The following is a 243,984-nucleotide window of genomic DNA, read 5'->3' on the forward strand; positions in this document are numbered from 1 at the left end:
TTCAGGAGAGCTGAGGGTCATGGAGAGGAAGGCGATGGCACAGAGAAAGGGACTTTGGTTCTGATCTTCATGAAAGAGTCCAGGTGGCAGAGCCAAGGAAGATGGCCCAGGAAGGGCCCACCATCTTACACCAACAGTGCAGCGAGGCAAGGCCAGGCAAAGTCTGGAATGTTGTCCGTCACCTCCTGACTTCATGCTCATTGCATAATCTCTAATTATCATATACTAGAGGCCCGGTGCATGAAATTAGTGCATGGGTGGGGTCCCTAGGCCTAGCCAGTGATCAGGGCCTGTTGGGGCCATCTTGCCCAGTCCCGATTGGGGTCAGGGCGGCCAGGGCCTAGGGGCTTGCCAGCTGCCAACCAAGGCCTGGGGGCCTGCTGGCTGATGGCCATGGCCTGCCAGATGTGGGGAGGGATGCAGGGAGGGACCGAAGGAGGTTGGCTGGCCATGGGAGGTTGGCTGTGGGAGCGGACTGACCACCAGGGGCCAGCTTCTGCATTGAGTGCCTGCCCCCTGGTGGTCAGTGCATGTCATTCTCTCAGTTTCCTCATCTGTAAATTGGGGGTAATATTAGTATACCATCAACATAGGCTTATGAGAATTGAGTTAATAAAAGTAAAGAACTTAGACCATTACCTGCCACATACTTAACTTTTAGTTATCACTTTTATTATTTTTATTCATATGAACATAGACAATTCCTTCTAGGCTAAGTCACACACATTTCCTGGGTATATGGGGGAGAGTGACGGGGTAAGCTTATTTTGTCAACTGCCAAATGGAACAGGGTTAGTGAGTCTTTCAAACCACACAGTAGCTACCGGGCCCTAATTACCGACCACATCCAGACAGATGGCTTTGGTGACAGGGTCTGTGAGGTCCAGCATTAGGAGATTGGGTGAAGCTAATAAAGATAAAAATCAGCAAGTTACAGAGTTGCCAAACATTTTTGTGAGCTTTTTTGGGAGGGAAAATCACCTTTCTGAAAGCAGCCTGTTTCTTCAATAGACTTCTGAAAAAAACAACAACCTTGAACTTGACAGGAGTTCCCGGGAGTTAAGCAGAATATGGACCAATGAACCATCCTTGATCTGCCAACGCCGAACAGAGTTCAGAGGAGTCACATCTCCAGCGTAAATGAGTACATGATACTGACTGTAAACCTCATACACATGTGATAGCCAGTGCTCACTGACATTTTCTCCATCATCTTCCATAAGTGAGAGGGAAGCACAGACTCATCTCTCGCTACTCTTGCCCTCACCCTCCTCTGCATGCAAGTGGCCTCTGCTAGGAGCCCTTTCCCCACAACTATTCCTAGTAACACCCATCCATGAGCCTAGCTTTAATGGCCCTTGTCATCACCAATACTCCTTAAAACTATCAAGGTCATTCAAAACAAGGGAAATCTGAGAAAGTGTAACAGTTTCAAAGAGATTAAGGACACACCAAGACTAAATTCAATAATGTATCCTAAATTGGATCCTAAAACCAAATAAGGGGTGAGGGAAAATTCTAATAAAGTCTGAAATTTAGTTAATAGTAATTAATATACCCATGGTAATATCTTACTTTGGACAAATATAGTATGAATATGTAAGATGTTAATATTAGAAGAAACTGGGTGAGACATATATAGTAGCTCTGCATTATCTTTGTAACTTTTCTGTAAGTCTAAAAATTATTCCAAAATTAAAAGTTTATTTTTACAAATTGATACTAAAAAATTTTTTAAAAAAACAGTACCTGGCACATAATAAATGCTCAGTGAGTGTTAGCAACTATTATTACTCTCTTGCTTGGAAAATTAACTACCCTTGATTTACCAATGTTTCTTCCCACTCACCCTTCTGCAGATTGGCTCTCTCTGGTTTTTAAGCATGCGGTGGACGATGGTTACACCACGGCTTTATACCTACACAACTCAATTCATGAAATCAGCAGAAAACTGACTAGTGTCTCTAAGTCCCAGCTGCAAATTCCCAAAAAAGAAAATGGGGTTGGGCCACATAGGGTCAGGCATCCTACTATGGCCTAACAGCCTGTGGCTGCAGGAAGCAGTCATGGAGTACACACAGGGCCCAGAAACCTATTATTCTGGCAAAAGAAGTGGAGGGTCGCCCTAACCGGTTTGGCTCAGTGGATAGAGCGTCCGTCGGCCTGCAGACTGAGGGGTCCCAGGTTCAATTCCGGCCAAGGGCATGTACCTTGGTTGCGGGCACATCCCCAGTGGGGGGTGTGCAGGAGGCAGCTGATCAATGTTTCTCTCTCATCGATGTTTCTAACTCTCTATCCCTCTCCCTTTCTCTCTGTGAAAAATCAATAAAATACATTAAAAAAAAAGAAAAGAAGAGGAGGGTCTCAGAATAGGAGTCCAGTGATGGGGCAGACACTCAAAAAGCTATCTATTTGAGTAGAACTATTCAAAGTGTGGTCCACAGGCCAACAGCATTGGCACCACCTGGGAGTTAGAAGTGCAAATTGTTGGCCTCACCCCAGACCTTTTGAGAATCTAGGAGGGGAGGGCTGAGGGGGCCATGAACCTGTTTTAATAAAAACTCTCTGGGTGAGTTTGTGTTAAAACTATAATACAGGATTATTCAGTCTAGGACAAAGGAAACAAACCATTTTAACATTCAAAGTTTTGTAGTAGGATTAGACTATTTTATAAATTAATATAAATTAAAATATTATGGTGGTTTAACCACAAAAAGACAATCCAATTTGAAAAATAGGCAGAGGACTTGAATAGACATTTCTACAAAGAAGAAGATACACAAAAGCCCAACAAAAACATGAAAAGATGCTCAGTATCAATAGTCATTAGAGAAATGCAAATCAAAACCCATTGAGATACCACTTCATACCCACTAGGATGAATTTAAAAATCAGATAATAACAAGTGTTGACGATGAGAAATTGAAACGCTGGTACATTATTAGTGAGAATGTAGATGATTCAGCCACTGTGGAAAATATTTTGGCAGTTCCTCAAAAAGTTAAACATATAACCATATGACCCCACAATTCAACTCCTAGGTATGTACCCAAAGAATTGAAAACAAGTGCTCAAACAAATATGTGCAAACATGTTCTTAGCAATACTCATAATAACCAAAAGGTAATAACGGGCCAAATTCCCATCAACAGATAAGTGGGGAAAAATATGATATATCCATACAATGGAATAGTATTCAGCCATAAGAAGGAATGAAGTACTGATATGTGCTATGTCACTGATGAGTCTTGAAAACATTATGCTAAGTGAAAGAAGCCAGACACAAAAACACCTGGCATGAATTTGCATGATTCCATTTATATGATTGGTGGTTGCCAAGGGCTAGGGAAGAGGAGAGAATGGGGGAGAGACTGCTAAATGGGTAAGGGGTTTTACTTTTGATGGATGGTAATGTTTTGAAACCAGATAGAGGTAGTGACTGCATAATATTGTGAATGTACTAAATCCACTGAATTGTTCACTATTAAATCATTAATTATGTTGTATGGATTTCACCTCAATAAATTATTTTTCAAAATATTCTGATGATATTTTTTCCTGATTCATTTTTCATGGAGAAGAGGGAAAAAAACTCAGATTATTTGATTTTACCTCAGCCAGGACTAACTTTAACTCAAGCATCATTCAATTTAAGACAACATAAAGGTCCTCTGCCAACCCCCAAACTCTTTCCCACCAGCCTGTTCCTTATTCCTAAGAGTCACTATTAGACACTTATTATTTCTAGTTAGAGATAAAGGATGAAACAGAGGTGATATCTTGAAAGGATGCTGACAAGATTCTACACAGTTCTTGGGGGGGGAATTATTTTAAATGTCACCTAACACCTTCTATATTTAGTTACCATAATGATCAAGAAGCCATCCCTTCCTGTGAAGTTCATTTCCCCTTAGTCAGTTGCCGGGAGCAGGTCCATCCTTGCTGTTTCAAGGGACCTGGCATATATATATGGCATACGGTTCTTAATATGTTTGCTCACCTTCTTGGCGCTGTGTTTTAACCAAGGTCACCTCTCCGAGAAAGGTTGAATCCCCAGGTAGGGATTTTTCCCTGAAGTTAGGGAGGGAATAAAACCCCTTAACTAAGTGCCAGGCGGGTAATTAATCACTTTAACTACAAACAATCATGCTTAAGCTACATAATCTTTACTCCCTGGAATGGAGATAAGAAACGCCCTAACCTTTGGAATAGAGATTGATAGGATTGGAATCAACTGGTATAAATACAGATGTAACAAGACAACAGGAGACAGGACTTAGAAGAGAGAACCTACAGACAGAACCTACACAGAACCTACAGACAGAAGAACTTCACTGGAGAGAACATGGCAAAAGATCCTGGACTGAACCTGACTACAGAAATTGGCAAGAGAACCTGACTAGAACCTGGTGACTGAACCTGGCTGGAGAACCTGGACAGAACCTGGCTAGAGATCCTAACCAGAACTTCGCTGGAGATCCTGGCTAGAGATCCTGGCTAGGCTGCTGATCAACTGAACACTGTCTCCGTGTCCTTCCTTCTTCGCCGACTCTGTCCACACCTTTGGGAACCCCTGGACCTGCTGGGGTTGGACCCCGGCAGTCAGTCCTCTGTTGAGGTAGAGAACCATGACAGTGATCCTAGTAGTGCCTTAAATACAAGACAACTATTAAATCACTTCCAGTCTTCTTTTTTTCCAGGCTAATGAATGTCAAGCCCTTTTTCCTTTCATTCAAAGGCATGATGTTCTAGTCTTTAATTGCTGCTGTTGCATTTCTCTGTTTCTCATGCTTGTTTCTCCTCACCTGTCAAACCATAAGGCTATACACCATACAAAGTTCTTGCACAGGGGCCAGACTAATAGCAAGTAAAGTGTACAGAGCATTTCCATTATATTCTTGGTAAAATCCAGTAAGGCTACTACTTGAAATAATTATCTTCTCTTAGTTTTCAACCTTAGCATCTGTTCCAGCTGGCCCTGGAGAACCGGTGTCATCTTCTCAAGGTTCGGGTCTTGTCCTTAAGAGTCAGTCATTGGACTCCTTGACAGAGTGTTGTGATGCAACAACAAACCAGATGTTTGGCATTAAAGTCCTGAGGAAAATTGGTGAGGTCACAAATGCATTTAGAGGAATTTCCATTTTACTTCTCAAAGGGCCTCAAACTAAGTCCTTGGTTTTATGTATAGGGTTGAACCTTTTGCATTTGGATTTTTGTAAGTAAAAAAAAAGGTCAAATAGCAAATATTTTTCAACCCAATTAAAGCAAATGTAAGCACTAATTCACAGGCAGCAACATAAATTGTTATATGGCAATTCTTCAGAAGCTCAACCAGAGGGGACCTGGAAGAGAAGATGATGTTCTAATTGTGTGATTACAGAGGTTCTGAGGAGCCTCCTGCCCCTCTTAAATCATCCCCACCTGTGCCTGAGGGCTAAAATTCAACTCAACTTTTGGGGATCACTGACCCTTTTGATAATCTGCTGAATGCTATGGACCCTCTTCATAGTAATGACCTAATAACATAATTACCACTGATATTAATTGTACACAATGACTTCATTTCACCAACATGAATTATACATACAATACTTAATGCTTATAATCTTTAACCTTTAATGCAAATAAAAAGCACAAAATAGACTTTTTACACAATACACAAGCCAATTACTATTGTAAACTAGAAGTCAGTGATGCTCTAAGAATAGACCTTTGTGTAAGACAAGCCACATATACAACTACTAAGAAGACAGCCTGGTGACTCACACCTCCCAGCATTCAGCAGCTCACAAACCTACTGAATCCACATTGGTCTCTCTATATACCAAGAAATGCCTCTAAAGCCAAAGTAGGGAGCTTAAATAATATAGCCTATAAAGTTAGGTTTTCTCAATCCAGATAGACATGTAGTGGGACATAACTGAATTTGTCAGAACCTATGATCTATGGCACCAAGTTTGAAAACAAGATCTCTTATACCAGGGGTGGGCAACCTTTTTGTGAGTGCGTGCCCAAATCAGCAAAATCTCTGACTCAAAATTCTTCTGCGTGCCAACCTTAATTTTTTGAGAACATGTTACACCTACTTGATATCTCTTAAGGTGTGCGTATGTGAAGAACCTTGAAGAAATAATAAAATTCATTCGAGCAACAAAAACACAGTATATGATGATGAAAAATACATTTATTTTTTAATGTATACATGTACACTGATAGTCCGACAGAAAACTTTATGACTCCGTTTGATATTATCAGTGGGACTTTTGCTGCTGCATCACTGATGACAGGGATTTTACATCAGGTTTATATTTCGTGACCTTCAGAGATATGCACAAGCTACTACTTTCATCAGTCAGGCTACTCCTATTACGAGACTTAACAAAACTCATCACTGAGAACAAAGATTCACAAGCGTATGTGGATGAAACCAAAACACTGGTTGGATCTAGGAAGGCAGGGAGAGTTAAGGCAGAGGCATAGAAATTGCTCTTCCCCTCTCTCGTCAATCCATGTCTATGGTCTTTAAGATAACTTGTTATGTAAAATTATTTATTTATCTAAGATGCACCTACACTGAATTTATCTGAAAAATAAAAAAGTCAATATTAAGAAAAAAATTGTAAATGGAAGATTATAAGAGAGGGTTTCTCATGCCAGCAAAAGTTACTGGCATGCCATGTTTGGCATGCGTGCCAGGGGTTGCCCACCCCTGTCTTATACTCTGTCCTACCACTCCAGCATTCAGCACCCAGGACAGTGAAAAACCTTAGTAGGCAGGGACTAGGACTTAGGACCAGAACTGCTTTAGAGGCACAAGGCAAGAAAAGGCTCTTGTCTTATTCATACCAACCGCACCCTGCAGAGGTAACCACCCTTAACAACTGAGAATGAGTGTTTTTATTTGTTTGAATCTCATAAACTCATAGTATAGGAAGTGAGGCATAAAATTGACTTTATGCAGTGATTTTCCCCTTTTAGGCCCAATTTTCATTTTGTTTGTCTCTTTTTCAGTATGTGCTTCCTGTTTTACAATAAGACTGTTGGTCTATCTGACTATCTTCTCCAGATACAATTTCCTGTTGGACTGCAGTCATATCTTACTATCTCCGCTGCTTAGTATTGTCCCTGGCATACACTAGACACTGAAAACCATCTTTCGAATGAATAATTAAATAAGTGAAACATTAAGTATTAAAGTCCTACATCTTGAAAATACAATTGCTGTGGAGAGGAAGGTTTAAGCATGTCAACAGTAAATTTGGCTTCCACAGCAAACATTGACTCAGGTATTATTGTTCAGTTTTGCATATTAAATACACTAATTTTATGCTGTTATTATTCAGTCATAGATAGCTGTTAACTCTAGTATCATCTGCCGCTGATTCATAATTCTTCAGGAGCTTACTAAAATAAGCATAAGAAAAATATAGGCTCTTTCTTACAGTCCTGTCATGAGATTTGAGAGATTTCAAACGTCCTTGAGAGATTTCATCTCAGGAAACGGAGGCAACTCCATTTTCAATGGCTTTCTGTTTTTACTGATTTCCTTTCCTAGCCAAGAGGTGTCATCTGGCAGGCAACAGAACATCCCTCTCCCTCCTTGCCTAATTAAAAAGTGTCACTTACTCTCCTAAGGAGAAGAAAGTAACACCTGGCAAGGGATTGCCAGATTTAAGCACCAAAAAAAGGTATGAGAATAAGTCACAGCAGCCCTCACTTGTGTGATAATTGATATCCACACTGCACTCAAAGCTCACAGATGCTGAAGGTCTTTTAGGTTAAACACAGAGCCTTTGTAACTCCCACCATTTTTTTTAATTCAACAATAATTTGATTCTAGTCACAGAAGCACATTAAAATCTTACTTCCAGAAAAGTCTCCTCCTGTCATCTTTCCCTCCTCCAGGTGCTCATCATGGGCTGCCATGTTGACAAGCAATTCTAGAATGGAAGATGGACACCTGTCAGAATGGAAGCTTCCAGATTTCATGGTGAGTGAAGCTCACCTAACCACGCGTGGCAAGTTAGAAATGGGCATTTGGTCAAGCCTGTATTTAACCAAATGCCAGTAAATGCATGAGAAAATATTCAAGATCATTTTAACCAGAAAAAGACAAATTAAAACTAAAATGAAATGATATAGGGGCCTATTAAAATGGCAGGAAAAAATAAGTATTGTATGTAGTGTTGGCCAAGAATTTGGGGCATGTCAATTGATTTGTTTTTGTGCCAGTTTATCAACATTGATAAAAAGCCTTTTTTAAAAACCATATGCCTTCTGACACAGTAATTACATTTATAGGAATTTATCCTGCGAAAATGACTAAAAATGTGGATAAGAGATTTAACTGTAAGAGTGTTCATTGCAGCAGTGTAGCAAAAAGATCAATTCCACCTAAATATCCAATAATAGAGAATGTGTTGAGTACATTATGATGCAATGAAATACAATGTAGCCATTTGGAAAACATTATCAAAGTAACTTCAATGATTTTGGGAGATGAATATGCTATATTTTGAATGCCAAAACCAGTTCACAAAACATCTCTAGGAAATTAAGTATGGTACTATTATATACATCAAAATATATTCTGCAGAATAGATAGCAGTGATAATATATTTTATAGGTGGAATTATGGCTGCTTTTAATCTACTTTTGGCTCATCTGATCACATTCTTTCTCTACAATGAATATGAATCCCATGTGTAAATAAGAGTTATCCAAAATTAAATGCATTAGAATGCAGCGCACATGCCCTGGAAATCCCACCAAGCCAAAGAGCTTCAGAGCCTTTGAAATCTGATCATGATGGGTACATCCCACAAATCCCCTATGTTAAGGATGGCGGCATGCACTGGGACAGTTACAGAAAGCAGGCAAGTGAGTTCTGCCCTGTTTTCAAGGCAAAGCCCCAGGAATAAGCAGAGGCTTTCAGAGAGGTATTTGAGGCAGGCTTTTCGGTGCTCTCTGAAGTTAATCTTTTTGGTTAAGTCCTTGAAAGCCACTCTTCAAAAGCACAATAAATGTTTACGCTTTCACATTTGAAAACTCTACAAAATGGTGTGGGAAATAATCATATCTTATGCTGTCAGAGTAGAAATGAACTACAAAGACTCACACCTTTGGCAAACGACAATGTTGCTCAATCTTTTGGGAAGCAGTTTAGAAAATACCTACATAGAGAGAGGCCTAGGCAGTCCAGTGGAAAGCCTAAGGGTGCTGAAGTCTGACAGACCGCAGTTTACATTCCAGTGCGGCCTCTTACTAGCACTGTGACCTTGAGCAAGTTACTTAACTTCTCGGAGCCTCAGTTTTCTCATCTTCAAAATGGGAATATACTAGTGCTATCTCTGATGATAATGAGGGAATTAATATAATATATGTAAACACCTGGTAGCATAGTGCCTGGCACTGAACAGACACTTAACAATTGGGGGTAATTAATATAACGATGTCTATTTTTGCCACCGGACACTGAGTTCACTGTGTGCTGACTCTGGGACTCTCATGTGTGACCATTCAGGACTTAGAGTGCAGTAGACCCTCAGTAAGTGTTTGTTAAGTTAATTGCTCATCTCTTAATTTGTTCTTAGCCTTTGACTCAGGAATTAAATACTGGAATTTACTCTGTGGAAATCATTCAAAAGGAAAAAAGAATTGAAGGCATCTATTTTTTCAAAGCAATATTGCCGATAATGGAGAAAATCAGAAATAAGCCACAAAAAGGAAGGATGGTTAAATAAATCAGGATGTCGCCATAGTGTGAAATATCATATGATCATTAAATGTGATGATTCTGATATCTACGTAACAACATGGCAAACTGCTATGATGTTGCAGATACTGAACTGCAGCTGTACTCTGAGGGACTGAGCTGTGAAGCAGGGAGCGTAGGGACCAACACCAGCAGAGAACTCAAGAAATGAAAACAGCCCTAACCGGCTTGGCTCAGTGGATAGAGCGTCGGCCTACAGACTGAAAGGTCCCAGGTTCAATTCCAGCCAAGGGCATGTACCTTGGTTGCGGGCACCTCCCCAGTAGTAGGTGTGCAGGAGGCAGCTGATCGATGTTTCTAACTCTCTATCCCTCTCCCTGCCTCTTGGTAAAAAATCAATAAAATATATTTTTTTTAAAAAAAAAAAGAGAAAGAAATGAAAGCAGTTGGCAGAATACAACCAAGATGGCCACGTAGGTAAACTTGGCCCTCGCATCCTCCCACAACCACATCAAAATGACAACTAAAATACACAACAACCATCATTCAGAACTGCCTGAAGTCTGGCTGAATGAAGTCCTACAACTAGAGAATTAAAGAAGAAGACCATTGAGACTGGTAGGAGAGGTGGAGGTGGGGAAAGGGCTGGTCCAACACCCACATGAGGCGTGTTTTTAATCGGGAGGGATATCTTGGCTGTGTAAGCCTCCCGTGAGGAGCAAGGGGTCCCAGCCCCACACCGGAGCCTCAGCCCAGGGTTTCACAGCTGGGAAGAGAAGTTCCTGTAACTCCGGACTATAAAATCCAGCGGGGATTGTGGCTGAATGACATAGAGGCTGCTGGCGTCCCCGGCAGTTCTTAAAGGGCCAGCACACAGACACTCAGACTCACTCCCGCTGAGCGCCAGCACTGAGGCAGCAACTAGAAAGGATTCAGGGACATATGGAGAGGAACTAAATTGTCTGGCATCAGGAACCCGGGTGCAGACACGGTGAGCGCCAAAGCCCCACTGAAGCAAGTCCTGCTCCATAGGGTGTCTCCTGCACAACAACTGTTTGCTGTAGTTGCAGCTGGTCCTCAAAGCCAATTGGCCTGAGGATCAATTACTCCCAATGATACCAACAGCAATCAAGGCTCAACTACAACAAGATGGTTTACACAGGGCCACACCTACAGTGCCCAGCTCAGGTGACAGGGAAGGCTGAGCCACTGGGCCCTACAAGAAACCTACTACACAAGCCACTCTACAAATTCCAGGAGACATAGCAGCTCCACCTAATACATAGAAACAAACACCGGGAAGCAGCCAAAATGCAGAGACAAAGAAACATGTCACAAATGAAAGAAGAAATCTCCAGAAAAAAAGACTAAATGAAATGGAAGAAAGAAAACTAATAGATACAGCGTTCAAAACAATGGTTCTAAGGATGCTCAAGGAACCTAATGAGAGCTTCAAGGGACTTAGTGAGAATTTCAGGGATCTTCGTGAGAACATCAAAGATATGAAAAAGGACCAGTCAGAAATGAAGGCTACAGTAACTGAAATGAAGAATAATTTACAGGGGAATCAACAGTAGAGTAGAGGACACCAAGAATCAAATCAGCAATTTGGAATATGAGGAAGCAAAACACACTCAATCCAAAGAGCAAAAAGGAAAAAGAACCCAAATATATGAAGATAGTATAAGGAGGCTCTGGGACAACTTCAAGCGTACCAACATTTGTATCACGAGGGAACTGAAAGGAGAAGTGAGAAAACAAGATATTGAAACCCTATTTGAAGAAATAATGACAGAAAACTTCCCCTACCTGGTGAAAGAACTAGACTTACAGGTCCAGGAAGTGCAATAAGTTCCAAACAAGATGAATCCAAAGAGGCCCACACCAAGACACATCTTAATTAAAATGCCAAAGGTTAAAGACAACGAGAGAACCTTAAAAGCAGCAAGAGAAAAGCAGTTAATTACCTACAAGGGAGTGCCCATATGACTATCAGCTGATTTCTCAACAGAAACTTTGCAGACCAGAAGGGAGTGGCAAGAAATATTCAAAGTGATGAATGCCAAGAACCTACAACCAAGATTATTCTACCCAGAAAAGCTATAATTTAGAATTGAAAGTCAGGTAAGAGCTTCATAGACCAGAAAAAGCTAAAGGAGTTCATCACTATCAACCCAGTATTACATGAAATGTTGAAGGAGCTTCTGGAACAGTGGTTCTCAACCTTGGCTGCACATTAGAATCACCTGGGAATCTTTTTAAAGTCCTGATTTCTGGGCCTCATCCTCCGGAAATTCTGTTTCTTTGTTACTAATGTTGTGGCCCCACCCCATAACAAAGAAACAGAATTTCCGGAGGATGAGGCCCAGAAATCAGGATTTTAAAAAGATTCCCAGGTGATTCTAATGTGCAGCCAAGGTTGAGAACCACTGTTCTAGAAGAAGAAGAAGAAGAAGAAGAAGAAGAAGAAGAAGAAGAAGAAGAAGAAGAAGAAGAAGAAGAAGAAGAAGAAGAAGAAATATGAACAATAAAACAGCAATAAATACATATCTATCAATAATTGAATCTAAAAATCAAAATAAATGAACAAGGAATCTAATGAACAAAATAAACTGATGAATAGAATAGAACTAGAGGCATGGAAACATGGAACTGACTGACGAATCTCAGAGGGAAGGGGAGAGGGTGAGGCCAGAAGAGATTAACCAAAGAACTAATTTATATGCATATATGCATTACCTATAGACACAGACAATAGGGTGGTGAAGGCCTGGGGCAGGACAGGAAGGGGGTAGAGGGGGACAATGGGGGACTATGGGGGGACATCTGTAATATTCCCGATAGTAAAGATTTTTTAAAAATTAAGTCAAATTATGTCTTCTGCTTAAAACCTATATTCATATGCAAATCAAAAGTTTTTACCATTTTCTCTTTTAAAACAGAAGACTATCAAAAATAAAATAACAATAAAAGAAGAAAAAGAAAACAGTTGGCATGTTAGGGGATGGAACAGTGGGTGGATGTGGATTTTTTTCCCATCTACTGTTGTTATTACACTGTTTTACAATAAAGAAAATTCACAGTGAGATATTCAACAATATCATGTGGAACAATAAAGACATTAGGCCATGATTCTCCTTCAATTTCTCAGTAAGAGTTCAGAACCCTGTCTTCCCAAGCAGAGTCCTGTAGAAATGGGTGATGAGGACTAAATGTTTGGGCCAAAACAAAACAAACAAGGAAACCAGGAAAGGTTTGAACTCATAGTAATTCTCAAAAGCTGCCTCAGGGACCCTGAGCAACATTGAGTAGAGTTGGGGATGGATAAAGGAAGAGAAGGCACCAAAGTTCGAGAGAAAGCAAAACATTTAGGATGAGGTTCCAAAGACCTTTGTCACAACTGTCATTTATCACAACCTTTCCAGGCCCGTCCTTTATCTCCTTCCTAATCATAATCTCCAATGTTAACAGGAAGGGAGAAACAGGGGCTTAAGCCAACAAACTGTTCCCTCATGCCAACAAACACTTTCTCCTGCTAGAAACACCTAAAACAGAACTCATTTTATAAATGCTGGGTGGCCACAATACTTGAGGTGCCCTGAGAGGTAAATCCTATTAGGAAAGTAAGGTTGGGCTACTCGCCTTCCTCTGAGGCTCAGGCAATCACAGGGTGGAGCTGGCATCATAGATGCAGAGAAGAACCCAGGGCTGAGGTCAAGTGAACTGAGATCCAGGCCTGGCTCTGCCCTGTTTGACACTTTGCCCCAGGTCAGTTACTGCTCTCAGTTTTCTCACCTGTAAAGTGGATGGTAGAACAAGAATCTTGATGTACTCCAGGTCCAACAGGCTGTGGCTTAAATGTTTTCTGAATACCTAAAAAAATAAATAAATAAAATAATATATCTATCCAAGACCCAGTGACAGGAACTGTGAATGTGAAAGCTTTTCTTATGCCCGCTGCCTTGCACTTCTGTGGCTCTTGAGAGCTTAGTAAGCACATCCACATACATCCTCCTCCTAAGAATTGTAAGGACACATTGCTACATCCTTTTCCAGCTGGAAAAAATGGAGGGTAGAGCAGCTTAAATAGCAGAATCAAAGCTCAGATTCAGGTCTTCAAGTCCAAAGTGAACCTTCTGTTCATGACAAATTGGAATCTCAAGCATTGGGACAATCACTGAGTGTTTTTGGAGAGCCCAGATGTGCTGAGGGCAGGACTTAGGAAAAAGACAAATGTGTAGAAACGGGGGAAACTTTGGCAAGGAGAGAGTCCAGAAAGCAACTAAGGATGGTGGGGTGGGGCCACAGCTAACTTCAACTTCTTTCATTTCCCAAGGGTTCAGGGCATTCGGCAATCCAACAGTAGAGCCCTTGTTGAGTCAGGTGATCACTGTGCAGAGGCCTCCTGTTGATGGAAATAATTGAGCACACATTGTAAAGGCCTCATCTCATCTCCTTCACATTTAATTTAAAACGCTTTGACACATTCTGTCCAAATCAGACGCCTCATCGTCCCTTTGTTCATTGGAGGAAATTAAAGTCTGGAAAAGAAGACGAGTTCTGGTTTGCTGATGTGTTTTATATTTGATCGTGGGAAGGTCATTAAAATGCACTTCCAGCTCCTGCAGGAATTTACATTTGAAGCAAAGTTAATGTACTTCTTTGCCCGATGATCCTCGCTGGTGTTCATCTGTTCATGACCTGTATACTCATGTATTCTGGAAGGTACTTCACTAGGGGGGGGGGGGGGACACAGGAGAGTATGTATAACATAATCCCATTCAGAGCAGGTGCCTGAGCTGGCCCCCAGGTCTCCAGCCTTCCCAGTCACCCTTTCCTGTGACACCCCAATAGCACGATTCAAGCTTTCATCCTCCAGCATGAAGCCAGCCTCCCAAGCCCAGCGAGCGCCCAACATTTCCAAAGATTCCAAAGGAGCCCAAGGTTATGCCATTCTCCAGCCCGTGAGAATGTCCTTTTATTTTTATATGCAAAGCAGCTCAGTGCCTCTCAGTTTCCACCTCTCCCTGTGGACTGGGCTCTGGACCTGTCTCTGCTTTTTCAAAAAGCTTATGAAAGGGCTTTGTTTTCCTGAAGGAAAGATCATTCTCTTCCTAGAACAAGGGACGCGTACGGCTGACAGCTTTTGAAAGATTCTTTTTTTTTTTTTCCTGTTTCTGCTAGAACGACATACAGATCGAGAAATTGATGGTAACATTTGAATAGAAGAGAGTTTAGAAGGCTCCAAGGCCATCTGCTAAGGGTGATCTTTTAAATCTGGTGAGTGGGATTGAGGGAGAAGAGGTCAGGGATAAACGTTGGTATTTTATTTGGCACTTTGAATTATAAAAGAATAAGGGCATTATATTATAAATACATTCTTTGCCATTTTTCTCTCTCCTCTCTTTTAAGGAGGTTGGACCTAGGGATTGCACTATCTTCTCTTTTTAATATGTTTTTATTGCCCTAGCCCAGCTGTGGGCAAACTACGGCCCGCGGGCCGGATCCGGCCCATTTGAAAGGAATAAAACTTTAAAAAAAAAAAAAAAAAAGACCGTACCCTTTTATGTAATGATGTTTACTTTGAATTTATATTAGTTCACACAAACAATCCATCCATACTTTTGTTCCTGCCCTCCGGTCCAGTTTAAGAACCCATTGTGGCCCTCGAGTCAAAAAGTTTGCCCACCCCTGCCCTAGCCTGTTTGGCTCAATGGATAGAGGGTCAGCCTGTGGACCAAAGGGTTCCAGGTCCAATTCTGGTCAAGAGCACTTACCTTAGTTGCAGGTTCCTCCCTAGCTGGGTCCCGGTTGGGGCTCGTGCAGGAGGCAACCAATTGATGTGTTTCTCCCACATTGATGTTTCTCTCTGTCTTTCCCTCTCTCTTCCACTCTCCCTAAAAAAAATTAATGGAAAAATACCCTCAGGTGAGGATTAACAAAAAAATAAAAATAAAATATGTTTTTATTGATTTCAGAGGAAGGGAGAGGGATAGAAACATCAATAATGTGGGGATTGAGCCCACAACCCAGGCCTGTGCCCTGACCGGAAATCAATCCGTGACCTTCTGGTTCAACCACAGAGCCACACCAACTGGATGCACTATCCTAACAAAAAGAAAGGGTGGGGGCTGGGGGAAGGATGGTCTGCTTGGAGATGACAAGAGGAGGGGAGAGAATTTGGGAACAGCTTTTGTGAGAACTTTGGGAAAGGGACACCGCTAAACATGACTTGGGTAATGAAGCCACGTGTTGTGCATGTGGTATCCTTCCCAGGGCCCTTCAGGCAGGTATGTGTGTGTTTTTCCAGGCAGCCAGGTGAGAGAGGGGCTGCAGGTGCAAAGCCCATCCCAGAGGGAGGGACACCTTGGCACTTTCCGCTCAGCGGTGCTGCCTCATGTGGAGCTCCGAGAAGGCTGTGGTGGGTCTCTGAGTGTTTCCCTGTGAAATCCCTACCACGTCCACCACACAAAACCATTCCCTGCCATTCATAAAATTAGCTGGGCAGGAAATGCAATCCAACAGCAGTACCATGAAGTCTCCTTTGAATCCCCACCTTTGGGGCTTTCTGACTTCCCAGGATATTGGTAACTTTTGCATTCTGTGCAAAGGGTTAGCTCTTTGGAATTAGCCAGGCCTGGGTTAGAATCATAGTGCTGTTGACTTCTGCCTATGTGCTTTTCCAAAGTCTTTTTATTTTCAATAGTACTGAGCCTGTTTTCTCATCTGTTTGAGGATTGGTGGCTTTTTAAAAAAATATATTTTATTGATTTTTTACAGAGAGGAAGGGAGAGAGACAGAGAGTTAGAAACATCGATGAGAGAGAAACATCGATCAGCTGCCTCCTGCACATCTCCTACTGGGGATGTGCCAGCAACCAAGGTACATGCCCTTGACCGGAATCGAACCTGGGACCTTTCAGTCTGCAGGCCGACGCTCTATCCAGTGAGCCAAACCAGTTTCGGCAAGGATTGGTGGCTTTTTAAAGATTAGAGATAATATGCTAAAAATAAACATTAAACACGTATCTATATAGCCTAAATGACCTTTACAATGGAACAACTAGAATGACTGGTCGCTATGATGCACACTGACCACCAGGGGGCAGACACTCAACTCAAGAGCTGCCCCCAGCCCACAGGCCCTGATCGCTATGGGGCCTGTGGGCCAAACTCCCAGTCCCTCCCCCAAGCCAGCAGGTCCCGATCACCCAATTAGGGCTGGGCCCTGGGCTGGGATGGGAAAACTGGGGGTGGGTGGTGGTGGATGCAGACGGCAAGGGAAGGAGGAGGCAGGGATGTGGGGAGGCAGAGAGGTGGGGAACCTAATCAGCCCAGATCACCAGCCGGGCCTAGGGACCCCACCCGTGCACAAATTTCATGCACCGGGCCTCTAGTATTCAATAATACGTAACTAATTATATAAAACCTTACCAATGAACAGAGCTGGCTATCACATGAATGTTTTTCTGAACTTATCAAAAATTCATTGAAGCCATGTAGAGAGTGTAAAATTAAAAATTTAAAAATTTTTTAAAACCTATGAGGAAAAAGTGCCTCACTTCTAGGTGGTTTTAATCTGGTTGGGATGAAATACATACATGTTAAACAGTCATTAAGAACACAGGACTACAAATGCTGAGTATTTGACATACCAGGGAAAACATCACTGAAATGAATAGTTTGGAGACATTTATCCTGCTTGGTGCTCTCTCAGCTTCCGGGATCTGCAGTTTGGTGTCTGACATTTATTTGGGGACATTCTCAGTCATTGTTTCCATTTTTTCTGCTATTTCCTCTTTCTTCTCCTTCTGGGATTCCCATTACATGTATGTTACATCTCTTGTAGTTGTCCCACAGTCCTTGATATTCTGTTTTGATGTTTCAGTCTTTGTTCTCTTTGTTTTTCAGTTTGGGAAGTTTCTGTTGAATAGCCTCAAGCTCTGAGTTCTTTCCTCAGCCCTGTTAAGTCTACTAATAAGCCCATCAAAGGCACCCTTCATTTCTGCTACAGTGTTTTTACCACTACCATTTCTTCTTGGTTCTTTCTTGGGATTTCCATCTCTCTGCATATATTGCCCATCTGTTCTTGCGTGCTGTCTGCTTTTTTATCCAGGGGAGCCCTTTGCATATTAATCATAGGTATTTTAAATTCTGAGTCTGATAATTCCAACATTTCTGCCATGTCTGGTTCTGATATTTATTTGCTCTATCTCTTCAATTCAAATTGTGGGATTTTTTTTGCCTTTTGATCTGCTTTGTCATTTTTTTCTTGATAGCCAGGCATGATGTACCAGGTGAAAGGAACTGCTGTGAATGGCCTTTAGTACTGTGGTTGTAATGAGGGGAGAGGGGAGAGGAGGAGAGTTTTAGAGTCCTATGATTGTATCTTGGTCTTTTAGTGAGCCGACCTCTCTGGACTGTGAACTTCACAAGTGTTTCTCAGTTTTCTCCCCCCTTATGTGGGACAGGATGGCTAACGTGGGTATTTCCCTTCTGCCACCTGGAAGGCTGGAGCTGCCTGGAGTTGAGTATTTCCCTTCCCGGGTCAGTCAGACTCTGATAATACCACAGCAGCCGGCTCTAGTTACCGAGTGTCCCTGAGGACAAGCCCTGTGAAGGAGGACAGAGTGGTTGAGCACATTTCAAAATGATCCCTTTTTTCCTCTCCCTGCTGAGAGCACGAGGGGATTTTTTTCTGATATTTACTATGGGGACATCGTCAAGCTCACAAAACTGGGAATTTTTTAGATTATGTTTTTATTGATTTAAGAGAGAGAGGAAGGGAGGATAGAGAGATAGAAACATCAATCAGCTACCTCCTGCCCGCCCCCTACTGGGGATCAAGCCTAAAATCTGGGCCTGTGCCTTGACCAGGAATCGAACTGGTGACCTCTTAATTCATGGGTCAATATTCAACCACTGGGCCACACCAGCCAGGCCCAAATCAGGAATTTTAAATCCTCAGAGTTGTCCACGCTGAGCTCCCAGCAATTCATTGACTACAGTTCTGGTATTCCTACCGGGCAGCTTCTGAGCCTCTGCTCAGATTGGTTGTTGTGCTCAGTATTCACCTGTCTGTCTTACCAATCTTGAGGGCAGCAGTTTGCCGTCTCCTTGCCTCTCTTTTGGATCCTAGAAGAGTTGATGATTTTTTTCAGTTTATTCAGTCTATTCAATTGTTAGGACGGAGTGGGGACTACCAAGTTCTTTACAAGCAGAGCTATCAATTTGTTTTTTTCCTTTTAGCTCCATCACTTTTTTTAATAACATTTGTCTGCTTGTTTTTACATTGTTATTATGGGGAATGTCGGACATACAGAAAAGTTGAGCGACTAGTATAATGAACCCGGACACCCAGATTCAACAATGAACCTCATGGACATGGTAAGAACTCATGACAAATCCAAGATAGTTTGTCCATAAACAGTGCAGTATGTATCTCTAAATGGTAAAAACTCCTAACTATAACCACAGTATTGTTACAGCACCTAAAAAATAATAGTAATTCCATGAAAATCATTAAACATCCAGCTATTGTTTCAATATCTTAATTGTTTCACAAATTTAACATTTTGTTTGTTCAAATTGGTAACCAAATAAGATGTGTAAGTTTCAAGTAGTTGATATTTTTGTATACTTTTTTTAATTTAACAAACTTGAAAGTTATAGGTAAGTTTGTTACTTTATGACCATATAAAGGTACAATTCTATTTGTTCACAAATTGTTTGGGAAGTATAGTTATGTCAGATAGAATAAACTTAATAAATTTAACTTTTAATTACTTTTGTCATGAGTGGAGCAACCAGCTGCTGATCTCTAAGGAAGATGTCATCTCAAATTTTCACCAAATTGTGAGAAGCAAGAAAATACTTTAGAATTGAAGAAACCATCAACATTACAGCAAAGATAAAGAGGTTTTATCTTCTGAGCCTAATTCCTTTTGTCATATGTCAAGTAGCCATTCTAGAAAAGGAAATAAGAGGGGAAAAGAAGATATGTCTCTTTATATTAAATTTGTGTTACATAAAAGTTTGCCTAATCCATTCTTCTTTCTGAACTATAATATACAACATCTGGGGAGTGGAGTATCAGTTAGAAATGTATTTAACCACGAATAATAGGAAGAGAAGCTTGAATACATAGGGATTTGTTTTCTTCCTGTTACAAGAAGTCCAGGGTTCTTGAGTCCAAGGCTGGGATAGCTGTTCTACAGTGTCATCATGGACCTAAGCTGCTTCTTATTTCCTGCTCTGCCTCCTTTTGTGTGTGGTTGAGTCTTCATGGTCACAAAGTGGCTGCTGCAGCACCAAGCATAGTCTCCACAGCCTAGGCATGAAGAAGAAAGAAGGGCAGAGAGTGAAGGGCAGAGGTCTGTCTCATAATGAGCTTTTGCCTTTTTGTGGGGAAAAAGAGGTTCCTCCCTGCAATGAAATTCTGATGCTAACTACCTGGAGTTAGGTCTGACTTCACAGGTTAAGGGCATAGTCCTTCACAAGACTACCCTCACCTCAGATATCAGCCACAAGCTTGGGGGTTCCCAGGCCACCTATACTTCTGACCAACTGGATACAAATTTAGGGGCTCCTACTATACTCTCAGGTTCAATAATTTGCCGCAGTAACTCCCAGAACTCAGGAAAGCACTATGCCTGCAATTACAGTTTTATTACAGCAAAAGGATACAAATCAGAACCAGCCAAAGAGGAGACCCACTGAGCAAGGTCTGGGAGGATCCCAAATGCAAAGCATCTGTATCCTCAGGATGCATCACCCTCCAGGTATCACCACCCAGGGAACCTCATCAGAGCTCTGGGTAGTCAGAGTGCTTATTGGAGTCTCATTATACAGACATAATCGACAGCCCATTGGCCACATGACTGAACTCAATCTCCAATTCCCACAAAGACCAGACTGATATCATGTGGCTCAAAGACCCAACCCTCTAAACATAAGGATGGTCTTTCTAGCAAGGCCAGCTCCATCCTGAAACTATTTAGGGGCCCACATGAGTCACCTCATTAACATAAACTCAGGTGTGGATAGCAAAGACACTGATCACTCTTGGGACATTCCAAGGGTTTAAAGTCTCTCTAATCAGGAACTGAGGAAAGGAGCCAAATTCTTTATTGTACACATTCCTACATCTCTTTGGCTGGACCTGTGTGGCAGGGCCACCCCTGGCTGTCAGAGAGGCTGGGAGACTGAGTTTTTACTTTTGGAGCCTCTGAGGTAGAAGCAGACAAGGGGAACATGGATGGAAGTGAAATTGACTCGGTCAGCCCACAATGTCTGCCATAACCATCAACTGTTTGGACACTTGAAACCTAGTTTTGTTCAGATTAAAACAAACTCCCTTTCCTGTTACATGGGACTTTATTTCCTAAAATATTATTTTTATAACCATAAATCTATCATCTCTAACTGGTTGCAGAAATTCCCACAGTCTTTGACCCAATGAATCTCAGGGAAGAAGCTTGGACAGTATGATCCACTTTTGTTGAACTAAGAATAATTCTTACGGTTGTACAGCTTTTATAATTTACAAAGCATAGTGTGCCCTGTGAAGACATGCAGCACCGGGGACCAGCCAGGTGGACCTAACTGTGCCAGCGTCACCAAACCTGGGATGTAAGTAATAACACCCCAGAGTCCGTGGGAGAATTCAATGCCAGAGCGTAGCTGAAACACCGGGGCCAGTGCCTGACACCCAGAATTATTTACCCTCAGTCCCTTAGTGACCAAGGTCACTCTTCACACTTCCCAAGTTAATTTCCAAGTCACGGCTTGAACCAAGTTGTCCAACTGTAAATCCAAAACTCTATCCAGGACACCAGTCTGGTTCCCCACATTTACCACTCGGTGAACCAAGAACCCATCCCCCCACAGAAAAGCCATCTAGGTAAAGAGGTAATCCCAAATCGTTCGTATATGTAGTCCCTGGAATTCCCAGAGATAATAAATACCCCCAACATGTGATGAGGCTGTCAACATTTTAGTATGTACTCAAACCGATTTAATGTTCAAAACCTATCAAGAAGAACAAAATCATTCCATCCAAGCCTCAAAAGACTTCTGTGATTAATATCCTCCCACGTGAACTGCTGCGGAAGAGCCAAGCTAAAGAAGCCTCTCTGCATGGTAATCAGCCATTGTCACATCTCCGCTCAGACCCGAGTAAGGAGGGGACGCTGTGTTTAACGATGTGAAAAGCGCTTTTTAGTGCCTCAGCTTCAAGACTCGGGCTGTCCAAACAAGCATTCATTTTCCCCACCAGGCCCCATCGCTGCTTGAAGTGGACGCTGTACAGATGTTTTACAAAAATGCTTCCCCTTCTACTCGTTGTCGTCAGCAGCTTACATGTTTTTGGCAGCAGTTGCCAAAGATGGAATTGCCCAGAACAGACAAGGATGCTCCTGGGCTTTTGTGGGTCTGCCTCTGAAAGGGTGTGCCCTTTGCATAAAGTCAGGGGCGCAGAAAGGCCAAACCACTCCCGGAACCTACTCCTCCTCTCTCCATTTGCTACATTAAAACACACACACACACACACACACACACACACACACACACACACACACAAGCTCCCAGGTCCAGAGCTAGAGATGAGGGTAGGTTTATTTTCTAAGCTGTTACTGAACCTCCACCCTCACATAAGAACTCTCTTACTTAAATATGTTCATTTTTTAAATTGATTTGGGAGAGAGAGAGAGAGAGAGAAACAAGGATAGGGCTGCCCTGCTGCCTCCTGCATGCCCCCAACCGGACCTCAACCAGAGCATGTGCCCTGACCTGGAATTGAACTGGTGGTGACCTCTTGGTGCCTGGTACAACCAACTAAGCCACACTGGCCGGGCAGAACTCCCCTAAACTCTAGATCTAGGCGACCTCAACTAGAGAGGTGCACAGGTCAGCAAATGGTCCCCTGGCCACAGGTAAATATCTTTTTAAACTGAGCCAGACACAGCTAGCTTTAAAAAGTAATTATGAAGCAGCACATCTCAACTAGGTCTCTGTCAGCACGTAAAATCTTAATGGAAGGAAGGGAGGGAGGGAGAAGGGGAGACAAGAACATTCTATTTCCCATTTAACTATTTGATGACTATTTATTGAACCCTTTCACATCGAAGCAGATGTGTGGCAAACCCCGGTAACCCAAACTCATGCTTTTTCAACCATGCTTAAATAAATTAATATGGTTTTAATTAAATGACTAAGAATTTACATTCCAAATAGATTAATAAATATTTACTCCCCTTAAACGTAATATTGTTTAATAAAATAGGTAATATAAGGCCCCACAATAAATATTATTGCATCTTACTGAAAGAACTGACACTAACCCAAGCTAACATGGGTCCTAGGATGCACTAAATTATAGTCTTTCTTTAAATTAAGCTGAAGACCTATGGCACCTCCTTATTAAGGGGGTATGACAGAGACTGCTAGTTGTCACCCAAATCCCATCCCTTAGCAAAAGAACCCTAATTTTTTGGCGGGCACATTACCACCTAGCTAAGATTACATTTTTTTAGTCTCCCTTGCAGAGTGCTGTGGTCATATGCCCCATTTTGGGTCAATGAGATGTAAGAAGCATTATGTGCTATTTCCAGGAATTCTCCTTTTAAAAAAGGAATCCAGACCCTCCCTTTCCCTTTCCCCATCCTACTCCCTAGAACACAGCCTGTCACTTTCTCCAAAAAAGCCAGCCGTGATCTTGATAAGGGTTGTCAGGGCTGTGTTGAACCTGTAGATCAGTTTGGGTAGTACAACACTGCCATCTCAACAATATGAAGTCTTCTCACTATGAACAGGATGTCTTTCCATTTATTTAAATCGTTAATTTCTTTCAATGGCATTTTATAGTTTGCATTATACAAGTCTGACATGTATTTTGTTAAACTTATTTCTAAGTTTTTTATTCTTATTGATGCTATTGTCAATGGAACTATTTTCTTAATTTCATTTTCTGATTGCTTTATCACAAGTGTATAGAAACACAAATGATATGTGTAGATGGATCTGGTATCTGGCTCCTTCATAAACTTATTTATTAGTTTTAATAAATTTTAGTAGATTTTTTAGGATTTTTTATGTATATATGATCATGTCATCTGGAAATAGTATCTTAGTGCTCCTTTAAAATCTGGATGCCTTTTATTTATTTTTTCTTCCCTAGTGTTCTTGGTTAGACTCTCCAGTACAATGATGAACAGAAGTGGCAATGGGCATCCTTGTCTGATTCATGACCTTAAAGGGAAAGCATTCAGCTTTATGATGAAGTATGATAATAGCCATGGATTTTTCACGGATGTCCATTATCAGGTTGAGGAAATTCCCTTCTCTTCCTAGTTTGTTGAGTGTTTTTATTATGACCGAATGTTGTATTTTGTAAAATGTTTTTTCTGTGTCCCATGTGCTTTTTTTTTTTTTTTTTTTTTTTTTTGGTACTTTTATTTTTATTTATTTATTTTTATTACATTCCTGTTTGGTTTCTTTCTTTTTTTTTTTTTTTTTTTTAGTTAAGGTATTACAAATGTGTCCTCATCCCCCCATTAACCCCCAACCTCCCCCCTCCCATGTGCTTTTGTATCAGTTATTTATTGCTGTGTAACAACCCAAAATTTAGTAACTTAAAACAACATCTCTTTTACCGACTCCATTCTGTAGGTCAGCAATTTGGGCTAGACTTAGCGAGATTTTTCTTCTCCTGGTTGTACCTTGAGCTGGGGCTGGACAGTCTAAGAGGGCCGCTCTCACACCCCTAGCAGTTGGTGCTGGCTGTCAGCTGGTCTTTGTTCACATCGCTTGTCATCTTCAAGGTGACTAACCCAAGCTTCTTCACATGCAGTCTTGGAGCAATGATGTAGGAAAGTGAGAGCAGAAGTTGCAAGTCCTCTTGTAGCCTCACTTGGAAATCACATAATGTTTGTTCCTCCACATGCTATTCCCCAAAGCTAGTGGCAAGTACATCCCAGCACAGCCCAGATTCCAGGAGTGGGGTACTAGGCTCCACCTCCTGATGGAAAGAGTGACATTTTAACCCCTTGCACCCACTAAAAGTTCTTCAGTCTCTCCTCCTGAAACTCCCGGTTACATCTTTTTCATAGTCTTCCTTACTTTTATTTACTTGAAATTCCAGGCACAGCATATTCTAGTTAGATAAGAACTAATAGAAATTGTTTGTTCTATGGCTTATAACCTTTTCCCCAAGGGAGAGGAAGAAGCTAAATAAATTTTACTCTTAGAAGATAAGTAGAAATGTCAGATGAGGGCAATAATAAAGTACAATTTACTGTTTGGTACCAGCTCCTGAAAATGCAATTAAGAGGCATAATCTGGAAAATTGTAAATAGAATTCAGTTTCTTCTGTTTTCTCTTTGGAGCCTGGTACTTCTAACTAATTACATTTACATGATCTGTTTGTTAATTGTTTAGGAGCAGCTGGTCCTAAATAAATGGAGGCTGGAGACAATGATAGTAATTTGCATATGTTATTTTATTATAATTAAGGTTCCAGAAACAAGTTTGAGTCCTTACAATGTAGAGCAATTACGTAAGACTATGTTTTATTAAATGTGCTTATGGACAGTAAAGAATGTTGATACATTGGATCTGTCCAATTGTCTAGAACCTTAAAGTTAACTGGAGTTTTTAGCACTCCATTGTTGGGGGTGGGGGTGGGGGGAAGCAAGTCATTAGAAAATATTGACAATTGACTTATTAAAAACAAAATAAAACTTTTTTCTAGAAGTAGTACATGTTCAATTTCAATCTCTTGCAATTAAAGAGAGGTGCTTGGCCTGGCCAGAGGAGCTCAGTGGTTGAGCACCGACCTATGAACCAGGAGACCATGGTTCAGTTCCCAGTAAGGGCACATGCCTGGGTTTGGGGCTTCATCCCCAGTAGGGAGAATGCAGGAGGCAGCAGACTGATGTCTCTCTTTGATGTTTCTATCTCTCTCTCCCTTCCTTTCTCTAAAAAATGAATAAAAACATTTTTTAAAACCTAACAAGAGGTACTTTGGCCTGTAAATAATTTTTTTAAAGGTTCCATATCAATCAGTGTAAGGGTGGATGAGGCATATTTAAAAGATTGCGGCCTCTCTGGGAAGGTGGGAGGGGGTGGGGGATGGAGACGGGGTTGGTAGGGGGGGAAGGGGTTGGTGATCAACCAAAGAATTTGTATGCATGTATGCATACCCCATGGTCACAGACAATAGGATGGTGAAGGCCTGGGGCAGGGAGTGGGGGTGGGCTGGAGGGGATCAAAGGGGTTAAAAAGGGGATATATGTAATACTTTCAATAATAAAGAATTTTTTCAAAAAGATTTTAACCTTGCCCAGGGCATGGCTCAGTGGTTGAGCGTCAACTTATGAACTAGGACAGTGATGGTGAACCTTTTGAGCTCGGCGTGTCAGCATTTTGAAAAACCCTAACTTATCTCTGGAGCCGTGTCACATATAGAAATTTTTTGATATTTGCAACCATACTAAAACAAAGACTTATATTTTTGATATTTATTTTATATATTTAAATGCCATTTAACAAAGAAAAATCAACCAAAAAAATGAATTCACGTGTCACCTCGGACACGTGTGTCATAGGTTCGCCATCACTGAACTAGGAGGCCACAGTTCAATTCCTGGTCAGGGCACATGCCTGGGTTGTGGGCTTGATCCCCAGTGTGGGACTTGCAGGAGGTAGCTGATTGATAATTCTCTCTCATCATTGATGTTTCTATCTCTCTCTCCCTCTCCCTCCCTTTCTAAAATCAATGAAAATATATTTTTTAGAAAAAGATTTCAGCCTCAGAGTGAAAACAAAGGGTTCTGGCACTTCATTAACTAGAGAAATTCATCAATCTTGATAGCCTTAACAATCCAAAAATGAAGTGAGTTGGTATTTGTTTTTATTTGAAGTAGAGCCAATCTTATTGTTTTGATAATAATGTCTATCATTTATTGAATGCTAGCCCATGCTTTGGTGTATTATATAATTACTAGAGGCCTGGTGCACAAAATTCATGCACAGATGCAGTCCCTAGGCCTGCCCAGCAATCAAAGCATGAGTGTTTAGCATGGAAGGGCAGGTCCCAGCTGACCTCTGGGCCCTGGGCAGCACCTGGGCCCCCATGCACCCCCTTCCACCTGAGTCACAGCATCTGAGTCCCTACGCGGGGATGTGGTGAGCACAGCCAGGTGCCGCAGGCCAGGGCACAGCGTGGGCCTCTGGGCCACCCAGTGGCACTGCACAGAAGCTGGGCAGGCAGCGCACTCTCTACCAGCCAGCCTTGCAAACTGCCTCAAGCATGAACCCACAGGGAGCCCAACCGGGCGAGGTCCCAGTGGCTGCAGCCCAGCTCACCCGGAAGCCCATTGGGGCCAGCAGAGCCTCCACTGCTGCCTGCTGCCAGTGCCTCATCGCCATCACCCACCATGTTCTGCGCTGCCCCCTGGTGGTCAGCACACGTCATAGCAAGCAGTCGAACTCCGGTTGAAGGGACAATTTGCACATTAGGCTTTTATTATATAGGATTTAATCTTCACAGTAACTCTATGGATTAGTTTCCCAGGACTGACATAACAAAGCACCCAGAATAGGTTGCTTCAACAACAGAGGTTTATTTTCTCACAGTCCTGGAGGAGTTCTAGTCCAAGACCAAGGTGTCTGCAGGATCGGTTTCTTCTGAGGTCCCTGAGGGAGGGAGCTGTTCCAAGCCTCTCTCTCTGGGGCTTATACATGGTCATCTTCTCCCTGTGTCTTCACATCATTTTCTCTCTGTATGTGTCTGTGTCCAAATTTCTTATAAGGATACCAGTCATGTTGGACTAAGGCCCATCTTAATATCCTCACTTTAACTTAATCATCTCTTTAAAAGACCCTATCTCCAAATATGGTCACATTCTGGACAGCCTACCTCCAAATATAGTACTGGGGGTTAAGACCTCAATGTATGAATTTGGGGGAAACACACAATTCAACCAATAACAGATATGTATTTTCCATTTTACAATGGAGAATATAGGCCCAGAAAGACTGTTAACTTGTCCAAAGTCTCCAGTTAGTGGTGTCAGAGGTGAGACAAACCCAAATCTGTTGGATCCCAAAGCCCAGCTGTTAACCATGACACTACACTACTGCCCTTAATCAGAGTCAGACGGCTCTTTTCCGTCAGTGTCCCCACTCACTCTCAGGCTCCCACATCCCAGGGACTCTATTATCCTACATCTCCAACACCTCCCCCACTAGCCTTGAGTTATCTCATTCCCATCTCCCCAAGGTCCTGTTGAATGTCCTAGCCAGGCCTTTCTTCCCATGAGAGTCCCTGAATGGCCCCCACCCCCACTCCCAGCCTCCACCACCCTGCTTCCATCATTCCCATCTCTACCTTCCAAGCACACACAGGTGAGACACCACTGCCTTTCATGGTAACACGTTTACACTATTTGTCACAAAGGCCCTCTGGGCCACCAATGTCTTAACCCACTAGCCAATAAATTAAGCCACAATAATGAACTCAGGAGAGCATATAAAGGCCTCCAAAGCAATGTGTGTGCTCACTGCACAACTCCCTGTCACTACTCACCTCCTTCATGAGCCTTTCCTGACCCCACACACTCCTTCCCAATAGAATGACTTATGTCCCACAAGCCCCACAGAGACTTTTATCAAACACCAGTAATACCTTAGTGTAGGGATTTATTTTCTTATCTGCCTCTCCTCCCGATTGTGAGGTAGAAACTGCATTTTATTTATCTCTGAAACCCCAGTGTAGCATTTATTGGTGAGTATTTAATAAGTGCTTGATGAGTGAATGAGTGAATGATTGCATTCTCTACCTTACACCTCAAGATACTTTCCCCATCCAGCCAAATGATGCTTAAAATTAGAACATTGGATATAGTTTGATTTTTTTTTTGGTTTAAAAATTTGTGCCTTATTAAAGGATGGAGGCTCTGGGTTGTGTAAGCCTCAGTGCTAGTGATTTCCTCAGGGGGAGGTAATGGGGATATTAGAAGAGACGATTGCTTGAGGTGCCTAATAAGGGGTGAGGGGAAGACACAGAAAGATAGATTGAAAGACTAGAGGAGCTTTTCCTCCTTAACAGCTTTTCTGAGAAGCAGCTCTGGTTGCCATAGCAACAGCTGCAATTTGTGGTACTTCCTTCAGCTTCCTACCTGTTGGTGAGGAGGACTTGAAAGCGGCAACCTCTTAACCCAGCAGGGCATTCTCCTGGCATCTCTTGAGAGCCTGAGACTCAGGGATCTGCAGCCTGGGCTGAATCACAAGGGTGGTGAAGGGAAGAAGCTAACAGGGGCAAGGTGGGGCCTCAGGGACCACAATGCTGCCAGGAGGGGAAGGCTAATGCGTGGGCACCAGTCACAGGAAAAACAGCCGGCAAGGTAGTCGCAGCTGGGACAATAGTCCTCAGACATGATTACCCAGGGTTCCTCTGGCTTAATTAATTTTATACGACCTCCTGACTGCAAAATTGGGAGCCTCACACAATAAAGGCCATTTTCAAAGGACAGCTGCTTGTTCAAATGGACACCCCACACAGAACTGTTTACTGGAGCTCCTAATGACTTATTCTTCTCAACCAAGCCAGAAAACATTTTCCTAAACAAGAAATGGGAAGAATGCCAGATCTATGAATAGGAGATTGTGCAGGAGAGTGTCGCTACAATGTGTAATTAGTAGTCTCATTACAAATTAGACAAATTAGACTAATCAAATCAGCAGCTTTATTGTAAGATTTGCCCATTTCTGCAGCAGAAATATGATTTGGAAATGCGAATGAAACCACACCAGCTTTCTAGGTTCTTTCTGCTCATTCTAAGTCTTGGGCATAACTCAAATCACAGTTTGTTGTTTTGTTTGTTTGTTTGTTTGTTTGCAAGGTATGAGGAAAGGGGAGGATTAGGGGTCATCATAAGTTACCCTTGCTACATGTATTCATTGACTTCATTTATTTATTGCTGAGTAACAAACAACCCAAAATGAAGACCTAAAGGAATTCTGAATTCAGAAAATAAACATACTGGGGCTTCTAAAAATTTCTTGTAGAGAAAAGTTTCTATCAACACCTAAGGGAAAATTTATCCAAACAATCCCTAGAGTTGATCACTGTTCAAAACAGCAGAGTCCTGCGATTTCAGGGCCACTCCCACCACCTGCAGCCTCTCCTTACCAGCAACACGCCACATGACTTACCTGGCCATTCTGCTGCTGGCGTCTAGCCTTTGCCTTTCGCACATCTGGTGCTCCAATTATGATGCAGTCAATAAACATGTGTATAAGCCAGTAATTTACTTATGGTACTATTTTTGCTTCTTTTTACACCAAACTTCACTCACAGGGAGGAAACATGTTAATTGTCTCATTGTTAAGTGACCTTTCTTACTGCGTTGTTATAAGATTTTACAAAGCATGGGAATGAGTATGCTCTTTGAAATCAAACCTAGGTTAAGCTGTAGGTGAACTTTCACACAGCAGTCAGAAGTGAAGCCTCAAGCCAAGGTGGGGTAAGAGGGAGATCCACCTCCAAAACATTCCCGGAAGGCCTTTCAGAGTCAAAACAACCTCAGGACATCACCCTCATGTCTCTCCTGACCTTCTGATGACAATGCATTAGTGTTTCCTTTTACTGCTACATATGAAGATGGAAAATCAAATAGAGCTAATTAGATTTGGTTTATGAATATTTTATGTGAAAAACAGGCAGATGGAGATGCCAGATACTTACAGAACAACAAAGGTTGTTTGCTGTGTCTTCTAAAACAGATTATTTTTACAAAAATCTAAATGGATCTTCTTTGCATAAGAATGTCATCCCTGCACCCACATGCCCTCCCTCCCCCCCCCCCCCCCACACACACACAGTTCTCTGGGTTCTTGGAGAAAGAGTGGAAGTTCCTAGGTAGGGAGTTGACACATTTCATTCACTTCCACCAAATGGCCACATGTTGGAGTTTGAATGTGTCTAATTAAGCAGATGTGTGGAGTAGCATCTAGTTTTAACTAAACTAACTCATGAAATGGAGAGGATTGAAGAAAACATCAGTAATACTGAGGGGGAATATAAGACAACTTGGGGGGGGGGGGGGCTAGCAATCTGCAACTGTGCCCAGGAACCAGTGTTCTGATGCACATTCTTGCTAGTATACAATTAAGCCCCATTCTTATCATTAATGTGTGTCCAGCCTTGCAGAACCTGTTTCCCGGAATACTTCCGTTTTACAGAGGCCATAAACCACGAACCATACACAACCCCTGAGGGGGCTGGCCATGCAGGTGCCAGCCAGGCCAGGCTTCTGGGTGGACTCTCACTTCTCCCATTCCAACCCACAGAGGCTGCAAAGCCCGCCACAGAGCCCAGAAGTTAATAAACAAAGAACTCAGGGCTATTTAATGTGGGAAGGCGCTACATTCAACGCTCAGGCTTTAGAGACTGACCCCCCTGAGTCACCGCACTAGTGCGCCTGCAATTAACAGCGTTCTTTCTGAATCCTCTGAGGGCCAGGCTGATTGTTCTCCCTTGCTGCCTGGCAGCTTATCTGCAACAATACATACAAGCAAACAAAAAGGCAACTGCAGAGCCTACACTTCTCTGGTCCTTGGAACACAAGCCTTTTATCAGCCACATTATGAGGTAAATATAAGGATCTGATTGCATCTCACAAAAAAGCAAATCCACTTAAAATTAATAAAAAGATTTGTAATATGGGTTTACCTCTACTCTTGCTCCTTGTGAACTTTGCCTTGAGTTTATAGTGTTCCTTTGATATTGGCTAACAGGGCCATGGAGGAAGGCATCAGGATTAGCAACAAATTTTTAACAAGAAGCAGCCAGAACTCTCATTGTTGTAGTTGAGTGATATTATTCTATTAATGAACAAAATAAGAAAAAAGACACTTATTTCATCATTACGTCATCCTTTCAAATTGCTATTTTATGTATGCTTTTAATATAGATTACTGATATACTAGCACATGTATTAAATTACTTATTAATATGTGATAAATTACATATAATTTATAAATAAACCTATACAGATTGGGAAATCATGCTGACATAATTTTTCACTAATGAGGTACATAATTAAAACAGTTGGGATACCACTGCTATAAATAGCAAAAAATTAGCAGGCTAAATGGAATTATTAAACTTAGAATCACTTCACCTGGAGAACACCCAGATAATAATTATTTTACTTGTGAAATAGTACATCTTAAGACCTCTTTCTGTTAGCGGTCCGATCCCAGGATGCATTGCCCACAGAGGCCACTTCCTGGTTGCACAGGAAGAAACTCACTCCACTATTTTCTTTGGCCAATAAATAGGCATCCACGTTAACCAAAGCCGGTTTCAAATCATTAATATTTAACATTTACAAAAGGGGGTTCAGACTAGAGCCCTGCTTTATGCCACTGAACAGTTAGCTGAAGTATAGAAAGGTAAGCCGAAAACAACCCAAGTGTCTATCAACAGATGAATGGTAGACTTTCAAACTTGGTTGGTTTTGTTCTGCTAAGGCAGTGAGACTCCTTTAATTAAATGAAATATTACACAGGAAGTCCAATAAACAAAGCAGACAGGAGCAGAGCCCAGAGCCTGAGCTGCAGATGTGGCCCCTCTGTCCCCCTAGAGTGGCTGGGGTTAGTGAGGCAGGAGGAGGGGGGAGTGGGATGGCCCCAGGGCCCTCTGTGAAGCCTTTGGGAGTTAGAGCAGGAGAGTGGGGAGTGAAAGTTGGGGGGAGGGGGGGCATAAAAGGAGAAACACAGGAAATAAAAAGGAAATTGCTGTAAACTGGCCCCTTCCTTCCCTCTTTCCTTCCTTCCTTCTTAATAATTTAGGCAGAAGTGATGCGGGCTTGAATACTCCAAGAGACTCGCTAACATATGAAAAACACTGCTGTGGACCTAAGAAGGTGAAATGTCTAGGACCAAGACGGAGCCACCCCTGCGAGGAGCACCCCTTGAGGAACCAAAACATATCACTTCTGTGTCCCGGTCAACGCTCTGCTTGACCAGAAACGCAGTCTCTCCAGGCAGCCAACCCCAAACACCCAGACAACGCGGGGCTCTGGACTTTCTTCCTTGTTCCTTTTCACTTCCGGTTTCTCGCTTCCTGTTCCTCATCCTTTTAGCCTATAAAAACATCTTCCTCCCACCCATTTTGCAGTTCTCTGGAATAGAAAACGAGATTGCCTGCTTCATGCAGTGTTTGTGTTGCCTAACTTGTATTTTATTCCTTTTTAACACAGGGCTCAGAAGAGTTCCTCTCCTCCTTCTCCTCTTTCTCCATCTTCATCTTTTTTCCCTTTGTTTCACGTTAGCAAAGCATCCAGCACCTACCAAAGAACACACTGTCTTTTCAAGCGTCGGTGTCTCTGCTGTGCCAGGCATCTTGGCCGCCGGCCTCAGGTCTGAAGCAGCGCCCAGCTTACAGTCAGCACTCAATAAATGGCTGTGGAATTAGGAATGGCCTAAGGGGTGATATGTATAATTTTTTCAAGTTTATTAATTTCAGATACTAAGTTCCGTTACTCTCATATTAAAAAAAAAAAAAAATGAAAGAGCAGTAGCATTTTTCAAGTGCACATTGCTGATGACTTTGACATTCTCTTGGCCCAACCTTCTGATACCTAGCACTGCCTGGCTTCTACAAAATAATGGCTGTTCACATGCTTCATAATGAGCCCACAGCTCTGAAAACTCTGAGGCACTACAGGAGCACACATTATGTTCAGTGGGATTTTAGAACAGGCAGTGATTTCAATGCCCCACGGAGGACACCAGCCCAAAGACTCAATGTCCCTTGGAGATGGGTAAAAGTTCCCATATAACCAGGGGAAGGGAGAGGCAGACTAGATGGTGTGTGATCCACTAATATAATATTTCGTGGTCATGACCTGTAATTTTTAAAAAATTGTCAATAGAATACAGCAAGTTTATATCAATAGGAACCTGGTTAAGTATATTCTGTTCTACCCACAGGAGCCCCATACAAGAAAAGAGGTGGGGCTGTACACAGTGACATGGAAAGAAGCCCATGATCTACTTTTTTGCTAAAAAAAAATATATTACAGAAGATTACGTGTATGTATATAGAGAGAAACCAAGATGGCGGCATAGGTAAACACCTGAAATTGCTGCCTCACACAACCACTTCAAAACTACAACTAAAAGACAAAACAGACATCATCCACAACCACAGGTAGGCTGGCTGAGTGGAAATTCTACAACTAGAAGGAAAAAGCACACTGAGACTCAGAGGAGGTGCGGAAGTAAAGTGCAGAGGTATGCAGGTGCGAGTGAAAAGGACTGACAACTGAGGAAGCAGTTGTCTTTTTCAATCGGGAGGGAGACACAAGCTCCCGACTGCTCTGAACTCCAGTTCCAGGAGAGTCTCTGGGGACCCAGACTCATATGGGGAGAGACTGGACTGTCTGGCATCAGGCAGAACTCAAGGGTGGCTTTCTCTCAGAGGTGCTTGCAGTGATTACCATGGGACACTGAGACACGGGGCCTCTTATGGCAGGGCTGAGGATCAGCCATAGCTGTTTGCTCCGCCCTGTTGATTCCCTGAGACCCCGCCCCATCCAAGCTGTGGACAGAGGCTTTTGCATATGAATGGGCTGGCCCTTTGCAATCTAAAACTACCTAACAAACTGCAGCTGGGTCATATAGACCCAGAACATCCAAAAGAAGGCCCAAGGCCCCACAGCAGCTTGCATTGCTTCACAGGTGGGCCTCATCTGGGCACCTCCAAAACCCAAACAGAAAGAGGAACCTGCAGATCTCTCCACAGCTCCTGCTGGGTAGTCTCAGGCAGAGGCTAAATTAGTACCTCCTTAGAGATCCAAGAGCCAGTGTACCCAGTGGTCAGAATGGGACCATCCAGATTACAACTCCTCAGATCCATAAGGGACACACTCAGGGAGCAGACTCAGTGAGCACCAAAGCCCCACTGAGGCAAGTCTTGCCCAGAAGGGTGTCTCCAGCACAGAAGTTCTCCCACTGCAGACACAGCAGATTCTCACAGCCCATTGGCCTGGAGGTCAATTCCTCCCAGTGATACCTACATCAATCAAGGCTTAACTACAACAAGACTGTGCACAAAGCCCACAAAGGGGTGCTCCAAGAGTGTCCACCTCAGGTAATTGGGGAGGCTGAGCCAATGGGCCCTATAGGACACCTAGCACAGAAAGCCACTCTATCAACAGAGGTAAGCATAAAAAATGTGGAGACAAAGAAACAGGTCACAAATGACAGAAATGGAGGAAAGCAAACTACTGGATATAGTGTTCAAAACCACAGTTATAAGGTTTTTCAAGAATTTTCTAGAAACCGCCAATAAACTTAGTGAGACCCTCGATAAATCTAGTGAGGCCCTTGAGGATATGAAGAAGAACCAACTAGAAATTAAGCATACACTGACTGAAGTAAAGAATAATATACAGAGATCCAACAGCAGACTAGAGGATCACAAGAATCAAGTCAAAGATTTGAAATACAAAGAATCAAAGAACACCCAACCGGAAAAGCAAAAAGAAAAAAGAATCCAAAAATATCAAGATAGTGTAAGGAGCCTCTGGGACAACTTCAAGTGTACCAACATCCGAATTATAGGGGTGCCAGAAGAAGAGAGAGAGCAAGATATTGAAAACCTATTTGAAGAAATAATGACAGAAAACTTCCCTACCTGGTCAAAGAAATAGACTTACAAGTCCAGGGAGTGCAGAGAACCCCAAACAAAAGGAATCCAAAGAGGACCACACCAAGACACATCATAATTAAAATGCCAAGAGCAAAAGACAAAGAGAGAATCTTAAAAGCAGCAAGAGAAAAACAGTTAGTTACCTACAAGGGAGAACCCATACGACTGTCAGCTGATTTCTCAACAGAAACTATGCAGGCCAGAAGGAAGTGGCAAGAAATATTCAAAGTGATGAATACCAAGAACCTACAACCAAGATTACTTTACCCAGCAAAGCTATCATTCAGAATTGAAGGTCAGATAAAGAGTTTCACAGATAAGAAAAAGCTAAAGGAGTTCATCACCACCAAACCAGCATTATATGAAATGCTAAAAGGTATTCTTTAAGAAGAGGAAGAAGAAGAAAAAGATAAGTTAAAAATTATGAACAACAAATACACATCTATCAACAAGTGAATCTAAAAATCAAGTGAATAAAAAATCTGATGAACAGAATAACCTGGTGAATATAATAGAATCAGGGGCATAGAAAGGGAGTGGACTGACAATTCTCGGGGAGGAAAGGAGTGTGGGGGGTGCAGGAAGAGACTGGACAAAAATCATACACCTATGGATGAGGACAGTGGGGGGCGGGGGTAAGTGCAGAGGGTGGGGTGAGAACCGGGTGGAGGGGAGCTATGGGGGGGGGGGAAGAGGAACAACTGTAATAATCTAAACAATAAAGATTTAATTAAAAAATAAAAAAAGATTACGTATATATAAACAATTGAAATTTTAATGTACAAAGTAAATTTTGTATGTTTGGGGGAAGAGAGGAGAGTTTTAAACATGCTTAGAAGAATCCATTGGCTATAGACCAGCCTGTTGGTGGTAGGGAGCTCTTAGGCATGTGATGGGAGGAGGCCAGGAAGTGGTGGGGTTTCACTGTAATATACTTTTAGATATATTCATCTTGCTTGAATTTTTTATAAGGATGTAAATGATATAATCAGTCACCCAATGTGTGCTAACTTCCGTGAGCCAGCATATGAATATTCTGTTTCTTTAACAAAAGAGCTCATTGCCTTTGGAGCAGGAACAATAGACCATGCCCACTCCCATCTCTGCCCCAACCAGCTGTGGGCCTTTAGGCAACTCACCTCACCTTTGGAACCTCTAGCAAGAGAATGGAACAGATTTCTCTAAAGTTCTGCCTAAGCTCAAAATTCCTTAAGGAGGAAATAAACTTTATGTAAGTCTCTGTTTAAAAACACGATTCAGCCACAACCACCTAAATACAGTATTTCCTTGGTGAATCAGACAGTTCAAATATTTGAAGAAAGCATATTCAGTGGGAATAAAAAAAATCTATTGGATTTTTATGTCCAATGTGATTTTCCAATAAACATTTGCCTACAAAACCAAACTTATCTCAGTTCTCTGATGCTGTGTGTACGGTTCATCCAAAGTTACCAAGAGCTGTAAATTGCTTTTTCCCACATCCGCCTGCTCTGCACATATTCATAACTTTCCATCCTCTTTGGGGGAACAAAAAAATGGAGATATGCAAGGGTTTGCTATTGGGGATATCTAATCCCCCATTAAGCCAAGCTTTATGTCAAAGTGAGAGTTAGGAGGAGGGACAAAACGATTTATTTTGAACCTAAGTAAACAATCAAATACAAAGTGGATTATATATCAGTATCATGAGATTTCATGTAAACCCTAGAAACCAGGAAATTGGTTATATTGCAGTAATGTTTTAATAATAAATAAATTTTAGTGGGAGCCAGTCTAACAGATTGTGTTTATCAGTCAGAAGGAGCCAAACTATAAACAGGCCCTTAAGTGCCCTTTTTAAAGTGATTTGACTACCACATAAAGAACAGGGCCTGGAGCACAGATACATTAAATTGTCAACAGTAACATTAACACAGGGTTTTCGTGAAACTCCATAGAGATTGTGTGTGGATTATGGACGGTTGGTGGACACTGGGCTAATCGGGCTGAGGCTGCATAGCCACCCCAGCCCAGACCACCCTCGTCTGAGAGACACCCCACTGGAGCAGACTAGTCAGAGGGTGTGCCCCCTGGTCCCTGGCAGCTCCGGGCTTTGGAGTAAGAGAAGACAAGGTTTAAATCCACCTCCACCTCTTACTAGGGCAGGCACCTTAACCTTTCTGAACCTCAGTTCTCTCCTCTGTAAAATGGGGATAGTACGTAACACAGGAACGTGGTGACACGCAATGAAAGAATATAGGAAATGTGACCGACCGGCGGTGCCGTGGGCCCAGTAAGCACTCAGCAAATATTAGTCCCCTTCCTTCCAGGCAAAGTCTCTATTTCCAAAGCCACTGGATTCCAGGGTGAACTAAGTACCAATTTTATACTCCTGATCTGATTATTTTGCTGAGGTAAAACTGACAACCATGTATTCCTGAGTAAGTTGCTGAAGCTCTCTCAATCTATTTTCTTACAAAATTGGAATAATGTCTCCTTGCCAGCCTACTTTATAGGGATGTCATAAAGAATGAGATTTTCTGTTTCTATAAATAAAGTATTTATTCAAGTGTAAGCAGTAAACTGGGTCCAGAAAGGTGAAGCAACCTGCTCAAGATCACACAGTTGTTAGGGGCAGAGCTAATATTAGCATTCAGTCTCCTGACTCTCAGAACAATGCAGACACCACTGGACCTCAGCCAGGATGGGGAGTCAAGCCCTAATAAACTTTGTGCATACAGAACTCCATCTCAAAGTCTACTTCTAGATAAGCCAACCTGCCAGCTACTCAGGTGGCTGATAAATGTAATATTTTACTTGGTGGCCATATGTATTCCATAATAACCCATAGCAGGTTTTGCACAATATCTGATAGGAGACATTAAAAAATATTTATTGAATAAATTAATGAGAATGTAATTGAATGAATGAATGAATGATAGGAATCTCCAGGGAAAGGACAACGAACCCAATTAAATGTATTGGGTCGTGTGCATATACACATAAAGTAAATACTTTTCTTATCAATAGTTAGAAACACATAAGCAAACTTTATGGCACTCATTCTAATTTCACTTAAAGAAAGAGAAAAGGATAGTTTCCAAGGGACTTTATCATATCTGTCAAGAAGAGGGAAAGTATTTTGTTATATTTTGTGAGAATTGCTAATGTATCACACTACTTGAGAAAAGGTATTTTTGTTTGTTTGTTTGTTTGTTTGTTTGTTTGTTTTATTTGTTTGCTTGTTTTTGCCAAAGCAGAGAGCACGGAGGAAAGGAGCCTGCTGTCTCCTGGGAATCTTAATTCCCTGGAACAGAAAGGACATTTAAAAAAAAACAACAAAAAAACCAACTTTGTACTTTTCAACACATTTGGCACGTCAAGGAATTTTACATGAAAGAAGAAATTAATTCATAAAATATATTTCACAAAAGTATATGCACTTTTGTCAGGGGAATAAAAAGTTGCCAGACTCAACAGCAGGTGCTCTGTGGCTGCAGTTCCCCTGAGCAGGGAGGGAGAGGAAGTGAGGGTTGGGACAATGGACAAAGAGGGCTAAGGCCACAGGGGCCGGAGCCCCAGAGCCTGGAGGAAGGAGTCCGAGGCAGCCCAGAGGCCACTGTGCCCACACTGCTCTCTCCGAGGCAGGGCACTGAGCCTATGGAACAGAACACTCCACCCCATGGAGCGTTTAAACAGCAGCCTCCTGCAGATACCGGCTAGTGGGCAAAGAAGATATTCCTCAGAGGGTCCTCAGAGCAGCCCGATCCCTCACGTCCTGGGCATACGCCCTGCATTCAAATGAGCCCCAGGAGGAGAAACAAAACGCAGACAGTACTCAACTTGAGAACATAGCCCAAAGGCTTCTGATACAACAGGCCCTTTCAGAAACTTCCAGAAAGAAACAACCTGTGCCTTTAGCTCCTCCTGTGAGGAGCTGCTCTTCCCAGTGAACGCCCAGAGCCAACCCTGAACCCTAGTGCTGACATTCCATTTCCATTTTTTTAATGTCCAGCCCAAGGCCAACAACATGAAACACTTTTATTTTTCTTCCAGAAAGCAAACAAATATAAGCTTTGCACAAGAAAGAAAAAAAAGCCAGATATGGCTATGATTCCTCATTAAAAACTGAAAGTGTGAAGCTCTAACCCAGAGGACGATGCTGAGAGGCAATAGCCGGGAGACATTTATTGACTGGAGACAGGAAGCGAGAGATGAAAGAGGAAGGTAGCCGAAACTGGTTTGGCTCAGTGGATAGAGCGTCGGCCTGCGGACTGAAAGGTCCCAGGTTCGATTCCGGTCAAGGGCATGTACCTTGGTTGCGGGCATATCTCCAGTAGGAGGTGTGCAGGAGGCAGCTGATCGATGTTTCTCTCTCATCGATGTTTCTAACTCTCTATCTCTCTCCCTTCCTCTCTGTAAAAAATCAATAAAATATATTTTAAAAAAAAAAAGAAAGAGGAAGGTAATACAGTTTCTCCCTCTCTCTCTGCTACAGTAGGAGTCTCACTGTGGGGAGTTTTCCATCACAGGCCCCAGCCACGGCTGTCATCCTCCAGCACCGGCTGCTGCCTCTGGGGCGCCTCAGCCTCATTCCAGCAGGAGGGTTGAGGTGGGATTCCTCTGGGCACAGCAGGGACCTCAGGCTCCTGACTCCCTAACACCCCAGACATTAACAAAACCAAAGATGCATTCTCTCAGCTAATCCTCACGACAACCCAACGGAAAGGTACTGTTTTATCCCCATTTTAAGGTTTTCAGAGATCAAGTAAACTGAAAGAGATTAAAACTGCTTAATGAGGATCCAGGACACAATGGAGATGCCTCCTGTTTTGGAGGAAAGGGATGGGTATGGAAATGGCAAAAGCACTTCCTTTTAAAACAAAATTATGTCTCCTACATTTCCTGTTTGCGCATGAGTGACATGCGGAGGGTTGAGAAGAATATATGAGATGATAACGGAAGGAGGCACAGTGGCCCACCGTAGGCACCAGGCCAATGGTAGGTGCCAACCCTCACAGCATCCCTGTGAGAAACTGGTATCTTCTCCCATTTACCCCTGAGGAGACTGAGGTTTGGCCAAATCAAGATGGGCCATCCAGGTAGGGAATGGAGTTGCTGGAAGGGGCCCAGTTCCTACCCAGTCTGCAAGCCTTTCCACCCACCTCAGCTGCCTCCCAAACTCTTCCTGCCCTCCTGGGTGTGCCCCAAGCTGCCCCATGTGCTCAGTATTTTATTCAATGCTCACAATAGCCTGGCAAAGGTGGTATATCCTTGGGCATGAAAGATAACCTAGTATTAGAGCTTTGAGACTTTCAGATGAAATGCATGTATCTTTACTTGGCAATCTTTGTATTGTTACCAGGATCAGGGAATTCTGAGAATAGCCAGGCAGGGACCACATCATCCATTTTTGCAATATTTCAGCTCTGAGTCTGAAAGACCTAAATTAGGAGAGAAAAAAAGCATATAAAATGGAAGAAGATTAAAGTTCTCTGAGTGCTTTTTCTACAAAAGAAAAAGAGAAAAGCTTATTTTTCATTCAATTCAACCAGCCCAGGTAACAAGCAGCGCCTCTGGTCGCCTTTAACATCCGCAACATAATGACTCTGCAGACACTCTCTCGAGACCAGCTTTACTGGTGCGAGGCTGGCACTGAGGTTGTCTTAAATCACGTTTTAATTTCTTCACCCCACCGGGACAGAATTATGCATTGGCGTCTGAAGACCCTTTATGACATTATGCTCTCGGAATTAGCTGTGAATCAGGAATGAGTTTACCCCAGAGCTGCTCCACTGACTTGATATTACAAAGTGAAAATCACATGTGTAATAATGCATGTCTGAGTGGCACTGTTTTGTACAGCTTGGAGACTAAGAACCTTTTGAAACAGGAAAAAAAATGTAAAATCTGACTTTTGGCAGACAGAGTAACACCCAGAAGAATATTAAAGGTAGGATTCTGAACTTTGTCTTTGATTCTTACCATGGCTCTCAAATAGACTCTTGCGGGGAGGGGAAGGTTGTGACTTAGTGGGGCAAGGAAGACTCCTGCTGATTGGCAGGGTGTTGTTTGGGGGTGGGGGTGGGGGTGGGGGCAGGGTTGTTACTGCCTGACATTTAAGCTGCCCATCTGTATGGTGCAGTTTTCTGTGGAGTTTTTTTTGTATATAACAATTTTTATTTTTATTTTTATTTTTTTAAAAAATATATTTTATTGATTTTCTACAGAGAGGAAGGGAGAGAGATAGAGAGTTAGAAACATCGATGAGAGAGAAACATCGATCAGCTGCCTCCTGCACATCCCCCACTGGGGATATGCCCGCAACCCAGGTACATGCCCTTGACCGGAATCGAACCCGGGACCCTTCAGTCCGAAGGCTGACGCTCTATCCACTGAGCCAAACCGGTTTCGGCTGTATATAACAATTTTTAAAAGTTAGTTTGTTTTAAAGAGACCTGCTATGGACAAGGCTGAGTGCCAACTCCATGGACTTAAGATCCCTTTATCTGTTTTGGTCACTGCTGAAATTCAGCACCTAGAACAGCGCTTGGCCCATAGTAGGATAAACACTTGCTGAAGAAGAATACACAGATGAAAAAGACAATAATTCACCCATTTCCTCGCTGAGATGAAATACTTGACAAAATATGGATACCAACTAGGGTTTAAGCTCATTTGGGGGGTCTAGGTTGGGCCCTAGGAATCAGAATTTTAAACTTTCTATTATGCATATTTTCAAACATAGAGAAAAATAGAATATAATGACCACCCGTTAACTAGATTAATAGTTAACACTTTTTGTGGGTAGTGAACACACAATACAGTGTACATATGATGAGTTGTAGAATTGTGCACCTGGAACCTGTATAATTTTGTAACCAGTGTCATCCCAATAAATTCAATAACAAGGAAAAATGATAGTTGTTAACATTTTTACCATGTTTGCCTCATCAATTTTCTACTAGAGTTTTTAAAGTAAAGTATATGGACACCATGAAAATAAGAACATTTTCCTCCTTAAAATCAATGCCATTATAGACCTAACAAAATTAATGATATTTTATCATCATCTAATGCCTGATCTATATTTAAATTTTGCCAGTTGTTCCAAAAGTGTAAGCTGCTCATAGTTTAGTCCTACCAGGATCCAGCCCACATGTGGGTGTTATATCCCTTATAACCAAGAACAGCATTCCACCCGTTTCCTTGGCATGACGTGACCTCGGTGAGAAGACCAGCCTAGCTGTCCCTCAGAATGACCTTCTACCTGAATTTGCCCTGCTGCCAAATGTGCAGTGTCATTTAACTCTCTGCCCTCACCCATGCATTCCCAGCACACTACAGTTTGGATGTAGAGGCTGGACTCCATTCAGGTTAAATGCCTTAGGTAGGATATGATTACTGAGACTATGATATTGCAACACGTCATGAGGTACATCCTATCTAATGGGCCCGTTAGCAGTAAGCCAGAGACAGCCTTACTCCTCCACTGTAAAGTTCCAGTTTTATTTTTAAACCACCAGACAATTTGTGGAGTGATACTTCAGCAGCATTAGGGTATCCAATTCCCCATTACCTCATAGCTTTATCATCTACTGACTATTCTTGCCCTTAATCAATTACTTCATTGCAGATTGGAAAATGGTGACTTTTCTACTTCTATCATTCATTCTACATTGATTAGCCAGCAACCTTTATAAGAGAAAGGGCAAGAAAGGGAGAGATTTATCTCACCAGCTGCTACTGGGTCAGCAAGGTAAATAATCATCACTTTTCAGAGAAGGAGTAAGTAAAATGGTGGGGTTCTTTTTGCTTTGTTTTGTCTTTGGGTTTCTCTTTTCTGAGTATTATTTTATAGAGTCACAGATTTTTATGTATTCAGTGTGCTTCATTCCATTGCAGTCATCTTTTTTTTTTTTTTTTTTTGGTGTTTTCATCTGCCTCAAAATTTTTTTTTAATTAAATCTTTATTGTTCAGATTATTACATTTGTTCCTCTTTTTTCCCCCCATAACTCCCCTCCTCCCAGTTCCCGCCCCACCCTCCGCCCTCACTCCCCACCCACTGTCCTCTTCCATAGGTCTACAATTTTTGTCCAGTCTCTTTCCACATCTCCCACACCCCTTTCCCCCCCAATAATAGTCAGTCCATTCCCTTTCTATGTCCCTGATTCTATTATAATCACCAGTTCATTCTGTTCACCAGATTATTTATTCACTTGATTCTTAGATTCACTTGTTGATAGATGCATATTTGTTGTTCATAATTTGTATCTTTACCTTTTTCTTCTTCTTCCTCTTCTTAAAGGATACCTTTCAGCATTTCATATAATACTGGTTTGGTGGTGATGAACTCCTTTAGCTTTTCCTTATCTGTGAAGCTCTTTATCTGACCTTCCGTTCTGATGATAGCTTTGCTGGATAAAGTAATCTTGGTTGTAGGTTCTTGGTATTCATCACTTTGAATATTTCTTGCCATTCCCTTCTGGCCTGCAAAGTTTCTGTTGAGAAATCAGCTGACAGTCCTATGGGTATTCCCTTGTAGGCAACTCGGTTTCTTTCTCTTGCTGCTTTTAAGATTCTCTCTTTGTCTTTTGCTCTTGGCATTTTAATTATGATGTGTCTTGGTGTGGTCCTCTTTGGATTCCTTTTGTTTGGGGTTCTCTGCACTTCCTGGACCTGTAAGTCTATTTCTTTCACCAGGTGGGGGAAGTTTTCTGTCATTATTTCTTCAAATAGGTTTTCAATATCTTGGTCTCTCTCATCTTCTGGCACCCCTATAATTCTGATGTTGGTACGCTTGAAGCTGTCCCAGAGGCTCCTTACACTATCTTCGTATTTTCGGATTCTTTTTTCATTTTGCTTCTCCAGTTGGGTGTTTTTTGCTTCTTCGCGTTTTGAATCTTTGACTTGATTCTTGCGCTCCTTTGGTCTGCTGTTGGGTGTCTGTATAATATTCTTTATTTCAGTCAGTGTATGCTTAATTTCTAGTTGGTTCTTTATCACAACATCGAGGGTCTCATTAGATTTCTTGAGGATCTCACTACATTTATCGGCGGTCTCACCAGTCTTTTCGAGGGCCTTACTAAGTTTATCGGCAGCTTCTAGACAGTTCTTGAGAGACCTTAAAAGTGTGGTTTTGAGCTCTATATCTTCCATTTCTGACATTTGCGTCCTGTTTCTTTGTCTCCGCATTTTTTTATCTTTCCTTGGTGCACCCCCTAGTGGTCTTTGTGCGCAGTCTTGTAGTTAAGCCTTGATTGTTGTCGGTAATACCAGGGGTGATTTGACCTCCAGGCTAACTGGCTATGAGAGTCAGCTGTGTCTGCAGTGGGAGAGCTTCTGTGCTGGATCTCTAGGGCGGTGCTAATCTAGCCTTTGCCTGAGGCTATCCGGCAAATGGCTCTGCGCAGGGCTTGGGCGGGGCGGGTCCCCGGGGATCTACAGGGCGGGCAGGAGCGAGCAGTTATGGCTGCTCTCAGTTCCGTCCCTAGGGGCTCTGCCTCTCAGAGTCCCAGCAACTGCTGCAAACTTCGGATAGAAAGCTGCCTTCGAGTTCTGACCGAAGCCAGACAGTCCCGCTTCTCCCGTTTGAGTCTGGGTCCCCAGAGACTCGCCTGGATCTGGAGCTCAGAGTCTGAAACTCCCTCCCGATTGAAAACAACAACCGTGCCCTCCGCCGCCAGCCCGCTCCGCGTGCACTCCGCACCTGAGTATTTCACTTCAGCACTGCGCCTCCTCTGAGTCTGGGTATGATATTCTCTTTCCTCCTAGTTGTAGAATTTCCACTCAGCCAGCCTTCCTGTGGTTCTGGATGATGTCTGTTCTGTCCTTTAGTTATATCTCTGAAGTGGTTGTTCGAGGCAGCAATCTCCTGCGTTAACCTATGCCGCCATCTTGGTTTCTCCCCCGCAGTCATCCTTTTTGAAGCTCAAATTGTCCCATCTTTGGCCAATGAGTCCCTTCAAACTGGCTCTTTTTCAAGCACAGCTGGGTGTCCCAGGCCCACCTTGTACACTTGCTCATCCAGACCCAGAATCAGTCATTTCTCTAAAAAACCCTGATTCTTTTCAGTGGAAATGGTACTTAGAGACCAAGCTCTGGGTGCTAGGGGTACTCACCACTATTGGCTTTTCAATGCTTCTAGACCAGGGGTGGGCAAACTTTTTGACTCGAGGGCCACAATGGGTTCTTAAACTGGACCGGAGGGCTGGAACAAAAGCATGGATGGAGTGTTTGTGTGAACTAATATAAATTCAAAATAAACATCATTACATAAAAGGGCACGGTCTTTTATTTCAATAGTTTTATTCATTTCAAACAGGCCGGATCCGGCCCACGGGCCGTAGTTTGCCCACGGCTGTTCTAGACCCTTCCAAAGGACAGAGTTGGAGAGAAATATACATGTATACCTTTTAAAATATGTTTATATTAAAATTTCCTATTCAATTTTAACAATACAAAGGTTTTAGTATAACATTTTTTATTGTTATACTTACTTTTCTCTTACACTGACTTAGTTTCTAATAACATTAACATATCATGTATTTATTTTATCTTGCCTATAGGGGTGAGCAAAAGTAGATTTACATTTGTTCATATGGAAAAAGACATGCAGGTAATGCTTATTACAATAGCTTCATTAACTCTGTTTCACATATTCACAACTATTTTTGCCCGTGCCTGTATGCTAGCTTCAAAATAAAAATATCAGAATTATAACTTGCTTTAAACTCATGAATTAAATTTGCAATTTCTTTTATCTTGAGAACATAGTCCATTAAGCATGTTAAAATACTGTCTTCTAAAACATTTGAAATAATTATTTTCTTGTTGTGTTTGTTACCTATCCTATCTAATAAAAGGGTAATATGCAATTTAACCATCACTCTGTCACAAAGATGGCAGCACCCACAGTCACAAGATGGTGGTGCTCAGTCCTCTCAGCCCCGCCCCGGCGATGAGGCACGCAAGTGTTCCGCACCCGGCCGCGGAGGAGAGCTTCTGGGCAGCGGGTGCGGAGCAGCCAGGCCCGCAGAGAGCTACTGGCGCACGGATTCGTGTGCAGGGCTACTAGTTTGATATAGTATAGTTACATTTATTTGTTTTCCATTCTAGGAACACTCCCAAGGGGCATCTTATATGTCAGTTCAGACTATGTAGCTTGATGGATATAAGTCTGTTTATCACCCTTCAAGTGTTATAAACAGATACATATTCACTTCTTCACTCCACTCCATACCCCAGCACATTACTTTAGGGAATAGAATAATTATTTGAGCAACTAAACCAACCAAATGTTAAAAATGACACAAAGCAGCAACCTGGAGATTGGATTGTAAAAACTTTGGAATAGAAAGAATTGGTAAAGAAAACACCAGGGGAGAGACTGAAAGAGAAAAAAGAGGAGCTTAAAAAACCTGCAGCCCAAATTGGGGAGGGCTCAGGGGCAGGGAGGAAGGCAGGGTTTCCGTTTGTCTGGTGGCCCCACGATCTCGTGGCTTGCTCATTTGCTTATCAGTCCACTTTTCCATTAATCTCTGAAGTCCCTGAAAAAGTCAGCACTGATAGCATATACGATGCAACTAAGCAAATATTCATGTTTTTTGAACAAGCTCAGTTGTTTTTTAAAATGTTGTTGCTGCTTCCACTAATACCTAGCTTCTGTTTCTACATTTCTGTGTGGTTACCTCTTATTGTTTTCATATATTAACCGTTATCAGAGCCTCCCCTGACACTCCCCTGATGGGGCTCTGCTTGGTTAGTTCTTTTTAACCCCTCAGGGCTCAGGGATCTAGAGAAAGCAGGCAAGGCCAGCTCACCATTCCCTGACAGCTGACACTGTGCCCCCCATCGGGTCTGTTTCATGTCATAAGCAGGCAGAGTTTTTGCCTCAGGCTAGCAACACCTCGAAGGCTGCGGTGAAGCCTGTTTGTTTCTGAGGAAAGTTTTTGCCTGGAGTGAAATATGGGCATCAGCTGTCGAGTTCTTATGCATCTGCAGACTGAACCGAGATCCAGGAACATTTTTTGTGTTTTCAAAAAGGCTCATAAAAGTGTTCTCCCCATCTCTGAACGTAGCCAGGAAAATTTGTAAAGTTCTTCCCCAGATAAACTTGGCCACGCCTGTCCCCTTCTGACGACAGGAGATATGGCCCATCCGCACTGAGGAGCTTACAGATCGCACTCAACAAACTGTCCCTGGCTCAAGGACTCGTTTCCAAGTCTCTTCCATTCACTTTGATAATGTTACATCATATTTGCACAACTGCAGCAGTAACTAAGTAGTATTAATTGAGCACTTATAATGTACCATGCTCAGGGCTAAGCACTTTATTTTTTTATAGTGCCAGTTTTAAATAGTTTTAAGACATCGTATTTTCCACTTTACAATTCAGTGCTTATAACGTGCCTTATTTCCTTTCCCTGTGCACGTAGCCTATAGTCAAGAATTTAAAAAGCGCAGTTATTGCCGAAACCGGTTTGGCTCAGTGGATAAGAGCGTCGGCCTGCGGACTGAAAGTTCCCAGGTTCGATTCCGGTCAAGGGCATGTACCTGGGTTGCGGGCACATCCCCAGTAGGAGATGTGCAGGAGGCAGCTGATCGATGTTTCTCTCTCATCGATGTTTCTGACTCTCTATCTCTCTCCCTTCCTCTCTGTGGAAAATCAATAAAATATATTAAAAAAAAAAAAAGCACAGTTATTTACCATACAGGAGCTCTACTTTTAAGACTGCCAAATTTGAGTCCCTCACTATTTTGTGTAGAACAATGCTAAATCTACACTCAAGGTTGGTCTAATCAAACTCCTCAATGGTGGGCCCAGAGGAGGCACCACCAGATAGAGGGGCCCCTCCCCTCGGGTAGCCCCCGGGCAACCCCTGACAGGCCTCCTGCACTCTTTTACAGCTTCGTAATGATGGGGTTGCAGACTTTTTCCAACTCCTTCTGCTGGTGTTCAAATTCTTCCTTTTCTGAAGTCTGGTTCTTAACAAAGCAGTTGCTTTCATTGCACTTCTCAAGAATCTTCCATTTGTTCTCATTATTGATCTTGTATTAAATGTGTGAATGTCATGAATGACACCAAAACAGAGATGCCCTGAAAAAGGCATTGAGGAAAAGGGAAAGTTTTCCAAACTGTCTTTCTAAGCTTTCACTCTTTAAATTTATGCCATTGTAACACCATTAATCAGGAAATTCATTCACAAAGTGTTGCAGGAAGTTCTTGAATGAATGTTCTTATTGTCTCATTCTTGGACATGTTGCCTTCTCTAAGCAGAGAAAGTATCTCACCTGAGATGCACCATCTTTTTGGGTGGCTGCAGAAAGGCCCGTCTTTGGACCAGCATCTAAAACTAAGTGGGAAGTCCCCACAGGAGAAGCAGGCTTAGCATTTTCCTGGGCCTTGGCCTTGAAGAACTACAAATATAAGGGAAACCAAGTGCTGACATCTGAGAACCTGGATTATGACATCAGGGAGGAGAGAAGGTGCCCTCCACGTGGAGGCAGTGTAGGAGCTGGGACTGTGGGACACGGGACCCAGTGGAATGGCACAGACCACCCAGGGTGACACAAGGAACCTGGATTGTGTGAGCTAAACTTTTTATGCCTCTAGTATCATCTTCATTTATAGTCTACTAGAGGCCCGGTGCACAAATTCGTGCACCAGTGGGGTCCTACAGCCTGGCCTGCAGGGTCGGGCCAAAACCAGCTCTCTGGCATCCCCTGAGGGGCCCCAGATTGTGAGAGGGTACAGGCCAGGCGGAGGGACCCCACCGGTGCATGATCAGGGCCAGGGAGAAATGCGGAAGGTTGGCCAGCTGGGGAGGAACCGCGGGAGGGCTCCAGGGCATGTCCAGCCCATCTCGCTCAGTCCCAATAGGCCAGACCCCAGCAGCAAGCTCACCTACCAGTCACAGCATCTTCCTCCTGGTGGTCAGTGAATGTCATAGCGACTGGTCAACCAGTCGACTGCCCCCTGGTGGTCAGTGCACGTCATAGCAAGCGGTTGAGCAGCCTTAGCATATCATTAGCATATTACTCTTTGATTGGTTGAACGGCTGACCGGACAACCGGACACTTAGCATATTAAATTTTTATTATATAGGATGTTCTTTCTTAGAGTTAGATAAAAATCCTCTTGAAAATGCCAATTTGTCCAAGTTCTGCTGAGGGGAACCAAAAAAAGGTTTGTATCTGTTTGTGGGCCTGTTTTCAAGTTTAATCCCCCCACCCTGGGAGCCAGGCCCAGCGGTAGCAGGGGCCATTCTAGCGTAAGTGCTCCAAGGGAAAACCAAGCCATAGCCTCTCCACACTTCCCCACCTGACAGGCCCCTCAGCCCTGGAAGAGAGACCTCCACATGCTTGGCCCACAGGAGCACCATCGGTTACCCCATCCCCACCTCCAGCTCTACCCACAGTGTTACTGAAAGCAGCAAAGGACCCAGGACTGTTAACAGCTGGACTCTGGCAACATTCTCAATCCAGTGCGTAAATCTGAGCTCCCAGGCTCACTTCTTCCCCCTGCAGATTCTAGCTTGCTATTACACGTCCTTTTTTCTTGGGAGCCTATCTACTCAAACAAAAAGAGCCAGACAAGCCTGAGAGCTGGAACCTCAATGCTGCCCTTGGGACTGTGACTACAGAGCCTGGGAGGGACATCTTGGAAGGACTGGTGGACAAGGGCTTGGCTTCCGGGTACCACTAGTATCACTGGCTGAACAATTTCCCAGTGGCAGGAAAAAAAGAAACACTAACCTTCAGAGCTGCTGTGGTCTGGCTGAGTACGCAGAGCAGTCGGTGGGGAGCCCAGACCACAGCAGGAGCCCTGGGGCCTCCCGTTTTTTGAAATCCAAGTCTTGACTACTATTCTAAAAATAGGAGCTGATAGCCAAAGGGCTTCCCAGTGAAAGAGAGATTTAATTTAGATAGAACACGCAGAAGGAAGCATGAAATCTGAACAGACAGCAGATAAAGGGCTAGTATGCTTCTTTCAATACGTGACCCAGAATTTAAATGAGAGACAGTGATCTCAAACATTCACGATTATTAAAGTCAGTCATCGGCATTCCTAACCACAGAGTGCTCACTGCTGGAAGGCTGCTGCCTCCACTGCGGTGAAGAGCCTGACTCTTGAGCTGTAGGTGAATCGACAAGAGCTACCAAGGGCCAAGGGAAACCTGGGAATGATTCTTCCAGCACTAGGATGACAATGAGGATGCTCATCAAAGTGGTTTGTTGGTTTGAGTCATGGGCATAACCAGCTGGATATGGCTCCTCAATGAAAGCTTCATTTGGGGTAGCCTGCCTTCCACCTCTCTATCCCACTTATTACATTCTATTACACGCTTTTCCAGTTTATTATATTCTCATCAGATTCACTCCAGGTAATAATAAAACACAACAGTTATTCCCACTATGTTTCAAGCCCAATGCCAAGCACTTTAGATGAATTTCCTCACTAAGCATCATGCCAACTCAGTGAAGTAGGTGTTTTATTATTGTCTCCTTTTGAAAGATGGTGAGTCTGAAGTTCAGGGACTTTAGGTCACTAGCCCCAGAGCTGGGATTCAAACCCCTGGCCACCTGACTTTTGGATTTAAGTTCTGATGCAATACTACCTCGCTAGACTGTAAGCACAAAGGCAGGAACAGTGCCATTCATTCATTTATGCAACAAGGTTTATTGAACAACTACTACAGACTCTTCTGAGCTATTTGAAGTTCCAGGAGTATAGTAAGCAGGCAAGTTTCCTATTTGAAAAAGCTAACATTCTAGGGATTAGAAAACAAACAAGAAACAAGTAACCAGTAAATAAAAAGTAAAGTCATAAGTGGTAAGGTTTCAATGGGCAAAGCACATAAGCTGGCTAGAGAATGACAGTGCGGGTGTGTGGCCCCCAGAGAGAGTGCAGCTTCAGTCTGGGTGATTGGGGAGGACCCCTCTTAGGGGGTAACATCTGAGCTGAGACCTGCAAGATACGGAAGGAAGAGAGTCCCAGCGAAAGGCCCCAGGCATGTTCAAGAACTAGAAAGGAGTGTGGCTGGAGTGAAATAAACCAGGAGAGTCTACCTGATGCCGGAGGTGAGATTTTATTTTCATTGTAATAAAAAGCCAACATTGTCTCCTTCACCACTGAATCCGGAGAACTTAGTGATGTGTTTAAGGTACACGTAATAGTCACTGAATAAAATGCTTGTTACCTAAAGGAGTGAAAGAGTGAACTATATCCAGTTTCCAGCTCTAAGGAAGAAGGTACAGAACCATGTATCCTGCAGGGGACTGAGACCCTGACATTGACCCAGGTGCACACGGAGGGCAGGGCCTGGTGGTTAGAAACCCAAGAATGGAGAGCTGCACATTGAAGGCCTTACCCACTTTGTTGCACATCTACAATACAAGGAGTAGGAGATGGGAGGGCCATTACTGTGTGTGTGTGTGTGTGTGTGTGTGTGTGTGTGTGTGTGTGTGTGTGTGTGGTGCCCCTACTCACAATCTGCACAATAGCTTTCCTTTTGGCCATGTGTACAATCCTCTTTAAGATCTCTCTGGAGGACGGAATGCATGTCAATACGAGGACTATAGTCCTCATTTCTGGTGACAGATTCTTAAGGGTCATGTTTGCTACTTCTGAGGGACCTGAGTATGAGCTGGAAGGGAAGTTGGCAAAGAAGCACAACTCCCCAAGGATGGGGGAGCGATGGGCTTAAGCCAGTCTGTACCTAACACTGTTTGCCTGACTCACCTGTGATATGCCACCTGATGAGACCGATTATCTGATTACCTCCAAGCCCCAGATTCACCGTAGGAAGTAAGGATGTAGGCCACTTCAAATACCGGTCCTTGCCTGGCACATTCTTATTTTGCCAAGAAATTTACCAGCCTACCCACATATTGCTTCTATCCCTCCAAATGCTCAAAAGACAGCACATAGATGAGCACATGCTCTTCTGAGGGTGAGCCCAAAGTGCCACTGTGAACTGAGTGAACTTTGACCTCCATGCTCTACATCCTCACCATTTTTTCCTACCCTGCTCACCACCACCACCACCACCACCACCAGTGACCCATGCTGCTGCAGGAGCAGGATAGGGAGGCAGTGTTGTTTGGAAGCAGACCTGGTTTTGAATTGCAGTTTTACTACTGTTAGCAGCGTGGCCTCAGTCAAGCTACCCACCCTCCGTGTGCCTCGGTGAGCCAATCTGGAAATGTAAGAGAATAGCGTGGAGTACATCAAAATGCAAAAAGCGCTGGAGCACCTAGCTCCGTATCGGGCATACATTCCATGTTCATCCTGTCCTTCTCCTCACTCCCCTGGACCAAAGGTCCATTCCCTTGTCCCTAAGGACACTGCCCAGCACTGAGGGAAGATGCTCACAAATTCATTCTCCCAGAAATGCTAATATCCAATCAGTTTTATGTATTTCTCCTCCCAGTGGTATTTGAGTTCCAATCAGCAAGGTTGACTCCACAGCAATTCCTAGTTCAGGGATTTCATGTCGTGTGGCCACATCAGCAGGAGTAACAGAGCCTCCCCTAAGCACAGCACGCCGGCCTGGGCCAAGCCCATGAGTCAGCAAACCGGTATCTGTGAGTTTAGCATCCCCTTGGCCCCACTTCCACATGGTACCACCACAGTTCATTCAAACAAGAGGCTAATGAGGAAAAAACGCATAAAGCTTTGAAAAAAAAAACTTATACACAGCAAACTTTTATTCACTCTAGGAGATAGATAAAAAATTCATTAATTTTTCACTTGAATTTTGAGTCAGATTCACTTGAATGCTGACTTTGATAAACGTTTGACAGTCCAGCCTGCTTTCAATAGCTAACTAGCTGGGATGAGAGCTTTTTCAAGTCTCCCTGCTTTCACATCTCTTCTTCACTCTACCTGGAGAGCTCTGATCACCCCTTCTGCACCTGGCACAGTCCTACTCATCTTCGAAGGCCTAGCTCAAATGCCATCTTCTCCGTAAAACTTTTCAAGATCTATATCCAACCATCCTGCAAAATTAGGCACACAATTCTTTATCTCTCAGTGTTTTGTTCCTACCTTTGGAATAAGGTTGGCCACCACGATTCCCACATCACATTGTAGTACAATGGGTGGTCTGTGCTCTGTCTCCCACAACAGACAGAGCAATGACAGGGCAAGAGCCTGGTTTAATCCCCTTTGTACCCCTGGTATCATACACTGTGCCTGGCATACTGTGTGCCCTCAGTAAATGTTGGTGGAATTGAATTCGTTAACATTGGGGGAAGTACTGATTCTCCTCAAGCCTCAGTTTCCTCCTTTATAACAAGTGACAAAGATAACAAAAGTTCAGTGTTCGGATTCAATGTCAGATGTGAAATACTGTCTTGTACCCAACATAGACCCTTATATATAATTAGCTCAATAAGTTGATCAAATTAATCCTTTCAGTAAAAAATATTTAGATATTGTGTCCCCAGTGCATCTCAGTAGACAGACTAGGCAATGACCCTGATCGCATGAAGTTTATGTATCAGAGGAAAAAAGGTGCCTAGAAAGCAAATAAATAAACCTGAGATATTAGTGATAAGCACTTTGTACAAAATTAAACAGGATGATACATAAAGTTATCTGGGTAAGGGAGCTGGTAGGAAGGCTTCTCAGAAGAGGTTCTGTTTAAGCTGGAATTCACACGAGCAGAAGGAACCCTGTGAAGATCTGGGAGAAGAGCACTCTGGGCTTGGCAACAGCAAGCGCAAAGGCCCTGCAGCAGGTACAAGGTAGAAGAATTTAGAAGAGAAAAACAAGGTCAGTATGATGGGAGCATGTTGATTTAAGGGAGGAACGAAGGAGATGCATTTGGAGATGTAGGCAAGGGGTAGATTATTTGGGGACCTAATAGACTAGGATCAGGAATTCATATTTTATTCACAGTGTAATGAAAAAACTATTTAGAGGTACTTAATCTGGACAGTGACATGAAATAATTTTTTTTTAAAGTTTACTCAATGATTGTTTAAAGAATGAGTTGTACGAGCAAGAGTGGAGGCAGGGAGACGAGTTACTCCTATCTGTAGCATAGGAAGGAGATGCTGATGGAAGATGGAGAGGAGAGGATCTGAATACCTTTCAGAGACAGAGCCAAGGGACTTACTGACGAAAAATGAGGGAACATGAGAAATCAAGCATTATGAAGAGATTCTGACTTAATTTTCTGGTGAGATTAAGTTGCAAAGTACATAAAACATTTTAAAACAATTAGTTGTAGGTGTATTTTTCCATATTTTTTTTTGGCTAAGTACAATTAAAAACTCTGGATATGATGATACAAGAAGGTTGAAAGTAAAATGATGGAAAAAGGCATATCATGCAAGCATTAATCAAAGGAAAGCAGGAGTGGCTATGTTAATATTAAGTAAAGTAGACTTCAGAACAAAGAAAATTACTAGAAACAAAAAGGGACATTACATAATGACAAAGGGATCAGTCCATTAGGAAGATACAGCACCAAATGTGCATGCAACAAACAGCAGAGCTGCAAAGTATGGGGAGCAAAAACTGATAGCACTGAAATGAGAAATAGGCAAATCCACAGTTATAGTTGGAGACTTGAACAGTCCTCTCTCAACAACTGATAGAACAACTAGACAAAAAATTAGCAAAGTACAGAAGAACTCAACACCATCAACCAATGGGTTGGCGTTCATAAAACACTCCACTCACAACAGCAGAATCCATAGTTTTTTCAAGTATTCACAAATCATACACCACATCCTGGGCCTTAAAACAAATTTCAATAAATTTAAAACTATTGAAATTATTATTTCAAGGATAAGAAAATACTACAAACAAATCTATATACTCACATCTGACAACTTAGAAGAAATTGATCAATACCTCACAAAAAACACAAACTACTATTATTATTCAACTAGAGGCCCAGTGCATGACATTTGTGCACTGGAGGGGGGGAGTCCCTCAGCCCAGCCTGTGCCCTCTCGCAGTGCAGGACCCCCCTGAAGGGTCCTTAGCACTGCCAAGGAGGCGGGAAAGGCTCCTACCACCACCGCTGCGCTTGCCAGCTGTGAGCACAGCTTCTGGCTGAGCAGTGCTCCCCCAGTGCTCCTCCTATGTTGAGCGTCTGCCCCCTGGTGGTCAGTGCACATCATAGCTACCAGTCTTTCCACTGTTCAGTCAATTTGCATATTAGCCTTTTATTATTATTATTCAACTAGAGGCCCGGTGCACAAAAATTTGTGCACTCGGGGGGGGGGGGAGGGGCCCTCAGCCTAGCCTTTGCCCTCTCGCAGTCTGGGACCCCTCGGGGGATGACCACTTGCTGGCTTAGGCCTGTTCCCCGGGCGATTGGGCCTAAGATGGCAATCAGACATCGCTCTGGCAGCCCGGCAGCCCTAGGCGGATGTCCACTTGCCAGCGGGGAGCAGGCCTAAACTGCAGTCGGACATCCTTAGCGCTGCTGAGGAGGCAGGAGAGGCTCCTACCACCACCGCTGTACTGGCAGCCATCAGCCTGGCTTGTGGCTGAGCAGAGCTCCCCCATGTGAGAGTGCACTGACCACCAGAGGGCAGCTCCTGCATTGAGTGTCTGCCCCCTGGTGGTCAGTGTGTGTCATAGTGACCAGTCATTCGCAGTCTTTCTGCTGTTAGGGTCAGTTTGCATATTACCCTTTTACTATATAGGATAGAGGCCTGGTGCACAGGTGGGGGCCGGCTGGTTTGCCTTGAAGGGTGTCCCAGATCAGGGTGGGGGTCCCGCTTGGGTGCCTGGCCAGCCTGGGTGAGGGGCTGATGGCTGTTTGCAGGCTGGCCATACCCCCTTTAGAGTGCGGGTCCCCACTGGGGTGCCTGGCCAGTCTGGGTGAGGGGCTAAGGGCCGTTTTCAGGCTGGCGGGCAACTGAAGCTCCCAGCCTCTCCTTTTTTTCTTTTTTTTTTTTATTCTGGGATTTATTTACCTTCTATAATGGAAACATTGTTGCCGTCACTGGCGCTTCCAGCTCTGAGGCCGGGGGCTGAAAGCAGGTATCTGGGGTTTGTTTAGCTTCTATAATTGAAACATTGTTGCTTCTGGAGCTCAGAGCCGGGCCGCAGCAGGCGGGGAACCTTGGCTTCCTCCTTCACTGGAGCAAGCAAGCCTCCTGCTCGCTTCAGCTGCGTGGCTGCTGGCCGCCATCTTTGTTGGCAGTTAATTTGCATATCGCCCTGATTAGCCAAAGGGAAGCGTAGCGGAGGTATGGTTAATTACCCTTTTTGTCTTTTATTAGATAGGATATGAAATAATTTGATAATATTTAAAATTTGTAATTTAAAAGCTGCACACTGCCTCCAAATCTCTAGGCCTTTGCCCTGGCCAGTGTGGCTCAGTTGGTTAGAGAATTATCCCATACACTGAAAGGTCTTGGATTCATACCCAGGTTGCAGGTTCCATCCCTGGTCAAGATGTGTACAGGAGGCAATCAATTGATGTTTCTCTCTCTCTCTCTCTCTCCTTCTCCTCCTTCTCCTCCTTCTCCTCCTCCTCTTGCTCTGCCTCCTCCTCCCTAAACACATATCCTTGGGTGAGGATTGAAAAATAAATCTGTAGACCCAGATTGTTTCACTGGAGAATTTGATCTAATGTTTGAAGAATTAGTAGCAATCGTAAACAATCTCTCCCAGAAAATAGGAGATAACATTTCCCAATTCATTTTATGAAGCCAGCATTACTCTTGCACCCAAACCAGACACCAACAGTATCAAAGAAGAAAACCACAAACCAGTATCCCTCATGCATATAGATGTAAAAAAAAAAGTCCTTAACAAAACATTAGCAAACATAATTCAGCATTATATAAAAAATTCTAAATCATGACCTAGTAGGGTTTATTCTGGGGATGCAATCCTAGATTAATATTTGAATATCAATCAATGTAATCCACCATATTAAAAAGCTAATGAAAAAATATAATCTTATCATGTACGGAAAAAGCTTTTGAAAATGTAGCATCCATTCTTGATTTAAAAAAAAAAAAACTCTCGCCAGGGGATTGTCAAGGGCGGGGGGAAAAAGGAGACATATGTAATACTCTTTGTAATACTTTAAGGAATAAAAAAAAAAAAAAACTCTCAGAAAAATAAAGATAGAAGGAACTTTCCTCAACTTGATAAAGAACAAACAAACAACAAAAAACTGCAACCAGCATTATACTTAATGGCGAAAGGCTGCTTGAGATTGGGAGCAAGGCAAGGATGTGCACTCTCACCACTCTGATTCAGCATAATATTGGAAGATCTGGCCAGTACAATTTTCACAAAAATTAACTCAAAATAAATCATAGCTCTAAAGTAGAACACAAAACTTCTAACACTGAAATGCAAAGAGAAAAGAAAATGAAAAGACAATATTCAAGAACTGTGGGATGATTACAAAAGGTTCAACAAGCATGTAATAGGAATATCAGAAGAAAGAAAAGAATGAGAGAAATATTTGAAGGAATAATAACTGAGAATGTCCCAAAATTAATGACAGACACCTACCCAGTGTACTGGTTTCCCTCAGTCCAGAGCCTCTCCAGGGTCCCAGAATGCAGATAGCTTGTGTTGGTTTGCTAGGGCTGCCACAGCCAAGGACCACAGACTGTGTGGCTCAGACAATAGAAGTTTACTTACCACAGTTCTGGAGGCGAGAAGTGAGATCCTGGTCCAGCAGGGTTGGTTTCTTCCGGGCTCCTTGGCTTATAGATGGTCCTTTTTCCCGTCTTCATGTGGCCTTCCTGTGTGTGTCCTAATCTGTCTTATAAGGACAACAATCATATTGTATTAGGGTCCTCATAATTACCTCTTTAAGGACCCTCCCTCCAAAAACAGTCACATTCTGAGATGCGGGGAGTTAGGACTTCAACATATGAAGTTTGGGATCGAGTACAATTCAACCTGTAACACCTTCCTTATGTTCCTTCATGCAAATCCTTTCTATAACTCCCTTTACCTTCATCGTTCCAAAATTTGTTGGTATCTCATTTCCTAATGTCCTGTTTCCTTTTGGCTGTTTATGGTTTATTATTTTTAATCCTTTACAATGATTTTACTAGAGGGAGAGAAATGAATGTGCTCAATCCCCCATCTTTATCCAGAAGCCCCTAACCATCCTTTAAATAACCAGCTCCCTCTGAGAAGTCGTCTTACCAACAAAGACCATAGCAATCTCTCATTTCTCTTAACTCCTAATTCGTTGAACATATAGCTGCCTTCTGTTTCGTTTTTATTAGCCTTTAAGTTAACATATTTCTATTTTACCCAGTGAATATCCAGTACAGTGTTGTGGTCACTATTTGATTGATAAAAATAAGCATTTTTATGAATGTATATGACCCCATTCCTATAATTCAGAATCAGTATTTTAATTGTTTTAATGTAGTAGGTCCATGAACACACTACATCATGATTTCACAATGTACCACCCTATTATACAGCACCTTACAGGAGAAGGAGGTACAAGATTTCACATCCAAATCTGAAAACAGAAGGCACACTGCCACCTTCTGATCAAAGCTAAAAATGCAGCCCTTGAAAGGACAATAACACAGCTCCAAGTCAAAAGTAAGCCTAAGACAATTACACAAATGAGACTCTGATTTCCTTCTAACAAATGTTAGGGGTGGTGTAACTAAAATCGATATTGATCACTAGAGTAATGAAAAATTTATTTTATTTTATTTTTTTTAATTAAATCTTTATTGTTCAGATTATTACATTTGTTCCTTTCCCCCCCCCCCATAACTCCCCTCCTCCCAGTTCCCGCCCCACCCTCCGCCCTCACTCCCCACCCACTGTCCTCATCCATAGGTGCACGATTTTTGTCCAGTCTCTTCCCACATCTCCCACACCCCTTTCCCCCTCAAGAATAGTCAATCCATTCCCTTTCTATGTCCCTGATTCTATTATAATCAACAGTTCATTCTGTTCATCAGATTATTTATTCACTTGATTCTTAGATTCACTTGTTGATAGATGCATATTTGTTGTTCATAATTTGTATCTTTACCTTTTTCTTCCTCTTCCTCTTCTTAAAGGATACCTTTCAGCATTTCATATAATCCTGGTTTGGTGGTGATGAACTCCTTTAGCTTTTCCTTATCTGTGAAGCTCTTTATCTGACCTTCAATTCTGAATGATCTTTGCTGGATAAAGTAATCTTGGTTGTAGGTTCTTGGTATTCATCACTTTGAATATTTCTTGCCACTCCCTTCTGGCCTGCAAAGTTTCTGTTGAGAAATCAGCTGACAGTCGTATGGGTATTCCCTTGTAGGTAACTGAGTTTCTTTCTCTTGCTGTTTTTAAGATTCTCTCTTTATCTTTTGCTCTTGGCATTTTAATTATGATGTGTCTTGGTGTGGTCCTCTTTGGATTCCTTTTGTTTGGGGTTCTCCGCGCTTCTTGGACCTGTAAGTCCATTTCTTTCACCAGGTGGGGGAAGTTTTCTGTCATTATTTCTTCAAATAGGTTTTCAATATCTTGCTCTCTCTCATCTTCTGGCACCCCTATAATTCTGATGTTGGTACGCTTGAAGCTGTCCCAGAGGCTCCTTACACTATCCTCGCATTTTTGGATTCTTTTTTCATTTTGCTTTTCCAGTTGGGTGTTTTTTGCTTCCTCGCATTTCAAATCATTGACTTGATTCTTGCGCTCCTCTGGTCTGCTGTCGGGCGTCTGTATAATATTCGTTATTTCAGTCCGTGTGTGCTTAATTTCTAGTTGGTTCCCCAATATAAGATCGAGGGTCTTATTAGTTTTCGTGTAGATCTCATTAAGTTTATCGGCAGCTTCTAAACAGTTCTTGAGAGACCTTAAAAGTGTGGTTCTGAACTCTATTTCTTCCATTGACAATTTTGTCCTGTTTCTTTGTCTCCGCATTTTGTTATGCTTCCTTGGTGCACCCCCTAGTGGTCTTTGTTCGCAGTCTTATAGATAAATCTTGATTGTTGTAGCTAATTCCAGGGAGGGTTTGACCTCCAGGCCAAGTGGCTATGAGAATCAGCTGTGTCAGCAGTGAGAGAACTTCTGTCCTCTAGGGAGGTGCTAATCTAGCCTTTGCCTGAGGCTATCCAGCAAATGCCTCTGTGCAGGGCTTGGGCGGGGCGGGTCGCACAGGATCAACAGGGTGGGCCGGAGAGAGCAGTTATGGCGGCTCTCAGTCCTGTCCCCAGGGGCTCTGCCTCTCTGAGTCCCAGCACCCCCTGCAAAGCTGGGAGAGAAAGCTGCACTCGCTCTGACCGAAGCCAGACAGTCCCGCTTCTCCCGTTTGAGTGTGGGTCCCTAAAGACTCGCCCGGATCTGGAGCTCAGAGTCTGTGACTCCCTCCCGATTGAAAACGCCAACCGCGCCCTCCGCCGCCAGCCCGCTCCGCACACTCCGCACCTCAGAATTTGACTTCAGCACTGCGCCTCCTCTGAGTGTCCGTGTGCGTTTCTCTTTCCTCCTAGTTGTAGGACTTCCACTCAGCCAGCGTTCCTGTGGTTCTGGGTGATGTCCGTTCCGTGTTTTAGTTTCACTTTTGAAGTAGTTGTTCAAAGCAGCAAACTCCAGCGTTAACCTATGCCGCCATCTTGGTTCTCCCGAGTAATGAAAAATTTAAACCTGAATTCAGGTGATGCACAGAAAGCTGACCTGTTAACAGGATCTTCCACGTTCACTTAAGGAGCCTCATTTCCCTTCTGTGATTTTCTGAATTTCCTTCAGCCTGGGCTCAAAATTCTCTAGTGGTAAGTTTCTGCTTGATTGTTAGTGAAAACTTTGTTCTGCTCTGCTCTCTCAAATGCAGTGACAAATCCAGTGTGCTGAGAAATGAGATGGCAACATGCAGCGGCCTCACCACCACGTTTCAGACCGCAGGACCTGAGTTCAGACTCCACACCCAGTGTGGAGATTTGCCTGGCTTACTCTCATGGTCCAAATCAGGCTTTCTTGGGTGGAAACGAAAGGGAGGGGGTTAGGAAAAAGGGCAAAGTTCAGGTACCTGATGCAACAGACATGAAACAAACAAAAAACGGAAAGCCCCCATTTAGGGAATCACAGCATTTTTTCTGCGTTCTTGTGTGTTCACGGGACTCTGTCTTCGGGAAGACTCTCTCATTGCTCTGGAAACACAATTTAAGTTTGGGTCAAGCATGTCTGAAGGAAGTGCCTGCCCTTTCTTCCAGGGCAGCCCTGCGAGCAGGACTGATCCAAAGGCAAGGGCAGAGGCTGCAGACTGAGACGCTGAGGAGCTTCAGAGAAGTCATCTTCGCAGAGGCAGTGACCTGGGCTGAGACTGCGGCTGGTTTCTGCTTCCTCTGGCTTCGGCCAGCTGGTAGAGAATTCTGGACTTCCGGGGGTCCCGTGGGCTCCAGGAGCAGAGGCCTCTCCTCTTCTCCGTCCCATATGCTGTGACGAGGTCCTCAAGTATTGTTACGTTGTATCAGTCTCTGCCTTCTAGTATGACCATGAGTGGGAGGCTGACAGCGGGGCCTGTGCCCACACTTGGGGTTCAGTGGAGGGGCAGCAGCGAGGAGAGGAGGCTGGGAGGTGGCCAGGCAGGGAAGCCTGCAGCAGCAGCCCAGAGAGCTGACAAGGGGCAGTCAGGATGGATTTGTGCCAACACTCCCTGGGCTAGTGTTTCTGGGCCCAGCAGAAGACTGACGTCTCCCAGGGACACAGGAAGAAGGCGCAGGCCATGTTTGGGCCATCAGAGGGATGAATGATCCCTAGAGCAGGAGCCTTTGAGGATACCTAGAGACAGTTATATAAGTCTACCTGAATCTGGTGCGCTCTCTGGAGTCTGCATAATGGGGCTTCATCCTAGACCTGTCCCCAAGAGGTCTAGGATGGGTTTCAGGCACTGCAGCAGGCCAGAGGGGAGATGCCTTAGGCAAGAGGCCTCCTCCAGCACTTGGTGGTGCTGTCTAATGCGGGGCCAGAGAAGAGCACATGGTCATGTCTATAACCCAGCAGGGCTTCACCACGGCCAGACTCCAGGATACTACTACTGCCCTGGGTTTTGAACTGAAGGCTCTTAGGGCTAAAATCAGGTCAGTGGCAGAGAACCAGATAGGCATGCCGGTTGTCTCAATTTATTGCTGGGTAAGCAATAGATGAGTCCTTTCCTTTCCTCTGATCCTCTTGTCATCCTAATAAGCTACCACCTGCCCCATGAGCAGTAACTAATCACAAAGAATTCAAGGATGTTTGGCTCAAAAAGCTTGAGGCAGAGTAGAAAGGAAAGGGTTGAACATGGTATAATCTTTGGAATAGCAAACCAAAAAGCACAGAAGTAGGACAACTTCTTGGTCTCAGCCTCGCCTGTGTCATTACAAATGCACTATTTCACTCTAGTTCAGGATCTGCCTTGACTTCATAGTTTATGCTCTGATGTTACATGCATATTCAATTATCCCAGTGAGAATAAATGCCCAAATCACCATATTATTTAAATGGACTCCATAAAGTAACCATCAAAACAATTTAAAGTAAACATCAAAACAGTTTATTGATGACAGAAATGGGGAAGCAGGGAAAGTAGAAGAGAAGCAGGTATGTGTATGCCAGTAGTTAAAACAGACCCAAGTATCCTATACAAACTCTTACATTTCCCACGACACACACAGACACACGATGTGCACAAGCACACACACTATGTGCACATGCACACATATAACCATGCACCTCCTCCCCCTCAAAGGAAGAACATCTGCAGTCCTCTGTGACTGCACTTTTGTGACAGCTCTTCCTCTCCAAAGTCCATTCTGATACTCATTTTAGATGCAGGTCCCATGCACTAAAGCACTGGAGGAACTTCCCACGTGCACTCTAGTCCCTAGAAAGACCCTGACACACTAGAGAAGGGGCCTCTGCTTGGTGGAGGCCGATGGGGCTTTCTGATGTGGCCATGGCTGGGCACTGCCTTTAGGGTCCTCCCTGCCTTTGAGGTGACACTCCCCAGTGACCTTACAGCCTCCCTGTGCGACCAAGACACAGGGGTCAGGCAACTACACAGGACAGAGTGAATCAGGCAGAACAGGGCCCAAAGAAACACGAATTCCTTTCTCATGTGCCAACTACGACCACGGTGACGGGCAGGGATGCCTCCAGGACCTACCTGTGGTTGACTGAATGAACTACAGAACTCATACAAGACTGTCGGCCACACTCCCTCCTCTCACCATCTTCACTACCCAGGTTTCAGTATTGGGCAACACAATCAAAGATTACACCTTCACGTTTGCTAGACATGCTGGCAGACTTCTACTAATACTGAACAGCCTTGCTAAGAAATTAAAATTCACTTTCCCTTTGATTCTTATCGGCGTACGTTCAGCCACATAGGTGCTATTTTCAAAAGATCCAGTGGGTGGCAGTAATACGAAAGAAATGCCAGCTGTCCTGCTTTTCTGTTCCGACTTGTTCAACACTGACTATAGCACAGAAGAGCCCAAGTGCCTGTCAGACTAACCTCTGCCTGACTCCCAGCTTCGCAGGGCAGCTTGTCTCCCGGAGCCTGTTTCCAGGATGAAGTGAGATGATAGATGCAAAGCCCCTGGTACAGCATCTAGCACACAATAGAGTGCATGTAAATGGCAGCTATATTAATCACCAAGCCTGTTTGAACTGCTGTGACCAGCAAGAGAGTTGCACATGAGAAATTCCATAGAAAATTCCTATTTCCTTTAAAAGCAATTTCGGGATGGGGAGAGGAACTATCTGAACACAATCCTGTAAAAGAAAAGAAAATTAATCCCCATTGATGATGAAAAGGTCTTCAATGTCCAGGCAAGTTCTTTGAGCCACACTTAAAAGGCTCTTCATCTGGATCCTTCATCTCTTTCTATAGGGCTTGAAGTCATTCATTCATGTATTCAACAAATATTTATTAACTTCATATTATGTGCCAGATAACAGGCTTTGGAAAGTCATCTCTTAAAAACACACTGCATGCTTGTCATCCCAACAATGTGAAGACTAATTCTGTCCCCACTGAATCCACTCATCATGTGATCCATGCACACATGCACAGCCTGCGGGACAACTCACTTCTTGCAGGACAGTGATGGTCTTTCTAACTTAATCTTGGGCACATGGTTTGACAAAGGCCTTTCTGACTTGAGGATTTAATTTTAAAGTCAGCAACATATATTATATATACACCAGCCACTGTGCGAGTTGTTACAAATATAAAAATCAAAGCTGCAGCCTCTGCCTTCCAGGATCTCAGAGTTAGTGGGGTAATCAGGCAAGAATAGCAACTATAGTGAAGAGTGACGAATGCAATGACAGAAGTCTAGACACAGGACACGAAGCTCACCTGATGGGATCCAAGAAGGTAACCCCCAAGAGGAGACCAATTAGAAGAATATGGCAGAGCGTAGGAACTAAATAATGAACATTTGAAATAATTATAATGGAAAACAAGTTAACATTAAACAATTTTTAATGCAAATTCTAAAGCAAATCTTCGCCCAGGCTAGTTTGGCTTAGTGGTTAGAGTGTCAGCCTGCAAACAAAAGGTCACAGGTTGGATTCCCAGTCAAGGGCACTGTAACTTGGTTGCAGGTTCCCTAGCCCCGGTTGGGGTGCATGTGGGAGGCAACCAATCAATGAGTCTCTCTCACGTCGATGTGTGTGTGTGTCTCTCTTCCCCCTCCTACTCTCTCCCTCCCACTCTCTCTAGAAATCAAAGGAAAAAATATATTCAAGTGAGAATTTAAAATATATATATATATATAAAGCAAATCTTGGGATTCATACTTCTTCAGGCTAGTCCCTATCCAGACAACACAACATGAATAATACAACTGGAGTAGTCCAAATAGCTGTAGATTAAGTTAGAAGACAGCATGCTCTGAACCCACTCTGCTATTTTTAAACTCTGTAATCATGGAAACACTAACTCTGAATCTCCTTTTCTTATGTTAAAAATGGCAGTAACACTACCTGCCCTGACTACTTGTAAGTTTCTTCTAAGGATCACATAAGAAAAGATCCTATATAATAAAAGCCTAAGTGTCCGGTCATTCGGTCATCCGTTCAACCAAAGAGTAATATGCTAATGATATGCTAAGGCCACTCAACTGCTTGCTATGATGTGCACTGACCACCAAGAAGCAGACAGTTGACCAGTTGACCAGTCGCTATGCTATGCACTGACCACCAGGGGTCAGTCAACCAGTCACTATGATGTGCACTGACCACCGGGGGGGCAGATGCTCTGACCGATAGGTTAGCTTACTGCTGGGGTCTGGCCGATTGGGACTGAGTGAGACGGGCCAGACATGCCCTGTAGCCCTCCCGTGGTCCCTCCCTGGCTAGCCAACCTCCCACATCCCTCCCCGGCCCTGATCGTGGGTGGGTGGGAGGTAATCAACCAAAAACCATCTATATATATAAAAGCCTAAGCAACTGTTACAACCAGTCGACTGGTTGCTATGATGCGCACTGACCACCAGGGGGCAGATACTCAACCCAGGAGCTGCCCCCTGGGGGTCAGTGTGCTCCCATAGTCAACCTCCCACAGCCGGCCAACCACTTGCAGTCCCTCCCCCAGGCCAGCTGGCTGGCCCCGATCAGCCCCTATTGGGACTGGGTGAGATGGCCCCAATCGCCCCAGTCACCAGCCAGGCCAAGGGACCCCACCCATGCACAAATTCGTGCACCAGGCCTCTAGTCCTGTGTAATAAAAGGCTAATATGCAAATCGACCAAATGGTGTAACAACCAGTCTCTATGACATGCACTGACCACCAGGGGGTAGACGCTCAATGCAGGAGCTGCCCCATGGTGGTCAGTGTGCTCCCACAGGGGGAGCGCCGCTCAACCAGAAGCCAGGCTCATGGCTGGCGAGCGCAGCGGCGGTGGTGGGAGCCTCTCCCACCTCTGCTGCAGGCAGGCAGTAAGGAGCAAAGGGTCCCAGACTGTGAGAGTCCCAGACTGCGAGAGGGTTGTCTGAGTGCCAGCTTAGGCTGTAAGCCAGCAGGTGGACATCCCCCAAGGGGTCCCAGACTGCAAAAGGGCACAGGCTGGGCTGAGGGACCACCCCAAGTGCACAAGTTTCATGCACTGAGTCTCTAATGAGAAATAATTTTTTTGCCTTTATAATACTTTTCTATTCATCTAAATCAACTTCTTACTAACAGCTTGAGAAAAAATTCAAGTCATTCAAAATTCAATACACATGTGTAAGCTATACATAAAAGGCTATATTTTATTGTTTGTTATATACCATAAAAAGACAATACAATTTGCAATGCATAACATTAATAAATTCTAACCTAAGGGTACCGTGACTATACAAACTATGATCATCTCAATAATTTATCTGGACAATAATCTTTGTAAATAGATTATGATTACTCATGCAATTGTAAGTATAACAATGTATGATGCAACAAAAATTATCAACAGTGTAAAATACAGTTTTAAATTTGATGCTGATAACAGCTATAGGATGGTGACCTAGTATTCATTGTTGGTGTTAATCCTCACCGGAGAGTGTTTTTCCATTGATTTTTAGGGAGAGTGGAAGAGAGAAGGAAAGACAGAGAGAAACATCGATGTGAGAGAAACACATTGATTGGTTGCCTCCTGCACGTGCTCTGACCAGATATATGCCCTTGACTGGAATCTAACCCAGGATGCTTTGGTCCACAAGCCAATGCTCTATCCACTGAGCCAAACCAGCAAGGCGACCTAGTATGTTTTTTAACAATTTGATACTCTCTAAAATAAAGTTGATTTTAACAACAGTTACAGGATGCCCAAAATTTGCTAGGTTGCTACTTTTAAATTTACTAAAATTGATTCTTGCTGTTAAATTAAATTAGATTGTACAAATATTAATTGAGCACCTAACCAGGTGCAAAGGACTGTGCCAGGTACTGTACAAAACAAGGATGAGTGGAATACTAACCCTGCTTTTAAAGGCTTTATACACACTCATACACAACATATACACACATAAGCTATATGCTAATTACTACTTAAATATTCCCAGTTTTTAAATTTTCTACACTTTGCTTTAGATTACGTGCCTTTAGTATATATATGATGTAGATGTCATGAAGAAAAAATCTGAAGCATTAAATCTAAGGATGCTGTGACTCCTCAATGAGCCAATATAAAGTCTAGTTAAAAGTCTCTTTTCAACATAAATACTAAAAATACTTATCCTGCAGCTAAGTAATTTTGTTATTGAACTGGCACAATGATATTAAAAAGTCTTATAAAGAAACAATCCAGTTACCTACTTAACTCTCTCTATACAAATATAACTTTACTCATATGCTAATGAAGCAGCTTGTCATGTAGAAATAATGTTACACTTACAGGGCACTGGAGAATATATCTATATCTAACATTTAAATGACTTACAAAATACTGATCTTTACAAATATACCTCATTATTTATATTTTTATTTTCAGAAAAGACTTATAAATAGATCACTTATAAAGAATACATTCCTCACTAAATCACAATTCACTTTATAGTTAATTAACTTATACCCAAAGTCCTGTATAATTTCATTTTCTTCAACGCAAAACAAAACTTTATTTTAGTAGAAAAAAATTTACATGTGAAATTCAAAGACAATAATTTTAGTAAAAATGGAAATCAACCACCATATCTTTTCTTGAGTTCTTCAACAGAATTATCCTTCAACCCTGAGTTCTCTATGTGACTGAATAATATATGTGCAACTGAAAAAGAAAAGAAAAAAAGTGTCCCATTTTAATCTCCATTTTTATAAAAGTTTAGTAAAACAAAAATTAAAGGGAATAATCTGATCTGTCAAATAAAACATTTTACATTTGAAAGTTATAATATAAAGATTATTTCTAAATTCTAATTCAGATATTTAAAAACCAATCTGAGAATAGAAAATTATATAGCAATCCAATGTTTACCAAAATATTTTGCTTTAGCAGTAAAAAATTTCCTCTACACCCTCAATGACATTAACTTTACAGAGTAAACTTAACTCATTCTAAGCTTCCTAAAATTTTTACTCTATTTAACTATTTTACTTAATATTATAATTAACTGTTTTTCAAATATTATAAATAACTTTATTTTAGAAGAAAATGTTATATCTCTAACTGAAAATTAGCAATAACATCTACAAAATCATGTTGATGGGCTAGTTATACATTTTATAATCTATATATATAAAAGCCTAAGTGACCAAATGACCGGTTGGCCAGTCGCTATGAAGCGCACTGACCACCAGGGGGCAGACGTTCAATGCAGGAGCTGCCCCCTGGTGGTCAGTGCACTCCCACAGCCAACCTCCCAGGCCCCTTCCCCCCTGATTGGCTCCATTTGGGGGGCTGGCTGGCCTTCTGATAGGCCTGGATCGCTGGCCAGACCAAAGGACCCCACCTGTGCACGAATTTGTGCACTGGGCCTCTAGTATATCATAAAATATGTAACTATTAAGTGTTCAAAGATCTTCCTATAAACTATGTAAAATTCTTTATCTTTCACACCACTGAATGGTCCACACTCTACACTTTGGAAAAATACTGTTATAGTTCATCTATTTCTCATCATTAAAACTAGCTAACAATTGTTAATAATAATGGCAATAATAGAAGATAAGAGCAGCTAATATTTATTGAAAGTTTAGTTACATGCCAGGAACCATTATAAGTGCTTCCCATGTTTAACTTAGTGGACAGTGGAGACCCAACCAGGATGGAAGGCCAGTCTGAAGAGCCAACTCACATTCTTTGAGTACACTTTAACTTATCACATTATAGTGGCAAGAAATTCATTCATTCAACACGCTTCTACTAAGAAGTTATTGTGTACTAAGCACTGTTCTATGCCTGAGGCCTAGAAAATAGTAGAGAAAGTTCCTGCTCTCATGGAGCTTTAATTCTATTAGGGAGAGAAATAATAAACATATACATGGAATACTGCCAGCTAGTTATGTATTATGAAGAAAAGTAAAGCAGGGCAAGAATACAGAGGGTGACGAAGGAGGGGAAGCAGGCAGTTATTTTAACTAGGCCGGTGAGGAAAGGCATCTCTGAATGTTAGACGGAAACTTAAAGTGAGGAAGCAGGTGGGGAGATATTCTAGGCTGCGGGAACAGCCAAATGCAAAGCCCCAGAGGCTAAATTACGTCTGGTAGTTTGGTATATTAAAAAAAAACACCCAGCGGTGTAGTGGGCAGAGTGAAAAAAGTGTTAGAAGATGAGGTTAGAATAGTAATAAGTAAGAGCAATACTTCTAGGGAAATTTCAGGAATTGTTTTTGATTAACTGAAGATGAAACAGAAATTTCTTTTGATTTACATTCTATTTTAAAATTTCTCTAAGTTATATATTCACTTCCCTAAGTACAACATAAAGGGTATTTTTTCTTACTGATTGAGGCTTATTCAATGTCACTGCTAGATACATAAAGAAGAAAAGGAGCCCAAAGTACATTTAGCCTAAGAGGTTTGAAAATGGTACAAGGTTTCCCTATCTTTAAAACTAAAAACAGTGGTACTCTGGTATTTTAATGATTTTTTTCTCGTTTTCCTAAAACTATACAGTATAGCCCAAAACCTCTAGGTAATTTGAAGATTTTTCAGCATTTGATCTTACTTAAATTAGGGTCCCCCAAAGTAACACTATCTTCCAAAGACTGAGATATAGAAGGAAGGGATCTAATTCAGGCTCATCACTTGCCACTCTTTACCCCCTAACTCGACAATCCAGCCACACTGCCTTTCCTGCCTCAGAGTCTCTGAAAACATCATCCCTTCAGACTAAAACTCTTCCCTACCCACTTCATCTAACTGAATCCTGCCCTTCTGTGAGAATTCAGCTTAAATGAAACAAACTCAAGAAAATTAGCTGTCAAAGAATGGGTTAGATTTCGGTACACCCACACCCAGTTACATGCCCCCAGTGGCAGGGAACCTCTACATGCTGCATGATGGCAGGAGCTCAACCATTGTTATTACTGCATTTTCAAGTAGAACAGCTCAGACTCTAGAGCAGGACTGCCTAAGTTTAAGTCCTGGGCCCGACTTCCTAGCTACATGACCTTGATGGCATTCCTTACCTCCCTCTGCCTCAGTTTCCTCCTTTGTAAAAGTGGAATAATAATCATACCAATACCTCATAATGTTATTGCCAGGATTAAAAATTTTAATTTTACTTAATTTAATTATCTTTTATTTAAATTTAATTGCATGTACCTTGGACATAGTAAACATTCAACAAATATTTGCTATCATTTGTTTAAAAAATAAAAGAGGAATATAAGAATAAAGAGATATGGAAAAGCTTTGTTCACAAATCTCACTTTTTTTCTCAGGTTCTGACATGAACATCACTGCCATATCAAACCTTCTTAATTCAGAAAGCCTTTGTAAAATTTCCAAGATGAGTGATGGCTTTTCTTTCCTGAAATAAACAAAATAAAAACCAAATGATCCATTAAAAGTAGCTCATTTAATTCTTTACTAACACAATATTTCTAATTATACGTAAATAAGGTCTTCATTTATCTTTTTCCCTGGGCACTTAAAATAAAGAATACTGTCTTTATTTATTTTAAGTGCCCAGGTGAAGACATTTATCAAGTCAATTGAAGAAATAATATTCTCAAATGTGAGGAATAGCACAGATGTTATTAATCTACTGTAACACTTCCATGGCCTCCTTTTCTCTTTAAAAAAACAAAACTTAATCATTTCCCTTGTTACTTCTTGCACTTATCATCTTCACAACTTCTGCCACAGTAAAATTTACTAGAGTGCTAGTATTGCCATATAGAAGGTAGTAATAATATCAAAACAAATGAATTTCCCAAACCCCTAGAAATAGCATAGCACTACAGTATGAAAGTATAACTAAAAAAATTCAACTTACTCAATGTAAAAGTCATGCAGAATTTTAATGATTTGGTTGAATACATCTGGATCTAGATTCTTCTGAAACAACTTAGGATACAAGGATGGTTCAATTTTCTTGAAAAAAAAAATAGTTAGAAAATTAAATTATGACAACATTCACATATAAATTACTTATATAATAATTGCTTAGGTGAATAAAGAATAACTACTACGCATTAATACATAATGAATAATAATGGGGATGGGGGGTTGTCACAATGAAATGTAATTAAAGATAGAAGGTTAGAGGAACAGTAAGATAATTACTCTGTACAAATCAGAGAAAAACCTCATCAACATATAGATGTACACCACCATGAGAGAGACAGGAAACTTAGAGCTCTCAAAGAGCAAAAACAAGAGAGAGTTAAAAAATAAAATTACATGAGATAATGTATTTGGAAGTAACTATATATTGCATAATTATATGGAATTATTACTGTAACTAGAGGCCCGGTGCACAGATTCATGCACCGGTGGGGTCCCTCGGCCTGGCCTACAGGGATCGGGCCAAAACCAGCTCTCTGACATCCCCCTAGGGGTCTCAAATTGCGAGAGGGCACAGGCCAGGCTGAGGGACCCCACTGGTGCACAATCGGCTGGGGAGGGACCGCAGGATGGCTCCAAGGCGTGTCCAGCTGGTCTCGCCCAGTCCCGATTGGTTGGACCCCAGCAGCAAGCTAACTTAATGGTTGGAGCATCTGCCCCCTGGTGGTCAATGCATGTCATAGAGACTGGTTGAATGGTCAAACACTTAGCATATCATGCTTTTATTATATAGGATTACACTGGAGAAAAGTATGTTAATCCATTATTTCGTAAATTTCTTATGATTTGATTCTTTTTCTTTTTAAATATATTTTATTGATTTTTTACAGAGAGGAAGGGAGAGGGATAGAGAGTTAGAAACATCGATGAGAGAGAAACATCAATCAGCTGCCTCCTGCACACACACCCCCTGGGGATGTGCTGGCAACCAAGGTACGTGCCCTTGACCGGAATCAAACCCGGGACCACTCAGTCCGCAGGCCGACACTCTATCCACTGAGCCAAACCGGTCAGGGCTGATTCTTTTTCTTGGAGCCAATGAAATCTCATTTTCAGGAGAATGATTATCTAAATATTGCAAGTATTACTTGACACAAAGAAGGCATCTAATGTATTTTAGCTTCTTTCCCCATCTTGAAGGATGAAGAAGTTCAAGTTGTGATATATGAAATCAGATTAAGTTATTTTTAGAGAAGAGAATTCAAAACAGAACCTATTTCCAAAGGTTCCCTGATTGCAAATATTTAAAATGGTCTGGCCAGCCCTAGCTGGTTTGGCTCAGTGGATAGAGCGTTGGCCTGCGGACTGAAGGGTCCCGGGTTTGATTCTGGTCAAGGGCACATACCCAGGTTGCAGGCTCAATCCCCAGTGGGCAGGAGGCAGCCAATCAATGATTCTCTCTCATCGCTGATGTTTCAATCTCTCTTTCCCTCTCCCTTCCTTTCTGAAATGAATTAAAAATTGAAAAAATAAAATAAATAAAATAAAATGGTCTGGCCAGGGTGATACATGTGTCAGGTAAGGGATAATAAGAGCATTTTCTACAATCATGTTATACAATACAAAGAGCAAATATAACACTATTATACAGTGAGTGCCAAAGACAGTCTTTGACCTTTTGTTTACAACAGAACTACTAGCTTCTTCTTTCTTACCGTCAAATACTGATATAACATATCTGGAGAACTTTTCAATTGTCTAAAATCAGATTCAAGCTGGAATGAGTTTGCAGGAACTGGAGGAAGAACAGTTGTGATAAACTGAGCAGACAATTTGTCTCCCTCTATAGAAATCTTTTCACGGGAAGACTGACATACATCCTGTTTCATATTAACTTGAGAACTGAAATATTGCAGAGACATCAGTCAAACAATTGAAAAGAACCAAAATTAGTCAAAGCTTATTTTTTTTATTAAGTTATTACATATGTGTCCTTATCCCCACATTATCCCCTATCCCCTCCACTCATGCCCTCACCCCCCGTTTGTCTGTGAGTCAAAGCTTATTATAAGAAAGCATCAATAGAGATTTTAAAATTTCTGATTTAACTAATATTATATTATCTATTTACATTCTAAAAATACTAAACTCTTTCAGCTGATAACATATGTATATTTTTTTGCAAGACACGCCTCTGTAAATTTTCACATGCTACACAATGACTATTCTCTTTGCTGGGCTATTAGCCTGGCCACTTTTTGAGCACACCATTTCTATATACCGCATTACAACATCATATATACTTACAACTCAGCCTTTCAGAAATCTGAATTATAAGTTTCAAGAAAGATATTCTGAGAAGGAAAAAATGCTTTCTCCTTAAAAAACAAACAAACAAAACTACCTATTTAGTGTTTTCTCACAATCCATACGATCACTTTAAATAGAATTACTACTAAAATTCAAAGTTAAAAAAAAATTCCAATAGAATTGTTGAGTACAATACAATAATATATGAATAAAATTTCAAGACCCCAAAACAAACCTAGTCTATATCTTTTATAGTCTCACTAGAGGCCTGCGGGGATCAGACCAAAACCGGCTCTCTGACATCTGCTGAGTGGTCCCGGATTGCGAGAGGGTGCAGGCCAGACTGAGAGACCCTACTGGTGCAAGATCGGGGCTGGGGAGGGGCTGCGGGAGGGCTCCAGGGTGTGTCTGACCCATCTCGCCCAGTCCCCATAAGCTGGACCCCAGCTGCAAGCTAATCTACCATTCGGAGTGTCTGCCCCCTGGTGGTCAGTGTGCGTCATAGCGATTGGTTGCATGGTCAGACACTTAGCATATTAGGCTTTAATATATATAGATCAAGGAAACACATCACTATTTTTAAAAATTCCAAACAAGTCCCAGCTGGTTTGGCTCAGGGGATAGAGTGTCAGCTTGTGGACTGAAGGATCCCAGGTTTAATTCCAGTCAAGGGCACATGCCCGGGTTGCGGTTTGATCCCCAGTAGGAGGCATGCAGGAGGCAGCTGATCAATGATTCTCTCTCATCACTGATGTTTCTATCTCTCTCTCTCTCTCTCCTTTCCTCTCTGAATTCAATAAAAATACATTAAAAATTTTTTTCCAAACAAAATTTAAAACAATCCATAAATAATCTTAAATATGAATGGCTAGAATAATGTTAAATGTCTAAATTCTACATTTTTTAGAAGCTTCCTCTTAAAAAATTAAATTTTTTGCTGAATTAAGAAGGGAAACAATATACTGAAGTTTGAGGGGAAAAATGAACACAACCAACTTGTTAAAGACAGTTTCTTATTATCTCTAAATTCCCCGCTATGGTAAAGGAACAGTGATCATTCCTTACGCAAAACATCTCTGATGAGTCAGAACAAATGAAAAAGAAAAACTAGAACATGAAGTTGGGTAGTTAAAAAAATTACAGTGATGAGTATAAACCAAAACGCTCATTGGTAATATCAATTTTCTAGTGGAATTAAATCCTGGGTCTGGCTTTACCATTCTACAGATTATCAAATAACAACAGTTCTACTTACTGGAGGGCTGAAGTCTCACTGATTTCTTCTATTTTCAATACTTTTGCTTTTGGAATATCACTCGTGGGCAAAAGGTCATCTTGGCTTGAATTCTTCTTACTTACAGTGCCTGTGGTTGCTGTTACATCTGCTACATTAATAGGATTACTTTTGGGAGCAGCAGCAGTAGTGCTCTCTGGCATGTCAATAGTCTGTATCAAATTACCAGTTTCTTCAATAATCACCTTCGTGAGTGGTTTCTAAAACAATTAAAATCAATTCCTTAAATCAACACATAAAGTTTTCCTATTTTAGAATTACAAATTAAAAGGTTGCTGTGTTCTTACAGTCAATATCCCAGTTATAAAAAAAAATTCAATTTGATGGCTAGACAGACTTAGGAGTCACACTCTGAGAACACAAATAAAAAGATGCATAGCACCTACCAAATGTAGGTCTAAATGGAGGAAAGAAGACATATATAAATAATTACAAGCAACAGTATACAAACCTATAAGAGAACACAGAGGAAGGTAGAAAAACATTGGCATTAGCAGAGACTTCTTAGAAAAAGTACACAAGAATGGCAATGCGGAAGATTAACCATGGTATGCATGGTCAGTGAAAAGGTGGCAAGTCCAATGGCACTGGTGCAAGAGGTTAAGTGATGGGAGACAGCGCTTGAAGGCTCATTAAAAATTGCTTATAAAGAGACTTGTGTGCCATGTCAAGGAGTTTGGACTTTATTTTAGAGGCAAGAAAGCCAAGAAAAAATATTACCAAACTGACAACAGTATTGTGGGCTAACTGAAAGCAAGAAAAACAAGGCTAGGCAATAACCAGCATTCTGTATGAAACAGACCAACATTAAAACCTGAATACATCTGGTTGATGTAGCTCAGTGGTTGACCATCAACCACTATAGAAAGATTTATGAGCCAGGAGGTCACAGTTCAATTCCGGGTTAGGGCACATGCCCGGGTTGTAGGCTCAATTCCCAGAAACGGGCATGGAAGAGGCAGCCAATCAATGACTACCTCTTATCATTGATGTTTCTATCTTCTCTCCCTCTCCTTTCCTCTCTGAAATCAATAAAAATACATTTTAATAATAATCCTATATAATAAAAGGCTAGTATGCAAATCGACTGAACAGCGGAACAGCAGAACCACCGGTTGCTATAACACACACTGACCACCAGGAAGCAGACGCTCAATGCAGGAGCTGCTCCCTGGTGGTCAGTGTGCTCCCACAGGGGGAGCGCTGCTCAGCCAGAAGCCCTGAGCCAGGCTCATGGCTGGCAAGCACAGCAGCAGTGGCAGGAGCCTCTCCCGCCTCTGCAGCAGTGCTAAGGATGTCCGGGAGGCGGGCCTAAGCTGTCAGTCGGACATCCCCCAAGGGCTCCCAGACTGCGAGAGGGTGCAGGCCGGGCTAAGGGACCCTCCCCACCCCCAGTGCACAAATTTTGTGCACCGGGCCTCTAGTAATAAATAAAACCTGAATACATTTTCTATATAAGAAGCTGGATAAAGCCAGCTCAGGATTAAAAGTTTGCCAAATAATAATCACAAACTTGGTAAGTACTTGACCATAATAATGGTTTTTAATAAAATAAGTTGCATTCACTATTTCAATCATTACAAGTATCAAACATTTTCAATTTCTTCTAAAGTTTACATATTGTACTCTTATTTTTAACAAAAAAACTTTCAGTATAATGTAAGTGTTCAATTCAATTGTATAGTTAAATTTTAAATAAAGAAGTTATAAATATAAACACTTTTGACATATACACTAAATTCAACGTTAAAACCAGACATTCTATTAACATTGCTAAGCTAAGACCTAATGGGGAAAATTGTTATTGGATAAATGCACATAAATAAAAAAGCTGTTAGCAAATTTGTTAAAAGAATCCTGTTAGCAGTTCTATTTTAAAAGATAATCACGTTAAGCTACGGCCTTTGCTTTGCTCAGAACTATCATCAGCAATAGATAACGATCAAGATATTAATGGACATGTATTAGTGTTTAAAAAATAGACTATAATTTGACAGGCAATAATTATTGAATTATATCAATACACTATTGTTTAAAAACAAATACTTTCATTGACATTAGATGTGTAAGCATTGATTGTAATTAACAAATTTCCAAATAGATAGTCTCTATTAACAGTAGACCAGGGATGGGGGAATGACAGTATGAACAGAAGTAAAACTCAAAAGATACCGCTATAGAAAGATTTATGAAAAGATATGAAAGGTTCAATTCATTACTTTTTAAAAATTAAAAGTTAGAGACATGACATTTTATTTAGCTCTGTATAATGGCTATTTCAAAAAAAAAAAAAAGAGAGAGAGAGAGAGAAGAATAAACAGAAAGGGGGAAAGAAAAGGCTAAGGACCAAAAAGAAAGGTGAAGTTTTGATGTGAAAAAACAGAAAAATGAAAATAAGTATTTTAGCAGAGACTAAGAGATCAGGAAAAACTTTCATTTACTACCAATCAGGGAACCCCAGGCCCTTGCTTAGCTGATCTACATCACTGGTCTTTAAGAGATTTTAATTCAACAGTTTGTTTCCTACTCTTATTCATACCACACAGATACTTACATACCAAGAAAGAAAAAGAAAGACAGTGTTCCACTTACAGCTGGTCCAGGATGAGGGGGATTATCAGTGGGTTTTATCACATTCTGCCTTTGAGTAGAATCGAGAAAGACATCATCCCAGTGTCCTTTCTCAATTAATTCCTTGAAAACAGATTTGTGATCATGACTATAAAAATATTCTCAAGTTAGTTATGCAACAAATGAATGTGTTTAAGTTGCAGAAAATAAAAGTATATATTGGTGAAAATAATATATTACCTTTTTAATTTTGGAAAGTTCAGTTATTGCTTGCTTATTTCCAGGTTCCAGAAGCAAAACAGTTTCAAAATCTAAAGTGAATTTTTTAAGAAATATAATAAATTAGTGGAAATACTTTATAAAGTTCAAGACATGATATGTTTACTTGGTTTAGTAACACCATGTTTATCTCAGGAGGTTTTACTCAGGATGCTAGGAAACACATGAGCAACAACAAGGACTAACATTTACTTGAGTGCTAGTCTTTATATGAATTCTTTTTTTAAAAAAAATATATTTTATTGATTTTTTACAGAGAGGAAGGGAGAGAGATAGTTAGAAACATCGATGAGAGAGAAACATCGATCAGCCGCCTCCTGCACACCCCCTACTGGGGATGTGCCCGCAAAAAATTAGAAAAATAGCAAACTAAATCAAGACAGTTGTAGGAAGGAAATAAAGAGTAGAAATGAATAAAATTGAAAACATACACAATAGAAACAAGTTGGTTCTTCAAAAAGACTAATAAATACTTAAAAAACAGATCAAGGAAAAATAAAAGAATAACAAGTATAAAAAAATAAGGGGGGGATGGGGCATCACTACAGACTACATTATCCTCTACCTCCAGCTGCTGATTCCCTTCCTTTTCACTCTTGCCTTTGTCTTGCTTTTTTCCTTCTCACCTATAATTCAAATCTTTTTTTTTAAATATATTTTATTGATTTTTTACAGAGAGGAAGGAAGAGGGATAGAGAGTTAGAAACTCAATGAGAGAGAAACATCAATCAGCTGCTTCCTGCACACCCCCTACTGGGGATGTGCCTGCAACCAAGGTATATGCCCTTGACCGGAATCGAACCTGGGACTCTTCAGTCTGCAGGCCAACGCTCTATCCACTGAGCCAAACCGGTTAGGGCTATAATTCAAATCTTTACTAATTTTGATTGGCAACTAGCCAGAATGTATTGTATACTCTCAAAAGATAATCAGGTCTACTATTAAAGCTGCATTCCTTCAAATCTGCATACATATTCATGCTTTAAACTGAGAAAGAAAATATGTACATCTTTCTCTAAATTCTATATCCTTGTATCCTGGGAAGGCTACGCAAATCTCTGCTTCTATAACTTGGGAGTCCCGTCAGAATGAGTGAGTGGCAGTTGTTATAAAAATAGTCATACCTTGTTTGGCCTCATTTAACTTTCCCAAAAATGTTCTTGCAGTTCCTCTTCTGGCATAAGCTTTAGAATACGAGCCATCTAATAAAATAGCTTGTGTGCAGTCCTTTTCAGCCTCTTCATATCTATTAAACATAATACAATTACCAACTGGAAAAATGCAGCCTATAGAAAAACTTCATATAAACTGAGTTTCTAATATAAAAAAACATGCATATAATTTCAAATATCAACCCCATATCTGTGTTTGAGGGAAAAGACAATTATAAAATTTTATATTCTCATCAAATCTTGGAATCATCTGCTAAGGAGGGAGAAGGTACCAGATTAAAGAAAAGTCAGAAAAGGATGGAATTAGGATGGCAAAAATACAAGTAGAGCAGACAAAAGAACAGTACTGCTGGAAGTCTGCCCCCCGTCCACCTTCAATAAACACACACTGCATTAACAATTGGCATTAATTTTCTAATAAAACTAGAGGCTCGTTGCATGAATTCATGCACCAGTGCGGTCCCTTGGCCTGGCCTGCGGGATCAGGCTGAAACCGGCTCTCCAACATCCGAGGGGTCCTGGATTGCTAGAGGGCGCAGGCCAGGCCAAGGGACCCCACCAGTGCACAATTGGGGCAGGGGAGGGACGCAGGAGGTTGGCCAGCCGGGGAGGGGCTATGGGAGGGCTCCAGGGCATGTCCAGCCTGTCTTGCTCCAGTCCTGACCGGTAGGACCCCAGCAGCAAGCTAACTTACCAGTCGGAACATCTGCCCCCTGGTGGTCAGTGCACATCATAGTGACTGGACGACCGGTCGATTGCCCCTTGGTGGTCAGTGCACATCAGAGTGAGCGGCTGAGTAGCCTTAGCATATCATCAGCATATTACGCTTTGTTTTTTGTTTTTTTAAATATATTTTATTGATTTTTTACAGAGAGGAAGGGAGAGGGATAGAGAGTTAGAAACATCAATGAGAGAGAAACATAAATCAGCTGCCTCCTGTACGCCCTCCATGGGGGATGTGCCCGCAACCAAGGTACATGCCCTTGACCGGAATCAAACCTGGGACCCTTCAGTCCGCAGGCCGACGCTCTATCCACTGAGCCAAACCGGTTTCGGCAGCATATTACGCTTTGATTTGTTGAACAGCCGACCGAACAACTGTACACTTAGCATATTAGGCTTTTATTATGTAGGATTCCATTTTTACCTATAGTACACATCGCCCAAGGAAAAACCCACAAAACATTATATATTTGTAAGTATATCATCAACACTTCATAAATCCTACTCAGCCATGCAACCAACAATCAATTCAGTCTGACTGGGTACTGCTCTATGATAACAAGGCACTAAGAGCTAAAACACAATAACTTGAGACCCTATATATTAACACATTGCAGACGGATCTTGAGAATTCTCGTGTTTTCTGTTCTAAGGCTTGTGGCTAATCACAAGAATTCTTTAAAAAGATATTAGCTTGTCAGAACACGAAATAAATAACTTCAAAATGCAATGGGTATTTAATTTTAAAGTGTGTCTTTAACATTTATGTAAAACGTTTTTTGTACTCGTTCAATAGAATCTTATCTGGCCACTGGGTAGAGCTAGCAATAAAACTACTGGTCCACAAGATGTTAAAATAACATTAATAAATTATTTTTAATTTATATGGCATGATAACGGTATTGTGGTTACACCTGAAGTATCCTTTAGGGATAAAATGTCATAATGTCTGCAACTATTTACAATTCAGGAGAAAAAAAAAAGCTGAGACAAATATGATAAAAATAAGCTATGGCTTTTTGAAACTAGATGATTTAATACATGGAGCTTTTTATACCACTTTCATGAAAGTTTGAAAAGTTTCATAATAAAAATACTTTTTAAAAAGAATCCCCTGTGATTACATTCTCCCCAAGGCCTAAGTGAATATCATTATACCCTCAAAACAAGACCTGCTCTGAACAAAATCAGATTTTCTAATGAACTTAAAAATTTCTGAATTCTTGAATTTGTTTTTCAACAAGAGAGAAATATCTTTCTCTGTGTGTGTGTGCGTGCATCTATTCCCTTACCGATATGTTTTCTACCTGACTGATTATATCATTCTCCCAACCATGATACTTGCATAGCCCTCACACTATTCAGGATAAAGTCAAGCTCCTATGCAGAACACAAAGTCAGGGACCTGCCTGACTCTCCAGCCTTATCCTTGCATTATCCCAGCATAACAGCAATAATATGGACCACTTGCCCTTTCCAGAAATTTCCATGAAATTTCCCAGTCTTGAGCCTGTGAACTCCACTGGGACACCTGTTTTTTTCACCTCACTAACTCAGACTAACCCTTTAGATCTCAGTTCAGCTCAAATTCCTGTTTGGAAAGTTGTCCCTCTTATATTCCTCATCTAGTCTGTAATGTCTAACAACAGTCACCATGTGGTGGAGAAAACTTCTGTATTAAGTGTGCATCTAAAAGATACACTAGAAAAAAAATACAAGTAAGAGTCATATTTAATTTAAAATATACCATTAACTTACTATAACATACTAATGTGATTATCAACTAAAACAATATAATAATACAATAAATTAGAGCGTTCATAAATGTAGATACAATTTGTCACCTATTAGAAGTTATTATTCTTGGCATTAGTCAAACCTAGGAATCCAGGTCTTACAATTTTTAAATCATGCACAATTCTTGAATAGCAAAAAACAAAATTTTCGTAAGCTAGCAAGACATGCAATGATCTTTACTCTGTCTAATCAAAATAATATATTTCTAGTTATGTCTTTTAGATTCAATGAGGTTAAATATACAACTAAAATTCACTAACTTGAGGGGTTCCTAACTTGAGGCCCTTTGAGAAATCTGAAAACTTAGATGGGAAAAACATTACATCCTTATTTTCACTAACTTTTAAATAAACTTTCACTTTTCTTTTTATTATAACTATAGATAACAAAACACGGTAGTAAAAGCAGTACCTATGCCTTTGTCACCAATAAAAATTACAGATATTTTCATATCACATTATATTTATGACAGATATCTCACAAATTGTTTTGAGATATCACCATTGCAGAATTACAGTAGCAATTTAACCTGCTACTTGTCTGCATGTGATCATCCTATCCTATATCATAAAAGGCTAATATGCAAATACACCAAACGGTGGGATAACCAAACAACTGACATGTGCTATGACATGTGCTGACCACCAGGGGGCATGTGCAGAACATGGCGGGCATCGGCAGCAGGTGGCAGAGCGCAGAACATGGCGGGCATTAGCCACAGTCGGATGGTGGAGCAGGTGAGCGAGGGCGCCAAACCAAGGCGGGGCACCGATCGCTGTCATCAGGGCGAGCCTCTGGTGGTTACTGAAAATTCTTTGCTCCCGCGTGCTGTGGTCCCGCCTGGTACTTGCACCTGCTGCTGGCGCCGGCCCCGCTTGCACCAGCTGCCAGCACCGGACCTGCCACTCACACCTGCTGCCGGTGCCTGGCACTGGTCCCAATCACTCAGTGCCGTCAGCAGGTGTGAGCAGCAGCAGCCAGCCCCAATTGCCTCTGAGGACTTCTCCACCTCCCCCTGCTCCTGAGGGGTGATCGGGGCAGCAGCTGCCGATCACACCCACTGCTGGCACTGGCCCCAGTCGCTTCATGCTGTCAGCGGGTGCGAGTTGGGCAAGCGCTGTTAGCGCATGGGAGCGGCAGCGGCGGGAGCGGGGCTGTTGGCAAACAGGGAGCCGGGGGGGGGGGGGGGGGGGAGATGGGCTGAGACCCACCCTTGTGCCCAGTGCAGCCTCGCGGCCCACAGTTCCTTTCAAGGTGCACGAATTCATGCACTGGGCCCTTAGTAGTATCCCTGTTTATAGACGCTCCTATGTCATAGCTAGCCAACAACCACGTAATTCTATCCCTAGGAGTCACTCAAATGGCAAAGAGTGAAGTCATGTTATCACACTAGTAACATAATTATCAATGCTGATTTCTGTGTATTCCTTACCCACACTTTATTAGTTAATCAATATGTGGAAGATGTGTCAAAGATCACTCCAAATTCTAGTGTCCTTATTCAAGTCTTCAAATTAACATCTTTTAAAAACTTTTAATTTTAACTTGCCTAGATTTTAAATGTAGTTTCTCATTATATAATGCGTTTTAAAAAGTATATATATCAGCATATCGCAAATTTCAATATCTTTAAAACTGTATTTCAATATAATTGGTTTCCTTTATAATCCTAAATGTAAAATTAATTATACATTTAATAATTTTGAGAACATTTCACACTGCAGTCAAAGGAGTCCATGGCATAAAAAAATTAAAAAATCCTGCCCTAGCTGGTTTGGCTCAGTGGATACAGCGCTGGTGTGAGAACTGAAGGGTCCCAGGTTCAATTCCAGCCAAGGGCACATGCCCGGGTTGCAGGCTCCATCCCCAGTGGGGGGCGTGCAGGAGGCAGCCGATTAATGATTCTCTCTCATTGATGTTTCTATCTCTCTCTCCCTCTCCCTTCCTCTCTGAAATCACCCCCAGTATTGCCGACAACAATCAAGGCTTAACTACAACAAGACTGCGCACAAAGACCACAAGGGGGTGCACCAAGAAAGCATAAAAAATGCGGAGACAAAGAAACATGACAGAAATGGAGGATATAGAGCTAAAAACCGCAATTTTAAGGTCTTTCAATAATTTTCTAGAAACTGCCAATAAATGTAGTGAGATCCTCAAGAAATCTAATGAGACCCTCGATGTTGTGATAAAGAACCAAGTAGAAATTAAGCATACACTGACTGAAATAAAGTATATTATACAGACACCCAACAGCAGACCAGAGGAGCGCAAGAATCAAGGCAAAGATTCGAAATGCGAAGAAGCAAAAAACACCCAACTGGAAAAGCAAAATGAAAAAAGAATACGAAAATAATGTAAGGAGCCTCTGGGACAGCTTCAAGCATACCAACATCAGAATTATAGGGGTGCCAGAAGATGAGAGAGAGCAAGATATTGAAAACCTATTTGAAGAAATAATAACAGAAAACTTCCCCCACCTGGTGAAAGAAATAGACTTACAGGTCCAGGAAGCACAGAGAACCCCAAACAAAGGGAATCCAAAGAGGACCACACCAAGACACATCATAATTAAAATGCCAAGAGCAAAAGACAAAGAGAGAATCTTAAAAGCAGCAAGAGAAAGAAACTCAGTTACCTACAAGGGAATACCCATACAACTGTCAGCTGATTTCTCAACAGAAACTTTGCAGGCCAGAAGGGAGTGGCAAGAAATATTCAAAGTGATGAATACCAAGAACCTACAACCAAGATTACTTTATCCAGCAAAGCTATCATTCAGAATTGAAGGTCAGATAAAGAGCTTCACAGATAAGGAAAAGCTAAAGGAGTTCATCACCACCAAACCAGGATTATATGAAATGCTGAAAGGTATCCTTTAAGAAGAGGAAGAGGAAGAAAAAGGTAAAGATACAAATTATAAACAACAAACATGCATCTATCAACAAGTGAATCTAAGAATCAAGTGAACAAATAATCTGGTGATCATAATAGAATCAGGGTCATAGAAAGGGAATGGACTGACTATTCTTGGGGGGGGAAAGGGGTGTGGGAGATGCGGGAAGAGACTGGACAAAAATCGTGCACCTACAGATGAGGACAGTGGGTGGGGAGTGAGGGCGGAGGGTGGGGCGGGAACTGGGAGGAGGGGAGTTATGGGGGGGAAAAAGAGGAACAAATGTAATAATCTGAACAATAAAGATTTAATTAAAAAAAATTAAAAAAAATTTAATTCCTATTTATAATATTTATAGCATTTTAAAAAAATTCTGTCACTAGTGTGTACAATATTATTACAAAGATACAAAGAAATATAAGACATAGATTCTGCCATCAGATGTTACCCTGCTGCTTGCCCAGCCTGGAGCCCCTGAGAATATCCAGAAACCAAGTTTTAGTTCATATATAATCAATTAGCAGTTTCAATTCCCTTTTGTTATATATGTGTATGTATAAATATACATATAAGTATATATACAAAAACTACTTCCAGATTAAGATTTTGCCCAAAGGACTCTAAAGTTAAAAATAATTTTCAAATCACTAATTCAGAATAACATGCATAAAACAATTTAAAAGTGTTAAACTGTGTAATGCCAGACTATTAAAGTGGAAAAACATTTCTGAGAGCTAAATGTACTTAATATGTACTATGACATTCTCTCTCTCTCTCTTCTCTCTACTTTAATTTTAATGCTTAAGAGTAAACAAATTTTAATTTATTTAGCCAATATGCCAATTTAAGGTAAATTTCATTTTCAACCTGAAAAGCATTAAATGTAACCAATACTTACTTCTGAATCTTCAGATAGGCCATTGCTCTGTTAGCTGGAAGAAGGGCATTAGCGCCATCTGCTGCTATTCCTCGAGTATAGCATTCAATTGCTCTTTCATACTTTCCCTCTTTGAAAAATCCATTCCCCTATCATTTTGGAAAGAAGTATGGAGAAGAATGAAAACATAGGCAAAAAAATTAGTTGAATTCACTACAAGGACACCAGTCATCAGTTTATTATATAAATAATTAAAGTATATTTTAATTGTTAAAAATCTAGTCCATGATACATGTTTTAGAATTTGTTAGTTTGAATTGTTTTATAGAATGTTATTATTCTCTTCAGCTCCAAAAAAAAAATGTATACTACTCTATTACTCTGTATCATTAACCATTATTATACTAATTAGGTATTACACGAAGCTCAACTTTAAACACATTTTAGCCGAAACCGGTTTGGCTCAGTGGATGGAGCGTCAGCCTGCGGACTGGGGGGTCCCAGGTTCGATTCCGGTCGAAGGCATGTACCTGGGTTGCGGGCACAACCCCAGTGGGAGATGTGCAGGAGGCAGCTGATCGATGTTTCTCTCCCATTGATGTTTCTAACTGTCTATCTCTCTCCCTTCCTCTCTGTAAAAAATCAATAAAGTATATTTTTAAAAAAATAAATAAATAAACACATTTTAATAAAGAGGCCCAAATATTATACTCTTTAGTTATTTAGAAGCTGTACAAAAGATGTTTGTAACTCACATAATTTTTGTGAAAGAACAGAGTATCAGAACTGAACAACTCACTCTTCAGTAGCATTAATAAACCTAAACATAGGCTAAATTAAGCTGTATTGAAATGTGTATACTAGATTTTATTGTAACGTTTACTTATAATCGAAGTCAGGTATATCACAATCAATGATCATTCCATAAGTATTTATTAGGAGTCTTCTATGGGTCCATGAAAAGCTGTAAATATATTAAATTAAAACTCAACTCAGGATTTCTACTGTAATTTTTTATCAGATAGTCTAGTGCGAACTAATGAAAATAATTATAAGAACAAATTGTAACTTATTTCTGTTAAATCTATAACTATATGTACTAGTAAATATGTTAAAATGCTCAAAAGTAGCCCTGACTGGTTTAGCTCAGTGGATAGAGCGTCAGCCTGTGGACTGAAGGGTCCCAGGTTCGATTCCAGTCAAGGGCATGTACCTTGGTTGCGGGCACATCCCCAGTAGGGAGTGTGCAGGAGGCAGCTGATCGATGTTTCTCTCTCATTGATGTTTCTAACTCTCTCTCCCTCTCCCTTCCTCTCTGTAAAAAATAAATAAAATATTTTTTTTTTTAAAAATGCTCAAAAGTAATTTGTTCCCTAAAATTAAATGTTTTTTTAAAATTATGTATTAAGTCATCAATTACTCAAATTTTGAACTAGTAGGCTTCAGAAGTTTTATTATGTTTATTTAATTTTCAGTTCCTACTGAAAAAAGAATTTTAATGTAATATTAGAAAAGACAAAACCTTAACAGATATATAAGAAACTAAGAGTAAACTCAGCAAAACATATATATGGTGGATTTCCTCTGGATTACCCGATCTTTCTCTGAAATGGCCTGCTGCTTATTCTGCTGCTCTTCAATTTGTTTTTTCTCTTCTTCAGCTGACTTAATCACTGTGTCAGCTTCCTTTGGGTGTGAGTTTTCTTTGGATGTTAAAGCCTAGGAGACATAGCAGCTAAACTAAAACAGGTAATGCAAGATGCATACATATTTGACTCTAAAATAATAAATTACTCAAATATATTGGAATTTTTCTACACTTCACAAAATAATATTTTTACTAATTCAAAGTCTTTCTACTTATTAAATAAAAGGCAAAAGTCTATAATAAATTTAACGTGCATCTTATTCCAATTAAAATAAGTAGTATCCACTAAAGGTAGATGCTTGTTTATTTATTCAACAAAAATTTATTGAATTTCTACACAGGCCAGTTACTGTTCAAGGAACTATTTTCAAAAAGAAAATAGGTGCCAAAACCGGTTTGGCTCAGTGGATAGAGCGTCGGCCTGTGGACTGAAAGGTCCCAGGTTCGATTCCGGTCAAGGGCATGTACCTGGGTTGCGGGCACATCCCCAGTAGGGGATGTGCAGGAGGCAGCTGATCGATGTTTCTCTCTCATCGATGTTTCTAACTCTCTATCTCTCTCCCTTCCTCTCTGTAAAAAATCAATAAAATATATTTAAAAAAAAAAAGAAAATAGGTAATTACAACCACATAACCAAATTCTCAAATTTAATTTTCATAGTCATTATTTGATTTAGGACAAAATGCACGGTTCACAATTACAACCAAGTTGATATATTTACCAACAGGTTTTTATGTGCAATAAATAATGGCCATATTTAAAAGCAGATTTTCCTTAATCAGTGTCACTTTTTTCTTATAGTTTCAATAGATGGCAAAATAATGATAACTGATTCAACAGCAAAGTGAAAGGAATATATAACTGTTCAGTATCATTTGAAGCAAATTTTACATTTATATAACTATTTTCTTACTATTAAAAAAATGAGTACATAAATATGCTATGATATAAACTACAAAGATGCAACAACTTAAAAATCAAAGAAATATGCAAAAGTTTAGTACAGAAATCAAAACACAAGCCAAAACAAAGCAAAACAAAAAAAAATAATTCTGTCACCTGGGGGGAAAAAAAGTAAAGCACAGTAGTTCTAAAGATCTCAGACAACTTTTTAAAATGATGATTAAGGATCTTTAAATACCATTATACTATCTCTTATTTGCAAGTTGTTTGGTAAAAGTCTATAGCACAAAAAATTAAAATTAGAATAATGTCTATATTAAATAATCTATAGTACAAAGTCTATGCTAAAACCCTTACTTCATCATATAAAGCTAATAAGTAATGCAGTTAACTTAAGTAACTAGTTTACCTGATCAATTTTCTTGAGTTCATTTGTTGCTTCAAAGTTATTTGGTTCCAGTTCTAATACTTTTTCATAATCTGAGTAAAAGAGAGGATAAAAAATACTTGAAAGGTACATATTTAAAAACAATAATTACTTGCTGCGACATGTGACAAATAGGCAACTGTCCTATAGCAAAATTAAGAGAAACTAAGAAATACTAACATTAGACTTCTGGGCTCACTCTATTCTCTCCGAAGACAGACAAAATCCTGACAGATCCATTTCTTCCACCAGGAAGGATTCTTGCTATGATAATTCATATATCATGAAACCAAAAAGCTTAAGAATCTTTTAGATATCATCTTTATTCAGACTATAATTTATATTTCACATACCAATTTTATGGAATAATAAAATGTTGACAAATTACAAATAAATAAAAATATATTAAGAGCTTTACAATCATTAACTATAACCTCACAATAGCCAACATCTATTCTACAGATGAGAAACTGAAAACCAGAGATGATACATAACCTTTCCCTGGTCACACAGCTAATACATGGTGGAATGAGAATTTGAACCAAAATTTCATTGCTGGCAAATAATGCATTCTTTCCAAAAATATCAAGGTAACTTTTTAAATTACAAAAATGAACTTTATTCATATACAGAAAACTCTCTGAAGGTAATAACTCTGATTATCCAATATTCTTTGTATAACATCTATTAAATTAAATGATTAAAGATTTTATTTTAGATAACGATGATCTGGAAAATATTAATACCTTTTTTGGCATCCTCTAATTTTTGCAAAGCAAATCGAGCAGCACCTCGTCTTGCATAAGCCTTTGTATAACTCCTATTCAAGGCAATTGCTAAACTACAATCAGACTCAGCAACAGCAAACCTGCAATTAAAAAAGAAATTGAAGTGACATTAATAAAAATCATTTGTTAAAACTAAAACTTCAAAATTTGTCTCTGAAATCCCCAAAAAAAGGGATTAATTTCCCAACTGAAGGGATATTTCCCACCTCCTTTTACTTAGTTAAGCCTATTAAAAGCAATAATGTTTTATAGTAAAATGTTAAGTAGCAGTACCTTTAAGGCAAAGAACACTGTTTTCTCAGTATTGTATTATAGGTCCTGGTCAATATAGTTCCATAAGAAAGACAGCTAAAAAGACTGAAAAGGAAGGAAAACTGATATTTTTAGATGATACGATGGTATACCTAGAAAACTCAAAATAATCTAGAGACATTGTTAGAAATAACAAAGTTTAGCAAGGAGGCTACTTTACTAGAGATCAGCAACAAAAAACAAATCTAACTAAGTATGTACAAGTGCCAAACCAGAACACTACAAGACTGTCTTAAAAAATATAAAAAAAAACTTAAGCGGAGGTATTTCACATTCATCTATAAGGCACAAAAACATAACTATAATTCTCTCCAAACTAATCTATAAATACAAAGCAATTGTAAGAAAAATCCCAACATAATTTTTCAAGAAATTTGACAAGATGATCCTAAATTTATATTGATAAGCAAAAATCCAAGAACATCCAACACCTTCCTGAAGAATAAGGCAGGATAACATGCCCTATACCAAATACCACCAAGACTTAAAATTATAATGCTATAGTAATTAAAGATAGTGTGGAATGTAGTTAGTAAGAGGCAACAGATCAATGTAAGAATAGAGGGATGAGAAAGAGATCCATGCAAACTTGAGATATGACATGGTAGCATTGCAAATCCATGGGGAAAGCATGGATATTCAATAAATAGGGCTGGAACAATTGGGATATTCATATGAAAAGATATGAAATTGGAATTCTACCTTCAGCATATATAAAAATGTTTAAATGTGAAACGTAAGACATAAAAACTTCAGAACACAGGAGATTATAAACTCAGGGAAGGAAACTATATTAACAAATCATATTTTTAAAAGTGCTAACATTTTTAAAAAATACATTAAAATTATGAATTTCCATTTATCAAGACTCCATAAAGGAAGTAAGCTACAAATTAGAAGATAATTAATTACTACAAGCAAGCACTAGAGAATTAGTACCTAGAATAAAGTAAAAATTAATAGCAAAACAGCCTAACAGAAAAATGGCCAAAAGACAAAACAAGCATTTCACAGAAAATACAAGTGGTGAATAATCATATAAGATGCTCAGCCTCATTAGAAACTGGGGAAATGCAAATTAAGACCACAATGAATTACCATTTTACAACTCCTTGACTGAAAACAATTAAGAAGCCCTATTATATCAGTACTAGAGGCCCAGTGCACAAAATTCGTGCACTGGGGAGGGGGGTTCCTCAGCCCAGCCTGCGCCCTCTTGCAGCCTGGGACCCCTCACTCCTTACCGCCTGCCTGCTCACTGCTCCTTACCACTCAGTTCACTGCTCCTTGGTGCTGCCACGGAGGTGGGAGAGGCTCCCGCCACCACCACTGCGCTCACCAGCCATGAGCCCAGCTTCTGGCTGAGCAGCACTCCCCCTGTGGGAGCGCACTGACCACCAGGGGGAAGCTCCTGCATTGAGCATATGCCCCCTGGTGGTCAGTGCACATCATAGTGACCGGTCATTCTGGTCATTCTGCAATAAAGGTCGCTTAGGCTTCTATTATATAGATTGGTAAAGATACAGAACAGGACTTGAGGTGGTGAACGCACAATACAATACAGAGATGTCTTATAAAATTGTACACCTGAAATCTGTATTTTTATTAACCAACTAGAGGCCTGCTGCACGAAAAGATTCGTACAATAGGCCTTCCCTTCCCCTGGCTGCCGGCACCGGTTTTCCTCCAGCAGCCAGGACCCAGGCCTTCGCTCCGGCCGGAGCCGCCTACAAGCCTTCGCTGCTCCGACTGGGGCAGCCTTCAGTCTTCGCTCCGCCACTTCGCACCTATGTATGCAAATTAACCGCCATCTTTGTTGGTGGTTAATTTGCATAGCTCACTGATTAGCCCATGGGAGGCGTAGCGAAGGTACGGTCAATTACCACGTTTGTCTATTATTAGATAGGATGTCATCCCATATAAATTCCATTAAAAAAAGTAAAAAAAAAAGGATATGGAACAGGCATTCTTATACACTGCTAATGAGAACTGTAACCTTGTACAACTACCTTTATAACAAATGGTCATGACCATTTTTTAAAAAATATATTTTATTGATTTTAGAGAGAACGGGAGAGGGAGAGAGAAATAGAAACATCAATGATGAGAGAGGGTCATTGATTGGCTGCCTCCTGCAGGCCCCCTACTGGGGATCAAGCCACAACTCAGGCATGTGCCCTTGGCCAGAATCGAACCTGGGACCCTTCAGTCCGCAGGCTGATGTTCTAGCCATTGAGCCAAACCAGCTAGGGCTGGTCATCACCATTTAAAGTTGAACATGTGCACACCCTATCACCACGCACCAAGAAACATGTAGAAAGGTGTTTATAGTATCAATGTTTTTAAATAAGGCAGGAAAGCAGAATGGGAGGTAGAGAGAATGGGGAGAAGGAGAGGAAGAAATAAATAAACCAACAATTCAGCAACAGGAGAATGGATACATCATGGTGTATTCCTAAGAAGAAACTGTATGTAACAGTGAAAAAGAGATCTACAGCTATATGCAAACATGAGGAATCTGAGAAATTTAATGTTCAGAGAAATTTAAGATTACATTCAGTATAATATACTTTTATAGTTCCAAAATAAGCAAAGTTATACAATATATTATGTATATAATAAACATTTTTTTAATCAAAACTGATAAATATACAACTGAAGGTAGTGGTTAACTAGAAGTGAAAAGGGTCAGCATATGGAGAGGTGTAGCAAGGTAGCCTCAAAAGTAATAACGTTCTGGTTCTTAAATTGTGTGATGGGTTCATGTGAGATTATTTAAAATTATTCTTCAGCACTTATATATATTGTAGATATCAAATATTATAAAATATGAATATTCCCCTAATTTGTCAGGATATTAATAACATAAATTTCAAAGATCTAAAAATAGGTTACTTAGCCTTGGCCAGGTGGCTCAGTTGGTTGGAGCATCGTGCCGTGCACCAAAAAAGGTTGCAGGTTCAACTCCCAGTCAAGGCATATACCTAGGTTGTGGGTTTGATCCCCGGCTGGGGCATGTATGGGAGGCCATGGATCAATGTTTTTCTCTGACACTAATGTCTCTCTCTTTCTCCCCTCTAACCCACTTCTGAAATCAATAAAAATATATCCTCGGGTGAGGATTTAAAAAAATAAATATAAATATGCTGTTTAAAATAGTAAAAACTCAGACACCAATATAATTCATATTTCCAAATAATTAAAACAGTAAGAATGTCTCCCTTGATGGTGTTTATCTTTTTAAAAATTCCCTGCATATGATAAGACTATAACACATTTATTTTCTTCGACAGTAAGAATGTATTTAGCCCTAACTGGTTTGGCTCAGTGGATAGAGCGTCAGCCTGCGGATTCAAGGGTCCCAGGTTCGATTCCAGTCAAGGGCATGTGCCTTGGTTGCGGGCACATCCCCAGTAGGGAGTGTGCAGGAGGCAGCGGGTCAATGTTTCTCTCTCATCGTTGTTTCTAGCTCTCTATCCCTCTCCCTTCCTCTCTGTAAAAAATAAAATATTTTTTTTTAAAAAAAGAATGTATTTAGAGTCATTATGACTTAAAGACTAATGTTGGAATATATTTTAAGTTTACCATAAAAGTTCTCTAGGTTAAATAGTAGATAAATAATTTTTCAAAATAATAGAGAAAAATTAATTTCTAAAAAGGAAATCACTCAGCTTACTTGCTTTTTTCTTTTGTGAATTAGGTGTAGAACATCATTATTAGATTTTTTGAGGAGGAACACTTCAGTAAAGTGAGCTACGGGGCATGGTTTGAGCACCTGAATATTTTAAATAAAATGGCTTAAATAAAATAACTCAGTAAGAGGGAGTGAGCTATAAGAATTTACAGCTGAAAATAAATGTAGTACAGGCAGTCCTCAGGTTACGCCAGACTCACCATACATCATTTCATGGTTACATCGCCATCTCCCATTTATTCATAAAAAAAAAAGTTCCGTCATTTCGACGTATGTACATATGTCCTTTATGTTTTTTATTTATTTACCACAAGTAAAGGTCAGGAATTATCTTTCTTTTAAATTTTTTTACTGTTTTGCTGTTTCACTTCATTACTGCTGTGTATGTGCTCCATGTGAGTGACGTAGGTGCTTATGTAGGTGGGTTCCAACTTATGGCAAAAATCGCGTTACGTCGCGGCATAGGAACGGATTTCCAACGTAACCCGAGGACCTACTGTACTTTTTCAGTCCTTCCCACACATTTTTGTCATAAAAATTACTTTAAAATATCAGTCTCCATACTAAAATATGCACACATTATAAAAATTCCTTACTTTTTCATTCTAAAGTATGCCGATGCTCTGTTTGTTGGCAACACGGGATTATATGGATCGGCATTCATGCCTTTAGTGTAGCATTCAATTGCTTCATCATATTTTCCTTGTTTGAAATACTTATTGCCCTGAAAAAAGCATACAAGTCAGATATATACTGGCACAGAATTACAGAGCCATTTTTTGCCAATATTATCCAGCTCTTTATAATTAATTAGCTGTGTGATCAAGGTCAACAGAAAGAAATGAGAATAAAACAAAATAATCTTTTTACAAGTGCTGAAATTCGCTATACAGTCATAGTTTGGTCACAATCTGAGGGTTCTGGCAGAAAAATGAATAAAATACTTAGCATTATATATTTTTATTGACAATAATAACCCGCAGAAATGTAAACAAAAAAAGTATCAAAACGAAGTTTAAAAAGTGCCATCTTTTTGAAAAGCAATATACCTAGTTTTATAATGAGGCACTCCTAAGAAAGAGGAACATTCCAAAAAGTAAGCACAGATGGCCTGTGATATGGAGACGTGGAATATAATATTCACATCAAGAGTCACACACTAGCCGATACCGGTTTGGCTCAGTGGATAGAGCGTCGGCCTGCGGACTGAAAGGTCCCAGGTTCGATTCCGGTCAAGGGCATGTACCTGGGTTGCGGGCACTTCTCCAGTGGGGGATGTGCAGGAGGCAGCTGATCGATGTTTCTCTCTCATCGATGTTTCTATCTCTCTCCCTTCCTCTCTGTAAAAAAATCAATAAAACATATTTTTTTAAAAAAAAGAGTCACACACTAATTTTAAGTTACTTCAGTCTATTACTAAAATCCCAGAATAACTCTCTGTATGGTCTAAGCACTTTTACATATAAGAATTAATATTCACAACCCATTGAGGTTTATTAATAATATTAATTTTATTTTACAGCTGAGAAAATTTAATACAAGGAATTTAAAGAACTTATCATAGGATTTGAACCCAGGCAGTCTGATTTTAGAAAACACACTCCTAATCACTAAATTATACTGCCTTTCCATAAGGGTACAGCCAATAACAACTTAGAGAGTGAACACCCCCTAAACTATGTTGAAGAAATCCTGGGATCCACATGATTTTCTATACGTCCTGCCCACCTGAAGAAACCTAAAGCTAAGCCAAAGAGTACCTTTTCTTTTAGAGCATGGGCCTTTTGTGAATCTACGTGAATTCCATCTTCTTCTGACTCTGATTCTTGAGACACAGAATCATGGGTACTCTCTTCTTTGTCAAGTTCATCAAGGATACTTTCCTGAAATTATAAGTAGAGGAACAGTGCTCATAATTACATAAACATTTAAAAAAAAAAAAAAAGACATACAAAAAAGGAAACTCAACAGAACTTAAGTTGCTATGATCTAAGGACCTAAAGGTCTATACTAGTAAAAGCGAACCAAATAATCTCTCATTGTTAAGAGAAAAAGGTACTCTTGTTTAGAAAATGAGGATCCAAACCACTTAAAAAATTTGACTTTGATTTCATAAAGTAAGCTAAGTCAAAAGAAGTCTACAAAGCACCCCTAAATCACAAACTATTAGCAGTGAAGTATTATGGGTTGAGGGAAGCGAAGTTTGCAAATAACCCCAAACCTAATATCAACTAACAGCAAAGTCAAGCGCTTGGGTTCAGTCAAGGTTATGGGCCTGGGTTGCAGGATTCGTGTGAGAAGCAACCAATTGATGTCTCTCTCGCATCAATGTTTCTCGCTCTCCTTCTTCCTCCCGCTTCTTCTCCTTCCCTCTCCTTTCCTTTCACACTCTCAAAAAATAAAAAATAAAAAAGAAAGAAAAAAATGTCCTTGGGTGAGGATTAACAAAAACAAACAAACAAATTTGTGATATATTCACACAGTGAAATTCTGATCAGCAGTAAAAAAACAAAAACCTACTGCTACTGACAATACGGATCAATCTAAGATGACACTAACAAAAGAAGCCAGACACAAAAAGAGTACATATGTATGATATATTTACATGAAATTCCAAAACTGGCAAAACTGATCTAAATATTAGAGACCACAACAGTGGCTGCCCTTGGAGGTAATAAACTGAACAGGGAGGTTGGTGGCATGCTGGAAATGTTCTGTATCTTGATCTGGATGGTGGTTTCTCAGGTGAATTCATGACTAAAAATTCAGGCAGCTGCACATGTAAGGTTTTTGGACTGTATGTATGTTATATCTCAATAAAAACAGGAAAGTGCAAAGAAAATAATAAACATAAAAATCAGAGTAGTGGTAATGTCTGGAGGTAAAGAGAGAAAAGATGGAATAGGGAAGGAGCAAACTGGCAGTTTCAACAGGATTAGAAAATTCTCTTTAAATTAGATGGTCGGTTCACATAGTACAAGGGACTTCTTCTGCTGAGTTGGGCTATTCTCAGACTGGTAACTAAGAAAGCACTTGTTCTTGACCAAGTGTAACGTTGATGCCTACATTATGGCTACAGTTCATACATTCACCAAAGGAACTTCTGGTTTAGACATGGAGGGGGCAGAAAATCAAAGTGCAATAATTTTCTGAGCCACCATCAGCTGACTCTTCATCAACAGAAGTCTGACTGGTTTCTCTTCTGCCTTTCAACTTCTTTCCCAGCACCAGGTTTGTTTCTTTAAAGGGTGGGGCAAAAGTAGATTCATAGTTTTGAGTACACAAAAGTTTATTCTTGAGTTATTATTAATTACTAGTAGCCTGGTGCACAAAAATTTGTGCACTCGGGGGTGGGGGTGGGGGTGAAGGGTGGGACCAGACCCCTCAGCCTGACCTGCACCCTCTGTCATGTTCCGAGACCCCGGCCGCTCCTGGCCTAGGCACAGGCCTACAGGCTTGGGGCGGCCTGGCCCCCGAGGCCCCACTTTATCAAGAGAACAAAGTCGGCGTTAGTTATAGCCCTCGCCGAACCCAGTACAGTGCATCTGTGCATACAACTGCCTCGTTCATGTGCCTGCTTCACCCTACTGAATTACTAACATCTTGAGGACATAGTTCTGTCTTATCCTGCTTCAACTTCATGCCTGACCTGGTGCCAGGGACCTGAGAGGGTTTGCTGAGTGAGTGAATAACGAGTAAGTGAATGAGTGAATGAATGAGCAAGTAAGTGAATGAGCAAGCAGCTATGGGGCCGGAACTTCTGCCTGACACCCACCCTGGGAAGTTCCCGCCCTGCTCCCAGCAGCCCGACGCCCCTCTCCCGACTGCATAGTTCCTTTTCCCAGTGGCCCGGCACCCCTCTCCTGGCTACATAGTTCGCACCCCGCTCCCGGCTGCCTGATGCAAACCCCGGGAAGTTCCCACCCTGCTCCCAGTGTCCACCTCTTCGCTGCCCCACCCGGTTTCTCTGATCACCAGCCGGGCAATGGCGGCCCTGGGGGCCACCTTTGCCCTGCCCCCCAGCTCTTGCCTGCCACCTGGGTTTCAGATCACCATCAGCAGCAGGCGGCTTCTTCCGTCCTTTCCCTTTGGCCTCCCAGCATTGTGCCTACGTATGCAAATTAACCGCTATCTTTGTTGGTGGTTAACCGCCATCTTTGTTGGCAGTTAATTTGCATATTGCCCTGATTCGCCCATGGGAAGCGTAGCGAGGGTACGGTCAATTACCATGTTTGTCTATTATTAGATTAGATACAAACAACTGGAAACCTACTTTTGTCCCAGCCTGTATTTATTTTATTATGATTTAGAACATGTATCTCTACATGCTCTTTTGTACAAATCAAATATTACATAATAAACACTTTTTTTCTAAATATATTTTTCTTAATTTCAGAGAGGATGAAAGTGGGAGAGAGAGAAACATCAATGATGAGAATCATTGATTGGCTGCCTCCTGCACGCCCCACACTAGGGATTGAGCCCACAACCCGGGCATGTGCCCTGACCAGGAATCAAACCGTGACCTCCTGGTTCATAGGTAGACTCTCAACCACTGAGCCACACCAGCCAGGCCATAATAAACACTTTTAAAAAGACTAAAAGGGAATGTATATTCCAAATCAACCCTTAAGATGGGTCAGACTCTAAAATAGGCTGGCCAACAGGTTTCCTTTCACAGGTTCCCTGACTTGACAGTGGCTGCTTGGAGCACTGGGTAGAGGATTCTGAGGAGGAATACTGGTTCTCCAGTTACACTGCGTATCTGTTGGGAGACGGGAAGCACACACTACACTTTTGCTATTCGTGGTCTCTCACCTTCCTGGGATCAAAGCAGACCTGTTTTTATTGTCATACAGCCCAAGCCCTAAGACTAGACACAAAGGCATTCTCTTTTAGCCAGTATTCAACAAGTCTTTCCGTCTATAAAAAAGGTACTGGCAGAGTCATTCTTTTCTGGGAGTACTACTACCTTAGAATTCAAGTTGTTTAGGGATTAGAGATGGTGGGAGAAGGGAAGAGGGTGCAACTATAAATGGGTAACACAAACAAGATCTCTGTGGTGCCAAAACCGGTTTGGCTCAGTGGATAGAGCATCGGCTTGCGGACTGAGGGGTCCCAGGTTCGATTCGGGTCAAGGGCATGTACCTGGGTTGCAGGCACATCCCCAGTAGGAGATGTGCAGGAGGCAGCTGATCGATGTTTCTCTCTCATCGATGTTTCTAACTCTCTATCTCTCTCCCTTTCTCTCTGTAAAAAATCAATAAAATATATTTAAAAAAAAAAAAAAAGATCTTTGTGGTAATGCAATATTTCTGTGTCTTTGTTGCAATGGTGGTTACCCAAATCTACACATGTGATAAAATGGAACAGAACCATACATACATTGTACCAATGTTAATTTCCTGGTTTTGATACTATACTATAATTAAGATGTAACCATTGGGGAAAACTGAGTGAAAAGTACACTGGACCTCTATGTGCTATTTTTATTCCACATCAAATGTCTATATGAGAAAGAAACACGTTGTAAGAATTCAACATTATTTTTCATTTAATCCACGACTCTCAGCTAATGCCATGAAACTTTACTCAAATACTAAGAAACACATAATTAGAATAACTTACCACATCAAGTTTTGCCCATGCCTCATAATCATAAGACTTTATCCTGTTTTTTGTGTTCTCATCTTTGGTTTTCTTAGAAGACTCTTTTGCTTTACCTTTCTTCTTTTTCCTAAAATTCCTATTTCGAATTGGAGGCAAATTCTAGGGAGGAAAAAAAATACATGTTTTGAGTACCACTCTATTACTAATTTTTTGTATAACTAGTGATGTTTAAAATTCTCACTAAATTATATTTCATGTAAAAGTGTTTTTAAATTTAATTTTCAAGTGCTTAAAAATACCAACTTACACCTTCACTTATAATGATAGTTTATGCTTGAAAAGTTTAATTCATCCTTTGACAAATGTCAAACATTGTTCAGTCACAAGAAAAGTATTGCCCAGAAATTTTAATTATACACTTAATTTGTAATCCTAAATTCAAACTTCAAAACCTACCTTATCTTCAGCCTTAGTACAATTAATTAGCAGTAATACAATGGCAAATTGAACTGCCTCCACATCGTTACATCTAATATAAAAAAGGCAGTCTTTAGAGAAACATTTGATTAAACCTAGGTAGTACCTACATTTTTATGACAATAGTGTATGTTAGTGTCATTACAAAATTACATATGATAGACATGATATATATATACTCACACCAGCCATACTGCTATTTATTTACTTTTTTAAAATATATGTTTTTATTGATTTTAGAGAGGAAGGTAGAGGGAGAGCTGGAAACATCAATGAAAGAAACATAGATCATCAGCGACCTCCTGATGCATGGGACGACATTCAACCAACTGAGCCACACCAGCCATACTGCTATTCATTTACTTTAACACATTGTTTGTGGGTAGTTTTTATCGCGCGCTAACAGGTGGCGTGGGCCATTTTTGCTAATTTTTTGCACAAATGGCAACGTTCAGTAAAATTACGATAACTTCAGTTTTACATATTTTTTTTCAATGAAACTTTTTGTGATTTACTATAAAATGTATACTGAATTATTTTTCTTAGAATCGCACTGAATGCGTGGCGAGGTAGAGAATTGTGTGAAGGGATGACTCTACGCAGTTGAATAGATTACCGTTATACCTGGAAGTACATACATAATTCACCATTGTATGTGTTAGAGACCCAAATTTTGTCCTTTGGAATTCGTATATCTGCATGTTAGCATTCCTTTAGAGCAATAAAAAAGTATAAAAATAAACGTATTTATACGTTACCCGCATTCTACCGCTAGTCTATAAAAAATAGATTAATACGTGTCCCGCGCTCTACTACCAGACAACGTAAAATGTATAAATACGTTTCCCCGCATACAATGTGTTAAGAATTATCATATGATCTTTCTCTCACTAAGCCTTAAAAATGTCTTATTATAGTTATTATTATTACAAAGACTTTAAAAGCAGAATTTTCCAAAATGTTGACAGGAAGCAAATCACTTCTATTACAATATTTTCACAAACCATTTTAAAAGGGGCTTTATTTTAAAGTAAATAGTTCTGCTGGATTCTGAAGTAGAAATTTAATTAAGAAATTTACCTCTTCAGGGACACCATTCTGTCTTCTTAGTTCCATATCCTTTTGTTTAATATCTTCTTCCCAGTTTTCTAAATCCTTCATAAAGTCTTGTAATTCTTCTGCATTTTGTTTTACTTGTAGTTGTAATTCAATTGCTTTATTAGTTGAAGTCATTATGGCCTGCAGAGTTTTGAACAACCAACCTCTAATAAGAATTAAATTGAATTATTTACTTGTTTTATTTTATTTTTTAAATATATTTCTTTATTGATTTCAGAGAGGAAGGGAGGAGAGAGAGAGATAGAAACATCAATGATGAGAGAGAATCATTGATCGGCTGCCTCTTGCACGCCCCCTACTGGGGATTGAGCCCGCAACCCAGGCATGTGCCCTTGGCCGGAATCGACCCTGGGACCCTTCAGTCCGAAGGCTGACGCTCTATCCACTGAGTCAAGCCGGCTAGGGCTTTATTTTATTTTTTTTAAACCTAGCTAATTAACTGCTTTTTACCTTGTCATAAATGGCCAAGATATATGGATAGAAGAGAGCCTAGAGTGATACTGAAGAAAGAAAATGTCAGTAAATTATTTTTGAAATAGGTCAATCAACATTTACTAAATTAACAAAAAATTAAGCCCTAACCGGTTTGGCTCAGTGGATAGAGTGTCAGCCTGCGGACTCAAGGGTCCCAGGTTTGATTCCAGTCAAGGGCATGTACCTTGGTTGCTGGTACATCCCCAGTAGGGGGTGTGCAGGAGGCAGCTGACCGATGTTTCTCTCTCATCAATGTTTCTAACTCTCTATCCCTCTCCCTTCCTCTCTGTAAAAAAATCAATAAAATATATATTTTAAAAAAAAACAAGTTTGGATATCCCCAAACTTTGAAAGGCAATCGGGAAGGAATCACTGAAATTAGCAAGTACCCATGGTAGCAGATTGTTGCTCATCTCTAGAGTTAATAAATTTATCCTAATTAACTCCTTTCCTCCTTTTTCTTTCAACATTTATTGACCTTCTGCTGTGTGATAGGTCCTGAATCAAGACTGAAGGAATAGCCGAAACCGGTTTGGCTCAGTGGATAGAGCGTCGGCCTGCGGACTGAAAGGTCCCAGGTTCGATTCCGGTCAAGGGCATGTACCTGGGTTGCGGGCACATCCCCGGTGGGGGATGTGCAGGAGGCGGCTGGTCGATGTTTCTCTCTCATCGATGTTTCTGACTCTCTCTCTCTCTCCCTTCCTCTCTGTAAAAAAAACTCAATAAAATATATTTAAAAAAAAAAAAGACTGAAGGAATAAAAAATAAGACAAAGTCCCTTGTCTAGTGGAGAAGAAAACAAAACAATCAAATACTAAGTAACAAAATATTATGTTAGGCAGGTTTCTCAACCTTGGGACTACTGACATTGTGGGCCAAACCATTCTTCATGGGGGGGAGGGGGCTGTCTTGTGCATTGTAGGATGGCTGGCAACATCCTTGGCCTCTACCGAGCAGGTGCCCGTATATGACCACCTCCCCGCTAGACTGTGACAATCAGAAATGTCTCCCTGAGAGGCATAATAACTCCTGGTTGGGAACCATTGTGCTAGAGATACATATAAATGCTATGGGACTGACCACAAAGGACAGGCATAAATCAGATGGTAGGATGGTAGGTTCAAGAAGAGTCGACCAGGTGCTGCAACTTCAGCGGAGTTTCAAGAGGCCATCCAAGTGATTTACATGAAGGAGTGAGCAGACACAGTGAGGGACTATGAAGGACTCTCCCATGGAAGAGAAGGTGGAAATGAAACAGATCTTAAAATGCAAGAAAGCTATGTGAAAGTATTAAGGTGGTAAAAATAAATGGTGGCTGATTAGACTGAGGAACTGCAGAGTGCAGAAGACTCCATCAGTGCCTTAGATTTCTTGTTTGGGAGCCTGGTAAGATTAGTGGTGACATTCTGAGTCAGGGATCACAATTTTAAAAGGATAAGATTGTAGGACAAATGAAAAGACAGATACTTCAGTTTGGGATGTTTTGAGTGCTTATGGGACATCAGGAGGACATGGTAGGTATTTACAGAGGGGTAGTTATAAATGTGGGCATCATTGGCATAAAGGTGGAAACTGTGACTACGGGTGGGGGTAGGAGATTAGAGAACACTAGTATTTAAACAAACCCAGGAAGAGATGCCCATATAGAACTACAGTGGGGCCTTGACTTACCAGTTTAATTCGTTCGAGACCGAGCTCGTTAAGGAGCTCGTTAACTCAAATTACTCTGTTAACTCAAAGCAAAAAATCCGCGGAGAGACAGCTGGTATCTCAAAAAACTCGTTAGTTGGGACACTCATAAGTCAAGGCCCCACTGTACTAGGCAGTAGCATCTAGGGAGCTGGGAGGAAAACTTGGGAGAGCACCATCACAGGTGAGTATTTTCTTTTTTAAAAAATATATTTTATTGATTTTTTACAGAGAGGAAGGGAGAGAGATAGAGAGTTAGAAACATCGATGAGAGAGAAACATCGACCAGCTGCCTCCTGCACATCTCCCACTCGGGATGTGCCCGCAACCAAGGTACGTGCCCTTGACCGGAATCCAACCTGGGACCTTTCAGTCCGCAGGCCGACGCTCTATCCACTGAGCCAAACCGGTTTCAGCACAGGTGAGTATTTTCAAGAGTTCAACAAGGTGGGATAGGTTAGCAGTGCCAAATGGCATAGAGGTTGTATGGGGAAAAGAAAATTTTAAAGATTAAAATGTAATCTCTATATTTAGTCATACAAAGATTATTGAAAGTCTTAATGGGATTTTTAAGAAGAATGGAATAAAGCGAGCTGAGTAAATGAGATTACCATAAGGAGATTAACATGATTCTGCCTTTGATACTGTAAGATAGCTCCTGTGCCACATAACCACATTTGAGCTGACAAGGCACCACACATACAACCATGGTTCCGTAAGATAATTGCGGAGCTGAAAAATTCCATCACCTAGTGACATCGTGCCCATGTAACACATGCATTACTCGTGTGTGTTGTGGTGATGCTGGTGCAAACAAACCTACTGCGTTGCCAGTCATATAAAAAAAGTAGAGCACATACAATTATACAGTACATAATACTTGATAATAAAAGACTATATTAATGGTTCATAATTTACTATACTACACTTTTTATCGTTATGGTATAGAGTGTACGCTTTATACTTATTTTTTAAAAAGTATGCTGTGTTACACTAGCAGCCTCACCCATCTCCTGTTTACCCAGTCTCTTCATGCCCTCACTTTCTCTCGTGCCTGATTTAATCTACGTTGTTTTGTACAGTAACCTGCTGTGCAGGCTCCTAGCCTAGGACCACTGAGCCGTACGATGCAGCCTAGGTGTGCAGTCGGCTGTACCACGTGTGTGTGAGCGCACTGACTGCCACACACCACCCATCCCCTAACCATGCGTTTCCCGTAACCTTTCCCAGAACCTGTCTTCACCGTTAGGCGGTGCAGGACTGCTGGAGGGGTCTGGGGGGAAACACGGTGAAAGCAGATATGAGAAACAGGTAGGTGATGGCGCAAGGTCACCAACGGGTGAGAGGGGATTCAAAGCTTAAAGGAGGAGGGGGAAGGGGAAGCAGAATGCGGGAGGGAGGTGATTAAAAAGGGGATTCGGGAAAGAGATGGTTGCAAATGCAGAGAGGTCTTCTAACCCCCAGCCTAGACCCAGACACTAAGTTTAAGCTCCTTTCGGGCAGTGCCCATGTTTGACCACATGTGTCTATCTCATCAAGAAACAAAACAAGTGCAATGCTTTGCTGGGGACTCAAAAGCATGAATAAAAGTGCAGCGAGCCCCTGAGATGCTGTAGGGGGGTCAACTCCCTCTCCATTTCGCCCATCACCTCTGCCCCCCTGCAGGCCCAGCCACTCCCACGGCACCTGCGATGGGCCGAGGGAGGTCCGGGCAGGCACCCAGGGACTCCCAGTGCTGGCGGGGGATCGCCTCACGCCCCGTATCCAGGCGAGCACCGCGCACCCACGCGGAACGGGGCCAGGCCCCACCGCGCGCTTCTCGGGAGAGTGGACCTGCGGTCCTGACCGCCGCAAATCACCCAATGCCCGGGCAGCCCGGGGGGAGGGGCCGTCAGCCAAGCAGAGCGCCCAGGTCCGGGCGGCGCGGGGCGGCCCCCTCCCGGAGCGCGCCCCCCGGTGCGCCGCTACCCGGGACACCGCGGCGCCAAACCGCGCCCGCCCTCGCCCGCTCCGCCTACCCAGCAGCCCCGGCAGCGCCCCTTCACCCGCCCGGCGACCCCCAGAGCCTCCCGGCGATAACTGCGAAGCCGGCTCACCTCGCCAGGCCGTTAGGGCCCGCACGTCCGCCGCCTCCAGCGCTCAGCCGCTCACGCCGCACCCCGCCTCCCCGGGCTTTCCCACAAGGCCCCGCGCGCCCCCGCCCCGCCCCGCCCCGCCCCGCCCCGCCCCCAGGCGCGTGCGCAGAAGGTAAAACCTGGCTGGGGAGTCGGCAGGTGTGTTAAAGCCAAGTGGGAAGATTGGCCCGCCTCCACTGTGACTAAACTTCACGGGCGGTAACCCGAAACCTTCAGGGTCATCCTGACTCGTGTCCCAAGATGTAATGCCTTGGATATTTCCTCGGACTTCCCTCAAACTACTTAGTCCCGAATATTTGCCTTGGGTCTCTGTGAGGATGACAGTCATGGGAGAGAGTTACTGTTTCTCTACCGCGAACAGACGATGTAAACTTGTAACTCTGGCAATTTTGCAAGGTTTCTCCCCCTCCCCCGCCCACCCCTTGAAGTGCCCATATGTGTAAACCATTTGGTAAACCAGTTCTTCAATCCACCTTTGCAAGTAGACTCCTCCTCTGTGTCTATCTTTGAGTCCTTCTGTAACATGTGTGAGCACTAAGGTCTGTCTTTAGATGTGTCCTGGCTTACCAAGCAGAAAGAATATGAAGCTTGTAACATTTCTTGCTTCTACTTCCTATATGAGTGATTTCTCTTTCATTTTTATGACAACTCCAAAAAAATTGTATGACAAAAATAATTTTTGAATTCCACGAAAACAAAACAAATGAGCAAAACTTTTCATTTGGAACAGCTCTATGATCTTAAACATTAGCCCAAAAATTCAGATCAGTGGCTCTCAAAAGCTTGACTAGACTTTGGAATTACCTAGGAAGTATGAAAAAATGTTTGATTTCTAGGCCCCATACCCAGAGATTCTTATTTTATTCATGCAACCTGGGCATCATGATTTTTTTAAGTCACAGGCTATAGCTGTACCATTGAGGTTGGGAACCACTAAGCCAGGTAATGGTCAATGAATAACCTCTGTTGGGCCCTCCCTTCCAAAGTCATATTATTAGCACATCTTTCCCACTGTATAATTATTTGGTATCTTTGTATTTTAAAATCATAGTGGTCAAATCATTAATCTCATTAAAATATTTACTAATGAAATGATTCTTTGGTTTTTGTGTTAAGGGAATAGATAACTAAGAGATTTTTTTGTTTTAAAAATTAATAGTAAAAAACTTAAAGCAGATATTGATGTATAGATGTTCTTAACAAAAGCAACTGTATTTTTTAAATTAATTCTGGCAGAGTTGATTGAGATGGGAGAGGAAAGAGCCAGCTGGCTGCTCTGGTAAAACCTCCTAGACCAGTGGTTCTCAACCTTGGCTGCACATTAGAATCACCTGGGAACCTTTTTTAAAATCCTGATTTCTGGGCCTCATCCTCCAGAAATTCTGTTTCTTTGTTATGGGGTGGGGTTATGGGGATATGGGGTTACAACATTAGTAACAAAGAAACAGAATTTCAAAAGGATGAGGCCCCAAAATCAGGATTTTAAAAATTCCCAGGTGATTCTAATGTGCAGCCAAAGTTGAGAACCACTGTCCTAGACCCTTGGGTGAATTCTCTTTCTCTCTCACCTCACAATAATCAGACAGTTGTTTCATGAGTACAGAATCAAAGTGAGAGGAGTTAGTTCAATGGTCTCCATGGCCATCATCACCTAATTCTGAGGCTTCCACTGGCCTACAAAAAACTATGCCTATAATGGCAGCCTTCTCTCTTCAAGGGAGTTTGAGCATTTTTAATTTGGGGGAAGTCATGTGTTCATCTAAAAACTAAGAATTCATGCCGAAACCGGTTTGGCTCAGTGGATAGAGCGTTGGCCTGTGGACTGAAAGGTCCCAGGTTCAATTCCGGTCAAGAGCATGTACCTGGGTTGCAGGCACATCCCCAGTAGGAGATGTGCAGGAGGCAGCTGATCGATGTTTCTCTCATTGATGTTTCTAACTCTCTATCTCTCTCCCTTCCTCTCTATAAAAAAAAAATCAATAAAACATATTTAAAAAAAATAAAAATAAAAACTAAGAATTCAATAGATAAGGAAGAAGAGAAGAGCAGATATTGAAGGGCAGACAGTAACCTCTGTCCTAGGACTTAATAAGTATTCTTTGAAAGAAGGATGAATGAATCAGTACTGCTAGAAATCCAGGCTCACTATCACCTGAGGAAAAGGGTTGAATTTTGTAACCCTGATTCTGCTACTTACTGAGAATGTAATCTGTAAAATGAGGCATAATCTAAATCTCAGTTGTTCAAGTATAAATTAAAATAGTGAAGATAAAAAAAATGCCTAGTGGAGCGAGAAAATGAATGTAAAACTCCTATCTAGCACAGCTCGGGACATGGTAAGAGCTCTAACAAATGTTATTGCTCCCCCTCCCTCTCAGGTTAGGCTCTGACTAACTAGTTCCCCCTGACAGCAGGCTTTAAGAAGGACCGCGCTCAGAAATATTTCAAAATGGTTTCTTTTCTCCTGCCTGTGTCGGAACCCCCAGCACTGGTTTCTGCTCCAGAATCTCTGGTCTCCTGTCTTTCCAATCTTGGGGGCAGTGGTTTGCCTGTGTCCTCTCTTCTCTAAGGAGAGTTGTTGGTTTTTCAGTGTGTTCCGTTTTCACTTGTTGTTAGGGTGGAGTGGCAACTTCCAAGCTCCATGTCTGTGGAACCAGAAGCCAGAAGTACACTCCTCCCATTCTTCACATTACAAGTCCACCGGGAAGAATTCTCTCCCCATCTAGGCTAGAGGGACTTGGTGAGTCCTCAGGGACTTCAGAGATACCATGTTTTCCAAGCCATCCTGAAGAAACACTGAAAGCAGAAGTACCACTCCCAGCCCTGTTCCGGGCAGAGGCAGGGAGACAGACATTTGAGGAAGGCCAGTTACAAGAAGAGACACATTTCAAATTTTCTTAAATGACTTTAATTGGAGACTCAAACCCTCACTATAGTTCAAGCCCGGCTCTGTGGAACAGCATCTGGTACTCAGTGGAGTTAGGGGAGAAATGCATAATTGAGGTTGAAACGCAGTCTCCCTGGTCTTCCCTTCTAGAGTTTGTTGCTGCTTAAGCCTTAAAATAATTGTTAATGACACCAAGCTATAGGCTCCTTTCTTCTGATGCAAAATCCTCCGATGGGAGAACTCTTTCACAGGTTATTTGGGATCAAAATACAGCTCTGTAACTGCACTCAATAGCTACAAGCAGGAACATTCTTGATGCAGTTACTGAGCTGGCTGCAAAACCCTCCAGGCCTGGAGAAGTCCACTCCCTGCCAGCCCACTCACTGTGTCAACCCATGATCCTCTCTGTCTAGCATTGGAGTTCTCCCAGACCCTGCTCTGAGAGAATGCAACCCTAGAAAAGACCAAATACCCATGCTTGATTTCCATGGCCTGATTTCTTTGAGGCCCCAACATAGGGCTGAACTGCTGTTTGCAGAGCTGTGTACAATAACAGCCATTATAGTAATCTTGAATTTCTGTCAGCCGTTCTTCCTAAGAACAATTGATAACACTTTCACAGTAATAATTCATCAGGTTTGCCCTCTCCCCAACCCCAAAAAGAGGAGAAGGGGCAAACCCCCTCCCTGACATTAAAAGGAAACCTGAGGCCTGGAGAGGTCAAGGACTTGCTCATAGTTCCAACTTCCGTCAGGGCAACAAGCTATGGAGGCCCCACCTTCTGTGTCTGGATGCTGTTCCCAAAATGCTGGAGGACAAACACTTGACTGTTCCCCTGCATTTTTCTAATTTGTATCTTTTCTCTCTTTCCCATATGGACATGTCTGGATTTGGGAATCCCTCCCAGTCTCCTCCATGCCCCCTCCAGCCCAGAGCGGAGAGCATCTTCATCCCGCCAAAGCTCTCACTGCCCTCATGCCCCTTTCTGGCTCCAAGCTCTATCGGGTAGAAGACACCACGTAGGCTGTGGCGATGTACTTCTTGCCATTTCCGTAGGTGGACTTGTCCCAGCTGTAGGTCTGGATGGCCAAGGGATAGCCACCCAGGCTTAACTGGCACCTGTGGAGAAAGATCATCAAATCCTGGGTTCCTGCTTCACTCCACCCCTGTCCGCAGACAGGAAGGAACAAGCCCAGTTCACGCAGAACTCCAGACTATCTTAGAAGGCGTCTAAGAGGCTGCCACCGCTTACTTCACCACTGCCTCCAGCTCCCCAAGTGCATGGAGCCCTTTCTAAATCGATGCCTATTTCCTATCTCCTAAAAAACAACACAAAACAAAAACCACCGCTTTTCATCTTTCCCAGAGCAGTATTCTAAAATCCTAGATTCTAGAGCTGAACCCCCAGAAATTAAATGTGTGCTTAATGTCTACTTCTTAGGGTTTCAGAAGTAGCAGGACCCAGAGTCCTCAAATGTTAGAGCACATGAGGCCCAGTGGTTTCAACAGTACTCCCTGGGGCTCTAGGGTTCCCCCAAGCAGCCTCAGGGGCAATCAGAGAGGCTTGGAACACCAGGGCAACTCCATTTCTCACTGTCATATACATTAAGGTCCTGCATAAGATTTCACTTAGACTCGCAGTGGTCGGCAAACTCATTAGTCAACAGAGCCAAATATCAATAGTACAACGATTGAAATTTCTTTTGAGAGCCAAATTTTTTAAACTTAAACTATATATGTAGGTACATTGTTATTAACTCAATTAGGGTACTCCTAAGGCTTAGGAAGAGCCACACTCAAGGGGCCAAAGCGCCGCATGTGGCTCGCGAGCCGCAGTTTGCTGACCACTGAGGAAAGAGGGCCGGCAGTTGTTCGGCTAAGACGAAGCTTGGTAGCCACCAATCTGATAGATTCATTTCCCAAGTGAGAACCCTGAGGCCCAGTCCATACCCTCTGAGCCACCGAGTGGCAGAATCCAGGTGCCCCAACAGTCCCGGCTGAGGCAGCCTGCGGCCCCAGCCTGCCCCCTGGCCTGGTTGGCCCAGTACTTACGTTTTGCCTGGCCTGGCGATGAAGCACAGGGAGTAGAGGGCAAACTCAAACTCGGGGCTGCTGCCGATGAAGGCGGAGCCCACTTCCTTATAGTAGCCGTCCCAGTTGAACTGCATGGCCAACACGTCAGGGTAAGACTCCCACTGCGGACAGAGGGGGGTATGAGTGCCACAGAGTAGAGGCTGACTGAGTGGTAGCAAATGGCAGCAGTCAGCCAGGATTTGGTGAGGGCCCATTAGGTGTCTGTGTGAACTTTCAGGGGAGGCTGGATTCTTTAAATAAACAGTCCCTCCTACGACAGCATGTAAGCCCCTCTCAGACCCTGTGTCTGGAGCTTCCTGTGCGTATCTCCCAGAAGGCCAGAGTCAGCATCCATCGATGCCTGGGGAACAGGGACATATCTGTTCCCTATGGCCCTCACACGTGGAGGAAAAGGATCGTTGATCACTCCCAAATTATTTTCTGGCACCGGGCACTAAAGGTTTCATTTTTATAAAATGTTGAGCTCAGACTAGCCAGATGAAACTCCCAGCTGACACCACATTCTAAGAAAATTCAGGCAGGAAGTAATTGCATGTCATGTCCACCCCTCTGAGATCCCTCCCCTGCCCCCAGCCCATCCAGAGATGGTGCCCTCTGCCTCCTGCCCCTGCAGCTGGGGAGCCTTCACGGTTTGAAAAGGAATCCCAGTGTCCTGGCTGGCTAAACCCACTGTCCAGCAGATGGGGAAGTCAAATTCGTAAGCCCCATTAGCTGCCAATGAAGGCCAGGGTGAGAGACAAGTCGGGCTGCTCAGAATGCAGAACGAGGGCAGAAAGTCTGGCTACTAGCAAGGCATTCCCCGGGGTCAGCACTCAGTATACTCACAGGCCCATCATAGATGTGACTGTAATAGTCAACCAGGCCCTCCTTCTCTTGCATGTAGAAGCGGATCCAGTTATGGAAGCCAGTGACCTTGCCTTTTTTTATTTCACCTAAAATAAAGAGTGCAGAGTGGGTGATGGGGCCTCCCCACCAGCCGCTCTCGCCCTCCCATGCCAAGGCTGTCTCACTTTTCAAGTCTCTGGCTCCTAGACTTCCCACCTGCTCAGCCCCTTGCCTAGGCTGCTCAGAGTCCCTTGCATTCCTAACTTTTACCTCCAGAAGGCCCCCCTTTTCAGCTCAAGCCCTTGGGGAAATTCCTCCTTCTGGCTGACTCTGGTAACTGATCTGACATACATTTCTCCAAGAGCAAACCAGACTTGCTGGGAGCTTTATGGGTCAGTGCAATGGGCAGAGAGACCAAGGCCCTCTTGGGAAGCAGCTGACCAAGATCTAGAGGCGGAGGACCATTCAGAGGTAGACAGCCATGGCCCCCACCCAACATGTCTCCCTTCCTACATGTGCCCCTTGGGAGCCCGGCATCTGGTCCTCTTTCGCCCTTAGGCTGTTCCTCAACAGTGACTCCTCAGGCCCCACCCTCCTGGCCTGGGAGTAGACGTGCCCCTCCCTGCTAGCTGGTGCAGCTGCGGATTCGTCAATGCCCAATCCTGAGGGAAGCTATCTCTCCATCGCTTTCTTTCCAAGCAGAGTGATCCCACCTGAGAAGACGTGTTCAAAGCCACTTGAGTCCCCCTCTTCATTGCCTCTTGAATAGAGCCCAAACCACATGTTCTTCAAGTCATTGACAAACTCTTGTTCAGAGCTGTAGCGGTCTGGGGAGAGAAACATAGAGGATTTAAGAGAAGGGAAGGCAGGACCAGATCCTGGGAAGGAAGGAAGAGCCACCTGCTCCATCATGTCAAGAGACACATGGGTTCAACCAACAAATGTATTCAATTGTTCATTCAACAGTGACCTATGGGGCAACTGTTTTGTGTGAGGCCCAGATCTAAAGGTGAAGGATTCAGCAGGGAAACACAGGACTAGATCACTGTCTTTACAGTTTGCATTCCAGTAGAGGAGACAAATAATAAACAAACAATAAGTAAACAGTATGGTTTCAGATAAGTGCTATGAAGGAAATAAAGATTATCCCATGATGACTGAAGGTGGGGATGATGGGGCTAGGTGGAGCTCGTCTAGAAAAGGAAAATCAGAAAGGCTTCTCTGAGAAGATAGCACTAATCAGAGACAAAGGATTAAAAAAAAAAAAATCACTCCTCGATCGGCTGGTGTGGCTCAGTTGGTTGAGCATCATTCCATGCACCAGGGGTTGCCAGTTCGATTCCCGATCAGGGCAGATGCCCAGATTACAGGCTCAATCCCCAGTAGGGGACATGTAGGAAGCAGCCGATCAATGATTCTCTCTCATCATCGATATTTCTATCTCTCTCTCCCTCTCCCTTCCTCTCTCTGAAATCAATAAAAAAAATTTTTTTTTAAATCACTCTGGTTGTGTGTGTAAAAGAGTCAGCAGGGCATATGAGCATCAGAGAGACCAGTTTTGAGGCTAATACTTTGTCCAGGTTACAAGTGATGGTGGCTTAGACTGGTGGAAGCCATGGAGGAGGGGTGAGAAGTTTTTACTGATTTTTAGAGAAAGAGGGGGAGGGGAAGGAAGAAAGAGGGAGAACCATCAATGGGAGAGAGCCATTGATTGGCTGCCTACTGAGGATTGAGCCCTCAACCTGGACATGTGCCCTGACTGGGAACCAGCGACCTCTCGGTGCATGGGACAATGCTCAACCAACTGAGCGACGCCAGCCAGGGCCAGGGATAGATTTTGAAGGTGGACATAATAGATGTTGCTGGTGGAGGAAGTGGAAATGGGGAACAGTGAGGTAAAAAGAAGAATCACATATAACTCCCGGGCTTCTGACCTGAGCAACTGGATGAGTGACAGTGTCATTTATGAGATGGGGAAAACCGAGGAAGAGGCAGGAACCACTTTACACCAAGTTCCAAAGAGATGCCATTAGGTAGGCAGGTAGGGGTGTCGAAAAGGCAGTTGGGAGCCAAGGAAAAGGTCAGGGCTGGGGGTCTAAATGAAGGAGCCATCAAATACCAACTGTTTACTGCCCAGAATTGTGTGAGGGGGATGCAAACGTGATACCAGACATAGCCCCTTCTTTCAAGGACGTAAAACACAATTGGAAAACAAGACTAAATATGCACAAAATAACAGAATGGTTTCACAATCTGAATGGCAACCACTTTCTTGGTGCCAGGCTTTCCACTGGGTGCTTTACAAGCATACGTCCTCCAAGACCCATTTCACAGATAAGGCTCAGACAAGGAGGATAACGTGTCCGAGGTCACTCCACTAGTAAGTGGCAGAGCCGAACTCTAATCCAGTCTCTTTGGACCAAGGCTATTTGGGGCGAGACCCCAAGCCCCTGAGCTCTGAAGAGATGATGAAAGCCAGCTAGCTGGGAGCTGCGGCAAGTGCAGCTTCACACATGTAGTGGGATGGGGAAACTAGTGAGCTAGAACTTTAAAGACAAGTGGGATTTGGACAGGGAGAGGGATGAAGGCAGGGTGAGTACTGCAACAGCCTGGCCTCCGTATGGGAACCCGGGGTTTCAGCCTGGCTCTGCTCACAACTTCCTCCGTGGCCTCAGCCACGTCCCCTAGCCTGTCTGGGCCTCCGTCTCACGTGAGAAGCTGAAGGGCTCAGCCTGGAGCTCCAAGATTCTCTCGAGTGTTTACTACAAAGGGAACACCAGGGGGCGTGGAAGGATTGCCTCCCCTTCATGGGATTACAAGTGTGCCTTGGACTTCTCCTAAAAAACAAGGCACGTTAGTTACCAAGTGAAGGCAGAAGCCCTTGGACGGAATGGATAGCCGGATCAGAGGCCATCCCAGGGCCAGGGAGGGAAGACCTGGACAGAGCCGCTCTGGGGCAAAGCCCGACTGCCTGGGTTGCGGGAAAGGAATCTGGAGGACACTAACAAACACAACCCGTGCCAAGAAGTTCCACAGCCCTGACCTTTTTTGGTCTGACTCAAATGTTTCTATCTGGAGTCACTCCAATCAGAACCCTTCCTGGTAGAACCTTCCCCTCTGAACCTTTGTTGATTTTCGGTTGCTGTTTCCCCAACAACAACAGAAGTGGAGTGGGCCCACCTCCTTCCTGGACTTAGCAGGAGCAGGAGTAGAATCAGGGACGCCCTAGGCCTGGAAAGTGGCGCTGAGCTGGGATCAGCTGAGGTGGCTGACCGTGCCCTGGGTGGAGCGGGCTGGCTCACAGCCTTGCAGAGAACCCTGAGACTGGAGCAGTGAGTGGGAGGTAAACAAGGCAGCTGAGAGTAAATCAAAAGATGGGTGACTTCCAGGCCAGACAGAAGATTCTTCAGCTCCTGCTTGGGTCCATGATGTTTTTGGGCTTCTCTCTGGCCCTCTCTCCCTTCCCCCTTGAAAAATGGACATCCAGCCCTGGCCAGTTTTCTCAGTGGTTAGAGCATTGGCCCTCGGACCAAAGGGTATCGGGTTTGATTTCCTGTCAAGGGCATGTACCTCAGTTGCAGGCTCAATCTATAGCCCCAGTCAGAGAGAATGTGGAAAGCAATCAGTTGATGTGACTCTCTCTCTCTCTCTCCCTCTCTCTCCACCCCTTCCCTCCCTTCTACTCTCTCTCTAAAACTCAATGGAAATCGTCGGGTGAGGACTAAAACAATAATAATAATAATAATAATAATAATAGACACCAGCCTCCATGTAGTCCCCACCCATGTTCTTGCCCTCCCCACTGTGGAGGCCCCAGAGGCTCCCCGCTCTCCTGCAGACAGACCCGAGCCCTCAGCACTGCCTCGGGGCCGGGGGCAGGTTCACTCACTCTGATGATGGAGGAAGCTGTAGAGTTCCTTCATGACGGCCGTCTTCATGACCTCTCTGAGGAAGGTGTCCTGCTCAGCCAGCTGCTGGCCGCTGAAGTGCTCTGCCTGTCCCGTCGCCCGCTGGTAGTTGTTGAGGAGGTTGATGAAGGCTGCGTAGGTCGGCTTGGAGAACAGCTTTTCGTTGACATATGTGAAGAGCCTAGGGAGGTGGAAGGTGGCCAGTAAGAGGCCTGAAGGGGGAGCAGAAACCCCTCCAGGACTGCTAGGTGGGCCAGGGCAGGCCTGGGAGGGTTGGGTTCAGGAGCAGAGGGGGGACCTCAGATGCTCTTGAGGGCCTGCATGAGGTCACTCTGTCCTTACACTTCAGCTCCTGGAAGGTTAGGTACGTTCTCAGCCTGGCCAGTCACAGACACCCTCCCCGCTGGATGCCCACAGTCCCTCAAGGCAGCTTTGTCTGCCTCTGGAGACCTATTTATTTGCTCTCCCTTTGATCCCCCTGCCTGGAGGATAAAAGAGCTGAGGCATCAAAAGAGGCAAGCTGGGGGAGAGACTTTGCAGGAGGGGAACGAGGGAACGCACGGCTCCGGGCAGTGGTCCACTTGGTCTCTGGTCTCAGAGGGCGAGATGGCATTTTGGCTGTTGAGAATGATGTCTTCCTTCTGTGCTTTGTTGGTGTCCGCCCTGTAGATCTTCTCAGAGATGGCCTTCAGCTCCTCCGTGGTTATGGCGTCACTGCTGTGGGAGAAGCCCTCTGGGAGGAATTGGAGGAAGGGTGTCTCAGAGACAGAGGGTGGCCAGAGGGAGGCAACTGTCTGAATGCATCCCTTCAGGCACCTTCCAGAAGCTGGCAGCAACGAGAGGGGCTGCAGTCAGGCCCCCCGAGTAGCCAGAGGACCGGGGCCTCGAGCCTTAAGGATCCTTAACATCAGCACCTGGCCTTGCCCACAGAATGTCCAGAGAATGCCCACACTGGCCCCTTCCTCTAGGAAGGTTCTCAAATGTTGACATGCATCAGAATCACCTGGAGGGCTTGTTAACACAGGTTCGTGGGCCCCACCACCCCAGAGGTTCTGATTCAGTAGGTCCAGGGTGAAGCGTTTCTAATACATTCCCAGATGATGACCCACTGGGAGAACTATTGCTCCGGAGAGTCCCTCTGTCCCTGGGGCCAGGCTAAAGGGAGCAGGAGACTCACCGTGGCCGCACTGGCTCTCGAAATCCTCGCAGCAGTTCCCAAACTCTGGGCAGCGGGCATTGCAGTGGCATGGGTGGTGCCTGTCGAAGGACTCATGGCAGCGGCCCCGGCAGGAGTCGGGGGCTGAGTACAGGTCTGAGAGAACAGAGGGAGGTGTGTGCCCGAGGACTCTAGAGGTCGCTGGGTCACGGCTAGCTCCCCACACTTAGCTTTGTTTGCTCTCCTGACTCTATTATAAAGATCCCCAGGGAAGGGAAACAAACAAGCTCCATTGGTCCACACCCTTCACAGTCAGGAAGTCCTTTCTGATGCCCAACTCTCCTTTCTGGCCTGTGTTTTTATAATCTTCCCACTCTAAAAATAAAATCTCTTCCACTTCCCTCTCCGGCCTCTCCACGGGCCTCGGGCCCTCTTTCCTGCCAGGGCCCCCACCCCCAGGCTGCTGAGGGCCTCAGGCTTCTTCCTGCCCAGATCCCGAGTCCAGCGAACCCCTCTTACCACCTCCAGGTGCTGGATTGGGGTCTGTCTGACTGAGGCCTCGGCCTGTTGCCGCTAATGTGGCTGCCCCTGCCCTGTCACCCTCTCATATCCCTTCTTCTTTATCCTGAAGGTCCCCTTTGGGGAGGCAGACTCACTGCTAGCCGGGGCCTCCTCCATCTCTCCCTCCATCTCTTCCTCCAGCTCCAGGAACGGCTCTGGCTCTCTGGGGTCTTCTTCACCTGAAACAGAGAAGCAAAGTCACCAGCCATCCCCCCCTCCCTTTATCTCTGGTTCTCAGTTCCCCCAGCCTCAGGGGCAAGCATGTGCAGTAGAAGAAAGTACGAAACGGGGGCTAGGGAGCAATGAACCAATACCAAGTGAAGGAGGAGAAATGGAAGACAGAAGGGGACTGATTATTGAAAAGAATCTCCCCAGGTGACAGCCCTCCTCACCACTTTACCTTCTGGTACTCAGTGTGCTCATCTATACAAAGGGGAGGGGAGGCAGGAGGTGGTCCCTTCTGGATTGAAAACTCTGATTTGGTTATGACTTTGCTTTAATGAAAGTTGATAGGTGGGCAGGCTTGACATTCTCCAAATGACAAGGCCCTCACTTAGGAACATGCCAGACCTATCCTACCTCCCCATCAGAGTCAAGCATGAGCTCCTCCCAGGGCCTCCGGGAATAAGGACTGCTTCCTGAGAAACCAGCTTCCCTTCTTTCTTTGCAACACTTGACAATGGCCACCACGGCTGAGCGTGTTCAGAAAAGCCCATTCCTATTGCTGCTCCATCCCTTCGGCTTGCAAGCTGCGTGACTGCAGCCTCTGCCCTGGGCTGAGTCAGGTGAGCTGGGGTGGGGAGGAAGAGGAGGAATGTTCCCGGGACTCTGAGCTCCTGCTCATCACACGGCGGAATAATTTCCCCCAAAGAAACAACGCTCTTACAAAGTGACTGGGAATCCATGAGTGAGTTCGCTGGACAATACTGTGTGATTACCATCAGAACCACCGGTCAGGTTATCCATTCAGTCACCACGAACCTTCTGAGCACGTACCCTGAGCCAGGCTGTGTTCTGAGTGCTGACGATTCACAGGGTTCTAAACTCAGTTATGTTTTATGCCAACAGACTTCTGTGATCTGATCTAGGGTCTCAACCATCACTTGTAATATTTGAGTTGCACATCAGACAGATAGAGATTAAATGGCTCCTGGGATGAGTGTTGCCTCTATCTAGAAATGTGAGTCTGATGGTCTAGGGCAGTGGTCGGCAAACTGCGGCTCGTGAGCCACATGCGGCTCTTTGGCCCCTTGAGTGTGGCTCTTCCACAAAATACCACGTGTGGGTGCGCATGTACAGTGCGATTGAAACTTCGTGGCCCATGCGCAGAAGTCGGTATTTTGTGGAAGAGCCACACTCAAGGGGCCAAAGAGCCGCAGGTGGCTCTCGAGACACAGTTTGCCGACCACCGGTCTAGGGTGAACTAGCCTTCCTGGGTCTGCTGAGTCGGGCACAGAAGCAGCAGAAAGGGCGGCTCAGATTCTGACAGTGAGCGCTGAGCCTGTGTTCCCTGTCTGCGCCTGATCAACAGAATTCCTGAGAGTATGTGTGGTGTGTTTGTGTAAATTGAAGAAAGGTCCCTTTTGGGAGAAAGCAGCTCTGTGGGCATAGGACTGGGTCAGCAGACACCACCTTTGGGCAAATTAGGAGAAGTCACTCCTTTCTTTCAGCAGGCACAGATCTACTCCAAGGCACATGGCTTAGCAAGAAAGATACAGATTCAGTTTTGATCTGATTTGCCCTCTCACCAGGTGCCCTCATAAAGTGCACAATGCGCACAACCATATGCAGTGATCTTGCGGGCCACGATCTACCACGGCTCTAGGGACTGTGTTTTCCAAACTGGGAGTCAGGACACGTGGTTGGGCAGTGGACTTAGCAAGGCGTTGTGTCCTAAAGCAGACGATCATTTACCTGAAAGTCTGAAACATCGGCAGCATGCAAACCAGGTGGTTATTCAAAGTGGTTTTTTTTAATGACTCACTTAAGACTGTGCCATTGAAGTAACAGAAGAACAACTGGCTCTTGAGGGCAGTGCGTGTCCCATTTAATCGCTGGACTGGGAAGGAGGGTTGGAGATGTTTCAGTCAACCCTCGGCCTACTCACTACAGGAGGAGTGGTGTGAACTGTGACAGTCACTGTGTCTCCTGGGGGCATGCACGTTGGAAAAGTATGCTGCCGTTTTTTATACTTTTGCTATTTAAAGTGTTGAGCAACAATTGGTATTGGAATACATAATAAAATAAAATGTTTATCATGTTGCTTTCTGGGGAATTACTTAAACTTTCAAGATATCATTAATCCTGATAGTTCAGACAGATAGTCCAGGCAAATGACATCTGTTTTGTTCTAAGTTGGGGTTTTACACTGGGGACATCTTAGAATACCTGGGACCAGTGGCATCTAAATTGCTGATCCCGGCTGCATGCCCAATATCCTCATCCCAGGCCCCCTGAGGGCCGGCATCGGTCCTGAATCCCGTTCTAGACTGCTGGCCATCCAAGCCAGCAGCCCCTGGGGCAGGCTTGGCATGGACATGGCTCAGCCCACTGTGCTTTCCAGACCCTTCACCCCCACCCAAGGAGCCTCACCAGTACACAGGTGCTGGTAGTCGTCACAGCAGTCCCAGTACCAGGGACACTGGCGGTCACACTGGCAGGCAGCAGCGCGGTTAAATTTCTCATTACAGCGCGATGCGCATGACTCCATTTTTCCTATGGGAGGTAAGGGTCACAAACTCAGCCCTGTGAGGATCCTATTCTCCTCATGAAGGTACCCCACGCTGGAGGGTTCACAGACAAGGGCTGGGACCCCACCTGGCAAGGAAGGTCATTGCTGTCTGCAAGGAGAAGTATTGCCACAGCCCCAAATGCACAATGCCCAGCACCCACTGCCCCTCAGCCACCTCAAAGTATAGACCAGGATCACACACTCAAATGCCTATGGGGCCAGGCCTGGGACATAAATGAGTGAAGAAGCAGGAAGGCAGCAGGAAGAGGTGAGGCCTGTGACAAATTTGGGACGAATGCCCAGCCTGAAACTGGCAGCCACCGTCAGCTCTAGCCACTTGCTGCCATGTTGGGATACAGGCTCAGTGTTGCCACAGCCTAGTCTAGTTCTTCAAGAGAAAGCCTTCATTTTTATGTGAAATTTTACAAGTTTTAAAAAATTCAGGCAGACCCAATAGAGAGGACTGTGGGCTGGGTGCAGCCACTATTCACCTGTCCTGTAGATGAAAGGGATCCCCCCTGCCCTCTCCCCCCCCATCCCCTTCCTCTCATCCTGTCCCTTTTATGTTTCTTGCTTCTTTGTTCTTTCCTCCCCTTCATCTGGTCTTCTCTGCATCCTATTCGGCCCACAGTCAGTCTTTCTGTTTCTTGAATCTTTGGAATGCACTCAGATCTGTTTATCTCAGGGTGGGGAATGAGGCGGGTGTGGGTGAGAATTGGCCTTTGGAATACGCTGTGATGTAACCACAGACCACATCCCTTACTCCAGCCAAAGGGCTCGCAGAAACAAGCTTTTGGTCGCAGGGGCATACGGACAAGAAATTTTAAAAGAAACGGTACAAACCCACCACCACTCCTAGGAAAACAAGCCCCACCACGCCCACCACAGCAAAGACAGTGGAGGGTGCAAGCCGGGGTGAAGCTGGCTGTGGGGCCCTTCCCTCCGCTCTGGGCTTTGAGGGTGATAACAGAGCCTTTCTTTCCACTTGAGGTTCCTGGGGTTTGGATTCAGCGAGTGCTGGGGTTAGGGTCAGGCTGTGGGTTGGAGAACGTCAAGATCAGAGTCAGAGTTACTGGCGGTGCCGGGATTTGTGTAAATGAGGAAACTGAAACCTAATTTGGGCCAGGGTGGGGGTTAGTTAGATTTAGATTAAGTGCTGCAGTTAGGATTTGGGCTTGAGTTAAACTTATTGATAAAATAACAATTTTGTATTCATGTTTGGGTAAAGCATTGGGGATAGCTTTAAGACACATTCAGGGTTGTGTAATGTGTCAGGACTGGGAGAGAAGAAATTAGCCCAGTTTTGCCTTAGACTAGATTTGGGATTTGGGTTCTAATTATGATTCCATGCAGGTAGAGCACCTCAATTTAGCCTGGGTTTAGGGCAGAGATGAATATTAGCATATGGGCTAAGTTACTGCTTTGGATTCTGGGATTAGGGGTTATGCTGTGCTAATGAGTGTGACACAGCAGGGAGGTGAAGAACCTGGAGTCTGGCACCAAACTGCTTGGGGCTGGAATTCTGGTTCTGCTGCTTTCTGGCTATGCAATCATGGGCAGGTTATTTGACCTTCGGTGCCTCAGTTTCCTTATCTGTAAAAGTGTGATAATGAGCCCATCTCATAGAATATTTATAAGAATTAAATGGGTTAGTATTTGTAAAGCACTTAGGATAGTGCATGACAGATTAGCACTTTGCAAGTGTTTGTGAGATAAACAGTGGCAAAATTTTATGCTCGGTCTTCAAGGCGGCAGGAATTCAGACTGGCTGGAGCAGTCTTCCCTCCCGCCGACATGCCTGTCCGGCTACTCCCTCCCTGGGTTTCAGCGAGGCCTTCCCTTGGGCTGGGGTGTCCATGACGAATGAATGTTGCTGACAGACTCCTAGCTGACATCCCCACTATAAGTCTGTTTCCTTACATCAAAGAAGTGTCAGGTCAAGGTTACCCAGGGTCTGAGGCAACGTCACCTTATGTGCAAGGCCTCCAGGGTGACAGGAAGGTAGGCCTCTGATCCAGGGAATTGTCCCTAAGAAAGAGCAGGCCCAAGGCCCCTGTCCCTTCAGGCCCAAGGGAACTCCTCTTGAATCTTAAATGATGCTCCCTTAGGGCCTGAATGGGAAGACCTTCAGGAGAAATGTTCAGCCCAGGAGGAAGGCTCGGTCAGCTGCCTGCCCGGTCGGTGCCCGGTCGGCCTGGCAGTACACCCAGAATCCGAAGGAGAGAATTCAGACAAAACAGGGCAGCGTCTCTAATGGGCCAGGTCAGCAGAGTCCAAGGAAAGAATTCGCTTCATTCCAGCAGCTGGCACCCGTTGAGACGGGTTGCGAGTGAATAGGCAGCTCTGTGGTGTCAGGAGAACACCCCCCCCCGCCCCCCCCCCCCCCCCCCCCCGCCCCAGCTGAGTGAACTTCTTCATCTCCGTTCAAGAACTGTGTCCCCAGCAAGAAGCCTGGCCCAGGATCCTCCGCGCTTCCCTGTAAACTTAGGCTTTAAAACAGCGGTTCTCAACCTGTGGGTCGAGACCCCTTTGGGGAGTCGAACGACCCTTTCACAGGGGTCGCCTAAGACCATCGGAAAACACATATATAATTACATATTGTTTTTGTGATTAATCACTATGCTTTAATTATGTTCAATTTGTAACAATGAAATTGGGGGTCACCACAACGTGAGGAGCTGTATTAAAGGGTCGCGGCATTAGGAAGGTTGAGAACCACTGCTTTAAAATAACCTTGGGATTTGAGGGTGGAGGGGAGGGGTGGGAGGAGCTGTTCCTCAAAGGGACTTTTCCTGCTGTGCTGCTCTGGGGACACTCATCCTGACTCCTCACACCAGTGCACACCCCGCCCCCCCCCCCCCCATGCCTACTGTTTACACCAGTGCTGTGTGTGCCTCACTCACCAGCCAGGCACCTGAATCCCTGCTCCAGCCACCAGCTGCCCTCGTCCCGCTGCCTTTCTTCATTTTGGCCTTTCTTCTCAGGCTCAGATTCTTCCTCCATTCCCCATGAAGAGCTTAGCCATGACCACCCCACCCACCCCCAATGAAGTACTAAATTTCTCTGCACCCTCCAAGATGTCAATATGCTAGAATGGATCCTTACTCCCGATCCGTTCTGCCCAAGAGAGCCTGGGCGTCCCCATATGCCAGTGTTGAGCCCTTCTGATGGTTGGGGCAACCTACATCTGTGCCTCTACAGGGGCCCAGATGCTGTTTCCATGGAGACCTAGTCAACTAAGAAAATTCATTTCCAGGACCAGCTTCCTATTTCAGCCAAAGGCTCCCCAATATGATTCATATTCTTGCATCAAAGTTCTGAGATGTTGAAATAGGATAGACAAGAGCAGAGCCTCTTCCCTCCCACCTTAGGAAAGAAGGTGGCATCAGCCACTCAACCCTCACTTTCCCAGCGATCCCACAGCCAGGTCAGATCACCACCCTCAGAGGCCAGGGCTCCACCTGCATGTCCGAAACCACTGTTGCCTCTGCCCTCAAGGATGTGCCCCCCTCCTCACCAGAGACCAAAAGTCTTTTTTTATTATATTTTTATTGATTTCTGAGAGGAAGGGAGAGGGATAGAAACATCAATGAGAGAGAATCATTGATTGACTGCCTCCTGCACGCCCCCTACTGAGGGTGGGGGATGGAGCCGCAACCCGGGCACGTGCCCTTGGCCGGAATCGAACCTGGGACTCTTCAGTACGTAGGCCGACACTCTATCTGCTGAGCCAAACCAGCTAGGGCAGAGACCAAAAGTCTTGAGTTGCTGTCCCCTCCTGAGACTGGGATGTACCAAGCCTGCGGCCACTCCTTCACACTAAGCTAGAAGTTTTCCTGTCCTCCCTCACTCTCTACCACTGGCTCTCTGCCACACAGGGCCCAGTCAGAGCTGATTCCCGGCTGCTCTGCAATGAGCGCCGGGTGGAGGTACATGATCCCATCCATGGTTGGACGTCTGGGAACAGTTTCCTCTCCAAAGGCTTTCCACTTAGGAATCTTGCCAGGGGCCCCCTTATCCACAACCTACTTGGAAATGACTCCAAGAGTAAGCTTCTCACAGGAATATTATAGTCATAGTCAAAGCCCCAATTCATTCAGATCTCACCCCATATAGAGTGCTTTTAATACATCATCTTACTTAGTCCTCCTATACAAGAACCACCTGGGTTAGGTGGGATGGGTATCAAGCTCTGATTCTGTCTCCTCTAGGCAGACGAGGATTCCCCCACACACACCTCCGCTCAGCTCCCTCTCTTGGCACCGGTTTCACTCACTCATTAGCCACAATTAACACAGGGCCCCAGCATTTTGCATAGCTACTAAACAGGAAAGGGCTCCTGTTCCTCTGCTGGTCCCATCCCATCCCCGGCACCGCTAGTAGCTGTGGGCCAGGACCCTTCTCTCTGTGTTAATTCCTCTAACACTGGGGCAAGGCCGATTCCCCTGACCACTTGCATAGCCCCAGGTAGCACGTGGCCCACCTCCTGGTCAGGGGCTCTTCCTTCCAGTTTCCCCCTGAGCCTGCCCATCTCAGAGAAAGGTCCCACCCCAGACAACCTCATTTGTTCCCTGGCAGCGGAGGGAGTAACCAAGGGCAGCAGGCCACTCCAACCCAGCAGACCCCAGCCCCAGCTTTATACCATACAGTGACCACGAAAAACAAAACTTTGATGAGATCAAAAGTCAGGTTGGACTAAGGGATGTTTGGGGCTGGTCTTCCAAGCTGTCAAGAAATGTCTCCCAGGACATTAAGTCCATCAGCCCTGAAACTCCCTTCACACAGTCCACTCCACTCCAGAGGCGACTCCTGCACCTCAGACCAGGACCCATCTAAGGTGCTCTGTGAATTTAGGACAGAGCTGATCCTCCCTTGTCCCACTACTCTCACCCTCTACCAAGTTCCCCAAATCTCTGCTTTTATGCAGGACTTCTTCTGCCTCCACCAGATAATGACTTACCTGCCCAGGCCAGGCCGCAGAGCATGGCCAGTATCAGGGGGACACAGGCCTTCATGGTGCCCAGTTGGAGGCCAAAATGGGATTGGCTGTCGGACTTCCACGAGAGCCAAGATGAATGTCACAGCTCTCAAGTGCGCCTTATTTCCCAAGCTTGTCCTTTTAAAGACATCAGAACTTGTAGATCTGGTACCTCCAGATCCTTCCCAAAAAGGGGGGAGGGATCCCAGATGGATCGGAGGTGGATGGGGGTGGAGTTCTCCAGCTGTTTGAAGCCAGAGGGAAGGTGACTAAGCAGGCAGGTAATGCCAGATGTTTAGAACAGGTAATGCTAGCCATCCGTAGTTAGGAAATAGGTCGTACAAGCAGGCACAGCAGATGGGCCTATGTTAGAAGATGTTCTGTCCAAATTGGGTGCAGCCATGGACTCATCTTTGGGTAATGTCTTCCAAACACCCACCTACCTGCAAGCCACAGGCCTGACTTTTCTACGGGGAAGGGGTTACAGGCTGGCTTCATCTTTGAGTTACTGGTACACAGCGTAAGGAACACAGTAAGATGATCATTACAAGTTTGACTAACAAGTGCTCAGGCAAGCATTGGGGTTAGTGGAAGGAGAGATAAAAGAGGCATGGGTTGGAAACAAAGGCTGTTCTTACCACCATCAATGTAGCTAAATCACCTTATAAATATCATGCAAATTGGCCTCTAACTCTTACTGAGTCAACATCTCAGCTCTTACAGGTTTCAGAGAGATGAGGCCTCTCGGGGCCCCTTTCCTCTCGAGTCTGAGAACAGGAGTAGCCACTTGGGCTGCCAAGCTTCCTCTCCTACGGAAGGTTAAATCTGCTAAGTCAAATGCCCTTTCCAGAAAGAGCACTGCATGGGAGTCCTCAGCTCCCTCAAAAAAGAGAACTCTCATATAAAAAGGCAAAGCTGCCCTAGCTGGTTTGGCTCAGTGGATAGAGCGTCAGCCTGTGGGCTGAAGGGTCCCAGGTTCAATTCCGGTCAAGGGCACATGCCCGGGTTGCAGGCTTGATCCCCTTGTGGTGCGTGCAGGAGGCAGTCGATCAATGATTCTCTCTCATCATTGATGTTTCTATCTCTCCGTCTCCCTTCCTCTCTGAAATCAATAAAAACATATATATTTTTTAAAGGCAAAGCTTATGAACAATTGAGACTACTCCACAATTTTCAGTTTTGGGGTGTGTTTTCTTTGAAAGGGGGCCGGGGGGGCATGTCCTCCTCAGCCAGTGTAGTTTAACAGTGAAACTTTCCCCCTCTTGTCCTCAGTTTTCTCCTCTTTGAAAGAATAGGGTTGAATCAGACAATTCCCTTCCAAGTTCTCAGACTTTATTTTGAAGCTTCCTGCCCATGTCCCAGGCCAAGCAGTTGTCGGTGGGTTAAGGAGAGCCTCCCACCCTCTTGCTGTGTGGAGATGAGATCGAATACATCACAATCAGGAGTGAGAGGCCAGCCACCTTGAAGAGTAAGCCTGGCCCTGTTAGGAAGGAAGCCAGTTACAGGGAGTAGGAGCAGAAATGGCTGCTTGCTTGTAAGTTTCATTTGCACAACCCGAAAGCCTACTGCTGAGTGGCTGCCAGCCGGACTTCTCATTCTCAGATGCCAGTTAGTTTAAGGAATAAAGGAGAGTGTCACTGCTGGGCCAGGAAGCAATGACACCTCAGGATCTGGGATGGGATGGTCTGTCCCTCTCAAGGGCCCAGCTGGCTGAATGGACCCTGGATGAGGCCAAAGCTATCAGAAGGGGTGTGGGTTCTGGCCAGCATTGCCCTGGTATCCAACTGAACTGACTGTGGGATGGAGTTTTGGGGAGGGTGTGTTGACCTCCATTAGGTGAAGTTTAGGTCAAGAGCAAGGCTGAAAGATGGGCAGACAGACTGGCCCCATAGATCCCCTGAGGACCCGTGTGTTTCAGACTGGGTCCTCCAACAAGAACCACAATGTCAACTTAACCACCTTCACCAGCACTGATGGAGCCCTTTCCAGGTGTCACACACAAAGAGCATCCAGTGTGCTCTCGCCTTCATTCTCACTACAGCCCTTACCAGGGACTCTCGTCATCTCATTTTACAGATGAGGAAACTGAGGCACAAAAAGGTAGGGAGATGTGCCCAGAGGCACACAATTTTTAAGTTATGCAGTCAAGTTTCTGACCAGAGTCCATCCTAGCAAGCACCGAGGCCACATAGCCCCAGACCACACCTTCAAGTACAGCAGCAGCCACTGCATTCATTATGCCTGCATCACTATGCAAAGTGTCCTGGAGTCAGATTCACTGGAATTGGAGACCTCAGTGGTCACCTAGTTTCACTTCTCATGTGATGGTATAACACCCTAACCAGCAGTTCTCAACCTGTGGGTCGCGAACAATGAAAATACATCCTGCATATCAGATATTTACATTACGATTCATAACAGTAGCAAAATTACAGTTATGAAGCAGCAACGAAAATAATTTTATGGTCGGCGGTCACCACAACATGCGGAACTGTATTAAAGGGTCGCGGCATTAGGAAGGTTGAGAACCACTGCAGGGTGGTTCTGCCGCCACTTGAATACTTGTGGTGCTAAGGCAGTGGTTCTCAACCTTCTGGCCCTTTAAATACAGTTCCTCATGTTGTGACCCAACCATAAAATTATTTTCGTTGCTACTTCATAACTGTAATGTTGCTACTGTTATGAATCGTAATGTAAATATCTGATATGCAGGATGGTCTTAGGCGACCCCTGTGAAAGGGTCCTTCGACCGCCAAAGGGGTCGCGACCCACAGGTTGAGAACCGCTGTGCTAAGGGATCCCACCTTCAGAGCTGCTCATACCCCTTTCCCAGACCTTATTTGAAATCCCCAGGACTTTGCAACCCAAGACATACTGACCTGGATGAAAATAGATAGAATAACAGAAAAAAATCCACTCAGCCGATATATGAGCATATATCCATACATTCGTGCAAAGATGCCTCACAGATATCTTAGAGGCACATATACAGGGTGTCCCCCAAAAATGGATACACACTTTGAATGATTATAAAGTCAATGTTTATTAACATACTGTTCATTTTTGAAATTTAAAAGAATTTACAGAAATTAATAATGTCTTTTTTTGTCAAACCTGTTTTCAAATTGATATCATTCTGGTCCAGGCACTGCTGATAACACGAAGCAATAGAATAGCAAACATCAAGAATCATTTTGTTCAGGATTTGTGCCCTCATTTCAGCGACTGTTGCGGTTTTGTACCGTAAGCTTTATCTTTTATGTATTGCCCTCCCCGCCCCACCCCCCAACCCCCCCCCACCCCCCAACCCCCCCCCCAAAAAAAGTCTAGTGGCATGTTAGGATACATTTTCTTTATTTAAAGCTTAGTCTGGCTTCACCCATGATTTCAAACCAGTTAAACCTGAAAAGGAGTGAAAATTAAATGACTTATCAGATGTTAAAGCGTATATATAACTTTTGGGGGGGTACCCAATATATGTATATACTGGAGTGGACCAAATAAGTAGGTTTACAGTTGTGAGCACACAAAATACAGACTTTATTCTTGTGTTATTATTTATTAACCTGCAGGTCTTTTCCCAAATGAACAACTGTAAACCTACCTTTGCTCACCCCTGTACGTACAGAGAGGCGGACACATTAAATTGTATTGCGGACAGTTTCTCTTCTCGGCCAGCTTGGTTTGGACAGAAAACTCTGCAGCTCATCCTTCTAAGTTCTCCCCCAGGTAGTTAGGTCCTCACATCCACTTTCCACCTTCATTGTAAGCTCTTCCCCAGGAGCCACCATGGGAGGCAGCCAGCAAGGTGAGAGCCCCAGGAGGCGGGGTCCCGGACTCCTGGGGTGGGGAGAGGGTGCAGCTGCTGCCTCGGTGGAGGGTGGGAGGGTGGGGAAGAGGGTGAAGCTGCCAAGGCCAGGCTCTAGGAGGCAGTCAGCGGTGAGCAGTGTGGGGAGTGGGGATTCTAGCAGTAAATGTTTCCTGGGTGCTCACTATGGGCCTGGTCCATGCTGTTACTGGACTGGCAGGGCTCAGGCTGGGCTGGGACACTATCCCTGGAACAGGTTGGTTTGTGGTGGGATGGAGGAGAGGGAAGCTGAGGCATTTGGTCACTGTTTGAAGTAGACCCCCCTCATCTCTGGGCGACCAAAGTGGTCAGGGGTCTGTCAGGACCCGTTGGCTGTGAGAGAGACTGGCCAGGGGACACATGCCCAGGCCAGCCTATTTCACCACCTTGCCCTCTGTAAAACCAGGACCGAGTCACTCCAGCTAGGACCAGAGACTTGAGGCACCCTGCGCCGGTGCAGCTCAGGTGAGGCCTGGAGTCACTCCCACGGGGATCCTTCCCCTGAAGATCCTGTGTCTCCAGCCTCCATCCCGCCGTGGCATGTGAGTGCCCTGGAGAGAGGCCCAGGACAGTCACCCACACCCGATCACTTGTGAACCACTTCAGTCTGTCGTGCGCGTTAGGCAGGTTCCTTGTGTGATTGTCTCCCACACTAGCTTGTACGCTGTGCACCGCATGTGGGTTTCCAGGCATTTATTTTTAAGTTTGTGGGCAGCCCTGACATTCAGCATCACACTCATGGCCAGCCCTGGGCACATTAGTCAGACAGGCTGCTGAGCCATCCATCACAGAGTGCCAGGCTGTGCTTCTGGTTCTGCTGGCCAAGCCCCATGCCAGTCCTCTGCCTGGAATGCCCACTCCCACCAGCCAGCTGTCTGTCTGCTGCTCATCCCTCAGCCCCAGGGCAAATCCACCTTCCACAAAGCCGGACTTCCTCCCACCAGCCCACAGGATCCCTTCTGCCTGTGGACTCAGTTCTTGATATTGGTTTGTCCTGTGTTTGCCTTTGACACATCACAGCTGCCTCTGATAGATGCTGCCAACGTGCTGGCAGTTAACCCACGCACTGCCATCTAACTTTTCACCCAGACAGATGTTTGTTCAGCTCGCCTCTGAAATTCCTTGAAACTGATACCCTGCCTCACGGGTCCCTTCTACTATTTTGAATTTTTGTTTAAAAATATTTTTTTTATTGCCCTAGCAGCTGGTTTGGCTCAATGGATAGAGCATCGGCATGTGGACTGAAGGGTCCCAGGTTCAATTCCGGCCAAGGGCACTTCTACGCGGGAGGCCCAGGTTTGATTCCCAGCCAATAAAAAAAAATGTATGGATACATTTTGTATTTATTATAGATATATGTTTTTATTGATTGCAGAGAGAAAGGGAGAGATAGAAACATCCATGATGAGGAAAAAAATCATTGATTGGCTGCCTCCTGCACACCCTCCACTGGGGATTAAGCCTGCAACTCAGGCAAATGCCCTGACTGGGAATTAAATCATGACCTCCTGGTTCATAGGTCAATGCTCAATCACTGAGCCATGTTGGTCAGACCCTTCTACTGCTTTGTATTGTCATCCAATATGTGTTAGACCCTACCGGCAGCATGTGCCTGGGACCAGGAATGAATGAATGAATGAGCCTTCTAGCCCCCATTTGTTATAAAGGAAAGATGATGAGCAAAACAAAGAGAGCAGGTGGATCCCTCTATGAGATTTGGAGGTTCCAGAATTTGTTCATGGCAGGAGGGGAGCTTCAAGGGCAGTGGGTGTAATGGGGTCTGGGGATTCATGTGTAGCTGTGTTTCCATAGCAAACACATCATTTTAAGCTATGTTATATGTTTATTTGGGACTAATGGAAACTTTGGGGGACCTAAGTCCCCATACAACACCTGGCACCACCACTGCAAAGGGCAGCCATCACAGGGATCAGAGTGAACCCAGGATTCCAGGAGGTTCAGAATCCACAATGTAACATATAACTCGACTTGATCTAGCTTTCTAGGATCCCAGAGTAACCACCTGCCTCCACGTTTTGCCAGCTATGCTAATGTTTGTTTCACATTTCTAACAGTGATTAGAAAATACAATTTCTATCTCATGTCCTCAAACCCCAGTGGCTTTGGAGAGAGTCTGGAGGCACAGATGGGAACAAAGAGAAGAGGATGAGACAGGCAGACAGCAACAAGGAGACAGGAAGGGTGTGAGCAAGGGAAGATCAAGACAGAGAGCCTGGCAGAGGCCAACCAAAGCCGGGCGCTGCCATGGGGCACCTCCCTGGCTGCTCGCCCCAGGTGTGTTGGCACAGCCAGCTGCTCTGTCCTCACAAAGATGATGACAGGACTGGCAGAAGCCCTTCCTGGTCCATGATCTGTAGATCTGCAATAAAATGATCATAATTCGTGTGCTAAGGTAGTTGGATTGTGGGCATTTCCCCCTTTCTCACTCACTCTCTCGTTAATTCACGGGCTGTGTGAAGCCAAGTGGATGCCAGGGCAAGGAGCTCAGCATCTGAAGGAAGAGGGAGACGATGGACAAAGCACATTAAAATCTATGATTGGGCCCTAGCCAGTTTGGATCGGTGGATAGAGCGTCAGCTTGTGGACTAAAGAGTCCCTAGTTCGATTCCGGTCAAAGGCACATGCCCAGTTGCTGGCTCAATCCCCAGTGGGGGCCATGCAGGAGGCAGCTGATCAATGATTCTCTCTCATCATTGATGTTTCTTTCTCTCTCTCTCTCTCCCTCTCCCTTCCTCTCTGAAATCAATAAAAATATATTTTTAAAAAATCTATGATTGGGGCAGCAATACATAATGCTGAGACCACTGGTTCTAAAGACAGACTGCCTGGGTTCAAATCCTAGCTCTGCCACTCACCAGCTGTTTATCTCAAACCAGGCAATCTTCCTGACCTCCATGCCTCAGTTTCCCCTGTCACTTAAACTAGAGCAAGTAAGATTACTTTACAGGCTTGTGTGAGTTAATACTTGCAAAGCTCTTAAAACGGTGCTTAGCACATAACAAGACCAGATAAGTGTGCATTAACTAAGAAAAATAGGGCCACAGACAACCTAGTTTCGATAGGATGATGAGGAAAATGACATTTAAAACAGAGACACAAAGTGGCAGCTTCTGGAACTTCTCCATACTGTGAATTTTTTATCTCAAAAAATAAATGTACATTTTAAATTTTTTTCGAGTCCTGTGGATAAGTCTTTAATGATGGACACTGTCTAGCTCACCAGGCTTGGTTGGCAAGGGTGAGCACCCATTGTCTGGGGGTGTGGCTGCAGCCTGGGGAGCTGAGCCTTGCTCTGCCATCAATGGGGAGCAAGTCCACAGCTCCGGCCTCCTGGTCCTGGAGCTTTTTGATGAGATCACCAGCAGCTACAGGGTGCAGGATCCAAGAACCAAGAGAAAGGAGAAATGGAGAAGGCTGGCCATCTACCTCTCCCGCTAATTCTCTCCCTTGGGGGCCCTGCGCTCCCTAGAGCCACAGCAGTATGCCCTAAGGAATACTCCAGACCCTGCCCATTGCCCCATGTTATAGCAACTCCCTCAGCGCCATTGCCTCAAGGCTCTGTCTTTCCTTTTCTTCCCTTAAAGTGACCATTAGAATTCTCCCAAGTTATATGTCCACACAACAGAGGCCTTCTGCAGACAAGGAAGACTCAGGCGCGCTGCAGGAAGTTTTATTCAGGGACAGGGAACTCTCTGAGAAGCCTTCTGATAAAACCGTGCTTGCACTGGCTCGCCCTCTCCAGGGCAGTCTGCCTGGAGGCCACTGCTGGGAAGACATTCGGAGGAGTCGCCAGCATCATGACCAAGAGGGGTCTGTGCCCCCTCACCCCATATGATGGCTTGAGCTGCCTAACTCATAGACACTAAATGCAGGAACACATCCCCTCACCTACCTGGTCCAAGTCTGTTTGTAAGTAAGGAAACTAAGGCCCAGAGGGAGAAAGGGACTTGCCCAAAGCCCGTGGCCACTGTGTCCAAGGCTCCCCCACCCCACCCCCCGCCCCTGCCTGTGCTGCCTCAAGCTCTGGTTCACAGGGCACTTTTCTGGAGGCAGAAAAAGCCTAACATGTCCTGCTGCCATGGCCCTAGCAAATGTCACCTTCTGTCAGCCCCTCTGCTACCCAGAGTCCTCTGAGTGCCAGGAAAGCCTGCCCTCTCCTCCACCCAGCAGCCTGGGAACATCGGGCTGCCCACAGCTCACGCCCCAGCCAGAGCACCGAGGCCCTGAGCACGGCCCCAGAGCCAAGAGCACGACGGTCAGGCAAGGGCCTGCATGTCCAGGCTCCTGGCCCGGGGTCCATGCCGGTCAGTCTAAACACAGACGAGCCACCAGAATCTCACTTGCCTGTAAAACTAAGTGGGTCTGGGCTCTGAGTCTGGCCTTCTTCCTCCTCCTGGGGGTCTCTGGGCCCATGCTCCTGCCTCCCTGTTCCACCCGCCGCCACCAGCAGAGCAGCCTCCTCCGGCTCCATCAATGGGAGATGGGCCCGCCTGCCCCAGGAAGGCCCGGGGCAGGGAGAGAAGGCGCTCTCTCAGCACAGCTGAGTCAGACTCCAAGCTCTCCAAGCACAGCTCCCAGAGTGAGCTGCTGTCAGCATCGTCACTGGGAGGGACGGCAGCCACCGCCCGCCGTCCCCCCCCCTTGGGAAGAAAGCTCCTTTGCCCTGGGGTGCCCCGTCAGCTGGGCAGCAGGAGGGCACGGCTCAGGTCCTGAAGAGTCCAGGACCTCAGAGAGGGGTGCCTGGGGCAACTGGACAGGCCCGAGTAGACACCCATGTAGTTCAAGCCCGTGGGCCTGGCACATGTGAGAAGCCCAGAACTCTGGGTACGGGGCAGGTATAAGGACACACTTGGAAATGCATGTACTTTCTGGCCTATCTGTCCATGGGAGGGAGGGAGGGATCAGGAACAACAGCCAGGTAAGAGCTTTTGCCTGAGCCACCAGCCCTACACCTGGTGGCTTGTACCAGTGGGGAGCTGAGAGTGCCCCCAACTCTGAGAGCAGAGGATCGCCACTGGTGTGCAGGGCTCTGGGAGCGGGGTGGGCAGTGACAGGGGCTGTGTACCTGCATTCCAACGTGGAGCGGCGGTGGGCCTGATTGCTTGCGGGTGAGCAGTGAGCCCTGCAAATGAGGCCTCCCCCGCGCTCTGGACTTGCACTCTGAGGCACCCTGTCCCTTCTGCTGGCCTTGCTCTGCATCCATCTGCCTGGCTGGCTGGTCTGTTCCCTGGGGAGCCAGGACTGCCTGTGTCATTCACAGAGCCTCTACCAGGCCCGTAGTAAGGACTCCACAATGAAGGGAGCGAGGGAGGGAGGACGGGAAAGGGGAGTTTATATGCCTGGGCCTATGAAATGCTGGGGTTCCGGGGCACAAGGAAAGGGCACGGATGAGCAAGGCCCATGGCATAGGCATGGCGGAAACACATCCAGCCCTTTCACCAACCCACCTGTTATTAACCAGTAATGTGACCTCAGGCAAATCTTCCTGTGCCTCAATTTCTTTGACTGTAAACAGGGGTAAAAATACCTCCCCATCATCAGGATAAAAAGATAATAGAAGTGAAAGTGTGCTAGAAAGGATGGAAACAATTCAAATTGATTAGCATGAACAACAGCTCTATTAAGAAACCTAATTTTGTCCTTGTCAGTGTGGCTCAGTTGATTGGAGCATCATCCTATGCACTGAAGGTTCGTGGGTTCAATTCTGAGTCAGGGCATTATACCCAGGTTGTGGGTTTGACCCCCAGTCAGGGTGTGTGCAGGAGGCAACTGATCAATATTCCTATCTCTCACATCCATATCTCTCTCTCTCTCTCTCTCTCTCTCTCTCTCTTTCTCTCTCTCTCTCTCTCATAAAATGAATTACAAAAAACAGAGCAGCTAGAGACCCAAGGTGGGACTAGGAGAGAGGGGAGGACTCCCTCCCAGGGAATGGAGCTGCAGCAGCTGGAGGGTTGGACTCCCCATCCTGCCCTACCCCTTCACCAGATCCTGCTTAGCCTGCTGTAGACGTGCCCCTCCCTGGTGTGCACCCCACAATTACAGTCCTGGCCTGGTCCCCAGCCTGCCTCAGGCCTGTACAGGGAAGCTAAGGATAAGAGGTAAGGGAGGGGGAGGTGTGTGAGTATTTGAGAGAAGGGATTACCCCCTCCGTTCTGTTCTCCCCCATAGGACACACATCCCCTCTGCTTCACCTCCTTATAGGTAAACCGTTTTTTAAAGGCTTGACCTTGCACTTCCTCCTCTCAGCCTCCCATGAATTCCTCCTCCCTTCAGGGTTCCCCTGAAGATGGGACACATACTGAGAGCCCTACACACAGCCTGGGCTGCCAGGACATCCCGCCCACTCCACCCACCCCACCCACCCCCAACCCCACCTACCCCACCCACCCCACCCCTGGGCAGTGAGGGAGACAGGCAACACCCCTCAGAGCTGGAGTCATTGTGACTGGAGCCTTTCCCACCTCTGCGGTGACGAAGCCTGGTCACTGGGCCCTCAGCGCCAGGTCAGTGTCCTCCTGCCACCCTGGGCACCGGTCTCCTGGCAAGGCCTCTCCCACAGGCTCCAAGGTGTCCCGCCCAAGAGACGGAGCAGCTGGGACGTTGCAGGGCAGTCCAAGGCTGAGGGAGATTCAAGAGGTGCCCAAGTCCTTCAGGGATGTAGGTGTGACCACAGAGGAGAAACACTGTTGGGGACACAGCCCCCCCCCCCCCCCCCCCCCGCTTGGCTTGTGTCGCTGCAAGGCTGGTCTTGCCCTTGGGTCTCAGGATGGTGAAGGGCAGGCAGGCCTTGCTGAAGCCCTGACAACAATGGGTTTGGAAGAGAAGAAAGCCACTGGGAGTCCTGACTCACTCAGGCTGAGGCTCAGCTTTATGATTGCTCAGCTCTAGAAGCTTCTGTGCCCAGGGGTCCTCCACCTCCTCTCGGGGCAAAGGAACTGGTCTGGTTACCACTGCCACCTGCTCCACGCCAGGTTCTCCCGGGGGAGCAAGCTCTGTCTGACTCCGCCCACGCCCACGAGGAGGCATCCCCGCCAGGCTGAGGACACAGGACAGCCCACGGCTGTCCCGTGGGCTCTGGAGGCAGAGCTGCAGTTTGATTGCTTTTTTGCCAGGACTGGACTAAGATCATCACACCCATCTCACAGATGGAGAAATGGAGGCAGAGAACTGTTCATTGACTGGCTCAGGTTGAGGTTTCATCCCAGTTGTGCTGCCTGTCGCTAAGCGCCTGGCGCTGCCCGGAAGCAGCTTGCATGAGTCCCTGAGCACGGGGATGAGGTCTGGTGCTGTAGGGGTGAGGGGAGGTGTGTGTGTAGGGGTGAGGGGAGGTGTGTGTAGGGGTGAGGGGAGGTGTGTGTGTAGGGGTGAGGGGAGGTGTGTGTAGGGGTGAGGGGAGGTGTGTGTGTAGGGGTGAGGGGAGGTGTGTGTGTAGGGATGAGGGGAGGTGTGTGTGTAGGGGTGAGGGGAGGTGTGTGTGGGGGTGTCCAGCCTGAGCCCTGGCAGATGTACCTGCTGAGCAAATGCAGGGCCCACTTCCTCCACATGCCCTGGACCCTGCAGCTCAACACCTACCCCAGGGTCATCCCCAAGGCCAAGAGGCCCCTCGTGGGGCCAGACAGTGCACCTCCCCCTGCCAGGCCCAGGGCCATGGGGAGCAGAGAGCAGAGAGCAGTGGAAGGGGTCCTCTGAGCCACTGGTTCCCAGGCACATGCTGAAGAGAGGACTCAATGCTGACAGAGCCGGCTGGGGCCATTCTGCCTCTGATGAGAAAGCCTAATTCCTGGAAGCCTGTTAGGCCTCAGCAAGGATGGACTCCCCTCGGAAGCCTCTGCCAAGTGTGCACCAGGCCGAGGGACAGGAAGCGGAGCGGAGGAGGCAGTGGAAGGAGATAGTTGTAGCTGGGCTGTCACGGTCCCCTCAGACCACCGTGAAGAGCAGAGGGTTACCCAGGCCAGCCAGTGACGGGCTCCAGGCTCCAGCAGGTGCTGTGCCCAGAGGGGGTGGAGGGGCTGGGGGGGTGTAAAATGGACAGCCGTGAGCCATCTGGGAGCCCTGCCTGGGTCCCAGAGACCACACACGGCCATGGAGCTGCTCCGTCAGCCTCTCTGGGTCCACTCCAGGGCACAGCACCTCCTCCTCAGCTCCTCGCCTTCCCTGCCACACCCCACAGGGCTGGGCTCTCACACACAGGCATCTCTGTTAGTTTACGGTAACAATAGGGCTCCCCAGGGACCACCACTCCTGCACAATCAGCCCTGACCACACCCAACTGTTTCTCTCCTGTGCTATGGAAAGAAAACAGGGCTGCCCCTTCCCGCCCCGCCCTCCCCACCACTGGTCCTGCCCCTGCCACACACATGCCACACAAATGCAGACACTCGAGTCCACTGTGCAAACACACCACAGGGGCCAGGAGACGGCTGGACAACAAAGCCACGAGGCACAGAGTCTGGAAAAAGCCTGGTGTGGAGAGCTCTCTATTGAACACAGAGTCCCAGCGCCTGCTCTGCTCTCCCACCCACTCTGGCCTCTCTATCCCCCGTTCCTTGGCTTGGGCCTCAGCGCATTCCACTCTGAGGTCCTCCTCGGCTGACAGTCATCACAGGGGACAGATGCCTCCACGCTGCCCGATCCAGGGCCTCAAGTCCATTCCTCGGAGAGCCCTGCCCAGCTGCGGCCGGCCTGCGGGCCCCTGGGCCCAGGCGTGCCCTGGCTTTCCAGGCGGGAAGTGCCTGCTGCTCCAGCCCCAGCCCCCTCGTCAAGGTTCCAGCTCCCGGGAGAGGCGGGACAGTTCCCGCTGGTTGTCGATGACCTTCAGCTGCTGGACATAAGCCCAGGTGCTGGCTGGACTCCGGGTGCTCAGGGACTGCTCCGAGCCTGGCGGGATGGGGGAGGCGGTCAGGGAGGGCCTGGACCCTGCTTTGTAGAGCCCATCTCTTCCCCCTCCGAGGAGCAAATCGGCCTTATTGCCCTCCACCACCCTCCCTGCCACTTCCCACTCTGCACCATCCACCCAGCCACTTCCCATCCCAGCCCTGAAGACTGCTCTCCCACCCCCCACTGATCTGGGGGCAGAACAGCAGTTGGTTAAGACAGGAAGAACAGGTCCCCAAGATTACATATAGCATAGTATCTCTTTTACTAAGTTTAAAAACAACGAAAACTAAAGATTATTCTGTTGTCATTATATATATAATATGTGAGGCATTATATATATACAGTGGGGCCTTGACTTAAGAGTTTAATTCGTTCCGTGACGGAGCTCGTAACTCAAATTACTCGTATGTCAAATCTTAAAGTGAACGAGTGAGACAGGTGATGCTGGGCTGATGTGGCGTTCACTGTGACGTTCGCCGCGCCAACTAGTGGTGGGGTATCTGAAGCTGGCTCGTAACCCGAATTTTAGCTCACAACTCAAAGCAAAAAATCGGCCAAGAGACGGCTCGTATCTCGAAAAACTGGTTAGTCAGGACACTCATAAGTCAAGGCCCCACTGTACTAGAGTCCTGGTGCATAAATTTGTGCATGGGTGGGGTCCAGCCGGCCCACCCTGATCATGGTCGATTGGGTGGGCTCTTCGGAGGGAGGGGCTATGGGCAATTGGCCGGCCGGCCCTGCCCTCTGGTTGAACTCCAAGTTGAGGGGACAATTTGCATATTAGCCTTTTATTATATAGGATTATATGAGGCATTTAAAAGTGTATTTGTGTGTGTGTGTGTGTGTGTGTGTGTGTGTGTATATATATATATATATATATATATATATATATATATATATATAAAATGTATGTATCTGTGTGTGAATGATAAAGCTATTTTAAAGAACAAGAAAATGACCTGGCCAGGTAGCTCAGTTGGTTAGAGCATCGTCCTAATACACCAAGGTTGTGTGGCCTCTGCAAGTTATTTTAACATCAAGCCCATTTGTGCATCTTTAAGCTGGGATAACATCCCACCTATGTCATAGAGGTGCTGTGACGCTATCAGCAGGTATCACAGATGTATCATGTATGCAAGTGCCTAAACACGCTAACGCATCAGCACCCACCCTGCCCCACTTACACGTGGAAACCCTCGCTGCCTGGCTGTCCTCATGGAGGTGGGAGACGCGGCTTCTGAGTGGTGAGAGAGGCACTGGGTAGGAGAGAGGGGGGAGTCAGGAAGACACAGCCAAGCCTGGAAGGGGGCATTGGGGGGCACCTACCCAGGGGGGCCAGTCCTCTCACCGTTGCTATGGCTTCGGCAGTGGTGCAGCATCCGCACGGCTCTGGCCATCATTCTCTGTGGACAAAGCAAGGACGTGAGACCAGGCCTGAGAGCAGAACCCCGGCCTGGCCAGTGGGGCAGCTGGGAACTCGAGCTCCCTGAGAGCAGGGTGCACCTAGAGCAGGGGTGGGCAACCTTTTTGTGAGTGTGTGCCCAAACCAGCAAAATCTCTGACTCAAAATTCTTCAGCGTGCCAACCCTAATTTTTTGAGAACATGTTACGCCTACTTGATATCTCTTAAGGTGTACGTATGTGAAGAACCTTGAAGAAATAATAAAATTCATTCGAGCGACAAAAACACAGTATATGATGATGAAAAATACATTTATTTTTTAATGTATACATGTTATGTAAAATTATTTATTTATCTAAGATGCACCTACACTGAATTTATCTGAAAAATAAAAAAGTCGATATTAAGAAAAAAATTGTAAATGGAAGATTGTAAGAGAGGGTTTTGCGTGCCAGCAAAAGTTACTGGCGTGCCAGTTTGGCACGCGTGCCAGGGGTTGCCCACCCCTGAACTAGAGGCTAAGAGGCTATGGGGGTAGGTGGGAGAGGGGGGCATGTCTCCTTTGCCCCAGTACAGGCAGAGGCCCAGCAGGAACCAGGAAGTGGGAGAACAGAGGTCAGGAAGAGCTCAGAGAGGAAGAGGCCTGGGAGGGGCTGTCGTTGAAGGGTGAGATAGTTGAGGCTGCCCCCCAGGACCCCCAATAGAGCAGGCTCTCCAGTATACAATGGAGTTACGAAAGGGCTAATTTAAAATAAGTCTTCACATTCATGTTATTAATAACTTTAGACCATCTCCTAACATCCCCCCGCCCCTCCCCCACCCCCGCACTTTCTTCCAAGGCCATAGCCAGAGCCCCCAACCCAATCCAGTAGGAGGCGACTGCTCTCCTGGAACTCACCATCTTCTCAAAGTTGATGAGATTCTCCACCAGGGTGTGGTTTCCCTCATGGATAAAGGTCATGTCTGCAAAGAAACTGGTTGTGCTCAAAGATCCCCAAACGCCTTTCCCCTTCACCAGTCCAAGAAAGGTGAAGGGCCAATAATGAGCCTCATCCCCCCTCCACCCCACACTGCCCTCTTCCACTGGCTCCCCTCCAACTCCTGGAGCAATTTTCTTGTATCTCTTAGGCCTCAGAGCAGAGGCCATCTGATGTCACCAATGCCTGTCTGCATGTGCTGACTCTGCTTCTAGCCTGTGAACGTCTAGCCTGTGGACTTCTAGCCTGTGAACTTCTAGCCTGTGAACTTCTAGCCTGTGAACTCCTAATTCATCGCTGTGCCCCTCAAGGCGTCAGCACATTGGAATCGCTCAGAGAGGGTTGGGTGGACATGCAGACATACAGGCGCAGGAATGCATGACAGGATGGAGGCTGGAAGGTAAGCTCTGGTCCCATTACCTTTGAGAAGGAGGGGCATGAAGGGGATGACAGGAGGGGAGAGCTTGGTGAGGGCGAGTCGATACACTCGGTGGTTCCATGAGGGGTCCTGGGAGGAAAGAAGTCACAGTGAGAAAGGGAAGATCCCCCCCACCATAGCTCACCACATACTGTAACACAAGCAAATGCCCCCCCCCATCCCCCGCCAAAGAAGGGCCATATGCCCACTCTTGGAGCTCAGCCTCTGCTCAGCCCCACATCTCACCAAGGCAGGCTCTGTGGCAGGCGGGAAGGCCATGTGTGCATGTGGCTTCCTGGCTTCCAATTAGCCGCCAAGGAAACTTCATAGCCATTAGTCACAGGGCCCTGAGCTTTCATGGATCTCTCTCCCCCCCCCCCGCCCCCCCATGGCCACCCTCTCTGGCAGGTAAGTTCCTTTCACCCTCTTGAGCCCCACCAGGTGAATTTTTCGCTCAAGAGCTCCCAGAGCCATACTGATAAGAACACCTCTGAGCCAGTTCTCTCCTGAACATTGTCAAAACCTTTCAACTCCCCCAACAATTCTTGGGAGTTGGAGTTCCGCTCCTCAACTTTTTCCTCGCCTTTTGGCCTAGTCTGACCACAGGCTCCCAGAGCCAGGCCCTGGCACACTGTGGGTGCTGGTGCCGGGACCTGCTTCCTGAGTCCCGGTGCTCCCCTGGCACCTCCGACCCAGGCTAGATACCACATGTGCCGTCCTGGTCTTCACACAGGACCTCAGAGCCACAGCAAATGTGCCTCCCTAATCCCCACATCCTGGGGGACAGACTACCCTATGCACCCCCTCCATAATGCTACACACCCATTCTTCAGCCAGCTCCCCACACTCACAGGCAAGAGAGAACCCGGTCCCGGCTCAGGGCTGGAACCCCTGGCAGTGACCAAGGACAGTAGAGGGGCTGCTGGGAAGCCAAGAAGCCCGGTTTCTGGAGGGACGGGCCGCGGCCCAGCACTCACCAGCAGCCTCTCGAGGGCCGAGTACAGCTTCCGGACTTTGTGGGGCAGCCGCTGCGAAGGAGAGGTGGATGGAGATGAGGCTGCTCGGGGTCCTGTCCCCAGGATGGGCTTGGGGTCCAACCTCTGGACTGGGGTGGGGGGAGGGCCTGGCCACCCCTCCACCCCCCAGGAAACACCTACCTCCCAGGTGTGGGCCAGGCGGCTGATGGCCGAGTTGCTGAGGCCAAACATGACGGCAAAGAAGGAGTTGAGGTTCTTTTGTTCCTTGAGGCTGTTAGCGGAAGAACCAGAGACCCTCAGGGGAAGCAGCCGTACCCACAGAGCCCCACTTCAAGACAACATCCAGATTTGGCAACATCCTGACCAGGGACCGGGAGGTTTAAGAAAAAGTGGCCTAAGGACTCTGCCACACATCCCGGGGATCCCCACAGGCACTCACTGGGCTGCCAACTTAATGAACTTCCTGAGCAGCTGGGCCCTGGGGCCGGGCACGGGGCAGAGACACAGCTCCGTGGCCACCCAGTACTGCAGCTCGTTGAAGCGGCGCATGAAGCGCTCCAGGTTGGCGGTGGTGACGTCCCGCAGGTGCTGGGGGCCCAGCACGTAGTGGATCAGCTCTACCTGGGAGGGGGCAGCGCAAGAGATCAGCACAGGCCACTCGAGATGCCTGCCACCTGCTGTCCTGCCCTCGGCTCCGCTCCCCGCACCTGGTGGATGCTGTTGAAGAGGTTCCAGTCGTGGTCCGTCAGCTGGACGGCCAGGTCCTTGGTGCTCACCAGGTCCAGCCCCTCAGCGGAACCCACCGTGGGCCCCAGCTGCTCAGGGTGTGGGGTCTGCAGGGGGGAGAGTACTCAGGGGGGTGCCCGAGGAGTCCAGAGGAAAGGTACCAGGCGGGAGAAGAGTTTGGGGTAGACTCTGTGTCCATGAGCAGAGCGTGTTGGGGAGGGCAGGGGTGCTGCAGGCAGCGAAGGGGCCTCTAGATGATAGGGCTTCCCAAGGAGGCATCTTCCTGACAGCTCCCTGATACCGAGACTTCTCCCTGTAGGGCTCCTATCTCCTGGGGAGCCCCTATGGGGGCAGATCTTCCTCTTTCTCCTTGAGAGCTCCCAATCAGCACGCCCCTCTGCACCCTTTGGAATACCCCATCAGCCGAGACCCACTCCTTCCTCTCTCCACTTAAGGCCCAGCAGCAGCCAGACCAGGCCCCGCGCTCCTCAGTGCCCATCCCTACCACCCCCAAAACACAGATCTGCCCTGGGTCCTGGCACCCTGCCTGACCCTACCAGCTCATGCACTTCCTGTGGGTTGACAACAAAGAGCCGCTCGTTGAGCCCCAGGGATGTGGCCACACCACGGGCATCTGGCTGCAGGCCAATAGCATCTGCAAAGAGAGCAGAGGATGCACTAGGTGGGGACAGGGAGTGAGGCCGGGGAGCAGCTGGAGGCAGGGTGGAGGCCCTGTTTGGGAGGTTGGGAGGTCCTTCTCTCAGTATCAGGGTTAGAGTCCTGGCCAGGTGCTCTCAGTGCACAGGTGCACATGCCCATGCATCCACACTCCCGGAGGGGAAGGAAAGGGGATGCTTAGTGAGACAGAAAGACCTTGGGCAAGGTGGAAGCCCCCCCCGAGCCTCAGTTTCCTCCTTTGTCAAATGGAGACAATAAGAGTTGCCCTCACTATGCAGTCAAATGAAATCTACACTAATAAAAGAGAAAAATGGTAATTGGCGTACAGCGATACCCTTTTCATTGGCTAATCAGGGCTATATGCAAATTAACTGCCAACTAAGATTGGCAGTTAACTGCCAACAAGATGGCGGTTAATTTGCATATGTAGGCACAATGCAGGGAGGCAAAAGGGAAAACAGGATGAAGCCCCCTTCCACTGACAGTGATCGGAAACCCAGGGGGGAGCTAAGAGAATGATCGGAGAATCAGGTGCCTTTTCCACCCTGGCCAGTGATAGCAGGAAGTAGGGGTGGAGCCAGCGATGGGAGCTGGGCACGGTAGAAGCTGGCAGTCCCAGGAGCTAGGGGTCCCTTGCCTGGGCCTAAATTGAAGCCCACGATCGCGGGGCTGCTGCAGCTGCGGGTCCCCGCTGCCCAGGCTGGACGCCTCAGCCAGAGGCATCCTGCAGGGGCAGGGGCGGAGCCCGTGAGATCGCGGCACCCCCTGCTGCCACTGCAGGTCCCCGCTGCCCGGGCCGGACGCCTAGGCCAGAGGCGTCAGGCCTGGGCAAGGGGCTGATCCTGCGATTGGAGGGTGATGGGGGTCAACGCCTAAGGGCTCCCAGTATGTGAGAGGGGGCAGGCTGGGCTGAGGGACACTCCCCCCTCACACACACACACACACACACCCAGTGCATGAATTTCGTGCACCGGGCCCCTAGTAGTTTATATAAATAGTGGCTACACGTATATGATACATGTAAAAGCTCTATGAAAATTGGGAAGTGCTTTTACAGAAGTCCTGGTGTTGATGTTCATCAGCTCTTGTGGACTGAGACTGTGTTTTCAGTCATATTTGAGTCCTCAGTTCCTAGACCATAACCTCAAAATAAGGTACACAAGGCCATCCACACATCCAGGAAAAATATTAGCTCTTCCACTTAAATTTAGTTTTCTCATCTGTTTTGTACCTCTATTTAGTGTCCAGTTTAATTACATAACATTAGTGTAGGAATGCATGTATATGACTTATAAGAAAATATACACATAGCAGGGGGGTTGTAATAAAATATCGGTTACTGACAAGGGTGTTGATCACAACACTCTAGAAATCTGTTCTCTAAACAGCACCTGGCTCTGAGTAGGGTATCAATAGATGTTGGCTTTGGGCAACCGCAACTCTCCAGGTGGCCACCAGAGGGCAATGCTTCCAGAGCACGTAAGCACAGGTGACTTCATCCTGTCTCCCCAGGTCCTGAAGGGAGAAGGTTTTGCTTTTCTGCCTCCACTCCTTGCCCTTCTTCTCTGGACGCCCCTAATTCCAGCCTATCCTGGGCTCCCGTGGTCAGACCTGGGCAGCATCCTTCACAGACAACAGTGGCTGTTAATGTCCTTAAGTTCTCTGAAGGCGGGTCTTAAAAATCCATGCTGCCATGTTCTGAGCCTGGCTTTGTGCTAGGCACCATGCTAAACTCAAAGCTAGCTACACTCACTATGTGAGCTTGGGAAAGTCACTTAATCCCTTTGAGCTTCAGTTTCCTTGTCTGAGATAGGACAAAAGTACCTATCTCATAATATTGTTATTGGATGAAGTGAATATACAAGCATGATAAGAATACCAGTAGCAGCTAATACCTAAGGAGTGCTATGTGCCAGACACTGTTCTAAACACTTCCACAGATGAGCCATGTGGTCCTCACAATTCCTCTATGAAGCATGTCCTCTTCTCACCCCCGTTTTACAGATGACGAAACAGGGCATGGGGAGATGAAGCACCCTGTGTGCCCAAGGACATGCAGACAGGGCGCTAAAGAGCCGGGTTCAGATGCGGGCAGCAGGCTCCAGAGTTCATGCTGACAAGCACCACATTTAAAGCACTTTAAAGAGATGTCACCAACCTCCCACAAATGCCAGGCATCATGAACAGTGATGAAGACAATAAAGATGATGATTTTAATTGGGGGATCTGGGCATGGCTCTGAGGGCCCCTCCTCCCTTGGGGCCACCCTATTTGACACACAACTCACCGCCTGCAGAGTTGACCTTCACCAGCACCTGCCCTTTGGTCCAGCCGTCCTCCTGGGCCAACGCCTCCATCACCTCCCTCACTGAAGCCGTCACAGGCAGCTGCAGGGTCAGCACCGAGTGGTCTGGCCGGCAGATGTCATAGGGGACTGGAGAGGAAGATCAGGCTGAGCTGTGGGAGGGGACTGCTTGGAGCAGAAAGGGCAGCAAACAGTGGGAGGGGCTCCAAGGAGCAGGCCAGGGCACTAAGGAGAAGCCTGGGTGGGCACACTGTGCAGAGCAGGGAGAGGCCCTGAGCCCAGCAGAGGGGGAGGCTGGACCTGAGGCCCCAAGGAGCACAGGGTGCCATCCTTGGCCTGCCACACTGTTGTCAAGGGTGACCACAGCAGGGTGTGAGCTATATTCTGGCTGGTGCAGGCCACCCACCTTTGTCTCCAACTCGGATGGCACAGTTGCTGCTGGGGAGAGACTCATCCGGGCCGGGGAGCAAAACAGACATGTTCCGGGCCTGAGAGGGAGAGAAAGTAAGGCCGGGAGGACACAGAGGAGAGCATGCAGGGCCAGGGAGGGGCCTTTGTCACTGGGAGCATGGGACCTGCACAGCATGCACACCAACAAGCCCTGCTTGCTGAGGGAACCTGAGCCAGGTGAGACCCTGGGACCAAGGCTCCAGGAAAAGAGACAGATGGTGGCTAAGAATGAGGGTGTGCCCCCCTACGTGTCATCCCCCCTGCCAAAAAGGCCCAGAGCTGTTCTAGTGTGAACACACTTCAGCTGTCTTTCTCCTCCCTTTCCTCCTTCGGCTACCATTTGCTAGTTTGCTATTTGCTACATGCCAGGCTATGGACACGCTTATTCGAAGTATCTAAATATTCAGAATCATCCTTTGACAAAAATATTATTATTATTCCCATTTTACAGATAAATTAGGCTCAGAGAGGTTAAGGAACATGCCCAAGGCAGCACAGCTGTTAAGTGGCCCAGCTGAAATCCTCCCCTGCTCCTCCCTCTCTCTGTGCCCTTATCTACCAGCTATGTCAACTGTCCTGTCAAACCCACAGCCCTTCCTCTGTGGGCCCCTCCCCCTCACACTGTACAGCTCTCAGCTCCAACAATTACTTCTCAAGGACACTCCCTGACCATGACCCTGACCCTGAGTCAACCATTCCCTTCCCTGCTTTCAGAGACCCCCGTCTTAGCCCTGAGCATAAGATGGTCCCTCGCTTGACCCTTAAGGCCAAGGCTGGCTCTCCCAGCCCAGGACTGCATCGCAGGCTCCTACACAGTGTCTGGCACATGAGGACCAGTCCACGCGGTTCCCGAGTGCCAGCCACAGGCAGCACCGTGAGCCCCGCGGTCTAGTGGGTTGTGATACTAACAGCCAATGAGCAACTAGACAAATACAACAACTCCACATGGTGATCCTGCTTTGAAGAAAATCACAGTAGACACCTTGCAGGCCAGTGGCCAGTGGAGGGCTGCTCTGCATAGAGAGATGGAAAGGGGCCTCTCTGGAAACCCAACACTCTGGCTGAGATCAGAACGATAGGAAGGATCCAGGTAGTCAAAGAGCCAGAGAAAGAAAGGTCCAGGCCCTGAGGTGGGAACAAGCTTCACCTATAGAAGAGAAGGGGCCCGTGAGTGTCTTCAGCAGCGAGGGGGGACGGGGCGGGGCGGGGTGAGGTGGGAGAGGCACGGGGAGACCCAGAAGCCCGGGGGAGGCTTTTAGATTTTATTCCCAATGCAGCACTCCCCACAGTCAGCCCCAGCCTACCTTTCCAGTCCCTTCCCCACCATTCCTCGTCCAAATCTCAGCTCCAGTCCCTCTTTCCCCCCTTGGGTCCCCCCGGAGCAGCACTGGCCACCTCTGACTCCCAGGAGGGTCTGCCTTCCTCTGGGCTCCCTCGCTGGCCACCTGGAGCTGCTGGGCCTCAGAGGCTCACCTGGTGGGAACTGCTAACGGGGTCTAAGGTGGTGGTGGGGTAAAGGGGTGACCTTAGACCTCAGTGCCCCCGTAGGACCTGGGACATGAGGGGTGTCTGTGCATGGGAACCTTCCACACAGGACCCCTCAGATGGGGGATGAAGGAGGACCCTACAGTCACGGGGGAGCAGAGGGAAGAAGCTGAGGCTGACAGAGGCGAGAGGAGCCGATTTCGAGCAGACACCTTTATCTGAGGAGATGCGCTCCCACCGCCATTTTCCAACCTGTGGAGCAAGGGAGAAGGGGGTGAGACTGGAGGCCAGGCAGGAGCAGGGAGGTGCCCGGAGCTCTGGGTCCCATCCGCCCTCACCCCAGGGGCAGAGTTTCGTAGACTTGGTGAATGTCCCCTAAAAAGGGGCAAAGGGGCTGAAACTGGGGCCCTGGATCCTGGTTTCCCCAGACCATCAGGGGAGGGAAAAGGAGTTCAAGGGGGATATGGGCCCAGGGGTCAGACGGTTCAGTGAGCTGTCCCCATGGCAATGTCTGGGAAGGGGAAGCTAGTCTAGGAGCTTTACTGGGTGGGGCTGGCAGGAACTGGCACCGATGGTGCTGGGTAATAAATAGGTGCGGGATGGAGGAAGTGAGAGCAGCAGGTGCATTCGGGACAGGAGAGTGACACACAAATGACTGATGTGTGAGAATGGCTGTGCCGTGACATGAGGGTGAAGAGCAAGGGACTGGTGGGAACGACTCATTGAAACAAGCAGGACTAGACAAATGAGCAGGGACAGGCAACATTCGCATGCACATGCGCAAGGCACTGCTCTGCCCTCGGAAGGAGCAGTAACTCTTTCCCGTGCAATGAGGTAGGTGCTCCCCCCCAACACATTATAGACAGGAGCCCGAAGTCCTGGGGGGGTGGAGGGGGTGCAGTCACGTGCTCAGACAGCACAGCTGTGAGTGGTAGGGCCTGGGTTTCAGTCCAGAGTTGGTGCGCTCAGTCCGCAAGGCGCTGCCTGTCATGCCTGCGACAAGTTAACTTAGAGCCAAAGTTACCGGTGGTGCCGCCGCCTCTCCGGCCAGTGCTCCCGCAGCAGGTTGCTAAGCCGGGCGTCCTTGCTCACCAGGTCTGAGAGTTTCTGGGAGGAGCCAAGATGCACTGAGACGCTGTAGCCGTGTCCACCCGGGCAGCCCTGTCCAGCCTGCCTCACTCCCAGGTACCTGGAGAAAGCTGCTGGCCACGGGGTCAGTGTGGAGCAGGGGGCCATACAGGGCCACCCACTGGCTGACCAGCCGCAGGATCTGCTGTCTCTTGTTGCAGATGTAGATGTTGCGCTCCTGCTCACTGCCTCCCGCGGGCTCCGCGTGGAAGGTGGGCGCCAGTCAAGGAAACCACAGCATCCAACTGAGCCACCCCCGCACCTCAGGCAGGGGAAGGTGCTGACAGGCCTGACATGAGGCTGGTACTTTGGAGGGTTCGGCACAGCCATGCTATGAGCGATCCCTTCTCCCCACTCCACACACCGTCCCTGGGGCTGGAAGGATATTGGTGCAGGAGGGCAGCGCAGAGCTGGGTGCTGGGCATGAAGACTGTGTGGGTCAGGAGGAAGTCACTGAGGAACGTCTCTGTAGGGCAGGCAGGGATGGGAGACAGGTGGCAGGTGGGGCTTCAGAGGTCAAGCCCATTGGACACAGGTACACGCACAGCTGGAGTGCCAGCCCCTAATGCTGCCATGGTCAAAGTACCACCGATGCCCAACCCCTGTGACTGCACTCCCTACCCAAGCCAAGAGCACAGGAATGAGGATTTACTGCCAACTGGCCCCACGGACCAAGCCGGCACCCAATCAGGTCAGAGGCAGGTGCCCAGCCCTCTCCCAGGCTGCGCTGACCACCTGATGAGTCAGGCAAGCAGGTGTCTCCTGTCCCTACCTGTTGGATCATGAGCACTGGAATCAGGCCTCATGGCCTCCAACAGCAGTTCTAGGATCTTCTCCGGGGTGCCAGACATCACCGTATACCTGGTAGAAAATGGCCAATCCATGCCCTGGTGCCACCCCCTCCCCCCACAACCTGGACAGATGGCAGTAATCAGTCATATCACTCTTCCCTATTTGTCTGCCCTGCCCCACCTAGGGGTGGAGGGGTGGCTATTCAGGGGTACATCTGAGTCCCGGGATGTCTCTCTACCCAGGAGGCCAGCAGGCAGGGGTATGACACGGAGGAAGGGAGTAAAGCCTGGGAAAAGGAGGAGAGAAGGTGGAGAGGGAGCTTGGTGGGTGTGTTACCGGTTCCTGCCTGGGGTTGGGGGGCAAGAAGAGGCAGTGCCCTGAGAGGTTCTCTCCAGCACCAACACCACTTTGCCGTGCTCTTCCAGCCTCATGGTCTTTGCTTCCACGTCCTGAAGAACAAGCCACACCCAGTGCTCAGCACACACCATGCCCCTTCCCCACCTCGGGCACCTCTCCCCACACCTCCCTCCTTCAGACCCTGAGCCCCACAAGGACCCTCAGCCCTTCTCCCACCCTATTCAACACCCACCACTTGGATCTGCCCTTCATCCCACCCCTGCTTATCACACAGCCTGAGCCCCTCCTCTGCTCCATCCCTCCCTGCCCTTCCTCCACGGATCCCACTCTCCATTACACTGCCCCCCTCACACCCTAGTCCCCGACCCCTCGGTAGCCCCACTGCCCCCATGGTCTCCCGCACAGACAGCGGAGTTCACGGGCTCACGGAACCTCATCAGCATGCTGTGGACTTCCTCACACCCCCAGGCTGGGCTCACGCCTCCAGCCATCATCTCTGAGCTTCTCCATCTCCTCGCTCCCTGCCCCTCACGGGCTCTCTCTGGTCCCTCCCCTGCCCCACACTTCTCCAGAGAACCGTCCTTGCCACCTGCCCTCCCCACCCCCAGCAACGGCACCTTGATGATACGGTTGAAGTCCTGCTTGTCCACTCGGAGAAAATGACAGTTGTCTTCTCGCAGGATGATGGTGGCTGCCCGGGGTGCGTCGTTCACCAGAGCCAGCTGTCCGAAGTCATCTCCCTCATGCAGTGTGGTCACCAGCCCCTGGAGCCAGGCCTCAGTCACAGCCCGCCCAGCCCCAGCCCTCATGAAACAGAGCCACAGCGGGGAGAAGCTCCGAGGCACGGGAGGACATGGGTGTCAGCAGCCTTGGGTCCACCAGAGGCACTGCCCGTGGGCATGACCTGGGAGCAGTTACCACCCAGGGGGCTGGGGAGCTGGGCGCACTCACCTTGCCATGGGTCACCACATTGACGGATCCCTTCCAGATGATGTACCACGAGGTGCCTTTGTCCCCCTGGCTGAACACTGAGAGGAGCACAGGTCAGACACGCCCCAGCACCCACCACCTCTCTGGGGCCCCCAACCATGTCCAGGTCCCCGGTGCCCAGCTTCCTGCCAACTATCTGACTTACACACAGTCCCCGCCTTGCTGTGGGGTTCAAAGAGCAGAACTGCTGCTAATTCCCGCTTCACCTGTGGGGAGGGAGAGGGGGTCAGTGGGCAAGTCCAGGGCAGAGGGCCAGGTGAGGGGTGAGGAGGGAAGGCCCAAAGACATGAGTGCCCGGGGGCAGAAGTGTGGCTAGGCTAGGTGGCCTGGGATTTGGGGGGTGGGGGAGGGCTAAGAGAGGCAGAGGGTTTTCAGACAAGGATGCTGGGAACAGCAATTTAGATGGAAATTTCCAAGCCATAGTCAGAAGGGGAGGGACATGTTTTCTGGGCCAGCAGCTGGCGCCTCCTGGGGTGGTCACAGGAGAGGAGGCTCCTGGGGAAAGGGCAGGGCGGGGCGGGGCGGGGCCTGCGACTGACCGAGTTGGAGAGGTGGGCCACAGCCTTGATGTGCAGCAGCTCCTCAAAAATGAGTTCCAGCTCCTCATCCGTGCGCTGCCCTGGGCTGCAGGCCACGGAGGACCAGAAAGCAAAGGATGAATTCCAGCTGGGACCAGGGCTGGGACCACTCACCCACAAAGCACAGGCCTGAGGCCAGCCGGTGCCTCAGTAAGGATTGTTATCACTAATGGCCAGCCATTCCCCAGTTCACACTGTGCCAGACATGGGACTAAGTGCTTCACACGCATCATTTCAATTGTCCTCACGACAACCCGTGACGTGGGCATTCTTGTTTTCCTTTGACGGAAGAGGAAGCTGGCACAGAAAGGCCCGAGGCCGCCCAGCTCGCAGCCAGTAGAACCAGAATTTGAACCCAGACCTGCCTGAGGACTCGTGAGCCCACCCTCTCTCAGCCATTGCTGCCACTCAGAGTGGGCAGGATCTTCAGAAGCCTCGTGCCCCACACCCTCAGTTACAGAGGAAGAAACGGGCTCAGTGGGGAAGGAGGGCTCAGATCACCCAGCAAGTCTGGCAGAATGCAGGTCAGAGCTCAGGCCTCTGATCCAACTGGGGTCCTGTCTCTCAGCGAGGAGCCCCTCAGAGATGAAACTGAGAAGCTATGGGGTCTTGGAGTCGTGTGGGGCCTGGGGTCTTGGGGTGCAGGGTGCAGGGTGCCAACTCACGGCTTTCGAAGTGCCACAGTGAGCAGGGCATCCGGTCCCCGCTGGGAGAGCAGGGCCATGGCCTCAACCAACTCCTCCTCCAGCTCATGGACTCCCGAGGGCTCCGGCTCTGGACCCGGGAAACGGTAGAACTGGGTGTCTCGGTCCTGGAAGGTCCAGTCGTGTTTCACTGCGGGAAGAGGCCCAGACATGGGGGAGGAGAGGAAATTGAGGCTGAGGGGGTCTGAGGCCCTACTACAATGCTCATCCCTCCTTACCCCAGATGCCCGCTCCCCAGGACTGCCCAGCCCCAGGTGCCCTGCCCTGGGCTCAGGCTCACCATGGCAGAGGGCACCTTCATCCAGCAGGACTTGACAGATTCCCACGGCTTGACTCCGTGAATGTACCCCAAGCCCCAGGGCCAAGATCCCATCCACTAGCTCCCGGCCTGAGCAGCATTGCCTACAAGAGTTAAGGGGACAGGGAAATGGACGGACAGTCAAATGGCAGGAGGGGAGAGGCGAGAGGGAGCAACTGTCCATCCAAAAGGCACCTTCCTAGGCCCAGCCCCAGTTCTGCTAGAAGCAGGGCCAGGCCCAGATGCCAGGAATAGAATGAAAAGGAAGAGAAAAACAGAGGGGTTGGGCCAGGAGGCCGGCAAGGCCTCCACTCACCGATAGAGCCTAAGGTGGTACTTTCTGTCTCGGATGAGGTTCTGGCAGGTGGCCAGGAGATGTCGATGCAGCTGCTTCCCCGCCCTGAGCACCCGCTCTGTGGAAGCCTGGGGGCGGGCAGCACAGCTGGCTCAGGCCCTGACCCGCTGGCCATGCTGCGCGCACCCCCCAAACCCCCCAGCTCCACCGTCAGACTTGTACCTGCTCCAGGCTCACACTGAAGTCCAGGGACTCCTCGCTGTTGGTGAGTGGTGTCTGAGGGCAATGGGAAGAGTCTGCACGTTAATGCCAGGCCTTCCTTCAAATCCAGCTCCCGGACCCCACCCCTCCCCCATCCCTGCACCCCTTACCCAACCCCCAATCCAAACGCATCTATTCAGCTACTCATTCAACAAATACAGCAGTCTCCCTCCTATCTGTGGTTTTGCTTTCCAAGATTTCACTCACTCACACTCAACTGTGGTCCGAATGGAAAATTCCAGAAATAAACAATTCATACGTGTTAAATTGCGTGCCATTCTAAGCAGTGTGATCAAATCTTGTGTTGACCCCTGGGACATGAATCATCCCTTTGTCCAGCATATCTTCACTGTATACACTACCCACCCGTTAGTCACTTAGTAGTGCCTGGCTTATCAGATCCATTGTTGTGATAATCCTTAGCCCTGGCCGGGTAGCTCAGTTGGTTGGAACATCATCTGGTGCACCAAAAGGTTACAGGTTTGATTCCCTGTCATGGCACATACCTAGGTTTCAGGTTCGATCCCTGGTCAGGGTGCACAGGGGAGGCAACTGATTGATGCTTCGCTTTCTCTCTCTCTCTCTCTCTCTCTCTCTCTCTCTCTCTCTCTCTCTCCCCCTCCACTTCCTCTCTCTAAAATCAGTAACATATCCTGCAGTGAGGATTAAAAGAAAAGTAAGCCCTATTTTACTTAATACTGGCCCCAAAGCGCACCATTAATGGTGCTAGCGATTTGGACATGCCAAAGACAAGTAGTAAAGTTCTTCCTTTAAATGCACAGATATATGTGTTTAGGAAAAACAGTATGTATAGGATGCAGTACTGTCCCTGGTTTCAGGTACGTGCTGGGGTCCTGGAACATAGCCGCTGGATGAGGGGCGACAACTGTAAACAAATACTCACTAATCATACGGTGTGCCCGGCATCGCCTCTTCCCCACCCTGCTATCCTGTCCCCAGTCACCCAAGCACTTCATCCCCACAGATGAGCACCCCGAGATCCCAGTTCTGCTTACTTGGGCCCAGGTGTGTCTAGGCTCCCAGTTACCTGCTCCTGAAAGAGCATGAGGACATGCGATAAGAAGGCCCTGAGAGGCCGGGAACACTAGTTCCTTGGCTGGCGACACAAGGCCTGACCCCAGGGCCAAGGTCTGTCCCCAACCACAGGTCCGTGGGCAAACCTGCCCTGCGTGGGCTTCCGCGCACCCTGGTGGTTAACACGAACCTTGGAGCCAGACTCGTGGCTCCAAATCCCTGCTCCTCCATTTATCAGCAGTGTGGCTCTGAATACAGCACTGCCTGGTATAGAGTTGTGTGTACACGTCAGCTGATATTACTCATCTGAGAAGCAAAGGGCGGCTGCTTGCAGGACGCTCCTGACCTCTCTGAGATGCTGCTGCTAGTCCCTAACCCTGTAGAGTGAGGAGGGCCGGGAAGCACACAGAAACTCCAGAAGACGGGGTTTACGTAGAAACATCGGTGAACAGGCTTCCTGCCTTTTGTATCAGTCGAGCCACCCAGCCTAGGTGCCCCGGATGTTGGCCATGAAAACCTCTCCCGACCCTTTTCTCTGCCACCTGAGAACCAGAATTTGTGGACATCCCTGGACAGGATGCCCTTCCTGTGCGAGCCCTCCCTGAGGCAGAGCGCTTTACAAAGCATGATCACCTCTGTGACTCCCTCTGATCCTGTATTAAATAGGATCAGACGTGAGCGAGGCGGGGCAGGTATGATCTGTCTTCTTTGATTTACGAGGAAACAAAACTCTTGAGGTGAAGTGCTCAGGTAACTCAGTCAGACACACTTGAGACAGCCAGACAGCCTCGGATAAACTCGAGTTCCGACCAGAAGTGCTCACATTCTTGGTCTCGCTCCACCCACCACACCTTCCCCTTCCTCTCCCTTCCCCCTTCTTCTTACCAGCACTCTCTCCCTCTCCTGCTTTCCCATCTGCACTCAGGTCCCTGAAAATGACCTGGTTGGGGAGCTGGGGTACAACCAGGCCTGGGGCCAGAACCCCCTCCCCTGATTCTGGCATCTTCCACCGTCTGCCAGGCAGAGGCCTGAGGCCTGGCATGTGTAGATGCTTGGCCCAGCGCTGAGCGGAAGTCACTAGGTGTCCCAAGGGTATCCCTGCCCGGGTCATGGGGCCCAGCCTGGTGCCAGACACAGAGCCCTAGAGACTTAGCAACAGGAAAAGAGGAGGAGGAGGAGGAGGAGGAGGAGAAGGAGGAGGAGGAGAAGGAGGAGGAGGAGCCAGGGAAATAGGAAGGGCAGGAATGCTACCCAGCCAGCCCCCAGTGTTGGAACAAACAGTGCTGAGTGCTAATGACTTGTTGTTTTTCATGTCAAAATGCCCAGGTGGCCCCAGTCCCTGCCCCAACTCCCTTTGGTGCCCACAACCCAGGCTCCAGCACACGCTCCCTTCCTGGTATTATTCTGACCCCAGAGGGCACTTCAGGAGGGGAGGTGCCAGGTCATGTGGCCAGGTTGGTCACCATCCAGATCCCAGATCCACAGGCCTTGCCTCAGCCATTTCCTGTCCTGCCCCAGGGGATGAGCACTGAGGGTCAGCGGCTCTGGCCCATCAGAGCCGAGGAGGGCTCAAAAGGCAGCCCTCTCACTTTGCCAAGGAAAGCAGGTGCTCAGAGAGACGAAGAAACTCACACACTGCTTAGAAATGGGAGATCCTACTAATAACTGCTACCAGCGCTGACCCTCAACGCAAATGTTTGCTTCCTATTTCATGCTAGAGAGCAGGAGGCTCAGAGGTTGCATAACATACCCTGAGAGTAGGTAAAATAAGCATCAGGATTCACACTGTGCCCATCTGATTCCAAAGCCCATGCGCTTAGCCACGATGCCCTGCCATCTCCATGGCAACTACCCCATGTTTCCCCCACTGTGCCATAGAAGTTGAAATAGCAGAGGTATTCTACTCAGGAATGTTCCATGGGCAAGTAAGCCTGGAGAACACTGGGTAAAACAAATTCAATAGGTTTGTTATCATAGTCCCTCTGGGCACCATGTTGGGGTGCGGGTGCTATTCAGGGGCAGTGGTCAAGTGTGTGGGTTCTGGAGCTGGATGCCTGGGTTCAAACCCTGGTTCTCCCATTACCAGCTGGCTGTGTGACCCGGAGCTGCTTATTAACCTCTCTGTGCTTCAGTTTCCTCACCTGCACCTGGGGTTGGTGATAAAAACACCTGTCTGACCCCCCCACCCCAAAAAAGAAAACTATCCCATAGTTATTATAAGGATCAAATGAGAATAACAGAAAGCACTTGGAGCAGGACCTGGCTTGTAGTAACTGCTTATTAAGTGTTAATAACTTGATTAATCTTTATTTCAGGTTGGGCCCTGGACTGTACAAGGAATGTACCTTGTTGACCCTGTCCGTGGCCCGATGACCCTGAGGGTCAGCTTAGGGTTCTCAGTGGGAAAAGAAGTAGCTGACATGGGTGGAGGTGAAGGTCCTCGCCCAGCTCCTCTCATGCCTTCACAGGAACTACTCAGGGTGGAAGAGGAGTTGCCAGCTAGCTCCCATGGCACCAGCACCTGACCTGCCTCACCTGCCCTCCCTGTCACTGGTGTCAGAGCCCGACTGGCAGTGCAGACAGACACATGGGGACCTGTCGTCAGACCAGTTCCATTAGCCCATGGCTAGGGTCTCAGGCCAGGGCTAGTCATGGTGGGACAGGGAGAGGTGGCATGAGGTGGGGTGATGTTTTGGAGTGTCAGTGTTACCATCCACAGCAAGAGAAAACATACCATGAACCTGGACTCTGAAGCCACATTACCCAGGACCAAAGTCCAGCTTTGTCCCTTAGCAGCTGTGTGACTCTGGACCTGTCACTTACCCTCTCTGTGCCCCTGTTTACTCATCTCTAAAATGAAATGATGACATTAGCACCTATTTCACAGGCTGTTGGGCGAGTATTTGACAAGTGCCTGGGACATAAGTCCTAGATAACTACTAGCTACTACCATTATTTGGACAGGATGGGTGAAAGCATGTTTTCTGAGTTAGAGCATAGACACACCATCCCCAAAACACCCACTCACAGAGAAGCATCCCAGGGTTCTGGGGGCTCATGGGACCCACCAGAGGTCCTCCAGATCTCGTCGCTGCCTCTACACAGGCTGAGCCCTCTGCTGGTTCCCAGACACCAAACAATCTCTCCCCGTCATGTTTTCCAAGGAGATGCTCTTCCATTCCGTTCCAGTGTCACCTCTGTCCGGGTTGGTAAGCTAACCTCCGGCCCTCCTGCTGTAATCTGCTTTTATTTTTCTCTTGTCCCGGTCCAGTAGGAACAGAAAGTGCTCTCTGTAGCCTGCAGGAAGCTGATGGGACAGGGAGAGGTGGCATGTGTGTGTGTGTGTGGTGCCCAAGTGCCCCCATTTAGGCATGGTGAAGAGGATGCCACCTCTCCCTGTCCCACCAACGCAAAGGTTTCCCCTTGCTTTCCTAAGAGGTAGGCAGGGGCTGCACAACTGCCAGCACTGTCCTTCTGGGACTCTGGGCTCTGCTCCTCACAACATCCCCCCTTCACCCTGTGTGTGCATATTCCCTGCCTGGCGCTTGTCCCTCTCACATGAGCTCTTCATGGGCCACAGGCATCATCCAGAGATTTAAGGTGCAGCTTTATAGGTACCCAGAGTCACAGACACAATGGGCTGAAATGACCCCACCCCATTCCCCAGAGAAGGCCATCAGGAGAGGGTGTGGCAGCCGTAAAAATCTAAGTTCCCTCTAATCAACAATCCCCACTTGCCCCCCTACCTGGCAGGGGAGGAGCCTGCTTCTGTGCCTTTGACCCCATTTACAGTCCAACAACCCTCACCCCCACCCTCTGGCCTCCCAGCACACCAGGGGTTGGATGGGGTCAGGAGACAGCCTGGCGGCCTCATCTACCCACTCCCAGACTTTGGGTCCCAGGGGATCCTCCAGTGACCTCATTGTCCTAGCACCTGACCTTCCCCCCACTCTCCACCTTGCCTCTACAAGCTGGGAAAAGGACAGGAAATGCACAAGTAATTATAGCCTGAGAGGGAAAGAGGGAGGGAGTGTTCCAGCCCACTGGCTCCAAGCAGTAGCTACTGCCAGGGACCCGGAAGGGGGAGGGGGGGAAGCTAAGCCTAGAAGTGACTGGCTCCCTTGCCTCCTCCAGAGTCCCATCTTGAGCAGGACCAAGGCCAGGGGGCCCCTTATCAGGAAAACCCTGGGAGGCAGGGTTTGGGGGACTGCCACCTAGATTCTCCTCTCAATTCTGATCGCCAGGATGACCCCCTCATGTTGGTGGGCCTCAGTTTTCTCAACTCAGCCTCATGTTTTGGTAAATATAAATGGCGGTTGAGAGAGGCAGGAGGGAGCAGGCAGAAGATGGTGGTCCTTCTATTCGACGGGACTTGCCCATAAGAGATGAGCTCCCCCAAGTCTGTCATCTGTTCCTATTTCCCACCACGCCTTTACCCAAGTCCCCTCCCGGCACCGCCCCCCCCCCCCCCCCCACACACACACATACAGGTGGGCACACAAGACACACACTGAATCTCAGGTGAAGCCACTGTATTAAGTCTAGGAGACTGAGGAGAGCTTCTCTGACAATTTGGATCCTGCAACCATTATCCTGCACCCCACCCCACCATGACCCGCTCCTGCTCTCTCCTTCACTTTTGCAGCTCCACAGCTGTTATCCAATGACAAGGGGAACTCCAGCCGCCTCAGATTCTCTAAACTTTTTCAGAATCCTTCCCTGAACTCCCCCATGCCAGATGCCTGGCAACGTTCGCATGACCACCTCACCCCAAAATCAAAAAACAGAACTGGTGCAGTTCAGGTGCTCACTAACCGGGAAGGTTGCCACGGTGATATGTGGAGACTTGTAACCAAGTTTACCTCAGTCCTGACTTGACCTGGCCTTCCGCCCCCCCTGCCCCCCCCCCCACAGGGAGAACACACAGGCACCTAACCCAAGGCACGCAGAGGTTATGGATAAATGGCAAATCCCTTGCCTCTTCCCCATGCCTAAATGGAAGCACTTGGGCACCACACACACACACACACACACACACACAATGCAGCTGTGTGAGCCACCCACACATGCCCATACCGAAGCTAAGCTGCCTGACCAGCTGTCCATCCAGCAGTACCCCCCACACTCCCAGAGCAAGCTGGGCCACCACCAGCATGCCTGTGCTCCCTATCCAGACGCTGCAGCCCCGGTTCCTGGCCTGGGCAGGCGATGAGCACTCACCCAGCGAAGCCCCTGGATTCGGCTGGGGCGCTGGTGCTCCAGAAGCAGCCGGTAGGAGCAGCTTCGGGGCAGGTGCATCCTCCTCAGCACCATGTTGAGCAGCGTCCCCTCGGGCACCACGTCGGGTAGGCTTCCCACCTGTGGTGCTCCCAGAGCTGGGCTGTCCTCCACAATCAGGCCCACCTGCCAGCGGCTCTCACCTGGCCAGCCCACCTGTGAGGAGGGGAGGAAGGCGGACAGCCATGGGGCTGGGGCAGCTGGACCCGGACACAACTCCCCCGGCAGCACCGCTTCCTTAGAATCCTCTGGACTGGACAGGCGGAGGTGCTGCAGCCCTGCCAGGAGCTGGGGGAGGGACAGGAAGACCTTCGCTGGGTCTTGTCGGTCTGGCGCACTTAGGGGTCTCCTGCTGGCGGGAGGTAGAGCCTTCCTTCCCGGCCTTCTTTGGACTTCTGCCCCACCCCGCTACCCAAGTCCCTGCAGGGACCTCCACCACCTCCCAGTTTGAAGCTATGGACTCACTGGATCCCCCAGAAATGTAGCCTCAGCTCAAACCCTTCTTCTCCCCTCCTCCCTCCCCACGACCAACCCTTTCTCTCCCACCCAAACTCCCCATCAGTCGGCTCCCTCTTCTGCTGCTCTTCGCCCTGGCCCCACCTTACCCACCTTCATGATCCTTCTCAAGCTCGTTCAGCCCTGCAGGCTCTAGCAAAAGGCCGGGAGGCTCCCCAGCGAGCCCGTCAGCTCCGACAGGGGGATCCTGGAGGGCTGCGGGCTCTGAGTCCCGGGCGCAGTGACCAGGGCCAGTTCCCAGCTGGACCCACCGCCAGAGCAGCCAGAGGCCGGCTGGGAGGAGAGGCTCCTCTTGGGTGGGTGGAGGGCTGGGGGCCCGCGGGGGGCCTCCCCCCTCGGCGACAAGGAGCCCGAGCCTCCACCTCCGTCCCAGACGAAAGAGCCAGCTGGCACGGGGCACTGAAGCGAGGCTGCAGCTGGCACTGGTCCGGGCGGGAGCTGTCACACCCCCTGTGCTGCCCGCCCCCTTCCCCTCCCGGACAAGCTGAGGGGGCAGGGAGGAGGCTCCAGCCTCACGGTCGGGAGGGAGGGCGTAGGACAGGGGGCGGACACGGGCAGGGGTGGAGACCCGACTCTGGGGTCTGCAGAGCGGGCTAGAGCCCGAGCTCCGAGAAACCCCAGGGGGCAGGAGCGCCCCGGGGTGTGTGGGGGGTGTGCCGGGGCCACTAGGCCCAGGTGACCGGGCAGGGGCGGTGAGTGGCTGCACCGGTCGCCACGTGGCCCGGAGGACAAATGCAAACAAGGAAACCGGGGGAAGGGGGGTGGAGGAGGTGAGTCATTGCGGCCCCACCCGGGAGGGAAATCCGGGCCGAGGCCGCTTCCCGGCTGGGGCGTTCTGCCTCCTGTTTCGGTTCAGGGTCTATGGGGAGGGATTGGGCTGCTTTCCGGTGGGGAATCCCACTGCCTGGCCGCCCACCGCTGCGCGCCCAGATGCCCACCCCACTCCCCCCTCTCCGCCCTCCGTGCACACGCGGGCGCGGTTGGGGAAGCTGAGGCTGGAGAGGAAGGACGGTGCTTCGAGATGGATGAAGCTATGAAGCTGTGGCTGAGCTTCAAGAAAAGAGGGCGTTTGGGAGGAACAGGTCCTCCACTCGCGCTCCCAGGCGGCGGGCGGTGGCAGCCTAGCCCCCGGACTGCAGAGTCCCGTGCAGGCTCGCCCCTCCTTGGGCCTCAGTTTCCACCGCCGCGCAGGTGGCCCAGCGCCTCCCTCTCCGCCCCACTCCAGCTTCTGACGCGGCAGAGATGCAGCGACTCCTGCGGCGCCCCGGTAATTGCTCAGCAAGTTAATGAGGGTTTTAGAAAGAGGCGCGCGCCCCGCCCCCGACTTTCTAGGACTCGCTCCCTTTCGGCCCCACCGCTGTCCCTTCCCCTCTGCTGCGGAGCCTGCCTGGACTGGGGCAAGCGCTTCTCTAACAATCCGTCCCCTTGCTCTGGGACACCGAGTCCCCATCTGGCACCGCTGACTGTGTTCTTGGAGCTGGGGTGGGGCTGCCAGTTTTCGTTGTGATGATGGTGCATTAGAAAATCTCCCCAGGAGCTCATCAAAACGCAAGTTCCACACACACCCCCAATTCAGGTTCAGTCCTATTGGTGTGAAATGGGAGATTGGTGTTTGGAATTAGCACCCTCAGGTTCCCTGCTCTGTCCACACTGTGAGAAACCATGGTGGAGTTTGACATGCCCCTCCAGGGAAGGAGGGGGACCTGAGGACCATCTGGACCCGAGCCCCAATCCACCCACCCAAGCCCTGGGAAGCTGGCAGAAGGAAGAACAGCTTGGCTATTGGCAGGAAGGGATAGCAGGCTGGGGTCCTGCAGTCACGGGTGCTCCTGGGGAAGAGTGTTCAGGGGGAGTTAGGGGTGGGGAGTGTTGAAGTTTCAGGTTGCTGTGGCCAGTGACCTGGTCTAGAAGCACTTGCAGGGGAGTTTCCAGAGACGGTCAGTGGGGTCAGAACACTATTCCTACTGCCCCCACCTTGGGCAGGTGGAAAAGGAGCTGGGGAATGAGGCAGGACGTCTGCTTCTATAGACCTCTCTGTGGGCCACAATAGCCTGTCAGTGCCTGGCACGGGTCCAAGTGCTTCACATGTACAGTATGTAATCTCTGCCATTACCCTTTGAATTACCACTTTGCAGATGGGGAAACTGAGGCTCAAAGGTATTAAGTAACTTTTCGAGGCCACACAGCTAGTAAATAATGGAGCTGGGGCTTGACCTCAGGCTGCCCAACTTCACTGAAACCACATGCTATGCTGTGTTGTGTATATGTTATATTCATTCTTCTGATCTGGACTATATGTCTAAGGGAGGAAGCTAAAGGGTACAAACTGAGGAGTGGGGTGCAAATGAAAGTCATTCAAATCGGTGAAAATGAAAGTGTCCCAACCCACTTTCCCCCACCTGTGTTCTCCCTCAACATATCCTTGCCTTGCCTTTCTGTTTTCACATCTCTTTCTCATTCCGCCTCCCTGAGAAGATGGCCTGCTGATTACCTGTTCACTGGTAGCCAAGGGAGACCATCAAGGTTGGCCCTTCCACTTATCTCACTGTTGTAACTGGCAGGCAAAGCCCCTGGCTCCCACCGAGGCCATGATGGGCAGGTTTCTATGGCTCAGGAGTCCTGGGTGGGGGCTGGCCAATAGAATGACAGCTCAGTAGAGATCCGACTGAGGCTGAGGCCTGGAGGGGCAGGGAACTAGGGTAGTGTGCCTGAGGAAGACATCCCAAGCCAGATGGTGAGTCATCTTAGGGACACATGCCAGGCCTTGCCCAGACTGGACAGATACATAATAATAATAATAATTAACATGCACAGGCCCTGTACTTGATACTTTATATACATTCTCTGATTTAATCATCACAACAGTCCTGAGATAGGTATTATTATTACCTCACTTTACGGATGAGGAAGCTGAGACACCAGAAGGTCAAATGCCATGCCCGAGGGGCCATGACTAGGAAGAGGTGGAGCAGTGAGGGATTCTACCGAAGCAGTCAGAGCCTGGGTGCATGACCACGCGAAGTCCTGCCTCAGCCTGGCGGTTCCCACCAAGGGGCAACGCCCACATCCAGAGTCGCTGCCCCCAGGCCTGGGTGCACACAGGCTGCAGAGGTGGCGGAGGAACAGGGAGGTGATGGAGGCTGGAGAGCAGGGCCCCTTGACTCAGTCTACCCATACAGCAAACCTTTTGCCCCATTCTCTTCAGGCAGGTGGCAGGGGGCCGCAGAGGCTCCCACATAATAGTTGAGGAGGGTGAATGGGTAAGGGGGGCTTTTCAGCCCCTGGCTTTGATTCTGGGCCATATTCCTCCCACACAGGCCTTTCTGCTTGTGGAGCCTAAAGCTTCCTGAATCTTCACAGATCCTTCTCACTAGGCAGGTCTAAAACTCCCTTTCCACCCACCTGCCCCTCCTCCAGCCCTGCCCCTCTCAGCTTCCTACTCCAGGAGCCTCACCACTGCCTAAGCAAGGAACCTTGTTCCCTCCTTCCCCCACATCCAATCAGCCACCAAGCCTGGTGGATTCAGCTAATGAATAATCTGTTGCATCCATCCGTTATGCCCCCCCCACCCCCAACACACACACACCTGCTCTAGCCCTGTGATGGTCTCTGCCAGCAGTCCTATGTGCAAGTTGCTGTTTGCCATTTTATAGACATCACCTTTTAATCCTCAGAACAATCCCTATTTGCAAATGAGGATACTGGAGTCAGAGAGGGAGAGTAGCTTGCCCAAGCTCACACATTGAATTGGGCGGAGCCCGACTCAGGCAGTCGGACTGCAGAACCCACACCCTCTTCCCCACTATTTTGTACTGCCTCCCTGACTACTATGCTCAACATCCTCCCTAGGGAATGCCACAAGAATGTGTAATCCATTCCACAACGTTCACTGTAAGTGCCAGGAACTCTGCAGTACACCGACGATCTAAAACTGAGCGGATACTGGGCTTCAGGACCACAGAGTCTGGTGGAATGTGCTGTTATCACCCGAACACACTCATCTGGTTGGGCCTCTCTACCCAGCACAGTGTCTGGCATAAAGTAGGTGCTTACTGATTATGGGTGGAAATGAAATGAATGGGAACTGTGGGAAGTCATCTGGTGCCTGCCCAGGGCCTACACCCAGGGCAGGGTGGAAGGGATGGGGGGTGGTTTTTCAGTTCATTTTCAGGGCATTTTTTGCCATTTCTCTCCCTCCTTGCTGCTTCTTTGTCTCCTACTCTTTTCTCCTGTGCTGCAGCCTTTGCTCGCAGGCTCAGCTATGTCATTTGAGGTTGATTGGTGGAAAGGAGAGTGGGAGGTTGGAGGAAGTTTTAACTAACAGGGCTCCAGTGGGCCAGGCCTCCTGCAGAAAGGGCCAGCTTGGAGACCAGAGGGTGTAAGGGCTCTGCCTGCTACCTTGGCCACTGCAGCCTCCCTCAGCATCCCTGGGACTCCACCTTGGCCATGGTTGATCGACATGGAGAGGGACTGAGAAGAGAATAGGTACCATCATGTGGGCCCTACCTTAGGGCTCTGGAAGGTTCAAGGTCCTGTGATGCTTGCCCAGGCTCCTTCCCCAAGGGCGATTTCACTTCAACTCCCCCACCCCCTCCCTGCCCATTCCTGGGGTGGGGGCAGAGGCAGGGAGCTGGAACCCTGGTGGGCACTGAGCCAAACCTCCTCAGGACTAGCAGGTCACAGCCAGTCACTTATGACAGAGGTGGGGCAGGAAGGCAGAGGAGAGATGGGCTCCTGTCTTCTCCAGGAGGGAGTGGTGAGCAAGTTAGAAGGAAGTTCATGAGGGCGAGACAGGGCTGGGACCAGTGGGAAGATGACCGAGGCAAGAGCAGGGGTCCCACACTTTCATGGAGGCAGATTCTTCTGACTGGTGCTCACACTATCCATGTATGAGAGGGGCGAGGAAGCAGTCAGTGAGCTGGCCGGCCAGTGGTGGTGACTGGGCCGTAGGGGAAACAGAGGCAGGGAGAGCAGCAGAGACGGCAGGGGCAGGTCTGAAGCTGTGCTGAAAGGAGGGGAACAGGCCTGCCTGCCAGGGAAATTGGGTGATATATGAATGTGCATAAATCCGTAGCTGAAATCTCCCTCCAGCTGCTACTTTTCAAGGTATGTGTGTTCCAAATACCCAGGAGACACTGCATCTGACCTTGAGTAATCAATGTTCTAAAATGGTGGCTCCGGCCCTGACCGGTTTGGCTCAGTGGATAGAGCGTCTGCCAGCGGACTGAAGGGTCCCGGGTTCGATTCCGGTCAAGGGCGTGTACCTTGGTTGCGGTTACATCCCCAGTGAGGGGTGTGCAGGAGGCAGCTGATCGATGTTTCTCATTAATGTTTCTAACTCTCTATCCCTCTCCCTTCCTCTCTGTAAAAAATCAATAAAATATATAAAAAAATAAAATAAAATAAAATGGTGGCTCCAGTCTGGTTAGGGCCACTCTTCCTCAGGCTCGGTGTCCTTTTCCCTCACTCCTGCACCATGGCCCAGCTTCTGGTCTGCCTAGCCTTCCCCAGCACCACCACTCCCCAGCCCCCACCTACACCACCTCCTCCCCCTTCCGTCTTTCCAACATTCCCAGCCTCTCCAAGCCCAGTCTCAAGCCCTCCCATCGTCCAGCCTATCCGGGCAGCCTTTGTTCAGGACTCAGACTGTGCCCGCGTGTTTCAGAGACCAGGCAGTCAGCTGCAGGGGCCTGAGAGAGCCCAGCCCCAGCCCCAGCTCGGCTCGCAGATGCCCAGTTCTGTCTGGATCCAGAGCACTGGCTGAAGAGGGGGCAAGTACGTTGGTAATGAGGACAGGAAGCCAGGGAGAGAGGCCCCTTCCTAGCATCAGAGCAGCCCCGAATCCTGCCCCGAATCCCACTCAGGAAGTGCTGGGGCCACGGAGGAAGCTGAACATTCAAAGACTTCCAGGCACCAGAGCTCCTGCCCATTTCCTCCCTCCAGAGAGGACACTCTGAAAGCCCAGGGCAGGCTGCAAAGACGGGGTCCAGAGCGGGAAGCGGGGAGAGAGGGGGTCCAGAGCCGGAAGTGGAAGAGAGGAAAGTCTGCAGTCTGAATGAGAGAGCACAGGCCACTTCCTCTCCTCCACTGTCAGTCTTTCCCTCCCTACAGAGAGGCAGCCCTTGCTGCTCAGAGGCCCCAGCCCAGGCTCTGGCAGTCCCTTCCTGCTCTTGGCTGCCCCTCCTAGCGAGGCCTTGAAAGGCCTGAATCCCAGTTTAATCTTCCCTCAGGCTTCAGTTCTCCCTGGGCCTCAGGCTCCCCGGGCCTTTCCCAGGGTGCTTGCAGGGGCCCTGAGAGCCAGCAAAGCAGCCCTGACCTCAGCCTGGCTCCTCTCCCCTGATAGAGCCCCCGCTTGTGCCAGGATTCCCCCTAGTTCCCTGCCAAACTAGCGCTCACCACAACTGAATTGAAACCTGCCTAATTATCATCAGTGACCCTCCTCTAGCAGAATGTAAGCTCCCAGAGGGTAGGGACTGGCTCTGCTTTACCCGAGGCTGCGGGGTCTCAGCGTCAGGGCCTGCACGCAGAGGCCCTGCAAAGAGGTTTCCTGAGTTAAATGAACTAATTTCCCCCTCCTGCTCGGGTCCTTTCACCTCCCTCAGACCCCCTCCCCCATCTGTCCTTCTTCCTGGTACCTTTCTATCCTCTTCCTCCTCCTGGAAGTGCCTCAGCTGTGGCCTCTCTAGGGTGCTCTTTTGGGGTCCCATGCTCTGGACGAGGGGACAGCCTTATTTCTAGTCCCTTAACTTCACCCAGTGCCTTGCAGCTGGGCTACAGGAGGATCTGTATGTATTGATTAAGCCTCCACAGTTAACTTTCTCATTCAAACATCAAATCCCCAAATTCAAATCTAAAGGACAAATAGATACTCATCCCTGTGCCAGGCTTTGTCCTTCAGGAAGAGTTAATGCCCTCCCCTCCTTCTCTCCGCCTTAGTATTCTCTCCCTCCCCCTCCCGGCTGTACCAGGTGCAAGGCCATGTAGAGGTTAACTGCAGGCTTTGCGGTCCTCCTCTCTCTTCTCCCCCTCCCCTCAGCCAACAACAACCTCAAAGTGAAAGGAAAAAGAGAGTTGGAGTAGGTACCTTGATTGGGGCGTTCAGGTCAGGAGATGGACGTCGCCAGAGAATGTTAGGAGAGGTGAGCAGGCCTGGGCCCCTCCATGCTGCCCTCCCAAATGCGACTGCAGCTGCAATAGCACATGCTTCCCCTCCCCTCGCCCCATGCCTCTCACCCGGCCTCGGATACTCACATGCTCATTAAGCTATTGAGCTCTGAGACCTGTTGCTTCCACTCAGCATCCTCTCAGCAACCTGCCCTCTGTGTGGACTTCCTGGCTCTCAAAGAGCGGGCAGAGGAAGTGGGTCTCGGCGAGAAGCCAGGTGCCGAGCAGTTTCTCCAGCCCTGAGAAGGGAAGGTATCCCCTTTGAGGGTCAGAAGACAGCCACAGCCCTGGGGAGCAGCAGTGGGGAGCCAAGGGGAGCCCCTGGATCTGAGCCCTCAACTCAGGATGCCTTCCTGCAGCCTGGGCAGCTGGGATGTTCAGGATGGGGCCAGCTCCTCCCTGCAGTGAGCCACCGGCTCCTCCTCTCTGTCAGCCTTTTCTGCTCTGTGGTCTGTCAGCCTGACCTCATGAGGAAGATGAAGCTGCAGAAGGGGGCCGAGGTGGGGTGGAGACAGGGGACCCAGCTCTGTGTCAGGCACAACCTTGGGCTGCCTTAATCAGGGTTCGCAGTCTTGAACTCCACGAGAGCGGGGGATGGGCAAGGGAACCATATAAGATCTCTGGGGAGGATCCAGTGGAACTCACCACTAAATTCATGCACAGGAGATTTTAGCCCAACTTTGCAAAACTGGGTCTCAAGTCACAAGGTTGGGGAAGGCTGCCCCCTAGAGCCAGGATCAAAGAATTCTTTATGGACAGCCAGCCCTTCTTTCCTTTATTCATTGCACAAATATTTATTGAATTCACCTATTCACCTGCCATTAGACTAGATGCTGTGAATGCAGAAGTGATCAAAGCAGGAAATAGAGTGAATAACCATCACGGTTTGCCCCAGACCGAGTGGTAAAACCAGGACAGCTCTGACCAAACCAAGAGAAGTTGGTCCCCAACAGATAAAGCCCCTGCATTCATGAAGTTATATTCCAATGGAGTGGCAGGGGAGTGGATGAAAAGGATTAACAAATATATAAGGTAATTTCACATAGTATAAGTGCTATGGGAAATAAATCAGGCGAGGGATTGTACTTCACATAAGAACAGGATTGCCACCGTAACCGGTTTGCCTCAGTGGATAGAGCGTCGGCCTGCGGACTGAAAGGTCGCGGGTTCGATTCCGGTCAGGGGCATGTACCTGGGTTGCAGGCACATCCCCAGTGGGGAGTGTGCAGGAGGCAGCTGATCGATGTTTCTAGCTCTCTATCTCTCTCCCTTCCTCTCTGTAAAAAATCAATAAAATATATTTTTTAAAAAAAGAACAGGGACTCTCATAGCCAGTTGGCCTGGAGGTCAAATCACCCCCAGTATTGCCGACAACAATCAAGGCTTAACTACAACAAGACTGCGCACAAAGACCACAAGGGGGTGCACCAAGAAAGCATAAAAAATGCGGAGACAAAGAAACATGACAGAAATGGAGGATATAGAGCTAAAAACCGCAATTTTAAGGTCTTTCAATAATTTTCTAGAAACTGCTGATAAATATAGTGAGATCCTCAAGAAATCTGAGACCCTCAATGTTGTGATAAAGAACCAACTAGAAATTAAGCACACACTGACTGAAATAAAGAATATTATACAGACACCCAACAGCAGACCAGAGGAGCACAAGAATCAAGTCAAAGATTCGAAATGCGAAGAAGCAAAAAACACCACTGGAAAAGCAAAATGAAAAAAGAATATGAAAATAGTGTAAGGAGCCTCTGGGACAGCTTCAAGCATACCAACATCAGAATTATAGGGGTGCCAGAAGATGAGAGAGAGCAAGATATTGAAAACCTATTTGAAGAAATAATAACAGAAAACTTCCCCCACCTGGTGAAAGAAATAGACTTACAGGTCCAGGAAGCGCAGAGAACCCCAAACAAAGGGAATCCAAAGAGGACCACACTAAGACACATCATAATTAAAATGCCAAGAGCAAAAGACAAAGAGAGAATCTTAAAAGCAGCAAGAGAAAGAAACTCAGTTACCTACAAGGGAGTACCCATACGACTGTCAGCTGATTTCTCAACAGAAACTTTGCAGGCCAGAAGGGAATGGCAAGAAATATTCAAAGTGATGAATACCAAGAACCTACAACCAAGATTACTTTATCCAGCAAAGCTATCATTCAGAACTGAAGGTCAGATAAAGAGCTTCACAGATAAGGAAAAGCTAAAGGAGTTCATCACCACCAAACCAGGATTATATGAAATGCTGAAAGGTATCCTTTAAGAAGAGGAAGAAGAAGAAAAAGGTAAAGATACAAATTATGAACAACAAACATGCATCTATCAACAAGTGAATCTAAGAATCAAGTGAACAAATAATCTGGTGATCATAATAGAATCAGGGACATAGAAAGGGAATGGACTGACTATTCTTGGGGGGGAAAGGGATGTGGGAGATGCGGGAAGAGACTGGACAAAAATCGTGCACCTATGGATGAGGACAGTGGGTGGGGAGTGAGGGTGGAGGGTGGGGCGGGAACTGGGAGGAGGGGAGTTATGGGGGGGAAAAAAAAAGAACAGGATTGCCTCTCTGAGGAGGTAATATTTGAGCTGAGACTAGAGTGATGAGGGATTGATCTTATGGGCACTCAGAGAAGAGCTTTCCAGGCACAAAATACAAAGACCCCCGAGGCAGGAACAAACTTGGCACATTCGAGCACAGAAAGAAGACCAGTGTGCCAGAAGTGAAACGAGCAGGGCCGAGGCTAGCTGGAGTTGGCGAGGACCCATAAGTGCACCCTAAGAACTGTGGGAAGCTATTGGAGAGATTACAGCAGGGCAGTACCATGTTCTGGGTTGTTGTTTTTTAAGTTTTTTTTTTTTTATTGATTTCAGAGAGGAAGGGAGAGGGAGAAATAGAAACATCAACGATGAGAGAGAATCATTGATGGGCTGCCTCCTGCATGCCCCCACTGGGGGTTGAGCCTGCAATCTGTTCATGTGCCCTGATTGGGAATCGAACGATGACCTCCTGGTTCATAGGTCAATGCTCAACTACTGAGCCACACTGGCTGGGCAGGTTGCTATTTTTAAAGATCACGCCAGCTGCTGGGTGGAGAATGGATTGGAGGGGAAAGCATGAGCAGAGGAAGACCAGCTAGGAGGCTGTTGCAGGAGGCAGTCGAGGTGATGAGAGTGACTGGACTAGGGTGGTGGCAAGGAGATGGAAAGAGGATAGGGCAGACCCAACTAATGAATTGGATGTAGGAGGTGAAGGAAAAGGAGGACTCAGTGATGACGTCTAGGTTTGGGGCTGGAGCCATAGAAAACAAGGACATGCTCCAGATGACATCCTGCTGGGTGGGGATTAAGGAACAGAGAGGAGGAAGTGCTGACAAATGTTATCAACTGGAATATAGCTTAGTGAGGGTAGCCTCCACGTAGCCTTGTGGGAGAAGATATGTCTGGAATGTGCCTGCTTTGGGGGAGTGAGGAAGAAATGCCTTAGGAGGCACGGTTCCTGCAGGTGGGAATCAGGAATCTGCCTTAATATTGGTGGGACCCAATTCAAAGTGACTTCAGAGGGATTGATAGTTCAGGCAGGTTAGCCATAGGCTATGTTTACATGACCTGAAATGGAATGAGGATGATGTATTGTGATAATAAGGTTAACTATAACAAACATCTCTGAAATCTCAGGGGCTTAGCCCAACAAAGATGCACTTCTCACTCATGTTACAGTCCGATGAGGGGCTGGGAGATGGAGGGAGTAGCTCTGATTTATTCATTCATTCAAGGATCCTAAGCTGTCTTCAACATGTGGCCCCTAAAATCATCACAGAAGAGGAAGAAGGAATAATGGCAGATACATGAGAAATTTGTATGGGTCCAACCTGGTAATGGCACACGTTGCTTCTGTTTTGATTCCATTGCTCAGAACTCCCTCCCATGGCATCAGTTTAACTGCAAAGAATCTGGGAAGTGTTCAAAGTTCAACTTCAGGATGTCACATGCCAGAAAAAGAGCTACTAATGGTGGTCATTTGCAGTTTCTGGGGGGTGGGCAGTGGTTTCTGTCTTGGGTTGGGCTGGGAGTGTGCTTTCTGAAAGTACTTCAGAAAGGAAGCTGATGTGGGAAGAATTGGATGTACACCTTTCTGCTTGTAGCTCCATAATCCTTCTGTTTTTTTCCCATTCTCATGGGCTGTCTCAAGTAAGATCTCAATTAACCCACACCTTACCACTGAAATAGCCTTGTGAATGCTTTCTCTTTTACAGTTTTTTTAAAAATATATTTTATTGATTTTTTACAGAGAGGAAGGGAGAGGGATAGAGAGTTAGAAACATCGATGAGCGAGAAACATCCATCAGCTGCCTCCTGCACACTCCCCACTGGGGATGCGCCTGCAACCAAGGTACATGACCTTGACCAGAATCGAACCTGGGACCCTTGAGTCCGCAGGCCAACGCTCTATCCACTGAGCCAAACCAGTTAGGGTTCTTTTACAGTTTTCTTTCCCATTCAATCTAACCTGGATACCACAGTCTAACTAATATTCCCAAGGCATGGCTTATGTCATGCTGTTCCTGTTCAATAATAACAATAGCAAACAATTTCAACAACAGCAATAAACATGTGTTGAGTTATACTGTGGTGAGTGCTTTAACTGTAGAGTCTCAATAAACCTTAACCCTTACAGCAAACCTATGTGCCATCATCATCATTCTCATTAGATAGATGGAGTGATGGGGCTCTGAGAGGACCACATGCTAATATGATAGCCACATGTGGTTATTTAAATTAAAATTAAAAACCATTGAAAATTCAGCAAGTCACATATCAAATAATAGCCATATGTGAATAATATCATTTTGGAGAGGGCAGATATAGAAAATTTTTTTCTTGGCAGAAACTTCTATTGAATTAGGGGCCAAGGGCCACAGAGTAAGTGGTAACCCTATCTGAGTATAAAATCCTTCAACAGTTAAGAAAAAGTTTCCACAATTAAGAAAAAGTTTCAGCCTGCCCTTAGCCTTCTTGTACAACCTGGGCCCAAGCTACTGTTGCATAATTATTTCTTCATTATTTTCTTGCACAATTTCATACTCTAGCCTAACAAGTTTGCTCCCTACTCTACACTACTCCTAATATGTCCACTCATAATATTTTTGCTCTCCTCCTTTCTGTCTGCCCAGCTAATTAGTTCCTACCTGACCTTTAAGGTTCTAATAGTTTAATTAGAATAAGTCCTGAATCAGCTCCCTCGTTTCCATTCTCACTGCCTTGACCTAAACCACCTTTCAGACTCCCCACATCATTTGCCATGGCAGCTGATCTGCTGCTACTAATCATACTTGTGGACATTTAATGAGCGCCTACTATGTGCTAGGCACTCTTTTAAGCACCATGTCCTCATCACGACACTTGAAGATTTCACTGCTGTCCCCACTTTACAGGCGGGGAAAATTTCACCCCCACACTATTACTCTGGCCACATTTCTAGAACACAGAACTGTTACTCTCTTCCCTCCCCCTGGCTCCACAGGGAGGGGGACAGCCTTCTTAGCAGAGCACTCAAAGCCCTTTATGTTCAGAACATTTCTAACTTCAAAACCCAGCACTCCACCCACAGACCACAAACTACTTACAGATTCCCGACCTGACATGTTATTTCTTCCCTCTGTGCTGTCTGTATACATGCTGTTCCCACGGCCTGGAGTGCCATGCCAGCTGGCCAGTGTACTGTGGACTCTGAAGCCATCCATGGCAGTGTACTGTGGACCTTGGGGCTCACTCCCTTCTCTGACCATCAAGCTATGAGTCTCTCCTTCAGCGGTTCCTGGAGGAGGGCTGGGTTCTCACCACATTAAAATCACGTCTCATTAAAAAAAAATATATTCCCAACATTCAAATGTAATGGGCCAGGAGAGGAGTCTGGGGTCTTTTTGTTTTTAAAGAAGCTCCCAGACGATTCTGAAACGAGGCAGATGGGGTTTATTTACACTGGTTTACATCACTCATTTTGCAATTAATTAATCATACCCTGCCTAGGTTTCATGTGCATGATTGCTAGTTAATGCTTACCTTTATTCACTTGCATTCATTTATTTAACTAATGTTTATTAAGGGGCTATTATGTGCCCGGCATTCATCTAGGTGTTGGTGTGAACAAAGGTGGTACAATCCCTGCTTACGGAGTTTAATTTCAGACGGGTGTGGTAGTCAGAATAGAGCCTCCCCCAAGATGTCCATGTCCTAATCCCCAGAACTTGTGAATATATTACTTTACATGGCAAAAGAGATTTTGTGGATGTGATTAAGTTAAGGATTTTTAAAATATATTTTTATTGATTTCAGAGAGGAAGAGAGAGGGAGAGATAGAAACATCAATGATGAGAGAGAATCATTGATGGGCACCTCCTGCATGCCCCGTACTGGGGATCGAGTCCACAACCTGGGCATGTGCTCTGACAGGAATCCAACCAAACCGTCTTCTCCTGGTTCATACGTTGATGCTCAACCACTGAGCCATGCCGGTTGGGCAAGGTAAGGATTTTGATGTGGGAAAATTATTTTGGATTATCCAGGTTCTTAATCACCAGGGTCCTTATAAGGGAAAAGAGGGAGGGAGCAGAGTCAGGGAGAGAGAAGATGTGACAACAGAAGCAGAGTTCAAAGGAGATGATGAAGGGAGATGAAGAAAGAGGGCCTTGAGTCAAGGAATGTATATAGTTAGCTACGGAAGCAGATGTTCTCCTTGAGCCTTCAGGCGGGCAGTCCTGCTATCCCTTTCATATTAGCCCAGGGAGACCCATTTTGGGGTCTACAGAACTAGAAGATTATAAATGTGTGCTATTTTAAGCCATTACATTCGTGGTGATTTGCAGCGGAAAGAAATGAATACAAGAAATACTGGCTACTTATCCTGTGCAGGTATGTGATGGGCCTCCCCAACTTGATTCTAAGTGCCCTGCGGGCTCTGTGTTAGGTCGGGTTTTCCCTTTCATCTGACGCTGAGGGTGGAGGTGATGTCTGGTGGGGATTGGGGGTGAGGGGGAGAGGCTTGTGGAGAGGAAAGGAAAGGGGAGCTGTGAGCCAGAGTTAGAAGGTGATGGTGGCAGGGATTCTCAAGCTTCAGTGTGAAGTACCGTCTGAAGAAGGTCAGGGAGGGGACCGGGCAGGGCGGAAGGAATCGTATTCACTGTGTACTTTCATGTTTCTTAATTGATGTTTTAATTTGTGATGAGACATTTAAATCTCAAATTTTAAAAGAGAAGGTGCCTCCTATCCAGAGATTGAACGTTTAAAGCAGCCACCGCCGCTGCTTCTCTAAACATGCATTGCTAGGCCCCGCCAGTGCCCAAGTATCCGGATACGGCGGGTCTGAGACAAGCCCGGGGTCTGCCCTGCGGACAGGCATCCGTCCCCCTGACCGGCAGCCTCAGGACCTCAGGCGCCCAGCTCGGCGGGCCTGGGCTCCGGCGTCGGCGGCCTCCGGCCAGGGAGGGCGCTGTGCCAGCGGCGGCGCGGCGCGGGGCGGGGCGCGGGGAGGGGCGGGCCTGGGCGGAGCTCGCGGCGGCCGGCGGCTCCGGCTCCGGCTCCGGGCCCTGCACCTGTGACTCCCGCAGGCTGAGCTCGCCCTCGCGCCCGGCGCCCGCACCCATGGCCCCGTCTCGCAGGCAGCTCGGCCTCCGCGCCGCCTACTCCGGCCTCAGCTCCGTGGCCGGCTTCTCCATCTTCATCGTTTGGACGGTGGTCTACAGCCAGCCGTGGACGGCGGCGATGGGGGGACTCGCAGGTACCCCGGGGCTCGGGGGGCGTTGGGGCCGGGTTGTGGGGCGAGGGGAGGCGCTCTGCTCCCGCGGCTCCTCGCGGGTGACACCTCGCGGGGGAGCAGGGGGGGTGTTTACCCAAAACAGCCTTTCGCAGCGCGGGCCTCTCGCGGCCCAAGCATTCTCCGCGCCCTGGCGCTGCCCGGGCGCCGACGTCCTGCTGGGGTTGGCACCCGCCTGCCTGCCAGGCGCTGCCGCCTGGGGTGGCTCGCGGCCCCTCGCCCGCCCACTGCCCATGGCACCTCTTCCTGCGCCCCGCATCGCTCGGCGCCGCTTCCCAGGGCTGCCCCCGGGCTCAGGGTGAAGACCCTCCAGACACACCTGTTCTGGGGGTCCCGCTGCTGCCGCGCCTCTTCCTTGGGGCTGGGTGAGGGCAGAGACGGGTAAGTGGGAAGGAGGGCGGGGGGCTCCTGGGGAAGCCCGCCTGCCTCTTTCTGGTGTGGACCCCACCCAGCGGAGGCCTTGGGGGGCGCCTGGAAAGGCACTCGGGGGATGCGAGGGAAACTGCACGTGTTTCCGCCGCGGCGGTGTCTCTGGGCCACCCTGGTGCTGTGGCTCCTGCACCGGTATCTGCTCACCCGCCCTGGCCGCCCTTTCGGTGCCTCTAGGAGGGAAGCGGAGACCAGCGCTGGAGTGAGAACGTCAGCACCCGGGTGGGAGCCGGGTGCTCACCGGTGCTCTGTGCTCGCTGTGCACCTTTAGGGCATGCCGTTAACCTCTCTGTGTTGTAAAATTAGTCTGAAAGTGAAACATATTTTTTCTACTTGCTAACTTTTTTAATGCGTTCTACGTGCCAGACACTGTTAAGCAATCTGCTTCCATTGTCTCGTTTAATCCTTATGTCAGTCCAGTGAAGTAGGCATTGTTATTGTGCCTGCTTAAACTGAGGCTTGGAGTAAATAAATAGCTCGCCCCGGGGTTACACAGCGACATGAAATAGTACGTGTGGGAAAAGACCTTTGGGGAAAAAAATACACATAAGGATAATGCTGTTACAGATGATGTGCTTATTCCATTACTAAAACCCTCTGCCCAGAGAGACCGTAATGTCTGATGACGAATAACTAGATTTACTCATTGCCCCTGAGCTTACTGAGAGCCATCCCTGGGTAGAAAAGGAGCGGGAGGTGGAAGTTCTGCCTTATAAGAGGGCATACATAGCCATAGCCTACGCAGCGCCAACCAGAGCACTGGGGAGTCACCAAGGAAGGGTGGTGGGTGCCTTGGCTGGGCTGCTCTCATGCCTGCCCGGATGCCCCACCACCTGTGGCTCTCTGTTCTCCCTGGGGGCCGCCAGACTACCTCTGTTCACCTATCTGCAGACCCGACTCCTCCCTCCGCCCCGGGACCCTCACCATCTGCCCTGTTTCTCCTGGTTCTCTTGCAGTTTTTTTTCCCCGTTTCTTGCCAGCCTTCTGCTTTCCCCTCAGGAAGGTGGTGTCTTCAGGCCAGGCGCTGTGGTTGTACTGATAAGACCTGAGGTGGGGGCTGTTTGGAGGTGAGGAGGGAGGGCCACCCCTGGGATCAGAGCTGGGTGTGCTGGGAGTCTGGCCTGGTGTAGTGAGCCCAGGCTGTGTGACCTTGGGCCCATCAATGCCTTCTGGGCCTCAGTTTCCTCATCTGTAAGGAGTGGGAGGAGATGCCAGTGAAGGAGATGATCTTAGAGACACCCTACCCACCCCCATCCCCCAACCCTCCCCTCCTGCCCCTCTACCTACCCCCCACACGCTTTTCAGGCCTGTAATGTTGCAGTTTGTGTCCTTTCATTCATCTCACAGCTGCCTGTTGGAGAGCCATGAACTAGGCCAGTGATGGCGAACCTATGACACGCATGTCAGAGGTGACATGCAAACTCATTCTTTTGGTTGATTTTTCTGTTAAATGGCATTTAAATATATAAAATAAATATCAAAAATATAAGTCTTCGTTTTACTATGGTTGCAAATATCAAAAGATTTCTATATGTGACACGGCACCAGAGTTAGAGTTTTTCAAAATGCTGACACGCCGAGCTCAAAAGGTTCGCCATCACTGAACTAGGCCCTCTAGCTTATGCTCCAGGGAGTCCTGGGGCTTCCCTCTGACCCCAACTCTGCCCTCTCTCCATCCCTGCAGGCTTCCCTCTGAGGCAGGCCAGCTGTGGAGCTGGGCACCAGGGCAGCGATCAGCGGGAGCAGGGTCCTGGTGCCTCCCTGACAGTCTGGCCTTGGACATCCAGGAGGTGGCCATGGAAGAGCCATAACTGCCTGGCGGTGGTGTGGTGGGGCGAGGGAGGGCTTGCCTGGCCAGGGCTACCCACGTGCCCTCTCCACCCTGAGTAGGTTCTGAGAGTCTGTAGCCAGACTTCTTCCTCTTTTGGGGGTGATGCATCAGCGAATTTACTGACTTGTGAGCACCCCACTTCTGACTTGGCGTTTTCTAGCTCAGAAACTGCCGAGTCACCAGAGGGCAGCCCTAGTGTGTTCCTTCTTCCTGGGTAGCGGGCAGTGGCCAGTGGGGTGCTGGTTTCTGGGACAGGGTGAGCCTGGGGCCAGCGGGAAGAGCGTTCATGGGTGGAGACCCGCTCTCTCCCATCCTGGTGGTGCCGGGAAGAAGCTTGGAGGAAAGGCAGTTGCAGAAGAAAGCTTTGCTGTGGGAACCCTGGGGAAACACGCACACTCTTACTCTCCATCTGGCAGACAAGGAAAGAGGAAAAGAATAGAAAAGTTGTCCCAGGAGTCCAAACGGCTCTGTGTTCTTCCCAGGGGAGCTGTGAGTGAGAGGAGCTCTGGGCCTTGCTTTTCCCTGAGAGAAGCAGGGTCTCTGTTCCTTGAAGCAGGTTGGGTGGAGTGAGGGGTGAGGTCTGGCATGGACATGCGTGTGGGTGGGCCTGGGGACCTGTCCGTTCTGCCTGGATTGTGCAGAGCAGGCTCCTGGAGCCCACAGTGTCCTAGGGAAGGGAGCAGGGCTGAGGGACAGTTGCCTCTTGCTCCTTCACTCTGCACCTTTGGGTGGAGTTGGTGAGGGAGGTCCTTCTTCCACAGAGAGTGGTGAGAGCTGGGGTAGGTGAGACCGAGCCTGCTTCCAGGCTTGGCTGGTGTTTGGAGGTGAGCCCTGTGTGCAGGGGAAGGGAGAGGTGAGGAAGGTTGTCCCTGCTAATTGACAAAGACCTGGGACCTGGAACACCCAAGATAGCCATCTGCCTTTTCCTCCTGCTCAGCCCCTTTTGGCACGTGGGTATATGTGGGGGTGGGTGTTTTGGGAGCTAAGAGATGGCATTTCCATAGGCCTGTATTTCAGCATCTCCTAACCCAGAAATTGCTGAGTCACAGAGGCATGGCTCTGACCTTATTTTTCTCCTGAGCTAGCTTCCAGAATCTTTGAGTGGCAGAGGATCTGAGAGCTCAGCTACCCCAGCCACTCCATGGCATGTTAAAGAGACAGAGGGCAACGGGGCTGGCCCAGACTGGTGCCATTCTGACTGTTCCTCAAATGCACTCAGTGACAACAAGCCTCTTTCTTGGGCCCTTTAAGAAGCCATTGGCTCTCCAAATGAACACCTAGGATGCATGTGAGAAGGTAGGGAAAGACTCTGGGAAGGGTGGCTGGCACACAACCCAGATCACGTAGGATGTGAGCTGAAGCCGTGGGGTTGCTACTCTGTCCACCCCTGGCCTGCTCCCACTTCCTGCCTCGGCCATGGAGAGATGCTTGTTCGAGCTCATCCCGATCTCAGAGGTGGAGGGACCCATATTCCAGGCCCCACAGTCCTCTTGGAAGGTTGGGGTGGGCAGGGGCAGAGCTGGGAGAGTGTGGGTGAAACGGGGCGGGAGGGGAAGCTGCAGCGTTGGCAGGCTGCACCTCACTAGTGTGGAACTGGAGTCTCCAAGTTTCCACGCTGGCGGGACCTTTGGGCTATCCATCTTTAGAAATGAAACACTAAGGCTCTGAGAGGTCATGGGGGAGTGCCATGGAGTATGGCCCCAGGCGTCCTGGCTGGCAGTCTCATGGTTTTCATCCCTCACCAGGCTGCCTAAATTGTGACAACTTCTGGGCTGGTGACCAGAGCATAGCTCTGTGATGATGCTCCCCTCTGCCTTGTTTTCCCTAACTTAAAAAACATTTTTATGAAATATTTTGGGCAACTGAAAAAGGGTGGATAATTTAATAAACACTCTTACACTTACTACCCAGCCTAAGAATTAAAGTATCATAGATTCAGTCAAAGCACTCTTCCCACCCCCACCTCCTTATCAGCTTCCTTTTCTTCTCTTTCTCGCCACAGATAACCAACCACTTTCCCCAACCACATGTCCATCCTTCCTGTGCATGTGTACACAGGTCTCCTGATGCCTAGGACCCCCGGCCTGTGTGGCCCCACCTGCCAGGCTTGCAGCTGGCTCTGCCTCTCCTCATTCCTTGCAGGGACCCTGCAGGCCTGCTCCGGACCCTTGCCAATGGAACTGATATTTGTTCCACTCTTTAGGCTGTGCGGCAGGCACGGCCTGGCACAGAGGGCATTCGTATTGGCTGAGCAGCAGCTGGCATTGTCGGGGAAATGCCCAGCCTGGCCCAGAGGGTGGACCCAGGAAAGGCTGAGGGCATCAGGCCTGCCCTTTGCAGCAGACTGGAGGGAGTGACGGGGAGTATGGCCATGAGCAAGGTCTTGAACGCCCTCGGGCTGGGTGGAGGAACGTCAGGGTGGGAGGACCACTTCCCACACCTGTGGCCCTCAGGCTGGGCCTCTTTGCACTCTTAAAAAAGTAGTGAAACCCCAAGAAAATTTTATGTGGGTTATATCTATATGTGCCATATTAGAAATGATAACTGAGAACATTTGTAAGCATTTAAAATATTAAAAATCACATTGCATTAACACAAGTAATATGTGTGTAAGGAAACAGTCATGTTTTCCAAAACAAAAAAAAATTAGGGAGAATGGTATTGGTTTTATATTTTTGCCGATCTCGACTGTGTGACTGAAGAGAGATTCCCTTATCTGCTCTTGCAATCCGGCCCCCCATGATATCACAGGCCCTATGGCCTCTAAAAACTCCATTCCAGAGTCATGAGACTGTAAAGACAAACACTCTCTGTATTTCAGCATTTCCTAACCCAGAAATAGGCTGGCCTAGGGGTCCTACCAGTCCCTGGAGGACCCGGGGTCACTGGCTGGAGGCTGGGAGGAGAGGGTGATGGCAGTGTCTGTCCCGCTGACCAAGTCTGTCCCACAGGTGTGCTGGCACTGTGGGTCCTGGTGACGCACATAATGTACATGCAGGATTACTGGAGGACCTGGCTCAAGGGGCTGCGTGGCTTCTTCTTCGTGGGCGTCCTCTTCGCAGCTGTCTCCATTGCCACCTTCTGCAACTTCCTTGTGCTGGCCATCACCCGACACCAGAGTGAGGGCCAGTGCTGGGGGGCGGGGCGGGGCGGGATGGACGGGGACTGGGGGGTGGCGCTTACATCCGAGGGACTGGCCAGATCACTTAACCTCCTGTGTCTCAGTTTTCTCACTGTTAGAGTGGGTTGAATGAGAGTAGCCATACCCTGGGGTTGGAAGGGTTCAGTGAAATGTGTGGGAAGTGCTGAGCACATGTAGTAGGATGGCAGTGCCCCCTGGTGGCTGCAACCAGCAAGAAGCCAAAGGCCCTTGTCCCTGACCCTAGGGAATCTGATGTTCAGGCAGGTTCAAGCGGGTGGGAAGTGGCTGAGGGTAAAAGTGACAAAAGCAAAAGATGCCACACCTGTGAATGGCCAGCCCTGACCTTCCCTCATCCCACTGCCTGCAAGCCCTGAAGGCTGGTTCAGCCTCTATTGGAGGTTGGAGAGGGCGGCCCCAGCCCTGTGGGCGGGGGGCTGGGGGCGGGGAAAGAGGGCCAGGCCCGCCAGAGTCAGTCGGGCTCCTCTCCCTTGCAGGCCTCAAAGACCCCAATAGCTACTACCTGTCCTGCGTTTGGAGCTTCATTGCCTTCAAGTGGGCCTTCCTGCTCGGCCTCTACGCCCACCGCTACCGGGCTGACTTTGCCGACATCAGCATCCTCAGCGATTTCTGACCCAGGGGGTGAGATCTCTGCACCCTGGGGTCCTCAGGACCTGGACTCAGCTTCTGAGACATCAGGTGGGACTGTCCCACCCCTGGGGTACCCCAGCACCGTGGCAGGAGATACACAACAGGAAGACTTTGGTCTCCCAGGACCCTGTCCCCGTCCACTTTGAGGGAGACCTGGGGGTGATGGAAAGGGGTCCTGCTCTGTTGCTCCTCATTAGCCTGGCTGGAGGGAAGCTTTTCAAATAGATCTATTTTCTTAGCGCTCAGTGAGGAAGCTTTGTAAGGGCCAAGGCAACAGTTGAGGGGCAAAGAGGCCTTGACCCATGCCTGGGGGCAGGTGATCTGGTCCCTGCTGCCCCAGGGACTTTCCCTCAGACCAGGGTGGAAACCTGGGAAGGGAAGGTCAAGTAAGGGGTCTCCAGTAGAGACCTCACCCCAAACCCCAGCATCCCATCCTGTTGTTCCCCCAAGGTCTTAGGCAGAGAGTTCAGTGTCCCTGTCCCACCCTGAGCTGGCCTCCCGAGTGTACTGTTCAGTCATCTCCGTCACCACCCAAGTCCTCCCTCTTACACGCACCACACACCTCAGAGCAGGACTCCCCAAATGAGGCCAGACTAAGGATCTTGGGGAAGGTGCTCCTGCCCCCAGAAGGGCTTGAGTAGGGGGCAGCATGGTGCAGGCCAGAAGGACCCCAGATCTGTGCCTACACACCTGCAGCCCTGCATTTCCACTCGGCCTTCTCACACTTGCCCTGGTTACACCCAGAACACCCCCTGCTATGAGATGCCTCCCCCCCCCCCAACTCCTGCCCCTCACCTAGAGCTTATATCTTTTACCTCCCTCTTGAAGGATAAACCTGCTCTCTGCCCATACACTGGCCCAAGGGCTCCCCTGACTTGGGAGGGAAGAGGCTACTGATGTGTGTGTCTTTTTATGTTAGGTTGCCATTTTGCACGTCTACCCCTTTCCCACCTCAGCTCTTTGCCTTATCTGTGTTACTGTCACTTAAGCAGAAATACAGCGACTGTTTGTATCAGACAGCCTCTGGTTGTTTCTTGGGGAGATTGTGAGAGCAGTGGGTGGGAGGGCTGGTGGTGCTGGGTCTCTAGTTGTCTTGTAAAGCCATTTCCTTAGCTCACAATGTGCCCTGGTGGGCAGGAGAGGGGTTGGTGTCTCAGGGGCTGGAGACCCTCTCCCTCTGGTCCCCTTGGCATGGGGGAACCCACCGGCTTGACTCTCCTCCTCTGGCTCTCAGCACACCCTGGCCGGGGTGAGGATGCCCATGGACACAGCCTCAGCCAGGACAGATGGGGTTTAGTGTCTGTCACCCCAGAGGCAGGACAGATGGGAAGGGGATAGATCCTCTTCCCTTCATACTCTCCCCGGCTGTGAGGGCTTCGGGCCAGGTCTGAGGTCATGAGGCTCTACTCCCGTAGGCTGGACAAGCCTGGCCCACTCAGAGCCATAGAGACAGGCGCTTGCAGCCCTGGCACATCATCTTGGCATGCACTGAGCTTGTCCAGGCCTGTGGCCTCACCTCTTCTCTCTTTGAGGCTCAGTATACGCTTAAGAAGTCATGGTGCATTAGCGCAGGAACCATAAACAGTGTCTATTGCTGGAGCCTTTAACTGGTAAACAGAGGCCCCCTAGAGGTGACATGACACAACTGACCTCCAAGCTGGGACTGGAACCAGGTAAGTCTGATTCACGACTCTTCGGGGATACCTTAGTGAGCAGGTTCTGAGCAGCTATATACCTGTCTCCCCCGCCCCGCCCCCCACTCCACCCCACAGTGGGCCCTCTGTCTATGGACTCAGCCCAAAGCTGCCACCTCCTTATTACCCCAGGTGGGGCAGGCAGTGGCAGCTAGAGTGTTCAGAATGGATTCTTCCTGCAGGGCAGCTCCACAAGGGGCAAGGAGCTGGGGGAGGGGGGGGGGGGTCGGTCCCTTCTTTTCCACAGCGAACAGACGCAGGCTGTGCTGTGGAGCTGTGTGCCCCCTGCACACCCCATCCCCTGTCATGTGCACCTTTAAAGCAAATAAAACATTTATTGTTCAGATTTTTTTCCATTTTTTTCTCTTTTTTACAAAAACATGCATACATACACAGGGTATGGTTGTCCTAGGGAAGACATGTACGCACACGCACACACGCACACACACTCTCGCGCACATTCGCACACACGTACTATCCTTCTTGGCCCCAGAAGCCTTGACTTTGCCAGTCTGCCTCCCCTCCCCCATGTCTTGCATCTACTCTCCTACCCCCTTCCCCCTCAGCCAAGCTAGTCCTATGTGGGGCAGGAGTTGGAGCTGGGGTGGGAGGCACCCCAGAAAGAGAACACTCCTGGAGGGGGCAGTGACCGAGGGATCCCTGGGGGTCACACTATGCTTCTGAGGGGAGATGAGGGTTTGGCACCATTGGATCAGGAAGCACGGAACTCCAAGAGCACCCATCTCCTCCACCAGGGCACTGAGATGGTCGGCACCAGAGGGGGCCTAACGATGACTGTTCTCGAGGGAGCTTTGTCTCACTGCCCGGTGGTGGTGCGGGGTTGGGGTGGCTTCCATAGTCATTTGAGTAAACAGGCAAGAGGAGGGACTCCCCCTGCACTCAGGGATATAGGACCCCTTGGCTCCTCCTGTCTGTCTCCCTCCCCCCCACCTCCAGCCCTCAGAGCCTAGGAAGGGCTACCCTGGCTGAGGCCAAGTTCACATTTCTGTGTGGAGCCTGGGGCTGTGTGCAAAGTCCAGGGTCTACAGCGCCAAGAATAGTGGTTATGGGTGGGCCTGACTGAGCCAGTCCTCCGTGCAGTCCTGAGGAATGGGGGCCCAGAAGGGCCTGGACCCCACATGGGCAGACTCTGTTTTTAGGAGAGCCCTACAGGGGGTTGGCCGGCTGCCCTGCCTGCCTCCTCAGGGTCCTCTTTGGTCCCTATCCTAGACCCAGGGGCCTTTGCAGTCTCCTTGGAGTGACTGTCAAGGGACTGTTCTCTGGCCACAACTACCTGCCCAGAGGACCTCTGAAAACCCCAGGAGCAGGTACTGTTGCCAGAGGTAAGAAGAGAACCAGGTCGGAAGGGCAGGATGGGCCGGCAGAACCATTCCAAAGCCTTAGAGAGTCATAGGTTCTTCCTCCTCCACCAGCTGCTCTGAGGGCCTGGGGGAGGATAAGCATGGGGTTGCTGGGGGGCCAGGGGCTGCAGAGAGGGCCTCGGCCCACCTTCCCAAGAAGGCTGGGCTGGAATCTGGGATCCTTAGGTTGGAAGGGCTCAAGGGGTGGCGAGGCTGCCGGCCGGGGGGCGGTATTACCTCTCTTCAGCCAGGATGCCAACGGAGAGGGATGCCAGTGCAGTCACTGCCTCCACTTCTTCTGCGTCAGCTCCTGGCACCCTGGGCACCCAGGATTCTGGACAGGAGGCCAGACGCTGCATGCAGCCCCAGTATTTACCTGGGACAAGAAGCCTAGTCAGAGCGGGTTGGGGAGAACAAGTCCTCCAGCCTGCCTCCCCACACATCCTAGACCAGTACGGAGACCGAACATCTCAGGCCAGGGTCCAAGAGTAGCGGCCGTATCCTCAATCTGGGGTCAGTTCTCTCACCTGCCTCTACCTCAAGACCCAACCTTCCTTGACTTGGCCCCCACAGCCTGACAAAGTGAGCAGAGCATTCAGCATGGCTATGAGGTGGCCTCATAGGTGCCCAAGCCATTCTCCCCCGCCTTTGGCTGAAAGGTCGTCTCTAGCCTATTCCCACAGGTGCATGGTTCCTAACGGCATCAGCCCCAGGCAATGGTCAGCCCAGAACACAGGACAGGAGCAGGTGGTCAGTCCAGCAATGGTCAGCCCAGGACCCAGCACAGGGAGAGCTGACTGTCATCACGGGGTGGCCACCGGTTAGCCACTCACCCGCCCCGGGCTCCCACATGGACATGCCCGCCCTGCCTCCTCTTGTGAAAGGTCAGGTCCAGGGAACACGCCCAGAGCGAGGGCTCTGTACAAAGTTCCCGCAACACCTTTATGTTCCCTACATGCCCTTACTGAGCCCAGATGCAAGGAAACCTAATTTATCCCTTTTTTGTATCCCTCGCATAGATCATGGGTATTTACACAAAATGCTCCATAGGTACCGAGTTGAAATGGAAATTTTAAAGTGCTTTCCAAATGTGGGATTATCTTAAGACCCAGCCCCCAAAACGGGCAGAGCGTCTGAGGCCCTTGTGGCCAGGACTGAAGGTGAGGTGTGAACCAGCACTGTTAACAAACGAGCCTGAGTGTAGCTGTTCACTGGCCCTGGCCTGGGGCTGTGGCTGGAGATCGGAGCTCAGTCCTGCCTTGAGGAGGCAGGCCACTGTCTGGTGGTCCCTGCGGGGCCCATGTGGAGGCTCTGAGGGTATCCACACTTGGGGTGGCTGCCCCACCATCCGGCTGAGGTGACTGATAGGAAGCCTATTCCTGACCAGCCCCAAGGTTCCTAGCTGGCTGGCAGTGGAAGCTCTGGTGACTGGGAACAGCACCCCTGAGGTTCTCCCAAGTCTAGGGTCAGTGGGTGTTCTCCCTCTACACTCACTGTGCACCCGGATCACAGCTTCCAGAGAACGGATGGCGTTGAGGTTGGGTTTCTGTTTCCAGCCTTTTTCTGCGAGGGGATCCACCTACGGAAGAAAATAGTACATCAACCACCAGTCTTGGGGACCCATAGCCCAGGTCTCCCCCACACCAAGGGCCCTGGCTTTCTGGTTTCTGGGCACAGATAGGCATGTGCCTCTGGCTCCGCCTAGGGCAGGAGGTTCTGGCTCCAGACCTTACCTGGGGAAGAGGCATCCGCTCTGTCCCTCTTATTCCAGGCCTGGCCATCCCCGCCCTATCTGTGGGCCCTCAGGGATGCACCCCATTTGTCTGCTCTTTGGGGGCAGTCGCGCGAGTGCTGGGCCCCTGTTCCCAGAGGCATGGATGAGGGGAGCAGCTCACCTTGTTGCCCAGAAGAGCAGCCACACAGGCCTCGGAGGCGTCACAGATGGCTGTGAGGTCATGGCCGCCCTCCAAGGCCAGCACCACTGCACCTCCAGCCAAGCTCATCAGCTGCTGCGTCATGTACCCAAAACCTAGATATTTGAGGAAAGGGGAGGGAAGGGAGGGAGAGGAGTGGAGGAGAGGTGGACCCTCTCCACGTATTATATCCCTGCTTGCTTCTTCCCTTATACATAACTAGAGGCCGGTGAACATTTGTGCACTAGCGGGGCAGAGGAGGGCCCCTCAGCCTAGACTGCACAAGCGGACATCCCCTGAGGGGTCCTTAGTGCTGCCTCGGAGGCTACAGAGGCTCCCAACGCCGCCTCTGTGCTCGCCAGCTGTGAGCCCAGCTTCTGGCTGAACAGCACTCCCCCTGGGGAAGCACACTGACCACCAGGGGTCAGCTCCTGCATTGAGCATCTGCCCCCTGGTGGTTAGTGTGCACCATAGCAACTGGTCGATCCATAGTTTGGTTGATTTGCATATTAGGGTTTTATTATATAGGACTAGAGCCCCGGTGCACATATTCGTGCACTGGTGGGGTCCCTCGGCCTGGCCTGCGCCCTCTTGCAATCTGGGACCCCTTGGGGGATGTTGGACTACCAGCTTCGGCTCAATCCCCACAGGCCAGGCTGAGGGACCCCACTGGTACACGAATCCATGCACTGGGCCTCTAGTATGCATATAAGATCTTTGGTTAATCTCTTCCCGCCCTCCCCACTTCCCTCTTCCCTCTGAGATTCATCAGTCCGTTCCATGTCTCCATGCCTTTGCATTGAGCATCTGCCCCCTGGTGGTCAGTGCACGTCATAGTTACAGGTCGAACAGTCATTTAGGCTTATATATATATATATATATATATATATATATATATATATATATATATGATGCAGATGCAAAACTCTACCATCCCAAGCGCTTTCACATGGAGTCCCATGTGAAACCTATTAGTATGCCTCACTCAGGGCTCAGAGAAGTTAAGGTCCTTGCACAAGGGTTCACAGCTAGTAAACGGCAGGGCTAGGACTTGAACTGGGGACATCGACTCCAGCGACGTCTTTTTCAATGAGTCTCACCATCTTTTCTTTCTGTCCTGCAGGCCCTGTGGCCCAGCAGGCTGAGCGGGCTCCCTCGATTCTGAGAACACTGCTCCTCCTATCCTCCCTCCAAAGAAGCTGCAAGCCCATCCTGGGAATGACACACTTAGGGCAGGGGAAGTCCTATGGCTGAGCTTCCTGTGTCCCCAGGTGTGACTCAGTCAAGCTTTCCGTGGTGAACGGAGCTGGTCGTGAGGAAGGGCCCTGGGCTACGCGAGGCTAGGAGAACCCAGGGAATCCCAGGGCCAGCTGCCGTACCTCAGTCCCCACACTCACAGTCCTGGCCTGACACAGCCGCCTTCCCCTCCCAGTCTAGCCCTCAGTCCCCTAGGCTGGGCCCTCCTTACATTTTGCGGAAACATGGTAGCCACCCAGTGGGGCTGGGTGACCCTCGGCAGCATCAAACCCAGCCGACACCAAGACCAGGTCCGGAGAGAACTCTCTGGCAATGGGCATCACGACTATCCTGTGAGGGTGCGAGAAGGAGGGCTCACCACACTAGCCTTGCTGGGCAGAGGCCAAGGGCCCCCACTGCTGCCAGCCCTCTCTACCGCCTTTACTGTGGGGCACCCTGCTGTTAGGACTCCAAGATACCCAATCTCCCAGAAGGATTAATGGATCCCTCTGACTTCCTTATTTTTTTAAAATCCTCACCTGAGGATATTTTCCCCATTCATTCTTAAGAGAGTGGGAGGGAGAGAGAGGGAGAAAGAAACATCAACATGAGAGACACATCAATGGGTGGTCTCCTGCCCACTTGAGCCCCAACAGGGGGCGAGGTCAAACCTGCAACTGAGTTATGTGCCATTGACCAAGAATCAAACCTGCAACCCTTTGGTCAGTGGGTCAACACTCTAACCACTGAGCCAAACCGGCCAGGGCCCCTCTCACTTCTTTGACCTTAGCTTCTGCACAGGGGAAGTTGCCTAAGGGCTCGGCCACCAAGTGTGCTCAACTGGAACAAGGCAGGAAGGAGCCAATGGGGTACCAGAGGGGATGAAAGAAGAGTATGTGTGTGTGGCTATAGAGTGCAGTGGTCAGAGCCACAAGAAAGGTACAGGTCACTAAGCCTCAGGGACTAGAAATACTCGGTACTTAGTTGCCACCACACCTCGCCACTCACCACCTAAGAGCTGACTAGGGTGACTAGACTCTGAGATCCTGGGCTACCCAGATGTACTCTCTCCTCCTCAGCCCCTGCCAACCCCCACAGCTGCCTCCCTCCATCCCTCACCCACCTCTAGGGTCCATTTTGGTGTCTTTCAAAGCCCTGGGCTATGGGCAGGGCTTTAGCAGAATTAGCTCTCATGGAAAATATCTCCAGGAAAGTATTTGGAGACCTACTTCCAGATTTCCTTTTCCCAAATGGAGTGGTAGAGCCCCAGAAAGAAATATATAAAGGCTCTTGAACAAGAGCCCAAAGCTGCTCTTCTAGAATGGCTTTTCCTAAGCAATTCCCCCAATATGGACATCATCTTTCTCTGCAATTTAAATTTCTCACCTGCACAAAGCCCACCTCCTCCAGGCAGCTTTCTTGGACTGAATGTCTGCTCTGCTCACTCCACCTGCCTGTCTCCCAGCACTCAGTTCAACATTGGCTCTTGGTAACAAGTGCCTTTACAAAGTACCCTTTGACTATTTCATTCTATTTCCTGTCTTTGCATTGAAACTGGAGGCTACTAGAGGCCAGTATAACAGTGCTGTTGCTTTTGTTTGCCTCGGGCTGGCTTATAATGTCTGGTGATTGAATGAGGACAGGCTGACAAACCAACTGATTGCCTCCAACCTGGTGCTGCTGGGGAAAAGGGCAGGAAAGGGTGGCCTTGATGGTCTAGGCCTCAGAGCACTTACCTGAAAGCAGCCAGGTACTCAGGATCCCCCATTGGGGGATCCAGACCTCCGGCCCAGGCCACGTTAACATTGAAGCCCTCACCGCTGCCAGCTCCCACCTGGAAAACAGGACGCAAGAGAGACATGAGGAGAGCAGAGTCCCAGGAGAGGAATGCCAGGATGTTAGCTCTGCAAGACCAGCTCATATACCCTCTTCACTTTCAGATGGAGAAACAGGATCAGAGAGGCTAAACAATCTATTCGGGATCACACAGCTACTTGTAACAGAGGCAGAGTAAGGGTCACGAGAGAGAGTCAATGGGGCTGGAAGAGGTAGACCCGACACGTGGTTACCTCCTCCACAGCCCCACTGCCCGGGAAGAAGTTGCCATCGTCATGGCGATGCAGGGAGATGTAGAGCACACTGGGGTCCTCGTAGAAGGTGTGCTGGGTGCCATTGCCATGATGAACGTCCTGTGGGAGATGGGCAGTGGATCAGAGAGATGGAGACGGGAGCAGGTTGGAAGGGTTCTGAGGTTAGTGACCAGTTTGAGGGTCAGGACCCTAGCCGGGGTGAGGAAACTGGAGTTCCTAGAGCAAAACTAATGAGTGGCCCCAAGTAATCCATGGGCCCTCTCTGAGCCTCAGTCTCTGCATGTATGCAGAGATGTGTATATAACATGCTGAATGGGGGTGTTTATGAGACCCTGAAGGGGAGGAAGCATGCCAAGGGCAGACCTGACCATGAGAGAGTGTGTGGGAGTGGATTAGTGGAGGAGAGGGAAGAGTCCAGGATGATACATCAGAAAATCTCACTACTGTGTCTTGTCCAAGGTCATGGAATGATGCAGGTGATGAGAAACAAGCTCAAGTACAGAGGGGCAGGTACGTGAGGCCCACCGCCATCCATCCTAGGGAAAGCTGTGGCTCTGCAGTCGGTAGCTCACAGGACCATGCATGGGTGCACGTGTGGAAAACTCCTCTACTGTCCTCAGCTTCTGTACAGGCATGTCCCAATCACAGGTGTCAATGCAGAGTGGGGCAGCTTATACTTAGATGCACGTACACTAGCACTAACCAACGGGTTTCAAATCCGGCTCAGGACAGACTAGGCGCATGGCTGTGTGCAAGTTACTTAACCTCTCTGTGCCCACTTCCTTTGTCTGAAAACCAGGTTACAGTCAGGAATAAATACGTCACATGTAAAACCCATCAGTGTTCGGATGTGATTAGTGGAATGTTAATGTTATCTGCTGTTACTATTATTGTCACTATCTATAGGGGAAATGCAGAAATCAAAGCCGCAGAAAGAAGCCAACAGAGGCCAAAAGACAGCACTCAAATGGTTCCTTCCTCCCATTGTGGGAGTCAGTTATGGCTGAAGGCCTTCCCATACACTGTCTTCTCCCACCTTTTATACATGGGGGAAACGGAGGCTCACGAGGCCAATGTAGAACTAGGACATGAAGCCACATTTCCTGACGCCAGGCTCAGAACTCTTTCGACAGGGCTCTGGGTCTGAAGGGGCTGGGCACCAGGACATACCCAGTCCACGATGAGGATCCGGCTGGCCTTGCCCTGTTGCTGCAGCTGCCGGCAGGCGATGGCCACGGAGTTGAAGAAGCAGAAGCCCCTGGGAGGAGGAAAGGGAAGTCCTGACAGCCCATCCGTCCTGCGCCTCCACCTGTCCGGCCTCCCGTCTCTACCCGCTCCTGGCCTGGTCCAGCCCCAAAAGGCTCATCCCACCTAGGCCTTCCCCAGACCTTACATGGCTGTGGAACGGTCCGCATGGTGTCCTGGGGGCCGAACCACAGCAAAACCGTTCTGGAAATGGAAAGAATGCTTATCAACTGAAGGGCCAGCCCTCTGACCCCATCTCCATAAACATGCCCCAGCCCCAGCTCCTCCCAGAACCAGGATGGGTCTGAAGTGCCCGGTACTCAGCCCCCAGGCTTGGCATCCTCTGCTTTCAGGCTGGATGTGAACAGAGAAACCCCTGCCTGGTGTGTCCTGGCTGTTAGCACTTCGTAACAACAGCTGTTTATTGGGCCAAAACTACGTGCCTGGCACGGTGCTGAGCTCTTTATAAACACTGGACTTCATCCTCATAACATCTCCATGAGATAAACATTATTATTAGCTCTAGTTTACAGACGGGAGAAATCTGAAGTTTAGGTGGGTTAAGCAATTTGTGCAAAGTTGCCTGGTTGTCAATGGTGGAGCCAGAATTCTAAACCCAGTTCTGTGCCCTTAACTGCAAAGGCCCACCAAAGGGCTTTGACACTGAGGACACCGTGACCCCCTTGGGCTGAGCTCCTAAACAACGGGGTGGGGGGAGGGGGACCGCAGGACAAGCCCCTGTAAGGTGTCCAGCCCAGGTACCAACCCAGTCTATAAAACTTCAGCATTGCAGGGGGAGCCCGGCCGGTGTGGCTCAGTGGTTGAGCATCAACCTATAAATCAGGAGGTCACGGTTCAATTGCCGGTCAGGGCACGTGCCTGGGTTGCAGGCTTGATCCCCAGTAGGGGGCATACAGGAGGCAGTTACCTTGATGTTTCTATATCTCTACCCCTCTCCCTTCCTCTCTCTCTAAAAATCACACAAAAAACTTCACAAAAAAAACACACAAAAAACTTCAACACTGCCAAGAAACAATCTGCCAATGCACAGAGGTCCAGAGACTCCTGCAACTTGCCTAGAGTCACACATTGGGTCTATGTTAAATGATCCTGGGTGATCATGACCTGTGTCTCTTAGAGACCAAAGGCCCAGGGTCACAGTGGTGGACTCCCTACCAAGTAACATGAACCTACGGTTCAAACCTCATCTTGGTCCCCAGAGCTCTTGATTCCCCTTCCAAAGCCCTGTGGTGTTATCCAAGAGAAATGAGATGTCGGGGCCCTGGGTCTGGGCCCCCGGCTGCCTCATTCTGCTCCCTCCTTCCGTGGCTTGCCCACCTGCAACCCAGATGTCTTACCTTCAGCTCGCGGGAAGCCACTTTGAAGGCCAGGTCGGTTACGCTGCCGGCCGCCCAGCGGGCTGCATTGGAGGAGTGCAGCTCGTTCCAGATGGTGTCAGTGTCCACCTGTGGGGGCCAGAGTCAGGGCCCGCATCATCCAAGGCTTCCCACGGGAGCCGGGGCCCATGGGTGGTGCCCACCCCATGGCCAGGACCCCGGGGCAGGGAGCTGGGCAGACAGTGCTGCCTCCCCAGTGCCCCACCGCCCAAAGGCAAGGCCTCCTGTATCCCCCAGTCCCAGCATGACGTCTCCTTCCCAGCTTCAGTCCACATCACCAGCCCGTATGGGGCCAGCACTGCTGGCGGCGTGGCGCCTGCCTCCCCGGTCAGAGGAGGGGGCATGGCGTTACCTGGGCGGGACTTGGGGTTTGGGCCTGGAGGGGGTTTTAAGCCCCAGCTGGCTCTGCTCAGGCCCTGCGGGACGTCGGAGCTCGAGGGGCCGTCTGCACCACTGTCTTCCACTCAGGGCCCCTAGCCCAGGCTGGGAGGCCCCCCAAACCCAGTCCCTGGGCCTCAAGGCTAGGGAGGGGCCGGGGGGCATGATGGGGAGATGGGGAGGGCGAGGCGAATCAAGAGAGGCGAGGAAGGCAGAGAGAGTCTCAAGAGGCTGGAGAAAGAGAGAGAGACAGAGAGAGAGGGAGAGGAGGGAGGAGAAAACAGAAGCAAAAACAGTTGGAAAAATCAGAAAGTGGCAAGAAATGGGAAGTTGTGAATAGGGCGCTGACTGGCTCCCAACAGTCCCCCCAGCTAAGCTCCCATTTCCCTCCAGAACCAGGTCTCCATCCCCTGCCTCCACACACCGGCTGGCCGGGCAACCACTGCCAGCCGGGCAACCACTGCGGGGACCTTTTAGGCAAGGCAGGCACTGCTAGGGAGGCAGGAAGCCCCCAAGCAGTGTGAGGAGGGAGGGAGGAACGTGGGGAGTGGGAGGGAAGTGCCTGAGTCCCCAAGGACACTGGAGGCACCCACAGTCCCAGCCCAGGCAGCCCCGACTCTGCCTGGGGGCTCACTCCGGTGAGTGGCCAGTCCCGACCCCTGGGGTCTTATGAAGGGATGATCTTGGCCCTGCTCTCTGAGCCTCACTCGACATTTACCAAGCACCTTCTAAGTGTGAGGCACAGGCTCCACACTTAGGAGATACTGGTGGGCTGAGGACACAGCAGAGGGGCATTATGGGAAAGTCTCTGGCCCGCCGGGTCTGGCAGAACCACAAGAACAAGCAGGCAGGGTGGGACCTGGGGGCATGGAAAGGAGACCTGAGAGCCCGCGGCAATGCCTGCTCGAGAACCCCGGGCACACTTACCCCAACCCCACCACAGGGCAGCATCACAAATATCCGCTGTGCCAGGAGCCCTGTGGAGAGAGGCCGGGTGTGTGTGAGCTGAACCCTCACAGCCTCTGGCCTGGCCAGGACACAGGGAGGCCCGGGAAAGAGGGCCAGGGTGGGTGCCCAGGCGAGGGGATGGGCAGCAGAGGGGCCGGGGAGGCGTGGGGATGTCAAGGATGCAGGGGGGACAGGCTGGCAGAGCTGGGACAGGAGAGGTTTGGGACGGGGAGGCAAGGTGAGCCAGGGGAGGTCCGAGGGTCCCAGACACCACTGGGCCCTACCTGCCAGCTTCCCGTTGTCCAGTTTGAGGCGGCTGAGCGGGTTGGTGCCGTAGAGGTGCACGTGCCGCTCGGAGTGCACCGACTGCAGCTCCTCCAGGGAGGCCTTCCGGCCTCGGAGACACTGAGAAGGGCCCACGGAGCTCCTGAGGCCCTGCTTGGCCTTCCCTGCCACACCACCACCCGCCTCCTCCTCCTCATGCTGGCTCTAGGCCCTCGGCCCCTTCCCTGCCACACCACCACCCGCCTCCTCCTCCACCTCATGCTGGCTCTAGGCCCTCGGCCCCTTCCCTCCCCGGCTCCACAGCGCCCACCGCCTCCTCACCTCACACTGGCCTCGGAGGCCCCGCTCCTGCAGCCGGGACCAGATGCTCTGGATGCGGCCCGCGTGCTCCGGGTGCCTGCTGTTGTCTCCACAGGAGCACTGGTGCTTCAGCATGACCGAGTCATACACCAGCCCTGGGGGGCGCGGGGGTCAGAGCCAGCACCCCAGTGAGTCCCCAGTGCCCCCCGCCACATGGAACCAGGCTTGGCACACACACCCCACACCCCATCCTACACCTTGGCCCTTCCCACGAATTCACACTCCCGGCTGCTTACCCGGGCAGCCTCACCACCTCACATGCACACCAACACGGCCCCACCTTCCTGACACACCGATCCTTCTCACATGGCGACTACCTTTCCACAACATCAAGAACTCAGAGCCTGCCCTAACTGGTGTGGCTCAGTGGATAGAGCGTCAGCCTGCGGACTGAAGGGTCCCAGGTTCGATTCTGGTCAAGGGCATGTACCTTGGTTTCGGGCACATCCCCAGTAGAGGGTGTGCAGGAGGCAGCTGATCGATGTTTCTCTCTCATCAATGTTTCTGACTCTCTCTCCCTCTCCCTTCCTCTCTGTAAAAAATAAATAAAATATATTAAAAAAAAAAAAAAAAAAGAACTCAGAGCCTAACAAAGAGAGGCCCGATGTTGGGGTCTCACACTGGATGTCTTGACTCACATAGGAGGAGCCAGAGGAGAAAGAATTCCACAGAAACTCCAAAACTGGGAGCTGGGAAGCCCAGAGCGACCCGGGGCCATGTGACAAGACAGATGCGGTTTTGGGGAGTGTCTGTTTCAGCTTGATCAGTGAACACCTAGGAAGGCCCTGTGCACTGCCAGTGGGACGGTCCCTTTCAGCAAGTCTGGATGTCAGGGTCTTCAGAATTCTCACACCACTGGACCCAGGGATGCCACTCCCTGAGACTGACGCAGGGATGAATGAAGGTTTAGGTACGAGGAAATTCAAATGAGGAAAAACAAGTAACCGTCTAACTGCCCAACCACTAAGAAATCCTATCTAATAAAAGAGAAAAATGGTAATTGGTGTACGACGATACCCTTTTCATTGGCTAATCAGGGCTATATGCAAATTAACTGCTAACTATGATTGGCAGTTAACTGCCAACTATGATTGGCAGTTAACTGCCAACTAAGATTGGCAGTTAACTGCCAACTAAGATTGGCAGTTAACTGCCAACTAAGATTGGCAGTTAACTGCCAACAAGATGGCGGTTAATTTGCATATGTAGGCACAATGCAGGGAGGTGAAAGGGAAAGCAGGAAGAAGCCCCTTGCCACTGACAGTGATCGGAAACCCAGGGGGGAGCTAAGAGCTGGGGGGCAGGGCAAAGGTGGCCCTGGGGCCGCCTTTGCCCTACCCCCCAGCCATGATCGGAGAATCAGGCGCCTTTGCCGCCCTGGCCAGTGATAGCAGGAAGTAGGGGTGGAGCCAGCGATGGGAGCTGGACACAGTCGAAGCTGGCAGTCCCGGGAGCTAGGGGTCCCTTGCCTGGGCCTAAAGCAGAGCCCACGATTGCGGGGCCGCTGCAGCTGCGGGTCCCCACTGCCCAAGCTGGACGCCTCAGCCAGAGGCGTTAGGCCTGGGCAGGGGCGGAGCCTGCAACCGCGGGGAGCTGGGGGTCCCCTGCCCAGGCCTGACACCTCTGCCGGAGGCCTCAGGCCTGGTCAAGGGGCCGATCCGGTGATTGGTGATCGGAGGGTGATGAGGGTCAACTCCTCTGGCCGAGGCATCAGGCCTGGGCGGGGGGCTGAGCCGGGGATTGGGGGGATATGATGGTCCCCTTGCCCAGGCCTGAAGCCTGGGTCAGAGGCGTCAGGCTTGGGCGGGGGCCAGAGCCAGTGATCGGGGGGAGATGGGGGTCCCCTGTCCAAGCCTGACACCTCTGGCAGAGGCGTCAGGCCTGGGCAAGGGGCCAATCAGGTGATCGGAGGGTGATGGGGGTCTACACCTCTGGCTGAGGCATCAGGCCTGGGCAAGGGGCCGATCAGGCGATCGGAGGGTGATGGGGGTCTACGCCTCTGGCTGAGGCATCAGGCCTGGGCAAGGGGCCGATCAGGCGATCGGAGGGTGATGGGGGTCTATGCCTCTGGCTGAGGCATCAGGCCTGGGCAAGGGGCCGATCAGGCGATCAGAGGGTGATGGGGGTCTACGCCTCTGGCTGAGGCATCAGGCCTGGGCTGGGGGCAGAACCAGTGATGGGGGGAAATGAGGGTCCCCTGCCCAGGCCTGACACCTCTGTCAGAGGAGTCAGGCCTGGGCAAGGGGCCGATCCTGCGATTGGAGGGTGATGGGGGTCAACGCCTGAGGGCTCCCAGTATGTGAGAGGGGGCAGGCTGGGCTGAGGGACACTCCCCCCGCCCCCACACCCAGTGCACGAATTTCGTGCACCGGGCCCCTAGTCTATATAATAAAAGCCTAAGCAACCATATGGCGGAACGACCAGGACGACTGGTTGCTATGATGCGCACTGACCACTAGGGGGCAGATGCGCAATGCAGGAGCTGCCCTCTGGTGGTCAGTGCACTCCCACAGGGGGGAGTGCCCCTCAGCCAGAGCTGGGCTCACAGCTGGCGAGTACAGCAGCAGTGACGGGAGCCTCTCCCACCTCCACGGCAGCGCTAAGGAGCAGCGAGCCCAGCGGTAAGGAGCAGCGAGCAGGCGGGAGGTAAAGAGAGAGGGGTCCTGGACTGAAAGAGGGTGCAGGCCAAGCTGAGGGACCCCCGGGCTCTAAATAAAAATAAAGTACTATGATGGAACACTATAAAATCCTCATTTCTGAAGATTGATTATATCACAAAGTATTTGTAATATGTTAACTGAATAAAGCGGGGTACTGTGTCTGTGGTACATGTGGTGTTGTGTGTGGTGTGTGTACAGACGACCAGGACAAGGACAGAAACGAGCAGTGTTTAAGAGTGGCTACCTCTGGGTGCGGGGATACTGCTTGCTGATTTTTATGCTTTTTCTGCATTTTTCAGAACTTCTAAAATGCCTTTTTTAAAAAGAAAGTATTTTTTATTGATTTCAGAGAGGAAGGGAAAGGGAGAGATAGAAACATCTATGATGAGAGAGAACCACTGATTGGCTGCCTCCTGCACGCCCCCCACTGGGGACCGAGCCTGCAACCCAGGCATGTGCCCTGACGGGGAATCAAAGTGTGACCTCCTGGTTCATAGGTCGATGCTCAACTATTGAGCCACACCGGCCGGGCAAAACTTCTAAAATGCTTTTGAGCTCTTTCTCCAAGCAGAGCAAAAACAATGATGTCATTTTTGAAAGGCCTGAACTAGCTGTCAGGAGCTCCTGACAATTCTTAGCCCGCTCTGACTGCCAGCTTGCTATTTGACCACAAGCTTGTCACCTTAGATTTCCCGAGCCTGGTCTTCTCGTGTGTAAAACGAGAACCACCACCTATCCCCCTGCTTCACAGATGCGGTGTGGGTCTCACGAGACCAAGAAAGTGTGCTGTGGCCTTGTCCTGAGTGGTGCTGTGATGCAGACATGGACCCGTGCCCCAGCCTCTGTGTGTCCCAAGCCCTTCCTTCTGCCCCACGCTAATCCAGGACTTACCTGTGGTGAAGGGCAGGGTCCTGGCAGGGGCCTCTGAGCTGGGCAGGACACGGGCCTGGTTGGGGGGCTCTGGCGTTGGCAGTGAGGCAGGTGCAGCTGGGGATGACTGAGTCCTAGACAGGAGCCGGTGACCGCCCTGAGCCGGGGAGAGCAGCACAGAGTCCCCAGTGCCTGCCCGCGGCAGCCGTCCGGCCAGTCGCTGCTGCTCCCAGAGGAACACCTGCGGGACACAGGGGCCTCAGTCTCCAGGTTCTCAGGATCCTGCTCCCTGTGCTTCTGCCCAACACCTCGGAAACCTCCAAACAGGCCCCCTTTTCTGCTGTGATTCCAGGGGTGAGGCCTCCAGTCTTGCCTCCCAGCCAGGCTCCCGCCTTTGACTCTAAGCTCCCTATTCCCACTAGCCCCCAAAGGTCTGCACCTCAGACTGACCGGCCCATTCCCCCGAGCTCCCTGGGCCCTCGGGACTCCAAAGCCCGAACCCTGGTGAGGGATCTCAGGGACAAGGACCGTGCACCTGCCCGAGGACATGGGGACCTGCGTGAGCCACTGTTACCACATCTGATGGGCCCACTCATATTGATGAAGGAAATCCTAACCCCTGGTACCTTGGCATGTGGCCTTAATTGGAGACAGGGTGTTTACAGAGGTAACCAAGGTAACGTGAGGTCATTAGAGTGAGCCTTAAACCACGACTCTTGTCCGTATAAAGAGGAGGAATGGGGATACAGACATGGATGGAAGGAAGACAATGTGAAGACACAGGAAGAAGACAGTCGCCTACGAGCTGAGGAGAGAACTGGAGCAGCTCCTTCCCTCACATCTCAGAAGGACCCAATCCTGCCAACACCTGGATTTCAGACTTTTAGCCGTTAGAACGGAGGCAATGCATTGCTGTTGCTTCAGCTGCCCTGTGTGTAGTACTTGTGACAGCAGCCCTAGCAAATGCTTACCCCGTGGCTTGATCACACGGTGGGAGTGCTGGTTAGCGCGCTTGAGCCTGGCTCTGCCCCACTTCCTGCCCTAGCCACCTTCCTGGAAACAGTACAACTGGTCCCAGAGAGAAGTACCAGGGGAGGCATGTGTATGGCTCCATCAAAGGCTAGTCCCACTGCTGGACAAGGGACATGCTTCACCCGGAGCCTGGCAGGCTGGCTGGAGTGCACGTCTAAGTGAAAGTGTGCCTGCATGCCTATGTGCACCGCATGTGCATGTGTGTGTGTGGATCTGGCGGACATCGTGGGTCTCAGAGCTGTTCCCTGCACTGACATCCTATCTCCCTCCCTTCCGTCTATGCCAGGCCCCCGCGTTAACTGACTACACCTCTGAGGGGCACGCGGACACTGCCATACCTGCTGGTGCTGCTGGAGAACAGGGCCTCTGGCTTCATGCTGCCCCGAGCTCGACCCCCTGCATGCCAGGCTGTCATCCCCCGGGGGCCCCGCTCCCCCACCATCCGTCTCCAGGTCCTCAGCCGAGGGTATCTGCCGTAGTCGGGGCTTCTCACTCGGCTTGGCTGACCTCTGAGGAGGGAAGATGCCCGCTGAGAAGCCATGCTGGAGCGTGGAGTGTGGGGTGGGACGTGGCGGGCTGGGTGGCCATTGATTTGGCTGGGCTGCCACTGGCCAAGTAGCTCTCGGCGCTCCAGATCCCTGCCCTTCCAAACCCTCCCTTCTTCTCTCAGCCCCCGTGGGCCCAGTGAAGCAACCCCTACCACCTCCCCTACCCCGTTCCCCTCACCTTGATCAGCTGGACGTGAGGGTTGAGCCGCTCCAGGCGGGGCTGCAGGGGGCCCAGTGATGGGGGGGCGGTGGCGCTTGGGGGCAAAGGCTCTGAGCGGGTCCGGCTCAGCGGCCAATGGAGGCCTGACCCAGAGAGCCGCTCGGTGGTCAGTAAGGACTGGGCAAAGTGGAAGGGCAGGGGCCCAAACCCGGGCACTGGAAAGAACGTGGGGGGTGGCATCAGGGGGGAGCCATGGAGAAGAATGGAAAGAAGCAAGGGCATGGGTGGGGGCAGAGACTCAGCAGGGAGATGCACAGCAAGATGGGGCAGCGGAGGGGGCAGCCCTTACCAGGGTGCCGGAATCCACCCCTCCCCTGGGGAAGCAGCAGGACTCACCAGTCAGCAGGGGGGTGTGAGAGACTGAGGGATCCAGGAGGAGAATGGGCTGCAGACGAGAGGGCATGGTGCCCCCAGCCTCGGACTCTAGGCCATGGGGCAGGAAGAGGGGAGCATGGGGGCTCCCTAGGACTGGCCCCCGAGGGCCCAGAGTTGGATGGATCCTGCGGTCACCGTCAGCCTGGGGGAGAGGCGGGAGGAGTCACAGGGGAGCAGGCTCCAGCAGAGAGAACAGTGAAGGAGACGGGTGAGGCAGCAGGAGAAGGGAGTAAAGGAAGCTGGGGAGCTTGGCATGGGGGAGGGCGCCTCAGCCACTCACCCTGGCAGGGGCGGGCAGCCCCAGTGTGATTGCGGGCAGCAAGGACACTGTCGGCAAGGCGAACGGGGCCAGAGAGGTCTCCTGCCTCCGCAGCCGCTGGCCCAAGAGCGCCTGCCATGGGGAGCAGGGCAGGGGTCACTGGTCCCAGACCTCCACCCCTGGGCACGCCTTCCCCAGAACACCCAGCCCAGCAGCCCAGCAGCCCCAGGGCCCCTGCTGAGAGGAAGAATGAGCCTCAGAACTGCCCCTGAGGGCCTTACCTCCGAGCCCAGGATGGGGTTGGGGCCGTGCTCGCTGTCATTGGGAGAGCTGCACCCTGACGCAGGTGTGCTGCTACTACTGGGGGAGGAGTCTGGGGGCCAGGGGGGTAGAGGGGGAGAGGGAGGCACAGTCAGAGGCCAGGCAGTAGCCAGTAGCCAAGAGGGCCGCCTCTGCTTCCTGCTTTCCTCCCAGAAGGGCAGGAAGAGGGCAGGCCGCCACTAGTCTCCAGGGCCTTTGCACACTTTTTAAGGCAATTCTTCTGGGCAGCTTAGCCAACAGCGCAGAGGCTGGCTTTCAGCCCCAACTCACCCCTGGCAAGTGTGTAGGGCACACCCTGTACAAGCACCCATGGTAACCCTGAGGAGGGGACCCATCTTGGTGGGACCTCACCCAAAAGGACAAAATCAGTCACCCCTGCCTGCGCCCGTGCCCCGCTGCTGGCCCTCACCTCCGAGGGTCTCGGCAGGCCGCCGCCGGAGGCTGGGAGGGGCGCTCTCCTTTCTGAGCAGCGGATTCTTCCTCCGCTCCAGGGACTTCTTGGGCTTGTAGCGCAGCTTCAGGTTGGGCTCAGAGACTATGGGAGCACCAGCATTACTTGGCCCCACACCCACCCTCCTCCCCTCTGCCCATTAGCCCTTCCTCCCAGTCGTCCCAGTTCAAGGCTCTCCCCCTAACTCGTGAAGGGTCCCTGCCTGCCTGTCCCACTCACCTGTCTTACGCAGAGGGTGGTGTTCTGGGGGGTCACTGGGCAGGCTGGGGACAGGAGGCAGGAAGCTGCTGAGCATGGAGCGGGTGGCTCCTTCCGTCTCCAAGGGCTCGAGAGTCCTGTGGGGTGAGTGCCAAGGCTGCTTCAGTGGGAAGGGGGTGCTCGGAGGCCTGGCCGCAACCTCATTCCACAGAGGCCCCTTCCTCAGCACGGCCACCGGCCCGGCCAGGGGAGGGGGGACGGGGTGGGACTGGCAGGAACAGGGGCCATCTGCAGGTGGCAGCATCGGGCCACCCACCCTACCAGCAGCCAGGGTCCCAGACACACTGGGGACCGTCTCCCCTGAGAGGAACCTGCTCTAGGAACCAGGGTGCTTTTGTGCTTAGGGGAGACACAGAAAAGAGAAGGGACTTGTGTGGAAGAAGAAAGCCTGTGTGGGTGTGTGTGCACAAAGATGGAAGCCTCAGGTGGGGGTGGGGAGGTAACTAAAGAAGAGAGGAGGCAGGTGTCAGTTGGGAGAGGGGACTGGGGCAGGTATTACTAAGGGAGGTGAGGCATAAGGATCAGGTGATAAGCAGCTGGGAGAGGGTAAATGAGTGCTCACAGGTGGCCTTATAGGGAGGAGAGGGCATGGCAGGGACAGGAGGGAACAGGTGGGAGAGAGCGTTACCTGTAGGGAATGCTGGGGCTACTGGGATGGACTGTCCTCTCTAAGGCTGCCTGCTGTTTCTTCAGAATCACCTCTGCCAACTTCTGCTTGACTACACTGCTGGCCACAGCGCCTGCATGGGGAGGGGGGGTGGAACCATGAGTGGGGCTGGAGTGGGTGGACAGGTGGCCTGCCTGCCCATTTTCTGCCCATCGCCTTTCCACACCCCTAGTATAGTACGAGGTGTCCCAGGATTCCTCAGGCAAGAGCCAAGCCCGAGGCCCCACCTCAGACACCACCCCCATTTCTACCCCTACCTACATTCACAGACAGAGCCCAGCAAGCAGAGGGCGACCTGAGCTGGCATCACTACCACCCCAGCCCTTCTGTGCCCAGGTGGGTGGGCCATGGACACAGGCAGGAGGCCTCCATCCTTACTTCGCTTGCTCTTGTCCTTATTGAGAAGCTGCCGCAGCTCTTGCTCCTGCTGCCCCACCGGCAACTCGGGCATCTGCGTGTCCATGGAGAGCTGTGGGCAGGGCTGGCCGCCCAGGAAGGGGCAAGGAGTTAAGGACTGAGACAGGGTCTGGGGGGAGGCTGAAGGGAGAGAGGGGGTTGGGGGGCTGAGCTCCTATCTTTACCCTCATGGGCTCCACCGAGCGATGCTGCTGCAGGCCTGCCAGGAAGAGGTGGTGGTGCAGGTGCTGGGGGTGCTGCAGGGCCAGCAGCGCGGGCTCCAGTGGGGGCTCCACCGGGGGCCGCTGGCCCACCCGCAGGTCCATAGGCTGGGGCTGAGGGCCTGGCGTGTCTGCGTGGGGCCTGGGGCAGCCTGAGGACACAGAAAGGAAGCAGAGTCAGCTGAAAAGTCTGTATGCAGGGGCAGGTTATAGCCTCATGGCCTCCTTCAGGTTCACTTGACTCAAAATAACAAAACATGCTCTAGGGATGGGGTGGGCAACCCCTGGCACGCGTGCCAAACATGGCACGCCAGTAACTTTTGCTGGCACGCAAAACCCTCCCTTATAATCTTCCATTTACAATTTTTTTCTTAATATCGACTTTTTTATTTTTCAGATAAATTCAGTGTAGGTGCATCTTAGATCAGTAATTTTACATAACATGTATACATTAAAAAATAAATGTATTTTTCATCATCATATACTGTGTTTTTGTCGCTCGAATGAATTTTATTATTTTTTCAAGGTTCTTCACATACGTACACCTTAAGAGAGATCAAGTAGGCGTAACATGTTCTCAAAAAATTAGGGTTGGCACGCAGAAGAATTTTGAGTCGGAGATTTTGCTGGTTTGGCACGCACTCACAAAAAGGTTGCCCACTCCTGCTCTAGGGACCTTTTCTTCACTCCATCCTCACCACGGTCCTAGAAGGTAGGTATTTTCAACTCCATGTCACCCATGAGTAAGGAGGTGATCTCAACTGTCCATGGTTAGTCTATCGCTTGTGGGGTTCGAATTGGGCCTCTACTTTTCCACTAAAAGGCGGGAGGCTGGGGTTGTGGGGACCTAGAAACAGCTGAGAGCCCTTTGGTGGTACATTCTGGGCCTTGCTTTCTCCTTCCCGTCTGCCCACCTGGAATGAGGATTTGACCCAGGTGCCCGCAATGAGCTGTGCTCAAAGACAGAGATCAGACAAGTGCACAGCCCCCCCACCCCCTTATTCAGCCTCCAACCCCAAAGGACTTCAAAGGCCCTCTCAGTCACCACCCTCCCTACTCCACCGCAGGTCATAGGATAAAGAAGCGATGCCTCGCCCTGCCCAGTGTGCTCAGTGGTTAGAGTGTTGGCCTGAGGATTGAAGGAAAGGGTCACAGGTTCGATTCCAGTTAAGGGCATGTACCTTGGTTGCTCTCCCTCCTCCCTTCCGCTCTCTCTAGAAATCAATGGAGAAAACATCTTCAGGTGAGGATTTTTTTTTTTAAATATCTTATTGATTTTTTACAGAGAGGAACGGAGAGGGATAGAGAGTTAGAAACATCAATGAAAGAGAAACATCTATCAGCTGCCTCCTGCACACCCCCGACTGGGGATGTGCTCACAACCAAGGTACATGCCCTTGATCGGAATCGAACCTGGGACCCTTGAGTCCGCAGGCCGACGCTCTATCCACTGGGCCAAACCGGTTAGGGCTCAAATGAGGATTTTTTAAAAAAAGAAGCAGTGCCTCAAACCTGCAGCCAAGCTCTGGCCACCACCCAGAGGCTGCACAGCCCATGTGCCCCTGGAGCCTGCTCTCGGGTGCCCTCCCGCCAGCTCGGGGCCTGCAGTGGTGAGGACACGACTCAGGTGCCTCTTCTCGAGTGTCCTCTGCACCCACGCCAGGAGCACCCTGCCAAGCCTGTGGGTGCGGGGGCTATTTATAACTAGCTGCCGGACCAGGTTCTCCACCAGCACAGCCAGCTGAGCCAGGTTGGGCTGAGCAGCCGGAGATGCTCCCGGGGAAGTGGAGGCAGGTCGGGGTGGGAGCAGGTGCCCTCAGAGCACACAGCGCTGAAACCTTTCTGGAGAGGCCTGCTCCGGGTCCTCCAGTGCTGAGCCATCCCCATCAGGGCAGCCCCAGCCTGTCCCCGGGGCCGGAGGCTGTGGGGGGCTGAAGGCACTGTGGCAAAGCACCAGCTGGGGAGTCGGGAAACACGGCCTCCAGGCCCAGCTCAACCATTACTAGTCACTGTCCTAGCCTCCGTGGCACATGTGCACATGTGGCTGCAAAACCTTCTCACCTCATCACCACCATAGGCCCTGGGAGGTGGCTGTTACTCTTCTCTTATCCCAAATAAGGAAACTGAGGCTCAGGTAAAGGCCACCCAGCTCCGAGCAGACTGGGAGCATGGGTTCCGGTCCTGCCGAGGCGTGTTCCAGCTCCGCTCCCCCAGTGACTCTCAGCAAGTTGCCGCCCCTGGTGGGTGTTTCTCACTGGGCACAGAGGAGGGGCCTACAGGAGGCTGCGGCTAAGGGGCAGCTGCTCTAACATTCTCTCACCACGAAAAAGCAGAGAGAGGGGCAGAGCAGGTGTCAGGAGACCAGAAGGGATGGCTGCGCACCCAGGTGCAGCCCGTGACTGGCAATGCACAGCTTTGATTCCCGGACCCCTCGTTCATGCATCCATCCAGGGAACCCGGTCATTCTGGTTGAGTATGGCCTCCAATGCCAACACACTCCTGTCCAGGAAGGGTCTCTGTCCTTCCTCATCTGGTGTCCTGGCTTCCTGGAGTGACTCACCTGGTGATGCAAGAGGGCTTGCAGCTGTGGCTTCGGCCACACACAGACCATGGGCAGCCCTATCCCTCACTCCCAGCACCTCCAGGGTCCAGAGCAGAAGTCTTCTGGAAATGGCTCTGCCTAAAACCCTGGGAACGGCTTGCAGGGGGATTCAGCATGTGGAGGTCTGAACCGTCTGGTGCTAACCCTGCTTTTTTCATCTTTTCTCCTACATCTGAACATAAATCCTCCATCTTAGCCATCGGCTCCCATCCTGTCACAAGCGCATGTGCCTTTGTCCTCTGGGTTTTGCTTACAATGTCCCCCTCCTGGTGCTGTCCTCACCCTTTAATTCTACTTTTCTAGGTCTCACCCACCCTTCCAAGCCCAGCTAGAATCTTCCCTCTTCTCTTCCCTGGACCCAGCCCAGTGCCACATGGATTTCAGTGACATTGACAGTTCTGTGCCCCACAAGCACTGCGTGGTCTGAGGGAAGCCACAATGGCAGGGACTTGGTTTTGCTTATTGCACCCTATCCCAGAACCTAGAACAGTGCCCAGGACATGATAGGCACCCAATAAACACTGGGTGAATCAATAAATAAATCTGTTCCCCTCCAACCCCCAAAAATGCATAGGAAGGTGCCCCTGGCACAGAGATGGGGTTAATTTTTCTTTTTCTAATTTCTGTATTTATTTTTTAGAAAATTACACATCTATGAAGACTAAATAATAATAGATGGTGAATTTAATGTTTCTTGAATGAATGGATCAACACATTAACCAGACGTCCCCTCATTTGGCACTGGTCACATACTGCAGTCTGCTATTACTTTTCTTTCTTTGTGTCCTATCTCCCCAGCCTCCCTGTAAGCTTTTGGACAGCCAGGACGGATGCAAAGAGGACACCTGGCCCTCAATTCTCCCTGCCGTGTGTAATATTCGGCATCAGGTATGCAGGCAGTAGGTCCTCAGTGGATACTGGCTGAAGTAGGGAGCCCTCATCCAGCCCCAGCCCCAGCCCCAGCCTCAGCCCACAGGCATGTCCTAACCAGAGCAGCAGCAGGAAGTCCACTCCCTCCTTGCTCAGCACAGCCTACTCGCAACAGGAGGCAAGGGAGATGGGAGAGCCAGGAAGAGGGGTCCCTCCCCTCCTACCTGAGCAGCACAAGGCATCCTCCATCCTGCAAGAGCTGCCATGCCCTTGCCGAGCTGGCGCGAGGACAGAACGAGCCAACAACCGAGAACATGAGCCCGACGGCAGGCAGGGGCCTGAGTATAAATATGAGCTTCCTACTTGCCTTCCTGTTTCACCGCATCCTGCCTTTCCTCTTCCTGTCGTGCTTCCTAGCACTGGGGCTGGCCTGGATCCAGAGTGGCCTCTTTATCTCCACTCCTCACCCCTTTCCCATGCAACCCCAATTCACCCCCTCCCCCAGAACCCCAACCTCCTGACTCTCTGGCAGATCAGCCAGCTCCCCTGCCCAACCACTGCTCAGCTACTCACCCTCCTCATGTCCTTTCCACCCTCAGCTCCCACTTCCCACCCAGTCTCCCTCAGGATGCTTACCTGTGCCAGGGGGACTGGGGCAGTGGGCACCCGGGGTCACCTGGGTCCCATCTGTAGAGAGAAGAGAGATGGAGTGAAGGGGCTGCAGGAAGGGGGCAAGGAAGAGGGAGGGAACATGTCCAAGCCAGGCAGAGGCCTCTTCAGGGCCCCCCCTCCAGCGTGAGCCCTCCAAAACCTGGCCCCTCCAACAGAAGCTCACCAAAAAGAGAAGACTCCATCCCATCCCATTCCTCAAATCCCCATGCGGATGACGGCGATCCTCAGCTCCCTCTTCCTCATCCCATCTCCTAAGCGACTCAGATAGCTCACCCTGCGGGAGCTCAGTCCACAGCAGGAACCCAGGGAGGCCCCGTTCACCCAACAATGCCCTCAGCCCTCCCAATGAGCTCAGATACAATCTTCCCTGGGCCCAGGCTCCCGTAGCCCCAAGGGAAAGAGGGGGCTGGGAGGTGAGGTGGGGCCGGAGGTGGGACAGCAGGGCTGGTGAGACCTGTTGAAGATGCCAAGAGGGAGGAGGAGGAGGAGGAGGCTTGGAAAAGGGGACCTGAGCCCACTCAGAGGCTTCACAGTGGGGGAGGGACTAGGTCATGGCCTGGAGGTCAAGTCAGGCCTGGTGGGTGCTGTAAAGTGATGGGTCTGGAATGCGCAGCCCAAGGACCCCATAGTGGGTACCCCTTTCCTCCTACTGCTCCAGCCTGTTCCCTTCAGCCAGCCCCAGCCTCTCTCTGCCCCCACCCCCGCCCCTGCCCAGAGAAAGAACTGCTCAGCCTTTTTCTTGAGTAAGTTGTAACAGAAGTGGTTCCTTCTGGAAATGGCCACCTGTCTCAGCCTCCTAAGCCCAGCTCAGACCCATCCCATTCAGAACCCATGAAACGCCACAGTAGGGCCAGAGCTGTGAGCAGCACAGAGGCCCTGAGGAATACAGAGACTGGATGGGGTGGGGGAAGACAAGGTGAGTCCAGAGGACACCTGTCCAAAGTGGACACTTTCCCTCCTGCTGTCCCAGCTCAGGGTCGGGGAGACAGGAGGCCAGGAGATTGGAAAGCTGGGAGGGGGCGTCTGGTGGACACACAGAAGCCCTCCTTTGGCACAAGGAACATTTTCTGAAGGACAACTGGCGAGTGCTGCTCCCTGGGCTGTGTCTAAGGGGCAGCCACAGTTCCTCTTCCAAAGCTGAAAAGGAGAACTCCCTGCAGGCAGGCGCTGGGGGAGGGGGCAACTCCAGGCACAGAGAGACTCCCACCAACTGGCTTCCATCACCAGGGCCCTGAGCTTTGAATGACAATGTTTGGGAGGGAAATACCACTCCACCTATTCACATTCTGCCCATCTTTTGAAGTCCAGTCCACGCCCATGTCCTCCTGAAGCCCATCCTGACCGCTCCTGGCTTCCCAGAGCAGCCGTTCTGTGTCCACCACCTGGACACTCCACTAATTATGGCCCCTGGGTGTCGTCTGTAAGCCATGCCCACCTGCACCTAACACCTTGCTGGGCACACGGTGGAAAGTGGTGAGTGGAACATAATGACTCTCTCCTGGCCCCTTGCCTGGGACAGGGCATGAACATTTCTTAAGGTCTGTGAGCCCCAAGGAACACTGGCGTGGGAGGCAGTCTCTCCACCCCAAGACGTGGTAACCCCTATCCCAGGTTCTCTAAGGACCGCCTCTCTCTTTTGCAGGACCTGGTCCCCCAAGACAGGTTTCTGAACCAGGCTCCGGGGTGCACGCTCAGAGGCCACGTCCGGCCTGGAGTCCCTGCCTCTGGGGAATTCTCTCCTACCTCCGGGCGTCCCTGCCTGAGGCCTGGTCAGCAGCCTTCACGCTCTGGAACAGAACCCGGTTCTCTGCGCTTCGCTCCCCTGGTAACTGCGGATTCTGGACACCTTGCACTTTCTGGAGGAAAACTAATGGCCCTGAACTCTGTACTGTGTGGCTGCCTGGCCCCAAAGGGATGTTCTGTGATGCTGATTGATGGTCTACATTCTGTTCAGAAAAAAGTGTGTGTGTGTGTGTGTGTGTGTGTGAGTGTGTGTGTGTGTGTGTGTGAGTGTGTGTGTGTGTGTGTGTGAGTGTGAGTGTGTGTGAGTGTGAGTGTGTGAGTGTGTGTGTGTGTGTGTGTGTGTGTGTGTGTGTGTTGCCAACAGGGGCTGCTTCCAAAAGCAACTCCTGGAAAAAAGTTCTGCTTCTCCCCTAACTCCCTGGCTCCGTGCTGACAACCTCTGAGTTCAGAAGAGCCCAGAACAATAGAGAAAAGATCCCGGGAACAGCTTTCCTGTGTCCCAGAGGAGGAAAGGTATTAAAAGGGACACAGTCGGTGGTTGAACTGAAACCAGAAAGTGAACATCCTGCATCCTAGGCTTGGGGATAAGGCAGGGGACCCCTCTTCTCCTTGGCCCCTCTCAGAGCCACTAATTTGGGGTGAAACTGTAATAAGATCAGGAGTGAATGGACCTGAGGGACTGAGAATGCTTCATAGGGCTGGATCCTTCTCCACACATCTCCTGGCCAGGGTGGGGACCTCTCCTTTTTGGAATCCTGGCTGCCCCCCGCCCCCATTTCTACCATCTTGGGAAGCAGCTGTAGTCAGGCTGAAGGGGCAGTTTACTCAGTACCGAGGCACTGGGCCTACCGAGTCACCTCCCCAAACCAGAACACCTGCTCTCATCCAGAACCAAAGAGCCCCCGAAATCCTGCTCCAGTGGTCCTCCCCGGCCCTCAGCAACCTCCAGAGAAGACACAAAGGCCACTCTTCTATCCCTGGGCACCTGCCCAGCTGCTCTCCCCTCCTACCTTGTTGCCTTGGGCCCTTACCTGCCCCGCAGAAACCTGAGCCTGCCTGATCACCTGCTCCCACAGGGGTGGCAGGCCCCTGGTCAGGGAGAGGGCTTCCCGAGGAGCACTGCCACCCAGAAGCCTCCTCCCATCACCTCCAAAATCTTTCTTAAGCGGTTCCACATGCCTGGCCTCCTGACCAGCTAAGGAGGCCCAGGCCCCAACAGCCAGAGGAGAGCAGGCAGCAGCAGCAGGAGGCCAAATGCCAGGTCAGGGCTGACCCCTGCCCGCCCCACGCTGCAGCTCTGACACAGGCGGGACAAAGCTTGACTCCGTATTTGGCTGGCAGAGAAGAGGAAAGCTGGGGGGTGAAATGGCTTCAGGAAGATCCCAACATAAACAAACACAAGAAAGAACAGCATGGTTGCCAGACCTCTCTGACACAGCGAGGGCTGAGCACGGAGCAGCTCTTCTTGAAGGCACTCAGGTCACAGAGTCTGAGAACTTTAGGAACGGTGGGCTTTAGAGACTGTTCAGAGTAACACAGAGGAGGGAAGACAGAGGGCAAGGGGCTGGGTCACGGTCACCCGGCAGGTCAGTGGCACAGCCAGGCCAGATCAAACCCAAAAAGTTAGTCCCAGACACAGGTACGAAGGTCCTCCCTGTGAGGTCACTCATCTGGGGGTTGAAGAGATGGAAATAGGAATGAAATCTGGTTCTCACTTTCAAGGAGTTTAAAATAAAGCACACTTTTTTTAAAAAATTAAAAAAAAATGCTACGTAGATACTAACAAATTTCCAAGGAGCCTCAAGAAGTATAAAACAAAGTTTCTCGCTCATCCAACTCCCTTGAACTTCCCTAGAATCAACCCCTTTTGACAGTTTCTTGAGTTTCCCTTCCAGAAATTCTCTTACTAATTTTCTTGGCACGAAGCTGCCTATTGCTCAGATTTACCCAGAACCCAGGGAGCTGGAAGCTGCCTGGAAACTCCTGCCACATGAAGTCATGGAAGTGAGGGTCCTCAGAGTGGAGGACATTGGCTTTGAAGTCAGATGGACCTGGCTTCAAACTCTGACTCCCTCAGTGACCAGCAGGGAGAGCCAGGGACACGATGTAACCTGGTCAAGCCTCAGCTGCCCCTGTAATGAGCGGATAATATCTGCGTGGGAGCAGCCATCTGAGATGAACCACGCTGTGCGTGAGCCACCTAGCATGTGGGTGGTGCTGCCTTCATGGCTGTGATCAATACTGCTGACCCCTGAACTTGCCTGCAGCCTCCCTCTGGCACAAGCACTTCATCCTCCTCTCCTCTACCACAGCCCATTTTCTCCCGGACGCCGTCCCCAGCCCCATCGTGTATCCCATGCCTCTCCCAACCAGTCTCATCGCTTGCTCTTCCACCTGAACTTTTGTAAACCAACACCTGACTGTGTGCCCGGAGTTGCTCTAAGTGCCTTACATGTGCTGCTTCATCTACCCCTCATGACAAACCAACAAGATGGTTACTGTTTTTATTGCCATTACACAGATCAGCAGGCTGAGGCCCAGCAGTGTAGTCTGAAGTCACGTAACTTGGAAGTGGCTGAGCTGGGACTTGAGCCAGGCAACTGGGCTCCAGAATCCAAGTTCTCAACCAACACACCCAACTGCTTCTCCCCAACACGTTTTCTCCCCGCAGGCCAGCAAGGGGAGAGCAAAGGCAGGACCTAGCTGGGCACCGGAGAAGTCGCACAGCCCCCAGAGCCCCCGACCAGCAGTAAACCCCACCCCTGCTGCAGGCTGGAGGGGAGAAGCTGCCTATTTCATCTCTGGGCCCCGCGAAGACAATCCTGAAGAATCACTTCTTGATGGCAACTGACTGTTGGCTTCCCAGATCCACGCAATGACTTCAAACTGCGTGTGGGCACGTGGGGCTGGCAAGGGGTCGGGGGGGGGGGTCTTGGAGGAACACCCGCTTCATTTCCCCTGCTCCCCAGTGCTCTGCCATATCCCTTCTCTAGAGGCTCCCAGGTCCCTCAAGGCTCTCTCACTAGCATCCCAAAGCAAGGTCCACAGTGCAGGCGGAGGGACCAGCTGCCCACGGGGGCAGAGGCTGGGCTCCCAGGTGAGCTGCCTGGGACGTGGGGCCTCCACGACAAAGGCCTCCTGTCAGTCTAAGGCGAGGGGAATGGAGCTCTGCAGGCTCAGCAGCTGTACGCCAGCAGGAGGCTGGATGTGAGAGCCGCAGAGCTGGCCCTCCAGCCTTCGCAGCAAGCCTGCCCCTTTCCCCGCGCTGGGGCCGGGTGGCAGCTATTTTTAGCTCTTGACACCTGGGTATTTTGCAGCCGCAGGATGTCCGGTTTGGAGTCTCTTTCTGGGAATCCCGCAAGCGGCTGTTGTAAACAGCCCCACGCAGCGGTGGCCAAGCTGGGAGCCTCGCCCCCCTCTTTCTGCTGTTTGAGATGAATCAAACAGGAAGCAGACGTAACCATGGCAGCGGCAGCTTGAGCTCTCCAGGGGTGGGAAAAGCGCCCTCCCTGGCTCCTTGCCCAGCCCCAGGTCCTCTTCCACTCCATGCCTCTCATGGATGGAGACCCCTGGACCCTAAGGCAGGGAGAACTGGGCATGCTGAATGTGGGCAGCAATCGGTTCTCGGGACTAACGCTCTCTGGAGAGCCTCACAGTCCCTTACCAAAGAAAAAACGGGGTTTCCTCCAAGCCCTGCCGGCCTCAGGGGCCTCTGGGACCCACCACTCGGTCCTCCCAGCCTGCTCTTTGTGAAGGTGTGAGGGCAAGAGCAGAGCTACTTGCTCAGGGAGGCAGCATCCACTTCCTGTCATCACAGCCCTCTTGCAGCAGGGGAGGCCTGCCCTGCCACTTAGGGAATTCCTGAGCAGGCAGGCTCCCCTGGCCCCAGCCCTTGGTCCAGACTGCCCCACTTTCGCAGGTCCTGAAGCACTCAGAAGTAAAAGTTCCCACTTACTCTCACTCTTCGCTCCAGTAGTTCCAATCCCTAAGACAGGAAGTTCACCCGAATGTCTAACCACCATCATTCCTATCTTAAGCAAAACATCCGAGCAGTCAAGATGGGAGCCCCATCGGTAACATGAGGCGAAGAGGTGAGGTCCTGTCAGCTTCTGCTTTTGTCTCCCCCCGTCTCCCACCTCCTGGTGTTCCACTTAAACCAGCTACTCCCTCTTAGCAGAGAGTCCTAGACAATCTTTCTCAAGGGCCAGCGCTTGCCCCAACAGGAAGCATCGTCACCGCCTGGGGCTACCTCTCAGGGCCTCTCCTTCCCCCCCCAGAGGTCTCATAGTCATTCACTTGCCCTCCTCGTCGCTCCCTCGGCTCTGGGCCCTCCATGGCCAGACCCTGCCTCCCTGTGTGTGTACCCCACTCCTGCTTGCCCGCCCATCTGCCTCTCCCTGCTGCACGTGAGCCAGGAGAGGGGCCTTCCTCAGCTCCTCTCACCTATGCCAACTAAGAGGCCACTCAGCCACTCCAGAGACTGCCAGGGAAAAGTTTAAGTTACATTAATAATTATCGTATTATAATTATTAATGTTAGTAATGATCAACAACCATGTATTAAATGTTCACTGTGTGCTGGTTACTGTACTAGACATCTCTCTTTTACTATCTTGTTTGGTCCTCAAAACAACCCTATTAGGGTAGATACTATTATCACCCTCATTTTACAAAGAAGGAAACTGAGGCTCAGGGAAATTAGGAAAATCACACAGATGGCAAGAAGGGCTCTGGGACTCCAGAACCTGAGCTCATAATCACTACACTGGTGTGCACAACTAGTTCCACCCACCTCACTGAGGGCCCACAGGGCACAGCAGGGGCCGGCCTCTGAAGGCCTGGGGGCGATTCCCAGTGCCAACATGTTCCCACAGTGTGCTGGTCTTCCATCCAGAAAACATCCACAACAACAAAAATGAAAACAGAGAATAATCTCTGCATGTGTCCCTCACATGTTTTTGGTCTCCAGGAGGCACTCCCCAACTCCATCTTCACTCGCTTTTTCATCCTATATTTTTCCTGCTTTTTCAATGTACATGTTACCACTTTGTTTCCTGTGCACTGCCTCCAGCAGGGTAAACTAACCAAGCAAACCTCCCAGGGCTGCAGGGAGGATCACAGGCCGTGTGGAAGCACTCTGCAAACTGTTGGGGCCTACATAAATGCAGGTTGCATAACCACAGCAAGTCACCCTTCACAGTGAGCAAACTCCCTTGGGAAGAGATGCTGTCCCGCGCGTGCTCGCTCTCTCTCTCTCTCTCTCTCTCTGAGGCCACACACACACACAGCACCCGTGGGCTGGTAGAAGGGATGGAGCACCCACTAGTGTAGAAGGGAGCACCCGCCTTCATGGCAGGCTCCTGGGGACTAAGAACACAGCCAAAGGGCCACTGAGATCCTTGCATCTGGGTTAGGGGAAGGCAGAGGCCACTGCGGGGATCCTGGCTTGCTCCATGGCCTGGGAGCATCATGGGTATGAGTCTGTGAATAGCAACAAGCTATTGATGAATGCTGGCATTAACAGGGAAATCACATTAATATTAATGACAGTAAATACCCTGGAGATTGCCATCCCACTTAGGCCTCGGTAGCTCCCTTATTTTGCCTGTTATTTTTGGAAGATGGCCAGTGTTTAGGGCAGATTCTCCAGGTGACATGACTCCCTTTTGTGGCCAAGGCTGCCCTTAAGACTTGGTGAGCCGGATTTTTCCAGATCACATATCCAGCCAGGGTGCTTACACAGCCTTCAGGGAATGCAATAGCCAGATGCCTGGTCCTGGGTACTGATTTGGACAAAGCAGATGTGAACAATTTCTGGCCAACTGGGAATTTGATGAAATGAAAAGTGACCTTAGTGGAAGGTGGAGAGCACTGCCTGGAGGAACAGCACACACAATGTAATCTCATTTAGGTAAAAAGCATGGTGTACAAAGGCCTGTCGGGAAATGGGAAGGTGTGTACCCAGGTATCCTGGCAGTGATCTCTGACAGCTGGAATTGTGAAGTTTTTATTTAGTTTTTAATTTTTGTTTGTCTGTGTTGTCTGAATACCTGCAATGTACATAAACTGCTTCTATAATAATAAAAACAGAATACACACACACACACACAAATATAAACTGACACAGCCAATGGGTTGCAGAGTCAAGACCCAACCTCTGGTTCCCAGAGACCCAGACCACTGCGCTTTCATTGACTCCATGTATTGAATTCTTGGACCTCAAGTCTTTTGAGGTTCTGAGTGATCTACAACCCAGCGTCCTCTGCCTCTCCTGAATCACACAGAGGACCTAGGACAGGGCTGGGCACACAGTCAGGACTTACTCAATGAATGCCTGCAGGCTGAATAATGATCAGTTACTGAGAGAAATGCCTTCTGCCTCTTCCAGGACGCTGTGCTGGGAATACTCACTGCTGACATCACTGACCTTCCCATCCCTACTCTGCCTCATATTCATCTAAGAGCTGCCAGCGAGGGGCTAAGCGAAAGGTCACCCCAGCAGATGCTGGCAAGGTGCTCCACATCGGGGCCATCGGGGTGGTCCCGTCCCAGGCCCTCTCCAATGCCAGCTGGGCTCGAGACCCTCAGGTCCCCGGCGTCCTACCTCACTGGGGAAGGCTGGGAGCAGTGAAGTGAGAGAGGATTCCACCCTATGACTTCTGGCTCCAGATGCCTGCTGCTCCAGGCCCTTATGGGTGGAGGAATCTGGAACAGTGAATTTGGCCTGATTTTTTTCTGTGAACTGGGGCTGGGCCCAGTTTCTGTTCTTAGCGTCTTCAGCATTCCCTATCCCTGACCTTCAAAAATATGAAAATAACACTAATGAGAATGACGAATATTCTGTGTACACTGACTTCATACCGGGCACGGTGTTAACATTACTTACTTTCATCTTTATAGCAACTCCATGAGGCTGAAACTGTTGTTATTCTCACATTACAGATGGAGAAACTTGAGGCACAGAGAACCATGTACCTAAGGTTACACTTAGCTGTTCGCAGGAGAAAGGACTCTGCAAAGGTCACCCAGGCCTCCCCCTTTGTCCTCACAGGAAGGCCCTCCCGCCAAGCTCTGCAATGGGCACAGCAGACCTAAGGGGATAATTAACTTCTGTCGGGTGCTGCAGAATCCACCAAGTGCTTACACATGCATGTGAGAAAATCCCCACTTGAAAGACGAGGAAACCAAGACTTAGAGCCCTTGGCAACCTTGCCCAAGGTCTCTCAGCCAGTCGGCTGGGTTTCAAACCCAGGTCTTTGGCCTCAGAATGGCACGCTTCTTCCCCTGTATGTCACAATCCCCCGGCCCAGTTCTCAAGACAGCCCTGAAGGCCAGGAAGGGAGCTGCACATCCTCCCGAACCCGGGATGAAGCCTGCGCTCAACCCCTGCGCCAGGGTCGAGGTGGCAGCACCTCCTCGGCAGCTCCACGGTGACTCACTCCTGGGACCCAGGGGAAACAGCCCTGCGCTGTGGGCAAACACTGCTTGCCACCGCCCCGCCTCCAGCTCCCCGCCTCCACATTTGCTAACTGAAACCCGGCTGCTGCTATTTTTAACCCTCCAGCTCCCCCTTGCCTGGGGCTCCCCGCCTTCACCCCACCCCCACCCCCTGACCCAACTGGGTGCCACCGGCCTGTCATTCTGAGAGCAGTTCCACAACCTGAACGCCCCAGAGGGCGCAGCGGATGCCCAAGAAGGTTTGTGGGGCAAGCAAAACAAGCCAGTTTCAGCCCAGTCCCCAAATTCCCCCACCCCGGGCTCTTTCCGACCCTGTGGCTCCCAGCCTGCCCTGCTCCTCCCTGCCATCCTGGGAGCTGGGGGAGGGAGGAATGGGGTGACTACAGAGCCAGAGCTGGGCTCCTTGAAATGGGCTCTGCAGTGAGCTGAGCGGGACTCCTGAAAGGGAATAGGGTACCCCTCATTCTCTCCAAGGCTCAGGCTGGGCCCTGAAGGCCCAAAGTCTCAAAGCGCCAGGGTTTCCAATCCCTGCGGGGAACTGAAGGAAAAAAGGAAGTGGCTGGAGACAGGGCGGGGATGGTGAGTTTAGCCCAGGGCCTCCTCATTAGGAGAAGTCCCCTCCCCACCTTGCTGTGGAGGTTGTGGAGTGGCTAGGGCTGAGCCTGGCGCAGGAGTCCAGGGGGTTTCTGCACTGAGCAGCCTAAAGGAGGCCCAGTGTGGAATGCCAGCCGAGGCGGGGACAGGCGGGCCTCTTCTCTTAGATGAAGGCTCCTCTAAGTCTCAGCTCTAGAGAGGGCTGCACCTTTCTGCAGCCTCCAGCCCAGGGTGCCCTCCCAGAGGAGGCTGGAGGTGAAAGGGCCTGAAGGCTGCTGGCCGATGCGAAAGTTAACCTGCCCGAGAGGGGCACTGTCTTCTGGCTGATGACTCCCCCTGGTCTGAGAGTTTCAGCCAGTTTGGGGAGAGATTCCAAGGGCCCAAGAGAGGCTCTGCGGTACCCTGCCAAGGTGTCTTCCGCGCCCTCTCTTGGCCCCGTCCTCGACAGTATCTGCCCAATCCTTCTTTCGGGTTCTGTCCTCTTTTCCAGGGTCTAGGGCTCTAGGCCCTCTCTCAGCCTGGACCCCTTCCCTCTCTCCTCAGTGATTTCTGAGCCAGGTAAATAAATTCCGGTGGCCACAGAGGCAGCCAGGCTAGACCTAGAGGGGAGGGACTTGGCACAGGAGTTCCAGGGTGGGGAGATGGGGCGGAAGGAAATGAGGTGGGAGGAAGGTGAGGCAGGAGGGTCAGGAATGGGGCGGCGCTTGAGAGCTCCTGGAGAGGCTGCTACCTTCCCAACATCCAACATGCCCACAGGGCCTGGACTCGCCTATGAAGGAGCGGCTGCTCTCCCCAGCCACGGAGTGGCCTCAAGGTGGACCCTGTCCAGCTCTCCCTGTTCCTCTTCTCCTTGGCCAATCTCTGGGGGCTGCTTGAGGAACAGAGACCCTGCTGTATCCCATGCCAGGCAAGAGGCTGGCAATTCAGATCCCCCACCTGGATCCAGGCAGTTCCCAAGCGTGCTCAGAAGGCTCTGAGGGCTCACTTCTAGTCTGGGGAGGTGAGAGAAGGTGTCAACGTCACCTTCTCAGGCAGGCCTCCCCTGGCCACCCTTTCTAAGGAAGTCCCACCTTGTTATTCTCTATTACTGCACCCAGTTCATTTCCTTCTTAGAGCTTATCATAATGTGCAACTAGATGTACATACTCATTTCTTTACTTGCTTACTTGTTCTGTCTGTCTCCTCTACTAGAGTGGAAGTTCCCTGAGGTCAGATGCTCTGCTGATGTGTTCACTGCATATCTGTGCCTGGCACATGTCAAGGCTCAGTAAGAGTCCAATGAATGGATGAATAGCTGAATGACTGGCTCAGTAAACAGGGCCTCCTGGTTGCCAACATTACCTTTAGGATTGACTTTCAATAGTTCCCAGGATTTCCCCAGGGAGATGGAAGCAGGATGTAACCAGAGAGCAAGATTAGGAAGCCCGGGACCCCGAGAGAAAGGTCAAGGGTCAGTTAGTGTGTGCACCAGCCTCACCTAGCCCCCTCCGTCACGCTGAGTGTGGACAGGGGCATACATGCATACACAGAGGATGCACAGCTAAGCCCTGGACCAGTCTTCATAAGCCTGAGTTTTGTCTTGGTTCTTCCTCTCAATAGCCCGTGTCCCTGGACAAACTGCACACCTTCTAAAAGTCTCAAAGTTTCTTCAAAAGAAAAAATGAAGAGGTTGGCCCACATCGGTGGTCCTCCTGTCCTCAAACACGGCTTTGCACCAGAATTGCCTAAAATCCAGATTCCCAGGCCCTTCCCCTGCAGATTCTGAATCTGTCTGGATGGGGATCTTTCTTTTTAATACACTCCCAGGTGACTCCCAAACAAATGGTCCAGAAACTGAGCCTGAGGACCATAAATGAGATGGTGCCTTCCAGCCAACATCTGGACTTCTATTAAAAAGCCATTTCTGCACAGGTATACAGCTCCCCAAAACATGAACATATTCCCCACACAGAGCCACAAACAGCAAAGGTATACACTGTACAGATGGCATACATCTGTATTACACATGTACATACTCCCAAAAGACCCAACACAAAGCCACTACGTGGATCACTAACTGTCACAGAGCCACACCTGCAAACGTAGCCTGGGGCACACAGGCCCCCACTACACACCCAGTGTGCACACACACCCCTCACGTGTTGACCCACACTAAAGAGTCACTATCCTGAATTTATTTTGTCTCTGGGAACTGGTCCAGGACCAGAGAAGCTATGCTCCGCTGATGAAAACACCCCTCCCCGCCTCCGCCACCTCCACCCTTATCCCTTGCCCCAGGCAGCATGCTGTCCGCCTCCCCCTTGTAGGGGGGATGCTGAAGGAGGGCAGTGAGGAGATGGGATGAGTGCAGGCACAGAGCCCTCCCCGAAGTCCAGCAGCCCTTCTCTTGCCCCTTTCTCTCACCCCAAAAAGATGCAAAAGGGCCTCTGCCCAGTCACCCCTCAGTGCTCTGCCCACTTGCCTAGATTCCCAGGCCCTGGTCCTAGCAGCCAAAAGGGTTAAGGAGGTGGCCAGATTTAGGGACTCCTCCTAACACTCAGGCCTCTAAGGAAAGGGCTGTCTGGGGGCACCTTCCTGCAGCCCAAAGGCCTGGGTCCCCCAGGGAAGGTTACCACAGAAACAGGGGGAAATATCACAGGGAAACACAATACCCGGCAGGGTCACCTGGTGACCAGGCTTCCTGCTGTGTTGCCCACCACCCCCCTCATCTCAGCAGCCTCACAGCCTCCTTCTCCAGCCTCGGCCTGGGCCTCCTCACCAGTGCTCTCCACCCTGCCTTCCCTGGGTTGGGGGACACAGCCTTTGCAACAAGTCTGCCCCCTCTGTGGTTCCAAACAACAACATCAGAGATGACCCAGAGCTGAGCCCCCCACTCCTAATCCTACCAACGCCCCCACCACAGGAAATCAAAGCTTCCTGCCCCAGAGGAAGTACCCCATCTAGTGAACAAATCCAACACACACAAACGCAGTCCTGGAGCCTCAGGGAGAACACATGCCCTCCCCCCAGCTCCCAGGCCCATGATAGGCCCCAGTCTCAGTCTGGCTGAAGGCAGACCAGGGCCACGCTCTGAGGGGCAGGCATGGACAGGACCTGAACCAGGCCCGGAGAATGGGCACCGGCAGGGTTAGGTCTGCTTCCAGCTCCACCCGGCCCACCATTCCCTACTGTGTGACCCTGGGCCTTACACTAGCTCATCTTCTCTCAGGCCCCTGCCAACTTCTAAATTACCAGCTCGTAACGAAAGGCCAGGAGAAAGAAGACGAAGAGGTGGAGGTTACACAGGCTTTGGGCAAGCATGCCCACAGCCAAGAGAGGGCCCCCACTCTCCCATCACACGTGAGCTCACTCCCATTATCAGGATTAAGGAAGGGACGGAGGAAGGAAAAGTTCCAACTCTCATTCCCAGAAGCCACCAAGGATGAAAGCTGGTGTTTGTTATTCCTGAAGGTAGTGGGGGAGGGGGGATCATAATAGCCCTCACACTGAACACTGATCCCTCTCTTGATAGTTAACCTCTCCTCCTCTGTGCTCTGGGAAGTGCACCTGAAATTTTCTCCCCATTTTATTGATGGGGAAACTGAACTTCAGTATCAAAGCAGAATGACCATTTTAGATTCTTGGGAGGGTCAGTGCAAGACCTGAATGCAACGTCCCAGCCTCACAATCCCAGCCTAAGACCTGGTGGCCAAAGAGACACCCACCCATGAGCTCAAGCTAACAAACACAGAGGCCTCAGGAGAACACTTCCCCAGACCGTTCCAGATGTAACACCAGCGGCAGCTCTGAGCTTGGCCCTGCTAGGTTCCAGGAGTATCAGGGGACTAAAGGCAAGGGAGGAGTCCCAGCAGGTCCAGGACCTGGTTCCAGTCTTGGTTCACTGTGCATAACACAGCACGTCTGCTTTGTGCCTTAGTTTCCCTCAGAAGTGACTGCAGAAAAGAGGAAAATTGCTTATTAATTGAGGTGGGTAGAGAGAATAGAGAGCAGAGAAGAGGAATGAGATGCTAAGCTTTGAGGAGCTATGAGATGGCTTGCAGATGCTGAAAAGAGAGCCTGGGATGTCTAAGAGGGCTGGTGTGAAGAGAGAAATGTGTGTGTGGCAACCTAAGCCACTTCATGGAAGGGTCCTGTTGGGGAGAAATGGGCTGCCAAGGTGCCCCGTTAGGGGGTGGGAAACTGAGTCACAATCTCCCTTCTTTCAGCCCAGTGCCTGAGAAAGAGTCTTAAAGAAGATCCCTGGGTTCAGGTGCAAGTCCGGAGGGAATGGGCTGAACAGTCCAGAGGTTGAGTCCTCAGCAGGGCCACTAAAACCCAATGCCCCATTCTCACCCTAGAAATTGGCAGGCCGAGCTGGGCCTCAAGCAGATGTTGAACTGGTGTGTGGGGAGGGATGGGCAGAGGAATACGGCCAGTGTCCAGATGCAGGGGGAGGCCGCTGGGTATGCAGGACAGCCAACAGGGACTAGGGAATGGCCTGGACTTGGTGGGAGGAGCAGCAGTGGCTGGTGAGGTCAGATCCAAATGTGCAGATCCGAATGGGCAGCCAGAGGGAAGGAAAAAGGGGTTGGGGGGACCTGGGTGGCCTGCAGGCCCCAGAGAGCTCTCTCTCAGCGCACAGGTCTAGAAACTCCCCGTGTCAGAGCCCAGCCCAGCTTCCAGATCTGCAGCCTGCTCTCACACTTCCCTGCACCAGCAGACCCCAGGCCTGGGGGTGCGCACATCCTGTCCCCAACACTCAGGACACCGCCTGCCTGCGGTTCTACCTCTGTCAGCCCCTCCGCAGCGCACTGGGGCACAGGTGTCTCTTCACCCTAATGGGTGAGCAGGGTGCGGGGCGGTGCTCGGAGAAACCTCCCAGCCCCGGACCCTCCATCCAGGGGGTCACTTGGCCCCAGCCGAGGGGTCGCGGCAAGGCCCTGCCGGGATCGGCGGGATGGGATGTCCAGCACCACCGGCCCGGCTACAACTCAGTGGGTCCTGCCCTTTGCCCTCGCGCTTCCAAACCTTCCGCCCCGGAGCACCGCCCCCTCCCGGGGCCGCGGTGGCCGTCCCTCCTTCCCCGGTCCCCCGCTCCGTCCTCCCCAGGAATGGGGGCGAAGGGACCCCGGGCCTGAGCATCGGCGGCCCGGGGCCTCCAACTCCCTCCCTCGGGCCTGTCGCTGCCCCGGGGCGGGCGGATGTGGGCGCCCAGCGGGAGGCCCGAGCCCTCCGGCCCCGGAACCAGCCCCGGCTGGGAGCCGGCCCGAGCCCCGCGGAGCCGGGTGGGGCGGGCGCGGCCGGGGGGCGCACGCGGGGCCGGGCCGCGGGGAGTCCGGAGCCCGAGTCCGAGCCCGAGCCGGGCGGACGGAGCTGAGGAACCGCGCAGGGCGGGGCGGGCGGGGCTGGGGGCGGCTGCCCGGTACTCACCCGCGCGGGGACTGTGCATCCAGGGGCCGCGGCCCTCAGAGCGGGGGGCTCATGGCGGGGCTGGGGGCCGGGGCGCCGGCCTCACATCCCCCCAGTCGCCGGAGGCTGCAGAGCGACTGAGAGACGGCAAGAGGAAGGGAGGGGGCCGGGAGGGGGAGGGCCCTGGCAGCCTGGCCGGCCGGGTAGGATGACAATGGAAGGAAATGCTTTATCTGAGGCTGAGAGCGGGCCAAGGGGGAGGGGAGGGAGGGGGCCGGCGCGCGCGGCCCTGGGACACACCGCCCGGCAGACGTGCCCCGCGCGGCGGCGGACACCCCGGCGGCCGGGGAGGAGCGCCGGGCGCGGGACGCGGCCCCTCTCCGCGCGCGGTCGCCGCGCTGCCCGCCGCCCAGCCCGAGGCGCGGCGCCCCGACCCGCGCACAATTCCCGGAAACTCGGCTACCTGAGCGCCCACAGCCCTGCGTGCACGGCACAGACACACATCCATGTTGACACAGGGCCCGAGTCGTTGACGCAGACACACGCCCGGGAAGGACCTCCGCGCGCACGAGCGCCGACAAGTACAGCCCACGAGCAAACAGTCACACGGAGGGCCACGCGTGGAGCCCCCAGTCCTCCGAGATTCCTGGGCACCCCCCCCCCCGCCCCCCGCACGACTTGCCTGAGGAAAGTTCCAGGATCTGATTTGAATCACTGCCCAGCCCTCCCCCTCTACCACCCCCCACCCAACGCCTGCAGAGGGGAACCGAAGGGTCCAGCCTGTTCCTATTAAAAGCAAAAGGGGATGGGGGCGGTGCGGGTTTTGAAAGTTTTTCTTTTTTTAAAGAAATTTCTCAAGGGATTTCCTTCCCTCCTCTCCTCTTCCTCTCTTCCTCCCATTCCTCTGCCCCCACCGCCCTCCCCCCTTCTTTCCCCCTCCCGGTCCCTATGAGTCAAACTTCAGCAATGTGCCCAGTGTCTCCCAGTGCATTACAGCGGATCACAGAAATGTTCCAGTCTGTGAGTCGGAATGCAGCCGCCTCCAGCCCTCCCTCGGCTAATAAACTCAGCTCCTGCCGGCTTTTCGCAGCGCCCTCCCTGACCCCCTCCACCCCTTTAGCCGAGGGAGGTCAGATTCAGGGGTCAGAGGCTGAGGACCTCACCACTCTGCTTCCCAGCCTAGTCTGTCAGCCCTGTCGCCTCTGGCAATCTGCTGAGTTAGAGACACCGTGGCTCCTGGGAAGGGGAGAGGTCCTCAACCTGATCCACCAGGCTCTGGGTTCCCCTGGGGCATCACCACTGGAAGGCAGGGCGCAACCTCCATCTGACCCCAATCTGCCCTTATTCCTAGGAACCCCAAGAGTCTCGGGATTCTACAGAAGGAGAAATTGAGGCTGAGCCAGAGGCAGAGCCATGCCAGACGGAGAAACACGAGTCCACAGTGGCCTAAGAGGGCCTGGCCATTCCGAGGTCCAGCTTCTGACCATAGACTCCTAGTTCCCACAAGCACAGCTCCAGCCTCACTAACTGGGATTTTTAGCAGCCGATGTCCGTCTTCAGTCCCTGTGGGTGTCCCAGCACTCAGTCAGCGGGGCGGTGAGTGCATTTGTTAACTTATCCTCCCAAAGTCCTTTCCTGGCCTCCAAGCCCCCCTGCTGCCTGGCACCATACTGCACAATCTCTCTCTCTCTTTTGCTGCTGTTCTGCCCAGTGCCTCCTGGTACTTAGTGCTCAACAATGTTAGTTGCTATGATTACTATTATTATTTCAGCCAAAGTGGGCTGCTGGCTGCTCCCCATTGTGTTCTCATTCTTTCCCACTCCCTCACCTTAGCTCATCCTGTTCCCTCCAAAAATGAATGTCCTCACAGTCCTTTCTCCTCCTGTTGAAATCTTTCCAGTCCTCAAGTCTGTACCAGCTTCTCCAGGAGCCATTCCCCGATTCCCATAGCCAGAGGGATCTTTCCTTCCATTAAAGGACCCCACCCCACGTGGTCAGTCTGTCTCAACTCTCCTTCAAGAGTGGACACCCCTGAACCCAGCTACTGCCTTAGTCGCGACGGCATTTCTTGTAGTGTCTTGCTAAGTGCCTTACACAGAATTCAAGCCCCCTATAGTTATTTGCTGAATTGGGACAGATATTCATGGCCTTCAAGGACCATACCCCAGCTGGACACCTCCAACACACCCTTTTTCACTCACGACTCCCCGTGCTGACTCTGCAAGACACATGATCTTCCACCTCAGGTGTGTTCTTCTACCTCAGGTGTGTTCTTCCCAGCCCTTACTTCCAAACCAGATCACTCTCCTTCCAGATGCCTCTTCTGTGCCCATAGCCTCCAGAAAAATTGCTTGGTTACTTCAGACACTCAGTCTTTTCCCTGTGTCTCTCTTCTTTAGCACCCCCCCACCCTCCACCCTCTCTTAATCCCCTCAGGACTCCTGTCGTTATTTCTGGACTGAAATCAGGCCTTTGTGTACTCATTTCTACCATGTGCATCAATCATGTATTTATTTGTGAACCTTCTCTTTCTTTTTGACATAATCACCGAGCTCTGAGAGATTTGAACAAAAAGGGTCTCTCCCATCCTAGCTGGTTTAGCTCAGTGGATAGAGCTTTGGCCTGCGGACTGAAGGGTCCCGGGTTCGATCCCGGTCAGGGGCACATACCCGAGTTGCAGGCTCGATCCCCAGTAGGGCATGTGCAGGAGGCAGTCGATCAATGATTCTCTGTCATCATTGATGTTTCTCTCTCTCTTCCTCTCCCTTCTTCTCTGAAATAAATAAAAATACATTTAAAAAAAGGGGGGTCTCTCCCCCTGCCTGTGTCTACCCCATGGTACCCAGCACCTGACTTTCTGCACACATCAGGACTCACTGCCCCCAAAGTATAGACAGAGAGAAAGATAGCTTGTGGGACCTGCATCTGGGAAGACAGACTGTGCCCCTCCCTTCCTTCCCAGGTTTACTTACCATTTCACAGCCCTACTTCCCATAACCGAGTCTTAAGCCAGTTTCTAAGTCTCATGACCCTTGCTGGGATATGTTAGAGAGCCTCCAAGAACCCTACGAGACACGAGACACGAGGCAGAAAAGTACAGGCTGCCTCTCTCTCCTCTACCCTGGTTACCATGGGAAGTTTTTTATAAAAGGCTCTTGAGTGCAGGCTTCTCACAGACTGCTCAGCTCAGCACCTAGCAGAAGAGACGAGCTCCATGGGACCGGCCTTGTCTCCCCTGAGTCTTGTCTTCCTGGAATCTCTGCCCAGTACAGAGCCTGAGGGGCTCCTCTTCGGCTCCTCTTTGTGGTTCTGGGCCTACTTGACTTTTTTCCCCTCCTTTTCCTCTTCTTCCCATACTTAGTTTTTTCTTTTTTCTTTTCTTTTTTTCTATTTACTATGTAACAGTCCTATATTACCCCCTTGGCAAAAATCAGATCATTTATTTTTTTATTTTGTTTTTTAATATATTTTTATTGATTTCAGAGAGGAAGGGAGAGGGAGAGAGCGATAGAAACATCAATAATGAGAGAGAATCATAGATCAGCTGCCTCCTGCACATCCTACACTAGGGATCAAGCCCAAAACCCGAGCCCACAACCTGGGCATGTGCCCTGACCGGGAATTGAACCGTGACCTCTTGGTTAGTAGGTTGACGCTCAACCACTGAGCCACTGGGAAGATCATTTATTCTTCACAATAACCCTTATCATGGTCATGATTAAAGTATGGCTCATAAAGGGTTAAGAAAACTGACCAAAGTTACACAACTAGTAAGTGAAGGGGCCATTCATTCATACAACAAATATTACCAGGTGTCCTCCTTGTGCCAGGATTCAAAGCTCCAGAGGGTCATCTGGTCTAAACTCAGGGCTCGAGATCATCCCCTGATCCAGCCAACCTGATATAGCAGCCAAAGCCACAATCCATCCCCCAGTCCACACTCTCCACACACTCTCCACAAAGGCAATCAAAAAGCTCTCCATCCCCAAAGGCTGGAGAGATCTCTGAAGACCACCTCATTGGGTTGGATTGGGCCTTGCATTCCAGTTTCTGAACCTGGGATCAAACGCCATTTCATAGGGCTTTGAAGGGGCAGATTAATAGAGGGGCAGGTCCCCAACTCCAAATAAAGGGTTTCATGGTACCAGATATAACAAGTGGAAGGCAGGAAGGAAGGGAGGGAAGATCATTAGGATTTACTGAGCGTCTCCTTTGTATCATATGCTGTTCAAGGCCCTTTCACTTATGTCTCATTATTATCCCCATTGTTTTAGTGAGCAAACTAAAACTCAAAAACAAAATGACTTCCCCGAGGCCACAGAGCCAGTAAGTGACTTTATCCTGAATATGTCTGATGCAGAGCCTGCGCAATTTCTTCTAGCAGGTCACAACAACAGAGAACCTGCTGTCGGGTCTGGTAATACGTGGCTATTTGAGGTCCCAGCTGACCTATGTGTGACATTCTAGATGCCAAGTTTTCTTCCTCACTGACCCAGCCCTGCTATCTCACCTCTGGTTCCCACCTTTCACAGTTGTATTGATTAGGGAGCTACATAAGTATTCTGGCTAGGATTGGGGAGTGGGTTGTGTGGCTTTGGGATGCAGCGAGGCAGACCCCCATCCAGATTTCAGGACCTGAGAGAAGAAGTGATAAGCCTCCTGGGCCATAACTGGATGGATAAATGAAGAAGAGGCTGGGGCATGGCTTCAAGTCCACATGACTCTGGTTGGGAGGCTGATGACCGTGGGGACTGGGGCAGGTGGCGAGAACTAAGCAAGTCCCTTCCCCTGCGCCCCTCCCTCCCTCAGTGTCAACAAAGGTGATGTGGTTTCCCCTGTGGTCTGTCGCCCTAGACACCTGCAGTTCTGAGTATATGTGTATGCGTCTATGTGCCAACAGTGCTGTGAGGGGACACAAGGAGAAAGCGGTGGGACAGGATGGGGAGGGGCAGGAAGCCAAAGACAGGCTCTCCTCAACCCCAGGATGAAGAAAGCAACAAATATACAAGATGGCAAAGATCACCCCCTTGATGATTCCAGGTGCCGGGGAACATCGGGAGAGAGCTCGAAGAGAGGCATTGTGGGTATCAGGGCCCCTGGTTGGGGCTGGGAGTCAAGGAACTTGAATTCTAGGCCTGGTTCTGCCATTAACTTCCTGGGTCTCACCTTTCTAAGTCTTAGTTTCCTGCTTTGTAAAATAACAATAATTTGGCTACATACCTCACTGGGCTGCTTTGAGATCATATGAATAATATATGCAAAAGTTTGGACCAATGTGAGTTTTAGAAGTATTGTCTTGAGAGCATAAGAAATATTATAATTACTTACTCTAGTCCTGGGTGTAACACACCACGTGCTTGCACGCGCGCGCAGACACACACTCCACTGTGGAGATAAAGAACATTAAAGGCAAAAACAAAAACACAGCCTCTGCCCTCATATAGATCACAATGTGTTGAAGAAACAAAACAAACACATAAAATACTTGAAAGCCTCTTGGGAAGCCAACTATTTAAAAAATCTCACTATCTGTGCGATCTTGGCCAAGTCACAAGTCCTCTGGGCCTCAGTTTTCTCATCTGTCAAATGAGAGAGCTGGTTTGGATCATCTCTACTTATTTTTTCTGAGTCTAAAAGCAGTTTTCTGATTCTGTTATTCCAAGCGTAAATGGGTACATAACAAAGAGGAGAGACTTGGGCAGAGCCTGGCTGGAATGAAGCAGGCGAGTGTTGAGCTGGGTTTTACAGGAGCCCAGAAATGTGAGTCAGTGTGGAGGCAGGGGGGTGACATTCCAGGTAGGGAGAAAGGCATGTGCCAGGGCAAGGCAAGGAAGCAGAGGGGTGGCAAACAGATTAGCAGGCTCAGGAATGAGGTTGGTGAGGACTGGGGGAGTTTGGGGAGGAAGTCGGGACTGGAGGAGGAGAAGGGGCAGTCCCCAGGGCTCAGACAGCTGAGACAGAAAGTGGGGGAGAAATATGGGTGGGAAGACACTCTCTCAGCCCCAGAGGTCGGTGCCAAAGCCCATGCAGCCAAACTCCACCCAGGAGAGGGAAGGAAAGGTTCCCTTGCCAAGAGGCCCCACCCACCAGAGAAGGCCCATTCCTCCCTTCCCCTTTACCCCAGTCCCACCCCCAACCTGGAGGTAAGTGAGGGTCCCCTGAAGCCAGAGCCTCATTCGTGATGGAAACAAACAGCTGGGGTCACTGCCATCTCCCTCCATAACAAGCATGTCAGCACAGTAATAATAATAATAATAGTGATGATGATGATGACAATGAATAAACTCTTCACTTGCCCCGTGATAAAACCTCCCAGCACCCAAACCCCTGATACTCACTGGTTCCATTTACTAGAGTCTTTGCTCCTAAGAGCTTCAAGTGATTTACAAGATTATCTAGTCTGTAGGATCCCCCAACCCTGATAATATATCAAAATCACTTGGAAGAACCTGTGAAAACAGATTCCTGGGCCTCCTCACAGACTTGCTCAGACCCTTTGGGGTGGGGGGTACCCAGTAATCTGCAGCTCCCAGGTAATTCTACAGCGTGGTTAGGTTTGGGACCCCTGGCCTAATCCAAACCACTCCTTTTACAGATGAGGAAACTGAAGACCCGCGGGGAAAGATAACTTGCCAGAGACGAAATGGTTAGTCATGTGTCAGAGAGGGGAGCAAGCAGAGAACTCGGGCGTCCCAGCTTCTAGGTCAGCGCTCCTTCCACAGCCCGCACTGCCCAGCCCAGAGATGCCTGTGCCAGCAGAGATTACAGTCAGGGAGGCAGCCACCGGGCCATACACTAATCATGAGCAAGAAGAAATTTGTCTGAGTTGCAGAATGTTTTTCCACAGCCAGCTCACGATTACTCGCTCCAGTGGGCCCCTGCAGGGATGCTGGGGTCCACCCACAGGTGAGCCTGGGGCTTCGGCTTTGCTCCATGCCCCCAACAGCACCCTCTGCAGCCCCAGTGGCTATATTGGCTGGAGGGTAGGGTCCCACCTTGTTACATATTGTAAAGGTGCCTCTTAGGAGGCACTTGTCTGTAGCCAGGGAACCCCCAGGGAAGACCTTGAGGAGGTCCTGGCCTCTGGGCACTCACCTCTCTTCCCCAGGAGTGGTTTTGGAGTGGGTTTGGACAGGCCCCTGCATGTCCAGGGAGTGGAGGCAGGAAAGGAACAATGAGCTGAGTGAAGTGAGGGTGAAATGGGGTGAAGGTGGCTACGAAGGGACATGGGTGGGAGTGTCCTTACTAAGACTTTGAAGTACTCCACCCACATGTGACCACCACTGCACTCTTTCTCATCGAGTGTAACTTATTTATTGAGCGTCTATTCTGTGCCAGGTCCTTGGGCAGGGCACCCAGGCAAAAGAAGCCACAGGTCCGATCATGGAGGAATGCATCATTTCCTGGAGAGCAGGAGGCAGCCTTAAAGAGCCTGGATGAGAGCTGTCAGACAGGGGCTCCAACAGCCGGTGCTGCCAAGGAGACGCTGGGTTCACAGGGTCACAGCAGTTCCGTGTTGGAAAGGACCCAATGGATTACTGGGTCCTTTAGCCGGGGCACTAATCCTGCTCTGACCTGCCCCCTCCGTGCCTGAGGCAGTACTTGAGAGGCAAGGCCACTCTCTACTCTTGGGCAGACCCTGAGGATGCGCTCCACAATGAGCTTTAAAGGAACCATTTAGAAACCTGTAGAGGAATGGGGAAGGGAGGCTGCGGCACATTGTGGTTAAAAGCAAGAATTTGGAGTCGGGCTGCTTGGGTTGGTGTTGGTGGCTCACCCACTGCGTGAGCTGCAGCACGGAATTTGACCTCTCGGAGGCTTGGTTTCCTCATCTGCAGACGGGCGGGCGGTGTGGAGTGCCTGCCATATTAGGGTTGTTGTGAGGACTCCTGAGATCAGGACATGAAGTGCTCAGCACAGAGCCTGACGCACACAGGGCTCTGCTGGGGATGGAGCTCGATGCTGACATTAGTAACAGGAGACAGTGTCCTGTCTCTTCTGTCCCTCTAAGCCGCAGTTTTCCCCTACAAATTCAATCTCAGTGATGCTGACCTAATTTATGCAAAGGAATCCACATGGGTCTCTAACCCAAGCTGACCCCTGCAGGGCGTGCCGGGTGGCTTGGCTGGGCTAGGGGAGTGGGGACACTTGCTGGACCCACCCTCCCGCGGTCCTCTGGTGTTGTCTCAGTTGCGTCAGAGTTGAGGGGAACCTGGACCCGGCTGCTGGGAATGCCCAAACCGGCTGTAGAAAGAGCCTTGCCCCTTTCCCCATCCTGGCAACAGCACATCTGGAGTGATCTGCACATCTGGCTGCATCCCTGGGGTAATAGCCACAGCTGCTGACATTTGAGGGAGGAGAGATCTAGCTCCTCAGCCAGGGCCTGGGGGGCTATAAATAACTAGCTAAGAAGACCAGGGGGACAAGGTTGACCTTTAGGGGGGCGGGAGCGGCTGGCAACTTCCCCCACCCCCTTGGGTCCAGAGCCAGAGTTTTAGCAAAACAGGAAGAGGCAGCAGCAGCAGCTGCTGGGAAAGTAGGAGTGGCTCCTCTTCCCCCACTTGCCTGGGGCCTTCGGATCCCAGCCAGGACCTGGGAGAGGTGGAGCCATCTAGGCGGGAGAAGGGGGGCAGACCCGTGCAGACTGTGGTCCCAGCTCCTGGTGCCCTCCTATGGCTCTTCTGGGGCACAGGCAAGAGAAGGAAGTGGAGAAGGGCAGCCCAGTGGGCTGTGCCCTCCCTCCTGGCTCCCTCCTATTCCCTTTCTGTTCCCCTATCAGTGGGACAACAGGAAGGACAGACATTCAAAATCGAGCATAAAATACATCTGCCGGCCCAGCCAATGTATCTACAGGCCCAGGGGCATGTCAAGCCCGCCTCCCTCTCTCATCCCCTTCCAGCCCACAGGTGGGCTGAGCCTAAGCGCAGGTGGGTGGGAGAGAGGGCGCTAGACAGGAGAAATAGGAGACAGTGTCCTATTACTAATGTTAGCGCCCTACCTCTGTGTTTCTGGAGAGGGGCCCAGGGCCTGGCCTCAATGAATGAAGAACTTCTCCATGAACTATGGAGGTGGGTGGCTCTGGGTGACTGTGTCTGGAGTAACAGGGCATCACAGAGACAAGCTCTGGAGAGCCATACGCCAGCCCAGGAATGTTGCCTTGTCCAGGCCACTGGGCCACTCAAAGTCTGTCCTGCGTATCCAACTGGGTGGTGATATCTCCAGTGGGGTCTGCATCTAAATCTGTGGGGACCTGTCATTGCCTCTTAGCCTGGAGCCCCGAGTTTTGCCTGCAGGGTGGGTCTAGATCAGCACTGTTCAAAAGAAACAGAATGTGAGCCACATATGTAACTTTAAATTTTCCTTACGAAAAGAAAAAGTAAAAAGCTGAAGTTCATATTAATAGTATATTTATTTAACCTAATATATGTAAAATATTGTCATTCAACATGTAATCAAAACAAAAAATTGTTAATAGTTTACGTCCTTTGTTTCATACCAAGTCTTTGAAATCCAGTTTAGGTTTTATACTTATAGCATATTTCAATTCTAACTAACAAAATTGCAAGTGATCAAAAAGAAAATAAAATAAAAAGCCTTAGCCAGTTTGGCTCAGTGGATAGAGCATTGGCTTGTGGACCGAAGGGTCCCAGGTTCGATTCTGGTCAAGGACAGGTACCTCGGTTGCAGGCTCCTCCTCGGCCCGGGCCCTGGTGAGGGTGTGTGCAGGAGGCAACCAATCAATGTGTTGCTCTCACATTGATATTTCTCTCGGTCTTCCCTCTCTCTTCCACTCTCTCTAAAAATCAATGGAAAAATATCAGGTGAGGATTAAAAAACAAAACAAACAAACAAACAAAAAACACACCAAAACACAAAATTGCAAGTGCTCAGTAGCACGTGGGCTAGTGGCTTCTGTATTGACCAGCACAGGCTTAACTTAACCTCTTCGTCAGCCCTTGTAGTCTCTTGCTGCGAAAGAGGCTCAAGAAGTGGAGGAGGAGGCCAGTGAGGTCAGTATTAAGAGTTAATTTGCTGATGCCCTAACCGGTTTGGCTCAGTGGATAGAGCGTCAGCCTGCGGACTGAAGGGTCCCGGGTTTGATTCTGGTCAAGGGCATGTACCTTGGTTGCGGGCACATCCCCAGTAGGGGACGTGCAGGAGGCAGCTGATGGATGTAGACACTTGGGAAAACAAAGGTTTCAGGTGAGCAGAGGGGTGGCAGCCAGGGAAGGAGGTTGAGAGGCAGCAGTCGGAGAGGTCAATGAAGCAGGCGTCAGTGCCCTGTCTGAATCCAAAGGGGGGAAAAATGTCCAAAAGGAGAGATGGGGCGCAATTGGAATGGACGATGCTTTAAAATCATTCTTATAGAGAGAGCTCATACGGATTGATAAACACTGAAACAACGCTAGACTAAGTTCAAAGCACAGAAATGACTCTTCAGGGAAAGAGGAAACAGAGCCAGTAAGCAAAGGTAAGGAAATGTTCAAAGTAATGCCAATTAAAGCAAGATAAAGGTAGAAGCCACTTTCAGACATCAGTGAGAGTGTGGTGAAATGTACACGTTGTTGTTGGTGGTGTAACCTCTTTTGAAATCAGTTTGGCAATATATAGTGGGAGCTATAAAATGTTTTTTACCCTTTGGCTCAGTAACTCCACCCAGTGTACCTAAACTGGCTTTCTATAGCTGAAACAGAATGGAATAAATGCATAATGATGTCCACCACCACACGATTTGTAATGGGGAAAATTAGAAACAATTTGAACACCTACAGCTGGAAAATTTGAAGTAAATTGTATTTCCACTTAATAGAAAATTATAAAGCTGATAAAAAGATGCATATGAATGCAGCCTAGTATCTCAGGAGAATATAGATTTGTGTATGCCCCATGATGGCAACTGTCTTAAAGACACACACACACACACACACACACACACACACACACACACACACACAGACACACCATAAGCACAGAGAAAAAGATTCAGAGGAAATGCATGCAATAGTAATGATTATGTAAGGTGGTATGAGTATACACATTTTTCTAGTTATTTAATAATTGCCAACCTTGTAAAGAGCTGTGGTGAGTGGGGAATGAAGGTTGGCCAGAATCCTAGACTGGGCTCCTCGTAGGCCCCTGACATCCTCTCGGAGGTGATGAATTTATTCACTTAGCAGGTGCAGGTATATATTGGGCTCTGTCCATGTGCCAGGCACTGTCACTGTGGGTGTTAGCTCAGGCTGTCCTGATGGGAATAGCCCAGGTTTTCGGCCTGGGTTCCCAGGTGCTCTGGCCACTGGAAGCTCCTGGCGTTCCACTGGCTCCCGTGTCCCTGCTGAGCAGGACCTTGTCCTGGTCCTGGAGGGGCAGCCCCAGAGGGCAGAACCAAGGAAGGTCAAGAACAGATCCTGGGGAAAGGAAACAGTGTGTGTGGGTAGCAGTGGCCCAGGGAGTGTCCCTGCTGAGCAGGACCTTGTCCTGGTCCTGGAGGGGCAGCCCCAGAGGGCAGAACCAAGGAAGGTCAAGAACAGATCCTGGGGAAAGGAAACAGTGTGTGTGGGTAGCAGTGGCCCAGGGAGGTTAGGGGAGGTGGGAGGGATCCCCAAGGAGCTTAGGGGATGAGAGGGCTGCTCTGTTCTGGGGGAGGGGTTGGCGGGCTGTGGTCAGCCACCTGCCATTTCACATCGCCTGAAGGTGACATGAGATGTAAGTGGGCCATCACCTCCACCGCCCCCCACAGGAACTCTACCTGGGCCCCCACCTACGGGCACCATCTGCCCGGGAAGCCTCCTGCTCCTCCCCCCTCAGTTATCTTCCTACAGTGACACACTGGGGCCTTGAAATAACACGTCTTTATTTACGCCATCATTTCCACATCATTTGCCTATGATTCATTTGTTGTCAAGAGGCATTAAAACCTCCAGGCCCACCTCCCAGGCACCCACCAGTCCCTGTCCCCCACTCCTGTGTCCCCGCCCCCCTTGCCCAGATCTCACCCTCATCCCTGCTCCCTGAACCCAGCATCCCCCAGTCCCACCTGCACCCCCACCCCAACTCCTCCCTCCCCGGCCTTTGTTGGGGAGTGGGAGGCAGGGGCTGGGGCTGTGAAGGGCCCAGATCACATCTGTCTGCCTCCCTGCCCAGACCCTGGCCTGAGGGAGTCCTCCAGCCCTAGGACGGGGATGACCTCATGCAAGCAGGAAGCCCTGGGAGAGGGAAGATGCTTCTCTTTGCCTAGAAGCAGGAAACCGTGGAACCCCCAGCCTTTTCTGCGACCCCCCACCCCTCACTTCCTCAGGCTGGATTTTCCTCATACCTCAAGGCTGGTCCCTGGGTCCCTCCCCCTCACTCTGTTTCCTACATGGCACACGGGTATAAAGTTTCCACCATGTGTGCACGTGTGTGTGTGCGTGCGTGTGTGTATGTGTGTGTGTGTGTGTGTGTGTGTGTGTGTTGCGGGTAAGAAGAGTTGTCTTTCACACACTCATTACCCAGTAAGGCTTTGGGGGCCCCCAGGCCTCCCAGGGGAATCTAGGTGAACCTGGGGAGCTGTAAGGTGGGGGAGGCGGGGGAGGAAGAGAGCGAGGGGCGAGAAGGGGGCTGCTAGAAGCGGGGTTGGGGCAAGGGGAGCTGCTGTGGTTGGGTTATCTGATGTGAGGAGCCAGGTGTGCTCTGGGGGTGGGGGAAGAGCCGCCTGAGAGGCAGAAACTACAGAGCAGCCTGGAGACACAGAAACAAGACAGGCTGAGCAGCACTGAATCAAGAAGGAGACAGAGGGAGACCAGGTCCCTCCCCATCAGAGACTGGCTTTCCTTCTGAGTTCTGGAGGCCATCCACGGTGGGGGGCAATGTCCTCCTGGCCACCCTGGTCCTTGGTCCCCTGCCCCAGGGACACCAGCTCCCCAGCTCCCAGAGAAGCAGGCAGAGGTGGGGGTGGCCAGGGACTGTGGCGTGGGGACAGGGTCCGGCCTTATCCATGAATCAGAGCAGTTGGAGACAGTTGAGGGTCTATAATCTCGGTTGGGGGTTGACGGGTGGAGGAGGTTTTGCAGGAGGAGATAATGGGGCGAGGCAGAGCCCTGGCCTGGAACAGGGGGCCCAGGGCCAGGAGCCCCTCTACCAACTCCCCCCCCCACAGGGTCCCCTGCCTGGGGTGGCTCCACTCAAGACAGAAGCTGCCCTGCTGCCCTGGAGCTGGGAGGGGCATGGTGAGCAGGCTGTGTGCATGGCTGGGGTGCCATCTCAGTCCTTCAATGAGAGGGCCCATCTGTGAGTTCCAACTCCCACCCACTTCAGCCTTGACTTGGGATGTGTGTTTGTGAGGGGGAGGGTGACCCCTGTAAGGAAGAGGATGTCTGTGTAGAGGAGAGGATGCCAGGTGGTGATGAAAATACTAGTAAAAGCTAATTGTTCTCAACATTTACTACTCGCCAGGCACAACTCTAGATGCTGTGTATGAACTCACACCTATGCAGTGGGTACCATTATCCTCACTTTAGGGAAGGGACAGGACAAGTACAGGTTGCCGGCAGCCCCACGGAAGTTCAGACCCCGTTCCCCTCGGTGCTGCTTCTGCTGTCCTCACCTGCTACCCTAGATGAGGCCCTGCCAGGCACCATGCTGCAAGCCCTTCTTGGTGTTATCTTCACAAAGACTCTATGTCCCCGTGCACAGAAGAGGAAACCGAGGCCCAGAGGGGTCAAGTACTTTCCCCTAAGTTGTACAGCGAGTGAGAGACACTATCAGAGGCAGATGATCTACTTGTAAAGTCCATGTTCTTATGCACCACCTTGGCTGCTTCCCTCCAGGCTGGGAGTGGCAGGAAGCGGGGCTGGGAGAGCACCTGAGCTCTCTCTGCCTTTGCAGCCCTCACAGCCCAGCACCTTGCTGGCTTATGGTAGGAGGAGTTCAGAGAATGAACTAACAACCAAGAGAAACAACAGCGAACGGGCATCTCCCAAGGCCACTGATATCCTGCCTAGCGACAGTGTTCCCTCCCCTCCCATCCACTCCTCTACCACCTCAAGGCTTTCCTGTCAACACAGCAGAAGTCAGCGAGTCCCTTGGGGTGGGGTCCCTATCAGAGCGGAAATGGGGCCTGCCTCTCTGCCACCTCCTTTATCTCGTCTCCCCATCCCCACTTTATCACCCAGGGCTCTTCCACCACCCCCTCCCTGCCACCTCTGTGGGACTCCAGGGGGAGAGAGGGGAAGACATTTAAATCAGTGGGATGGGGGTGGGGCTGGGGAGGGGGTGGAGAAAACAGAGGGACCCCAGGAAGGGGTTGCCCTGGCACTCTGAAGCTGGTGCTCACAGTCCTGCAGGCCCAGGGTGGGCTAGCCTTGGTGGCAGAGCCTCTTCTGATGGGCTGCTTGATCGGGTAGGCAAATGGAGAAACAGGAACCAGGCGCAGACATGGGGCCCCTGCCTCCCCTCACCCGAGCCCCAAGCCCTGTGCCAGCTGCCACAGATGTTCACAGGCATCTACGGGATTCTTAATTAAATGGGGTGGCACAGGCCTTTCCAGATGTCTTTAGGATTCTGAGTGCAAGTGAAGAGGGCAGTGGGGAGGCCCCGTGGAGCTAAATGAGGATGGCCAGGTTTGGCGACGTGTGACTTCTCCATCCCCCACCACGATAGGGATGCCTAAGGAGCATTCTGCCCACTGCCCGTTGTCGCCTTTCCCCTCTCAGCAACCAGTATCTAGGAGACATGCCTTCCTTTATGAGCGCAGCTCAGACAGAATTTGCAGAACAATCCAGCTTGGAATTTGACACTTGATCCACTCCTCCCTGCATCCCTATATCAGATATCATTGGATCTCTGATCCTTGGCTCAGATATGGTTTAATTCCATAAGGATCTGTCCACACTTGGGGTGAGACTCTTGGGTCCTAAGGACGGAGGGGTTGTGGAAGCATGGACGGGTTTCCCAAATTGCGGTGGATGCCTGGGTCTTTGCAACTATTCCCTTCTGCAACTCAGTCTCTCATCACACGCCCCCTTCTCTGGCTCCCTCTGAGGTCATGAACAGCCGAACCACAGAGCCCTGAAAGCAACCTGCAGGAGGGGCCTGGCCCAGGGCTCTGTGTGAGTTAACTTTGTGCATGGTCTGCAGACGTAAGTTTTGGAAGATGCAAGGCCAGGAGGATGGTCAAAATACTGAATGACAAGATGAGGATTCAAACATTTGAGCAGGCTAAGATGTGGGATAAATCAAATCAGATAAATATGAATAGGAAAATATGCCAATTCTGCATTTTGGTACAGAAAGCAAACTGTCCACCTACAGAAAGATGCTTTAGGGAGAGGTAGTTAGCATGTGGGTTCTGAAGCCACAGGGACTTAACTTCTCAGTTTCCAAAGTTCAGGGGAAGGTGTTTAAATTTGCATAAGTCTGTTTGCATCTCATTTTCTAGTAGGGACCTGAGCAGGATTTTTTAAACTTGACACCTCTTGTGTAGAGCAGACACTCACAGAAGTGGGTAGTACATGGCTTTGTATTCATTCATTCATTCATTCATTCATCCATCTTTTCAGCTACATTTATGGAATCCTTCCCTCCTTTGTTCCAGTCTGGAAGGGAGCCTTATAAGCAAAACAGAAACTTGAAACCCACTACAATGTACACTTCATTCTATAAATAGGGTAGGTGCACAATTCTACCCAGGTGGGGCAGGCGGGGGGTTTAGCAGGGTGACGTCCAGGGAAGAACTTATGGGAGACATGAAGCCTAAACTGGAAACTGAAGATGCAGTAGGAGTTTGCCCAGTTGAGAAAACTGGGGGAGAGAGAGCCAGTGGAGGGTATGTCAGGAAACAACACATAAAAATGCATAGTGTGGATCTCAAAGTGTAGTCTGGGGATCCCTATGGGTCCCTAAGCCCCATTTAGGGGCTCTGCAAGGTCAAAACTCTTTTCACAATAATATTAAGACATCATTTGCCTTCTTACTCTCATTTTCTCACTACAGAGGAGTTGTCCAGAGCTTCCATGATGTGTGGTATTCTAACAGATGGATTGCAGAAGCAGATATGAGAACCTAGCGGCCTTCTAGTAAGCCAGCATTAAAGAGATTTGCAAGACTGTAAAACCATACCTTGTTGTCACTAAATTTGTTCTGCTTTGGGAAAAAGGTTGTTTTAATAAAAATTATGTGAACTTATAATAGACTAGAGGCCCGGTGCATGAAATTTGTGCACTGGAGGGGGGTGTCCCTCAGCCCAGCCTGCATCCTCTCGCAGTCCAGGACCCCTCGGGGGATGTCTGTCTGCCAGCTTAGGGACCTGAACTGGCAGTCTGGGGAGATTGGGCCTAAGCTAGCAGTCAGTCATCCTCTTACAGTCTGGGGCTCTCACAGTCCGGAACCCCTTGCTCCTTACTGCCTGCCTGCAGCGGAAGCAGGAGAGGCTCCCGCCACTGCTGCTATGCTCACTGCCATGATCCTGGCTTCTGGCTGAGCAGCACTGGGAGTGCACTGACCACCATGGGGCAGCTCTTGCTTTGAGTGTCTGCCTCCTGGTGGTCAGTGCGCATTATAGCAAATGGTCGTTCTGCTGTTTGGTTGATTTGCATATTAGCCTTTTATTATATAGGATTCATTAGTGTTAAAATATGTTTTTCAAATTTCTTAATTTAAATTTCTAACATGGTAACTATTGATGGATATAACCCACAGAAACAAAAGCTCTTGCGGTGCTTATTTTTCTCTTGAGAACTGCTGGTTCCTGGAGGCAGGCTGCCAAGGCACATGGTTGGAGACCAGCAAGTGGTTGGAGGTGTCAGGGGCTTGAGTTCCAACATCTGGACAGTGACACGTGAACCTGGAGAAGCAGACAGACCTGATCATAGTAGGCTTTATCTCACCAAAGGAGCTAGGACCTGGGAAGTGCTTGGGTAAAAATGAGAAGCAATAACAAAACAAATACATAGAGTAAACCTGATTCTTGAAGCTCATTTTGATTCCCCTTCTCTGGGTATGAGCCACTTCTTACCAGAGAATACCAACAATAATTATGGGTTGGTTATGTGTGCAATGAAGTTGGGTGGTGGTAGTCATTGGGGAAGCAAAGCTGGCAAAGAAAGACCATAATTGAAGGAAGTTGGGGACCATATTAGCTAGAGTCCCATGTGTTTCAGTTTATGTGCCTACTTTCCCATCTCTTTCCCACACTTTTCTCTCTAAGCAGGCTGTTTCAGTTGGGACCCATTTGGCTTATTAAGTTGCATAGCTGCCCCCTGGTGGCCAGATGGCATAATGATGCCTTCCCCCTGAAGTAGATACTCCTGGAGCCGGCAGGAGGAGCCCATAGCTCCCGAGGCCTAAGAGATCACCTGGGGCCAGTCCAGAAAGCGCAGCAAGCATCCATGGTCAGGGGATCAGAGCAGGGTCAACATCTGATGAAAATTGATTTGACCATCCCTCCACTCTGCAACGTAATAATGATGCTGGCCAGCATTTGTGATTCATGGCTACGCCCAGGTGGTGTGATAAATGTTTTACACAGTTACAACACAACAACAAGCCTGGAAGTAAGTACTATTATTATTACTGTTGTATAGATGAAGATTCTGAGGCTCAAAAACATTAAGTAACTTGTCCACGGTCATACAGGTAACAGATGGCAGAACCAGGACAGGGACCCAGCAGATTATATTGTTAAATGTTATACTTTGTGGCTTCTGCTTGTGCTGCTTGGTTATGGTCTGTTTATAGGTCTGTTTTCTCCCACGGGATTGTGCCTTTTTCCGGGGCAGTGCCTGTCTTATCGCTGTATCCCCAGCACTGAGTGCAGTGCTGTGTTTGTGCTTGGAAACAACTAGGCTGGACCTCAGAGGGAACCTGGGGCTTCCATGAAAGGTGCTCAGAGGCCCCAGCCCAGAGCTCAGCCTTAGAGGGCCATTGGCTAAGGTGTGAGTGTCAGAATCTTCCCTGGCTGTGACTCCAGAGGTGTCCTGGAAAGCCAGAGAACAGGTCCCTATGTGTTCTGCTTGGTCACTGGTGTGAGGAGAGATGAACACAACAAGTGCCCCAAGGGACTCAGCTTCACAGAAATAGAGAAAGGACAGGGGTCGGGGAGAGAGGAGAGTGGGGGGAAGAGAGAAGCCAAGCCCACAGCTCAGACCTGTCCATGTAGAGCAGTTGCACCACCTAGTGGTAAAGCTCAAGATGATTTAGGAAAAGAACAGATAGTCCAGAGCTGGGGAGAAGCTGGTGACATCCTCCTCTAGAGGCAGTGTCTGGGACTTGTAATGTCCCACTACCTAGAGCCCTAGGAAGGGCCTGGAAGCCTTCCAGCCCCTCCCCAAGGCAGAGCAGCCCATTCTGAAGGGGCCCACCTGATAGTACAAAATGTGAAGGAACAGCCTTCAGTCCTACCTGCCCTTGGCTGAAAAGAGCCACCTAGCTCAAGGTCACATGAAGGTGACACTCTTTGTGGGAACAGCCAACATCCAGTGACTAGCCGATGAAGGAATATAAAAACCGGGCCAGTGCCATCCCATTTCAGAGTTCCCCAGGAGGGTTGGTTGAGACCCCTGTGAGACCAACTTCTCCCTCTACCTGATCGATCCTACTTCCTTCCCTGCCATCAAAGCTGGTGACCCCGCGACCTCTCCCCAGTAAACTCCCTGCCCTTCCACCTACATTTCACAGTCAGCTTCCCCAGAGCCCAACTTGCACTACCTCATGTATCACAAATCAGATGTCGCCAACCGGTGGTCCACGGACCACTGGTGGTCTGTGAGGTCCGAAAGGTTGGCGACCGCTGTCCTATATGACATGTCTGAATAGAGATTCAGAGCAGCTGTCTGGAGCAGAACCCCCTCCTCCTGAATCCACCCCCCCCCCATCCGCTTCTGCTCCACACCCCACTGTGCCTCTTGGTCACTTGGCACACCGACTCCTTCAGGAGCCTCACAGACTTCTTGCCCACATGAGTGCTAACGTCTGAAAGGGTGTTGGCAGGCATCCCCGTAGCTGCTCTGTCTCCTTAGCCGAGGGCCGGCGGAGAGGCCTCACACTACACAGACAGCCTCCAAGGAGTCCCAGCAGAAGCTAGAGACACTGACCAGACGGCTCCGGCCCCTCCTGGCAGGCCCTGTTTGATGCCCTCCGACTACAGAATCGGTATTTCCCAGCATACCACTGACCTATCTCTGCCACATGAAGCTCTAAACCTGTCAAACCCACAGCCCGTGAATTGCTTTTCCTTTATGTCTTTTGTAAGGGCCCTGTTCATAGCATCCAGTAGCAGCATTGCTTGATGTAAAGGGAGGGTAGTCCCTCTCTATCTTCTATACGATGTTGAGCAGTTTAGTGACTACCTGCCCAACAGGTCGCCAGGGCGTGTCATCCACGGTTAGTACCTGGTAAAAAGGTGTTGTGCGGACCCGTGCTGTCCAGCAGGATGTTCTGCGATGACAGAACTGCTCTGTGTCTGCACTGTCATTTCCAGTAGCCCTGGGGCCACTGAGTAATGGAAATGGGGCTAGTGCAGCGGAAGAGCTACATGTTTGCTTTAATTTAGTTTTAATTAATTGAAAAGGTCACCGGTGGCTACTTGGTTGAATAGCACACATGTAGAATCAGAAGTGGAGTGTGAAAACTTAAAATCCTTTTATCCCAACTTTGAGGTTTTCTGGGTGCATTTCTCTCAGTTTACCTGGCGTTTATTATAACACACGGGCTTGGAGAGTTCGTGTTCTTCTAGATCAGCGGTTCTCAACCTGTGGGTCGCCAACCTGTGGGTCGCGACCCCTTTGGGGGTTGAACGACCTTTTCACGGGGTCACCTAAGACCATCGGAAAACACATATATAATTACATATTGTTTTTGTGATTAATCACTATGCTTTAATTATGTTCAATTTGTAACAATAAAAATACATCCTGCATATCAGATATTTACATTACGATTCATAGCAGTAGCAAAATTACAGTTATGAAGCATCAACGAAAATAATTTTATGGTTGGGGGTCACCACAACATGAGGAACTGTATTAAAGGGTCGAGGCATTAGGAAGGTTGAGAACCACTGTTTATATATGTGTTTTTCTGATGGTCTTAGGCGACCCCTGTGAAAGGGTCGTTCAACCCCCAAAGGAGTCGCGACCCACAGGTTGAGAACCGCTGTTCTAGATCATCTATAAGACACCAAATAGGTTCTCCTAACAGTTTCTAAGAACTTCATCTTCAGACTTCACCAGCCAGAGACAAGCACACTTAAGCAGCTGTTTCTAAGTCCTTTCATTTTTTTCATGACAAATGGCCCTCAAGCCCTATCCTCAGTTCTTCCACTCCCACACCACCCCCAGTGACACATTTGGCTTGAAATCTCTGCAGATACTTCTGAAAAAGTAAAGTAAATCACACCTGCAGGTTCCCAGGCCAACTTATCCAAAATACTTACTCTGGCTGGACATGACTTCCCCACGTGCAGATGACCGTGTGGTTTGGGGAAGTGGGGGCTATTTTTGCTTGCTGTGTTAGGCGATGTTGCCCCTTATCATAAACCCCACGTCCTTGGGGAACAGAGCTGGGCGCATTGGCGTCTCTTGGTCCCTGCAACTCTCCATCACTGGCACAGCAGCCATTTCAAACACAAAACATATTTTTGTCAACAGTTGCTTGGCTTTCATTCTTGAGTTTCTCAGTTAAGGGCCATAATTGATGGGACCCCATTGAATGTTTCCTGAGAGTCGAACACCAGTTGATCCGGCCCCTCCAATTCTCCCATCTGAGGGCCTCCTTTAGGAATGGGAACCTCCCTCACATGCTCTTTAGCAGAGAGCTGGCAAGACTGTGACTTGTCAGGTCACTCGGCTCAGTAGAAGCAGCAGAGTGTAGCAGCTCATTAAAGGCGTCCAGAGCTAGCTGCTAAGGGTTCAAATCCCACCTCTCCACCAACGTGGCTTTGGGCAAGTTCTCCCCTCTGTCAAATGGGGGTGATGGCAGTCCATCTCCCCTGGGGTCCTGATAAGGACAAAGCAAGTTGGTGGCATAAAGCATTTATTTACAGCAGCACTTGTCATGAAGTAAGTAGTATGAGTCATTTTTATTACCATAAGCAAGCCTTTCTTCATTGGGTTATTTCTGGCAAACGTTTTTTGTTTTGTTTTTCTCTTTGGAAATAACTCAGGAGGCTTTCTTTAAAGCCTGCTTTTGGCCCTAGCCGGTTTAGCTCAGTGGATAGAGCACCTACCTGTGGACTGAAGGGTCCCGGGTTCCATTCTGGCTAAGGGCACGAACCCTGGTTGCAGGCTTCTCCCCGGCCTGGGACTCTGGTCAGGGCTTGTACAGGAGGCAACCAATTGATGAGTTTCTCTCACATCGATGTTTCTCTCTCTGTCTTTCCCTCTCTCTCTAAAAACCAATGGGAAAATATCCTCAGGTGAGGATTAACTAACTAAATAAAGCCTGCTTTTGCCGCTTCATGCCCAGCTTTCACCAAGTCTGTCGTACACCCCAATCTTCTCTGTTCTCCTCACTTGGATCTCCCACTTATTCCCAGTGAGGCAGCGGAAGGAGCTCTCTCCCGGAATCTTGTTTAGTTGGCATTTTGGGGCACACACTTTCTAGAGTTTCCAATAATATATTTTAAAAGTATTCGATTTGTGAACATCTGCCTTCACCTTCCCTCATTCTAAAGCAAAACAGATGATCATCACATTTCCTTCCAATTCAGCCCCGTGAAACCCCACTTTTCCTTTTTTTTCCCTTCCATCCCAGCTCCCAGACTTCCCTTTGGGAGTGGGGTGGGTTGTTGTGGGCCCAGGGCTGAGGAGCTGGCGTTCTAGAGGAACCTAGAGGAAGCAGGACCTAGAGGAAGCAGGACCAGGGGGAGGGCTGGGAAGGCGGAGGAATCACAAAGACAAATGCACTTTATTGATAAGGCAACAGCATTATAAGGGATGAGGCGGAGACCCCATCTGGCCAGGGCCACCCTGGGGGTGGGGGTTCTGATTCACATTGAGACACAGGCTGAGGTGTCCCTCACACTCCTGATGGGTCAGTGGGGTGACAACCCCAGGAAGGGAGGCACGGGGTTGGGATCTAGACTTGCTCTGTCTAAACTCCAGCACTTCCCCCAAAGGACTGGGTTGGCCACTGGGGGAATGAGCAATGGGGTCTGAGCTCAAGCGTGGTGTAGTGAAAAGAGCACTGGACCTTAAGTCCAAAGTCAGGGTCCGGTCCTGGCGCTACTTCTAACTAGTTATATGAGTTGGGGTGAGTCACGCCCTCCTCTAAGCGGCAGTTTTCTCTAATAAGGAGGCTGAATGATGTTAGCGATTTTCAAACTTTTCCTCCCACTGAGTAGCAAGCTGGACCAATGTGTTTTGCAGCTAAAAATCAAATAATAAGGGTCTCCCCCAAAGTTATAAAACAACAACAATAACAACAATAATTACTGTATAGAATTTTCACAATATAAGTTCTCCCCCCATAAATACCTCTTAATCAGTGGTGCCTACTACCCGCTATATTAGAGTGTAGTGCGAAGTGGAGACGGATTCCAAAAACAACTCACATCTAATAAACACAAGATTCGGCCATGAGGATGCTATTCTGCAATGAGGATTGTGGCTGCCAGATGTTTCCCACCTGAGGACACGCTGGGCCAGGTGGGCACTGACAGCTCTGGCTGTGGTAAGTCGGGTTGCTCCCGGCATTTTCAGAGGACACAGATGCAGGAGGAAGGGTATCCTACTGACATGAACTCCTCCATATTGAGACCTCGAATATGGCTGTGTCCACCAAACTCAAGAGACTATCTGAAGGACCCTCGGAGACTCCTGGGAGAACCCTCTATGTTGGTCCCACATACCTACACTGAGGAACCCCACCCCAGAGTAAACGGACCTCGAGTTGCCATCTCCTGGGCTGGGCTGGCTACGAAGAGCACGGAGTCTGAAGTTATGTACCCCACCCCCACCCTGCCCGCCAGGCTCCTTATGACTTTGGGGTGGTGGAGCGAGAATAAGAGGGGAACCAGCCCCACACAACTCCACCCTTAAATGCTCTCCGACTAGGCACAGAGGCCAGCCCATTCTCCCTGCACCCACATCCTGAGGTCTCAGAGCACAGCTCCTGGGTCTCCTGAGGGAATGGCCACCTTAGAACTACAGCTAGGTGGGCAGGGAGAGTGTGACTTAGGCTGTTGGGGTCTGGAGGGCCTTCACCTCCATCCCACCCACCAGGTGGAAAAGACGTGGCTCCCACTGGTAAGCAGAGCACTGCTTCTCTAGACTATGGGGTGGTTGGGAGAGCGGGGGGATCTTTGGGTCATCCTTGGCCATCCTAGGATGAGGTCCCACCAGCACCTGTGGCCACAGTTGGAGGGCCTGGGAGCTTGCAGCAGATCTCTCTCTGGGGTGGGAGGTAAGGCACTGGCAGGGAGGATGAGGACGGTGCCTGGTGCTTCCCTGCAACCTGGGGACAACTCAGTCCTGCCACGTGGATTGTTGCAAGGAGAGCTCCCGCCTCCGCTAACCTCTTAGATCCAGACTGAGGAGCCAGGGTGCCAGGGTCCAGCCCCAGCGGGTCCAGGGGTCCCCAAAGGTGTGGACGGAGTCGGCGAAGAAGGAATGGCACGGAGACAGCCTTCAGTTGATTAGCAGCCTAGCCAGGATCTCCAGCCAAGTTCTGGTCTCGATCTCCAGAGAGGTTCTGCTCAGGTTCTCCAGTCAGGTTCAGTCACCAGGTTCTAGTCAGGCTCTCCTGCCAATCTCCGCAGTCAGGTTCAGTCCAGGATCCCCTGCCATGCTCTCTCGCCAGGCTCTGCCTCCAGGCTCCGAGGCCAGTCCCGGTCCAGGATCCTCCGGCATGCTCTCTCCAGCGAAGTTCTTCTGTCTCTAGTTCTGTGTTCTAAATTCTGTGTGTTTCTGTCTTGTTACAACTGTATTTATACCAGTTGATTCAATCCTATCAATCTCTATTACAAAGGTTAGGGCGTTTCTTATCTCCATTCCAGGGAGAAAAGATTATGTAGTTTAAGCATGATTGTTCATAGTTAAAGGGATTAATTACCCCCCTGGCACTTAGTTGAGGGGTTTTATTCCCTCCCTAACTTCAGGGGAAAATCCCTACCTGGGGATTCAACCTTTCTCAGAGAGGTGACCTTGGTTAAAACACAGCGCCAAGAAGGTGAGCAAACATATTAAGAACCGTATGCCATATATGCCAGGTCCCTTGAAACAGCAAGGATGGACCGGCTCCCGGCAAATTCCCCCTTTTTTATTTTTTAAAAGCAGGCATTAAAAAGAAAAACCTCAAATGCTCTCTTATATCCATTTTAAGAGTAGGATTGGCGCTTTCTGCTATTACCTGAGTCCTGATCTATCACCCCAGGGAGAGCTTGCCAATCCTGCACTTTCCCGGGGTGGAAAGGCTGCAGTGGGGTTAAGGAT

At 48.7% G+C, this 243,984-nt stretch overlaps 6 protein-coding genes and 1 long non-coding RNA gene across 17 annotated transcripts; 2 read left to right on the forward strand and 5 right to left on the reverse strand.

The window, feature by feature from the left end:
- Positions 1-66,593: 66,593 nt before the first annotated feature.
- RPAP3 (RNA polymerase II associated protein 3) lies at positions 66,594-104,555 on the reverse strand. Of its 3 annotated transcripts, none has more exons than XM_059682662.1 (17): positions 104,453-104,555; positions 100,155-100,313; positions 98,616-98,756; positions 94,748-94,870; positions 93,584-93,711; positions 88,940-89,061; positions 88,176-88,246; positions 86,809-86,934; positions 85,237-85,364; positions 78,875-78,996; positions 77,712-77,782; positions 77,493-77,594; positions 74,862-75,100; positions 73,012-73,198; positions 71,286-71,383; positions 70,717-70,817; positions 66,594-68,111 (listed from the first exon to the last, which is right to left on the reverse strand). In XM_059682662.1, exons 2-17 carry the CDS (start codon positions 100,305-100,307, stop codon positions 68,026-68,028), a joined length of 1,998 nt encoding a protein of 665 aa, XP_059538645.1. In that variant the 5' UTR covers positions 100,308-100,313; positions 104,453-104,555; the 3' UTR covers positions 66,594-68,025. The 3 variants fall into 3 exon arrangements, with proteins under 3 accessions (XP_059538645.1, XP_059538646.1, XP_059538647.1); XM_059682663.1 differs by having other exon boundaries at positions 100,155-100,336; positions 104,453-104,519; XM_059682664.1 differs by lacking the exons at positions 77,493-77,594; positions 104,453-104,555.
- A 3,030-nt stretch (positions 104,556-107,585) lies between these two features.
- ENDOU (endonuclease, poly(U) specific) lies at positions 107,586-123,788 on the reverse strand. 2 transcript variants are annotated; one of them, XM_059682665.1, is made up of 10 exons: positions 123,614-123,788; positions 118,515-118,637; positions 116,018-116,101; positions 115,383-115,517; positions 114,767-114,938; positions 114,187-114,386; positions 111,011-111,124; positions 110,298-110,404; positions 109,431-109,573; positions 107,586-108,497 (listed from the first exon to the last, which is right to left on the reverse strand). In XM_059682665.1, exons 1-10 carry the CDS (start codon positions 123,666-123,668, stop codon positions 108,377-108,379), a joined length of 1,254 nt encoding a protein of 417 aa, XP_059538648.1. In that variant the 5' UTR covers positions 123,669-123,788; the 3' UTR covers positions 107,586-108,376. The 2 variants fall into 2 exon arrangements, with proteins under 2 accessions (XP_059538648.1, XP_059538649.1); XM_059682666.1 differs by lacking the exon at positions 118,515-118,637 and having other exon boundaries at positions 123,614-123,787.
- Positions 123,789-127,219: 3,431 nt separating this feature from the next.
- Positions 127,220-131,496, reverse strand: LOC132227497 (uncharacterized). Its single transcript, XR_009451193.1, has 2 exons — positions 130,720-131,496; positions 127,220-129,858 (listed from the first exon to the last, which is right to left on the reverse strand). It is a non-coding gene; the product is annotated as an uncharacterized LOC132227497 (long non-coding RNA).
- Positions 131,497-135,950: 4,454 nt separating this feature from the next.
- On the reverse strand, positions 135,951-158,747 carry RAPGEF3 (Rap guanine nucleotide exchange factor 3). Of its 2 annotated transcripts, XM_059682667.1 has the most exons (29): positions 158,122-158,747; positions 157,456-157,668; positions 151,162-151,215; positions 150,961-151,067; positions 150,627-150,748; positions 150,308-150,476; positions 149,604-149,688; positions 149,210-149,270; positions 149,026-149,102; positions 148,692-148,838; positions 148,054-148,166; positions 147,698-147,786; positions 147,313-147,391; positions 146,987-147,137; positions 146,822-146,904; positions 146,010-146,049; positions 145,295-145,459; positions 144,269-144,350; positions 143,845-143,991; positions 141,437-141,534; positions 140,861-140,986; positions 140,593-140,774; positions 140,334-140,424; positions 140,154-140,204; positions 139,179-139,266; positions 138,680-138,744; positions 137,728-137,782; positions 137,564-137,635; positions 135,951-136,379 (listed from the first exon to the last, which is right to left on the reverse strand). In XM_059682667.1, the coding sequence occupies exons 1-29, from the start codon at positions 158,125-158,127 to the stop codon at positions 136,261-136,263; spliced, it is 2,937 nt and encodes a 978-aa protein (XP_059538650.1). In that variant the 5' UTR covers positions 158,128-158,747; the 3' UTR covers positions 135,951-136,260. The 2 variants fall into 2 exon arrangements, with proteins under 2 accessions (XP_059538650.1, XP_059538651.1); XM_059682668.1 differs by lacking the exon at positions 145,295-145,459 and having other exon boundaries at positions 158,122-158,738.
- Positions 158,748-172,747: 14,000 nt separating this feature from the next.
- On the forward strand, positions 172,748-180,081 carry SLC48A1 (solute carrier family 48 member 1). Its single transcript, XM_059682678.1, has 3 exons — positions 172,748-172,980; positions 178,228-178,395; positions 178,913-180,081. The coding sequence occupies exons 1-3, from the start codon at positions 172,845-172,847 to the stop codon at positions 179,047-179,049; spliced, it is 441 nt and encodes a 146-aa protein (XP_059538661.1). The 5' UTR covers positions 172,748-172,844; the 3' UTR covers positions 179,050-180,081.
- A 994-nt stretch (positions 180,082-181,075) lies between these two features.
- On the reverse strand, positions 181,076-220,323 carry HDAC7 (histone deacetylase 7). 7 transcript variants are annotated; one of them, XM_059682676.1, is made up of 26 exons: positions 220,260-220,323; positions 204,360-204,410; positions 200,216-200,403; positions 200,013-200,115; positions 199,596-199,707; positions 198,929-199,044; positions 198,668-198,793; positions 198,219-198,310; positions 197,959-198,069; positions 197,640-197,820; positions 197,262-197,458; positions 196,874-197,044; positions 195,525-195,744; positions 191,935-192,068; positions 191,613-191,733; positions 191,308-191,357; positions 189,964-190,071; positions 188,754-188,809; positions 188,531-188,618; positions 187,340-187,459; positions 187,007-187,104; positions 185,503-185,621; positions 184,017-184,150; positions 183,616-183,700; positions 182,359-182,497; positions 181,076-182,206 (listed from the first exon to the last, which is right to left on the reverse strand). In XM_059682676.1, the coding sequence occupies exons 3-26, from the start codon at positions 200,354-200,356 to the stop codon at positions 182,161-182,163; spliced, it is 2,868 nt and encodes a 955-aa protein (XP_059538659.1). In that variant the 5' UTR covers positions 200,357-200,403; positions 204,360-204,410; positions 220,260-220,323; the 3' UTR covers positions 181,076-182,160. The 7 variants fall into 7 exon arrangements, with proteins under 7 accessions (XP_059538659.1, XP_059538658.1, XP_059538654.1 ...); XM_059682675.1 differs by lacking the exon at positions 220,260-220,323 and adding an exon at positions 220,041-220,129; XM_059682671.1 differs by lacking the exon at positions 220,260-220,323 and adding an exon at positions 219,599-219,767.
- On the forward strand, positions 218,948-235,751 carry LOC132227503 (coiled-coil domain-containing protein 86-like). Its single transcript, XM_059682677.1, has 4 exons — positions 218,948-219,453; positions 220,116-220,158; positions 220,929-221,173; positions 235,552-235,751. Exons 1-4 carry the CDS (start codon positions 219,126-219,128, stop codon positions 235,620-235,622), a joined length of 687 nt encoding a protein of 228 aa, XP_059538660.1. The 5' UTR covers positions 218,948-219,125; the 3' UTR covers positions 235,623-235,751.
- The last annotated feature ends 8,233 nt before the right edge of the window (positions 235,752-243,984 follow it).

The sequence above is a fragment of the Myotis daubentonii genome, chromosome 2, assembly GCF_963259705.1.
Source record: "Myotis daubentonii chromosome 2, mMyoDau2.1, whole genome shotgun sequence".
Lineage (NCBI taxonomy): Eukaryota > Metazoa > Chordata > Mammalia > Chiroptera > Vespertilionidae > Myotis > Myotis daubentonii.

Bases quoted from the DNA above. Each gene is read 5' to 3' on its own strand.
- RPAP3 (XM_059682662.1), bottom strand. From the start codon at position 100,307: ATGACTTCAACTAATAAAGCAATTGAATTACAACTACAAGTAAAACAA. The intron at 85,365-86,808 runs GTAATCCAGAGG...CCAAAATGATAG, and splicing joins CCATTTCAGAGAAAGATCGG to GGGAATGGATTTTTCAAAGA. The intron at 78,997-85,236 runs GTAAGTATTGGT...TATGTTTAATAG, and splicing joins GCCTATCTGAAGATTCAGAA to ATATGAAGAGGCTGAAAAGG.
- ENDOU (XM_059682665.1), bottom strand. From the start codon at position 123,668: ATGAAGGCCTGTGTCCCCCTGATACTGGCCATGCTCTGCGGCCTGGCC. The intron at 116,102-118,514 runs GTGAGGCTCCTT...TCTCTGTTTCAG, and splicing joins CTACCAGCACCTGTGTACTG to GTGAAGAAGACCCCAGAGAG. The intron at 115,518-116,017 runs GTGAGTCTGCCT...CTGTTCTCTCAG, and splicing joins GGAGGAGGCCCCGGCTAGCA to ACCTGTACTCAGCCCCCGAC.
- RAPGEF3 (XM_059682667.1), bottom strand. The intron at 151,216-157,455 runs GTGAGTGCTCAT...CATTGCCCTCAG, and splicing joins GAATCCAGGGGCTTCGCTGG to ACACCACTCACCAACAGCGA. The intron at 150,477-150,626 runs GTGAGCCTGAGC...CTCTTCCCGCAG, and splicing joins TGAAGGTGCCCTCTGCCATG to TGAAACACGACTGGACCTTC.
- SLC48A1 (XM_059682678.1), top strand. From the start codon at position 172,845: ATGGCCCCGTCTCGCAGGCAGCTCGGCCTCCGCGCCGCCTACTCCGGC. The intron at 172,981-178,227 runs GTACCCCGGGGC...TCTGTCCCACAG, and splicing joins GGCGATGGGGGGACTCGCAG to GTGTGCTGGCACTGTGGGTC. The intron at 178,396-178,912 runs GTGAGGGCCAGT...TCTCCCTTGCAG, and splicing joins GGCCATCACCCGACACCAGA to GCCTCAAAGACCCCAATAGC.
- HDAC7 (XM_059682670.1), bottom strand. From the start codon at position 210,163: ATGATGGTGGTTAGACATTCGGGTGAACTTCCTGTCTTAGGGATTGGA. The intron at 191,734-191,934 runs GTGAGGAGGCGG...GGCCCTTCTCAG, and splicing joins GCCTCCGAGGCCAGTGTGAG to TGTCTCCGAGGCCGGAAGGC. The intron at 183,701-184,016 runs GTGAGCTGCTCC...TTTCTTCCGTAG, and splicing joins CTGCTCTTCTGGGCAACAAG to GTGGATCCCCTCGCAGAAAA.
- LOC132227503 (XM_059682677.1), top strand. From the start codon at position 219,126: ATGGGATGTCCAGCACCACCGGCCCGGCTACAACTCAGTGGGTCCTGC. The intron at 219,454-220,115 runs GTGGGGCGGGCG...TCGTTGACGCAG, and splicing joins CCCGAGCCCCGCGGAGCCGG to ACACACGCCCGGGAAGGACC. The intron at 220,159-220,928 runs GTACAGCCCACG...CCTTATTCCTAG, and splicing joins GCGCGCACGAGCGCCGACAA to GAACCCCAAGAGTCTCGGGA.